At 42.8% G+C, this 236,847-nt stretch overlaps 13 protein-coding genes across 40 annotated transcripts in view; 6 read left to right on the top strand and 7 right to left on the bottom strand.

Moving 5' to 3' along the window:
• Positions 1-649: 649 nt before the first annotated feature.
• LOC120051076 (ATP-dependent zinc metalloprotease YME1L1-like) lies at positions 650-24,751 on the bottom strand. 2 transcript variants are annotated; one of them, XM_038997705.1, is made up of 18 exons: positions 24,579-24,751; positions 23,604-23,738; positions 20,084-20,249; positions 19,564-19,665; positions 10,315-10,421; positions 9,696-9,849; positions 8,915-8,998; positions 8,344-8,517; positions 7,766-7,918; positions 7,410-7,542; positions 7,223-7,285; positions 5,860-5,972; positions 5,328-5,483; positions 4,789-4,940; positions 4,020-4,146; positions 3,640-3,713; positions 2,660-2,746; positions 650-2,453 (listed from the first exon to the last, which is right to left on the bottom strand). In XM_038997705.1, the coding sequence occupies exons 1-18, from the start codon at positions 24,609-24,611 to the stop codon at positions 2,310-2,312; spliced, it is 2,157 nt and encodes a 718-aa protein (XP_038853633.1). In that variant the 5' UTR covers positions 24,612-24,751; the 3' UTR covers positions 650-2,309. The 2 variants fall into 2 exon arrangements, with proteins under 2 accessions (XP_038853633.1, XP_038853631.1); XM_038997703.1 differs by having other exon boundaries at positions 8,891-8,998.
• A 3,679-nt stretch (positions 24,752-28,430) lies between these two features.
• LOC120051077 (serine/threonine-protein kinase greatwall-like) lies at positions 28,431-34,229 on the top strand. Of its 3 annotated transcripts, none has more exons than XR_005477223.1 (14): positions 28,431-28,505; positions 28,610-28,853; positions 29,052-29,189; positions 29,284-29,423; positions 29,512-29,600; positions 29,695-29,801; positions 29,926-30,085; positions 30,251-30,423; positions 30,546-31,700; positions 31,847-31,988; positions 32,270-32,290; positions 33,015-33,128; positions 33,257-33,374; positions 33,503-33,615. XR_005477223.1 is itself a non-coding variant. In XM_038997706.1 (14 exons), the coding sequence occupies exons 2-14, from the start codon at positions 28,674-28,676 to the stop codon at positions 33,658-33,660; spliced, it is 2,679 nt and encodes an 892-aa protein (XP_038853634.1). In that variant the 5' UTR covers positions 28,431-28,505; positions 28,610-28,673; the 3' UTR covers positions 33,661-34,229. The 3 variants fall into 3 exon arrangements, 2 of the variants coding, with proteins under 2 accessions (XP_038853634.1, XP_038853635.1); XM_038997706.1 differs by having other exon boundaries at positions 33,273-33,374; positions 33,503-34,229; XM_038997707.1 differs by lacking the exon at positions 32,270-32,290 and having other exon boundaries at positions 33,273-33,374; positions 33,503-34,229.
• On the bottom strand, positions 34,127-54,453 carry LOC120051078 (acyl-CoA-binding domain-containing protein 5A-like). 3 transcript variants are annotated; one of them, XM_038997709.1, is made up of 13 exons: positions 54,357-54,453; positions 53,846-53,968; positions 43,528-43,648; positions 40,020-40,092; positions 39,696-39,873; positions 39,075-39,311; positions 38,752-38,958; positions 37,198-37,292; positions 36,832-37,018; positions 36,532-36,731; positions 36,351-36,407; positions 36,099-36,208; positions 34,127-35,883 (listed from the first exon to the last, which is right to left on the bottom strand). In XM_038997709.1, the coding sequence occupies exons 2-13, from the start codon at positions 53,928-53,930 to the stop codon at positions 35,871-35,873; spliced, it is 1,563 nt and encodes a 520-aa protein (XP_038853637.1). In that variant the 5' UTR covers positions 53,931-53,968; positions 54,357-54,453; the 3' UTR covers positions 34,127-35,870. The 3 variants fall into 3 exon arrangements, with proteins under 3 accessions (XP_038853637.1, XP_038853638.1, XP_038853636.1); XM_038997710.1 differs by having other exon boundaries at positions 39,696-39,813; positions 54,342-54,453; XM_038997708.1 differs by having other exon boundaries at positions 54,342-54,453.
• Positions 54,454-55,126: 673 nt separating this feature from the next.
• LOC120051079 (abl interactor 1-like) lies at positions 55,127-117,577 on the top strand. 16 transcript variants are annotated; one of them, XM_038997711.1, is made up of 12 exons: positions 55,127-55,309; positions 68,301-68,468; positions 82,547-82,723; positions 96,826-96,840; positions 99,236-99,360; positions 100,674-100,814; positions 106,185-106,285; positions 107,864-107,974; positions 110,520-110,771; positions 112,799-112,885; positions 115,141-115,329; positions 115,688-117,577. In XM_038997711.1, the coding sequence occupies exons 1-12, from the start codon at positions 55,193-55,195 to the stop codon at positions 115,861-115,863; spliced, it is 1,659 nt and encodes a 552-aa protein (XP_038853639.1). In that variant the 5' UTR covers positions 55,127-55,192; the 3' UTR covers positions 115,864-117,577. The 16 variants fall into 16 exon arrangements, with proteins under 16 accessions (XP_038853639.1, XP_038853640.1, XP_038853643.1 ...); XM_038997712.1 differs by having other exon boundaries at positions 99,239-99,360; XM_038997715.1 differs by lacking the exon at positions 112,799-112,885.
• A 2,022-nt stretch (positions 117,578-119,599) lies between these two features.
• On the bottom strand, positions 119,600-126,592 carry LOC120050379 (all trans-polyprenyl-diphosphate synthase PDSS1-like). Of its 3 annotated transcripts, XM_038996964.1 has the most exons (11): positions 126,416-126,592; positions 125,202-125,257; positions 123,108-123,243; positions 122,822-122,952; positions 122,273-122,414; positions 121,895-122,006; positions 121,530-121,639; positions 121,349-121,429; positions 121,104-121,217; positions 120,844-120,924; positions 119,600-120,621 (listed from the first exon to the last, which is right to left on the bottom strand). In XM_038996964.1, exons 1-11 carry the CDS (start codon positions 126,566-126,568, stop codon positions 120,481-120,483), a joined length of 1,257 nt encoding a protein of 418 aa, XP_038852892.1. In that variant the 5' UTR covers positions 126,569-126,592; the 3' UTR covers positions 119,600-120,480. The 3 variants fall into 3 exon arrangements, with proteins under 3 accessions (XP_038852892.1, XP_038852893.1, XP_038852894.1); XM_038996965.1 differs by lacking the exons at positions 123,108-123,243; positions 125,202-125,257; positions 126,416-126,592 and adding an exon at positions 122,619-122,676 and having other exon boundaries at positions 120,481-120,621; positions 122,822-122,911; XM_038996966.1 differs by lacking the exons at positions 122,822-122,952; positions 123,108-123,243; positions 125,202-125,257; positions 126,416-126,592 and adding an exon at positions 122,619-122,787 and having other exon boundaries at positions 120,481-120,621.
• Positions 126,593-126,669: 77 nt separating this feature from the next.
• Positions 126,670-137,519, top strand: LOC120051081 (protein adenylyltransferase SelO, mitochondrial-like). Its single transcript, XM_038997728.1, has 19 exons — positions 126,670-127,129; positions 127,241-127,359; positions 127,512-127,640; positions 127,786-127,850; positions 127,970-128,026; positions 128,347-128,445; positions 130,030-130,097; positions 130,682-130,769; positions 131,010-131,079; positions 133,515-133,587; positions 133,856-133,939; positions 134,593-134,722; positions 134,920-134,964; positions 135,074-135,158; positions 135,313-135,405; positions 135,620-135,699; positions 136,515-136,558; positions 136,763-136,842; positions 137,041-137,519. The coding sequence occupies exons 1-19, from the start codon at positions 126,907-126,909 to the stop codon at positions 137,161-137,163; spliced, it is 1,755 nt and encodes a 584-aa protein (XP_038853656.1). The 5' UTR covers positions 126,670-126,906; the 3' UTR covers positions 137,164-137,519.
• A 2,516-nt stretch (positions 137,520-140,035) lies between these two features.
• buc2l (bucky ball 2-like) lies at positions 140,036-147,451 on the bottom strand. 3 transcript variants are annotated; one of them, XR_005477225.1, is made up of 8 exons: positions 146,091-147,451; positions 145,708-145,873; positions 145,434-145,488; positions 143,569-143,844; positions 141,922-143,423; positions 140,577-141,617; positions 140,308-140,415; positions 140,036-140,195 (listed from the first exon to the last, which is right to left on the bottom strand). XR_005477225.1 is itself a non-coding variant. In XM_038997729.1 (6 exons), exons 1-6 carry the CDS (start codon positions 146,125-146,127, stop codon positions 141,497-141,499), a joined length of 2,157 nt encoding a protein of 718 aa, XP_038853657.1. In that variant the 5' UTR covers positions 146,128-147,451; the 3' UTR covers positions 140,515-141,496. The 3 variants fall into 3 exon arrangements, 1 of the variants encoding a protein (XP_038853657.1); XR_005477224.1 differs by having other exon boundaries at positions 140,036-140,415; XM_038997729.1 differs by lacking the exons at positions 140,036-140,195; positions 140,308-140,415 and having other exon boundaries at positions 140,515-141,617.
• A 1,897-nt stretch (positions 147,452-149,348) lies between these two features.
• Positions 149,349-152,296, bottom strand: LOC120050662 (bucky ball-like). Its single transcript, XM_038997240.1, has 5 exons — positions 152,261-152,296; positions 151,395-152,171; positions 150,514-151,261; positions 149,551-149,667; positions 149,349-149,392 (listed from the first exon to the last, which is right to left on the bottom strand). The coding sequence occupies exons 1-5, from the start codon at positions 152,294-152,296 to the stop codon at positions 149,349-149,351; spliced, it is 1,722 nt and encodes a 573-aa protein (XP_038853168.1).
• A 5,004-nt stretch (positions 152,297-157,300) lies between these two features.
• kbtbd2 (kelch repeat and BTB (POZ) domain containing 2) lies at positions 157,301-168,668 on the top strand. 2 transcript variants are annotated; one of them, XM_038997731.1, is made up of 6 exons: positions 157,301-157,926; positions 160,883-161,124; positions 161,214-161,762; positions 164,849-165,014; positions 165,286-165,519; positions 165,797-168,668. In XM_038997731.1, the coding sequence occupies exons 3-6, from the start codon at positions 161,590-161,592 to the stop codon at positions 167,123-167,125; spliced, it is 1,902 nt and encodes a 633-aa protein (XP_038853659.1). In that variant the 5' UTR covers positions 157,301-157,926; positions 160,883-161,124; positions 161,214-161,589; the 3' UTR covers positions 167,126-168,668. The 2 variants fall into 2 exon arrangements, with proteins under 2 accessions (XP_038853659.1, XP_038853658.1); XM_038997730.1 differs by having other exon boundaries at positions 160,883-161,762.
• A 666-nt stretch (positions 168,669-169,334) lies between these two features.
• avl9 (AVL9 homolog (S. cerevisiase)) lies at positions 169,335-195,732 on the bottom strand. 2 transcript variants are annotated; one of them, XM_038997733.1, is made up of 16 exons: positions 195,500-195,732; positions 191,912-192,032; positions 184,851-184,939; positions 184,496-184,567; positions 183,265-183,354; positions 182,989-183,094; positions 182,485-182,525; positions 182,211-182,249; positions 181,842-181,911; positions 181,161-181,699; positions 178,731-178,865; positions 178,037-178,256; positions 177,730-177,847; positions 177,480-177,533; positions 171,508-171,596; positions 169,335-171,274 (listed from the first exon to the last, which is right to left on the bottom strand). In XM_038997733.1, the coding sequence occupies exons 1-16, from the start codon at positions 195,581-195,583 to the stop codon at positions 171,138-171,140; spliced, it is 2,004 nt and encodes a 667-aa protein (XP_038853661.1). In that variant the 5' UTR covers positions 195,584-195,732; the 3' UTR covers positions 169,335-171,137. The 2 variants fall into 2 exon arrangements, with proteins under 2 accessions (XP_038853661.1, XP_038853662.1); XM_038997734.1 differs by having other exon boundaries at positions 183,028-183,094; positions 195,500-195,731.
• Positions 195,733-196,797: 1,065 nt separating this feature from the next.
• On the top strand, positions 196,798-201,484 carry LOC120051087 (U6 snRNA-associated Sm-like protein LSm5). The gene is made up of 5 exons (XM_038997737.1): positions 196,798-196,894; positions 198,977-199,072; positions 199,969-199,996; positions 200,082-200,154; positions 201,188-201,484. Exons 1-5 carry the CDS (start codon positions 196,849-196,851, stop codon positions 201,218-201,220), a joined length of 276 nt encoding a protein of 91 aa, XP_038853665.1. The 5' UTR covers positions 196,798-196,848; the 3' UTR covers positions 201,221-201,484.
• A 251-nt stretch (positions 201,485-201,735) lies between these two features.
• Positions 201,736-211,251, bottom strand: LOC120051086 (proteasome activator complex subunit 2-like). Of its 2 annotated transcripts, XM_038997736.1 has the most exons (11): positions 211,105-211,251; positions 209,670-209,702; positions 209,479-209,541; positions 208,448-208,534; positions 203,755-203,800; positions 203,461-203,558; positions 203,145-203,213; positions 202,951-203,018; positions 202,771-202,825; positions 202,570-202,656; positions 201,736-202,183 (listed from the first exon to the last, which is right to left on the bottom strand). In XM_038997736.1, the coding sequence occupies exons 1-11, from the start codon at positions 211,240-211,242 to the stop codon at positions 202,103-202,105; spliced, it is 825 nt and encodes a 274-aa protein (XP_038853664.1). In that variant the 5' UTR covers positions 211,243-211,251; the 3' UTR covers positions 201,736-202,102. The 2 variants fall into 2 exon arrangements, with proteins under 2 accessions (XP_038853664.1, XP_038853663.1); XM_038997735.1 differs by lacking the exon at positions 209,670-209,702 and having other exon boundaries at positions 211,105-211,245.
• A 9,138-nt stretch (positions 211,252-220,389) lies between these two features.
• Positions 220,390-236,847, top strand: part of prex2 (phosphatidylinositol-3,4,5-trisphosphate-dependent Rac exchange factor 2) — a 206,341-nt gene continuing 189,883 nt past the window's right edge. Inside the window, exon 1 of the mRNA XM_038997738.1 lies at positions 220,390-220,884. Within this exon, the coding sequence (XP_038853666.1) occupies positions 220,726-220,884 (159 nt within the window). The 5' untranslated portion in view covers positions 220,390-220,725. The remainder of the gene's footprint in view (positions 220,885-236,847) is intronic.

The raw sequence follows: 236,847 nt of genomic DNA on the forward strand, positions 1-236,847 counted from the left end.
TAGTTGTTCAGGTGCATACAATGGATGCTTATGTTCTCTTTTGTTCCCCAGACTTTTTATTGAAATCTTTGTTCAGTTCTCATTATTACAAAACCTAGACAGACTGCACAGATAAAATGGATGTAGTGACTAAAACGGTTTCATCGTCTATAGAATATCAGACCAATTGCATCTAACGAGGGGAAGGAGAGCTAGGCTTCTCCCTCAAGGGGAACCAATACTAAGATGACTACATTGACAGGAAATGATGGTTGACATCCAAGACTGTTTTCTGTGATTGAGGGTAATTTGGCTAACAGAAAGAGTGCAGTCTCAGGTCAGTATATCCAACATCAGGTTGTTAAAGGTCAAAGAATAGAAAGACAATACACTCACAGTATATGTGCACTCCACTGCAACATGATAACTGCGGGACAAAACACCCAAAATTCTGCTTTGTGCTTCGCACCGAGTTGTTTACGGAAGTCCAATATTGCAGTTTACTTCGTGCATCGCAAACTCTACCTTTAAAGTTAATTTGCACTTGAGCTGAAATCCAGTGTTGACCATGAATGCAAACCTTAAGGAAATTGTGAGGCACATTGAGCAGCGCAGTGCTGCAACAATGCTTTGAATTAATCCCGACCAAAAGTCAATGTCAAGAACAGCATGATTTTAGAATAACTTTTATTCAACATCCACAAGATTCATTTCCAATGACGAGAAAGAGATTAAGTATATCTACCTTACACACACACACATATATGTACACAGCCCCCTTCATATTTCCTTTACATATTGGGCTCAGAAGAGGGCACGTGGGCCTAAAACAGCTGACGAGGGCAAATCTGGCACACTTTGGTTACATAAATAAATGAAAACTACATAAAGTGAATGCAGATGAATTACTTCACATTCAGAGAGTCAACCATAGCAGTTCCACAATTCACTGAGGCGTCATAAAGTGGTCAGAACACTGTTACAGCCATTCTGTATTTACATTCTTTTAAAGGGACAATCTGCAGTTGCAGATTTTTGGACTTTAAATTCATTTTACGTACCCATTAATTCTTGAAGAATTTAGCTTCTAAATGCCTCGTGAGCTTAGTTCAATGGTCATACCCCATCAGAACCCAAAACATAAGCGGGTTTAACTCCAATGTTTGTAACCAAAGTAAATGTAAACAAACACTATAGGCTCATAACATTGTTTAAACTAGAATGTTGATACAATGGGATGGTCAGTCCTGGCATCTATAGCTCTATGAATTGGAGCAGTTACACTTCAGCCCCATCCCTCAGCTTTTTACTAAAACAGGGGCAGGGAGGATTCTTTGTTATCGTTTCAACTGCCGATTGTCGCTTTAATGATACCACCTACCACAAAACATATGGGTTTTTAATACCACTAATATTCTGCTCAGAGAAAAGACTATAGGTCTAGTAGGAGAAGATCTGCAACTAGTGGTGTAGTGGAGGGTGAACGCAGTTTAGGCACCTTTTTATTTTGGCCAAGCATGTACCCACCTTTTGCGGAAGAATGCATTGAAAGTATAGGGAGCTTTACTTTACTCACTGCGATCAGTTTGCCCACCACTACATCATTGTCTGCGACCAATAGCAACCATTTATTTTCCCTCATAACTTTGATAACATATCAAATTGCATGAGGCTTCCATGCCCAAAACTGCTACAGAAAAACCATTGTGCGATGAAGCTGGGAGAAAACTACATCCGTTTGGCCTCTCTTGCTGAGGACTAATTCAGCACTTTCTTGATTGAAACAACTTACACTTTTAAAGGGGGCCAACTCACAATCTCAGACTGCAAGTTGGGGGGGGGGGGGGGGGGGGGAGCATGAGGACAATATCTCTCAAATAAATGGCAACAAAAGGGGGGCATTTTGAGTTTGGGGTGTTAAAAATAATCTATCGACAGGCTTTTGTCTCTGTTGACCAAGCTGCCATATGGGAATGCCTGCCCAACATTAATGTCTTTGAGGTGTCAAAATCAAGAGGGATAAAATAAAAATGTGATTGTTGGCTAAAACACAAATTCAGTGTGTCATTTACATTGAGAAAGAGAAAATACTACAAAGGCCTCCATTCCATTACACATCTTCATATAATACATATAATTTGTCCAACAAGGTTTGGGTCAATTCCATTTTAATTCCAGTTAATTCAAGAAGTATAGAGAAATCCTAATTCTCGTCAATGCATTTCATTGAGGACAAAATGTGGAATTAGGTTTACTTTCTGAATTAACTAGAATTTAAATGGAATTAAACCCAACCCTGATGTCTAACTGTCTCTGACTCGGCCACAGAGTCATCTAGGGTCCAGGGACTTGCCCTCTAGGACCAGCTTGATCTCTTTGGCGTCCAGCGTTTCGTACGTTAGCAGAGCCTCAGCCAGCGTCTTGTGCTCGTCTCTGTATGTCTTCAAGAGGTTTTTGGCTCGCTCATACGAGTCCTGAATAAGATAGAGAATGATCATTCAATGTGACAGAAAATCTGAGCAGCCTATAAAATGTCAATTTTCAAAAGAAAGAGTGAATATTGAAAACTACTCTTCAGAATATGGAATGATTATTATTAGTCGGTAAATACGATCCTTAACTAAATAGGATTTAAAATGTGGTCTTACATGAGCAGTGGGGGGAGGTTGGGGAAGCTTACCTTGAGCAGGACCCTCACTTCCTTTTCAATGGCAGCCTGAGTCTCAGGGCTCTGTTTAGTCAGGTCAGCATAGGTCATGACACCAAGCTGAAACAATGGAGTTTAGTCTCAGGTTAGGGGCAAAAATAATAATAATCATAAACGAACATCCTTGACTTTCTTGCACTTGTCTTTTCTGATAGCATCTTTATTGGGGGAAAATGGACTTACTTTGACATGTGGTTGTCTCACTTAGCGGCCTTTAGATGAATGCACTAACTGTAAGTAGCTCTGGATAAGAGCGTCCACTAAATTACTAAAAAGTAAATGTAAAAACGAACACTTATGCAACAGCTACTCCGTTATGAACCGTCGATAAACAGTGGAGGGCGGCGTGGGTTGCCAGGTCTGTGGCACAGTAAATAAATCCCTAATTTAATGGTTGGCGGAGAAGGTTAAGTATATGATTGGAACAAAAGAGTTAGACGGCTGGAGGAGAGTGATATCAATGACCCGCGAAGATTTAGGCTATCGACAAAAAACAAGTCTGTCCCGCTTACGAAATTGATCCCCCTTATGTGCTTCAAAATTAAATTTGAACCAAGAATTGGGCTGTTTGAGCTGCACATAACCTCAGTAGACCTATGGACTGTTGATACAAGGTGGGTAGTAGATTAAATCTCTCCGTTTTGAGTCGGAACACAGGGCTGAGGAAAGGATTAGGACGAAAGTCTGGAATGTGTGGGCACATACACACCAGCCACATCGCTGAGATCCCTCCAATCATGTGCAAAGCCTGAGAATGGCATTTCTGCACAAAGGCAAATGCTACCTTCTTGTTGTACAGATATGGGCCTTAGCTGAATTGGTGAAAAAGCCTTGTGACGCGATATTAAATGCATTATCTAATATGCAGACTACTAGAATAGTTATGAACGATTTGTGTCTTCAATAACTGTCGTCAATCCACCATTTTATGCACATGAGGTATAATCCCTTACCTTGTCACTCATTCCGAACCTGGTCACCATCATCTTGGCTATTTTAGTTGCCCCATCGAAGTCACTTGATGCTCCTGGAAAACAAAGCCACCACAATACAAGAGTAATGATGAGATAGCACATTTTTTAAAAAGGTTGAATCATAGAAATATCGATCATGCAAAAGGTATTTTCATAGCAGAATTAGCAATACATTTAAGAACTGCACTATCTCTAGTTCAGTTGGTAGAGCATAGCGGTTGCAACGCCAGGATAGTGGGTTCGATTCCCGGGACCACCCGTACGTAAAATGTATGCTCGCATGAATGTAAGTCACTTTGGAACAAAGCACCTACTAAATGGCATATATTAAAGCCTAACCAAACTAGGCTTTTCCTCACCGGTTGTGATGTAATCGTCGCCGAAGATGAGTTCCTCGGCCACGCGGCCGCCCATGCTGACGTCCATCTGGGCCAGGAGCTGAGCACGTGTCTCACTCCATTGGTCATTCTCTGGGAGCATGGACACCTGAACAGACGAGGACAAATTAGTTTGAGAGACAGACCATCCATCTTAGGTAAACCATTGCTTAATAGTACTTCTCTGTTCCTCCTGAATTGTTTTAAGGCAGGCCCAGAAGCCCCCTGGAGCTACAAACTGTGCTGCCAACATCGAAATATTTAACAGAAGCAAACTTCTTTGAGTAAGTCCAGGGCAACAGCGGTAAGAGGGGGGGCTAAGTCAGTGGTTCCCAAACTGTGGAGGGGTGTGAAAAGCATGTGTCATGAACAGCGATTGTGCCCATAGAAACATTCATGGCGCCGGATGTTAATCAATGCTGGAAGGGGGGACCCAAGTGAAAAAGTTTGGGGTGCCCCGGGCTAAGTAACAGTAGAGGGACAATGCACCTATTCTGCAAGGTATTTTCCTGTATAACTAAGCACCTCTGAGATCCTTGTATATAAAAATATGGCTTAGCAATTCGAAACACGTATGAAATTTAACAAATTATCAACATTTTCCTAATGATCTTACATGCTGGTTGTTATTTTGTCAATGGCATTGCTGATCAGAGAATTCATGTCAATGCAGGTGCAAACATTTCATGAAGACATACCAGGGCTTCAAACACTTTTGGCCAATCAAAATGCAATACCCAGTCCTACTCACATGGCCGAGAGTGGGTCCACGGGGCATGATGGTGGCCTTGTTAATGGGCATGGCATCTTTTGTGTAATACGCCACAATGGCATGGCCTGACTCATGGTAGGCTGTGATTTGCTTGTTCTTCTTATCGATTTCCACACTCTTGCGCTCAGGGCCTTCAGTATACAGAGAAAGAAATGTAGTCCATCATTAATAGTTCAAGAGTCCACCTTTGATTAAGTCAAACACTCATCACTCACAGGTTTACTCCAGCATGTTTAACTGAATTCCAACCAGAGAAATAGGACTGCTCCTAAACATCAAGCATTACAGTTATCAAACTGTAGGTCCTATAAAAGTATGGAACAAACTGAAGCAAAGCCCATCTATCCCTCAGAAAATATCTGTCCTAGAGAACGAGGGGGATCCTGACCTGACGTTCATTGACCTGACATTCTTACTGTCTAGATTAGAATGTTAAGCGCTCTCACATGGCAGGGTGTGTGTGTTTCTGAATCTGTATTTCTGTGAGTGTGTGTCTACGTGCATGTGTGACTACCCACCCATGAGGATCTTGTCCTTGGAGAACTCCAGTTCCTTCATGGTGACCAGGTCCAGGCCATCCACCGCTGCTTTCAGGGCCGCCTGGTTCACCAGGTTCTCCAGCTCCGCCCCAGTGAACCCCACCGTCCCCCTGGCAATGATTTCTGCGTTCACGTCTGAATGAACAGAGACAAAAGGAGGCTAATGTCAGTCCAAAACAGTGGGCTCTTTCATGCAGGAATTCAGGGGGGCAGCCGTGACACCAAGTGATTGGAACCTCTCAATGAGGTTGCTAGGTTTACCATGGCTAAAATACATGAGTCAGTTGATATACTCTCTAAGCCAGGGGTTTTAAAACCTCTCCTCCGGGACCCCCAGCCACTCCATGTATTTTAACTATTCCACAGCTAGCACACCTGATTGAACTTGTCAACTAATCATCAAACCCTTCACTAGGTGAGCTAGTTCAGGGATACAACTAAATTGTCAAACATCTGGGGATCCCCGAGAAGTTTGAAAACCGCTGGTCTAAGCAACCGATTTGAAACCTACTAGGATCCACTTTGATCTTCTGAAGGTACCAGTTGAGGATCTCCGTGCGTCCTTTCACGTCGGGCCGAGGGACAGTCACCTGCATGTCAAACCTCCCCGGTCTTATCAGCGCACTAACAACAGGAGTAATGGGTTAATGATTCCATTGCTGACAGGTTGTATACATTTAGAACAAAGCAACTGCTCCAATCTCAAGTGTGTCAATGACAAATGCATTCTACAATCAAATGAAAAGCTTCTCTGTCAATGGGGCAAGCTTAAGAAATCTATTCAATCTGTAAAGCTGAAGGGTTACAGATTCCGCTATATACATTTTAAGTACATTTTCGATTGAGCCGACATATGCAACCTTATCCGTGAATGCAGTCTCTGCTAAAGCGGGAATATTGTCTTTAAAATGTAAATCACGCTCTAGAACTGAACTTCAGCGATGCAGATTGAATAGAACCCTAGGAGCGGCTCTATTTTCGACTCCATTCAAAATGGGTTTGTTCCATTTACACCGCTTTTTTCCGGCCCCGTGACCAGCTCTCAAGGAGAGAACGTTGAGGGCAACTTTTCCAGTAATCTCACCAAGAACATCTTTCACATCGAGGAGGATCATGGCCAAAGGCAGCATCTGATCTCTGGGCACATGGGAAGTGTAGTTCCCACTGTGCAATTTGCTTCAGTTAAAGGGGCAAACAGCAGTTGCTACATCCATTTTCGGACTCATTAATTTAATGTATCCATTGATTTTTGAAGAATATAACTTATGCCGCTTAGTTCAACTGTTGTACCCCATCAGAAACCAAAATATAAGTTTGCTGGGGAGAACGCTTTGTTATCGTTTCAACTGCTGATTGCAGCTTTAAAGAGATAATTCAGGACTTTGCTAATGAAGCCTTTTATCTACTTCCCCAGAGTCTGATGAAATCGTGGATACCATTTTGATGTCTCACCGTGCACTTTGAAGGAAGTTGCTAGCTAGTTGTAGCGCAATTGCTAACTAGCATTAGCACAATGACCGGAAGTCTACAGTAACTGTTAGCATTGGCTCGTAAAACTACCTCCAACTTCCCTCAGAATGGATGCAGACATAAAAATGGTATCCATGAGTTCATCTGACTGGGGAAGTAGATAAAGGGCTTGATTGCCAAAATCCCGAAGTATCCCTTTAAGCACCAGCCTTATTCCCATGTGACCCACATTTCATGTGTGATTTTGCATCTCTGAGCTGCTGAAATCCAGCAGTGTAAAAGCGACCCGTTGAACCTTTAAGACTTGGCGGCCAGCCAGTCAGCCAGATCCTGACAAAGGGACCAAGCCGACTGGCTGGTGAAAAGCCCATAGAAACACCAGTTACTACACACTGTAAACATACTTATCCAAAGCCTCTGCAAAGTTTGTAGCGCCAATAACGATGACCCCTTCATTTGGTTTGAACCTGTAAAATATCAACACATTGAATAACGACAATGCAAGCCTTGTGATTAGCAACAGGGAAACTTAAGTCCAGCTTAATTTATCAAATTCTCTGATGCAACATATATATTCAGAATTTTTCTTACCCATCCATCTCTGCCAGTAGCTGGTTGATGGTCTGTCTGGAGTAGGGGTGCATTGGAGACTCAATCCGCTTTCCCCCCACACTGTCAAGCTCATCAATGAAGATAACACAAGGTGCATTGGCTTTTGCCTCTTCTGCAGACCAAACAGAGGGAAAGAGATTTAGGAGGTGTCTTGATAGCTTCCTTTGCTCAATTCTTCTCATTTGTGGACACTGATCAGAAAGGACTTGATAGGTGAAAGTCATGTGGTGGAAACCTATCAAGTCCTTTCACCAATCAGCTATCATCAAGATTGACAGGGTGAAGGATGGTCAGTCAGTGTATTGACACAGCTTTACATCTTTTCTGGGACTTACTGAAGAGGTTCCTGATGCGGCTAGCTCCAACACCAACAAACATTTCGTCAAATTCAGATCCCGAGGCATAGAAGAAGGGGACGTCGGCCTCCCCGGCTACAGCCCGAGCCAGGAGTGTCTTCCCTGTGCCTGGGGGGCCGATCAGGAGGATGCCTGACAGAACGAGAGAGGCCACAAATGAGCGCAACATGGATACATTGAAGGAATGAAGCAATGGGTAAAGGGTAGGACCCTACAGATCGGGGTGCAAGAAATAAGTAGAAGGAAAGAAGCTTGTGTGAGCTGGCGCTGGAGCCTGTTTCTGTAGCGTGAGGCAGCTTGATGTACAAGCACACCCACTGGACAGGACGCTAGTCTATCGCAAGGCCTTACCCTAAAACAGATCTCCTTAATGCTGAGTGTCAAGCAGAGACGCACCAGGTCCCATTTGTATTGTCTTTGGTAAGAGCTGCCGTCTTTGTTTTGTTCTTGGCCTCAGCCGGGGATAGAACTCCCAACATTACAATCTTACGGCAGACACTAACCTCAAGGCCATAGTGTATTCTAAACATTTACAGAAAGACAGACCAACAGACTACCTTTAGGCAGCTTCCCTCCCAGCACAGTGAACTTCTGGGGGTTCCTGAGGAACTCGACCACGTCCTGCAGTTCGTTCTTGGCCTCCTCCGCCCCCTTGACGTGCTCAAACGTCACACTCTTCACCTGGACTGGGTCCACTTGCGAGTCCAGGCCTGATGTGGTGCGGAACCTCACTGTACAGCACAGACCCACAGCAACTCAGTCAGACCAATGACACCACCTGTGACTCTCTATTCATCAAGGAAACTATGCTAGACTATAATTTGCCATGAACTATTGTTTTTGTTCATACCACTTTCATCTTCCACACAAATGTATTGAAATAACTATTTACTTTTCAATCACTCATTGTTTAATGACCAAAGGTTACATTTCTGCTAAATAGTCCAGCTAATTCCAGACATCTGACTGATAATTTAAAATATATTTTTCAGCATGATGAGGTATACAGCAGCACTTACAACTATTGCTCTTGATGAAGAAGCACAACACAAAAATCACAATAGGGTGATTCATGTAAGCGTAGGAATTGAATTAAAAACAAACCAGCATCTGAAAAGGAGCCTTTACCCGAGAGAAACGGGGTTCTTGACAGGCCGTAGATTCCCACGAGGAGGAGGACCAATAGAATCAGCCTGGTCCTCCTTAGTGAGTCTGTCAATGGAAGATGGAAGTATCACATTTATATATTTCTAAGTGATTTAGTTCAACTCCGCAGTGCCACCTTGTGAACACTTGGTGGAAATGCTAGTAGTGACCATGGGGTTAGTGCTTCACTGTAACTGGCAGTCATGATTGACATAAAGCATGGACAAATCTGCTAGGAGCTAAGGTATGGTTAAAATTAGCTGTCTTCACTTTAAAATATTTCTCAATGATGACTAACATTTCCTTTAAAAAGTGTCAATCTACATCACATGTTTTACTTTTAAAATAATCATATTTACCTATTAATTCTTGAAGAATATAACTTATAAATGCCTCATGAGCTTAGTTCAACTGTCGTACGCCATCAAAACCCAAAATATAAGATTGTTTTATTCCATTGTTTACAAACAATAATTGTAAAAAATCCTGTATAGCCTCAAAACATTGTCAAAACTATAATGTTGATGTCATGGATGGTCAGTCCTTGCATCTATAGTCTATGAATTTGAGTGGTTACATTTCTCCAGCCCCATCTCTCAGCTGTTTACCAAAAACAGTGGCGGGGTGTCTGCTTTGTTATTGTTTAAACTTTGCCCCTTTAAAAAAGAAAACTTCCTGTTAGTCACTCTAGGAAGGGCATAATGCTGAGCGACTAAGAAGTAAATGTATTTATGTGATGTATGAAGAGACTTGTGCGACGTGCCTTGTGTCCTCTGAGTGAAGGCCTGGGACTTCATGAAGCCCTCTGTGAAGCCAGACTTGAAAGCATCTTGTTGGTCACCTGGCAGGTTCTTCAGCTTTACCACTTGGTCAAGACTCTCTGCCTCCGGAGCCTTGTCTGGTCTCAGGAGGAGACCCTGTGACAGTGTGTGTGTGTGTGTGTGTGTTGTGAGAGAGTGGGAAAGAGATGCGTGTCAGCAGGTTAGTATGAGAGAGAAAAAAAGGGGGGGGGGGGAAAGTGGTTGAATATGAAACAATGGGATTAATGGTCACAAGACATAAAAACGGGTCTTTCCACATGAGGGAGCACAGTTAAAAAATAAAATAAAAATAGAGTGAAGAAATGTCCACTACACCATAAAGAACAAGGACAACTGCCACAGAGATAGTGGGTTTTGCCTATGAAACTAACTATAAAACGGTGTTACAATGTTATAACATATCCCAGTAAAGTCCATCTTCACTTTGCAGGGAAACAAACATTTAGTGTGTTCGGTAAAATTGAAGACAACCGAACAGATACAGTGGGTTCATGCCAAACTCTGTCCAAGAGGGCATGTGGAGAGTGGATGTGTGACTTATGTGGTGTAACACTGGCTGACCTTCATGAAGGTTGTCGTGTATCCCTCTGGTTCCGCCGGCCCCGCGTAACCAGACTGCACACGTCTGCTCTTCCTCAGAGTCTTGAAGCCTCGGTTCTGGACCCTTACTGAGAGCGAGAGACCAAATACAAAATTAATTTCACTATGTTGTGTCACAGGGGGGAAAATATTTGTTTTGAGCTTTTTGGCTATCAAGGAAAACGCTATGTCTGGCGCAAATTTGTTTGCGCATCACCCAGTGCCCCAGGTGGGTGGAGATTTCACTTCAGGACCAATGGAATGCTATAAAATGTGGAAACTACTCCCACCCAAGACACCCAGCATTGCAAAACAAACACAATGCGAGATATGTCAGGATCTTGGAATGTGGTTTGTCCCAGAACATCTCATAGTGAAGAGCCCTGTGTTTTGCGCAATCATGTAACAAAGTAAGAGTAAACCTTATCCAAAAATGAAAGTGATTGTCTGAGGATGGTGCTGAAAAAAAAAAAAAAGGCAGCTTGGCATGACATGATTATGCAAAGCACTACTCATTAGGGTTGTCAAGATACCAGAATTTTGACTTTGATTTGGACAACATCACAACACCGCAAAAAATAATATCACACACAAACATGTATGTGTATGTATGTATATATATGTGTGTGTAACATGTATGTGTATGTATGCCAAAGTCACAGAATGGCACTTAAACCAATACAGGTGAATGCATGCGTGTGCATGCATTGAGTTACTGAGCTTGTTTTGGATGATTTCATGGGGCTACAGATGACAAACATTCGGTTTCACTTCCATTGGGGACTTATTGTACTGATCAACAACATTTACATTGAAGTAGGTTACTTTAGAAAAGTGTGTGCCCTCTTTAACCAGTAATGACATGCACGAGGCAAAGAGCGGGGCAGCCTGTCTGAGCCCTGTTTGCTGAGGCAATAGATCATCTTTGGGAATGACGTGATTGAGACGGCAAATTAATAACATTTTGGTAGCAATGAAATCAGCTTGCAAATCAGCATATTTTGCATTATGGTTTGCAGATTATCACAGACAAAGTACTAGGATAGTCAGTTGATGTTTGGAAAAGTTAAACTACAAACTGGAAGCTACCTGTATCTTCTTGCATGCGTTACAAGTGTTTTAGCCTGTATGGACATTGTTTTGTGAACAATAATGAACAGTTTTAACACTAATATCAACAAGATAACCAATGTAAAACATACGGGGTCTGTAAAACGTATATAGGTTCTGTGAAATAGCAGTTACAAACAGAAATCAAACTGGATGGACATCAGAAATAAAGGACTAAAAACAAACAAAATAATTATTGTAAAAAAAAATTGTCTGTCAAATGTGTATAATATGTATAAACTGAAGGTAGAAGCCTAAGTGCTATTGTTTATTAGTTTACTCCAATTGGGGGATGGGTTGGTAGGTTTTGCAGGGAATAATAAAGGTATATTAAAAAAAAAAAAAGTATGTATATGTGTATATAAACTCAGCAAAAAAAGAAACATCCCTTTTTCAGGACCCTGTCTTTCAAAGATAATTCGTAAAAATTCAAATAACTTAACAGATCTTCATTGTAAAGGGTTTAAACACTATTTACCCTTATTGTTTAATGAACCATAAACAATTAAATTAACATGCAGCTGTGGAACAGCCGTTAAGACACTAAAAGCTTACAGACGGTAGGCAATTAAGGTCACAGTTATGAAAACTTAGGACACTAAAGAGGCCTTTCTACTGACAATGAAAAACACCAAAAGAAAGATGCCCAGGGTCCCTGTCCATCTGTGTGAACGTGCCTTAGGCATGCTGCAAGGAGGCATGAGGACTGCAGATGTGAACAGGGCAATAAATTGCAATGTCCGTACTGTGAGACGCCTAAGACAGCGCTACAGGGAGACAGGACGGACAGCTGATCGTCCTCGCAGTGGCAGACCACGTGTAACACCTGGACAGGATCGTTACATCCGAATATCACACCTGCGGGACAGATACAGGATGGCAACAACAACTGCCCGAGTTATACCAGGAACGAACAATCCTTCCATCAGTGCTCAGACTGTCCGCAATAGGGTGAGAGAGGCTGGACTTAGGGCTTGTAGGCCTGTTGTAAGGCAGGTCCTCACCGGCAACAACGTCGCCTATGGGCACAAACCCCACCGTCGCTGGACCAGACAGGACTGGCAAAAAGTGCTCTTCACTGACGAGTCGCAGTTTTGTCTACCCAGGGGTGATGGTCGGATTCGTGTTTACCGTCGAATGAATGAGCTTTACACCGAGGTCTGTACTCTGTAGCGGGATCGATTTGGAGGTGGAGGGTCCGTCATGGTCTGGGGTGGTGTGTCACAGCATCATCGGACTGAGCTTGTTGTCATTGCAGGCAATCTCAACGCTGTGCGTTACAGGGAAGACATCCTCCTCCCTCGTGGTACCCTTCCTGCAGGCTCATCCCAACATGACCCTCCAGCATGACAATGCCACCAGCCATACTGCTCATTCTGTGTGTGATTTCCTGCAAGACAGGAATGTCAGTGTTCTGCCATGGCCAGCGAAGAGCCCGGATCTCAATCCCATTGAGCACGTCTGGGACCTGTTGGATCGGAGGGTGAGGGCTCGGGCCATTCCCCCCAGAAACGTCCGTGAACTTGCAGGTGCCTTGGTGTAAGACTGGGGTAACAGCTCACAGCAAGACCTGGCAAATCTGGTGCAGTCCATGAAGAGGAGATGCACTGCAGTACTTAATGCAGCTGGTGGCCACACCAGATACTGTTACTTTTGACCCCCCCCTTTGTTCAGAGACGCATTATTCCATTTGTTAGTCCCATGTCTGTGGAACTTGTTCAGTTTGTCATAGTTATTGAATCTTGTTATGTTCATACAAATATTTACACATGTTAAGTTTGCTGAAAATAAACGCAGTTGACAGTGAGGACGCTTCTTTTTTTGCAGAGAGATAAATACACACACACAGTGCCTTGTAAAAGTATTCACCCCCATTGGCGTTTGTACTATTTTCTTGCATTACAACCTGTAATTTAAATGGATTTTTATTTGGATTTCATGTAATGGACATACACATTATACATACACATTTTTTTGATGAAGTGAAAAAAATTACTTGATTAAAATAAAATATAAAAAATTATAAAATTTAAAGTGGTAGGTGCATATGTATTCACCCCCTTTGCTATGAAGACCCTAAATAAGATCTGGTGCAACCTATTACCTTCAGAAGTCACATTATTTAACTAATTAAGTCCACCTGCGTGCAATCTAAGTATCACAATATCTCAGTATATATATATACACACACATACACCTGTTCTGAAAGGCCCCAGAGTCTGCAATACTCCTAAGGAAGGAGCACCACCAAGCAACTGGCACCATGAAGAACAAGGAGCTCTCTAAACAGGTCAGGGACAAAGTTGTGGAGAAGTACAGATCAGGTTGGGTTATAAAAAAAATATCCGAAACTTTACACATCCCACGGAGCACCATTAAATCCATTATTTAAAAAATGGAAAGAATATGGCACCACAACAAACCTGCCAAGAGAGGGCCGCCCACCAAAACTCACGGACCAGGTAAGGAGGGCATTAATTAGAGAGGAGACAAAAGATAACTCTGAACGAGCTGCAAAGCGCCACAGCGGAGATTGGAGTATCTGTCCATAGGACCACTTTAAGTCGTACACTCCACAGAGCTGGGCTTTAACGGAAAAGTGGCCAGAAAAAAGTAATTGCTTAAAGAAAGAAATAAGCAAACACGTTTAGTGTTCACCAATAGGCATGTGGGAGACTCCCCACACATATGGAAGAAGGTAGACTAAAGTTGAGATTAGACTAAAGTTGAGCTTTTTGGCTATCAAGGAAAACGCTATGTCTGGCGCAAACCCAATACGTCTCATCACCCCGAAAACAACATCCCCACAGTGAAGCATGGTGGTGGCAGCATCATGCTGTGGGGATGTTTTTCATCTGCAGGGACTGGGAAACTGGTCAGAATTGAAGGAATGATGGATGGCGCTAAATATGGGGAATTTCTTGAGAGAAACCTGTTTCAGTTTTCCAGAGATTTGAGACTGGGACGGAGGTTCTCCTTCCAGCAGGACAATGACCCTAGGCATACTGCTAAAGCAACACTCGAGTGGTTTAAGGGGAAACATTTAAAGGTATTGGAAATGCCTAGTCAAAGCCCAGACCTCAATCCAATTGAGAATCTGTGGTATGACAAAGATTTCTGTACACCAGCGGAACCCATCAAACTTGGAGGTGGAGCAGTTTGCCTTGAAGAATGGGCAAAAATCATAGTGGCTAGATGTGCCAAGCTTCTAGAGACATACCCCAAGAAACTTGCAGCTGTAATTGCTGCAAACGGTGGCTCTACAAAGTATTGACTTTGGGGTGGTGAATAGTTATGCACGCTCATGTTCAGTTTTTTTGTTTGTTTCACAATAAAAAGTATTTTGCATCTTCAAAGTGGTAGGCATATTGTGTAAATAAAATGATACAAACCCCCCCAAAAATATATTTTAATTCCAGGTTTAAATACCAAGGGGGTGAATACTTTTGTAAGTCACTGTGTATGTATGTATCTACAGTTGCAGTTGGAAGTTTACATACACTTAGGTTGGAGTCATTAAAACTAGTTTTTTAACCACTCCACAAATTTCTTGTTAACAAACTATAGTTTGGCAAGTCTGTTAGGACATCTACGTTGTGCATGACACAAGTCATTTTTCCAACAATTCTTTACAGACAGATTATTTAACTTCCCTGTATCACAATTCCAGTGGGTCAGAAGTTTACATGGACAAAGTTGACTGTGCCTTTAAACAGCTTGGAAAATTTCAGAAAATGATGTCATGGCTTTAGAAGCGTCTGATTTGACATAATTTGAGTCATATGGACGTGTACCTGTGGATGTATTTCAAGGCCTACCTTCAAACTCAGTGCCTCTTTGCTTGACATCGGAAAATCAAAAGAAATCAGCCAAGACCTCAGGAAAAAAATTGTATACCACAGGTCTGGTTCATCATTGGGAGCAATTTCCAAACCCCTGAAGGTACCACGTTCATCTGTACAAACAATAGTACGCAAGTATAAACACCATGGGACCACGCAGCCGTCATACCGCTCAGGAAGGAGATGCGTTCTGTCTCCTAGAGATGAGCGTACTTTGGTGCAAAAAGTGCAAGTCAATCCCAGAACAACAGCAAAGGACCTTGTGAAGATGCTGGAGGATACGGGTATAAAAGTAACTATATCCACAGTAAAACAAGTCCTATATCGACATAACCTGAAAGGCAGCTCAGCAAGGAAGAAGCCACTGCTCAAAAACCACCATAAAAAATCCAGACTACGGTTTGCAACTGCACATGGGGACAAGATTGGGTCTTCCAAATGGACAATGACCCCAATCATACTTCCAAAGTTGTGGCAAAATGCCTTAAGGACAACAAAGTCAAGGTATTGGAGTGGCCATCACAAAGCCCTGACCTCAATCCTATAGAACATTTGTGGGCAGAACTGAAAAAGTGTGTGCGAGCAAGGAGGCCTACAAACCTGAGTCAGTTACACCAGCTCGGTCAGGAGGAATGGGCCGAAATTCACCCAACTTATTGTGGGAAGCTTGTGGAAGGCTACCCGAAACATTTGACCCAAGTTAAACAATTTAAAGGCAATGCTACCAAATACTAATAAAGCTGATCCACCCCTTAAAATAAAAATGTAAAAAAACAGTTAACACTACTACATGCCATATGTCACATTAATTAAGTGTTAAAGTGATGCAGCCTAGACTCCCATTGCATACTAGTGGAGCAGGCACTAGACAACGACCTCCACATAGGAAAACTGCTGCTATGCCAGCCGCCACTGTACAATGTGGAGGAATGTCTAGCTGGGAAAATCAGCAGCAAGCTAGCTCATTCTACAACAGAAAGGTACAGTATTGAGAAAGATATGAATTGATACCGTGACCAAATTTTAACTCTTGTGGCAAATACTAGTTTAGTTTCATTCACTAATAATGCTTGCAATAAGCTAGCTAAGCAGATAGCTTTGTGACCTGTTAGCAAAAATTACAATAAATAACCCTTTCACCTATGGTTTTAGCTACCTAGCTATATTAGCAACTATGCGAGCTAGCTAGCTGGCTAGATGAACATGGTGCTAAGATATCAGATGGCAAAAAGCCATCTGACTTCCGGTGTAACATTAGCTATTTGCTGGTGTGCTGATCTGAACTAGAGGTTGACCGATTATGATTTTTCAACGCCGATACCGATTATTGGAGGACCAGAAACAGCCAATACAGATTTTAAAAAAAATAGGCCAATTATTTATTTATTTGTAATAATGACAATTACAAAAATACTGAATTAACACTTATTTTAACTTATATAATACATCAATAAAATCAATTTAGCGTCAAATAAATAAACATGTTCAATTTGGTTTAAATAATGCAAAAACAAAGTGTTGGAGAAGAAAGTAAAAGTGCAATATGTGCCATGTAAGAAAGCTAACGCTTAAGTTCCTTGCTCAGAACATGAGAACATATGAAAGCTGGTGGTTCCTTTTAACATGAGTCTTCAATATTCCCAGGTAAGAAGTTTAAGGTTGGAGTTATTATAGGAATTATAGGACTATTTCTCTCTATACGATTTGTATTTCATATACCTTTGACAATTGGATGTTCTTATAGGCACTTTAGTATTGACAGTGTAACAGTATAGCTTCCGTCCCTCTCCTCGCTCCTACCTGGGCTCGAACCAGGAACACATCGACAACAGCCACCCTCGAAGCAGCATTACCCATGCAGAGCAAGGGGAACAACTACTCCAAGTCTCAGAGCGAGTGACGTTTGAAACGCTATTAGAGCGCACCCCGCTAACTAGCTAGCCATTTCACATCGGTTACACCAGCCTAATCTCAGGAGTTGATAGGCTTGAAGTCAAACAGCAGCTGCTGGCAAACGCACGAAAGTGCTGTTTGAATGAATGCTTACGAGCCTGCTGGTGCCTACCAATCGCTCAGTCAGACTGCTCTATCAAATCATAGACTTAATTATAACATAATAACACACAGAAATACGAGCCTTTGGTCATTAATATGGTCAAATCCGGAAACTATCATTTCGAAAACAAAACGCTTATTCTTTCAGTGAAATACAGAACCGCTCCGTATTTTATCTAATGGATGGCATGCCTAAGTCTAAATATTGCTGTTACATTGTACAACCTTCAATGTTATGTCATAATTATGTACAATTCTGGCAAATTAATTACGGCCTTTGTTAGGAATAAATGGACTTCACACCGTTTGCAACGAGCCAGGCGGCCCAAACTGCTGCATATACCCTGACTGCTTGCACGGAACGCAAGAGAAGTGACACAATTTTCCTTGTTATAAGAAATTCATGTTAGCAGGCAATATTAACTAAATATGCAGGTATAAAAATATATACTTGTGTATTGATTTTAAAGAAAGGCATTGATGTTTATGGTTAGGTACATTGGTGCAACGACAGTGCTTTTTTTTTGCAAATGCGCTTGTTAAATCATCACCCGTTTGTCTAAGTAGGCTGTGATTCAATGAGAAATTAACAGGCACCGCATCGATTATATGCAACGCAGGACACGCTAGATAAACTAGTAATATCATCAACCATGTGTAGTTAACTAGTGATTATGTTAAGATTGATTGTTTTTTTTAAGATAAGTTTAATGCTAGCTAGCAACTTACCTTGGCTTCTTGCTGCCCTCGCGTAACAGGTAGTCAGCCTGCCACGCAGGCTCCTTGTGGAGTGCAATGTAAGGCAGGTGGTTAGAGAGTTGGACTAGTAACCGGAAGGTTGCAAAAACGAATCCCCGAGCTGACAAGGTCGTTCTGTCCCTGAACAAGGCAGTTAACCCACCGTTCCTAGGCCGTCATTGAAAATAAGAATGTGTTCTTAACTGACTTGCCTAGTTAAATAAAGGTGTTAAAATATTTGATTTGATTTAAAACAAATAAAAATAAAAAAGTCTGCAAATCGGTGTCCAAAAATACAGATTTTCAATTGTTATGAAAACTTGAAATCGGCCCTAATTAAAATCGTCCATTCCGATTAATCGGTCGACCTCGAATCTGAACAGCCGCAATCGTATCCGTAAATTGACAGTTTATAGTCGGATTACAGGCGTGACATGCTGGAGCGATGCTTCTACAGAAATGTTGATCAGTAGGCTAATAGAAGTCCCAAATGGAAGGGAAACAGATTGTCGTCTGTTGCACCATAGACTCCACTGATCAGCCAAAACAAGCTCAAATACTCAATGCATGCAGACACACTATTGAATATGCATTCACCTGTAAGAAGGCCTATGCCGTCTTAATTTACACAGTTTATCAAGAGATTTACCATTCAAATAAAAATGATGTATACCGAACAGAAATATAAACGCAACTTGTAAAGTGTTGTAAACTTATAAAGTGTTGGACATGAGCTGAAATAAAATATCCCCGAAATGTTCCATATGCACAAAAAGCTTATTTCTCTCAAATGTTGTGCACAAATTTATTTACATCCCTGTTAGTTAGCCTTTCTCCTTTGCCAAGAATCCAGCCACCTGTCAAGTGTGGCATATCAAGAAGCTGATTAAACAGCATGAAATAAAAGGCCACTAAAATGTGTAGTTTTGTCACAACACAAGGCCAGATGTCTCAAGTTTGCGGGAACGTACAATTGGCATGCTGACTGCAGGAATGTCCAACAACTATTGCCAGATAATTTAATGTTCATTTCTCTACCATAAGCTGCCTCCAATGTCATTTTAAAGAATTTGGCAGTACGTTCAACCAGCATCAGACCATGTGTAACGACACCAGCCCAGGACCTCAACAGCTTCTTCCCCTGCGGTGATACTGAGGAGTATTTCTATCTGTAATAAAAGCCTTTTTGTGGGGGAAAACTAATTCTCAGGCCTACGCCCTACCAGGCCCACCCATGGCTGCACCCCTTGCCCAGTCATGTAAAATCCATAGATTAGGGCCCAATTTATTTATTTAAATTGCCCGATTTCCTCCTATGAACTGTAACTCAGTAAAATCTTTGAAATGTGTGCATGTTGCATATATATTTTTATTCAGCATTGTTAGATTGGTAAAAACTAAGTCAACTGTATTGTTTGATTTGAAAATTCCCATGAGGGTTGCTATGTACATTCCACAGATGAGGACCACAGTTATGGTTCCTTACCAGGCCAGTATTGGAGCGCTGAACAGACGACTTGTAGAGGACTCTGGTTTGGTCTGTGGAACATTGGCGATCCAAAAACACCCAACTTTGTGTTTGACAACCCTATGGAAATGAATACAAAAGGTCAACATAAGACTACCACAAATACACAAGTGCTAATGACTGCTTGTTATAATTTTACTGCAAATATACCAACATTCTTAATACACACAGGGAACGGTTGAGAGTGAAAACACAGCAGTGTTGCAGTCATTGACACAAACCGCTGTGCCTGGCACCTACTACCACACCACGTTCAAAGGCACTTACATTTTTGTCTTGCCCATTCACCCTCTGAATGGCGCACACACACAATCCGTGTCTCAATTGTATCAGGGCTTAACAATCCTTCACTGATTGGATTTAACAAGTGACATCAATAAGGGATCATAGCTTTCACCTGGTCAGTTGTCATGGAAAGAGCAGGTGTTCTTAATCTTTTGTATACTCAGTGTAAACCCAACCACATAAACCTCCTCACCATGTTTGTTGTGCAAGAAAGATTCTGCGGAGACATGGGACGTCCTCCATCTTGAGGTGGCTGGGCCGTCCTCCGAGCCCAGTGAGGGCAGTAACCTGTTCAGCAGCTCATCCAACTGACCCACCCTCAGGTCTGACAGACCCAGGTCCCTTAGGTTCACAGCGGGCTGTGGGGACAGGAAGTCAGTGTGAAGGACACAACTGTAATAATGACGTAGCGTTAGCTAGCCTGGTCTCTGATCTGTTAGTGGTGTGTGCATAGCCAACTCACGACCACAGGGGTTGCCTTTTGCAACCCGTACCCTAGCTTACTGTTCCCTCATTTAATAGTAATTGGAATTTAAAGGGAGTGGTCAAAGGTAGCACCATTTGGTAGATAATTTGATCTGATGGCAATCCAGTACAGTATGACAGAATATAGTAAAAAGATGGCAATAGAATAAAGGCATGAGATCAAGGCTAAGTTGAACCCTTTGAACTGAAATGGGGCTACTTGACCAATGTCCTAAGAGGCTGAAATAGCACATATGTTGGCACTCATCCAAGTGAAACACAAGATAGGTCCCCAGCATTGAGTACTATGTTATGTATAAGCCCTTGATCATGACTCAGTTTCATTACACATAAGAGTCATTGGACAAAGGCATCTTCTGTACAGGGGAGTTTTGTTAAGAGCCCCAATGCTCAATTTGAACATTAACACGTGTTGCTTACGGAACGGTTTTGGAAGCATATATCAGCGAGAAATCATTTTCAAAAATCAAACATTTAAATTGATACACAACTTGATAGGGTTAGTGTTCCGACACTGCCATAATCTCCATGTTACAGCGCTTGTTTATTGAAAACAGACAAGAAGACCTGTGTTAATTAGTCATCTAGCATGCTCCAAACACCTGTGTGTAAGCATAACACGGGCAGTGTAGCAGAAATGTAGTTGTCAGATGGAGGCACCCATAGCTGTATGGATCTGTGCAAAACTGCTACAGTAAGGGTATATTTTTTATTTGAAGGATTCTTTTCTCCCTGATGAAAGATTAGGGCCATATGCTTTAAAAAGCCACATCGCAAGTGATGACTGACGTTTCTAAACGTTTTAACAAAGAGACGGGATTGTAGATCACGTGAGCTAGTTGTGGGCAAAGCTAAAAACTGGCTGAAGACTGTAGGGAGAGGGCAGAACGCCACCTCGAGTTTGAGAGTTAGTTACGTATATGTTGTTCCATGCTATTAATATACAAGGTCGTTGTCTAGCAGTGATGTAGGAGTGTCGCCACCTATGCAAGCCAGGCTTTGAAATGATGTGCTGATGCAATTGTAAGGGACTTTCCTCAGGCCGAGTTACAACAGATAATGAAAGTTCTCTTGTACGAGCCCAAACATCTGCAAATATGTTTGACTCCAGTGGCCATGATGATCTCTAGCCAATTGATGAGGAAAAATAACACCAGCACATTGGAGTGCTGTGAGTGACATATCTGCAATGAAGCTGTAACTTATCCTCAGTGGCCATGTATCATGATATTGATACGTTTAGTGAAAGTCACACATTATATCTTTAACCTCAACATAAACACGTGTTCGCTTGCGGAGCTACGCCGAGCCTGTAAGATCTGGTGGCACTGTACACACAACATGGGCGTATTCAATACCCATTCTGTTGCAAAACGTTTTTTTATTTTTAAAGGAAGCAAAAGGAACAAAATGGGGAGGGACCTACATGAATTTGTCCCATAGAAACTGGAATTGGGGATCCCTTTCGCCACTGCACGCTCATGCGCGCACTGTTTGTGAGTCATTGCAATTATAGAAATGCACCAAATCTAGTCTATAAAAAGGTTGGAATACTTTGACGGCATTCCATTTACACATATGGTAAAAGTCACTAACAAGATCTAATTAGAAGCACAGAAAGGGCCTTTATTCTTGGAGTTTTCAAAATGTTATTAAATAAATAATAATGGGGCAGCAGGTAGCCTAGTGGTTAGAGCGTTAAGCCAGTAACCGAAAGGTTTCTAGATCGAATCCCCGAGCTGAAAAGGTACAAATCTGTCCTTCCGCCCCTAAACAAGGCAGTTAACCCACTGTTAACTGCCTTGTTCTTAACTGACGTGTCTAGTTAAATAACAATGAAAAAAATGTTTTAAAGTTATTTGGTTAGGTACAAAATGTACAAACGTCTTATCCACGATAAAAAAAAAATGTCACTGATATAACAAATGTTTGAAGCAGAGCATCAGTATCAAATAAACATGTTATCCATAATACAAACGAAAAAGCTATGATAGGAAACAGTGGGTGAGAACAAATCATCTGGAGACCTTCAAAATGTTCAGGAAATCATTTCCTCAACAGATTTGCCTGGTAGCTAGCAGATTTAACCTTACACAGCAGGTCATCTGTGTAGACTTCTCTGTGGCAAACAGTTCCTCTGATAGCTTTACTGACTGGCTGCAATAACAAGGACTTGCTAAATTAGCTGCTCATTTTGTTATTGCATGGGACCTATGCTTACTTGTTTTTCATGAGCACATGTGCTTAGACAAACCTCTCAAACAGGGCCAATCACTAGGGCCAGCTCACAAGTATTGGCTTTTTAGACACAGAGCCGAATCAACACAAAGCAAAACCATTTTGAAAAAAAATTAAAATATCGCATCGACACAGCCTGCAAACTGGCTACACAAAGTGTAAGTAGGCTACCGCAAAGGGAATCTGAATGCTGTTCGCTAGAAGAGTTTGCTGTTGCCGCCTATGTAAAAGGTGCCTATTGTATTTCTTTGCAGTGCATAGATCATTTCAGATTTTCAAAATGGATAAAATCTGAAATCTAGTGCAAAGGCATTTTAATGACAAGATGTTTATATTTATTTTTTATTATACTTTTGTCATGTTTTCTTGTGACGTGGATCATAATTACATTTACAGTCTATCAGGTTACGTGATCCTCGTAATGTTATGTGGAAAATACAACTAATGGAACGCAGAATTAAATGTAGATCACACTCGCACAAATGTATTTGCATTTAATTTCTTTCACTAGCAAATGAGAGTGAACTGCTGGCACTTTAGAGCCCACTGAATGTCCATCTTATGTTCGCTAACGTTAGCTTGAAACAATTAGTGTTTACCTTTCCACAACACATGGAGTCGAAATGGGATTTGTCCATGTGTTAACGTACAGCTGACGGTCGGCAAACTCAGCATCACAACAAACAGGAGGGGGGACAGACACGGCGTAGCTACGTCGAATAATGATGTATTAAATCTCCATGTCCATTGACACAAACTCCGTACATGTCTGTGTGTTGCAGCTCGAGAAACGGGATGCTAGATTTAATCAGGGGAAACATTTTTTATTAAAATTTTAAAATATATATGTATATTTAAAAAAACAGGCCCGTTTCATTTCTGCGTACTTTTAACTCGGATCTCGTACATGGACAGAGAATTGCGTAGTTGGTACGCAAAATGCGTGCATGTTGGCAGGTCTGGAAGTCAGCCAAGTCCCCTTAGTTTACCTCTGTGAGCAGAGGGTCCTGCTCTGGTGTGACATCTTTTTGCAGACCCTGGACAGAAGCTGTTGCCGTGGAGCTGGCTGAATTCTTCAGGGAATGAAGGGCATTGATGAGTTGCCCAATGAGTTGACTTGTTACCTAGGAGACAGACCAGAGAGATGGAGACATTGGAAATTCATGAGACATACATGACTTGTGAAGGCATATTGTTCTGATAAACAACAGTACTGGTGTGGATAACTGTCAAGTTGTAGGCTATGCATCTACATACTACTAGTCAGTAGCTTCCCTATAACGTTAACCAACTGACCTGTTTTGACATCTGGGGATATTCATTTATACTATGTTAAACATTTCCTACATTCTCATGCCATTGACAGAGTGGTCGGTTATGACATCAGTATTGTCATTCACAGGCAGGTGCAAATCAAGCTATGCTGTTACCGCAATAGCTGGATTATGCAATTGATTGATATTATACTATGGCATAACCAATTAAGGTTTTTAAATACTGTAGCTTAAAATAAACTAGTTGACGTTAGCTAGCTGGCCAATTTAACTTCGTCGTTACTAGACTCACTACGGTAGTTGGTAACTACGTTAACTGGCTAGTTGGCTAGCTAGCACTACGAAGTGCTGAAGTTGGTGGCTAACTAGATAACCGTCTGGTGCGGTGGACCAGCTGGTGACAGCTAGCTAATGCTAAATTGTACCTCATTGTTAGCATTATAGCCTGGTCCACCAGGCTACCTAGCTAAATAAGCTTGATAAGATAGCCGTACGTCTAAATGTCTAGTTATCTAACTTAAATAGATAACTTTAACAGCTAAATGCATGTGTTGTCGCTTATATCTAGCTAATTTAGTTAGCTGCTAGCACTTTCAAGCAGCTAACTAACGTAGCTAGGTTATATCAGTCAGCTAACGTTAACAGTAGCTAACTATGATAGCTAATCACTGTGAGTGTCAACTGCTTTACCTGTGGCTGGAACGTCGTCGAGAAGGAAAACATTATCACAGCAACTCGAGGGTTGGTATGTGACGACAGACCCTCAATGTTACTGAATATACCAACTCCTCCTGGGCACTCTGCTTTTTTTCTCTCCTGTGACTCAACTAGGTACTTTCTGATGAAAATGGCTTCTCAAAGGTCAACAACGTTACATGACGCACGTCTGGAAGAAATTACTACCGGTTGGAACCAACGATGTATATAAACCTTGGATAGCTATTGCCACCGGACGACCATATTGGTACACCCCAGTAGGAGCAGTCCTCCATAGGAATGAATAGAATTCTTCAGTATTTTTATTTATGTTATTTCACCTTTATTTAACCAGGTAGGCTAGTTGAGAACAAGTTCTCATTTGCAACTGCGACCTGGCCAAGATAAAGCAAAGCAGTTCGACACATACAACAACAGAGAGTTACACATGGAATAAACAAACATACAATCAATTATACAGTAGAAAATTATATATACAGCATGTGCAAATGAGGTAGGATAAGAGAGGTAAGGCAATAAATAGGCCATGGTGGCGAAGTAATTACAATATAGCAATTAAACACTGGAATGGTAGGATGTGCAGAAGATGAATGTGCAAGTAGAGGTACTGGGTTGCAAAGGAGCAAGATAAATAAATAAATACAGTATGGGGATGAGGTAGATTGGATGGGCTATTTACAGATGAGCTATGTACAGGTGCAGTGATCTGTGAGCTGCTCTGACAGCTGGTGCTAAAAGCTAGTGAGGGAGGTAAGAGTCTCCAGCTTCAGAGATTTTTTTATTTAATTTAATTTAGCTTGCATAACATAATTAAAAGGTGTGTATTAAGGTGTTTGTAATAGAATAACCTGGCAGACAATAATACATGCATTTCTATACCTTCCCCCCAAAGAATTACAACAGTGGGGGAGTGCCAATATGGAGGCATGGAGGCTTCAACACAACGCCCCATATTAGTCATCTAATGTATATCTAAATCATTGTTGGAACATGATTATGTCATGCTTATGCAGCATTCAAAACAACTGGGAACTTGAAAAAATACGAGATCAAATCATGACGTCAGTGATCTTCAGGTCTGAGTTCAAATCGAGTTCCCAGTTGTTTTGAACGTACTGAAGTCGGTTGTCGGAGATTTCCGAGTTCCCAGTTGTATTGAACTCGATGGAAACATTAAATGCCGGTACAATTTTATAAATGCCGACAGACAACTTGTTTGTTCGACATGGTGGGATATTTCTGTGGTCAGAAAATGAATTATGCGAGACATGGCAGTGGAAAAGCCTTTATGCCCAAATATTGCTATAACAACCATCATATCGAAACAAACTTATGTTGTGTGGTCGTCACACTACAACTCGGGAAATCATGCAGTTTATTAGGCTACATATAAAATAAGTTATGATGAACCGGGTGGTGAATGTGCCAGGTGATGAGCTTGATGCTTCTTTCCAATAAATATTGAGGATATTATTCCGGTGACATGATGATCGATGCTTGGCTGCTGTTTGACAACAACAAATAATTATCCATAATAATCTCATAATGTAGATAGCCTACACACACTGTATCTGCAAGATGTTGGCTAGAGCACATGCACCCACACCCCCAAACTAATTCCCCCGGCTATGGTGCCAAGATCAGTGGGCACATTTGAAAAAATAACGCAACAGTATTTGTGACAAAACCATAGGTAGATTTGAAAATGTGATAGAGACTCATTTAACTTGTATTTTTCATTCGGTACATGGGAATATAGCAAAAGTTATTTTTTATGTGCATTGCGTCATCACAAACAGCCTTTTATCCGCAAAAAGTCAGTTTGATGGAAACACATCTCTGGTGGGAAAATACACATTGTTTTATGTAGATTTAAGAATATTCGCATGAAAATCTGTCGCATAATGGATAGAAATTTAGCTACTGACACTCACTCAATGAGCCCATGTCAGCAAAAATGTTTTAGATTGGTAAATTAGTCTAGCCAGTTATCTAAACTTGTAGTAATCATGATCGAATTACCGACCGGGTAGCCCCCATTTATTTTGTTAGTCACTCTCAAAACTACAAATATTTCTCTCCAGTCTCCACACTATGGCAAAATGTGTAGAATTGTGAATGTTAGCGTTTATTCGACGTGAATCAGTGATGGTCACTGGCTGGAACAGCCAAAAAGTCATCCATTTAAAATCTAACCCTAACCTTTACCTTAACCACACTGCTAACACTAATGTCTAATTCTAAACTTAAATGAAGACTAAAAAGCAACAACAACAGAAAACATGATTTTTTTACAGTATTGCCGATTTTGATTTTGTAGCTGGCTTGTGGAAATTGCTCAGTTCTGCCTCCAGGACAAGACTTATCCCAATAAACATCAACCGGCTATACTTGCAGGAAATTAGCTGTACGGCTACGGCCAGCTGCGACTGCATGTGCGGGTATGGATATGGGTATTGCAGACCCCTATAAAGTTACCCATTCCTTGTCTAGAGGGTGTTTTTCATGTGTTAACTTCATGCAGGAGAGAGGCAGCCATGAGGATACCCAGAACAGACAGGCAGAGAGAGAGGCCACAAACAAACAGGTAAGATAGTGAGAAGTGTCTCTCCAAGCTCATAGAGTTGATGGTCTGAGTTGATGGTCTGTCATAGTGTGACTCAATTGCAATTATCAAATCAAATCGCATTTTATTCGTCACATGGGGGTGGGGGGGGGGCTTTTGGACCTAGACTCGTCGCTCAGGTACCACTTGCCGTGGAGTAGCAGAGAAAGCAGTCTACAAAAAAATCATATATGATCTCTGATGAAATGATAGCAGCTTAAGTCTAGAGGATGTATTATATGTGTTAACTTCATGCAGGAGAGAGGCAGCCATGAGGATATTTTATTTTGGATAATTTTATAGAGTGGAGATTGATGTTTTTGTTTTTATTACAATAGTTTTTAACTGTGTATGTTGCTGGTTATTATTACACTATAATAACTGTAGTATACGTTGAACAAACCATGTTGTTTCAAACCATACAGTATGTAGAGCAGTAGTAGTAACAACCTGACATAGGGGAAGTGAGAAAAATAGTACAAAATGGTTGTTTAATTGAATATATCCACATTACCAGTCACATTACCAGTACCAGTATGAATGGCCATGGCCCTACGACTGATTGGCCCATTTGTCTTTTCTCAAAAGTCACTAGAAATTAGCATTCAAAAAATGGAAGCAAAATGCCCCTGGCTACTTCTCCAATGTTTCTCTTTTTTATTTTTTGCTAATAATGGCGAAGGTGCATAAAAATTGAGGAATTCAGATATGACATCATTGTTTGAGCACTATCCACAGACTTTTAAAACTATGGTTCAATGTGGCTATAAATCAGAACAATCTACTTTTTAATGTTTTCTAATTGCCGATGTCATGGAGCAAAAATTGGGATAATGTATAGCGTGCTAATGTCAATACAAAAAACAGTGTGGTGGAAAGCACTATACAATACAACTTATTAAATAAGGCGTTTGTGGTAAGTACAGGCCACCATCTTTATGCACCTTCGGCAATGTTTGCAACGTTGTTGGCAACATTTGTAACAACTAGCATACAAAATATGTATGACGTAACATATTATTTTGATGCTAGGTGTCCTACCCGTTGCCTGATGCCAATTCTTCTAGAAGAGTAGCTCTAGAAATATAATGATGGCCCAAAAACTCAATTGTATTCATTGATTAATTCATACATTTATTATTTGGTCAAATCTGCCTTTGAAGTGATCTGCATTTCAAGTGTTTATATTCGTATAGGCACTATCTTTGGCCACGAATAGTACGTCACGCAGGACCCCTATTTCTGTGAGCGGATTTCAAATTTCAAAACAAACCGCGCCTTGTCTTGTCTGTCAGGTTAGTGAAACGATTTGTTTCATAAAACGTCATATAGGTATTTTGAACTGTAACAGCTTACTAATTTAATTGCATGCACGCTTTTTGTTTTTACTTACTTTCAGGATGTATTCCCCTTGAAAAGTTGCAAAAGTCTACGCTAAAGTTAGCTGCTAGTAGGTGCCAACTATGGATGCGGGTGAAAAGCAGGGTGCGTGCCCCCTTTCTTGTGCAGATGGGAAGGTATCCGATATTCCAAAACCTGCCTCAATCGAAGACTTCGTTGTTTTGAAGCCCATCAGCCGTGGTGCCTTTGGAAAGGTTTACCTTGCACGGAAGAAAAGCAATGCACGCTTATATGCAATCAAGGCAAGTAATCAACATTTTACCACTGCTATGCATCTGCTCGACAGCATTTAGAATTTTAAGTGGGGTGAACCATCAGTAACAGCTGTTAATGTAAAGAAAGGAGTTGGAAAGCATTTAACTTTAAAAAAATTGTATTTACCTAACTTACATGGACCTTTGAGGATAATAACACTTTACTGGCTATTCACTTTCCTCCAGGTGGTGAAGAAAGCAGACATGCGTGACAAAAATATGGCAGATCAGATGAAGGCAGAGAGGGACGCATTGGCCCTCAGCAAAAGTCCCTTTGTTGTGCACCTCTTCTACTGTCTCCAAACAGCAACAAAAGTGTATTTGGTATGTGGTCCCAAAAAATACAAATGACAACAGTGAGTGACGCATGTCCCTGACCTGGCTTTGGTATATTGCCTCTGTACATGTTTATCCACAGGTGATGGAATACCTTATTGGAGGGGATGTGAAATCACTTCTTCACATCTATGGGTATTTTGATGAGGACATGTCAGTGAAATACATTTCAGAGGTGGCACGTGCTTTAGACTACCTCCATCGCCATGGAATCACCCACAGGTACTTTTATAACTACTCATCTTCAAAATATTTGTGTTTATTTCACATTTTAGTATAATTGAGTTTTGTATTCTGTTCAATCTTTTAGGGACCTAAAGCCGGACAATATGCTTGTGTCTAATGAAGGCCACATCAAGCTTACAGACTTTGGCCTCTCCAAAGTCAAGCTTGACAGAGGTATGGGCACTATAGCGTACACTTAATTAACCCATCCATCTCCATCTGCTTGCAGGCTTTTGTTGTTTTACATTTTAATTCCTTTTCCTCCCAGAATTGAGTCTTGCAGATATCTTGACAACCCCATCTTTGGTCATGCCTAAACAAGATTATTTCCGCACCCCTGGTCAAGTCCTGTCTTTGATCAGCTCTCTTGGACTTGTGAGTAAAGTTAATTGTATTTAAGTATGTATTCCATTTAGAATACATCAGTAATGATAATACGTGTGATATGATTGGTTTGTTGCCAGATTAAATATTTATTCTGTGCTCTCATCAAACACAGAACACACCAGCAGTGGAGGGCAAGCGGCACAGCAGCAGCTCGGCTGTGTTTAGCCCTATGTCATGTGGGAAAATTGAACAGCGGAAAAACACGCTCAGTTCACCCTTGAGGAGACAGAAGGAATACCTGCGTTCCCCTGTCTGCCTTAGCCGGACTTTGGGTATGTCTCTTCAATTCTACCTCCGTAAACCACCCTGTGTTTCAGGTTTTCATCTTTATCTATAGAGCGCAGACTGGTCAGACATGTAGTCAAACCTGTCCTGAGGAGAAAGTGGATTCTGTTCCCTCAAACTGGTTCTAATCAGTCCTTGTTTTGTTTTTTCAGGACCCAACAGCTGTGTGTTCAGCCCATATGCTTTGGCCAAGAGCCTGACTCCCAGGCTGCTCAAGTCCAGGAGGAGGTTTGACACCATGAGCGCAGGCGGCAGCCAATCATGCATCTTCCCCTCCACCACTGACTCTGAGGGAGGTGTCAGCCCACTATGGGAGCTGGAGCAGGTCAGAAGCCAGTAGCAAATAAGCATTTTGTTTTCAAATATCTGTATTTGTGGGTCATTGGTTATTAGAAGATATGTATGTTGTATTCCGTTTTTGTTATTGTATTCCATTTCCTTTTCTAGAATGAGGTTGAGAACGTGCCGTACCTATATGGTAGGAATGCAAGTGGACAAACGGGCGGAAAGGTGACCTCTGATATGAGGATGTTGGGCCAGGGCTCTGCCCTGGCATCGTTGGACAACTTGGACCTACGTGAACAGCTCTACCAAGAACCCAGTACCGGAGAACTGTCCAGGAAGGCCCAACAGGAACCCCATGCTGGAAAGAAGCTTCAGTTTAACGAGGTGGAGCAATCTGCCCCACCCAAGAAGCCTGAACTCTCTCAATCAATCAGAGGCAATGTTTCTGGAGCTGAAAGTATCTGTGCCACCAAAGGGAAACCAATGGAAGTCCAGTCTGGGGTAACCTCAGCAGTAAAGAGAGGGTTTGAGGAGGTGGAGAAAAGTCCTGAGCAGTTGGAATCTCTTTCCAAGAAGAGAGACTCGGAGTACCAGAGGTGTTCTGGGGTCCCAGAAGTGGCTTTGAAGTATCGTACTGGTCTGACCGGGGTGTTTGCCAATGTTCATTTGGAGGAGTTTGGATCTGAGGGTCAAGGGACTGCTAAAGGACAGGTGCCCAAACGCTCCAGTCCCATTGCTGTGTCTAAAAACCTCCTGTGTGAGTTGGATGACCTAGCAGAGGGGGTCTTTGTTGAGGGAAGGTATTTTGGTGAAGACCATGAGCTGAGCAGCAGCCTGAGCATTGACTCTGAGGGGTCGGTTCATGAAATGTCCATCAATGTCAACAGCCCAACCCCAAAGTGGTCGACTCATAGTGCCAAAGAAGGGCATTTGCCATTGTTAGAGCTAGACAACAGCGAAATATCACCCAGTACCGCACTGCCACCTCAGCCACCCACCTTCGCTAGTATAGGAACAGCAAAGCCGGGCAACATGCTCACCCTGCGAGGAGGCGTATCCAAACGCTCCTTCCTTGACAGAGTCCCCGAGCTGGACCCCAGCATGACCAAGTCACCCTCGTTCCTCAAGCCCAGGAACGTGGTGGCCTTCCGGAGCTATTGCAGCTCCATCAACCGCTCCAACATGTCGTGGAACTCACGCCTCAGCCTGGGCTCAGTAGAGGCCATGGATATGGCTACCTCAGCCTCCTACCACAGTATGCCTGCTGCTGTCACACCAGTCCAGAAGAGACCCAACTCCAACAGCTCCCTCTATCAGGTAGATCTGAGTCGAGGCTCAGGGGTGATGGCTACTGGGCTACGTTCAAATGTATGACCTGAATATAGCTTATTTTTTTCTTCTACAGGGAACCTACATTACACAACTGTTTTATCGCTGTTATTTATTCATTTTTCTAATTTCAGACCCCACAGACGATGACAACATCCCACACTCCATTCAGGACCCCCAAGAGTGTCCGACGTGCTCCGGTACCTGTGGAGGGAGTGCCGATTTTAGGCACCCCAGACTACCTAGCCCCAGAGCTGCTATTGGGGATACCACATGGTAAGGGATGACACTGGGGAGGGTGCCAGTGGGGCGATTCAAAATATTTCTGTATGCATGTTGGTATAATTGCTGTCATCTTCACAACTTTACATGTAGGTATAAATGAATGAGCCCATTTACAATTGGCTCATTCATCCCCCTCTCCCCTGTAACTATTCCCCAGGTCGTTGCTGTAAATGAGAATGTGTTCTCAGTCAACTTACCTGGTAAAATACCGGATAAATAAATGCCCGTTGAGAAAGCAAGTTCAGCTATTTTAACAGGCATTCTTTTTTTAGTTTCAGGATATCTTAATTGTGGTAAGTTGATCGTAACCTTGCTAACTGCCAGGGAAATGCATGTGCTCTCAGCTTCCCTGCATTCACTGTCTAGTACCAGAGGAAATGGCTGCCTGATTCAATATTACGTGGATAGGTTGCAAAAGGCTGGTTCTGATTCCCCATTGTAATTGCTGCTTCTGGCCCTTTGTATTGGGTTGGTGTGGACCCATGTTGGGATTAAATTGAGGGAAATTCTAATGGGAAGCCAATTTTAAGGCATGGTGTTGAAGAGTAAGGAAAGTCATTCATATGTCAGAGTGGAGGACTAACATTGGTGACTTTCAGATGGGCCCTATTATAAAGGCATATTTTCAAGCTGATGAAATCTGTCATGTTTCTAACATTGGTATGGGTTTTGTCCTGGAATATGATGTTTGGTGCCAAGGTGTGGGTCTGTTGGAAAGAATGTAAGAAAAAATATTGGTTTAGATAATGTCATTTATTGCAAACAATTATTTAGGACTTAGTAATGTTAGCAAGCAATACACAATTTCAACATCGTCCACAATCATTAAATTGAGAAGTGTGTAGATCTGACAATTATCTGAAATTTTACATCGAAACATTAAGCCTAATATTGTCCGATTTGTCTAACTCAGGTCCTGCTTCCACCGCTGTAGAATAGAGGCACAGCCTAACAGAAAAATGCAGTGACACTACAGTACTGGTACCTAAGAAAAGTGACTATCTGTTCCCCCCTCAGACTACATGGTGGACTGGTGGGCCTTGGGCGTGTGTCTGTTTGAGTTCCTCACCGGTGTGCCCCCCTTCAATGACGAAACCCCTCAGCTTGTCTTCCAGAATATTCTCAACAGAGGTAGATATCAGCAGCTGCCATGGCTGTTTATTGCTTCTGTTATGTTATCAATGTGACATGAAGGCCTTTACAGCAAAGTAAAATCATGCATTTCAAAGTGTTTTATATCACCAATATTGTTTATTTAGTTATTTTCTATCTCAGATATCCCATGGCCTGATGGTGATGAGGAGCTATCCCACAATTCCCGGAATGCCATAGAGATCTTACTCACCATGGATATGAACAAACGGGCTGGCCTCAAAGGTAAGGTTTTCTTTGCCCAATTTAAATGCAGTTCAGTGTAACCAAACTGTAATAATACCATTTCATGGATGTCATTCTGATTGATAGTTAAATGTTTTTGCTACAACCATATATTTTTTCTGCATCAGAACTGAGGGGCCACGCTCTCTTTGAGGGGTTGGACTGGGATAACCTTCAGAACCAGACCATGCCCTTCATCCCCCAGCCGGAGAACGAAACAGACACATCATACTTTGATGCTAGAAACACTGCCCAGCATCTAGTCATGTCTGGATTCAGTCTGTAGGTTTGTACACCAGCGTTGGGGTGAATTCCAGTCTATTCAGGAAGTACACTGAAATTCCAATTCCTTTTAATGCTTTTCATTTGGTAAAATTGAGTTTACTTTCTGAATTGAAATGGAATTGACCCCACGCTGTTGTACACCAACTGTTCCTCACTATGCTATCCTCTATCCCTCATCATCTACCATGTATCACTGCAGTGTTTTCCCTACTGTTATATAGGCTGGGCAGGTACCCTATTGAGTTTTGTTTTAGGGTTCTAGTTGGTTAAGAAAAAAAATAGGATTAATATATAACCTAATCTTGTGTGTGAGTTGAATATTTGTACTGTCTGTCAACTTAATGGCATAACTGTCTTTTTATATCACGTAGCACCATGTTTCACTGCTCTTTTATGCGCCTGCCATTTGTAAAGTGACCACTATGATTGATTTCATCTTCATGCAGGTCACACACTACATCTGTATGGATACTCTCCACAAAATATTTTTATTTCTTGTAGGATCTTTTTTTAAAAAAAATTACATTCTTATGAGGAAAAATGTACAAATTAAAATGGATGTTGTGTGAAGTGATTGCTCATTTTTTTTCTCTTCCCATGATACACGAAGAACCAAAACATTTGCGTGGTCGGATCTTGTGTGTGTTGTGAACCTTCATAAGAGGAATTTGTTTTCAGTCAAACAGATCAAAATGCTTTATTACCTTTGTGCCTTGGACGACAGATCACATGCAAACAACCATCTACGCCTAAGGCAGAAAATGTGAACGCTTTAGATTCATATTTAGTAGAAAATGTATTTAACAAATCAATGGCACTGAAAAGGGCACCGGCTCTACTGCCAATGTAAATCTTATGTATATTAATTTGATATAGATTCATATAGTACATTAGAATGCAATTAAAATATTGCATTAATCTGGACTGTACAGCTATTTTTAAACAATGTATACTACATGAACCAATTCAATGTTTTTTTTAATCTAACAGATTTAAAAACAGACACCATACATGACCAAATTTACACATCACAATAAACTTTGCTACATAAGAATATTGCTATTAAAAGCCCAGTAAAAAAAGATTTTCCTGTGTTTTATATTTCCACACTGAGGTTGGAATAATACTGTGAAAATTATGATAATGCCCTTTCACTGTAAGCGCTGTTTGAAATTACAGCCTGTTTTGGCCTGCCTGATGTCACCTGGTGTTAAATTAGTTACTAGACCAATAAGAAAGTTCCAAACCTCTGCCAATAACAGCAAATGTTCAGTTTCCCCACACCACTCCCCCAGACAGCCCTAGGAAAATTCTTGCTTGAGAAATTGCTCTTTGCTAAGAAGCAATTTTTGGTAACTTTTTTCACCATTTTAATTGAAAACAATCACAGTAAGGTACTTAAGTACCCCGTATAACTTAAATTGGCGAGGCACTTTATCATGGGTTGAGGAAATTCAGAGAATACACAAGCTATGTGTATAAAAACATGATCAGATATGAAGTATGTTACAAAATATGAACCATTCACATCCTAGAGAAAACATTTAGCAGTCATGTACAACAACCTGGTTAACCAAAGACTAGACAAAGCCTTAATTTTCATTTCATGTTATTAGAAAAAAATATGTTTTCAGAATTAAATGTACCTTTCAAAGAATACATCATTATTTCTACACTTTATCTACCTACAGTTATCACAATATATTAGCAGCATTGCCTAAGAAACTATTATGATATATGGCCTATGGTTTATATTGCAGTGTGTCCATGGCAGGCATTTGCAGGACAAGTTAGATAGTTCTTATAATGCCCATAAGATGTATGGCATACTTGCAATAAAATAAACTATTGTGATCTATCTACGAACAATGCAATAATCAACATACATAAACAATAACTTTCCCCTCCCAAGTTAAATCCTAATAATTTCTTAAGAGTAAAATAATTACTAATGTAGTAAAGTAATTGTAGCCTATCATCTCAAAAAAGCTTGCACGATTACAAGCTGTGGATCAATACATTCACATTTCTCTTTGATTTCAATTCTAGTGGGTTGCGAGGCTTCCACCACTCACAGTGCAATCTTCATAGCGCAAAAGCTAGAGTTACGGAGGTGTGGGGGAAAGCATAAGGGAGGCGACGGTCGTTAACAAACCAAAGACTGTTGATAGTCTACTCTTCTCGCTTTGTGTATTTGGGCTGGGAGATTTTTCAATTGATTCGTCTGATAGTGGGGACAAGAAAACATTCTTACTAAGTACAAGCCTCTATCAAACAATAGATTATTTTGATAAAGCTACAGTATCCACATATAGAGAGTATCAGAGGCAGAATCATGAATGGATGAACAACTAACAAATGTAACAAAATGTCTCAATTTACACAAAAACACAATCGACTCAGTTATTTTAGAATATCCCCATCTTGCTATACAATTACCTTCTCCTACGTTGAAGATATCGGCGGATAAGCCACTGCACCACAAATGGCCACACAACAGCAAAGGCTACAGTGCTGGGAGACACGTTGAAAGGCCACCAGGATGGTTTCTAGAGGACAGAGCATGAATAAAAAGTGATCAAACTGAAGGTCACAATATCCCTAAAACCAAAGGTACAAAGGGCATCTTTAGTCTATGACGATGCGAGTCCAAATGAAATGTTGACAGAGAGTAAAGGCAGCGCACTGTACCTTACTATTCTTCTTTGCCAGGGGTGATGGTGGGTATGGTTGAGCCGGTGACCTTGCCTAGAGAACATGTACAAAGAGAGAAGGTACAAAACAAATGAGTACTTATAACATACCCTTTCCACAGTAGTCACTATCAACAGGCTATGTAATATACTTCAATTGCTAAATGTGGGTCTCTGACCTGGGATGCAGTGAGGGCCTCCAGTGTGTGCAGTCTGTCCAGGACATGTTGCATGTCTTCCTGCAGTCTGGCCAGCGCCACTACGATCTGTTCATTCAGACTGCCTCCTCGTGTCCCTGCTCCCCCCCACCGCTCCCCGTCCCCCCCGCTACCCTGCAAGGGCTTCTGGGCACCTGGACTGTGCCCTGAAGACCTAGAACCTATAACACACGCAAACACGGAAGAGAGGTGTAAACACAGACATACACTTGTAGGTAAATAGAGAAGTAAGACAGGCCTAAACACACACACACACCGCACCTCGTTCTCTCCCGACCAGGGAGCTATTGGGCCTGCCTGCATTCAGTCTCTGAGAGGCCCCTCCACAAGTCTCCCCATCCTCCGCGCCACACTGGATGCCCGTCACACTGTCCCCTCCAATAGTCTCCCCCTTTTCCCCATGTTCCTCATCCAGCTCCAGACAGCGGTCAGTTTGTGCCTCAGAGCCCTGGACCAAAACACACATACATGAGGATTTGGAAATGCTCCATGTACATGGAGTGTGTACTTGCATTGTCTGTACACTGTGCCCTCTGATTCAGAGGAGTTGGGTTAAATGCGGGAAGACACATTTCGGTTGAATACATTCAGTTGTGTAATTGACTAGGTGTCCCCTTTGCTTCTTACCTCTTCCAGGCCAAACTGGTCCATGGAGTCGCAGTAGACCTCGCTGTCTGAGTCACTGGCGGTGCGATAGGGCCTGAATACATCCGCGTTGAGATCTATGAGAACAAATAGTACCCCGTCCCATACAGGTCAGGTCAGATTCTTAGCCATATGGGAAACTTCCCTCAGAGAAAAGTTTGTGCTAGCGGGACTGATTAAGAAGCAACACAAATGCAACCATTGCAGAGGCCTGTGCTCCATTCACATCATATTGTGTGTTCCACATTCCAAATGCATCCTTTCTCCTTTCTCAAGGTGATCACTAATTTGATGTAATGAGTTGGTGAGAGGTGAAAGTAATAGAAACACAACTGACCCTAGACCATCTTTTAGGAGCATAATGTAATGGCAATCCATCAGAGCAGGGAGTCTGTGGCTGTTCCTAGGAAAATGCTGAGTTGCAACAGCTCTGGGAGTAAAGCTGTGCAGCTTATCAGATCACATGGCCAAGGATCCATGAGAACAACCGCCCACTGTGGGCAGGCAGGGTGCTAATCTACAGAGGACTGACTATCCATCTTTAAACCTTTTATGGACATCTGGTTAATGGTGGATCTGGGTTAGGCCTATAAGGCCTGATTCTTGTTGAAATGAGCAATATTGATATTCTGCATAGTGGACATCAATGACAATTGTGAATTGTATCCAATTTCAATACTCAGTTCTGTTATAAAAGAAAACTCTAGGCCTAATATAATAGCTAAGTCTGTATATCTATGGTATACGTTACAACAATACACAAATGTAATATCCATCATGCAACCGGATTTGTTAGTTTCTAACTTTTTCTATGGTGCCCGAAATACCTATTGGTTACCACAGGGATAGAGCTTCTACCTTTTTGTGTTTACAACAAATAAAAAGTAATGTTAGTGTAACGCGCAATTTACTATTCACAATCTGGCGGCCATGGATAAGAGACTTACGGCCCAAGGAACTCAAACCGTCGACGATGGCAATGTAGGAACAACATTCTAAACAAGGCAGTTAACCCCCGAAAACAACTGCTGCCCTGGCACTGATGACATTGACATCGAATAAGGCAATCCCCTCGCACCTCTCTGATTCAGAGGTTAAACGTGGAAGACACATTTCGGTTGAATCCATCCAGTTGTGCAACTGACTAGGTATTCCCCTTCCCTCCACCAGGGTGCACGTTTTGGTTTTTGCCCTAGCATTACACAGCTGATTCAAATAATCAACTCATCATCAATCTTTGGTTATTTAAATGCTGTGTAGTACTAGGGAAAAAACTAAACATGCACCCAGAGGGGGCCCCAGGACCAAGTTGGGGAAACCCTGCCCTTCACTACAGTATGTCACTGTTGTCCAAGGCTCTCCAACCCTGTCAATTTTCACTTCAACCCCAGTTATAACTAACCTGATTTAGCTTATCAACCAGCTAATTATTAGAATCAGGTGCGCTAGATTAGGGTTAGAGCCGTGGGTAGCTCTTCAAGAACAGGGTTGGAGGGCCCTGCTGTTGTCGATGCAACTTTAACCAGTGGAACCCACCTGCGTGGTGGCCGTTGACCTGGACATGGGGCTCCAAGGGCAGGGTGCTGTTGGTGAGGCCCTCCTCTGAGTCCTCACTGTTCAGGGCAGCCTTGGAGGTGTGGGTCCCATTGGGGAGGTGGCCCACTCCGTTCCACACATTACCATTGAACAGGGGTACTTTAGTTCTCCTGGATGAGCCATTTTTCTCCGGCTGTGGGGCTGAGGCTTTTTTCAATGAAAGATAAAAATAAATAAAAAATATTATTACAAGATAAACATTTCTGCTTAACGTTTTCCTTTTTTAAATTTATTTACATTTTTTAATGTTCGACAACATATACCTTTTTTCACCTCTTTTATCTCAACAATTTCTAATTTTCCATCCTCCATCTCATCTTCCTCATCAAACTCAAACTCCTCTTCCTCCCCCTGTTCCTTCAGTGCCATGACTTTGGGCTCCGGAGGTTCAACAGCCTGTCTGGGTTTCCGTGTCTCCAAAGTGCCATTCATTTCCATTGTCCTAATGAGGCTCTTTGTGACACTTTTTGAAGGTGCTGATGTTAGCATGGTTCCAAAACCTGCGGCATAGCAACAACAGTGTTACAACGTTATTAGAACTATATGTTACTATTAGTTTCATTTAGCCAAACTATAAGATATACTAGGAGACATACTAGGAGATCAATTCCAATTTAGCCAAACTAGGAGATATAAAGCAAAAATATATCTAAAACAAATATGAAAGAAAATGTATGTATACAGAACTACAACACCAGACATAACTAAGGGGCAGGTCATTGAGGGTAAATGATACATGTCCATACACTTGCCTTCAAGTTGCCTAGCAAACCTTGTCAAACGGGCTGAGCACATGATAGAAATTGCTATGTTAAAATGGAAAACATTCCAAATAAAATAAATCAAATTCATATGAAATCAAATTAGAAAGGTAGTGACAGTACCTGCGGACAGGTCTGACACCTGATGTATCTGCTTTTTCTCTTCCACCTGTTCGTAGAATGGGCCCAGCACCTTTAGAAGCTGCTCTACCTCATCTGTACAGGGCATGCCCTCAAGGATCTGTCGTTTAAATAAGACAGCAAACACATTTAGTGTCCACTGACGTCCAAGCGATCCTGTCTGAATGCCATTAAGACATATTTTCATCAACAAAGTGATCTACTTCATTGAACTCAGGAAATGTCAATCCAAGAATAGAATTCTATTCGCTTCCTGGATTCATCAACAATGTATTAGAATAGACGCCAACGCTGGTATGCACTTACCAGCTTCATTTCATCAACGTAAGCTGTCATAGCCTCTTCCTTGGTCATATCTCCCAGATCACTCCATGCATCCCTATGTAGACAGAACAAGATGTTTAACATAACACCTACATTAAGTGTCTCCTGGAATACAGTGCAAAGTAAAAAATAAAAAAATAAAAAAGTATTCAGACCCCTTCACTTTTTCCACAGCCTTATTCTAAAATTGATAAAATATTTTTTTTTGTTCCTCATCAATCTACACACAATACCCCATAATGACAAAGTGAAAACAGGTTTAGACATGTTTGCAAATGTATTACAGATAAAACCAGAAATACCTTATTTGCATTATTCAGACCCTTTGCTATGAGACTCGAAATTGAGCTCAGGTGCATCCTGTTTCCATTGATCATCCTTGAGATGTTTCTACAACTTGGAGTCCACCTGTGGTAAATTCAATTGATTGGACATGATTTGGAAAGGCACACACCTGTCTATATAAGGTCCCACAGTTGACAGTGCATGTCAGAGGAAAAACCAAGCCATGAGGTCGAAGGAATTGTCCGTAGAGCTCAGAGACAGGATTGTGTCGAGGCACAGATCTGGGGAAGGGTACCAAAACATTTCTGCAGCATTGAAGGTCCCCAAGAACACAGTGGCCTCTATTCTTAAATAGAAAAAGTTTGGAACCACCAAGACTCTTCCTAGAGCTGGCCACCCAGCCAAACTGAGCAATCGGGGGAGAAGGGCCTTGGTCAGGGAGGTGACCAAGAACCCGATGGTCATTCTGACAGAGCTCCAGAGTTCCTCTGTGGAGATAGGAGAACCTTCCAGAAGGACAACCATCTCTGCAGCACTCCATCGATCAGGTCTTTATGGTAGTGTGGCCTGATGGAAGCCACTCCTCAGTAAAAGGCACATGACAGCCAGTTTGGAGTTTGCCAAAAGGCACCTAAAGGACTCTCAGACCATGAGAAACAAGATTCTCTGGTATGACGAAACCAAGATTTAACTATTTGGCCTGAATGCCAAGCGTCACGTCTGGAAGAAACCTGGCACCATCCCTACAGTGAACCATGGTGGTTACAGCATAATGCTGTGGGGATGTTTTTCAGCAGCAAGGACTGGGAAACTAGTCAGAATCAAGGGATAGATGAACAGAGCAAAGTACTGAAAGATCCTTGATGAACACCTGCTTCAGAGTGCTCAGGACCTCAGACTGGGGCAAAGGCTCACCTTCCAACAGGGCAACAACCCTAAGCACAAAGCCAAGACAACGCTGGAGTGGCTTCTGGGACAAGTCTCTGAATGTCCTTGAGTGGCCCAGCCAGAGTCCGGACTTGAACCCGATCGAATATCTCTGGAGACCTGAAAATAGCTGTGCAGAAACGCTCCCCATCCAACCTGACAGAGCTTGAGAAGATCTGCAGAGAAGAATGGGAGAACTCCCCAAATACAGTTGTGCCAAGCTTGTAGCGTCATACCCAAGACTGTAATCACCGGCAAAGGTGCTTCAACAAAGTACTGAGTAAGGGTCTGAATGCTTATGTAAATGTAATATCTGTTTTTTTATTTGAATACATTAGCAAAAATTTCTAAAAACCTGTTTTCGCTTTGTCATTATGGGGTATTTTGTGTAGATTGAGGATAATTTTTATTTATTTAATCAATTTTAGAATAAGTCTATAACGTAACAAAATGTTGGGAAGGGGTCTGAATACTTTCGGAATGCATATTGCCTTGGAAGAAAATGTAATACAGGTTAACATTTTAAGTTATCAGTAACAGAAAAACTGGAATACCCAAGGATCTTGTGTATTATAATACACTTTCTTTCCATTCTTGAACTCTCATATACATAACGGGCATAATGGACACTGAAATAGGAGCCATGAGCAGCATGTCAAGCCATTATAGTTCTGAGAGGTATACTATGAAAGGAAGCTAGATCTACTCAGGTTTTTCTAAAGCTAGCCAGCTTCACATTCCAGCTTTATTCGTACAACGACCGTGGATAATGCTCGCCCGCCTGCCCGCTAACTCCAGCATGCTTGTAACTGCGCGTGCATGTTGCACGTGGCTAGTCGAACTCTTCATTGAGACACTGCTGAAGCATCAATCCATGGGCGAGTCAGTGCCACATTTTAATTTGTGTTGAATCAAAATGAAAGAAAAGTTATCTTGCCAATCCAGCAGACTATGGTGTGAAACAGGCTTTTTGAAGTGACGTCCTTATTTTATTACTTATCGTCATGCCGTCTTTGGTGTGCACGAGCACCTTTTTTCCCCACTCCTATCGAAAAAATAATTGTATTAAGTCAAAAGTTTTACTGTGCATTAAATTTCAAATGCATTCTATCATTACTAAATGTGATAGGTATTCTAACTTATTATACACAAAAAACCATTTGATAAATAACATTTAAAATCGGTCGACTTACTCAAAAGAAGGGGATGATGACGCAATTTTTGCAAGAGGGATGTAATCTGATTTCATTGGTCCTCACCTTGCGGCTCAGACACTTCATTCCGAATTAATGGAGTTAGCCCTGATTTAGCCTGCCCGAGAGCAGGTTACTACTGAAGGATTCATTGCCATTGAAATGTATCTGGCTAAAAGGGGAGCCACTTTTGTGGTACCAGTTATCCTGAGTTATACTCAAAGTTTACAAAAGTTACCTCGATAACTCCTCAAACCTGATTCCTAATGTCATAATCATGACATTTGTTATCAGCAGAGTATCCACCTGGTCAATGACCCAGATGCACATTGAGCTAAGCAGTATCTGGCCTGCCAACTCTTCAAGTTAGGGCCGGTAAAGCAGTAATAGTCTAATAGTTAACTGATTATAAATAGCTTCAGTGTCATTCCTAAAAGAGAATTTGCTTAGTGTAGCCATCTTCTTTAACAATCTACACAAGTAAACACTGTCAACTCCCGCCAAGTGGGTAGAAGGTGACCTGACATATGATGCCTCTCCAGCACAACAGGTCCTGAGTTAAATCAGACAAAATGTGGCAATAGGAAAGTTAACTGCAAGGACTACAATACAGAGAATAAAAATAGGACTCCAGTGAAGAATCTCTGTTAGAAGACCTTATTTGACTCCTACACATAGCTGTGGGAAGTATGGGTGCGGAGGGTGCTGCAGCAACACATGAAAAATCTGAATTATTTTTTAATTCATGGGGGAAAAGTATGAAAATGTATGCACTCACTACTGTAAGTTGTTCTGGATAAGAGCGCCTTGCATTTCACTACACCCGCAATAAAATCTGCTGAACACGTGTATGTGACAAATAGCATTTGATTTGAAAAGGAATGAATAGACATTTTCAGTTTTCACATAGTAATAAGTTGCATTTGCAAAGCATTTCAAGAAACTGGAAAACATATCAAGCAACCTTTTTTATATTCCACAAGTATTATCAGATTATTATAATTATTACATTCCCCCACCATCGCAGCACCCCCACAGTCAAACTACTTCCTGACTCTATGCTCCTACGGTTTACTTTGCATTACCATTTAACTTTTCCCACCGGATCCCAAAAGCCAGGTCTGGGTATGCTGCATGGTCCAAGTGTGGCTTGTTTGTAGTAACTGTAAAACCTGAGCATCATGTCATTAGAGGGCTGAAAGGAACCTGGAATGGATACACAAAATACATCTTACATTTGACAGGCTTTTCGAAAACTCTGTGGGGTTCACACACATTGCATTTAAATTGTAATTTCATTGTATTTTATTAGGATCCCCATTAGCTTTTGCGAAAGCAGCAGCTAATATTCCTGGGGACCACACAAAACATGAAACATTACATAATACAGACAATTAATAGACAAGAACAGCTCAAGTACAGAACTACATACATTTTTAAAAAGGCACACGTAGCCTACATGTCAATACATACACACAAACTATCTAGGTCAAATAGGGGAGGGGCGTTGTGCCGTGAGGTGTTGCTTTATCTGTTTTTTTAAACCAGGTATGCTGTTAATTTGAGCAATAAGAGATGGAACGGAGTTCCATGCAATAATGTCTCTAAAATACTGTACGCTTTCTTAAATTTGTTCTGGATTTGGGGAATGTGAAAAGACTCCTGGTGGCATGTCTTGTGGGGTAAGTGTGTGTGCAAACAATTTGGGATTTTCAACACATTAATGTTTCTTATAAAAAGAAGAAGTGATGCAGTCAGTCTCTCCTCAACTCTTAGCCACGAGAGACTGGCATGCATAATATATATATATATATATATATATATATATATATATATATATATATATATATATATATATATATATATATATATATACATATATACATACAGTGGGGAGAACAAGTATTTGATACACTGCCGATTTTGCAGGTTTTCCTACTTACAAAGCATGTAGAGGTCTGTCATTTTTATCATAGGTACACTTCAACTGTGAGAGATGGAATCTAAAACAAAAATCCAGAAAATCACATTGTATGATTTTTAAGTAATTCATTTGCATGACATAAGTATTTGATACATCAGAAAAGCAGAACTTAATATTTGGTACAGAAACCTTTGTTTGCAATTACAGAGATCATACGTTTCCTGTAGTTCTTGACCAGCTTTGCACACACTGCAGCAGGGATTTTGGCCCACTCCTCCATACAGACCTTCTCCAGATCCTTCAGGTTTCGGGGCTGTCGCTGGGCAATACGGACTTTCAGCTCCCTCCAAAGATTTTCTATTGGGTTCAGGTCTGGAGACTGGCTAGGCCACTCCAGGACCTTGAGATGCTTCTTACGGAGCCACTCCTTAGTTGCCCTGGCTGTGTGTTTCGGGTCGTTGTCATGCTGGAAGACCCAGCCACAACCCATCTTCAATGCTCTTACTGAGGGAAGGAGGTTGTTGGCCAAGATCTCGCGATACATGGCCCCATCCATCCTCCCCTCAATACGGTGCAGTCGTCCTGTCCCCTTTGCAGAAAAGCATCCCCAAAAAAATGATGTTTCCACCTCCATGCTTCACGGTTGGGATGGTATTCTTGGGGTTGTACTCATCCTTCTTCTTCCTCCAAACACGGCGAGTGGAGTTTAGACCAAAAAGCTCTATTTTTGTCTCATCAGACCACATGACCTTCTCCCATTCCTCCTCTGGATCATCCAGATGGTCATTGGCAAACTTCAGACGGGCCTGGACATGCGCTGGCTTGAGCAGTGGGACCTTGCGTGCACTGCAGGATTTTAATCCATGACGGCGTAGTGTGTTACTAATGGTTTTCTTTGAGACTGTGGTCCCAGCTCTCTTCAGGTCATTGACCAGGTCCTGCCGTGTAGTTCTGGGCTGATCCCTCACCTTCCTCATGATCATTGATGCCCCACGAGGTGAGATCTTGCATGGAGCCCCAGACCGAGGGTGATTGACCGTCATCTTGAACTTCTTCCATTTTCTAATAATTGCGCCAACAGTTGTTGCCTTCTCACCAAGCTGCTTGCCTATTGTCCTGTAGCCCATCCCAGCCTTGTGCAGGTCTACAATTTTATCCCTGATGTCCTTACACAGCTCTCTGGTCTTGGCCATTGTGGAGACGTTGGAGTCTGTTTGATTGAGTGTGTGGACAGGTGTCTTTTATACAGGTAACGAGTTCAAACAGGTGCAGTTAATACAGGTAATGATTGGAGAACAGGAGGGCTTCTTAAAGAAAAACTAACAGGTCTGTGAGAGCCGGAATTCTTACTGGTTGGTAGGTGATCAAATACTTATGTCATGCAATAAATTGCAAATGAATTACTTAAAAATCATACAATGTGATTTTCTGGATTTTTGTTTTAGATTCCGTCTCTCACAGTTGAAGTGTACCTATAATAAAAATTACAGACCTCTACATGCTTTGTAAGTAGGAAAACCTGCAAAATCGGCAGTGTATCAAATACTTGTTCTCCCCACTGTGTGTATGTATATATATATATATATTAGCCCTCTGATTACAATGAAGAGCAAGACGTGCCGCTCTGTTCTGGGCCAGCTGTAGCTTAACTAGCTCTTCCTTGCAGCACTCAACCACACAACTGGACAATAATCAAGATAAGACAAAACTATAGCTTGAAGAACTTGCTTCGTGGAGTGTGGCGTCGAAAAAGCAGAGCATCTCTTTATTACGGACAGACCTCTCCCCATCTTTACAACCATTGAATCTATATGTTTGACCGTGACAGTTTACAATCTAAGGTAACACCAAGCAATTTAGTCTCCTCAACTTTTTCAACATCCACAGCATTTATTACCAGATTCAGCTGAGGTCTAGAACTTAGGGAATTATTTGTAACAAATACAACACTGAGTTTTAGAGATGTTCAGGACCAGTTTATTACTGGCCACCCATTCCAAAACAGACTGCAACTCTTTGTTAAAGGATTCAATTACTTCAATAGCTGTGCTTGCTGATGTGTATATGGTTGAACCATCAGCATACATGGACACACATGGTTTGTTTAATGCCTTTGGCAGGTCATTGGTAAAAATAGAAAAGAGTAGAGGGTCTAGAGAGCTGCCCTACGGTACACCACACTTTACATGTTTGATATTATAGAAGCTTCCATTAAAGAAAACCCTTTGAGTTCTATTAGATATATTGCCATATCGTGGATTCAGAGCAGAGGTTGAAAAGCCATAACACACCTGTTAAAGGTTGGGCACACCTACTCATTCAAAAGTTTTCTTTATATTGTAGAATAATAGTGAAGACATCAAAACTATGAAATAACACATATGGAATCATGTAGTAACCAAAAAATTGTTAAACAAATCAAAATATGTTTTATATTTTACGTTCTTCAACGTAGCCACCCTTTGCCTTGATAACAGCTTTGCACACTCTTGGCATTCTCTCAACCAGCTTCACCTGGAATGCTTTTCAACAGTCTTGAAGGAGTTCCCACATATGCTGAGTACTTGTTGGCTGCTTTTCATTCACTCTGCGGTCCAACTCATCCCAAACCATCTCAATTGGGTTGAGGTCGGGTGATTGTGACGGCCAGGTCATCTGATGCAGCACTCCATCACTATCCTTATTGATCAAATAGCCCTTACACGGCCTGGAGGTGTGTTGGGTGATTGTCCTGTTGAAAAACAAATGATAGTCCCACTAAGCGCAAACCAGATGGGATGGCGTATCGCTGCAGAATGCTGTGGTAGCCATGCTGGTTAAGTGTGATTTGAATTCTAAATAAATCACTGACAGTGTCAACAGCAAAGCACCACCACATCTCCTCCGCCATGCTTCACAGTGGGAACTACACACGTGGAGATCATCCGTTCACTTACTCTGCGTCTAACAAAGACACAGCGGTTGGAAGCAATTTGGACTCATCAGACCAAAGGACAGATTTCCACCTGTCTAATGTCCCATTGCTCGTGTTTCTTGTCACAATCAAGTCTCTTCTTATTATTGGTGTCCTTCAGATGTGGTTTCTTTGCAGCAATTCGACCATGAAGGCTTGATTCATGCAGTCTCCTCTGAATAGTTGATGTTGAGATGTGTCTGTTACTTGAACTATGTGAAGCATTTATTTGGGCAGCAATTTCTGAGGCTCGTGACTTTAATGAACTTATCCTCTGCAGCAGAGGTAACTCTGGGTCTTCCTTTCCTGTGGCGGTCCTCATGAGAGCCAGTTTCATCATAGCGCTTTATGGTTTTTGCGACTGCACTTGAAGAAACTTTCAAAGGTCTAGAAATGTTTTGGATTGACTGACCTTCATATCTTAAAGTAATGATGGACTGTCGTTTCTCTTTGCTTATTTGAGCTGTTCTTGCAATTATATAGACTTGGTCTTTTACCAAATAGGGCTATCTTCTGTATACCTTGTCACAGCACAATCGATTGGTTCAAACGCATTAAGAAGGAAAGAAATTCCACAAATTAACTTTTAACAAGGCACAGCTGTTAATTTAAATGCATTCCAGGGGACTACCGCATGAAGCTGGTTGAGAGAATGCCAAGAGTGTGCAAAACTATCATCAATGGCTACATTTAAAAATATAAAATCTAAAATATATTTGTATTTTTTAACACTTTTTTGTTACTACATGATTCCATATGTGTTGTTTCATAGTTTTGATGTTTTCACTCTTATTCTACAATGTAAAAAATAGAGAGAAAAAACATGCAATGAGTAGGTGTCCAAACTTTTTTTTTTATGATCAATAATATAAAAGTCTGCACTGAAATCTAACAGTACAACTCCCACAATCTTCTTATTATCAATTTATTTCAACCAATCATCAGTCACGTGTCAGTGCAGTAGATAATAAGTACCCTTCTCTATAAGCATGCTGAAAGTCTGTTTTCTGAGAAGTAGCATTGTATTTGGTCAAACACAATTTTTCACAACAGTTTGCTAAGAGCTGGCAGCAAGCTGATAGGTCTGCTGTTAGAAACAGTAAAGGCCGCTTTACCACTCCTGGGTAGCGGAATGACTTCCCTTCAGGCCTGAGTACAAAGACTTTCCTCCAGGCTCAGATTAAAGATAGGATAGGAGGGTCTAGAGTCAGCTACAATCCTCAGCAGCTTTCCATCGAAGTTGTCAATGCCAGGAGGTTTGTCATTATTGATCAACTTAAAAACAATCCACTTCTCCCACGCTAACTTTACAAAATTCAAACTTGCAATGCTTTTCTTTCAATATTTGTTTTTTTATGAATGTTTTTTTTTAATGCATTGTAATGTAACTCAGGCTATAGAAAAGGCAAATAGACCTATTCCCAGACAGCTTTGTTGTACAGTGCATTCGGAAAGTATTCAGACCCCTTGACTTTTTTCACATTTTGTTACGTTACAGCCCCCCCCCCCCCCATTTTGTTTTATCCTCAGTCTACACACAATACCTCATAATGACAAAGCGAAAAAAATACTTAAGTTTTCCAGAAATGTTTGCTAATTTATAAAACAACTAAAACAGAAATACCTTATTTACGTAAGTATTCAGATCCTTTGCTATGAGACTCGAAATTGAGCTCAGGTACATCCTGTTTCCATTGATCATCCTTGAGATGTTTCTATAACTTGAGTGAAGTCCACCTGTGTTAGTTCAATTGATTGGACATGATTTGGAAAGGCACACACCTGTCTATATAAGGTCCCACAGTTGACAGTGCATGTCAGAGCAAAAACCAAGCCATGAGGTCGAAGGAATTGTCCATAGAGCTCCATAGAGATCTGGGGAAGGGTACCAAAAAATGAAGTTCCCCAAGAACACAGTGGCTTCCATCATTCTTAAATGGAAGATGTTTGAAACACCCAAGACACTTCCTAGAGCTGGCCGCCCGGCCAAACTGAGCAATCGGAGGAGAAGGGTCTTGGTCAGGGAGGTGCCCAAAATCCCGATGATCACTCTGACAGAGCTCCTGAGTTCCTCTGTGATGGGAGAACCTTCCAGAAGGACAACCATCTCTGCACCACTCCACCAATCAGTCCTTTATGGTAGAGTGGCCAGATGGAAGCCACTCCTCAGTAAAAGGCACATGACAGCCCGCTCGGAGTTTGCCAAAAGGCACCTAAAGGACTCAGACCATGAGAAACAAGATTCTTTGGTCTGATGAAACCAAGATTCAATTTTTTGTCCTGAATGCCTAGCGTCACGTCTGGAAGAAACCAGGCACCGCTCATCATCCGGCCAATACCATCCCTAAAGTGAAGCATGGTGGTGGAAGCATCAAGTTGTGGGGATATTTTTCAGCGGCAGGGACTGGGATACTAGTCAGGATTAGGGCTGGGCGGTATACCGTATTTTATGATATACCGGTATTGATGCAGGGACGTTTTTTTTTTTTTTTTTTTTTTTACTTAACCTTCTCTGCCGGTATTTCAATGTTTGGTTTGTTAAATATGATACGCCATGTGTAATGTCAATTTTTATAGTGTACTTAGCTACTTGAGTCATCTCTCTCCGCTCTTTCTCTCCGTGCACACAGACATAGCCACGCCCCCTGTCACTCAAGGAGCGCAATTGATGTTCCTCAACCACAAGACACTTGCCTTCAGTCTGCATTGTCAATGCAGCAATGTTGATGACAACAATGCTGTTTTCACTTTGCTTCTTAATATAAATCCACTAGTGTTATATAATGACACTATTAGTTTGTTTCTTACTTCAGCAAACAGCTAGTTTGTCTAATTGTTAGCCGCTAAAGCTAATAGCTAGCAAGCTAATAAATGTACTGATTAAGAGCAAACGTAGCTAGCTAATACAGCCTGATATTACCAGTGATGGTGTAGACCTAAATCAGCATGTTGTTTGTGCAACAATATCTTCTAAATCAAAGAGGAATATGCAAAGCAAGAATATGTTAGCTACATAAAGTAGCTAAGAGAAAACATGCAATGTAGCCAAAGCTTATAGGGTCCCCTAGGAAAGACTTATCAACACTTTAGTTCCTACCCTGTCACAATAACGCCTCCCTGGCATTTTAATTTGTTGTCATCTCAAACAACACTGTATTCAAAGTAGAGGTCGACCGATTAATCGGAATGGCCGATTAATTAGGGCCGATTTCAAGTTTTCATAACAATCGGTAATCGGCATTTTTGGAGACTGATCATGGCCGATTACATTGCACTCCACGAGGAGACTGCATGGCAGGCTGACTACCTGTTATGCGAGTGCAGCAAGGAGCCAAGGTAAGGTGCTAGCTAGCATTAAACATATTTTATAAAAAACAATCAATCTTAACATAATCACTAGTTAACTACACATGGTTGATGATATTACTAGTTTATCTAGCTTGTCCTGCGTTGCATATAATCGATGCGGTGCCTGTTAATTTATCATTGCCTACTTTGCCAAACAGGTGATTTAACAAGCACATTTGCGAAAAAAGCACTGTCGTTGCACCAATGTGTACCTAACCATAAACATCAACGCCTTTCTTAAAATCAATACACAAGTATATTTTTAAACCTGCATATTTAGTTAATATTGCCTACTAACATAAATGTATTTTAACTAGGGAAATTGTGTCACTTCTCTTGCGTTCTGTGCAACAGAGTCAGGGTATATGCAGCAGTTTGGGCTGCCTGGCTCGTTGCGAACTGTATGAAGATTATTTCTTCCTAACAAAGACAGCCAACTTCGCCAGACGGGGGATGATTTAACAAAAGCGCATTTGCGAAAAAAGCACAAACGTTGCACCAATGTACCTAACCATAAACATCAATGCTTTTTAAAAAATCAATACACAGAAGTATATATTTTTTAAACCTGCATATTTAGTTAAAAGAAATCCAGGTTAGCAGGCAATATTAAACTAGGGAAATTGTGTCACTTCTCCTGCGTTCATTGCACGCAGAGTCAGGATATATGCAACAGGCTCGTTGCGAACTAATTTGCCAGAATTTTACGTAACTATGACATAACATTGAAGGTTGTGCAATGTAACAGGAATCTTTAGACTTATTGATGCCACCCGTTAGATAAAGTACGGAACGGTTCCGTATTTCACTGAAAGAATAAACGTTTTGTTTTCGAAATGATCGTTTCCGGATTCGACCATATTAATGACCTAAGGCTCGTATTTCTGTGTGTTATTATAATTAAGTCTATGATTTGATAGAGCAGTCTGACTGAGCGGTGGTAGGCAGCAGCAGGCTCGTAAGCATTCATTCAAACAGCACTTTACTGCGTTTATCAGCAGCTCTTCGCAATGCTTTGCGCTGTTTATGACTTCAAGCCTATCAACTCCCGAGATTAGGCTGGCAATACTAACATACCTATTAGAACATCCAATAGTCAAATGGTAGAGAGAAATAGTCCTATAATAACTACAACCTAAAACTTCTTACCTGGGAATATGTTAAAAGGAACCACCAGATTTCATATGTTCTCATGTTCTGAGCAAGGAACTTAAACTTTGGCTTTTTTACATGGCACATATTGCACTTTTACTTTCTTCTCCAACACTTTGTTTTTGCATTATTTAAACCAAATTGAACATGTTTCATTATTTATTTGACACTAAATTGATTTTATTGATGTATTATATTAAGTTAAAATAAAAGTGTTCATTGTTCATTCAGTATTGTTGTAATTGTCATTATTACAAATATATATATAAAAATCGTCCGATTAATCGGTATTGGCTTTTTTTGGTCCTCCAATAATCGGTATCGGCGTTGAAAAATCATAATCGGTCGACCTCTAATTCAAAGCGCCCACTACTATATTCTAACTATAGAATTAGAATAGTCGTTATACTTCCATGATTCCAACAGTTTTTCTCTAATTCGTAAGTCAAATCGCAATTGCAACATTTGGTTAAAAATAAGTCCTAGATTATTTACCCATATCGTGCAGCCCTACGTGGCAGTGTGGAAATGATCTCAATTGAGCAGTGGTGTAAAGTACTTAAGTAGTACTTGAAAGTATTTTTTACTTAAGTTAAAATACTTTAAAGTACTACTTAAGTATTTTTGGGGGGTATTTGTACTTTACTATTAATATTTTTTGACAACTTTTACTTTTACTTCACTACATTCCTAAAGAAAATACTGTACTATTACTCCATAAATTTTCCCTGACACCTAAAAGTACTCGTTACATTTTGAATGCTTAGCAGGACAGGAAAATGGTCCAATTCACACACTATCAAGATAACATCCCTGGTCATCTACTGCCTCTGATCTGGAGGACTCACTAAACACAAATGCTTTATTTGTAAATTATGTCTGAATGTTGGTGTGCATCTGGCTATCTGTAAATAAAAAGGTGCCATCTGGTTTGCTTAACATAAGGAATTTGAAATGATTTAAACTTTTACTTTTGATACTTAAGTACATTTTATCAATTACATTTACTTTTGATACTTAAGTATGTTTAAAACCAAATACTTTTAGACTTTTACTCAAGTAGTATTTTACTTGGTGACTTTCACTTTTACTTGAGTAATTTTCTATTAACGTATCTTTACTTTTACTCAAGTATGACATTTGGGAACTTTTTCCACCACTGCAATTGAGTGCAGGAAATGCAGAAATGATAAAAGAATGTATGTGCTGCCACCCTAGGATCACTCACTACTCATAAAGCAAATGTAACACTTTTATTATTCAAAAACTAAAAATACCGTCAAATACCATCCTATTAAAAAAAATACTGTGATATAATATTTAAATATTTTGGCCATATCGTCCAGCCCTAGTCAGGATCGAGGGAAAGATGGAGCAAAGTACGGAGAGATCCTTGATCAAAACCTGCCCAGGACCTCAGACTGGGGTGAAGGTTCACCTTCCAACAGGACAACGAACCTAAGCACACAGCCAAGACAATGCAAGAGTGGCTTCGGGACAAGTCTCTGAATGTCCTTGTGTGGCCCAGCCAAAGCCCGGACTTGAACCCGATCGGAACATCTCTTGAGAGACCTGAAAATAGCTGTGCAGTGACGCTCCCCATCCAACCTGACACAGCTTGAGAGGATCTGCAGAGAATAATGGGAGAAACTCCCCAAATACAGGTGTGCAAAGCTTGTTGCGTCATACCCAAGAAGACTCGAGGCTGTAATTGCTGCCAAAGATGCTTCAACAAAGTACTGAGTAAAGGGTCTGAATACTTATGTAAAATGTGATATTTACGCTGTTTATTTCTTATAAATTTGGAAAAATGTCTAAACCTGTTTTTTCTTTGTTATTATGGGGTATTCTGTGTAAATTGATGAGGGGACGACTATTTAATCAATTTTTAAATAATGCTGTAATGTTACAAATACGGTCATAAGTCAAGAGATCTGAATACTTTCCGAATGCACTGTCTGTAGGCTAACTTAATTGCCTTTGCTACAATGTGGCATATAGCCTTGCCCGTAGTTAAAGCTCTTACCGTCTGGAGGCAAGCTTTGTATCACTTTGACAGCGGCGTCAAACCTCAGCTCGTGCAAAGGTCTGCCATCCTCCATCTCCATCATGAACCGAAATGTGAATTACGATAGCGAACTCTTCAAACCTAGAAATAATCATAATTGAAATTCTACTAACAAAAGAGTTGAGTTGGTTGCAGCAATATTTGTGGCGTCAGCTAGGTCATACGCCCATAATAACATTGTTCAAATAGCGTGGGCAAACCGTTCACAATAACATGTAAGTTTTTCAAATACAGAATTATATATACAGCTGACTATTTGAATACAACCCTATAACAGTAGCCTAAGCTAAACCAAATCAACCAGGAGGTTATGTCGTCTCTGAAATTTAGAGCGCTCAATGCAAGAAACAACACAAACGGTTTAAAAACATCCTTGTAAGTTTTATCTTTCTAATTAACACAAAAAAACTTTGCATTGTACTTGGTAAATAAGACAAGTACGTTAATTACTCACCATTTAATTATCTACCTGTTTGAGACTTGCTTGGCGACCTCTCTTTATTCTTACCAACAGAAGCCATGCACAATACAGTAATGACAGGCACTGTATCCTAAGGGAGTTGTAGTTTTCTACTGCTAAAATGGAGAGAAATATCGAAGATGGTGGATAAATAAAGATAGTTCACTCAGGCCGTTGACCATTGAAAATGGTCAGTTCCTGTTTACTTAAGGGGGTGGCTCTCCCATAGACACGAATGTAATATCAGCTGGGTCTGGTCTACTTAACCCAACGTAGCACGCGTAAAGGAAACATACTTTTTTTTGTAAGTGGAATATCTCGCTTACTCTTCCGTCTCTGATAAATATGTTATTTAGTATACACCAAAATCCCTACAAACTCCACAATGCACCACAGACAGTGGGTGCTTACTGGATATGTAGTTCTAAATGCAGTCAATGGCTAAGTGTGTAATTGACCTCAAAACATGTTCCATCAAATAACTGTATGGTAAAGGTATGAAGCCACCACAATACTATGTGTTGTTGGCCACAATAAGAAATGTTACGCGAGCATGCAGCCTGGCCATAAAAGCATTACGCGTTGATATGTTGTATCAAATTTGACGACTGTTGCAACTCGGAAACCCAGAAAATTATACATTGTAACACTACGTATCCCAGCATTCTACACCGTGATCCATGTTGGTTGTTTTTTGCGGGTGGCTGATAGGTTGCGCCGATGTGAAAGCGAGGCCAAGAATCCCACTATACCAGGCGAAGCAGTTTTTTTTTTTTTTTTCCCAGAAGCAGAGCTGGTGGTTTCAATCAAAGGGAAGGCGAAGAAGCTATGCGGGGCGATGTAAGATGGCAGAGCTGCAAATGTTGTTAGAGGAAGAAATTCCAGCCGGCAAAAGAGCTCTTATAGAGAGTTACCAGAATCTCACGCGGGTAGCAGACTACTGTGAAAACAATTATGTTCAGGTAAGCAAAATTAGTAAATTTACTCAACATTGTTATCTCGGAATTCTTTGTTGTTGAACGGGAAATGTGGATAAAGAAATGGAAAGAATCACAATTAACACATAAATGAGTAACGTTAGATATTCATAGAGAATACACATCTTTTGAGAGTCTTTGGCCATTTCAGTGTGTAGTTTCACCGCACTGGACACGTTGGATACAGTGTTGGCCATTCAATGCGTTGTTGGTCCTTTGATCAGATTTAGTTCGTTTACACAGAGGGTGTGTCTAGTATTAACTTCGGCTGTTATCTTCGTTTAATGAAATAAATAATGGTGCAAACTAAACTGCTGTAAAACGATCCGAAACGTGTTGTGCACTCCACACGTAACTGTTAAAACGTAACAATTTCATCTGATTGTTACATTGTTTCAAAGTTACAGTAGCAGTTGCGCTTGCGCTGGCCTTGCTTATTTACTGTCCCTCACAGACACCGTCAGATAGTTTGACATTTTGATTTCTATCCACAAATTGTATTAGTATTTTCTGTGATTTATACATTTGCAATACGTGGACTATGATATTGTAAGCAATTGCAAACGTATAAATGTCAAGGCATTTCTAAGAATCTTCTTACAGTTTTTGCAATTAGCCTGCCTATACTATAGATAATGTACAAAAATAACATGAGGCATTATTGATTAAGAGCAACAGAGCCAATCACTGCATAGTATTTTTAACAATACTACTTCTCTCTGGGGAATATCAGACTTTCAACGCCTGTTTGTCAGTGAATGCTTCTGCAATTTGCCACATGATTGTGTTACCCTTTTAACTAAGTTTCACATGTTGACTGTGGAATTTGGTCATGTTTTAACACATTTCTGAACTGAGTTCTGAAACGGTTCAATTATTTTACTGGGTTATTTCATGTGTTACCTCATGCTGCCAAGGGGCTATTGCCCTGCTGCATTATAATTACTTAAATTGTGGGCTAGCAGCTGAAGTTACTGATGGATATGGCGTTGGACATGGCTATTTAAACTGTGTTTTACATCCCTCAAAAGAATGTCAAAACTGATTTAAAAAATAATAATATTGATATTAAGATTGAGGGCTTTCCTACAGAAATCCAAACTATAGGCAAGAGTTCATTAAATCTCAGGGAATTCGAAATATGAACGTTTGACAAATCATACGTTTCATCCTATGCTGTGAATATACGGTACAAGTGCTCTCTAGACGTACATGTTGATATGGTGATTCCACACTGTGGCTATGTTATAGCATTGAGTTAACCTGAATAAGTTGTTGCATAAGAAGGCTTTTGATGAGCTATCTTGGTCCCCCTCAGGGTAAAGAGGCTATAGCTTACGGCTGAGATCTGCTTCTCAAGTTTAGCTACTCTTCCTGGGGTCCACATAAAACGTGCAAATGCATGACAAAGTACTGAACAGTAATAGACAAAAACATAAGATATATAATTCAATTCAAAATAAACTAAAATAAGAGTTGTATATTGGAAAGACACCAAGAGACAACAAAAATACCATTTACCAACTTCATATAGTATTATATACAGAACAGTTCAATTAGATCTTAATATGTTTTTTAAAGCTAAACATGCTTTTTGACCAAGTAACTTCTGGTGGCAGAGCAATCCACGATGACATGGCTCTATACATAACTGAGCGATGCATTAAATCTGTTTTTGGTTTGGGTACCGTGAAGAAACCCGTAGTGGCGTGTCTGGTGGCGTATGTCTGTTTTAAGTGTATGCAAATAGATTATACTGGTGGTTAGGCATTTTCAACATCAAAATGTTTCTTAAAAAGACTAGAAGTAGTCCATTTCTCCTCAACCATGAATGACTATCATCCGTGTTGTTGAGGTTAGTTCTGTGTGTACAGTTGAGGGCAATGTGTGCTGCTTTGTTTTGAGCCAGCTGAAGCTTTGCCGGGTCTTTCGGTGCTGCACCTGACCATTTTGCCGGACAGTAGTCAAGATAAGAAAAGATCAGAGCCTGAACAACTAGTACAGTTGGTATTTGTGTCAAAAACGCAGAGTATCTTTTTATAACAGACATAACTCTCCCTATCTTCACAACTTTGTCAATATGACTTGACCATGATCACTGGCCATCCAGTGTTACTCCTAGGAGTTCAGCTTCTTTTACTTGTTCAACGGTCACACCCTTTATGCACAACTCTAAGAGAATGCTTTGCACCAAATACAATGCTTTTGGTTTTGGATCTATTTAAGACCCGTTTATCGTTTAATGACCTATTCTGACACTGACTGTAACTCCTTGCTAAGAGTCTGTGAGCTCACTTTCAGTAGGGTTCTAATCCTCTGCATACATAGTCGTTTTAGCTTCTCGTAAGAGAAGTGGCAAATAATTTGTAAATAAAGAAAGAAGAGTAACAGCTGGAGGCAACTGCCCTGAAGGATACCGCACTGTATCAAGTGCTGAAAGGAATCCAGATGTGTATTGACACCTGCAGAGGAATGTTTAAGTGACCCGACCATTTGAGTCATTCAAAAACAGGACATTAAATCAGTTATAACGTGTGCTGTCAACTTCCTCCAACTCCATGAGGATTGGCGATCATTTTGTTTTCATCCTTGTCTCCCTGCTTATACTTTAATTTCACTGTTGACTGGTTATCTGTAAACGCACTGAACAGCATTCATCCTTAGTTATATTTAGTAATTGCAGAATACTCTAGATCCCTCGACAGAAGTTTACCGTTTCACAAAATGCTGCATATTTCTGAGCTTAATTGGTTTAGTGGATTAAGCAATTCCCTGGAGATTCTTGGAGCGAACCATGCATAGTGTTGAGGAGTTGAAATGATTGATGTTGTGAACTAAAGCCGTCAGGCAGTTTTGTCACAAGTTCAACTTGAGTCTTAAACCCAACAGGAAGACACTGCCCATATGGTCTCTTAAAAAAAATCGAATAAGTCTGTACATCCTTTCAGCTGTTTTCCTTCCCTTATTCTCAGTCTCTCTGTCTGTGCCTCTCTCTCTGTCTCTGTCTGTCTGTGAGTTGAAAACAGATGAGTGAGAGACAACCATGTGTATAGCAACATGCCTCAGCATGACTCTGCTCGTCTTCAGGAACTGTTTTCTTAATTTTTTCCCTCTTTCTGTTCTCGTAGAGGCTTTGGTTTTTTAACATGTTGACTGTAGCACAGCTATGTAGCCCACTGTTCAGTAGGAGATGGTTGAAGCCAGTCTGTAAATGAGGACAAGCAATTTCCCGCTTTGACTGAGAGCAAGAGGTATGGTTATGTGGTCATGGTCATGACAGGGAAGGTTCCTGTAGCTCTGAAGTTGTTGTTGTACTTCTCTCCACATCAGGCAAGATTTATTCATATTGGCATCCTAATTTGGATAAAGGTCAATTATGCATCAGTGTTTATTTAGTAACATTCTTTTTTAGAAATACCTTGGAAGTTTTCTGTAATGGGTTTCTCCTTCACTGTGGGAATGTAGCATCTCCACTCACCCAAAATTATGGTGGCACACTTGCAAGAAACAGATTTCCATTTTGGCCATGGACCATATCTTTTCAGGGATGTGACTGAGTCAGCACCATGTTTTCCTAACCTCTGTGACAGCCAGGGCTGTCGTTTTTGGACAAGGACGCCGGGACATGTACAAACTGGGCCACCTGGCTTGTTGGCAGGGTACACGACGCAGGTTTGGAGGTTGAGGAGAGGGCAGCAGCAGCCCACCGCGTCATGTCAAGTTAAACTCCTCTTTTTTCACCATGTGTCTTACTGTCTCCCTTACAATTATTCTTGGGTGTGGCACAAAGATCCCTATAACACTTTCCAGAACTGAATGGAGACCGAATGTAGGCCAGTGTTTTGGAGGGAGGAAAACATTGTACAGCTATGCAGGCCAATGCACTAAATTACAATATGAGTCAAGCACTCAAGATCACGTTTACTTGTCGTCCTTTTGTCCTGGTCACGTGACCTCTGTGTACCCATGCTGAAAGTGAAACCTAGCAGACATTACTTTTCCATGGTAAAGAGCCAGGCTGGCCTGAAGGTGATACATGTGTCGTTTTCACACAGCTCTGTCTCTAAGGATTACAGAGTCCTCTTTCTCTTCCTATCTTTCTTTCTCTCACTCTCGGAGTGGCCTGGTTTTTCTCTCAGCATTGAAAGCCTAGCGGCTCTTAGCCCAGCCAGATTACCAAACGGGCACGCAGGGCACGTGCCCTGGGGCCCCAGACCTCCAGGGGGCCCACACAACTCCCCCCTCTTTCAGCCAGGCAAAATGTGAACAAAAATCTCTGCCCCATGGCAAAAAGTATAGAATTTCAGGAAATTAGCTTTAAAACTGCTAAATGTTCTCTTAGCCTCATGACAAAATGTGTAGAATAGCATTATAAAACTGCAAATTTTTCTTTCAGCACTATGAAAAAAACATTTTGTTGGGGGGGGTGGCAGAGGTCGGTGCCCCGGGGCCCCAAATGCTGTAATCCGGCTCTGAGACTTTGTCTCCCTATTGCTCTGTCTGTGATCTGGATATTGTCATTGTTTCAGTTGACAATTACATTTAATCCTATTTACATAGCATTGTATCCCCAGCCTATTAATGTCACATTAAGATTAGTACGATGGCATAACTCACTGAACTAACGCAGATGAATCCTTGTAGGGTCTGCCGCCCCTGCTTTCAACACTTTATGCCACAATTATTGATAGACTTACCTGAATATGAAAGCAGAATATGAAGGCCCCGGATGTGTGCAGATAGTAGATACAGTGCCTTCAAAAAGTATTCACACCCCTTGAATTTTTCTACATTTTGTTGTTACAGCCTGAATTTTAAAATGGATTAAATTAGATTTTTTTTGTCACTGGCCCACACATAATACACCATTAATGTCAAAGTGGAATGTTTTTAGACATTTTTACAAATTTAATAAAACATGTAAAGATGAAATGTCCCCTTTTTGTTATGGCATGCGTAAATAAGTTCAGGAGTAAATATGTGCATAACAAGACACTAAGTTTCATTGACTTACTTTCTGATCAATTATAGTGTTTAACATGATTTTTGAATGACTGCCTCATCTCTGTACTCCACACATACAATTATCTGTATGGTCCCTCAGTCGAGCAGTGCATTTCAAACACAGATTCAACCACAAAGACCAGAGTGGTTTTCCAATTCCTCGCAGAGAAGGGAACCTACTGGTAGGTGGGGGGGGAGCAGACATTGAATCTTCCTTTGAGCATGGTGAAGTTATTCATTACAAGTTGGATGGTGTATCAATACACACAGTCACTACAAAGATACAGGCATCCTTCCTAACTCAGTTGCCGGAGAGGAAGGAAACCGCTCAGGGATTTCATAATGAGGCCAATGGTGATTTTAAACAGTTAGAGTTGAATGGCTGTGATAGGAGAAAAACATTGTAGTTACTCGACAATACTAACCTGATTTAACAGAGTGAAAAGAAGAAAGCTTGTACAGAATAAAAATATTCCAAAACATGCATCCTGAAAATACTGCTAAAAATGTGGCAAAGCAAATAACTTTTTTTGGTCCGGAATACAAAGTGTTACATTTGGGGCAAATCCTATATAACACATTACTGAGTATCACTCTGCATATTTTTTCAGCATAGTGGTGGTTGCATCATGCTACGGGTATGCTTGTAATTGTTAGACTGGGGAGTTTATCAGGATAAGAAATAAACTGAATGGAGGAAAACCTGATTCAGTCCACTTTCTACCAGACACTGGGAGAACAATTGACCTTTCAGCAGGAAAGTAACCTAAAACACACGGCCAAATGTACACTAGAGTTGCTTACCAAGAAGACTGTGAATGTGGCCGAGTTATAGTTTTGACTTAAATCTACTTGAAAATATATGGCCAGACCCGAAAATGATTGTCTAGCAATGATCAACAACCAACTTGACAGAGCTTGAATAATTTTTTAAAGAATAATGAGCAAATATTGTACAATCCAGGTGAGCAAAGCTCTTAAAGGTTTACCCAGAAAGACTCACAGCCATAATCCTATTGACTTAGGGGTGTGAATACCTATGTAAATGAGATTTCTGTATTTCGTTCTCAATAAATGTGTAAACATATTTTCACTTTGTCATTATGGGGTATGTGTGTAGATGGGTGAGAATTAAAAAATGGTCTTTAAATTGTTTAACTTGGGTCAAACGTTTCAGGTAGCCTTCCACAAGCTTCCCACAATAAGTTTGGTGAATTTTGGCCCATCCCTCCTGACAGAGCTGGTGTAACTGAGTCAGGTTTGTAGGCCTCCTTGCTCGCACACGCTTTTTCAGTTCTGCCCACAAATTTTCTATAGGATTGAGGTCAGGACTTTGTGATGGCCACTCCCAATACCTTGACTTTGTTGTCCTGTAGCCATTTTGCCACAACTTTGGAAGTATGCTTGGGTTCATTGTCCATTTGGAAGACCCATTTGCGACCAAGCTTTAACTTCCTGACTGATGTCTTGAGATGTTGCTTCAATATATCCACATAATTTCCCTGCCTCATGATGCCATCTATTTTGTGAAGTGCACCAGTCCCTCCTGCAGCAAAGCACCCCCACAACATGATGCTGCCACCCCTGTGCTTCACGGTTGGGATGGTGTTCTTCGGCTTGCAAGCCTCCCCCTTTTCCTCCAAACATAACAATGGTAATTATGGCCAAACAGTTCTAATTTTGTTTCATCAGAACAGAGGACATTTTTCCAAAAAGTACGATCTTTGTCCCCATGTGCAGTTGCAAACCGTAGCCTGCCTTTTTTATGGCAGTTTTGGAGCAGTGGCTTCTTCCTTGCTGAGCGGCCTTTCAGGTTATGTCTATATAGGACTCGTTTTACTGTGTACCTGTTTCCTCCAGCATCTTCACAAGGTCCTTTGCTGTTGTTCTGGGATTGATTTTCACTTTTCGCACCAAGTACGTTCATCTCTAGGAGACAGAACACATCTCCTTCCTGAGCGGTATGACGGCTGCGTTGTCCCATGGTGTTTATACTTTCTAGATGTTGGGACTTGCTTCTATTCAGACACAAGCATTAGTGAGGTCAGGCACTGATGTTGGACGATTAGATCTGGCCTGCTGTTGGCTTTCCAATTCATTCCAAAGGTGTTCAAGGTTGAGGTCAGGCCTCTGTGCAGGCCAGTCAAGTTCTTCTACACTGATCTCGACAAACCATTTCTGTATGGACTTCGCTTCAGGCACAGGGGCATTGCCATGCTGAAACAGGAAAGGGCCTTCCCCAAACTGTTGCCACAAAGTTGGAAGCACAGTATCGTCTAGAATGACATTGTATGCTGTAGCATATAGATTTCCCTTCACTGGAACTAAGGAGCCTAGTGTGTATGTGTGTTGTTGGACATAAGACTGTAATCACCAGGAAATCAACTCAAAGGTGACTGAATAGTACAAGATGAGGAGCGGTTTACAACAGGACGGTGACTCTGAATAGTATCACTTGTGTTGGACTGGTCTTCGCTCACACTTGGTTTAGAATTCTTTTCAAAACCAATAAAAAGCCATTTAAGTAACCATTGTTTGAATTGGCAGTTTTCTGTATTACTGTTGAATTATTTCCAAAAGGACACTTTTTAAAAATTAGATTCCCTCTACAAGGTTCCCCTTTGTATCCCTTTCCTGACATACTGATGGAATTTTTAATTGCACAACGACAGTTTCTCAAGGTCAGGAAGACTTTCTTAGCTTTTCAGTCTGCCCCCCATCTGCCCCAGTGGAGAACAAGAAAATGAATAATGGACTTATTCTGCTCCTGATTTCAGAAAGTGGCAACGACTTAAAACACAGATTTAAAGTTGCAACTCTACGGAAGTTTATTTAATTGTAGTTATTGTAACTTCTCTTGCACTTATCTGTTGAACTTTCTCAGACTCCCAGATGTGTTGTGTTGAGGTTCTGTTTTTCACAACTTACCTTGTGCATATTTTTGCCCCTCTGGGTGTGGTTGCATTTTCCCTCACCCTCTGATGATGCAATACACATAGATACGAATGTTGTAGGCTATTACGGTCTGTGAAAACACAGCTCTTTGAAGAGCCCGTATATTTTATGGGTGCTGGTATATTTTGATATGGATTGAATGTACTATTTATATCTCACCTTTTTAGTTCCCTTCCTCATTGGGTATCTTATCTAATCTCAGGCAAGCCAGGCCGAGACATTTACCAGGGTCAGTCATTGTTTCTGGATTATAGATTAATGCCCTGACAGTTTGCCTGTGTCGTTGGTGTAGCCTCACCCTGAGTGGGGTTACCAAAAAACCCGGATGCATCTGTTTTTCAGGGGAAATGGGAAGAAACCTGTTGCGGGACTTCCGCTTTTGGATGTTAACAAGGCGACACTCCATCTTAAACCAATCCAGTAAATGTGGAGGAGTTAACAGTGCAGAAGAGAACCTCCCTTGACAGTTTTCTTATCACGACCAGAAAGAAAGAAAGAAACGCCTGCTCCGTTAGGTTTAATTTAATCGTTTTTAATTTTTTTTATTTTTACCTGTATTTAACTAGGCAAGTCAGTTAAGAACAAATTCTTATTTACAATGATGGCCTAGGAACAGTGGGTTAACTGCCTTGTTCAGGGGCAGAACGACAGATTTTTACCTTGTCAGCTTGGAGATTCGATCTAGCAACCTTTTGCTTACTGGCCCAACGCTCTAACTACTAGGCTTGCTGCCTTTAAGGTTAGTGTAGTCTTGGATGTTGCTTCGTGGTCTTTGCCTAAAGAAAAAAAACAATGGAAATTGGTCACTGGGTCAGGAGATGGCTGAGCCTAGGCTAAAACGCATGATCCTGGATGTTAGGTTTGGGCCCTTACGTAGCCTTGTGGCCAGATTACCGGCATCACTGTAGTAATCTCTTTTCCACTGGCTTTACGTCTCTTCTATCACATCCTGGACCTCTGGGCAAGTCCATCCACATCAATACAGCATACAAAGCACTTCTCCTCTGCTGCCCAAGTTCTCTCTTATCTCAGCCAAAGCTTTCAATCTCATTCAGCTGTCAATACATCCCACAAAGCAGTCCTTGTAGTGAGGCCTATGACCTTGCCTCTGGATGACCTTGCCTCTGACTTTGCCAGAGCAGTCCTTTGCAGTGAGTCCATCTGAGGAGGCGTATAACTGCACTGTGTAATGTTTTCAACCTTGTTTAAAAAAAATCAGAATGGATAAAACGCTCATGCCTGGTGACATCTACTTTCTTGGCATGGCTGATTTTTCTTTAGGTTTTTATGAATTGTTGCTTACCACCATGTCTCAAACGGGTGTCCCTACTCAACATGCAACAGATTCCCGCAATGATTAGGCTGCAGTGCATGCAATGTTACCGATTTCATACATCGTCAGCATTGTGTGTAACTTGGTCTTGTGCAGAGAGAAGTAGCAGGGGGAAATTGAGGACAATAAAGTCAATTCTATATTATTTTCATACATGTGGCATGTCATACCAGAACATTTCAACACTTCCATGGCAGTATTTATTTTCGTATATTTTTTTTTTTACAAGGCTAAGCCATTTTCCAGGCACATCTCCCTCCAGGATATGAGGATGTGCTAAAGCAGATCTGACTGTCGGCTGTAGAGGGGAGCAGTACATTTCCCGGGAGCTACACTGCCTGTCGCTGTCTTGTCTTGTTTCAAAGGCGAATGTTCTGACTTGTTCCCGCATAGCAACGCTAGAAGTGCTATCCCTGTTATTTGACCTCTGAGAAGCTTGTGCTACAAGACGTCAGACTTTGTCGCTCAAAAGGAAAATGGCTTGGGTTTGCTAAGAGAAATATAAGTTGATGGGATGCACCGTCACCTCATGTTAAAAAACCCAGGTCTAAGATACTCCATGCCCTCTGTCTTTACCCCTCTGTTGTCCAGTTGAAGCTTTGAGGAAAAATGTGCTAACTCTGACTGATATGTGGTTGTCTCAACTAGCTATCTTAAGATGAATGCACAAACTGTAAGTCGATCTGGATAAGAGCGTCTGCTAAATTACTCAAATGTAAATGTAGCTTCCACCCATGACAGAGCTCTTGGGTGTAGGGGGCCACACAGTTTGTCCTGATCCTGGAAGACTCTTCCCCCAGGGAGGGGGTCTGGGCCTTTCCATCCTGTTCATGGTGCCTCCAAGCAGCAGTTGGCCCCCGTCAGCTAAGCAGCCCGCCCGACGCCCTGTTTGAATGTAAATACTTTGGAGAAGGCATCATTCCTTTTCTCTTCCTTGATGTGAGTCATTTATCTGGCTTGACTGGATTGTGGTGAAAGGATGCATTTTTAGATGTTATTGAACCAGGCCCAAGTCCCACCCTCGTCTCGTAACCTTCTATTGCTGATCCCTCACTTACCGGAGGAAACCAGCCAAACACGCTGGTGGACTTCCACTCCCTACTGCACTGTTCCAGAGCTGTAGGCTTTCACTTTATGATCACTGTAGTTTGCTTTCCTTATCTTAGTATGTTGTCTTTTAAAAGGAGGTGTGGTGCATTTTTTGGTTTCTTTTTTTTATGCCGTCCATGAAATGTTGTCTACTACATTCCAGTTTAGGTAACAGGGCCGTAACTACACATGGGGACAGAGGTCCGGACCTCTGTCATTTTTTAATAATTAGAAAAAAAGTATAATTCCAATATATTTTGTACACAAATAAAATCAATTGTGTCTAAAACATCTAAATATTGCTCCCAGCGTTGATCGAAGCTCAGAGCGCTTATATTCTTGGTCTGACTGAGTTGTAATCTCGCCGGCCTCGTTGCAAACGAGTGGAATCATGAACAGTGATTTGTTTGCCTGCGTCCCCCGGTGCATGTACATTTGGTCGTTCTCTCCAAGTTAGCGCCTGAGTTGAATGCCCATGAACAAGGATGACTGAAGTGTTTTTTTTAATTATTTATGGTTATACAGAGATGGATATCTGAAGATGCAGTTGTAAGAAATGTGCACTTGCTGTTCAATTATTTGCCTAATCAACACCCACAATGCCTTAGCGGCCCACTGGCTAACCAGACCCCACACTACAGTCTCCTCTACAGGTAGAGATTGGGTCATTTTAGCCCAATCCCTGTGGAGCATCCCTTTTCACACAGCGAATCGTAAAACAATCCACTTGGTCAACCACCCCACGACATGTCTACAGAACCGTCTTGTGGAAAGCAGGTCTCAATACTTTCATGTTACGGTCTACCCTACACCTTTTTTATGGGATACAGAGGATATAGTTTGTAACCTCTTTGGCATGTAACACACAACGCTAGCTCTCTACATTAAATTTCATTTCCCTGAAATGCTATCGGATTTCAGTTTTTCTTTTTTTTACAGCATATTTGCTGATTTCATAAGAGGCCCAGCGCAGCTATCTGCATACCCAATTTCTCACAGGAATGGTGGAGCAGTAAAAAAAATTGACAGAAGGTAATGGTTTATGGATTTTGCATGTGTAATGCCATCACCTCTGCATTGAGATGTTGTATCTGAGTGACACTGAGACTTCTCTTCAATTGTGCTCCATAAACCCTCGAGTGCAGTGGATTGAGCTAAGTTTAGCAGTACTGTCAGTATAGAGATGTAGAAGCAGCCATTTGTTGGGGGATTTGAATCTGCTTCAGGGCATTTCACCTATGACATGGGAAAGAATGAATGGGTTTCACTGAGTTCAAAACTTTGGGAGTACTGCTGTATAAATGAGCAATTAATTATACATTGAAATAGTAGCAAAGTGCAGTCAAAAATGGCCTATGGCCACTCCCTGGAGCATCAGTTCAGGAATGCTGTCATATGCATTCCCGCTAGCGTTTATGTAGGAAACGATGTGTGTGCATGTTTCTGGGGTTGGGTTAAATGTGGAAGACACATTTCAGTTGAAGGCATTTAGTTGTGCAACTGACTAGGTATCCCACTTTCTTCAGGTTGAAGCTCTTTGTGTTTAGCTGTGTATGCTGATGGAAGTGTTGAATTATAGTATTGAAAGTGTTCCTGGGATTGTGTGCGCGTGTTTTGTGCGTGTGTGTACTCTCCAGATGGCCTCTGGCTCTGTCACTGCTCTGTGGAAGAATCTCCCTTCATTCCTAGAGGCTGTTATCATGCAGCACATCTGTTACTTTGATTCCCTTCAAAACAAGCAGTTTGAGTCAACTCACTGTCACTTCTTCTCTGGTTGTAAACCAGCGGGTGCAACCAGGCTTTAGTCCCACTGGCTGTGATACAAAGCTGATCTTATGCCCAGACAAATATTAGACACACAACTTGAAACTTTAAAATGTTTCCCCTTCGTTGTGTTTTCTGTCTAGATGCTATTTATACCGTGTGACTCAGTTGGTAGAGTATGACGCTTGTAACGCCATGACAGGTCGTCATTGTAAATAATCGTTTATTCTTAATTGACTTACCTGTACAAGGAGAATTATTATTTAACTTTTTTATTTATTTATTTAACAAATTATGGGTTCGCTTCCCGGGGCCACCCATACGTAAAATGTATGCATGCATGACTAAGTCACTTTGGATAAAAGCTTCTGCTAAATGGCATAAATGGCGTACTTCTACCCTTTTTCTCTCCTAGTTTTCACTCTGTCAGGGTTTGAACTCCTATTTCTTTCTCCCCGCTCTCCGCCTCATATTGCAGCCTGTGTATCAAAGCCCAGTGTTTACCCCCAGGCAGTGCTCTTTGGACTTTGATTTATGATTGAACAGTGTAGGGCATGCAACAAAGATCAAACGTGTTTTGCCCCAAGATTTCACTCAAGTGAGCTTGAAAGAGTCACACGCATGATAATGAAGCTAAGGTGGCCAACGTGCCAAATGTTCACACCCCAATCAGCTTAAAAATGGATGTCAATTCAATTAATCCTTTGATGTTTTTCTGAATCTTCTAATGCGCCTAAGACAGTCGGACTGCACCGGGGTTCTGGGGAATAAGCCTTTTGTCAAATGTCGACCTGACTCTAACGTTGTGCGTCTCCTTCTCGCTCTCTCCAGGCCACAGACAAGAGAAAAGCTCTGGAGGAGACCAAAGCCTACACCACCCAGTCTCTGGCCAGCGTGGCCTACCAGATCAATGCCTTAGCCAACAACGTGCTGCAACTGCTGGACATCCAGGCCTCGCAGCTGCGCCGAATGGAGTCCTCCATTAACCACATCTCTCAGGTCAGATCCGGAGTCTCTCATACACACACGCACGTACATATACTGTATGTATGTGTATGGCCTCTTTCTGTAGCGACTAAGGTGCCTTTTATTGATTTAACTGTGTGACTGACTGTGTGTTTGTATACATTATTGATGCTCCATCCCTCTCTGTGTGTGTTGCTCTTTCTCTCTCACTCACACCTTCTCACGCTCTCTACTTTATGGCTGCGAGTGCAGTCTCACCCTGATTGATCATCTCACTGTTGCCCCTTTGCCTCACCCTGTTATTCCAAACTGTGCCTGAGGCCACGGCCATTTGGACGAGGTAAATCCGCCCGCTCATCCAATTAAGTCATTAAGGACTCGGCTCTAACAAAGGGACCAAGGACAAATGGCAGCTCACCATGGGCTAGAACTGGGAAATGTAGACCAATGTGCCAAACCCTATATCATACTGTAGACTCGTGGTTGGGAGTGTGGAAATGATGCAACCATTTAGTCATAGCCTTCAGGTCAAGTCTTGTTGGAATTGTGGTTGACTGATTGCTTTTCCTTCATGGTAATGGAGAAAGAGAATAGAGAAGACACCTTTCCTCTGTCTGAAATGTCCCAATGATTAAGGTCAGGTTACGACTCCTACAGTACATCTGAAGTCTCTGATTGAACAATTCTCAGAAATGTAGATCTCAGTAGACTGAAAGGTAAATAAAGAAAAATAGATGGAGAGAAGTGTAGGAGGTGAGGGAAAGCGCGATGGAGCATGAGCGAGTCGGTGGAAGACTGAGGGTGACCGAGAAATGGAGACAAAGAAAGAACACATGAACAGTCGTGGACATGAGTCAATACTCACAGATGGCACACAGCTGACATCTATGTCACCAAAACGCCACTCCGTTCATGTCTCCATGACAGCGATCCCAGCCATCCCTGACGGTCATGAACCGGCAGAGGCAAAGAGAGCGTGATATTTGTTGAACATGTTCACCAGAGAGAAAATACTCATTCACTGCACTGGTTTGACTGAGTTGCTAAGCACAGCCTGCCACTCTGAAATGGAGAAAAAGCAAACAAGACTTAACAGACAACAAACCACCCGTTGCACTTTTGACCCGCCTTCATTGTGTAAATACTATTATTTCCCCATCAGTTTCACTGTATTGCCAAAAACAGGGGTTTCTCATGTCTTTAGTTGCCATAGCATTGTGTGGTGTTGGTAACCATGGCAATATCTGGGTTGTTAGATGAGGGCATGTGGGGTCATGGTGGTTGAGTTGTTAGAGTTTGTAAACAAGCATATTCCTCTCTCAACTAGTGGATGTATAGCTATGAATGGTTAGTATAGCCTGCCCTTCTCTGAACGATACCAGTATGGTGATACTCGTTCGTATCGTGGCAAGGAAAGTGCTTTAGGAAAACAGCCCTAATGTTGGAAACTAATGTTGTCATCCAGAGTCACATTTATTTTCCCAGCTATAGCACACACTATTTTACATACACCAGGTTTTTATAGGACCAAAGAGTTGAGTCTGCTTTGTGTTTTCATTTTTGCCATGGACAACATACTATCTTATTTCTCTTGCTAATTAACTAGATTAATAGCTAGTCATGATTAGCCTAGTCTCTGTCTGTGGTGGTCGGTAACATTTTAAGATGAGGGGGGACTTATTTTGGGGGGACATACTAATGATACTCAAATTTTCCCTATACCTATCATAAGGTAGCTACAACCTAGTCTATGTAGAAAAGTTTACAATGTAGTTGCGCAAGTTGAGAGAAATTTTAGTAATCAAGGTGACACATTTAAAACCGCCTTGCACACTCTTGCCTGCATCTAGCTGATCTAGGGTGTAATCCTTAGTGCAAACAAGAATTTCTATTGGACATATTCAGGTATGTTAATACCCGTTTCGTTTGCTCCAGTTTAAACGGTTTTCAACAGAATTGGCAGAATGAATACTCCCCTGATCGAACACAGTTCACTTTCATAGCAGCCACATACAAACAGCATGATAATTTTGCTCGATGTAGAATTCCTTCTCTCATCTATGAGCTCTCCTCCTCTCACCTTTTCCCTTTGCTTGTGGACTTCAGTGCACAACACATCAGCTGTCTGTGACCAGGCGAAAAAACTCTTTCCAATGCAGACCTTCATATCATAACTGCTACACACAGCCTACATCGTTGTCACCATATTAGTTAACATCATAACATAGCTACTAGAACGCGTAAGTAAACCCGCAACAATCATGCAGTACAGTCAGAAAGCAGTTTAGCAGTTACACCGGCGGGCCCCAGTGGCAATACATTTTATAAAACCAAAGGCTTACCTTGACTTGGAAGAGTTCCAGTGTTGGATAGCCATAGCCAGCTAGTTAACATAGCATCCCTCTCTGTTTGAGTAGGCTAAACTAGCTAGCTGCATTTGCTAGCTAAGTGAAAGTGGGGGATTTTTTTATATTTATAAAAATCTCTTGCTCTCTCTTGCTTCTCAATTTTTAAAGAAATTAATTTGTTCAAAATTGTTCTATTGTCTTTCTCTCTCTTTGAGTCAACCACATTTGATGCACTGCAGTGCTAGCTAGCTGTAGCTTATGCTTTCAGTACTAGATTAATTCTCTAATCCTTCGATTAGGTGGACAGCGTCAGTTCATGCTGCAAAAGCTCTGATAGGTTGGAGGACGTCTTCCGGAAGTTGTCATAATTACTGTGTAAGTCTATGGAAGGGGGTGAGACCCATGAGCCTCCTAGGTCTTGTTTTGAAGTCAATGTATCAAGGGGAGGACGGAAACCAGCTGTCCTCTGGCTGCACCATGGTGCTACCCAACAGAGTGCTGTTGAGGCTACTGTAGACCTTAATTGCAAAACAGTGAGTTTCAATCAATTATTTGGTGACGTGAATATATTTAGTATAGTTTTATCTAAAAAGGTTAACTTTTTAAACGTTACACAATTTTATTAAATTCACTGAGTGTGGTTATCTCCCTGCTACTCTGAGGAGCCTCCACTGCTCTCTTTGGGATATTGATAGCTAGGAATGATGTGTAGACTGAACTAGAATGATATCCCTGTCCAGTCGCTGTGGATTGATGTCCAATCTCTGTGGTAATAATCAAGTTAGTGCTAGGATCCACGAGCTGTGGCTGTTTTTATCGCTCTCTTGTCCTGTTCAGAGATGGAACATTATAAAAACTAGCGCCGAGTTCACTCCCAGCTCACGGGCAGACTGGAGAATTGCCCAGCCTACGTTCTGGTGGTGAATGGGAAATGAGGAGGAAAGACTGCGACACATTGCAAGCTCTTTTTAAAAGCTGAAGTGTGTGTGTGTGAGTGAGTGAATTCTCAGAACCTATGTAAGTTATCAGGAAATGGACAATAGTGTAGGGATGTTGGTGCTCTTAGTGGGTTGTTCTCAAAACGTTACAAATCGCTTATTTCACTTGGGAGGTCATATCTAATTCTTGTCATAATACCCTCAGTCATTCCTTTTAGATGCCAAGCTATGGGTGGTGGTGATCCAGAATGTGGTGGATGGGGCTGATGACAGTGATCCTCCTGGGCGTGGTGTGGCCAGGCCTGGCGTCTGGAAGGTTAGCCCATGGTTAAGGAATAGGGAGTGTCCGCTGACTGGTGTCTGTGTGGGCACCTTCTCCCCCCCCCTCCCCGTGGTGGCTTTCTAGCATCTACATCTAGCAATCAGTAGGCCTAATGCAGCGCATCCTGAGTTAAAGATGCAATTTGTATGATCGCATAGCCTTTAATGTAGCAGTCAAAGAATATGATTCTGTGGGGGGGGGGGGGTGGATGTGATGTTCAGAACATAATTTGAGGCTATACATTTGCGTGTGTGTTGCTAAGTCTTTAGCTATTGACATTCATTGACTGTCTTGATCTTCCTGCTGTATACATGGCTACGCATGTTTCCTTACGCTGTCTGTAGTGATGGTTGTGACTTTCTGTATGTGTGGAGATTGTGTTATAACACCCTGCCAATGCTCTCACTGTTGCCGTTGATAAACAGGGTTTCCCTGCAGTATCTAGTAGTGAGGGGGGGAATTGATACAGTTACATACCGGGATTATATATTTTTTATATCGTTTCGTTTTGACTACCGCAATATGATTTTTGCGCTAGTTGGCTGTACCTGCACCAAAACTCCAGTATTTTGGCTCTCTCTTGGCCCTCTGCAGCAGGCGTATGTTGAGCAATATGTTTGGAACATTGAATCGCAATAAAATCACAGTATCGAATAGCAATACTTATACGTGAGAATCGCAATACATATCGTATCGGCACCTGAGTATCGCGATAATAACGTGTCGTGAGGTCCTTTTTTAAATTCCCGGCCCTAGTATCTGAGGCTGAGGAGAGAATAGACTGGTGTCACCTTGTGCTGTGTGAGAAGCAGTGAACAGGGAGCGTTTTGTCTGTCCCAGCGTCAGAGCGGGCTTCACACAGAGAGAACATCTCTCCGTCATACCCTGTGTTAAGAGGAAAGTGTGTGTGCACACATGTTTATTCATGCACAGTAAAGATGAGCATGTTTGAATATTTTCGTAAAGGGAGAAGCCCAGCTAGCGATGGTATCAGACTTCGCAGAGCTCTGTCTACACTGTGTACAAAACATTAGGAACACCGATTTCCATGACAGAATGACCAAGTGAATCCAGGTGAAAGCTATGATCCCTTATTGTCACCTGTTAAATCCACTTCAAAACAGTGTAGATGAAGGGGAGGAGACCGGTTAAAGAAGGATTTTTAAGCCTTGACAATTGAGACATGGATTGTGCATGTGTGCCATTCAGGGGCTCAATGGGCAAGTGCAATATTTAAGTGCCTTTGAATGGGGTATGGTCGTAGGTTCCAGGTGTGTCTAGAACTGCAACGCTGCTGGGTTTTTCATGCTCAACAGTTTCCCGTGTGTATCAAGAATGGTCCACCACCCACTGGACTTCCAGCCAACTTGACACAACTGTGGGAAGCATTGGAGTCAACATGGGCCAGCATCCCTGTGTACCTCTTTCGACACCTTGTAGAGTCCATGCCCTGACAAATTGAGGCTGTTCTGAGGGCAAAAGGGAAGGTGCAACTCAATATTAGGAAGGTGTTCCTAATGTTTTGTACACTCTGTGTATGTCAAACAGTGCATGTGAAAGCATCAAACAGAACACCACTCACTTGGCTGCCACGGTCGTTCACACTACTTACTGTAAATCACCTCGTTTCATGAGGTTCCTCTGTGGCACGGATGCACTTGGGCCTGCCAGACAGCTAATTGAAGTCAGTGCTGCTCACAACGCTGAGTTATTCCATGCACCAAGAATCTGCCACACCACAACTCTATAATACACGGCTCTCGATAGTCGATCGTTTTGGGATTATAGGACTGCATGCATGTGACGCGTCCGTGCTACTTAGTATGAGCACAGCGTGTGTTGTGTGTGTGTGTTTAAAAAAAATATATATCTGTATTAAAAAGGGTTGTAGGTGGTGGGGGTCAATGGCACTGTCACTGACCGAACATTTTTGCGGCCCTCCTGTTGACCGGTGTAGCTGTCTTAAAGCAAATTTCTTGCAATTTTACTTTTTAGTAATTTAGCAGACGCTCTTATCCAGAGCGACTTACAGGAGGAATTAGGGTTAAGTGTCTCGCTCAAGGGCACATCGAGATTTTTATTTTTTCACCTGGTCGGCTTGGAAATTCGAACCAGCGACCATTCGGTTACTGGCCTAACGCTCCCAACCGCTAGGCTACCTGCCGCCTCTACACACAATTCTACATACCCTGTCATGTGTCTGAGAATACATTTTTCAGTTTTAAAGCTAATTTCCTTCAATTCTACTCATTTTGCCAGTGTCTATGCTATCTGCGTGACTCAAACATAACAAAATCAATATTCCTGAATGCTTAACTTCTGGAATTTTTTTATTTATTTGAACCTTATTTTACCAGGTAAGTTGATTGAGAACACATTCTCATTTACAGCAACGACCTGGCTGACTAGATTTTATTTTGGAGATTGTTAGTTCTCAAAGATTATCTTATTTTTTTAAAGATATAGGTCCATTATATTTTCTACATACTTGATATCTGGTTGTAGACGTTTATATTGAATGTTTTTCCATCCCAAAATTATACAGATAATAAATAAACATATGCGGCGCTGAAAGTGGCCCGCCCAAGACTTCTATGCAGAAAACCCCCTGCTGCCTGTGTGTGTGCTGCAGTGCTGACTCTGACCTCCCTCATGCTGCTGTGTGCTGGGCGGAGATGGATTTCATCCAAACAGGATATGAACTTCCACAGATGAGCGTATGTACGTGGCTGGGGGGCCGGTGTTTCCTGCTAATCCCAATGCTTGTCAGTGTGTCCTTTCTCTATGTTCGTAACTGCACATAGGGTGGGGTTGGAATGGATGATGGATGTATTTGTATGCATGTTTGTGGGTGTGTGTGTGTGTGTGTGTGTGTGTGTGTGTGTGTGTGTGTGTGTGTGTGTGTGTGTGTGTGTGTGTGTGTGTGTGTGCCTACATTATCAGGTCAAGAATGTCCTTACAAGGTAGGAAAACAAGAACATTCTTGAAAAGTCCGGACTTTTTACATTTCCTGAATAAAAAAAAAAAAGCTGTTTTAGGGACTTTGAAATACAGCACTGCCAACCAGAGTGTAATCTCAGGCTGGTTATAAACATCTGCCGCTCTCACAGCTAATCAGTAATTACGCAGATGGTCATTTCTGAGTGGCACATACTGTATTTGGAGCATAGCCTCAGCTAATAGTCTTTAGCGGTCTACCTTTTTGGTGACGCTTCTGAGATATTTGGGCCCCGCCTGATACAAAGACCTAGGGAAAACACTGGCTATGGTTTAGCTTTGAGGAACGGCATTTTGATTTCTGTCTCCTCTAGATGGGAATGTCCCGCTGGTGTTCATAGAGCCGTGGGGAACAGTAGAGCGCAGGAAAATATGATTGGATCTAATTGAAGATGGTTTGTTACGCGGAGAGGAATGTTTTGGCAAGGATGAAGCTTTGAAAGGGGGAAGGGGAAAAGGGGTTAGAAGTTAACACCGAACAAGGAAGCTGGTCTGATGATGCATAGGAAAACACCCTTCCCCTACTCCAAATCATGCTATACTGACACTCGGGATGAATGGTGGACCATACAAATAAACACACAGACAGCCTTTTTCCCTGTGAATTTTCAGGATTAATTGGGGAGTAAAAATGTGTTCCTTTTTAAAAAAAAAAGTTTTATATTTTCAAGGGCCTCCCGAGTGGCGCAGTGGTCTAACGTACTGCATCGCAGTACTAGCTGTGCCACTAGAGATTCTGGGTTGGAGTCCAGGCTCTGTTGCAGCCGGCTGCGACCGGGAGACCCATGGGGCGGCGCACAATTGACCAAGACAGTAACTATCAATTGGATACCACGAAATTTGGGAGAATCTAAAAATATATATATTTTCCCTAACCCTTAGCCATGGGATTACGTGGGTTAAATCTTCCAAGACGTCACAGAGGGTGCAATGACGGACATGTCAGAATGCTGCATTTTGGCAATTTAGCAAGTCTATTCATTTAAAAAATCTGATTTGTTGAATTATCCATGTGGTCTATATTAAAAGGCACATAATTTAATATAACATGCTTTTAAGATTCAATACTGGTGCACAAATTCTACTTAAAATATCAAAGGGTTGCAAAAGGCACTCGTTTTAAGGAACAACCCACTTTATTTTCTTTATTTTCAATGTCAATGTGGTGCAATTGTGTAAAGTGGGACGTTTTAACCCAACCCAATATGCCAATGCTAATATGGTCCATTCTGTACTTGAATTTGAGAGTCCAGTCTTTGACTTGATATTGGCGACATGCCTAGGCTACTTGGGAAAAATCACAGTAGGTGTTTTTGTACAGAAACCCCAAATGTGCTGTGTCCACAAACAAATGGTCGACCTTGGCATGTTGTCCCGACTCTGATATACTGTTTTTCACTGATGGGAAAGACAATCTGCCTTAGTTTTCTCACACCGGACAAATAGTTAGCTGGTCTCTTCCGTCCCCCCTCTGCCCCCCTATGCAATATTGAAAGTGTTCTAGAGAGCGGGTGTTAGATTCACCGGAGGAATTCTGTTTTTCCGAAGAGACTCTACATATGCTGCCAGAACCTGGTCCCCTAGAGGACTCCTTGAGTGGACATTTTGTCTCACTCGTTAGATGGAAGCTCTCACATGATGTGCTGGGTTACACTAAATGCCCTGACAAACTGGGCTCTCTCAGGGCTCCTAGACAGCTGTGATGGCTCGCACCACAGATGGCGTTCAGTGCGCTGAGAAACAGACAGAAGCCAGGCTATAGGTTTGTCTTTGAGTGATCTGTCCTCACCTTTCCGGAACCGCTATTGTTGGTCTCACTCCACAGATGGATGTGCTTGGTCAAGTTGGCAGAAGCCAGACACAGTGAGAGTTGTGATAGAGCTTCATTGTTGTAACTCGTTGTCTTCTGCCATCTGTGAAGATTACCGTGGCCTTAGATCGCATTAAGTTAACATATGGAATTGTTTTAAGATGGTCATGAAAGGCATCATTTAGCCATTTGATTTTGAATTTTAGGACTCCTGTATGTATAAAAAAAAGTTATTTGAGGAAACATTGAATTTGGCCTTTACTGCTATAGCTCATAGATACACATCTGTACATGGAAAAACAGACAGCCTCCCCCCAAAATCACAAGGCATATGTTTTTGAAGTGTCTGTACTGTATCTGAGAGATATAAATAAGAAAACTCCGATTTTTCTTTGGACATGTTTGGTCACGTTATTCGTGACCCTTTTTTACCCCCTATGCACGTTATCCCCGTAAGCTTGTGTGCATTGTAGAGCAAAACAACCGACACCTTTGTGCTCGCAAGTTTCCCCTTTCAATATTGGTGGCATTAGTTTGTTGCTCCAACCATTCGGTCTGGACAGTTGATTTTTGTGAGAAGACCTCTTCAAAATTAGGACATCTGCGACAGAATTCAGACGACTGCCGTAAAAGCTTGTGGATGTCGAAGAGGAAAACAACCGACACTGCCCTGTTCGTGAGAGTCGTCTTTCGATGGTAGTGACTTATTAGTTTGTAGCTCAAACGGTTCGCGTTTTAGATGGGTGGTATCTCTCCAGGAAGCGGCTGACTCTGCCAGTTTGCTGAAACATCTGGGCATTGCAGTTTTCTCTTTCTGTCCAAATATAATCATGTATGGTTAAACTCTATTATTAACCATTGGCACATTTGTCCAGTCGAGCTAACCACACACACACACACACACACACACACACACACACACACACACACACACACACACACACACACACACACACACACACACACACACACAGTGGCATGAAGGGCATATTTGTCCGGTAATGTTCACCCAGCCCAACCGTATGGCTACAGATCTGTTGGATTTCTGTCCGTCCATGGATTTGTGCAAAGCTGCCGTTTTTATTGCGGCTCTCATCCTCCGACCCCGCTGCCAAGGCGCTGAAACTGCCGTTTTTCCTTCTGTCAGTTACAGCAGTGAAACCAACTCTCTGCAGCTTATCAAAGTATGAAGATTTTCCTTTCTCTATCTCTCTCTCTCTCCCTGATTTCTACAGAACAGCGTGTGTGTACGGTATGTCTGGAGACAGATGTCAAGCCAGGTTTACGAAAGGCTCCGAAATTCCATTCCAGGTTCTTTGATTCTCTGCCCTGCCTGTGTGAGATTTATAATCCCCCTGCTGATGATGTGGAGGGCCCTTGTGTAAATGTGTCAATCATCTCCCCTGCTCCTCCACTCCCCCCCCCCCCCCCCCCCCCCACCACTGTCTGAGGAATCAGTTGAGGTGTAAATCAATATAGAGAGGGAGGGAGACCGGGGTCAACAACCCCATCCCATTAGTCTGAGACATCCTCCAGCCGGGATCCATTTTGAACCATGTTCTGAGCTTGTTTCTCACAATATTGAGAGAAAGTACTCTGACAATTCTTTACTGAAGTAGTTTCTTGTTGCTGCTACGAAGAACACGACAATCCCACATAGCAACCACAGTGTTGGTGTACAGCGAAAAGGTTGGCCAGCCACCCACAGCCCAAATGGAAGGGCTTACTTCCTCATCTTCCAAAAATTACATTTGCTTTAATGTCCTGAAATAGCCATGGACTCCAGCTGGTAGATGTATGATGGGGAAGGAATGAACTGGCAGCACGACAAATGGTGACCAAGGTCCTCCAATCATGGAAGAGGGTGACTATTCACTGGGTGTGAGGTGGGTGAGTGGAAAGAGAGGAGCGGCAGAAGGAGAGGAAAAAGGCTGAGTGGGATGAGTTGGGGGGGGGGGGGGGGACGGAACATGATGGAAATCAAAAAGCGATAAGAAAAGAGAGCGAGAGGAGAGGTTGACGAAGAGGAGGAGAGGATTTGCTGGGCAAGGCAGAGAGAGGGAGAAGAATAAAGGTCCAGAGATAAGAAGTAGAGAAAAGAGGAGGAGCACCTTCATTTCCACACGGACACACTTGCACTCACACATTCCTAAAGGCTTGCTGACAGAGAACGGCCAAACCAAGGCTGCCCAGTGTGTTCTGGGATAAAAGCGAGCCGACTCGGGGCATGTGGATGACAGTGATTGAGAACACATGTGAATCGTCCTTCCAGCTGGGCAAGGTCTATTCAGCAGAACTCCAGACAGCCTCCTGAAGTACAAACGCAAATCGGCTGGTATTGTGCTCAGCTGTAGACCTGAAAAGGTTCTTTTTATTAAGCCAGTTCAGCACTGGTCAGCAAAAGTCATTCTGAAAAACATCCTTGATTCAACTCTTTGTCTGGTTTGAGACTGGAAGGGAAAAGCCATTCACCATGCATTCTCATTTAAGCTTTCCACAATACTAGTTTAACATTCACGAGGAAAGGACTTTTGGTATGGATGTGTGACAGAGCAGCCGGTTTGATACTGAACAGGAAAAGCATATCTCAATCGGCAAACATTTTGATTGAGCACACATCAATTTTGGTCGAAATCCTTTTTTTTCCCTTTAAGAAATCCCTAATACTTTGTCTCTCAAAGTCTTAACACTTGTGTAACATTTGTGAGCCATACTTCAGCAAAGCTATTTTCTTCTCTCACAGGAAGGATATGAACTTCCTCCCGATGCCAGCTGCACTGCTGTTTGTGCTACACTGTGTACTCTGATAAGGAGCGTTAGTGCATTCAAACATCATGGGTCAGTTTCCAAGTCTAGCTGCGGTATTTCACTGACAGGTTCTTTTGCTATGGTCCTAGTTTTTCTGCTGCGCGTCGTTCACTTCCTACAGCTGAACTTTACCAGAAGCCTCTAAAGAGGTTGTTAAATGAATAATCATTGCGGGAACAACTTACTGTAACCGTATCCACAAGTAGCTTACCACTTGGTGACAAGTGACAACTGCCGTTGAGTCATCCTACTAATAAAACAGTGATTTCACAAACCACCCAGCCTGTTTCTTTACAATGGAATCTAACCCAACAGACATTTACCCCCCCCATACGTTGCTCTGTTGTGGGTGCCGAATAGGGCGAGGTAAGGTCATAGACTGGACTGTTGGAATACGGCCAGGAACACTTAACTCCCCTCCTCCGACCATCAGTCCTCACTGCTCTCTGCAAGCCACTCACTGAACCTCTTGATCTAACTGAGAATTGATTTCCTGGGACCAATGTTGAGTTTATTGTATTTTCCCAGTACCCCGGCGTTCATAATTCAGTGTTGGCGAAAGCCTGCTGTAAAACCTTCCCAGTCTCTTTGCTCAATTATTGGATGTTGGGTTTGAGAACAGCCTTATCACTCTGATGGTAGACCAGCATGTTTGGAGGACGTTTGGTCCACGGCTCAGTGCCATACACTTTGAAGGGTTTGTTGGACTAGTCCTTTTGAATAAAGTGCACTTATGTCCAATCACAAGTCATAATGGACTACTGTACTCGACTTCACCCCCTTTCTCCTTTTAACTCATAAAAATACACAAGGCATTTTGAAGAGAATATTGTTTCTTTATGGATCATGGGGAGGATTTGTATGGGAGAAAATTTACGCATGCGCTGGTAATGAAGTAACTACCGATATACAGACGTAGATGACGCCAACTTATTGTTACGACGCTAACAGTGCAAACGCTACCTAACAAACTCTAGTTAATTCTCTCTTCTCCGAGATAAGGGAGACTCAAAGTCCAGAGTCCTGTCTGTCTGTGGCATGAATGGAATCCTCTGTCTGTTGGCTCCGGCCAGCATTCCCTCCCCTGAGAAAACGGTTGGTTTGACTACCCGGACGGCCCTCGGCTGACATTGGTCCCCTTTCATCTCCTCTGAGGAAGATCATTTGCTCTATGGCTCTTCTATGCCCGATTGGAGCCCGGGAAAGGAGAGAATGGGAAAACGATGACATTGACGGTGATCATTTTGATAGACTTCATGGTGGTTGTGATGGTAGTACTTGTTGTGATGGGTAGAACTGTGACTGATTACCGTCACTTGCCGAACTGAACAGTTCCCTCTCCTAGACGCTGTGAGAAAATCCCTGTTGCTTGAACATGAAAACAATCCCATCAAAAAGGGAATCTTGAAAAGAATGACTGTTCCTCTCCAGCTGATAAGACAGAGCCTTTCATAGCTCTTCTGCACCCTGTCACAATACTCTGCTCTCATTACTGTCAGTCTGCATGGAATCTTTGATATCGCCAGCGTCTTTCTCAGTCTTTGGAAGCAGGATACTTCAGTAAACAGTCTAGACACAGTACAGTGATGACAAACAACCTCAGGCAAATCTCAAAGAACCGTCACACCGGGTTCTTACGGCTGAGGAAGGCCCAGTGCTTCCCTGACTCGTAAGTGTAGTTGGCAGAGAGTTTGAGTGTAGCCCTGAAATTCAACGGGGCATAACTGTGTGGCGTGGTCCTCGGGGAAGGGTCAACTTTAGAGATCCTTTGTGTGTGTGTGTGGGCCTTGGTTAGACCTGGTTCATACCGCAGTGTGTGCACGTGCACACCTCCAAACTATTCACACACACACACACACCAACACATTCAGTCTGTTCCTCTCACTCACAACAAACTTTCTCACACTCTCACTCTTCTTCTCCTCTCTCCCACTCTCTCTCTCTCTCTCGCGCTCTCTCAAACACACACACTTTGTTGCTATGCAAATGCCCGTGGGTCTTAACAGAAGTGGTGGACTGGAGCCTATAAATGAAAGGGTGAGACAATTAGTCCGTTTTAAAGAGCAGTAGGCAATTTATCAAACAGCCGTAATTTACAGAAGCAAAACACTGTTCTCTCCGTGAAACTTCAATAATATATCTCATTTTGGTTTTGGGCTTCATTATTTTATCGGCCTTCTAACATTGAAGATTTAGTTATAATGGATAGAAATGAGATCCCTGGAAATATGCTTTGTAGGACACTGTGTATTTAGATGTGATTATACTGACGTATGATTCAAGTATAGGTTTCTGTGTCTTTAATGAATGCACATGCTTATGCCTGTCGTTTAAAAAAATATATATAATAATTTTGGATTCTCAAATGATTGCATTGCTAGTAGACCTTATTCCTGGTGCTTTGCTGAGTTTAAATGGTACAAGTCATCAATTGAAATAGCCGGGGGCTTACTGTTTCAAGAAGGCACATATGCTACCTACCTCTGTAAATGATAATATCCTGGAATCACCATAACTCAAGAATGAAATATTGGTGGTAGAAGTGAGTTGTCTTCACCGTAGTCTTTGTTAATTTATGACGGCATTGAACAACATGTCACTACCGATTTTGGAGGGAAGCCAAAGGCATCATGGTCTGTACACGGCGGGTCATTACGGCTTCCGTTCGGCTTCTATTATGCACCGTAATTGATTTTGCTGGTGTGTACCAGCTACGTAAAGGGATCGCGAGCTTGGTGATGAAAAACGCCGCGACATGATTCAATTAAACCCTCTTTAGTTACTATATGACAAGGTTGTAATTCAATCAAAGGTCCCTGCTCTATGTCCCACAGCTCTTGTATAAGGCACTTATCATGTCTCCCCCCCACCCCCTCCCGTGTCTCTAGACGGTGGACATCCACAAGGAGAAGGTGGCCAGGCGAGAGATCGGGATCCTCACCACCAACAAGAACACGTCGAGGACCCACAAGATCATCGCCCCTGCCAACATGGAGCGGCCGGTCCGTTACATCAGGAAGCCCATCGACTACAACATGCTGGACGATGTGGGCCACGGGGTCAAGGTGAGCGTCGCGTCTCCTGTCTTTCTCTCTTTATCCCTCGTCTACATTTTGGGGTCCTTTCCTCATTTCTTATTTGTGTCAAGTATTCCAGTGGTTCTCCATCTCTGTTCTTCTCTCTTTTCTTTAACACGCTGTGGATTCGTCCCCTTATTTCTATACACCTCCTTTACATTTCTCTGTCACTCTCCCTCTGTGCGTGTGTTTATTTTCTTCTCTCCACTTTCTCTCTCTCTCTCTGTTTGTATGTCTAGTTCCCTTTTATCCCCTCCCCCTTTACTCCATATCCCTGTCTTTCTCCCTCTTCCTCCTTCTCGCTCTCTTTGTCTTTCTCACTGTCTCATTTTCGTCCATAGAATACACATAGCTGACCATGCAGGAATATTCCAGGGCGGGGGGTTGGAATCAACTAAGGATTGATATAATTGATAGCTTTCTAAAAACTGAGCTACTCTTAGAGAGCTCTGTGAAAAGGGTGAGTAAAGGGGTCGTTCCACCAATTAGGTACCTTTTTGAGTAGTGTAACTTGGTGTAGGGTGTGAAAATGCACTTTCACGCTGGTGAAAATGCACTTTGATGATGAAATTTGAACTTCCTTATGTTATGATACATTTTACCAAGACAAATATGATTCTTCATGTTCTGAGTCATTCGGTGGGTTCTTTCTCTAGCATATCATTAACATTATATCTGAAAAGTCTGACTTTCGTAACCTAATACATCCGATAATTAATCCGATAATTAGCACTGAGCTCTGCTGACTGAGCGGTGCAGGTTCCTCGCAACAGCTTATGAGGATTTTATATTTTGTGGTCGTTCAAAGTTGTTTCCGCAGGTCAATAAAAGTTAAATTAGGATGACACAAGCTGAATTAAATGTAAAAGGCTTTGAAAATAAAAAGATTATGCAGTATACGCTCAGTGTTCTGTTGAGAGAGAGACGCTTGTTTTTGTTAGAAGTCTTCGGAAAAATAAAAGGAATTTCGAATGAATATGTTCTAAAATATGAAAATACTACATGTTATGTCTCAAAATTGATATCCATTTTACCTCTATTGTTTTATCTCCTGCGGATTGGAGAAGAAATATGATGAGTTCAACAGAAAGTGAGCCTGTCAGGTAGCCAGTAGTATTCTTGCACAGAAACATGCCTAGCTGACGCAGTGCAATTTTTCTGATCTTTTTTACCACTTAATTTTTTTTTAAAATCAGGCCTCCATTGATTTACTCACTCTGACTCTGGCCATCATACAAGGCTAAAAACTCCAATAACTTTTGAACAGATTATGATTGAGACATTAGGTTTCTAATAGGATTATCTACACAATTAACATTTTATTTTACCCATCAAAAGATGCATTTTTGATAGGAGATACTACTTTATTTCACCTAATTTTAACAAGGGTACATGTATAAAAAAAAAATATATATATATATATATATATATATACTATACTGTAATCTTCGGGAAATGACTTTGTCAAAGCAACAAAATAACTAGTGTTTTACAATGATGGTGAAAACGTGGTTGTGGTCAGAAATGAAGTAGGTTAAAATCTTTTTAGAAGTCAGAGGATGCACAGAGGGACATGTCAAAATGCTGAATTTTGTCAAGTCTTTATTCATATCAAATGTTATTTGTCACATACACATGGTTAGCAGATGTTAATGCGAGTGTAGCGAAATGCTTGTGCTTCTAGTTCTGACCATGCAGTAATATCTAACAAGTAATCTAACAATTTGTTTGTTAGATATTAAACATCTGATTTATTGAATTTTCCATGTAGTCTATATTAAAAGGCACTACGTTTAATTTACCAGGCTTTTAAAATTCAATATTTGTGCACAATTTCTAGTTCGCAAAAGGCACCCATTTTGTGGACCAACCCAGAGATTTAATTTGAGACTTTTTAAAAGCACTTACTTCTGAACCGCCCTCGTGATTGGTTTCTCCTATGTCTCTCTGATATTGAGCTGGGCTCTCAGAAATCCTTTAGAGAGTAACAATTTAATGAAGCCATGGTAACACTGAAATATTGTTTTCTTTTTAAGTTTCTTTCAAAGCATTCTCTCAAGACTTCCGCTCTTTAAATGCAGCCCCATACTATGTTGCTGGCAAACAAATTATCGAGCAGTAGAGGCCCTAGGGTTAATGTTAAAGGTCATCAGCGGCTTCAGAGCACCGATGACCGGGGCCATTTTGTGACCTCCATCTCCCCTCCGATTCTAACTCCCCCCCCCATAAATCAATCAATCAATCGCTGCTGTCGGGCAGATTGGATTAAGTGGCCACCGTTGTCGACCAGTAGAAGGATGGGCAATGATTAGGCAGGATAAAAGCCATCATGTCACTCTCAATTTACAAGCCCACAAATCACATAGGACTTGTATGTCACAACAGAGTGGTGTGTGTGGGCTGATGTAAACTGAAAAGGCTTCATATTACCATGTTATCAACCATGGTGCTCTGTCATGTCATAATGTCCACACACAGGTGACAAATCATGGTTGGTCTAAATTACTGTAAACTGTTATAACATTATCAAGATACATGTCATATTACATTATGACAACAGAGATGATTGAAAACTGAATAAAGAGTAATGTACATATACTGTAAGCTTTGATTTAACGATGGAACATCATGTTTCGACTTTAGTCCATCAGTTTGAAGTCTGCTGATATTTCAAATGCCCTTTTGTCAATAAGTGCAGAGTGAAGGTCTATGGCACCTTAGAATGATCTACTGTAGGTTTATTCTACCATTAAAGGTTCTCACTCCCTCTCTTTCACATTATGGAGCCCATTACCATTATATGCATCCTTCCAAGAATCATTTGATGTTTCCATTTGGAGGACCTAACACCCACTTGTCCCACTGGGTGTAATCCACAGTGATTCATTGTGCAGTACACGTCTGGTGGGTGTGAATGGGGGATTAGGCTAGAGGCTGTTAAGAGTGGGAGGGACTACGCGCGCACAGAACCACACACACACACACAGACACACACTGTACATAAGGCCTGGGAAGGCATTTATTACCCATCTCCTCTCAACTGTGTATGTCACAGCCCAGAGAGGAAGTCAATATTTAACATCAATACTCTGCATTAATTGATATTCTGCCTACAATAACGGAAGGGGGGGGGGGTAGCAGAAAGCTGTTAGGGCCCTATAGAATCACTATGCCTTGCTTTACTTACTGACCATAATCAATGCTGCCAAGATGGCAGTTTGAATCATGTCTAATCTCCAGCCAACTGTAAAACTGGCCACATGAGACTGTGTTTAGATACCACCCGTTCATTTAAATAATATGTGTATTTGTATGACTAAATGTGTTAATAAAAGCTTTTAGTAAGGAAACATTGACAAAACGCATAAGCTTGTATTCTTATTAAACGTCCAATGCAGCTGTTTATATTTCAATATCAAATCATTTCTGAGAATGAAGTACCTTACTGTTACTGTTTTACATTAAAATGGTCAAAGAGAAACAAAAGTAGCTTCTTAGCAAATTTCTCAAGCAAGAATTTCGCTAGGACCGTCTAGGAGTAGTTTATAAATGACCTGTTATTGGCAGAGCGGTTTGGAACTCTCTTTTCAAACAACACATGCATCCCAAAGTTGTCACGTTGGCTGGATGTCCTATGGGTGGTGTACAATTCTTGATACACACGAGAAACGGTTGAGCGTGAAAAACCCAGCAGTGTTGCAGTTCTTGACACAAACCGTTGCCCCTGGCACCTACTACCATACCCTGTTCAAAGGCACTTACATTTTTTGTCTTGCCCATTCACCCTCTGAATGACACACACAGTGCATTTGGGAAGTATTCAGACCCCCTGACTTTTTTCACATTTTATTACGTTACAGCCTTATTCTCAAATTGATTGAATAAAACATTGTCCTCGTCAATCTACACACAATACCCCATAATGACAAAGTGAAAACAGGTTTTCATACATTTTGCACATTTTATTAAAAACAAACACCTTAAATATTCAGACCCTTTGCTAAGAGACTCGAAATTGAGGTCAGGTGCGTCCTGTTTCCATTGATCATCCTTGAGATGTTTCTACAACTTGGAGTCCACCTGTGGTAAATTCAATTGATTGGACATGATTTGGAAAGGCACACACCTGTCTATATAAGGTCCCACAGTTGACAGTGCATGTCAGAGGAAAAACCAAGCCATGAGGTCGAAGGAATTGTCCGTAGAGCTCAGAGACAGGATTGTGTCGAGTCACAGATCTGGGGAAAGGTACCAAAAATGTCTGCAGCATTGAAGGTCCCCAAGAACACAATGGCCTCCATCATTCTTAAATGAAAGAAGTTTGGAACACCCAGACTCTTCCTAGAGCTGGCCACCCAGCCAAACTGAGCAATCGAGGGAGAAGGGCCTTGGTCAGGGAGGTGACCAAGAACCCGATGGTCACTCTGACAGAGCTCGAGAGTTCATCTGTGGAGATGGGAGAACCTTCTAGAAGGACAACCATCTCTGCAGCACTCCATCAATCAGACCTTTATGGTAGTGTGGCCAGATGGAAGCCACTCAGTAAAAGGCACATGACAGCCCGCTTGGAGTTTGCCAAAAGACACCTAAAGGACTCTCAGACCATGAGAAACAATATTCTCTGGTCTGATGAAACCAAGATTGAACTCTTTGACCTGAATACCAAGTGTTATGTTTGGAGGAAACCTCGCACCATCACTACGGTGAAGCATGGTGGTGGCAGCATCATGCTGTGGGGATGTATTTCAGCAGCAGAGACTGGGAGACAGGTTGGGATCAAGGGAAAGATTAACAGAGCAAAGTACAGAGATGAATGAAAACCTACTCAAGAGCGCTCAGGACCTCAGACTGGGGCAAAGGTTCACCTTCCAACAGGACAATGACCCTAAGCACACAGCCAAGACAACGCAGGAGTGGCTTCGGGACAAGTCTCTGAATGTCGTTGAGTGGCCCAGCCAGAGCCCAGACTTGAACACAATCTAACATCTCTGGAGAGACCTGAAAATAGCTGTGTAGCGACGCTAACCCTCCCAAACTGACAGAGCTTGAGAATGTCATACCCAAGAAGATTCGAGGCGGTAATTGCGACCAAATGTTCTTCAACAAAGTACTGAGTAAAGAGTCTGAATACTTATGTAAATGTGATATTTCATTTATATATATATATATACACTGCTCACAAAAATAAAGGGAACACTTAAACAACACAATGTAACTCCAAGTCAATCACACTTCTGTGAAATCAAACTGTCCACTTAGGAAGCAACACTGATTGACAATAAATTTCACATGCTGTTGTGCAAATGGAATAGACAAAAGGTGGAAATTATAGGCAATTAGCAAGACACCCCCAATAAAGGAGTGATTCTGCAGGTGGTGACCACAGACCACTTCTCAGTTCCTATGCTTCCTGGCTGATGTTTTGGTCACTTTTGAATGCTGGCGGTGCTTTCACTCTAGTGGTAGCATGAGACGGAGTCTACAACCCACACAAGTGGCTCAGGTAGTGCAGCTCATCCAGGATGGCACATCAATGCGAGCTGTGGCAAGAAGGTTTGCTGTGTCTGTCAGCGTAGTGTCCAGAGCATGGAGGCGCTACCAGGAGACAGGCCAGTACACCAGGAGACGTGGAGGAGGCCGTAGGAGGGCAACAACCCAGCAGCAGGACCGCTACCTCCGCCTTTGTGCAAGGAGGAGCAGGAGGAGCACTGCCAGAGCCCTGCAAAATGACCTCCAGCAGGCCACAAATGTGCATGTGTCTGCTCAAACGGTCAGAAACAGACTCCATGAGGGTGGTATGAGGGCCCGAGGTCCACAGGTGGGGGTTGTGCTTACAGCCCAATAAATGCCTATAATTTCCACCTTTTGTCTATTCCATTTGAACAACAGAATGTGAAATTTATTGTCAATCAGGGTTGCTTCCTAAGTGGACAGTTTGATTTCATAGAAGTGTGACTGCCTTGGAGTTACATTTTGTTGTTTAAGTGTTCCCTTTATTTTTTTGAGCAGTGTATATATATAATTTGCTACAATTTCAAACAGCTTTGTCATTATGGGATATTGTTTGTAGATTGAGGGAAAAAACAATCCATTTTAGAATAAGGCGGTAACGTAACAAAATGTGGAAAAGGTCGAGGTCTGAATACTTTCCGAATGCACTGTACACACAATCCATGTCGCAATTGTCTCGACTTAAAAATCCTTCTTTAACCTGTCTCCTCCCATTCATCTAAACTGATTTGAAGTGGAATTAACAAGTGATATCAATAAGGGATCATAGCTTTCACCTGGATTCACCTTGTCAGTCTGTCATGGAACGAGTTTTTAATGTTTTGTATACTTAGTATATGTGACAATATGTACTGTATATACAGTACCGGTCAAAAGTTTGGACACTTACTCATTCATGGGTTTTTCTTTATTTTCTACATTGTAGAATAATAGTAAAGACATCAAAACAATGAAATAACACACATATGGAATCATGTAGTAACCAAAAGTGTTTAACAAATCAAAATATATTTTCTATTTGAGATTCTTCAAAGTAGCCACCCTTTGCCTTGATGACACCTTTGCACACTCTTGACATTCTCTCAACCAGCTTCATGAGGAATGCTTTGCAAATAATCTTGAAGGAGTTCCCACATATGCTGAGCACTTGTTGGCTGCTTATCTTCACTCTGCGGACCAACTCATCCCAAACCATCTTAGTTGGGTTGAGGTCGGGTGATTGTCATCTGATTGTCATTGAGGCCAGGTCATCTGATGCATCACTCTCCTTGGTCAAATAGCCCATACACAGCCTGGAGGTGTGTTTTGGGTCATTGTCCTGTTGAAAAACAAATGATAGTCCCACTAAGCGCAAACCAGATGGGATGGCGTATCACTGCAGAATGCTGTGGTAGCCATGCTGGTTACTTGAATTCTAAATAAATCACAGACCGTGTCACCAGCAAAGCACCATCACACCTCCTCCATGCTCCAAAGTTAATCCGTTCACCTACTCTGCGTCTCACAAAGACACAGAGTTTGGAACCAAAAATCTCAAATTTGGACTCATCAGACCAGAGGACAGATTTCCACCGGTCTAATGTCCATTGCTCGTGTTTCTTGGAAAAAGCAAGTCTTCTTCTTATTGGTGGTTTCTTTGCAGCAATTCGACTATGAAGGTTCTGACTTTAGAATATGTGGACAACTATAAATACCTAGGTTTCTGGCTAGACTGTAAACTCTCCTTCCAGACTCATATTAAGCATCTCTAATCTAAAATTAGAGCTTCCTATTTCGCAACAAAGCCTCCTTCACTCATGCTGCCAAACATACCCCCGTAAAACTGACTATCCTACTGATCCTTGACTTCGGCGATGTCATTTACAAAATAGCCTCCAACACTCTACTCAACAAATTGGATGCAGTCTTTAGCAGTGCCATCCGTTTTGTCACAAGCCCCATATACTACCCACCATTGCGATCTGTATGCTCTCGTTGGCTGGTCCTCGCTACATATTCGTTGCCAAACCCACTGGCTCCAGGTCATCTATAAGTCTTTGCTAGGTAAAGCTCCGCCTTATCTCAGCTTACTGGTCACCATAGCAACACCCACCCGTAGCACGCGCTCCAGCAGGTATATTTCACCGGTCATCCCCAAAGCCAACACTTCCTTTGGCCGCCTTTCCTTCCAGTTCTCTGCTCCCAATGACTGGAACGAATTGCAAAAATCACTGAAGTTGGAGACTTATCTCCCTCACTAACTTCAAGCAGTGGCTGTCAGAGCATCTTACCGATCGCTGCCTCTGTACACAGCCCATCTGTAAATAGCCCATCCAACCAACTACCTACCTTTTCCCCATATTTGTTTTTTTGTTTTTTTCTGCTCTTTTGCACACCAGTATTTCTACTTGCACATCCTCATCTGCACATCTATCACTCCAGTGTCAATTGCTGAATTGTAATTACTTTGCCACTATGGCCTATTTGCCTTACCTCCTTACTTCATTTGCACACACTGTATACAGATTTCTATTGTGTTATTGACTATGTTTGTTTATCCCATGTGTAACTCTGTTGTTTTTGTCGCACTGCTTTGCTTGATCTTGGCCAGGTCGCAGTTGTAAATGACAACTTGTTCTCAACTGGCCTGCTTAAATGAAGGTGTAATAAAAAAAAAAAAAATTCACGCAGTCTCCTCTTAACAGTTGATGTTGATGTGTCTGTTAGTTGAACTCTGAAGCAGAGGTAACGCTGGGTCTTCCTTTCTTGTGGGGGTCCTCATGAGAGCCAATTTCATCAAAGAGCTTGATGGTTTTTGTGACTGCACTTGAAGAAACTTTCAAAGTTTTCCCGAATTGACTGACCTTCATATCGTAAAGTAATGGACTGTCGTTTGTCTTTGCTTATTTGAGCTGATCTTGTCGTAATAGGGACTTAGCCCTATTTGGTAAAAGACCATCTTCTGTATACCACCCCTACCTTGTCACAACACAACTGATTGGCTCAATCGCATTAACAACGGATGAAAATCCACAAATTAACTTTTAACAAGGCAGACCTGTTAATTGAAATGCATTTCAGGTGACTATGAGTTGGATTGCAAAGTAAAGGAAAAGCAGCCAACAAGTGCTCAGCATATGTGGGAACTCCTTCAAGACTGTTGGAAAAGCATTCTTCATGAAGCTGGTTGAGAGAATGCCAAGAGTGCAAAGCTGTCTTCAAGGCAAAGGGTGGCTACTTTGAAGAACGTAAAATATAACATCTATTTTGATTTGTTTAACTTTTTTTTTTTGGTTACTACATGATTCCATACGTGTTATTTCATAGTTTTGATGTCGTCACTATTGTTCTACAATGTAGAAAATAGTACAAATATAGAATAACCTTTGGGAAAAAATATATATAATAAAAAATATATATCTTATTGGTCTATTAACTACACTGAACAAAAATAAACGTGACATGTAAAGTGTTGGTCCCATGTTTCTTGAGCAGAAATGAAAGATCCCCAACATTTTTCATACGAACAAAAAGCGTATCGCTCTAAAATGTTGTGCGCAAATTGGTTTGCCAAGATAATCCATTAACCTGACAGGTGTGTCATATCAAGAAGCTGATTAAACAGCATGATCATTATACAGGTACACCTTGTGCCACACTAAAATGTGCAGTTTTGTCACACAACACAATTCCACAGATGTCTCAAATTTTTAGGGAGCATGCAATTGGCATGCTGACTGCAGGAATGTCCACCAGAGCTGTTTCCAGAGTATTGAATGTTTTCTTTACCACTTCAGTGGGCAAATGCTCACCTTTGATGGCCACTGGTACGCTGGAGAAGTGTGCTCTTCATGGATGAATCGCGGTTTCAACTTTCCCGGGCAGATGGCAGACAGTGTGTATGGTGTCGTGTTGGTGAGCGGTTTGCTGATGTCAACATTGTAAACAGAGTGCCCCATGGTGGCGGTGGGGTTATGGTATGTGCAGGCATAAACTACTAACAACGAACACAATTGCATTTTATCGATGGCAATTTGAATGCGCAGAGATACCTTGACGAGATCCTGGGGCCCATTGTCGTGCCATTCATCAACGACCATCACCTCATGTTTCAGCATGATACTGCACGGCCCCATGATGCAAGGATCTGTACATAATTCCTGGAAGCTGAAAATGTCCCAGTTTCTCCATGTCCTGCATACTCACCAGATAGGTCACCCATTGAACCTGTTTGGATTGTTCCGGAACGATGTATACGACAGCGTGCTCAACAGCCTGATCAACTCTATGCGAAGGAGATGTGTCGCGCTGCATGAGGCAAATAGTGGTCAAACCAGATACGGACTGGTTTTCTGATCCACGCCCCCACCTTTGTTTAAATTTTTTTTTTTTTAAGGTATCTGTCACCAACGGATGCTTATCTATATTTCCAGTCATGTGAAATCCATAGATTAGGGCCTAATGAATTAATTTCAATTGACTGATTTCCTTATATGAACTGTAACTCAGTAAAATCTTTGAAATTGTTGCATGTTGCGTTTTTATTTATTTATTTTATTATTTATTTTCAGTGTAATTTACTGCATGGTGATGTCACCATTGAAGGCCAAAACTCCCTCCCACCAAACAGGCAGAAATTTCAGGTGGTCTTTTGCAACAGCTCTTACACTAAAACGGCATGATCATAACTTTCACAGTATTATTCCAAGCTCGTACTGTGGAAATATATATAAAACACAGATAAATCACGGTTTTGAGTGCACTGGGCCTTTAAAAAGAAAGACACGCCAATAGAAACATCTGATTTATTTAGAACAGAATTTATAAGAAAATCCCCCCCCCCCCCCACACACACACACACACACGATTGGTACCGAAGTCATGTACAGTATGTTGCAGTATCCCTGTTGGAGAGAGGGGAGACTAGTAAAAGAGAGGAGGAATGGAAGGTTCAAGATCTTAATGATATTCACTGAACTCTATGACATTCTATTGACCGTCTAAGCTGCTGACTCATACAGAGGATCACCATGTTCTCTCCTAAAGCGTATGGCCGCTGTCGTCTTTTTCCCAACACTATGACAGAAGAGGAGATTTATTTTCCCAGTCAGCTGCCGCTTAATCTAGTCAGCGCATTCAGGAATGCAGGGGAGATGTCAGATGTTGCTTTAGACTTTGTTTCCTCAACGAATGTGTTGTTTTTCGTCCTTGGTAAGTTGTATTAGATACACGGGGAACAAAATATAGCCTTAACTCGGCTGCCAGGGATGATGTGTACTTCCTAAAAAACGTTTACGACTGTTACGAAACAGTTTCGAGTCACTGTTTGGGGGGGGAACGTATTTTGAGTGCTTGTAGATGGCATGTTTATAACATAGTAAGTGTCATCAACATGTCTTGAAGGTGACTTCCGTAGTGCTATTTGATGACTCAGACTTTTTCCTCATAGTGCCCTTAGCCCAGCACATCTTCTCATCCCTGTGTAAGCAGTATTGGCATATAGCCTGCCCTTTACACGTTCACGTCATAGCCCAGGTCTAGCACTGTGTTAGTGCATTTATGAATATGGATCTATCAATCACATGTATTTTATGAAGCAGTTGTCACAACGTGCTTTACAGAAACCCAGCCTAAAACCCCAAAGAGCAAGCAATGCAGATGCAGAAGCACAGTGGCTAGGAAAACTCCCTAGATGGAACCAGACAAATCACTCCAATCTGTCAGTATGATCATTATTCAGGCAATCCATGTTATAATGACTGGATCTGTGCAGTGATTTGGCTGACATCTATGTATAGTACCAGTCAAAAGCTTGGACACACCTACTCATTCAAGGGTTTTTCTTTATTTTTTTACTATTTTCTACCTTGTAGAATAATAGTGAAGACATCAAAACTATGAAATGACACACATGGAATCATGTAGTAACCAAAAAAGTCTTAAACAAATCTAAATATTTTATGTTTCAGATTCTTCAAAGTAGCCTCCCTTTGCCTTGATGACAGCTTTGCACACTCTTGGCATTCTCTCAACCAGCTTCTTGAGGTAGTCACCTGGAATGCATTTAATTTAACAGGTGTGTCTTGTTTAAAGTTAATATGTGGAATTGCTTTCCTTGAGCCAATCAGTTGTGTTGTGACAAGGTAGGGGTGGTATACAGAAGATAGCCCTATTTGGTAAATGTTCATATTATGGCAAGAACAGCTCAAATAAGCAAAGAGAAACGACAGTCCATTACTTTAAGACATGAAGTTCAGTCATTACTGAACATTTCAAGTACTTTGAACGTTTTTTCAAGTGCAGTCGCAAAAACCATCAAGCGCTATTTGAAACTGGCTCTCATGAGGACCGCCACAGAAAAGGAAGACCCAGAGTTACCTCTGCTGCTGAGGATAAATTGGCTCAGATCCATTAAGAAGAAAATAAATTCCAGAAATTAACTTTTAACAAGGCACACCTGTTAATTGAAATGCATTCCAGATGGCATTCTCTCAACCAGCTTCATGAGGTAGTCAAGAGTGTGCAAAGCTGTCAAGGCAAAAGGTGGCTACTTTGAAGAATCTCAAATATAACATATTTTGATTTGTTTAACACTTTTTTGGTTACTACATGATTCCATATGTTATTTCATCGTTTTGATGTCTTCACTATTCTTCTACAATGTGGAAAATAGTACAAATAAAGAGAAACCCTTGAATGAGTAGGTGTGTACAAACTTTTGACTGGTACTGTATGAGCAGTCTGGTTCAGTCATCCAGGAGGATGCATCTACTCTTTTTGAAACTCTTCTGTTGCATATAGCATTGGCATATCCTGCTTAGACTCACCCAGGCCTGAACATTGACCCAACCCCACTCTGCCTTAGCCGTTAACCCATTGATCAATCCCTACAATAGAGATCGCAGCACGGTGGGATTTTGAGCTACAGTTTGATATGCTAATCCCATTGGTTTTGGACTGGGATAACAACACCCTCCATCAGTCAACACGGTCCTGTCTGAAAGAACTGGTGCCTGTAGCCTAATAATAATCAGTCAACAAGGGCCTGTCTGAAAGAACTGGTGCCTGTAGCCTAATAATAATCAGTCAACACGGTCCTGTCTGAAAGAACTGGTGCCTGTAGCCTAATAATAATCAGTCAACACGGTCCTGTCTGAAAGAACTGGTGCCTGTAGCCTAATAATAATCAGTCAACAAGGGTCTGTCTGAAAGAACTGGTGCCTGTAGCCTAATAATAATCAGTCAACACGGTCCTGTCTGAAAGAACTGGTGCCTGTAGCCTAATAATAATCAGTCAACAAGGGCCTGTCTGAAAGAACTGGTGCCTGTAGCCTAATAATAATCAGTCAACACGGTCCTGTCTGAAAGAACTGGTGCCTGTAGCCTAATAATAATCAGTCAACACGGTCCTGTCTGAAAGAACTGGTGCCTGTAGCCTAATAATAATCAGTCAACAAGGGTCTGTCTGAAAGAACTGGTGCCTGTAGCCTAATAATAATCAGTCAACAAGGGCCTGTCTGAAAGAACTGGTGCCTGTAGCCTAATAATAATCAGTCAACACGGTCCTATCTGAAAGAACTGGTGCCTGTAGCCTAATAATAATCAGTCAACATGGTCCTGTCTGAAAGAACTGGTGCCTGTAGCCTAATAATAATCAGTCAACACGGTCCTGTCTGAAAGAACTGGTGCCTGTAGCCTAATAATAATCAGTCAACATGGTCCTGTCTGAAAGAACTGGTGCCTGTAGCCTAATAATAAGCCATATTTCAACAACAAAAAAGGCCCCAGAATTTAGCTTTGGTGCACCCTCGTTTCCACAGTGTCACTTTCTTCCACTTTCTTGATTTGAATATACCATACATAGCTTCAACATACTACATTTGATGAATCTACCTAACATTGGCCTTCCCAAGAAGCTCCTGTTTTATCTTGTTTCTTGTGATGTGCTCGGAATGGCCCAATAGGGAGCCTGCATAATTGATGACCCACTTGACTTGGTGCTTGTCGTAGTGCGGAGCAGTCCCATGGTGTGAACACTAGCTGTTCCTCTATTTGACTCTCTCAAACATATAAATTACAGAGCACTTGTTGCTTTTCTTCCTAGAGCATAAGTGCATAGGTTCAGCGTTGATGATCATTTTGTAAAATCACACCAAGATGCAGTACAGTTTGACAGTCAGTTTGTTCATATGCGCTGAACTGACATTGTTTCTATAGGGAAGATACAAAAGGACTTTGTGTGTATATATTTATTCTTGACATTATTCAGTGGTATGACGCATTGAAATAACCATTTCAATGCGCAATGGCAACATCCAATGGATTTGTGAGAATTCCTACTTGTAGGTGTGGTAGATATGAATCAACACAGAGGACAAAAACAACCATTGGACCCACACTGTTATGGTGCAGTGCAATGACATCAAACAACTGTTGCCCAGGTCTTGAGAAATGTTTACTCAGTGTAAATAATGTGGTGAAAAGTCTCCTGTAATTTGGGTTCTTTTACCGTTCAGACATGGCGATTTTGACATATACCTTCTTTCTCTCTCTCTCTCTCTCTCTCTCTCTCTCTCTCTCTTTCTTCCACCCACGTTAAGTGGCTCAAAGCCAAGGTAAGTCCTGTTTGTCACATGACCCATCTTGCTGTAGTAGTCTGCTATTGATAGCTGCTTCAAAAAAAAAAAACTCTAATGTATTTGATTCCTTATTTCCCCCTAAACCAATCCATAGTACAAGTAGGCCTAGTCCAACTGCTGCTGTAGCCTTCATTATTAGAGGCTTAGTAGCACAACTCATCATGTCAATATACTGCGCCTTCAGAAAGTATTCACACCCCTTGACTTTTTCCACATTTTGTTCTGTTACAGCCTGAATTGAGGTTTTGTGTCACTGGCCTACACACAATACCCCATAATGTCAGTGGAATATATATATATATATATATATATATATATATATTTTAAATGTATACAAATTAATTAAATTAAAAGCTGACATGTCTTGAGTCAAGTATTCAACCTCTTTGTTTTGGCAAGCTAACATCAGTTCAAGAGTAAAAATGTGCTTAACAACTCAATAAGTTGCATGGACATTCTTTTTTTTATGACTACCTCATCTCTGTTCCCCAATCATATAATTTACTGTGAGGTTCCTCAGTCGAGCAGAGAATTTCAACCACAGATTCAACCACAAAGACCAGGGAGATTTTGCAATGCCTCGCAAAGAAGAACACATATTGGTAAAAAAAAGTAGACCTTGAATATCTCTTTAAGCATGGTGATGTTAATAATTACACTTTGTATGGTGTATCAATATACCCAGTCACTAAAATTATATAGTCGTCCTTCCTAACTCAATTGCCGGAGAGGAAGGAAACTGCTCAGGGATTTCACCATGAGGCCAATGGTGACTTTCAAACAGTTAGAGTTTAATGGCTGTGATAGGAGAAAACTGAGGATGGATTAACATTGTAGTTACTCCACAATACTAACATAAATGACAGAGTGAAAAGAAGGAAGCCTGTATAGAATAAAATATTCCAAAACGTGCAACAAGACACTAAAGTAAAACTGCTCAAAATGTGGCAAAGAAATTAACATTATGTCTAAAATACAAAGCGTTATGTTTGGGGCAAATCCAACACATCACTGAGGGCCACTCTTGAAAAAAGGAAGTGTGGTGGTGGCTGCATAATGTTATAGATATGCTTCAGTGGAGGCTGGTGGGAGAAGCTAGTGGAGGACGGGCTCATTGTAATGGCTGGAATGGAAATAATGGCTGGAATGGAAATCACACGTTTGACTCTGTTCCAATAATTCTATTCCAGCCATTACAATGAGCCTGTCCTCCTATAGCACCTCCCACCAGCCTCCACTGGTATGCTTGTCATCGGCAAGGACTAGGGAGTTTTTTTTAGGATAACAAGAAACCGAATAGAGCTAAGCCCAGGCAAAATCCTAGAGGAAAACCTGGTTCGGTCTGCTTTTCAACAGACACTGGGAGACAAATTCACATTTTCAGCAGGACAGTAACTTTAAACACAAGGCCAAATATTGCTTACCAAGACGACATTGGACGTTCCTTTGTGACCTAGTTACAGCTGACTTAAATCGGCTTGAAAATCCACGGCAAGACTTGAAAATGGTTGTCTAGCAATGATCAACAACCAACTTGACAGAGCTTGAAGAATTGTTTAAAAGACTAATGTGCCGCTATTGTACAATCCAGGTGTGGAAAGCTCTTAGAGGTTTACCCAGAAAGACTCACAGCTGTAATCGCTGCCAAAGGTGATTCTAACATGTATTGACTCAGGGGTGTGAATACTTACGTTAATGAGATTTCTGTGTTTCATTTTAAATAATTTCAAAAAATAAAAATTCACATTGTCATTACGGGGTATTGTGTGTGTAGATGGATGATTAAAATATATATATATTTAATACATTTTGAGTTCAGGCTGTAACACAACAAAATGTGGAATAAGTCAAGGGGTATGAATACTTTCCGAAGGCACAGTATCATGATAGATATGTTGACATGTATGTGTTGAATAGCTGTTCATATGTGTAGCTGTGTATGATGATCTTATCTGCTGTGTGGCTTTTCCAGGTAAAATGAGTATGGAACCTTTTTGAATATTTATAACTCTTATTAAAACAATAACCCCAGGAGTCATGAATAATTCAGATGTTAGCTGTGGCGTGGCCTCAGTTATTGGCTTTGATTATATGTTTGTTTCTATGTGCTTGATAGAACACCATGTCCATAACAAACATGTCACAATGTTTAGCAGGAAGCACCTGTGGGTTTTACCTGGCCAACCGCCCTGGGACTTGGTCAAAGACCTGTCTGCTAATTTGCTAGAATGTCTCAGTAATGATGTAGCATACTGAATCTGGGAAGCCTATCAGCTTTAGTACTTGTCTGTTGTCATACTAGTTAGTCTTTTATGCTACCACTATGTTAAATGTCTTTAAAAAACTTTCTTGATTTATTGTCTTTCAACAGCAGCATGGAAATAATCAGCCAATCAGAGGAGGAGGAGGAACACTATCGAGGACCAATCCGCCGACACAGAAGCCGCCTAGCCCGCCACCCGTGACAGGGCCGATGTCAGGGCGTGGCACTCTAGGGTAAGAAGTCTTTTTATATATATTTTTTATGAATGAATCACTTTTTATCTCAACTATTAACTGAACCAACATGTTAGAAGGCAGGGCGTTTGGTATCCTAGCCGGTGCACAAAGTTAGTCACGTCCTGATCTTTTATATGAAATAGCAGTGTACCACTAAGTAGGCACTAATTCTGGGCTTTAGTGACTGCTGTGGAACATCCAGCTGAATAGATAAGTTGGATTTGTAATGGTCCAGTGCAGATTTCCACTGACTGTTACTGTTAAGAGCATTTCAGTTTGTTGAGGCCATGGGCTTTTAATAAAGGTTGTGGAAAAGGTTACTATGTTGTTGGTATGCTGTGCATGTATGTAACAAGTACATTTACACATGTGGGGTTGGGTGCACATGTACATCGTGGCCAAGGGCGGACTGGGACTAGAAATCGACCCTGGCATTTCTAACACACCGGCCCATTTTATTCCTTGAGGCCCCCACGCTGGCCCATTTTCTGTTTTTCCCTTGAGGACCCTATAACCCAGATAATTATCATTTTGTGCAAAAACCCCAAGTTAGACAGGCCCACTGGGGCTAGAAATAGACCAGCCCGTCTGGCATTTGCCTGGAATGCCAGATGTCAGTCTGCCACTGATCGTGGTGTTGCATTCTATTGCATTCCAACTAAACTTTCACATTTTAAGAGGTAACTTCCATTTGTGAATAGGGACATTTACTCCTTTATTTTCAATTAGGATTTTTTGATACAGCCTGCATTTAAAATTGATTAAATTGAGTGTTTGTCACTGGCCTAGACACAATACCCCATAATGCCAATTTGTAAGTCGCTCTGGATAAGAGCGTCTGCTAAATGACTTAAATGTAAATGTCAGTGGAATTGTTTTTTTAATAGTTTTTTTAATATTAAAAATGAAAAGCTGAAGTCCATAAGTATAAGTATTCAACCCAGTTGTTAGGGCAAGCTTAAATAAGTTCAGGAGTAAAAATGTGCTTAACAAGTCATATAATAAGTTACATGGACTCACTTTGTGTGCAATAATAGTGTTTAACATTATTTGTGAATGACTACCTCATCTCTGTACCCCACACATACAATTATCTGTAAGATCCCTCAGTCAAGCAGTGAATTTCAACCACAAAGACCAGGGATGTTTTCCAATGCCTTGCAAAGGGCAGCTATTGGTCAATAAAACCATTTATGAAAAAGCAGACTAAATCTAAGTTGAACGGACCCCCGATTCTCATGCATTATGATTAATTCTGTTCTTATTTTCTTTTTATATCCCCCTTTCTATCTTTTGGTTGACTTTGACAGACGCAACACGCCCTATAAAACTCTAGAGCCGGTGAAACCGCCCACAGTACCCAACGACTACATGACCAGCCCTGCTCGTCTAGGCAGCCAGCACAGCCCTGGGCGCACTGCATCTCTCAACCAGAGACAAAGAACCCACAGGTAACTGACACGCTAGGGAGGCCGGTAGCCTTGTGGTTAAGAGCGTTGGGCCAGTAACCGAAAGGTCGCTGGTTCGAAACCCGATCAGACGAGGTGAAAAATCTCTCGATGTGCCCTTGAGCAAGGCCCTTAACCCTAATTCCTCCTGTAAGTCGCTCTGGATAAGAGCGTCTGCTAAATTACTCAAATGTAAAAAATGTGACGATACCAGTATCGCAATATTATTTATATGAAGCAGACATCTCTTTGGTCCTTTTTTATAAACCTGTTTTATGTTTCCAACATAAGGGCTGTTTTCCTGAAGAAGTTAAATCCGCTTCGTGTTTTGTTTCATTGCCATGATACTAACCAGTAAAACACACGCACGCACACACACACACACACACACGCGCACGCTCGCCTAGCGGTTAGAGCGTTGGTCCTGTAACCGAAACGTTGCTGGATCGAATCCCCGAGCTGACATGGTTCGTTCTGCCCCTGAACAAGGCATTTAACCTACTGTTCCCCAATAGGCCGCCATTGTAAATAAGAATTTGTTATTAACTGACTTGCCTAGTTAAATAAATGTAATCTGCGCGCAGACTGATGGATAGACACACATATACTATTGTCCTTCCCTATTGTCCTACTCAACAGCTCTGAATGTCTCTCCCACAGCCTCTGTGTTCTAACATGGATATGACAAAAGGAACACTCCCCAAATACTTTGTATCCCCCATGTCTTACAAACATTTCTAATCTCTTCACTTAAATTCATCAGCTTAATGTGCTTTCACACCTCCCCCACCCAAATACTGTAAATCCAACATTCAACTGACAAGACCTGGAAGGCTTCAGCCGGTTGGGAATGAATGTTCCTCAAGGCCTGCGGCGTAAAGTGTCCTTCGAAAATCCTAAGTCCTCTGTACATTTAGACCCCTGCCACGATCACTGAAATGTGTCCGTCAGAAAGCAACGCTGCGAGAGCTGAGATATGAGTCAGGAGTGATTTTTGAAGTTGCTTCATTAGCTAAGAAGGCTGTGCTGCTGACTGAGATGGTCATAAATATTACATCACTTTTCTTTCTTTTTTCTCCTGTCCCTCTATCATTTTGGCACACATGCTACTCCCATTCCCTTACTTTGCTACTTTCTCTCCCCTTTGTTCTTTTGCTCGCTCTCTCTCTCGCTATCTCGTGCGCTCTCTCTCTCTCTCGCTATCTCGTGCGCTCTCTCTCTCTCTCGCTATCTCGTGCGCTCTCTCTCTCTCTCGCTATCTCGTGCGCTCTCTCTCTCTCTCGCTATCTCGTGCGCTCTCTCTCTCTCTCGCTATCTCGTGCGCTCTCTCTCTCTCTCGCTATCTCGTGCGCTCTCTTTCTCTCTCGCTATCTCGTGCGCTCTCTTTCTCTCTCGCTATCTCGTGCGCTCTCTCTCGCTATCTCGTGCGCTCTCTCTCGCTATCTCGTGCGCTCTCTCTCGCTATCTCGTGCGCTCTCTCTCGCTATCTCGTGCGCTCTCTCTCGCTATCTCGTGCGCTCTCTCTCGCTATCTCGTGCGCTCTCTCTCGCTATCTCGTTCGCTCTCTCTCGCTATCTCGTTCGCTCTCTCTCGCTATCTCGTTCGCTCTCTCTCGCTATCTCGTTCGCTCTCTCTCGCTATCTCGTTCGCTCTCTCTCGCCATCTCGTGCGCTCTCTCTCGCCATCTCGTGCGCTCTCTCTCGCCATCTCGTGCGCTCTCTCTCGCCATCTCGTGCGCTCTCTCTCCACCATTGAGTCATGGGAGAGTGCATCTTCAGCAGGGAGCCAGGTTTGCCCTGTTTTAGATGAGTAGATGTGGTACCATAATTTGATATGGTTATAATATGCTTTAAACTAATTTGATATGTTACCACACAATAATACTGCAGGACAAATGGTTCACCAAATATCGTACATATGTACAATAAATTGTGTGCAATACCAAGACTGCCAGCAAGACTGCCACTTTTTGTCCTTGCCTGTCTATCAGCAACCAATTAAGGTCTTTCAAACCAGGTGTTATTTCATCATAACTTGAATTGCTCAAACAATATCAGTGACTGTTACAGTTATGGAGGAGCAAAAACTCAAGTGCAAAAATGACATACTGCAGCCTTCTAGGTTGGGAGCTGTGCACCACTGCAGTACATTCAAAAACCTGGATCCTTGTGTAATCTCAACCACTGGTGTACTCTCATTCTCTCTCTGACCTGGAAACTTTCAGACACAGAGACCGTGTGCTGCTGTGGTGTCCCGTCTGCTCTCTTATTGCTCTCCACACACACACACTCTGTTTATCAGTCTCTGCCATCTCTACCTGCCTGAGCCCTGATTCAGCATGCGTATGTGTGTGCTGGTGCATGGTGGGAGTCAAGCTTTCACCAACTCCGTGTTGTGGTGGTCTGATTTATATGAAATTTGATCTTTAGCGACGTGGTTGGGCTAGAGACAGAGAGGAGAGGCTGAGACACAGACGAGCGTAGGAGGAGTGATGGACCTGGAGATGGAGCGCTATAGACGAGGGAGGGGGAGAGAGACGGAGGTGAATTGATTTCAGCTACTGAAAGGGATGGCAAGTGAGAACAGACAGTGAAAGGCAGACAGGATGGGAAATGTGCATTCTCACGCAGAGGGGGGGTGCTCGTCTTATCTCACGCAGAGGGGGGGGGTGCTCGTCTTATCTCACGCAGAGGGGGGGGGGGGGTGCTCGTCTTATCTCACGCAGAGGGGGGGGGGGTGCTCGTCTTATCTCACGCAGAGGGGGGGGGGTGCTCGTCTTATCTCACGCAGAGGGGGGGGGGTGCTCGTCTTATCTCACGCAGAGGGGGGGGGGGTGCTCGTCTTATCTCACGCAGAGGGGGGGGGGTGCTCGTCTTATCTCACGCAGAGGGGGGGGGGGTGCTCGTCTTATCTCACGCAGAGGGGGGGGGGGGTGCTCGTCTTATCTCACGCGGAGGGGGGGGGGGTGCTCGTCTTATCTCACGCGGAGGGGGGGGGGGTGCTCGTCTTATCTCACGCGGAGGGGGGGGGTGCTCGTCTTATCTCACGCGGAGGGGGGGGGTGCTCGTCTTATGTCACGCGGAGGGGGGGGTGCTCGTCTTATGTCACGCGGAGGGGGGGGTGCTCGTCTTATGTCACGCGGAGGGGGGGGTGCTCGTCTTATGTCACGCGGAGGGGGGGGTGCTCGTCTTATGTCACGCGGAGGGGGGGGTGCTCGTCTTATGTCACGCGGAGGGGGGGGTGCTCGTCTTATGTCACGCGGAGGGGGGGTGCTCGTCTTATGTCACGCGGAGGGGGGGGTGCTCGTCTTATGTCACGCGGAGGGGGGGGTGCTCGTCTTATGTCACGCGGAGGGGGGGGTGCTCGTCTTATGTCACGCGGAGGGGGGGGTGCTCGTCTTATCTCACGCGGAGGGGGGGGGTGCTCGTCTTATCTCACGCGGAGGGGGGGGGTGCTCGTCTTATCTCACGCGGAGGGGGGGGGGTGCTCGTCTTATCTCACGCGGAGGGGGGGGGGTGCTCGTCTTATCTCACGCGGAGGGGGGGGGTGCTCGTCTTATCTCACGCGGAGGGGGGGGGGTGCTCGTCTTATCTCACGCGGAGGGGGGGGGTGCTCGTCTTATCTCACGCGGAGGGGGGGGGTGCTCGTCTTATCTCACGCGGAGGGGGGGGGGTGCTCGTCTTATCTCACGCGGAGGGGGGGGGTGCTCGTCTTATCTCACGCGGAGGGGGGGGGTGCTCGTCTTATCTCACGCGGAGGGGGGGGGTGCTCGTCTTATCTCACGCGGAGGGGGGGGGTGCTCGTCTTATCTCACGCGGAGGGGGGGGGTGCTCGTCTTATCTCACGCGGAGGGGGGGGGTGCTCGTTTTATCTCACGCGGAGGGGGGGGGGTGCTCGTTTTATCTCACGCAGAGGGGGGGGGGGGGTGCTCGTCTTATCTCACGCAGAGGGGGGGGGGGGTGCTCGTCTTATCTCACGCAGAGGGGGGGGGGGGGTGCTCGTCTTATCTCACGCAGAGGGGGGGGGTGCTCGTCTTATCTCACGCAGAGGGGGGGGGTGCTCGTCTTATCTCACGCAGAGGGGGGGGGTGCTCGTCTTATCTCACGCAGAGGGGGGGGTGCTCGTCTTATCTCACGCAGAGGGGGGGGGTGCTCGTCTTATCTCACGCAGAGGGGGGGGGGTGCTCGTCTTATCTCACGCAGAGGGGGGGGGTGCTCGTCTTATCTCACGCAGAGGGGGGGTGCGTGCTCGTCTTATCTCACGCAGAGGGGGGGGGGGTGCTCGTCTTATCTCACGCAGAGGGGGGGGGGTGCTCGTCTTATCTCACGCAGAGGGGGGGGGGGTGCTCGTCTTATCTCACGCAGAGGGGGGGGGGGTGCTCGTCTTATCTCACGCAGAGGGGGGGTGCTCGTCTTATCTCACACAGAGGGGGGGGGGGGTGCTCGTCTTCCCCCTTTTCTCATCCTCACAGGATCACATAGTCGTAGTAAACCCCTGACTCTTCCCCTCCCATCCTTCTGGGTGGAACTGAGCCCCTGGCCCAGGCTAGACTGGCAGGGAAGGGTATGGGAGTAGGGGGTAGGATCTGGGCCTGGGAGGGAGGGAGGGAGGGAGGGAGGGAGGGAGGGAGGGGGGGTTCCTAGCCAGACCATTGATCTGACAGCCTCCAGGTCAGCTGCAGGGCAAGGCGGGGCTTATAGGCGTTGACATAATGCCTCGCCTATGTCCTAGGGTATTGACTGAGTGTACAAAACATTAATGACACGTTTCCATGACACAAACTGACCAGGTGAAAGGTGTTAAATCCGCTTCAATCAGTGTAGGTGAAAGGGAGGAGACCGGTTAAAGACCGTTTCCTGTGTGTATCGAAGGACATCCAGCCAACCCAAAGGACATCCAGCCAACTTGACACATCTGTGGGAAGCATTGGAGTCAACATGGGCCAGCATCCCTGTGGAACGCATTGGACACCTTGTAGAGACCATGCCCCGATGAATTGAGGCTGTTCTGAGGGCAAAAGGGGGTGCAACTCAATATTAGGAAGGTGTCCTTAGTACTGTAGATGTACTGTATCGACCACAGTGTGTTCTGTTGGTACCAGGCTCAGTGGAATCATGTCTGCTGCATGTAATGTCAATCTTGACATTCTTGATTAATGTAAAGTCCTCCAAACGGATTTTGAGATGCACAATATAAATGGTGTAGTGGTTCTGAAGGGCTTTTTACCTCTCTCCCTGTGACTGACAGGTTGCGGTGTAGAATTCTAAATGGGACATGGGCACACCAGCTGTGTGCACAAGTGATACCTACTGTCTCCTCTGCGGGTTGCCCTGAATACATTTGTTCTCTCTCTTTCTTTCCCTTTCTCTCTAGTGGTAGCAGTGGGGGTAGTGGCAGCAGGGAGAACAGCGGGAGCAGCAGTATTGGCATTCCCATCGCCGTGCCTACGCCCTCCATTCCCAACTCTGGACCAGGTGAGCGGGAGTTAACTGTACTGTATAGGAACATGGGGTCAATCACACTGGGTATGTTGGAATCTTGTTATGTGTTATCACTCCTAAGCCACCAATCTCCTCTCTCTCTGTGTCGCTCTCTCGCTCTGTGTCGCTCTCTCTCGCTCTGTGTCGCTCTCTCTCGCTCTGTGTCGCTCTGTGTCGCTCTCTCGCGCTCTGTGTCGCTCGCGCTCTGTGTCGCTCTCGCTCGCGCTCTGTGTCGCTCGCGCTCTGTGTCGCTCTCGCTCGCGCTCTGTGTCGCTCGAGCTCTGTGTCGCTCTCGCTCGCGCTCTGTGTCGCTCGAGCTCTGTGTCGCTCTCGCTCGCGCTCTGTGTCGCTCGCGCTCTGTGTCGCTCGCGCTCTGTGTCGCTCGCGCTCTGTGTCGCTCGCGCTCTGTGTCGCTCGCGCTCTGTGTCGCTCGCGCTCTGTGTCGCTCGCGCTCTGTGTCGCTCGCGCTCTGCGTCGCTCGCGCTCTGCGTCGCTCGCGCTCTGCGTCGCTCGCGCTCTGCGTCGCTCGCGCTCTGCGTCGCTCGCGCTCTGCGTCGCTCGCGCTCTGCGTCGCTCTCGCTCGCCATCTGTGTCGCTCGCGCTCTGCGTCGCTCGCGCTCTGTGTCGCTCTCGCTCGCTCTGTGTCGCTCGCGCTCTGTGTCGCTCTCGCTCGCTCTGTGTCGCTCGCGCTCTGTGTCGCTCGCGCTCGCTCTGTGTCGCTCTCGCTCGCTCTGTGTCGCTCTCGCTCGCTCTGTGTCGCTCTCGCTCGCTCTGTGTCGCTCTCGCTCGCTCTGTGTCGCTCTCTCTCTCTCTCTGTGTGTGTGTGCATTGTGACTACAGAAACATTCATTCATAAACACATACTACTCTCTCATTGAAAATCCAGATCAGGAAGTCAAGTGAGTACTAGCACAGACAGAAAATGCACAGAACACATACACTCACATCACAGAGAGAGAGAGAGGAAAATGGGGGGAAAATGTAAACAAAGTGTAAATGAGTTGTGCTGCTGGAGGACTGAGTGAGAGAGAGAGAGGGGTTATTTAGAACAAAGCTAATCTTACCGGACAGAGGGCTCATAACGACCTATTGTGTTCTGAGATTCTCACTGTCTCTCTCGCTGTCTCTGTATGTAAATAGGCCATCCTGTATTAGGGGGCGGCTCAATGGTAAAGAGAATAGAAGACTACAGGTGGTTTTGTAGTTGGAAATGGAACAGGGAGTTTGGAAGTGTGAGACGAGGTGTACTTTTGGCCTGTTGAGGTCGAGAGAGAAAGGAGACGGAGCTGGATATTAGTGACAGGATATCAGGCCAGCAAGACTAGAGCTGTCTGTAAGCCTGTCACCATGGTAACGCACACTCCATACTCTATAGCCACAGCGGCGTGTGTGTGTGTGTGTGTGTGTGTGTGCGCCTGTTGCCTTCTTCTTGCAAAGGGGTTGGTGTATGAAATGTTCATGTGTTAATCGTATATAAAAGTGTTGTGAGATGGTACCCAACACCAACATTGCCAACCAGCTTGAAACCCCCAATCAGTCACTAACGGAGCGGTTCTGACGCACTCTTTTCAGTCCCGCCAATGTCCGCTCTCCCACCCCCCCCTCCTCCACTTCCTGGTCATCAGGCTCCTCCGCCGCCTCCTCTCCCGGGGCAGGGTACCCCAGGGGCTCCAGCAGTGATAGGTGAGCCCAAAGAACCACCAACCACTAGGCTGTACCGCCGCTCCTCTCTGCCGCCAATGGACAATCATCGAAACCCCCTCTTCTCTGGCTGTCGCTATTAGAGGGTTTACACGTGTGTGTGTGCCTCTTCCAGCCTGGTGTTTTAACCATGGGTCCATCCGGTGGTGGGGATCACTTGGTGGTGCTTGGGTTCTGGTTCTCTATCTACATCCAGGTTATGTCAAATGGGACACCGCCCCAGACGGGGCACGCCGCCCCAGACGGGGCACGCCGCCCCAGACAGGGCACTGAAGAAGTCTCTAATGGAACAATGTTCTCTTCTGGCCCTAGGCTCCAGAAGTCAGTATGCATGACAGGTTAATTCAATTTGGACATTTTCCATTCAGCCCCCGGGCTATATTTGATTAAATTACCAACCCCTATTTACTTTGTTCAATTGATTTTACGAAGTTCAAAATTACCACACTTTGATAAGGGAAGAGACTTCTTCTGAACAGGTACTTATCAACCAATGACCTGCTTGCATAGTGTGTCATGTGCTTTTGGAAATGACGTATGTGTGGTAGATTTGACTCTGTCTGGGGGGATCATATGAAGTCGGTTAAACTGGCTTGTGTCTGTTTCATCTCAGAAGCAAATTGAGGTTGTGTGTGTCTTATGGGACTGTTGTGTTTTTCCGAAGCAGGGCTCCAAATGTGTGTGACGGGTTTGATTTGATTGACTGTCATAGCTTTGAAGTATGTGTCAAGCATCTCAGAGTAGGAGTGCTGATATCGGATCAGTTTAGCTTTTTTTTTTTTTGAAGGATAAGATTATATGGACAAAAGGGACCCTGATCCCAGATCAGCACTCCTACTGATGCTTTGTAAATATGGACCTTGGTCTTCATATATGGTTGTATGGGTTTTTGGATGTATTGTCAATGTGAAATGTTGCAGATTTTGTCTGTGTGGTTGAGTGAAGTGGCTGTCCATAATAGGCATGCAGCAGTTGCTCCATGTTATGACAAGTCGTGGCATCCTAACATATCAATTATGACAACTGGCATAACCCTGCTATGACCCTGTGCTGTCATTCAAGATGGCCGCTACCACAGACAAAAAAAAAACTGCTACAAATCGAGAAAGAAACATATTTTTTCCTCAGGTCATCAAAGAAAAACATCAGAATTGTGGGATCTTATGAACTCTTTCCTCAGGACTAACCCTTTTGGAATATGGTAACGGTTAGCTTTTAACATTGGAAAACATGTCACAATTACCACCACATCTCACCCATGGTTTATTGTTCCGTAACTGCGCGTAGAGACCGAGGGTCAGTCAAAGGGACATTCTGGACATGTTTTCATCTATATATTTACGACATGGTCTGTTCCCCTGAGTCCCAACTTGTTCCGGCTCCACTCATCACTATCTGAGAGGAGAGCTTCTCCAGAGAGCTACTGTTATCATTCTACACACACATTCACTCACACTCACATATATACACACACACACTCACTCACCAGTATCTGAGAGGAGAGCTTCTCCAGAGAGCTACCGTTATCTGACCCAGTAAACAGGAAATACCCAACTGGAGGAAAACACATTCTACACACACACACACACACTTTCATATTTACTGCACACTCACTCATAAACACACACACACTCTCTCATTCAAATATTTTGACGACACAGTCATGAAATATGCTTTAAAACTGCTGCAGTAATATTTATTGTTGTGAAAATGTTGACGCGTTACAAATGGTAGTCTTCTAGAAAACTTAAAGATAGGTTGTAGTCAGGGTAAATTTAAATCTGTTCTGTACTGCGCCGCAAACGTGTGTGTGTGCTTAAAATGTAGTGTATTTCTGAAAAATTCCTCATACCGTAGAACTACATCTACCTGTGACGTGTGTATCTAGTGCACGTTTTTACATCGCCCGAAAAGTCCTGCAATTTGAATACAGCATATAACGTGTGTCACTGTGTAACTACTGCAATGCAGGTTCAATTTCATTGAGCCCAAAACCCGTGTTCAGTGGAGTGCCAGAACGCCACAGGAGAAGCCTAAGCAGCTATCCCCTTTCAACTGTCTCCTAGCCTCAAATTATGTGTGTCTTCTATTCTCACCTGCCTCTTTTACAAAACAAATGTACACTGGGGCACAAGTAACTGATATTATATCAAGCATGCTTTTTGGGTGAAGATTTTGTGGTTGTAGCCAATGATGGATGGAAGTAAACGTTTCTGCACTAAAGGAATGCATCTGGGTGTAAATAAACATGACTCCTTCTCCATCAGGATTGGCTGTGGTGTCGCCTGTCCCTTCCCCTTCCCTCTTCTGGGTCTCTGTGATTGGTGGTTCAGTTGCTTCGGGGATCCAATGATTGCTCTGACGATTTTGGGTCTACTCTGTTGTTGGGTGTCACTGATTCATTTGCTGGGCTCTCTCTCTCTTTCTCTCCCCCTTTCTGTCCTCCCCTTTGTCATTTCCTCTCTCTCTGACTCTCCCTCCCCTCCTCTATCCCGTTCTCTCTTTCTGTGGGTGTTTTCTACTTTAGCGGTGGCTCCCGGGCCTGGTCTAGGCCCCATCCCCATGTCCCAGTTCGGCACCATCTCACGGCAGATCTCACGGCACAACTCCACCACCTCCTCGGTCTCCATGGTTTCGGCCACGGGCACCTACCGCCGGGCGCCGTCCGTCAGCTCCCAGTTCTCCCTGCAGCAGCAGCAGCAGGCCCTACAGCTACAACAGCAGCAGATACAGCAGCCATACATTAATGGGGGCACCCCCGCCTACCCCCACAACTCAAGTAAGACACTCATGCCCCCCCCCCCCAACAGCCCTCTATTAGACGGGAGATGGATAGTTTCCCCCTAAAGGGAACTTCCCTCTCATAAACTCCTAGCAAAGGGGAGTTATACTATATCACTCTCTTAGAAAAGGGTTCACTGTCCCACGCTGAGTTCTGCGACTCTTACTGGGTGCCACCGAAGCTAATGACATCACTGTGACTACATCTGTATGTCACCTAGCATGTCCCTCTGGTACACAAATACTAAATGTACACTCGCGGGAAATACCACTGGAAACCAACAGACGTCTGTGTCGTCCACGTTCTAAACTATGATAGGCTTTGCAGGCCAGCGCCGTTGGGTTTGTTGTTAAATGCCGGCAACGGTGACTGTTACATCGCCCTGAAGGGTAGTTTCTTCAAAGCAGTAGTATTGACTTGCCTCCTGTCTCAAAGTGCAGGTTAAGGTATTTCTCTCTGGTTGAACGTCTTGTGCATTTATGTAGAATGCTTTCTTGTCCTCGGATTTTCCAGCTGATACAATCCAGGCGATCGAAACGGAGACCAAAAAGCAGTGACTCTGCAATCCCTGCGTATGTCGATCGCCTGGATTGTATCAGCTGGAAAATCCGAGATGACGTTTTCTTAAATCACAATTTCTTATGATTGATTTTTTTGATTTTTTTTTTTCTCCCCATTTCCTAAAATGTACTAGCCAGCCTCCACAAGGTGACTCCAGCTCAATGTGTCCATTAACTTAAGCACAGTGTTTATTTTTAGTCATGTACTGTACCCTTCAACACAAACTCCCGTGGGACAACCCACACACACAGTCTCGGTGATGTGGAGGCATACTGAACTCCGTAAGGTCATTAAGTCCTGGAAAAGCCAAAAGAACTTAGGATAAAATGTGAGAAACTCAAGCCGACGGCAGCCACCTGTGCGTTTTTGAATTGTGATCGGTCTCGCCTCTCTCATTCACTTGCCCTGTAAAAGACCGTCTGGTGTTTAAAAGGGGGGAGTGTATGGAGGCGCGGTCACATGCTTGGTTCAGTAAAGATCGTGACTTGGGCCTGGGGTTGATCTCAAACACCTATAGAGCAAGCTTAAACCACCATTATCAGTAACCTATTTGGGATGGACGATTAAATATTGCCCCAATCATTTCAAAAATATGTCATAACATCCTTATTTGATTTCAGACCGAAACATCAAACTGTCACAAGATAAATGTAGGCAGTGTGGACATTGGCAACATGCTATACAGACACAGACAGGCAGGCAGGCACAGACACACGCACACAGACAGGCAGACAGACGCACGCACACACAGACAGGCAGGCAGACAGACAGACGCATGCACACAGACAGACAGACGCACACAGACAGACAGACGTACGCACGCACCACCTGAACTCTTCCACCTGAACTGCGTTCAAAATGGCACCCAATTCCTTATAAACCCGATGCTGACCTCTAAGGTTTACAGGTTATTTTTAAGATTGGTGGCACTCTTCACGCCACTAGTTGTGAAAGTAACTTGGTTCATTGAGAGCCAGGGTTAGCAGCACCTCTCTCTGGTCGTGTCCCGACACTACAATCATCTGGTTCAGATTGTGATTAGGAGCAGGAAATAGCAACGACAATCAAACCTAATCCCTTTTTAATCCCTCAATCTGTACCACTAAATACCTGGGGGAATCTAGACTCTGTCTCTCAACTAAAAACCACAAGCATAGACTGTTTTTATGCTTTGTCACACATGCTTTGTCTCTTAATTCTGTTAGAGTATTGCATTGACTTGGGTTGGGGTGGTATTCTGTCTGTTTCTCTTAATATTTTCCTATATTGTTCTGGGTGACTGATATCTGTCCTCTGTCTACTTTATATCCTTGCTTTCTCTATTTCGTTTTGTTTATGTCTGTTTCTGTGTCTGTCGGTGTGTCTGTCGGCGTGTCTGACGGTGTCGGTGTCTGTCTGTCTGTGTGCCGGTGTGTGTGTGTGTCTGTCTGTCTCTGTCGATGTGCGCCTGTGGCGGCTTCCAGTGTCTATCGCTCCCCCTCCTCCTCCCATGCCCCAGCTGACTCCACAGATACCTCTGACAGGCTTTGTGGCCAGGGTGCAGGAGAACAGTAAGTCCTGAGGCCCACTACACACTCTTCTTTTCCCTCTAGATCTAGATGTAGAACACCTCCGTAGATGTAGAACACCTCCGTAGATGTAGAACACCTCCGTAGATGTAGAACACCTCCGTAGATGTAGAACACCTCCGTAGATGTAGAACTAGATGTAGAACTAGATGTAGAACTAGATGTAGAACTAGATGTAGAACTAGATGTAGAACACCTCTGTAGAACTAGATGTAGAACTAGATGTAGAACTAGATGTAGAACTAGATGTAGAACACCTCTGTAGAACTAGATGTAGAACACCTCTGTAGAACACCTCTGTAGAACACCTCTGTAGAACACCTCTGTAGAACTAGATGTAGAACACCTCTGTAGAACTAGATGTAGAACACCTCTGTAGAACTAGATGTAGAACACCTCTGTAGAACTAGATGTAGAACACCTCTGTAGAACACCTCCGTAGATGTAGAACTAGATGTAGAACACCTCCGTAGATGTAGAACACCTCCGTAGATGTAGAACTAGATGTAGAACACCTCTGTAGAACACCTCCGTAGATGTAGAACACCTCCGTAGATGTAGAACACCTCCGTAGATGTAGAACTAGATGTAGAACTAGATGTAGAACACCTCTGTAGAACTAGATGTAGAACACCTCTGTAGAACTAGATGTAGAACACCTCCGTAGATGTAGAACTAGATGTAGAACACCTCCGTAGATGTAGAACTAGATGTAGAACACCTCCGTAGATGTAGAACTAGATGTAGAACACCTCCGTAGATGTAGAACTAGATGTAGAACACCTCCGTAGATGTAGAACTAGATGTAGAACACCTCTGTAGAACACCTCCGTAGATGTAGAACTAGATGTAGAACACCTCCGTAGATGTAGAACTAGATGTAGAACACCTCCGTAGATGTAGAACTAGATGTAGAACACCTCTGTAGAACACCTCCGTAGATGTAGAACTAGATGTAGAACACCTCCGTAGATGTAGAACTAGATGTAGAACACCTCTGTAGAACTAGATGTAGAACACCTCTGTAGAACTAGATGTAGAACACCTCTGTAGAACTAGATGTAGAACACCTCTGTAGAACTAGATGTAGAACACCTCCGTAGATGTAGAACACCTCCATCTGTCAATCACACACAGCATGCCTTGTGCCTGTTCACTTATTTGTCAGTCTTATGCTTGACACTAACCATCCTCAATATCATCATCCTCATCTACTGTCTGTGTTAATAAGTAGTTCTGATAGACACATTCTTATTACCATTGGCACCCATTGCTTTCTTCAGTGCTCCATTCCAGGATTATTTAGGAGAATGTACAATGAAATTGGCAGCTGAAATGGTATTTCCACAAAGTCCCACGTGTACGATAAGGCAAATGTTAAGTATAAAGTATAATTTCACTCAAAAAATGCACTGTATGAGCGGAAGGACTTAACATATGCGAATTTGTTGTGTGTGTGATCAACAGAGAAATAGTGTGCATGCTTTTATGTAACGCTAAAGAAGCTTAGCCTGCTATTGTTAGACAGATTTGTGTTACGGGCAGAATTGAAATAGCACCATTTTATTGGTGTTTCTTAAGAGTATGACGGCTTTAATTTCCAGTAGATGGAGTAAAACAAAAACCACTTGGAATAGTGTCCATATCATCCCCTTTGATATACACAACCCTGAGAATATTTTAGCTCCTGTTCCCTTTGGTACAACATATGAATGGTATCATGTTAGATTTATGCAGGTAAACTTCCACGATCCACGCATACTAATTAAGCATCTCATTTAGAGAGCTCATAACTTACTTTTCAGGCTGCAGTCTATTGTATTGTTTTTGACATTACTCATTAATTTTAACCAAAAAGAGAACTCAAATGTTGTGGGAAGATGATGGAAAGTGTCCAAACAAGTTCACATTAAAGTGCAGCATTGCCTTAGTGGCAAAGAACACTTGCAACTAAATTACATTTCTTAAAAAGTGACTTGAACAAGTGACCTGGAGGAACAACGGTCAAAATCGGCATGCCAACAACTCGCTGTCGTGCATTTGGTCCCTGACCGACTAACCATCGGTGCCTAGCATATACACACCCCTGCATGTTGCTCTGCTACGATTGCATGGTTTTGCATGGTTTTCTCGGTTGCATGTGCAGCCCATATGTAATGTGCTGTTTCCTTCGTCCCAGTTTCAGGCAGCGTTCCTAATCTCATTTCTGCCCCCTCCCTTCTACTGCCGTTTGGCAGTTGCGGACACACCTACTCCGCCTCCGCCTCCTCCGCCGGATGACCTGCCCATGTTTGATGAGGCTCCTCCCCCTCCTCCACCCCCGCCAGTTGACTACGAGGAGGAAGAGGAAGCAGCTGTGGTGCACTACAACGACCCTTATGCTGACGTAGACCCCGAGTGGGCGCCCAAGAGCTACATAGAGAAAGGTGTGCCTCAGGGATCAATACTGACACCACTCTTCTTTACTGAGCGCGGCTCTTCTCCCTCCCTCCCTACCATACCATTCACATTTATTTAAACTACACTGCACTATTCAAATACTGAAGCACTTTAATGCTTAATAGGTTAAAGTCTTCAGGCAAACTCTTTCTCTAATAGGGAGAATCTCAATTGCATTTCCTTGATTCCTTGCGGCCTCTTTCCTCACCTTGTTCTGAAGACCCACCGGATGAGAAAATCAGGGTGGGAGGGACCTCTGACCACCTCATCCAATGGGTTTTGAGGTGAGGGATCAAAAGGGAATGCATTTGAGATGTTCCCTCACTGATGTTTTTCCCTCCTCAGTGGTGGCCATCTACGACTACGCAGCAGATAAAGAAGATGAGCTGAGCTTCGTGGAGGGAGCCATCATCTACATCATCAAGAAGAACGATGACGGCTGGTTCGAGGGCCTAAGCAGCGGGGTCACGGGCCTGTTCCCCGGCAACTACGTCGAGTCCATCATGCACTATGCCGAGTGAAGGCACCCCTACTCCAGTATATTGATTCAGTCATATCTAGGTTACTACAGATACCAATAAAAACAGGAGTCTGACCATACCAATCTTAAGAGAAGTGATTTTGGATATGACGGAACGCTTGTTCCCTTATACTGATTGCAAATAAATAAAACAATTTACTTTATTTAGGTGTTATGGGTGGGTTGGGGGACATTTTTATAAAGTATACAAAGAATGAATAGGATAAGGCTGATGACTTGCTCACAAGGGCTGTGGTGTAAAGATGTTTTCAAAGACCACGGTAAAACTAGCTGAAGGACATTTAAGTTTTATTGTTCTTCCTGTCTACATATGCGCAACATAACATCTGACCCCGACTATTCATTAGCGTTTGTCGACATCTATTGACCTATACATTATTCATGAGCTTATCTTGATTTCTTTGTGTATCGAGTATTATGCTATATGGAGCATATGTAGGCATTCTGGTGATCTTGTGTGCACACCTTCAGTGGAAGTGTTACTACTGCTAATTGTATATAATGTGAGTGAGCTGCAGCCTGTTGGGTGTCTGTAGTGTAAATGCTAATCACAGTATCTCAAGCAGGCTACATGCCACACATGCAAATGTCCAACAGAAGATTCTGTTTTGTATAATCAAGGTTCTCACAATCACAAGGCGGATCCATTTTGGATGTTGAATTCAAACTTCAGTGGCTTTTTATGAATAACAAAACCTTTTACTTTTTATTTCAGTCATTCCTGAAATTAAGTCTGGATGTAAAGCATGCTAAATTAAAAATGTATAACCTCTACGTTTTAATGCCATTATGCTTCCATTTTGTTGTAATATTTCCATTTTATTATTTTTTTATTGATTGAATTATCTAGATATAAAAGCCATTTTCGGACTTGTTGACGTGATGGTCTTATTTTCTAAATGCTCTAATTTGTATTTAAACATTTATTCAATTTACATGATAATGTTCCATATGGTAATGTATCTAAAGCAACTCGACTATTTTAGTTCCATATCCAGCTTAAGGAATACGTCACAGTAATGTTTTACTAATCTGAATGAAAATGAACTCTGTAGGCCTAAGTATAATGTAAGCTACTATAAATGGATTAAGATAGATTGTATTTCATACAGTGTTCGTGGGCTCAGTTTTCAAACTCTTTTGTCGTGATGTTTTACTATTCCGTAAAAATGGAGGCCAATATGACAACTCGGATACCTCCTCAGTTCACAAAGTAAAAATAGTTTTAGATCTGTCATTTTTAACCTGTAACGGTTTGGTTTCGTAACTCAGGTCTGGATATCTTGATGCCAAATTGTTTTTATTTTCTTGTTACAAATTGACCCCACCCACTTTGTCCATATTCATTTATAGTTGTAATTATCCCTTAGGAATGACAGACTATCGATTGCTTCATGACAATTCAGGTAGGTGTTTATCAGTTGAAGGTTAAGCTGCAAAATTGCAGACTTCACCAGTTTCTTCCTACATGATGTCTTTCCTGTCCGTACTCAAAACATGAAAGTAACTGCGCTTGTCACTGTTTACCATTTCAGGTTGTAGCAGCTAATGCCTTGATACTTTGTTTGCTATGTTATGTTCCAGCTCAATGGGTAGAAATATCAAAGCTCTCCTCTCTGCCGTTAGTTTGTATATATATATGTTCATTGAAAAATGAATGTACAGTCTTTTCTAATAAACCGTTGTCCTATGTACTACGTAGTGGCGTGGTAATTGGGAATGAAAACAAAGGTAAAGCTTGACTTTAAAAAATAACTTTTAATGTGAGTACACAGTCATTGTGGATGTTAAGGCCTGGGTTTATTAAAAGTCCCGAACAGTGAAAAATCAGTTTTTCATGAATCCAGATCAAAGTAGGACAAATGGATGTTGCTTCTACATTGATCAGAAAGTTACTGGTGCTCTCCCCCATGTCAAACACTAAGAGGCAGGATTATTAAGGGATTTGTGACATCACAAAAAGCCTAATTTTAATACACCAACATCTTATACCTAATTTAAGTAAGTACCTACCGGTAGCTAGCCCACTGGCGCAAGAATGTGACTGCAGCGTGTCACCAAATAGAATTAGAGGTTTCCTCAATTTAAGTGTCTGGGTGATAGCTAGTTATGTCTTTAGCCAGGATGGAACAAAAGCAGGGGATGGGTTGCCCACAACTCAGACGCAGTGTTCATGTCATTACATTAAGACACATGTCAAACAAAAATTAATAACTTCTTGACATTATGATCACCTCTTTCCTTGACAAACTGACCAGGCGAAAACTATGATCCCTTATTGATGTCACCTGTTAAATCCACTTCAAATCAGTGTAGGTGAAGGGGAGGAGACCGGTTAAAGAAATATTTTTAAGCCTCAAGACAATTGAGACATGGATTGTGTGTGTGTGTGCCATTCAGAGGGTGAATGGGCAAGACAAAAATGTATGTGCCTTTGAACGGGGTGTGGTAGTAGGTGCCAGGCACAGCGGTTTGAGTGTGTCAAGAACTGCAACTCTGCTGGGTTTTTCACACTCAAACAGTTACCCGTGTGTATCAAGAATGGTTCCACCACCCAAAGGACATCCAGTCAACTTGACAAAACTGTGGGAATCATTAGAGTCAACATCCCCGTGTAACTCTTTCGACAAATTGAGGCTGTTCTGCGGGCAAAAAGGGGTTGCAACTCAATATTAGGAAGGTAGTTCCTAATGTTTTGTAAACACAAATAAATAAAAAGCCCAACTGAAATTGTCCAAGGTGAACCAGCTAGCTAGCGTGATAAACAGTGCTGACAATTCCATTTGGGCTAGCTCACTAAATTATATAGCCAACATTTTGTCTACATTGATAGTTACAATAACCAAACAATTAGTGAAACCATGATTTGATATATGACAGGATTGGATGTTTGTGTTTCAGCAAATTTGCTTGAGATAATCTCACTAACACTGCATCAATGTTGCTTGACATAGGCGGTTCTTGGGAACGCCTGTCAAGGTGAGCTCCCCGCCCACTCAGCCTACTAGCTCCCCGCCCACTGACTCAATATTTTCAGACTTCCTGGTAGTTTGACATGAGAGAAAAAAATACACTGCTCAAAAAAATAAAGGGAACACTTAAACAACACAATGTCAATCACACTGTCCACTTAGGAAGCAACACTGATTGACAATGCACACTTGTGGCCTGCTGGAGGTCATTTTGCAGGGCTCTGGCAGTGCTCCTCCTTGCACAAAGGCGGAGGTAGCGGTCCTGCTGCTGGGTTGTTGGCCTCCTCCACGTCCCCTGATGTACTGGCCTGTCTCCTGGTAGCGCCTCCATGCTCTGGACACTACGCTGACAGACACAGCAAACCTTCTTGCCACAGCTCGCATTGATGTGCCATCCTGGATGAGCTGCACTACCTGAGCCACTTGTGTGGGTTGTAGACTCCGTCTCATGCTACCACTAGAGTGAAAGCACCGCCAGCATTCAAAAGTGACCAAAACATCAGCCAGGAAGCATAGGAACTGAGAAGTGGTCTGTGGTCACCACCTGCAAAACCACTCCTTTATTGGGGGTGTCTTGCTAATTGCCTATAATTTCCACCTGTTGTCTATTCCATTTGCACAACAGCATGTGAAATGTATTGTCAATCAGTGTTGCTTCCTAAGTGGACAGTTTGATTTCACAGAAGTGTGATTGACTTGGAGTTACATTGTGTTGTTTAAGTGTTCCCTTTATTTTTTTGAGCAGTGTATATATTTCTCAAACTTAAAAATATTGTGGGTGATGTTTTAGTCACTCAAAAGGCTACGTTACATGGGAATCAGAATGACTGTTTGGGACCTTTAATCACTTGTGACAGGAAATACCTACAATATAACATTCTCCAATTGACAAGAGTCACCCTGACAAACGTTTGACATTTGGCCGTTACGGTGCGGACTGCGGGCGGATCTTCGAGCAACGTCTTAATACAGATCCACACACACAATAATGATACTCCATCTTGGAGTGATTCTGCAGGGTCCATCCCGCCCCAAGCCTCACGTGTAATAACAACCGCCTTTGATGACCAAATACAGTCTTGCCGGTTGGAGGTAGGGCGGTGGCTGCATTTACAGTACTGTATACACTGAAAATCATGTTTCAACAATGATCCTGGAGGGTCCCTGTGCATATAGGTCTGTGTTCATGCCTCATGACGTGCTATTTGAACGCTTTGTTGAAGTTCAATTGAAGAATAGGTGGGGGGGGGGGGGTTGGTTCAGAAACCTGTAGACGCAGGGGTCCTACAGGACTAGCATTAAAAACCACTGGTGTCAATAACATATCACTCTTTTCTGTGAGGACCTAAGGGTTTTCCAGAGGGGAGAAAGAAGCCATGGGTAATGTGAAGCAGTGCATCTCACTCAAAAGTCAGTCCTGAAGAACCTGTGTATGCACCGTTTAGTTCCATCTTTAACTTAGTTATGTACAAAAAGCTGCATAAACAGTGCTCCATCAGGACCCACTGGGAATATCACTGATGAAACATTAACCACCTTCCCTCCTCATCATCCTGTCATCTAACCCTCCATGGGGGGGGGGGGGGGGGGCTTCCACAGGACAGGTAGCTGCCTGTAGTGAAGCCTCACTTGTCGCGGGTGAGGACCATCTCAGTGAGCCTGATGAGGGCGTCCCGTTCCGGGGAGGGCCTGAGCAGGCTGATCTGCCGGATGGCCTCCCGGCAGTAGCTCTGGGCCAGGTAGTTGGTCTGATCCACACCATCACTCTGAGGGAAAGAGAAACCAGGCGGGTGTATTTTATGAAGCCATTTTTACATCAGCAGTTGTCACAAAGTGCTTTACAGACACCCAGCCTAAAACCCCAAATAGTAAGCAATGCAGAGGCAGACAACATAACCATAGGACCAATAGAATTTCCAGATTGTTTTTATACACGCAATTCTCACAAAGGTAGAAATGTGTCCGTCCATCGTCATCAACAGCCTTACCTCCAGAACATACTGCCAGGCCCGATCCACGTCTCCAGTGGTGCTGAACCGCCTCATAATCATAGCATGCAGCTCAGGAAACTAAAGTGTAAACGGTAAAATACACTGTCACAGACTACACAGTTAGGCACATACATACATACCAGTCAGTCACTGTGTTTCAATCTAGAAATAGCAATGTTGGACAGTAACTAGAAGAGTTATTCATTTCCCATATGGGGAGCTAAAGGTTGACTGTTCAACTCTCACAATAAACACACCTGTTGACAGGCAAATAAGACTGGTCCGGTGGCCAGGCCCAGCTTAAGGTCTGTAGCCGAAGGCTTTCCTAGCTGGCTGGCGCATGCTGTGAAGTCCAGCACATCATCCACCAGCTAGGACACACAGAATTAACATGAAGTCAACTTTAATAACTTCATTCATTTATAAAAAAATATATATATTAAAAAGTAAGAAGATTATACAACACCCATTCAAGAGGCAAAAGCAAATATCAGAAATGTACCTGAAAGGCGATGCCTACGTTCCTCCCGTACTGAAAGGCTATTTCCTGTACCTCTGGATCCGAGTTCACCAGAATAGATACCTTGAATGGAAAAATGACAGCCAGTCAACACACACCTTTTCAGTTCTGCCCTAGGACTTCCTGCAAGTCTGTTATTGTTGTGGAGATAGAACGTACATACTGCTTTACAACTGTTTGCTATAAGACTGGCAGTCTTCTTGAAGGTCTTCTCGAGGTAGTGCTTGAATCTCTCGCTCTCGTTCTCCTTGGAGCCCAGCTGCATGAATTCCCCTGGAACATCAACAAATATGTTAGTGTGAACAGAGATGGCGTTTCCTATACGCTTTGAATGTTGATTACTCATTTCCCCTTACAGAATCAGAAGCGTTGCATTACAACAGTCTTGACTGTGTAGTTCTGGTAAAGTGTACAGTAACTGAAACAGCCAAGGAAACGGATAAAAATAAACAGTTTGAACTGAAACGGACTGCATATCTTGTGCAACGCAACAACGATATTGCGCAACATACTTGTTTGGGTCCTTACCTCGCACCAGATCCTCTATGACCTGAGACAACACTGACACCACTGTGTTGTTGCCGATACGGGCCAGAGCCATGGAGGCTGCCGAGAGGATGAAATCTCCAGCTAAAATGGCCTGGGAGAGTATAGAGAACACATGATTAATAAAACCATACAGTCATACGATCTCACAACTAGGGTGTATTAGTTTATCATAAGACGCAGTACAAAAGTTGTTTGTCTTGCATATTTTCAAGACAACTTGGGCCATTTCATATGACCATTTCCCTCAATAACATGAACTGCATATGTTGTAGTTGAATAGCTTAGTGTAGTGTGTAATATGACACCATGACTGGCTACTGCTAACAGACAAAACCCAGGTCGGGGGACTCCGCTCACCTTTCTCTCCCCCCACACTTCGTTGATGGTAGTCATCCCCCTCCGCTTGTTCGAGCCGTCGATGACATCATCGTGGACCAGGCTGGCGGTGTGGATCATTTCAGAGATCATAGCTATGGACCGCTGACCTGGGAGCAGATCTCTACACAGACAGACAGAGAACTACATAGTCACACCTATTGGTTCAATAGACAATCACTGATAAGGGCAGCCTGAATAAATACTTTTATGACATGGTTATTGCAATGAAATAGCATGGGCATGATTCATTTCAACTGTAATAGCCTACATCCATCTCCGGCAATGAAGTCTTAAACAGCAAATCAAAGGGTACAGCCTATCTTACCTTTCTAAAATGTTTATTCTCCCCAGTCACTTGTGCCAAATGGTTCCTGGTGTGTGTGCTAGATAGATACATTTCATTAGCATAGTTTCTCACCCAAGTCTGCCTCTTGTAGACCATTAGGCTACTTACTACCAGGCATGTATGTACCTAGTATCCATACTACCTACCTAGTTCACTGCACAATACCCAGGATAATATCTTACCCGTCTCTGTTGCTGTGAATATTGCAGGCCCGGGCCATCAGCACCACTATCATTGGTCGGAAGGCCTTGCCCTTCCCGTCAAAGTAGTAGTCACATAAGGACTTCAGCTCTGATTTGGACACAAAAAGCTCCTGTGAAGAACAGAAATGACACCTTTATTGGGGTTACATAACTTTAAAAATCAGTCACAGTAGTCTGAACTGGGCATAGAAGCTAAATGAGACGGAGTAAGTAGCCCACGCCACTGTGACCATGCTACATGACAACTCCAAGTCAGGCGACTTACCTTTTTAATATCATCATACAAATGATTCAAGTCTTTTTGGGCTAGTGAGAACGGGTCCTTCAGCTTGGCATCACTGTGTATCCCTTTGCTGCAGCAAGGCTTTGGTGTGGGGTAAAGCAACCTTGATTTGTGCCTACTGTAAAATAAATATGCACATGTACATATAACAATTATCACATCTATTTAGAGTGCCAGTCAAAAGTTTGGACGCATCTACTCATTCAAGGATTTCTTTACTGTAGAATAATAGTGAAGACATCAAAACTATAAAATAACACATATAGAATCATGGTAAAAGACCAAGTCCATATTACGGCAAGAACAGCTCAAATAAGCAAAGAGAAACGACAGTCCATCATTACTTTAAGACATGAAGGTCAGTCGCTCCGTGAAATGTCAAGAATGTTGAAAGTTTCTTCAAGTGCAGTCGCAAAAACCATCAAGCGCTATGATGAAACTGGCTCTCATGAGGACCGCCACAGGAAAGGAAGACCCAGAGCTACCTCTGCTGCAGAGGATAAATTCATAAGAATAACTGCACCTCAGATTACAGCCCAAATAAATGCTTCAGAGTTCAAGTGACAGGTTCTGACTTCTAAACATTGTTAATCATCAGGTATCCTATGGAAATGAGGAATGCCACAGTCTGGTTTCTACACCAGAAGTTACTGGTTATCTGTAGGAGGAATGTATGTGGTGGAGACAATTAAGCTTGGAATGTATTGAGTAAAGGAAAGGCAATCACATGGTTGCAGTCACTGATAAGGATGGAGAGCTGTGGATTAGTGAGGAACGGGGTCAGGTCACGTTGAGGGAAGAGGAACAGTTAATTACCCAAATCACAAAATTCCTGCCTAGCAATAAATATGTAATGTTTAGAGCGAAGGAGGAGACTTCACCCAAATTGGTGTGTGTAATTAATATATATATATATATATATATATATATATATATATATATATATATATATATATATATATATATATACACACATACACACATATATACATACACACATACATACATATATACACACACGTGCTGGTGGGAACATGTCTTTGTCTGTTCAGCTGTCTGAGCCTTTGGGTGAATAAACTTGGTTTGAGCTTTACTAATCGTCCGTGAGTTTTTACTCAGTTCATTTAGAACCTAACAAGTAACAGACACATTTCAACATCAACTGTTCAGAGACTACGTGAATCAGGCCTTCATGGTCAAATTACTGCAAAGAATCCACTACTAAAGGACACCAATAAGAAGAAGAGCCTTGCTTGGGCCAAGAAACACGAGCAATAGACATTAGACAGATCGAAATCTGTCCTTTAGTCTGATGATTCCAAATTTTGAGATTTTTGGTTTCAACCGCCGTGTCTTTGAGACGCAGAGTAGGTGAACGGATGATCTCTGCATGTGTGGTTCCCACTGTGAAGCATGGAGGAGAAGATGTGATGGTGCTTAGCTTCTGACACTGTCTGTGATTTATTTAAAATTCAAGGCACACTGAACCAGCATGGCCACCCCAGCATTCTGCAGCGATACACCATCCCATCTGGTTTGCGCTTAGTGGGACTATCATTTGTTTTTCAACAGGACAATGACTCAAAACACAAATCCAGGCTGTGTATGGGCTATATGACCAAGAAGGAGAGTGATGGAGTGCTGCATCAGATGACCTGGTCTCTACAATCACCCAACCTCAACCCAAATGAGATGGTTTGGACTGCAGAGTGAAGGAAAAGCAGCCAATAAGTGCTCAGCATATGTGGGAACTCCTTCAAGACCGTTGAAAAACATTCCTCATGAAGCTGGTTGAGAGAATGCCAAGAGTGGGAAAAGGTGTCATCAAGGCAAAGGGTGGCTACTTTGAAGAATACATTTATTTTATTTGTTTAACACTTTTTTGGTTACTACATGATTCCATATGTTCCATTTCATAGGTTTTGATGTCTTCACTATTACTCTACAATGTAGAAAATAGTATGAATAAATAAAAACCCTTGAATAAGTAGGTGTCCAAACTTTTGAGTGGTACTGTATATCATATTTCTCTATCTATATAAATTACTGCATATCATATTTCAATCTCAGACTCACCTTGTCAATATATAGTTGCCTATTGAGGTTGTGTCTACAGGCCTGGAGGACAGTCCCTGAAAGAAATCAATGTCACAAATGAATAACCTGAGTACAACAACTTAAGCACATGTAGCCAAACTTTTAGTCAGGCGGGTATTTGACAACTTTTACTCAAGTTACTGAAGGACATGACGCCACTGTGAGGTAGCCTAGTTTAGGTTATTCTAGGCTATGAACCACATACTCTTGACCAAGCAATGTAGGCTACCCACTGACAGTTCTGTCTAGTAACAACATGGTAGGGTTGGGTGACATTTGAGGACACCTCTTCTATGATAAGCTACTCCAAATTTTGCGATATCCGATATAATCATTTTGTTCCGTTAATGACTAGATAAATCCAGACTTTATAATATCGTAAATAAGCAAACAAATTGCAGTCGCGTTCTCATTAAATAATCTTAGTATGACCCCAAAAAATAAGGCTTAGGTCATTCACTTCATTTTCAACATATTTGATACAGCCTAACTTATAAAACTGCACATTGTTTATTTGTTTAGTTCGAATTGAGCAGGGGGTATTCAACTCTTACCCTACGAGGTCCAGAGCCTACTGGTTCTGTGTTCTACCTGATAATTCATTCCACCCAACTGGTGTCCCAGGTCTAAATCAGTCCCTGGTTAGATGGGAACGATGAAAAAACAAAGTGGAGCTGGCTGAGTTTGAGGGGAATAAAGTATAGTCTTGGACATGACGATATATCATTGTCAAATATCATTATATTATTAGATTTAATCATACAATCGGCCCAACCCTACAACCTAGTGCCCCTTCTGAACTAAAAGGGTTAAGCCAGTGAGAAAAATCAAGTGCAAGGCTTGGTACAGTGTAGCCTGCAATGACATGAATTGTCTTGACCTTTAGTTAAACTGAGAATGCATAACAAACCAGCAAGATATGGCTAGCTAGAAATCCAAACCATCTTGTCATATAGCAACAATCTTTACTGTAACTATATCTACAAAACCAATGTCCTTCATAAAATATAGATGTTTTTAGTTCGCTACAACAACTGGAATAAACTGGACTAAATCCCAATATAGCTACACAAGGCAAGCTACAACCCATTAAGAAGATCAACTTGCAGGTTATATACTGGTTGACCTTGATTGAGTTGACAGCACTCCCGCCCGGCGAAATCTTGGCACTGACACGGGCGCACGTTACCTACCTCCTTTCCCGAGCCAGTGCCGGCCCCTGTTCCTCGGAAAGACGAAGCAGCAAACGTAGCAGACCTTCCATTAAAACCGCATATGGTTTCTAGTACACTTGTACTCGTAGCGCCTATAGTCCACCTCCAACAGTGCCTCCACGGTATCGCCATGTTCCTCCACACATAGCTGGAAAATATTACACAATGTGACGCCGGAAGCAGAAGAACTGAAATTACGTTGGTTGACGTCATGACGTTTTAGAAATCAGGAAGTATTCTACAGCAACAAACAATCCCTATTTTGTTGTCTTGTAACCTGCTTTAGTAGAGAGTATGCCACAGTCTCACTGTAAAGTTAATGTCTTATGTGATAGTGATGGTTAGGTGCCGCAAAAAGAGGAATGCACGAGATAGTTGAGAAACATCTCATCAGAGAGTTAACTAATGGTCGTCTTGTAGCCAGCAATCAGCTGTCAGTTTTGCTAGCTAGGGTATTTTGAGTTGCAATAATGGTTATTTACAGTGCCTCAAGCTATGTTCTCTTAGGTGTGGCAAACCTAATCATCATGTCTGCATGTATGGACTATTGTGATACTATTGAAAGCTGTCACGGTCATGATGACACTATGTCAGACCGACAACACTACATTCATGCTTTCAACTTCAACAAGAGTGTGGAGAAACACTTGCACGATTTGGACCACTTAAAACTGTCGTGTAAAAAGCTATTAGGTAAATCCCTCAGAATTGCATTCTTTGTCAACCAAATGCCCAGTAAAGTTTTGACAGTTATTTGCATGATCAAACAGATTTGTAAATAACTTTGTTTGACTTTTCTTGCAGAAGCCTTCCCCCTTGACCAAGTGGATGGCATCTTTGTTCGCACTGTGAAGAACTGCATTTTTTCAGAGTCTGACCCAACCCCACTCAAAGGCCCTCTGAGACTTGTGGCTGTTTCAAAGGTCATTTTGCAAATTACTTCCAGGGACTAGATATCGTCAAGAAATGTGGTTTACAATGGATGTGAATTAACCTATCATAAGTGTTATAACACTGTCATAACAGCTTAATAGAAGGAGCTACTACATATTCTAATGTAGCTTTGTTTTTCCAGGAGGTCATTGAGGGAATGTTGGATCTAGATGTTGCAGTGTCCCAGTCAGAGGATTTCCTACAGTACTTCAGTGGTGGTAGACTTTTTCCTGGATCCAGCCCTCTGACACACAGATATGGGGGTCACCAGGTACTGTACCATCTCTATACCATTATTCATTTTTCATCACTTTTTTTCTGTATCAATTGCTTAGTCCCTCCTAATACAATATTGAACTTTGAAGAGCCTACTTGTTTATGACTAAATACTAGTGATGTTTTCTTTACTCTTTTAGTTTGGCTACTGGGCAGGTCAGTTAGGAGATGGCCGGGCACATCTCCTTGGTGAATATACTAGCAGGTCAGTAGAACTGGGAATGGATACATGACTACACAGAAGGTTGAGGTTGCAATGACAGCATTTCAACCTGCTTTGCCAACAGGGTACAAATGAGTTATCTTGTGTGTGTTCTTCCACAGAAAGGGTGAAAGATGGGAACTCCAGCTCAAAGGCTCAGGAAAGACTCCATATTCAAGGTCAAATCTACACTTTTATATTTTATAGACCATGACCAACAGGTGTAACATTTCTAGCCTGACCTAACAATGAGGCCCAATCCCAAATCGACCCATAGACCCTACGTCCTATGCACTTGTGAAGATATGAGAGGATTTTGCAAATGTAAGTAATTTGGTAATAGTTCCAGCTTTCTCTCTGATAGGCTAGGAGGACGTTTTACCATATTGCTTAGGCCCAACACATCCTCTCGGATCTCCACAAGTGCGTAGGGTCTCGGGGTCGATTTGGGATTGGGCCCAAGAAAACCTTCTGAGAAAGGTTGTCTGTTGTACTACAGGTCAGGAGATGGCCGAGCTGTGGTCCGCTCCTCAGTCAGAGAGTTCCTGTGCAGTGAGGCCATGCACTTTCTGGGTGTTCCTACCAGCAGAGCTGCCAGGTAACCCAGCCAATGAGCTGCTTTGACTGCTGTCTGTCAAACGCTACCCTACCATACAATTGTTTGATACAATACAGCACTCTGATATACAACTCAAACAGAGTTTTAGCCATAGAGATAGATAAAGGACTCATCTTTATATCTGTGCCATTATACCATCTGTGACAGCATGGGCAGCGCCATTGAGGCTACAACCCATAGGAATCCCCACCCAGTTGTCTACTTGACAACTTTAAAATGGTGGATGATGGCAATGTCCAATATCAATGGCAATGTCCATGCTAAAACGGATTATATCCATGATGAGTACCTATCTCTATGGTTTTAGCTCCCTTTCTCTCTCAAAAGAAATCTCACTCCATCCAAAAATCTCAGAAGATAAAAACACAAGACAAAAAAATAGGCCTTCATTGTACACAATAAAATGCAGAATACATTGTTTTAGATTGCTGCCTATTCTCAACAATGTAGTCTATGATCTTCTCAGCAACAAAAAAAAGAGTTTTAATATTAACTTGAATCAGAGTCTAGGGCCAATCCATTGGATAAACAGTGAGAGGCGAGTGCAGATGGCCTAGATTGCTAACATCAACACACAGAACAGACAGGTAGATACAACAGTAGGGTTGAGTTCAGAGGAAGCTGGTGGGAGGAGCTATAGGAGGATGGGCTCATTGTAATGGCTGGAATGGAATCAATGGAATGGAGTGAAACATGTTGTTTCCATGTGTTTGGTACCATTCCAGCTGTTCCATTCCAACTGTTCCAATGAAGCTGTCCTTCTATAGCTCCTCCCACCAGCTTCCTCTGGCCGAGTTCCTGTCCGACTATATGCGCAGGCGTTGCATTGCATCAACCAATGGTTAACTGCCACGTCATTGACTGTGCAATCGGGCAGCAGGTGGCTATATCATATGATGTGGTTAGCTGATATGTTAAATACCTATCCAAGCGTTATAAGGTCTGGCATGCGTCAGCAATGTAGTTGGGCAGGAACTCAACCTAGGTCTACCCAAGGACCTTTAATGTTATCATTCAGATCACTTCTTCTGTTCCAGCCATCAGCTGTTTCAACATGGTTGAGATCAAATCAAATGTTATTGGTTACATACACGTGTTTAGCAGATGTTATTGCGGGTGTAGCGAAATGCTTGTGTATCTAGCTCCAACAGTGAGGTTATATCTAACAAGTAATATCTAACAATTTCACAACAATACACACTCATCTGAAGTAAAGGAATGGAATTAAGAATATATAAATATTTGGACGAGCAATGTCGGAGCGGCATAGACTAAGATACAGTAAAATAGAATACAGTATATACATATAAGATGAGTAATGCAAAATATGTAAACATTATTAAAATGACTAGTGTTCTATTATTACCGTGAGACTGGACATGTTGACAGTTGCTCAATTGGGTATCATCCGTTTGGTGACAGCTATCGGTCAAGCATGTTTTGGGTTAAGCTTTGAGTGTGGGATCAATGTAAACTTGGAAGAGGAGGGATGTAGTGTTGGTTGCTATGCAGATGTTTTTCAGTTTATTCTTTGTTGTAAAATGTGTTGCTTTTATCTCCAAGCCTTATTGTAAGTGAAGAGGCCGTGTGGAGGGACCAGTTCTACAATGGGAAAGTGAAGAAGGAGAGAGGTAAGGGCGTGACAAGATCAGCTGTGTCCTTATTCTCTATCTTAGGGGCAACCTCCCCTTTTGCTACTCAATGTGCAGACTCATACACACATTGGCGTAATTGTACTGTCCTCATAGATTTTTATAGGTTAAATATGTTATTTGGAAGTTAATATTTTAATCATCTGAAGCATGTAAGTAATGTGTGACCTAAAAGTATTAAATATTTGTATTTAAAAATATATATATATATGTTAGTATGTTATTTGCCACTGTTGACTGGTTTCTTGTTATCTTGGCTGGACCCAGGGATTTTGACATTTTTAGTTATGATACTTCATATGGCTAAAGCGTGTGCCAAGCCATGTTATCTTGCAGTAAACACTCCCACTTTTTCTTTTCTTACTAGCAAGGACTTTGCTGATAGCATCTTTATTGCGGAAAAATGTGCTTACTATGACTGAGATATGTGGTTGATTAACCTAGCTATCTTAAGAGGAATGCACCAACTGTTAGTCGCACTGGATAAGAGCGTCTGCTAAATGACTCAAATGTAAATGTATATTTTCCCTTCCTGCCATAATCTTTGGATGTTCTCTCCCCAGGAGCGGTTGTTCTGCGGCTGGCCACGTCATGGTTCCGGATCGGATCGTTGGAGGTTCTGGCTAAAGCTGAAGAACTTGATCTTTTAAGGTTAGCATACACAGATCTTCTTTTTTTGTGACCAACTATTTATGTGACTTATTTCTTTCCTCATAAAGGGCTCAGATCATAGACAGGTGTGTATACATAATAACATTCAAAATAATACAGAAACAAAGAACCGACATACTGTATCAGAATACACCTTTATAAATGGATCATCATGAAATTGACAGCTGGCGTGAATAGGGAATCTTTCTAACTCTGGACATGAAATGTTTTCATTTTCAGGAAACTGTTGGACTTTGTGATACAGGAACATTTTCCTTCCATTGATTCAAATGATCCAGGCAAGTATTTGGTGAGTGATGAGAAGTCTATTTTCAATGTTTGTGTTTTTTCTACATTTTCAATAGGCCTATTTTATAATCATGAGGGAAAAACTAAACGTCATTATTAGTTACACTAATGCTCTGTTGAAAAGACCTGTAAAGACAACAGCATACAGTGCCTTCGGAAAGTATTCAGACCCCTTGACCTTTTCCACATTTTGTTACGTTACAGCCTTATTCTAAAATGTATGAAATTGTTTTTTTCCCTCATCAATCTACACACTACCCCATAATGTCAAAGCAAAAACGTATTATTTATTTTTTTGCGAAAAAATGTAAATAAAAAACAGATATTACATTTACATAAGTATTCAGACCCTTTACTTAGTACTTTGTTGAAGCACCTTTGGCAGTGATTACAGCATCGAGTCTTCTTGGATATGACGTTACAAGCTTGGCACACCTGTATTTGGGGAGTTTCTTCCATTCTTCTCTGCAGATCCTCTCAAGCTCTGTCAGGTTGGATGGGGAGCGTCTCTGCACAGCTATTTTCAGGTCTCTACAGAGATGTTCAATCGGGTTCAAGTCCGGGCTCTGGCAAGACCACTCAAGGACACTCAGACACTTGTCCCGAAGCCACTCCTGCGTTGTCTTGGTTGTGTGCTTAGGGTTGTTGTCCTGTTGGCAGATGAACCTTCGTCCCAGTCTGAGGTCCTGAGCACTCTGGAGCAGATTTTCATTAAGGATCTCTCTGTACTTTGCTCCGTTCATCTTTCCCTCGAACCTGACTAGTCTCCCAGTCCCTGCCACTGAAAAACATCCCCACAGCATGATGCTGCCACCACCATGCTTCCCCGTAGGGATGGAGCCAGGTTTCCTCCAGATGTGACGCTTGGCATTCAGGCCGAAGTTTTCAATCTTGGTTTCATCAGACCAGAGAATCTTGTTTCTCATGGTCTGAGAGTCTGTAGGTACCCTTTGGCAAACTCCAAGGAGTGGCTTCTGTCTGGCCTCTCTACCACTCTGATTGCTCAGTTTGGCTGGGCAGCCAGCTCTAGGAAGTCTTGATGGTTCCAAACTTCTTCCATTTCAGAAGGATGGAGGCCACTATGTTCTTGAGGATTTTCAATCCTGCAGAAGTGTTTTGGTACCCTTCCCTAGATATCTGCCTCCACACCAGTGGTGTAAAGTACTTAAGTAAAAATACTTTAAAGTACTACTTAAGAATTTTTTGGGGGTATCTGTACTTTACTTTGCTATTTATCTTTTTGACAACTTTTACTTTACTACACTCTTAAAGAAAATAATGTACTTTTTACTCCATCCATTTTCCTTGACACCCAAAAGTACTCGTTACATTTTGAATGCTTAGCAGGAAAAGAAAATGGTCAAATTCACAAACTTATCAAGCAAACATCCCTGGTCATCCCTACTCACTAAACACAAATGCTTTGTTTGTCTGAGTGATGGAGTGTGCCCCTGGCTATCCATAAATAAATAGAAAACAAGAATGGTGCCATATGGTTTTCTTAAAATAAGGAATTTGAAATGAAATGATACTTGATACTTAAGTATATTTTAGCAATTACATTTACTTTTGATACTTAAGTATATTTTAAACCAAATGCTTTTAGACTTTTACTCAAGTAGTATTTTACTGGGTGACTATCACTTTTACTTGAGTAATTTTCTATTAAGGTATCTTTACTTTTACTCAAGTATGACAATTGGGTACTTTTTCCACCACTGCTTGACACAATCCTGTCTCAGAGCTCTACGGACAATTCCTTCGACCTCATGGCTTGGTTTTTGCTCTTACATGCACTGTCAACTGTGGAACCTTATATAGACAGGTGTGTGCCTTTCCAAATCATGTCTAATCAATTGAATTTACCACAGGTGGACTCCAATCAAGTTGTAGAAACATCAAGGATGATCAATGGAAACAGGATGCCCCTGAGCTAAATTTAGAGTCTCATAGCAAAGGGTCTGAATACTTATGTAAATAAGGTATTTCTGTTTTCGCTTTGTCCTTATGGGGTGTTGTGTGTAGATTGCTGAGGAAAATGTTTTATTTAATACATTTTAGAATAAGGCTGTAACGTAACAAAATGTGGAAAAAGTCAAGGGGTCTGAATACTTTTCCGACAGCATTGTAGCTCACTGTAGGACTGATGTGACTCTATCACGCTGGGCATTGGAAATGAATGACCTGAATACTCAAATAATAAAGTGCCTCTAATTATTTCTGAACCTCTCTTCATCATCTTGGCCTACAATGGTCTAATTTGCCTTTGGGCGTTGTTGATAATTGACATTTAGGCTTAAATACACAACTAAACTACTACTTATCGGTTCAGTGATCTCAGTATATAATACTCAAACATTAAATATTTTATACTGAACAAGTGTTTTCAATCTGTATATTTTTGTACATGCTAATTTTTGTTGTGTGTGGCCTCAGATATTTTACTCCAGGGTTGTGAATGAGACTGCTCACCTCATTGCCCAGTGGATGTCTATTGGCTTTGCACATGGTGAGTAGTACTTCGTATGACAAATTACTGCACTTCAGCAAAATAATGCACTTGAATCCAATCAAATTTGATATTGGCGTTATCAGTCACAATTACGATTATAGGAGCAGTTTATAAGTCAAAATACACTCTTTATGAGTGTATTTTATGAGAAATACGAATTTGTGAAATGGCACTATTCTAACATGCAGTATGCACATAATTCCATTCTGCTCATACTGTATGGTGGTTAACTTTGTGTTTATATAGTATTTCATTACCCTAACAGGAGTATGCAACACTGATAACTTCAGCCTACTGTCTATCACCATTGACTACGGACCGTTTGGCTTTATGGAAGCCTACAACCCAAGTATGTACAGTATCTCATTCATGCATATACTGCCCTTTCAGGACGTATTGATATCTAATGTTATTCATATTGGCCCACTGTTTCTGTCATTTTGTACCTACAGGTTTCTATTTCTTTTTCATATGTTGTTGAACAGAATGCCTGTTGGTAGCCGATTTGTTTTACAGTGGCGAAGAAGTGAAGAGAAACCTTCGTATCACTTATTTGATTAGAGCTTAGTGGTACGCATGATACGTAAACTTTAAAGTGATACTTCAAGATTTGGGCACTGCTAACTAGCGTTAGCGCAACAACTGGACGTCTATGGTAACTGCTAGCATGTTAGTAGATATCATAGACTTCCAGTCATTGCGCTAACACTAGTTAGCATTGGTTCGCGAAACTACCTCTAATTTCATTCATACTGAATGTGGAGACATAAAAATGGTATCCATGAGTTCATCTGGCTCTGGGGAAGTGGATATGAATCCCGAAGTATCCCTTTAAAGTTTAGGTATCACATATCATGTAAGCTTTAATCAAATAAGTGATAAGAGCAGTGTGCAGGTTTCTCTTTTCTTTGAAGTGATCCTATTTTTACCACACAACTGGAATGAGAACTCAGATCTGAAATTTGAATCAATAGTGTTGAAGTAGGAAACTGATATTTTCAGATTTTGTCCCCAACACATCTGATGAGGAGGAGAGGTACAGTATCGGGGCTCAGGCCAATGTTGGTCTGTTCAACCTGGAGAAACTCCTAGAAGCCCTAACTCCAGTGCTGACCATAGAACAGAGGCAAGGGTAAGTATGGGAAGGGTTATACCGACTGTTCTGACGAGTATAACCCCAACTTATTTTTAACCAATTCTGAAATGTGATATCGGTTTGCACGTCAGACATGTCAGAAAAGTACATCATTACTTTCCCATGACGTTTGTTTGGCAGAGGATGTTGGGGAATGTACACTGTGACAGTACATTGTTTTCTGTTTTTTTAAGGGCTGGGCTAATACTGAAAGGGTACCCACATATATACCAGATGAGGTAATTTATCTCCCTGTCTCTCTCAATTTCTCTGGGTTGTGTGCGCATTTGAATGTGTCTGTAAGTTCCCTTATTCCTCCAAATATTATGTTCAACTTTATCATTCCAGGTTTCACAAGCTGTTCAAGGCAAAGTTAGATTTACTTGGCGAGGAGGAGGAGGAGGATGAATATCTCATTGCATTTCTGCTTAAGGCAAGTGGTCCATTGCTCTAAGATTCCGTGTGTGTCCATCTCTGACCCTGTGAGTGACCTTTGACCTGATGTTGGTATATTGTCCCTGTCCAGTGCATTTTATTGGCTGTCTTTCTCTCTCTCCTGTGTCTCTGATTGGCTTTTTCCTCCTCAGCTGATGGAGGACACAGGTGCAGACTTCACCATGACCTTCAGACAGCTGAGTGAAGCCTCAATGCAGCAGCTTCACAACATGTCCAACTTACAGGTCATACATATTGCTTATTAACCCTCTACAAACAATCACAAGAGAATATACTGCTGACTAACTACATTATAGGGCCAATCTGCAATTGCTACATCCATTTTTGGACTTTTTAAATGAGTTATATATAGCCATTGATTCTTGAAGATGCGTTGTTTTTCAAATTGCAGATTGCCCCTTAAAGAACTAAAGTCCTCTCCTCTTTCATCCCTGTTAGGTGATGTGGGCCCTGCAGAACCTGGCTTCGCATAAGATGTACCCGGAGTGGGTCAGCATGTACCTGCATAGACTAAAAAGGTATGTACAATAGGAATGCACTGTTATCATACATTTGGTTAATATGCTTTTTATGACCTCAGTTTCTCTCAAATATTCTGATGACTCATTACTCAACTGTGTCCCATATTTGGGGGACTTTGAGCAGTTCTGCACCGGTTTACAAAACGCTCTGTGAACGTCGTTGGGTCCCATGTTTTAAAATAGTGCCGATATTGTACCGTCACTAAGTATGATCATATTTATTTTAGTTAAAAAATGTGAAATCTTCTAGTAAGTAGTTTGATTGTTACTATATTTTGAAAGCATTTGTCATTTCTAGCCCCATTGCCCAACTTTTGTTGAATTATAAGAATTTTAAAGATTGTTCATATTTTCATAATATTGATACTGTCATTGAGCTTGTGTCCTCTAAAGTGGGTACACCTCAGCAATGTATAACTTTTTACCAGAAAGGAGAGTTCCAGACTCTTCTAAAACTATGCAATATTATCAGTTATTGTTTATGGCCATTCATGAAAAGTAATTATGTTTGGGTATGTCTCTTTAGGCAGAAATAAAATGTTTGCCCTATCATTTATCATGGGGCGGCAGCATAGCCTAGTGGTTAGAGCGTCGGACTAGTAACCGAAAGGTTGCAAGATCGAATCCCCGAGCTGACAAGGTACAAAATCTGTCGTTCTGCCCCTGAACAAGGCATTTAACCCATTCTTCCTAGGCCGTCATTGAAAATATGAATTTGTTCTGAACTGACTTGTAACTGGCTCGATTAACATTAGTCTCACAGATTCATGGCATAATGTCAGATGATTGATTCTTTGTTTTTAATGGCTCAGGCAGGGAGGTGATTCTGATGAGGATCGTCAACACAGGATGAAAAGTAAGCAGTCGCCATGGGAATGCCGACAGATTGACCTGATAGCAAGCTCCAGTCCTCTGACTGATTGTGCAGTCCTCTCCTACTGAATAAGGGCAAGGAAGAAAGGGGACCTTTGCAAATAATCTTGTTTGTTATTGATTTATTTTTGTTGCTTGGTAGAACGAAATAAACCATTTACATCTGAGATGATCAAACTTTCCACAGGGATCAATCCCAGATATGTGCTGCGGAACTGGATGGCAGAATCTGCAATACGGAAGGCTGAGGGGAATGATTTCTCAGAGGTAAATCGTTTGAACTACATTTAAATACAGGTTGTATTGTACGTAAATTAAGCTCATGAAAGCTATTTCAGAAGGTTGCGAACAGTCAAAACATTAGTACTTGATTCTGCCACTATTTTGCACTGGACTAAAACAGTACCTGCCACGTTTAAAACAACCATAAGATTATCTTTACTTACTATGTACTCTGATCAATAGGTGGAGCTGCTGCAGCGGACACTGGCACAACCCTACCTCACACAGGACGCAGCAGAGGAGGCAGGTTATGCAGCACAACCCCCATGGTGGGCCCAGGGGTTAAATGTCAGCTGTTCCTCATGAGGGATGCCTCTGCCCCAATGACAGGACGTATATTTGTAGTGTATTCAGAATGTGTTCAGTGCAAAACATTTCTCTTGAACACGTCATTCAGGATAACCAGTATCTGCATTGTTTAGTAACGGATGTTTGACTTTTCACAATTATCTTCCTAGCTATCGTGGTGGAATTATTCTGGAACAAAACATTTAGTTCAGTACTTTGCACACAAAAAAACATTCACGCAACTGTTGGATGACCAGAACCCTGATTGCTGACCTCCTGTGATTGAATATAAAGGAAAGGGCACAGATGCAATTTTGCAAACACTCATAACATGTAATGACATTTCATTTATAATACAGTCATGCTGAGCAACATTACCCTTTCATTTTTTAGAAAACAGTCTCCCTTCGCCTCCAAGACGCATTTAAACAGTAATAATCTAACCTTGAGGAAATGCTTCCACTTTTCAACCTCATTCATCCATCACCATACCACTCTATATGTATGAAAACTGCACGTTTCTACATTCTTTGGTCAAACAGATATGGGTCAATGTTTTTAAATAATACCCTATGACAGATTAGGGTGAATCTTAAGCATTTGATAGTGTAAAACATTTCCCCCTTTGATATTTTCAAAATATACCCCACCCCCTAGGGAATAGGGTGCCATGTGGGACTCAGCCCTTTACCAGCAAATGTTATTGAACACAAGGTGTATAGGTACTTTGTAGAAAGTACAAATAAAAAGAGGGCAGAAGTTCCCGCTCACAGTCCTCCCAAGTATACACAACCAAATGTGAGTAATTTATTGCTCAGAATATATTAAATTCTTTGTGTAAAGTGTTTACCAAATCGCTGAGCCATAATTTGGTAGAGGGAACTTCCTTTTTCCAAAATGAGACACAGTTGTTGGGGCTTGGTTAATCTGTTTAGGGTTTGAGACTCCCAGGATGATCAGAGGCAGGTCTGGGTCAATTGAAGTCTCCAGAAATTCAGAGAGGATCCTAAAAATTCCAGACCAATAACCATGCAGGTTAGAGTATAGGACAAAGCAGTGGACTAATGTACCCTCCATTGCATGACATATATCACATAGGGGAGGTATCAGGAAATATCCTAAACAGCTTAGTTTTGAAATAGTGTAATCTGTAAGATCTTGAAATGTATTAGACAAGATCTCAAGTTAATTGAGCAGGTGTGGCCATCCTCCCAGTGCAACAGAAATGAGTGGCTAGTTCTTCCTCCCATTTTGCCTTAATGGCATCTGTTTAGGGTGTGAAAAGTCAGACGAGATATCAGTTTGGCTGTGGTTGGACATATTTTGTTTCAAACATGGACGGTTTAGCATTTTCAAATGTAGGAAGATGTTTTAATTGGATTCTGTAGGTATCAGATAAAGTTATTTCTGGGATGATTATAGGTTCCCTCAGCAAATCAGAGGCCAAGGTCATGTGTGTATATTACACACACCTAAAGTTTGGCCACCTACTCATTCCAGGGTTTATTTATTTTTACAATTTTCTACATTGTGGAATAGTGAAGACATCAAAAATATGAAACATGTAAGCAAAAAAATTGTGTTAAAAACAAAATATATTTCATGAGATTCTTCAAAGTAGCCTCCCTTTGCCTTGACAGCTTTGCACACTATTGGCATTCTCTCAACCAGGTTCTTGAGGTAGTCACCTGGAATGCATTTCAATTATTAACAGGTGTGCCTTGTTAAAAGTTAATTTGTGGAATTGCTTTCCTTGAGCCAATCAGTTGTGTGACAAGGTAGGGGTGGTATACAGAAGAAAACCCTATTTGGTTAAAGTCCATATTATGGCAAGAACAGCACAAGTAAGCATAGAAACAGCCCATCATTACATTAAGTTTCTTCAAGTGGTCACAAAAACCAAGCGCTATGAAACTGGCTCCCATGAGGACCTTCACAGAACAGACCGAGTTTCCTCTTCTGCAGAGGATAAGTTCATTAGCGTTAACTGCACCTCAGATTGCAGCCCAAATAAATGTTTCACAGAATTCAAGTAACAGACAACTGTTCAGAGACTCCATGAAATCAGGCCTTCATGGTTGAATTGCTGCAAAGAAACCACACCAAGAAGACTTGCTTGGGCCAAGCAGCATGGGCAACGGACTTTAGACCAGATGAAATCTGTCCTTTGGTCTGATGAGTTTGGATCCAACCGCCGTGTCTTTGAGACGCAGAGTAGGTGAACGGATGATCTCTTCATGTGTGGTTCCCAATGCAAAGTATGGAAGTCTGATGGTGCTTTGCTGGTAACAGTCTGATTTTTTAGAATTCAAGTCTGGCTACAACATTCTACAGCGATAAGCCATCCCATCTGGTTTGCGCTTAGTGGGACTATCATTTGTTTTTCAACAGGACAATGACCCAATACACCTCCAGGCTGTGTAAGGGCTATTTGACCAAGAAGGAGAGTGATGGAGTGCTGCATAAGATGACCTGGCCTCTACAATCACCCAACCTCAACCCAATTGAGATGGTTTGGGATGAGTTGGACCGCAAAGTGAAGGAAAAGCAGCCAAGTGCTCAGCTTGTGGGAACTCCTTCAAGACTGTTGGAAAAGCATTCATCATGAAGCTGGTCGAGAGAATGCCAAGTGTGCAAAGCTGTCAAGGCAAAGGGTGGCTACTTTGAAGAATCTCAAATATTGAGTCATTTAACATTTTTTGGGTTACTACATGATTCCATGTATTATTTCATAGTTTTGATGTCATCACTATCTACAATGTAGAAAATAGTACAAGTAAACAAAAACTCTTGCATGAGTAGGTGTCCAAACTTAACTGGTAGTGTATATACATGGACACAGCCCTTTACTGTCCCCATTGAGAAGCAAACCAAGACAAGCACTGTAGTCAAGTGTTTATTTATTGTACATTTCATAAATAGTGAGTACATACATGGTGAGCTTTAAGAGTTAATTCGTAAGTGTAGAGGATAACAATAAAAGCGCATTTACTTCACTTGTTACAATGTGCTCGTGAAAAATTAGCATCTTGTGTCTTTTCTGTGAAGTCCTGAGGGGGGAAACAAATGTTGGAATTTACCAAAAAGGTGACATAACATTTCAAAAGCTGCTAAAAGTGTTACACAGTACTGTACAGTAGGGTTTTTACAGTAGAGCACTACCTTGTGATTGAGAAATGTGTTTCTTCTGTTTAATCAAGTGTCTGGGTCCGAGCTTAATATTACTTTCATTGTTGTCAGGGTTGGACAAAGCCGCTTTCCACAACTTCTCTGTAGGAACAGAAAGTAAAGGGCCATTAGTCAAACATTTCAACATAAATGTTGAAATAAACTTAAATATAGCAACTGCCAAATGTTTAAAATGCTCTATGGAACCAATACAGGCTAAAACTGGTTTACACATTACATCAATAACAATGCTTTGGGCTTACCTTCTTGAGATTTCTGTGCCGTGAGGTAGCATTGGTCCTGGTGTTGGTCTTGGTTTCTCCATGTGTCCTGAAGTGGGACAGACACCCCAAGGTTCTCCTCATTTCGCTCCCTGATGACATTGCCATGGGGATGGCGTCGCGGCCCCCCCAACACAGCAGTAGGGGGCCGATGGGGCTCTTCACAGGAACAGTTCTTCTCCCTCAGTTTTGAGTGCGGACCCATGGGACACTGCTGGATGGATCAAGAATGCATTTGACCACTTAAAGGTGCACTGCAGAAAACACGCCGCATTTCCAGTGGTGTAAAGTACTTAAGTATCTGTACTTTATATTTGACCACTTACTTCATTACATTCCTGAAGAAAGTCATGTACATTTTACTCCATCCATTTTCCCTGACACCCAAAAGTAATCATTACATTGACAGGAAATTGGTCCAATCATGCACTTCCAGAGAACATCCCTGGTCATCCCTACTGCCTCAGATCTGCCAGAATCACTAAACACAAACGCTTAGTTTGTAAATTATGTCTTAGTGTTGGTGTGCCCCTGGCTATCTGTAAATAAATAATTGTTTGCTTAATAAGGAATGTGAAATGATATACTTTGATACTCAAGTATATTTTACAGCCAATACTTCTGGACTTTAAATCCATTTTACCAGGTGACTTTCACTTATACTCAAGTCATGACAATTGGGTACCTCTTCCAACCACTGACCATTTCCTGGTTGCAAAAATTCTAATAGTTTGCCTAAATTCAGTTTGACAAAAACAAGTATAGTGAGGAGAATCATAGCACCATTAAAACCAAAATTGTGGTATTTTCAGCTGGTGTATAAAACGGGAAGTAAAAACCAAACTTAATGGAAGCATAGAATGTGTATAGGTTGGCCTTAGTCAAAAGTAGCGCACTATATATCAAATAGTGTCATTCGCCAGTGTACAACAGTGTGCAGTACTTGCCTCAGAGTGTCGCTTCATGGAGGACTGAGGCCTCCTGGGGTCCCTCAGTTTGGGCCTCGGTCCTGCCCGACACGAACTGTTAGGTAGATTGATATTTCATGTCATTACGGCGGGAACATTTCATGTCAAACCAGCAGCAGACAAAAATACTAATTGCGAGCTTGGGACAATAAGGTTCTGTCTGCAAAGCGATGATTGAAATCATTCTTTTCAGCTTGACTTGTGGTATTTAGAGTACTGTGTATGTAGAGAACATTGAACATAACAAGGCTATGTACATTGACAAATGCAGATTGAACCTTTAGTCCCAAGCGCAACATACTGTACAAGGCATAATCCAGAGTCCGAAGGCATAAAATGTGCCATGCCACAACCAATACCTGTTCTCAGAGGTCTCACCCTCCGTCTCTTCGTTTTGTGGTCCGCTGGGAACATCTGACCCGGAACCTTTCCTCGTTACCCGCCTCCGGGCGAGGCATTTGCAGGCTGCACACGTCTGGGCTAGGATATATTCCTCCCATGGTGGAACGGGGACCCCTTGTCGTTTTACAATCAGAGCATCCAGGCCTGGTCCTGGACTGCCAGGTATCTTGTTCACTCTGCATTTTGTCGTCAAACATCTGGCACAGATGCGCTCCCTTTTGTGGCCACCAGAGGTCCCCGTGTTCACATTGAAGGTCCGGTTAGCACAGAACTCTTGATCAGAGTAGCTCCTCCTGTCAACCTTGTCTCCGAGTCTCCATCCCTCTCCCTTAAGCCTGAGTGGAGCGGTTGTAGTGACTGAAACACGAGGATCTTTAGGCTCTTGGTCTGGTTTCCCTTTGGGGCTAGACACCTTAAGTGGGCTGCCTCTGAGGATCTTGCGCTGCTCCTCAACATCAGAAGGCATCTTGCTGTGATAGTAGACGTTGCCAAAGTCACCCAGCCAGCTAGTTGAGGGACGGTATGTGGGTAACCCCCCAAAGGAGGTATCCTGATGATCAAGGTCACTCACCACACCCCTCTTTTGACTGGTCTCTGGAGATGTGGGAGCATTGTCCGTTTTGTTAAGACTGGATATTGCAGGTACCTCCATCACATTGGGGATCATCTCTGCCATTGATACATTTTCATTCAAAGGGCTCTCCGCCATGGGGACTTCCTCCAGAGAGACCACCTCAGCTGTGGGGACCTTCTCCGCCCCAGAGACCTCAACCTCAACTATGGGGACCACCTCCGCCGTGGGAACTTCCTCCACCATGGGGACTTCCTCCACGTCCACGGGGCTCAGTGCCTCCCTGTGGGGCTCCATCAGGCCCTGCTGGATCATAAACTCTGCTGAGGGGACGTACGGTGCCAGAGACGCCGACCACACAGACGCCTCAATCTTCCTCAGCTCTTCTAAGTACTGCATGTCAAAGGGCAGGTGGAGGATCTTAAAATAGACACTCTTGGAGCCGTTCCCACTCAGTTCTCCGTCATTCCTTGTAAGTTGAGGAACATCGGCGTTGTGGCTTTGGACCACCACTCTGTAGTCCATATCGGATTCAGAAATCCCTGGTCGTTCGACCAGTGTTTTCGCGATGAAAGAGTCACAATCGTCAAGAGCAAGGAAGTTACCTGGTCCGCCACTCGAGGGCGACCCATCCATTAGAAGTATATCCGTGCAGGCTTGCTGGAGACACTGATCCCCCTCCCCAACCAAACCCATCCCATCCCGGCCATGGAGCATCCTGCCCTGTGAGGCCTTGTGGTGGTGGAGGGAGGAGGAAGAGCAGAGCTGCACCAAGTCTTCATCGGTCCCAGACACGCTGTGGGCGGTGCACAGTTCAGATGTCTCATGGGAGTGGAGGATATTTAACCCTGTGGGCGTGCTGTGGCACTCCAGCCTCAACTCCTCCACCTAAGATAAAAGATAGGATGGTATTTTGTCAGTTTATACACAAATTTGCCTTGTGTCATAACTCATTACAAGACACCAAAAATATACAGAAACAGAACACCAGGAACTGTACAGGGGATAAAAATAAATTACAAATTCACATCACCTCTGTCTGGAATACAAAACTGCCCTTCTGGGGGGCAGCAGATCTGGTGGAGATAGGAGTGTTGTTGGGGGTGGGTGCCAATACAATGTCCTGGTAGGCTGGTGATTTAGACATCACCTCCTGCACAACAGAGGCTGGGGATAGTGACTGGGCAGCTGTGCAACTGGTGTCGCTGCCAGATTCAGAGTTGGTTTGGACATTACTTTTCATAGACGAGTCAGCGTTCGAGAGTTTGGGGTCAGAGCGTGCTGCTCCTAATGTGGGCTCAGTCTGTACCTAGGATAAAAAGGGGAATATTGTCTTAGTACTGCTGTATACAAAATAAACACTAAATTAGAATTTGCAACATAATACATAGGTACATTGCACATACATATGTACAACCACAGTGCCTTTGGAAAGTATTCAGATCGGTTGACATTTCCCACATTCTTACTTTACAACCCTTTTCTAAAATGGATTAAATAAAAATCCTCGGCAATCTACACACCCCATAATGATAAAGCAAAACTGGTTTAGAAATGTTTGATTTTTTTTTTTTAATGAACTTACATAATTATTCAGACCCTTTGCTTTGACTCAATTGAGCTCAGGTGATTCCCGTTTCCATTGATCATCCTTGAGATGTTTCTACAACTTGATTGGAGTCCACCTGTGGTAATTTCAATTGATTGGACATGATTTGGAAAGGCACATACCTGGTCTATTTAAGGTCCCACAGTTGACAGTGCATGTCAAAGGGACAACCAAGCCATGAGGCAAAAGGAATTGTCGGTAGAGCTCCGAGACAGGATTGTGTCGAGGCACAGATCTGGGGAAGCGTACCATATGTCTGCGGCATTAAAGGTCCCAAGAACATTGGCCTCCATCATTCTTAAATGGAAGAAGTTTGGAACCACCAAGACTCTTCCTAGAGCTGTCCACCCGGCCAAACTGAGAAATCAGGGGAGAAGGGCCATGGTCAGGGAGGTGACCAAGAAGCCGATGGTCACTAAAAGAGCTCCAGAGTTCCTCTGTGGAGATCGGAGAACCTTCCAGAAGGACAACCATTTCTGCAGACAGCGCGCTTAGAGTTTTCCAAAAGGCACCTAAAGGACTCAGACCATGAGAAACAAGATCCTCTGGTCTGATGAAACCAAGATTGAACTCTTTGGCCTGAAAGCCAAGTGTCACATCTGGAGGAAACCTGACCCAATCCCTACAGTGAAGCATGGTGGTGGAAGCAGCATGCTGTGGGCATTTTTTTCAGCAGCAGGGACTGGGAGACTAGTCAGGATCGAGGGAAAGATGAATGGAGCAAAGTACAGAGAGACTTGAAGTCCTGAGCTCTCTGGAGCCAATTCTCAGACTGGGGTGAAGGTTCACCTTCCAACAGGACAACGACTCTTAGCACACAGCCAAGACAACGCAGGAGTGGCTTCTGTACAAGTCTCTGAATGTCCTTGAGCTGCCCAGCCAGTGCCCGGACTTGAAGCCGATCGAACATCTGGAGAGACCTGAAAACAGCTGTGCAGCAACGCTCCCCATCCAACCTGACAGAGCTTGAGGGGATCTGCAGCGAAGGCAGAAACTCCCGAAAAACAGGTGTGCAAAGCTTGTAGTGTCATACCCAAGGAAACGCGAGGCTGTAATCACTGCCAAAGGTGCTACAACAAAGTATTGAGTAAAGGGTCTGAATATTTATGCAAACGTAATCTCTTTTTATAAATTAGCAAACTTTTCTAAAAACCAGTTTTTCTTTGTTATGTGGTATTGTGTGTAGATTTAAGGTAAAAAATATATTTTGTCAAATTTAGAATAAGGCTGTAATGTAACAAAATGTGGGAAAAGTCAAGGGGTCTGAATACTTTCTGAAAGGACAATACCTCAGAGTTGATCATCTCCCTGCTGGTGGCTGGAGCATTGTGCTGGTAGCGGAACCTGTGGGCATCAGTCATAGTATCCATTATTATTAGTATTATGTGATTTGAGGTAACATCTAAAAAGCGTTAATGTATGAAGGTGTTAACACATTGTATGGTATACTGATGTATATTGATGTCAGAATTCTTTGTTTGGTGTATTTCACACAATCATTGGCTTGGCATACGACATTGGTAATGAAAGCAATATCAACTTAAATAAAATAGTCCAAACAACCTGCGTGCATGGTAAGCCATGGTCTGTGGGTAGTGGGTGGTGTGGTAGTGGGGGTTGATCATACGCCTGTAGTCCGCCAGGTGGAGCTGAGAGTGGGGTAGGATGTAACCCGGAGGCTCTATGTAGGGACTGGGCTGGAAGGGACTCGGTATCATACCATAACCTCCTGACAAACAAATTTAAGTGTCCATCTTTACTTTGTGACAAAATTCACACACATGACCTACATGGCACTTAACAGATTTAAGTGTAGAAACGTGGCCCTTCTAGACCCTGGTCAAAAGTAGTGTACTATGTATAGGTATGTGTGCCATTAGTATAATAGGGTGCATTTAGGATAAGACCAAGGCTTTACTGGAGGTCAATACCTCCATGGTACTTACCCATCCCAGGGAAGCCGCAGTAAGGGTTGTATGGCATGGGCCACTGATAGGGTAGAGCAGAGGGGTATAGCTGGGAAGGGTATGGCTGGGAAGGGTATGGCTGGGAAGGGTATGGCTGGGAAGGGTATGGCTGGGAAGGGTGTATGTAGAAGAATGGTCTGCTGTGCTGGATGTGGTGATGGGGCTGCTGGTGCTCAAATGACAAAGTAGATTTTTTATATTCACAGGATACAGATTAGAGTAAACAGTTCAATGACATGCTCTTGCCTCAGGTGTATTTAGTCAGATTCCGTTGCGCAACATTGTTGTGCATGCGGCAGGTAGCCTAGTGGTTAGAGCGTTGGACTTGTAACCGAAAGGTTGCAAGATCGAATCCCCGAGCTGATAAGGTAATAATCTGTCGTTCTGCCCCTTTGAGAATAAGAATGTTCCTAACTGACTTGCCTAGTTAAATAAAAGGTCAAATAAATCGTCTGTTGCAAATGTTTAAACAAAACGCCGTTTTGTAAAATAGAATCATGCATTTGTTACAGAACATTATCCGTTTAGAGTACTGTTCCCACACAGAATTCGATTAACAAATACATCCCAGTTAATTTGTGACAGGTAATCCAGGGTTGTACGCATTAGTTTAATTACACACATTTAGTTGCAAATGTTTTTCAACAGAAAACATTCGTTTACTCTAAACTAACGGAACAAAGCGGGGAGACCTACCAGGGATGTATTCATTAGATTGATGCAAAACGAAAACGAGTTTGTTGGACAAAATTAAGTATGACCCCTCCCTTGTTTGCGCAGTTTGTTTCCATTGCATTAACTAACGAATACGCAGCTGAGTTTGTCCAATAAACTGTTGTAAAACATTTTACATTGAGTTTAGCAACGGACTAAGACTAATGAATATACCCCAAGTATCACACGGGAGGATCTTCGTAACTATTTAGACAGAAGGAAAGTCCAACAAGTCCAACGAACAGCCGCTACATTCACTTGCCATAAATGCTTACTTGTTGGTGTGGGGGCTGATCCTCAGGACGTGGAACTCCGTAAGGTCCAGGATGGCCTGGGTGTCGGGGGCCCTGGCCCGGCTGAGGTCCATGGGCTGGGTTGGGCCCACGAGGGCCCGCTCCAAATGCATGCTGTGCTGTAGACGCGGTTGTTTCCATATCTGTAGGAGAATTTAAAAAACGCAGGTTGAAGAATCTCATCAATCAGTGTTGGTATTTTCTACAGTTTACTATGTATATTTGTTTGACTGAATTGTCAAAAGTTTTTGAAGTATGTCTAAGCACACAAACGCTTTAAGAACACTAAGCTCTTTAAATGATTATGCTAAAATAGGGGGGAGAGGCAGGCAATGAACAAATATGACGTACTCGCAAAACAAATAGAACTATCTAGGAATCAGTATGGCAGGCGTGATGGGCATTAAATAGGGAATTGAAGAGGGTTGGGCCATTGACCACGTTTTGGGGTTTTAAAAATTATAACCGATTAGATGTACTAATTATACAAGGTGCACCTGATTCCGTTCACCCAATCAACTCGTAAAAGAGGTTGTCGTAATGGCGGTAGAGATACTCTGAATGATCGGCTATGAAAAGCCAAACGACATTTACTCCTGAGGTGCTGACCTGTTGCACCCTTGACAACCACTGTGATTATTATTATTTGACCCTGCTGGTCATCTATGAACATTTGAACATCTTGACCATGTTCAGTTATAATCTCCACCTGGCACAGCCAGAAGACGACTGGCCACCCCTCATAGCCTGGTTCCTCTCTAGGTTTCTTCTGTTAGGATTTATGTTTATGTACTATAGCCCGCTACCATATTGTTTGAAGATTAATATTGTTTTGTTACACACACACATAAACAATGCAGATGTGTGTGTGTGTGTAAAGATTGAGCAACATAGAGTGCCTTGATGCAAAAGCTGTGGTCAATCTGGAGAGGGGAGGGGTGCATATCTCTAGGCCAACCAGGGAGTGTAGGACACTGGACAATACCAAATAAGGAACTGTTTGAGTGTAGGATCTGGGGGGAGACACAAGACGGATCTAATCTACGCAACGACCAGATGCGGACAGATGAGAGCACCAAGGGACTGGGACCAGTCTGAGTGCCAGCGATAGGCTGAGCAAAGTTTAAACCGCGCTCAGCCTCTACTGTGATAGGCCAACGGAGGGGTTGGAACTAAAGCTGTCATAGTATAAAAACTGTTGTTTGAGCACATTCCAGTTCTCTGTTTTACCCTGCGCGGTGATACAGCGTACCCGTATATACGAAAATTGCATTTACCATTTATCGCTTGAGTTTAATTAAAATACTTAAAGTATATTCGGTGACTCTGAATCACATTTTGTCCTGATACCAGATTTGAACTGACGCAAATCTCTTTCACTTCCTAGGTTCTGGCCTTTCTTGGGAGTTTTTCCTAGCCACCGTGCTTCTACAACTGCATTGCTTGCTGTTTGGGGGTTTAGGCTGGGTTTCTGTACAGCACTTTGAGATATCAGCTGATGTAAGAACGGCTTTATAAATACATTTGATGGCGCTCATTGGGCAAGTTCCTTTTGCATGACCCGGTGCCACGGATGAGCGGAGTTTGGTATTTTAGAACATTCCATTGGTCCTTAAATTAAATCTCCAGGCACCGGGCCATGCAAAACTATCTCGCCCGTTGTTTTCACTTGCATCATTACCAGTAAATGTATACAGCTAACGAGAACTAGCTTGCACGTCAGTAATTGAAAGCAATAACTGTCATTTGCAATCATAGCCTAAATAAGACTCAGCAACTTCACTTCACAAATGCTATGGCCAACTGACAAAATCCTACATGGCAATAGCATTGCCTCATGTCAAGTATTCTAATATTTGCCATTTATCAAGTTCTTTTGTTTTCTAGTGTAACATTTTTATAATTCCAAACCATATGAACACTTACTAACAGGTGTAATAAACCACAGCCAGGTTAGGGTACAATGAAATTCATTTTAATAATGCACACACTGGTCAAGCAAATCAACATTTCAAAGCCACCAACCCTGTGCTGGTGAATAAGTAGGTATTTTACCCACAAAAATACAGTACAGTGCTAGCTAACAGGCTGTGTCTATAGACCTCCTGAAAGTGTACTTTATTAGCCAAGGAGACTAACCAAGTCTCCTTGGTTTATCACCCAAAAAAATAAGCGTCCATCTATATTGTGCAATCTACTAAGTGCTCTTTTTCTGTGCCATTTTATTTGATCAATGGTGTGACATTAACATCTTGTGTCTCCTCTTGGTGGACCCTGGAAGAAGCAGAAGAAGAAAATTAGAAAAGGATTCATACACCAACATAACACAGCAAGGTCTTATTCCCTTTTACAGTGCACTGTGTTCCATTTAGGATGTAGCCCAAGTATTGCCAATAGTGAAACAGCAGAAGATTAAAGAAAAAAAACATTACCTTTTCCCCTGTGACATCGTGGTGGCTCCTCTTCCTCGTCATCATTGTCCTTTTCCTCATCTCGCACTCTCTGGTACACCAATGGCTTCCACAGAGCTTTCCTCAATGCCAGTCTTTCTGAAAACAACCAGACCTGAACATTACGCTCTCACATTCATAGAAAACACATCTGAAGTCATACGTGTCAGGCGTTTGGGTGCTGATTTAGTGTCTGTTTTGCATTTTGGACCACAACGAAGAAGGTTACATGGACGGGGGGGACCTGATCATAGATCAGCACTCCTACTCAGATTATTGACACATGGCCCCAGGTCAATGCTGCAGGTACTTAGGACAGCTAAAGAATATCCATTAAAATCTATTGATCGGGATTGGTTTATATTACCTTGCAGTGAGGCGTGTGGTTTTCGTCTGGGCTTGGCCGTACCTCTCTCCCGCCTACCCGGTTCTGAAGTCTCAATGCCCTCTCTGCATACTCCATCTAGAGAGAGCATACCTATGGTTTAGTGTATATCTAACAGTATAGCTTCCGTCCCTCTCCTCGCCCCTACCTGGGCTCGAACCAGGGACCCTCTGCACACATCGACAACAGCCACCCTCGAAGCATCGTAACCCATCGCTCCACAAAAGCCATGGCCCTTGCAGAGCAAGGGGAAAAACTACTTCAATGTCTCAGAGCGAGTGACGTCACCGATTGAAACGCTATTAGCGCGCACCCCGCAAACTAGCTAGCCATTGCACATCGGTTACATATAGGGAAATCAAAATCAGCCAACTCTGGCCCCAATAATGCATGAGTAGTGCGATGTTCCTATTTCAATGGGAGTCCATATTTAAGTCAATGATGCCCTAATGGGCATACTTGGGGCCATTAGCGTGAACCCATTAGTTTACTAATCAAATTGCAACGGTCGGAGGTTCTATGCCCGTTCTAGTGAATATATTTCTACGAAGAATACTTACCTTTGCATGTCCTGTGTTCCTTATCCCCTGCATCCTGCCCACCTTCCACCACATGGCCTTCATAATACTCCAGCTCTGCTCCCACCAGCACCATCTCTGGTTCCTCCTGCTGCTCCTCTGGTCCGACAGCCTCTCTACACTGGCCTCTCTTACAGCTGGGTTTGGGATGCTGTTGGATGTGTAGAGGCTGGTGTTTCTTGGGGATAGAGTGCTTCTGCACGACCACCCTAGTGGGGTGCGTACTCTCATCACACGTCCTTGCAGACTGTTGTTCCTGCTCGACAACTTCATCGGAATCCCCCGCCTCATCATCGGCGTACACCCTCGGGCTGTGATGGATTTTAACCCTGCTCGCCCCTCCTTTCAACAGGCTCAAGCCACAGCAGGCGCACAAGAGCTTCTTGGACTTAGGACAGACTTTCTTGACCCCTGGCTCTCTGAGGTGCTCGACCTCCGCAGGGAACCTCCTCCCTGCGTAGACGGAGCTTCTGGGAAATCGATCCATGTCCTCCAGGTCGGTGGAGAACATCTCCTCTCGGGACGAGAGCTCATCCAGGGAGGGACTGAGGACGCTGAGCCTTCCGTGGGCTGTCTGTGGGGGGCAGTAGTAGGAGTAGTAGTGGTGACGGGCTGGGGAGGAGGTGTTAGTGATCTGGCTGGAGGACAGGGAAGCCTGGAGGCCTCCACACAGCAGAGCAGAGCTGGAGCTGGCAAAGCAGTCCTTCTGCAGAGCTCCAGCTGTCAGGACCTTGTCCAAATTAAATCCAATTAAAGTTTGTCATAATATAGAGAATACAATGAAATGCTTACAAGGTCAACAAAACCCTGCAGAATCAAAAAGAAAAAGAAAAGACTCAATTCAAATTATAGTAAAAAGTTACCTTGTCAAAGGGCAGATGGAGGATCTGGTAGGAAAGGTCAACATCCAGTTTAGACAGACCTTTCCTATCTGGAACATCAAATGTTTCTTCCCCACATTTAGTGTCCCCTAAGGCTTGCCAGTCAGAGGCTAGGGGGGATGGTAGTGACTGTGTGGAGAGCAGGTTGGAGCAGTGGCCCTGCCACCTAGATCCCTCAGTGGAACTGGTACCATCTGGATTGGTGCCGTCCTCCTCTGCCTCGTTGTCTATGTTTTCAGGTCTGGGGCTGTCTTCTGACTGCGAGACAGCAGACTGGAGGCAAAGATTTTCCAAAGAACAGCAATGAAGAGACTCCGCCGCATGTTGCTGCGGGTCCAGGTTCTCCTCATGAATAGATGAGCTGTCCAATGGAGGGTCTTCGTCAGAGTCTACAGCCCAGCCCTCCTGACCCAGCCCGCCCAGGCTTCGGCTTGACTCACCGTCATAGACTGCCGCCGTGGAGTTACCGACGCTGAACAACCTGCCCATCGGAAACGACGACTGCAATTGGCTGCCTTCCAACTTACCACATGAGGCTCCATGACCACTGTGTATGTCTCCCACCACCTTACAAGATTTCCTTTCCCCATCTGGCGAAAATATTCCGGAAGACTGGGAAACGACACCGGAATCCAGCTCTTTCTCAGAACCCTGCATCTCGTTGACCCGGAGTTTGTCCAGACATTCTATGAGCTTGTTGAGCGCGTCACTCGGGTCCGTCTGAGCCTCAGAACAGACCACCTCTCTCTGGGTGTGATCCTGGTGGTGGTGATTTAAAGAATTAATGAATGAGAGAATATATAAAATAGCCTTATTCATTTGTGCACAAGTTGCACAAGAATACATACATGATGGTGTTGTTGCTGCTGTTGTTGGCGGAACATGGGGTCATGCACAGGAGGTAGATGAAAATGAGGTGGTTCATACATGCGTCTGTAATCAACTGGATGCATGTGTGGCGCGTGTGGGACAACATATCCACCAGGATACTGCATGTATGGGTATGCGGACATGTATGGACTAGGACGTCCAAAGGGATAAACTCCTGCGGAAAACATAAGCTTTTTAAAAAAGACAATATGACCATGCAGCAATATTTGCATCCAAGAAAATCATTAACTAAGTCACTAATAATCCATAACCCACTCAAATTATGGTTTGAGAAAAACTGTATGTCCCAAATGGAAGTTTAGGGTGCCATTTGATTTGGGACCCAAACAAAAAAACATGAAAGGTAGGCCTACCGGAACCAGGAAAGCCATAGTGGTTGTATGGGTTATTCATATTATGCCACTGATTGTGATGATTATACATGTTGTCGTAAGGTTGAGAAGCCGGCTGAACATAGAAGAAAGGCCTTGGGTGATTGACCTGCCGCTGGTTATGCTGACCGCTTTCCATCGACTGTGGGTGTTTGCTCCCTTCTGTATATAATCATTGTCATTCCATTATGTTATGAATAATCAGTGTGAATAACATAAAATCAAGTTTTAGATCATATCAGTTCATTCAGAGCTTCAGAATCACAAATAATTGGTGCACACTCATAGTAGCCTAGTGCCAGACACATTGTGTCTAGAGATGCGGACTTGCCTGGAAACCCGACGACAACTTTCCTGATTCAAACGCTAATTTCTGCACGACGTAGAATTCTACGCAATTCAACGTTGGGTTTCCAGGCAAAACAATGACAGCAATGGAGTTGGCAAGAATAGAAACAGATATAGGACCAGGCTACAGTGACAGACTTATATCCATATTTAAACTTTGAGAACACTTGACAGGTAAATAGACTAGGCCAAGGGAAATGTGATTGGCCTACCGTCCATTTTCTGATGTATCCAACGATTATCAAAATGAGAGCGCTGGAAACTAGATGAGGCCTACTTCACAATGTTACCACTACAAATTGGAAACACTTTTTTCCCTTCACTGTATCACACAATCAAAAGAGCATCCTACTGAGTAATTTTACTTGGTAGACTCTTGCAGAACTATACTAAAATCTAATCTTCAATAGTTTGAGCTACGGATATCTACCGTCCTAACCGTTCAATCAGTTTTATAGACCACACCTGTGCTCCTAATTTAATTTAATTTTTTTTTTTTTTTTTTTACATTTCACCGAGATTTTCTTCCAGAAGATGGCGCCATTTGCCTTGGAGAGACATTTGAAGATGGACTGAGGGGATTCGATTAAGTAGCCCCGAGTTGAACCCGGTTATGGTCCGTCACGTGACCTGGCGAAGGCGGTGAGGGAGGCGTGCCGTGCTCAAATCGAACGGTAATTGCGCTGCTTGGTCATATTGTCAACAATGCAGCACGGTGCATCGTTCATAAACATTCATCTCTTTTACATAGAATATATGTTCGAATCTTCAAACTAGTTTTAATTGAGGAGGCAGATAAAGCGGTTTTATCAAAAGCAATTAATTGTGCATGTGAAAAGCACAAATCTTAGTCATTAATCCACGTGCTTAAAGCCCCCATGCAGTCTTTGTGATTGTATTTTTAAATCATCACTTTATGTCAAATAAATCACTGTGTGTGTTTATTTAACGAAAATAACTCAAAAATATATATTTTTATAATTTATTTCCCTGAGCCTCATTTGGCCCTTGAAATACTCAGTCTGATCGCATGGGTGTTAGGAAACAAATGTGAAGATATTTACATACAGAGCCCCGATTGGCTGATAGGTTGGTCTAGAGCCCATCCCCTTATTTACCAAGAGGGTTTTCATCTATATTTTTCGTAGATGTCTATTTACCACCACAAACTGATGCAAGTACTAAGACCACACTAAACTAGTTGTATAAGGCCATACGCAAACAAGATAATGCTCACCCAGAAGTGGCGCTCCTCGTGGCCGGGGACTTTAATACAGGAAAACTTGAATCCGTTTTACCTCATTTCTACCAGAATGTCATACAAAAAACTCTAGACCACCTTTACTCCAAACACACAGAGACACGTACAAAGCTCTCCCTCGCCCTCCATGTGACAAATCTGATCATAATTCTATCCTCCTGGTTCCTGCTTACAAGCAAAAACTCAAGCAGAAAGTACCAGTGACTGGCTCATTACGGAAGTGGTCTGATGACGTGGATGCTAAGCTACAGGACTGTTTTGCTAGCACAGACTGGAATATGTTCCGGGATTCATCCGATGGCATTCCGATGGCATTGAAGAGTATACCACATCAGTCACCGGCTTCATCAATAAGTGCATCGACGATTTCGTCCCCACAGGGTTGTTACGTACATATCCCAACCAGAAGTCATGGATTACAGGCATCATCCGCACTGAGCTAAAGGCTAGAGCAACTACTTTCAAGGAGCGGGACACTAATCCGGAAGCTTATAAGAAATTCCGCTACGCCCTCCGACGAACCATCAAACAGGCAAAACATCAATATAGGACTACGGTTGAATCCTACTACACCGGCTCTGATGCTCGTTCTACATTGTAGAATAATAGTGAAGACAGCAAAAATATGAAATAACACATATGGAATCATGTAGTAACCAAAAAAGTGTTTAACAAATCAAAATATGTTTAAGAAGGAAGAAGAAAAGAAATTCCAGAAATGTACTTTTAACAAGGTACACCTGTTAATTGAAATGCATTCTAGGTGACAATCTCATGAAGCTGGTTGAGAGAATGCCAAGAATGTGCAAAGCTGTCATCAAGGCAAAGGGTGGCAACTTTTGAAGAATCTCAAATAAAAAATATATTTTGATTTGTTTAACACTTTTTTGGTTACTACGGCCTACCCCGGCCAAACCCGGACGACGATAGGCCAATTGTGCGCTGCCCTATGGGACTCCCAATCACTGCCGGTTGTGATACAGCCTGGAATCAAACCAGGGTCTGTAGTGACGCCTCTAGCACTGAGATGCAGTGCCTTATACCGCTGCGCCATTTGGGAGCCCCTTTTTCTAAAATGGATTAACTAAAACATTTTCACATATCAATCTTATACAATACTATATAATGCCCAAGACATTTTTGCTAATTTATTACAAATTAAAAACAGAAATACCTTATTTACATAAGTCTTCCGACTCTTTTTGCTATGAGACTTGAAATTGAGCTCAGGTACATCCTGTTTTCAGTTATCATCCTTGAGCTGTTTCTACAACTTGATTGGAGTCCACCTGTGGTAAATTCAATTAATTTGACATGATTTGGAAAGGCACACACCTGTCTAATATAAGGTCCCACCATATGACAGTACATGTCAGAGCATAAACCAAGCCAGGAGGTCGAAGGAATTGTCTGTAGAGCGTCCGAGACAGGATTGTATCGAGGCACAGATCTGGGGAAGGGTATAACAAAATTCTGCTCCATTGAAGATCCCCAAGAACACAGTGACCTCAATCATTCTTAAATGGAAGAAGTTTGGAACCACCAAGACTCTTCCTAGAGCTGGCCACCTGACCAAACTGAGGAATCAGGGGATAAGGGCCTTGGTGAGGGAGGTGAGTTCATCTGTGGAGATGGGAGAACCTTCCAGAAGGACAACCATCTCTGCAGCACTACACCAATCAGGCCTTTGTGGTAGAGTGGCCAGACTGAAGCCACTCTTCAGTAAAAGGCACATGACAGCTCGCTTGAAGTTGGCAAAAAGACACCTAAAGGACTCTCAGACCATGAGAAACAAGATTTTCTGATCTAATGAAACCAAGATTGAACTCTTTGACCTGAATGCCAAGCGTCATATCTGCAGGAAACCTAGCACCATCCCTACGGTGAAGCATGGTTGTGGCAGCATCATGATGTGGGGATGTTTTTCAGCAGCAGAGACTGGGAGACTAGTCAGGGTCGAGGGAAAGATGAATGGAAAAAAGTACAGAGAGATCCTTGATGAAAACCTGCTCAGGACCTCAGACTGGGGCGAAGGTTCACCTTCCAAAAGGACAACGACCCTATGCACACAGCCAAGGCAACGCAGAAGTGGCTTCAGGACAAGTTTCAATGTCCTTGGGTGGCCCAGCCAGAGCCCGGACTTGAACCCGATCTAACATCTCTAGAGAGACCTGAAAATAGGGGAAAACATATCTGCAGAGGAGAATGGAAGAAACTCCCCAAATACAGGTGTATCAAGCTTGTAGCGTCATACCCAGTAAGATTTAAGTCTGTAATCGCTGCCAAAGGTGCTTCAACAAAGTACTAAGTAAATGGTATGTAAATGTGTAAATATGTAAATGTGATATTTAAGTATATATTTTTTTTTTACATCTGTTTAAGCAATTTTAGAATAAGGCTGTAAAGTAACAAAATGTGGAAAAGGTCAAGGGGTCTGAGTACTTTCTGAATGCACTGTGTGTAAATATATTTTTTCTTACTTACTTTTAAATCAGCATTTTTTGGTTTTGGGGCTTGTAAAGTAAGCATTTCATGTTAAGGTATTCTGCAAACGTGACAAACATTTGATTTTACCCAGATGAACAGTCATTGGTCTATTATAATCAGATCATATTGTGACTCATGATGTGGGCCAAAAGGTCCATCCCACCTACATGAAATTCCAGGCATTTTTTTCCCTCTAACACAAACATTTCATTATCATAATTTTCACAAATTCAGTGTTATCGACCTCATAGTGTGGATATATCAGTAAAAAAAACAGGAAAACACGTTTTTAACTGCACTGCCCCTTTAACCTATGTCACTGTTGTTTAAAGCCGACTTTGCCGTCGCCCGCACAGGACACCTGGCTCACGCCCGGGATGTCCCGGTTCCAAATCGAATACAATCAACGCTAACCCGGTACACCCGGGGCATGTCCGGAGCATTAATATAATGCTCCGAGACTGTTTTTGGGCGCGTGCCCAGTATCCTCATTTGGCCCCTGTTGTCTTGCGCGGCGCCTGCGTTGTCGAGAAAGGTTTCTTGCTGGTTGACTCTCGCGGCCTTAATTGTGTAAATTCGGCTTCCGGAGCTAGATACTTTCTGTAATAGCAAGAAAAGACCGGTCGGCATCGAGTATTGCATATCGCCTTAAATTAGCTAGTGTGAGGAAATATGTTTGTTTAATATCTTAACAGCCATACATACATGCATAGCTAGCTCATTCTAGTAATGTAACGGTTGCTTGTTAGCCAGCTCAGTCTAGTTAACGCCGACGTCTAAAACCTAGCTAACGAGCTTAGCAAATGCTAACCCTTCCTAGCTAGTGCTACGTTGCTTGCTTACGTTGGATATTGTTATTTACCTGCTTGCTTAGCTAGGTCTATGAGACTGCTGGAAACTATACGGACCTACCTCATCACTATAGTTAGTTAGCTGAATAATTTGGTTGGTAGGATATATGTGTGGGTGTAACGTTAATTCCCGAGTCCGGGCAAGAAGTACCCGGAAGGGACGAGTAACTGCCGCCTTTGTTGATGTATGATCAAGCTAACATAACTGTAGACAATAGCTAATAGTTGCAGCGATTAGACTGTGTGGGATCCGGCAATCAAGCTTTCAAGTCTAATTTGGGATAAATGGTTCGAAAAGAAGAAAGGTGAGTAAGCTAACTAGTCTGTCATCAGTCACCACATCCACTGAAGGCCTGGCTTGTTTATCCATGTTTTGGATGGGGGGTCTGGGAAGTAGCTAGCTTGAAAATTGGGCAGTAACCTAGCCAACTAACGCTAGCTTGCTAACCTAGCTAGAATGTTTAGCTAGCTAACACCGACAAAGTAACGGTAACGTAGCTACTGTAACTTGATAACATTGACTGGTGAATTTGAATTATCACCATGGAATTAGTCACCAGGTTAGCCAATCAACTTCTAGCTTATTTTTTATATACTTAGTGACCGTAACGTAATGTGGCCTAGCAGTAAGGATGTCATGTAATATAGTTAGTTAACATAGCTAACGTTAGTCACATAACTACTAGCTGGCTAGGCATTTTAATTATTGGCCAGTTTTCTAGAACAACTCCCACAAATAATTTGGTAACCGTTAAGATTTTTCAGCGCTCTAAAGTCAATAGAGATTGTCATCTTGTAGTCCTAAAAACCGGAAATGAGTTACCTCTTAAACTCAGCCATTCCTATGGGGGATATTAATGGGGTTTTGGCATAAACGACGAAAATAAGGTCTGAGGTTAACACAGGCTTAGGAGTTCTTATACGTTTTGTTCTATGATATAATATCAGTCAGTTAACTTGACCTTTATGAATTAGGAAATCGTTATGTTCTTTTTTGATTACATGAATGCTTCAAAATTCACCAAGTGACGTAAGCTGATGAAGGTTCTTATATAATAAATTGTATAATATCTCCTAAGCCTGTGTTTACCACAACTTATTTTCGGTCATTATCCCAAAATCTTATTTATTTCCCCTTAAACTTTGGCCAATCAGCCATGGCAGAGTTAGTGCCTACAAAAAGACGCCATTACTATTGCTCTCTATATGTTACAGATGGCACCTGTTAGCTGGCTATGCTAACGTTAGCTAGATGAGTTTGCTAACCAACCACTAGCTAGTTGGCTAACAATAGTCAGGCAATTAGCTACCTACAATAACATTTATTTTCAGTACACAGGTGAAAGTAAGTCATATTTAGGTTAACCAGCTTTATGTCCCATGTTGTTGTGAGGAGAGCATAAAATCACAAATCATTGGGCCAGTTCGTTTTGCATGGCTGGTGCACCAGGTGGTAGATTTCACTTAAACACATGCTCCGAAACTACTGTCTGTCTTCAATTAGCCACGGAATCCCTAATTTGAAAGCAACTGTTTTTCTAGAAGCTGTGCTGCTCTATTTTTCACCTATGTGAGCCAGCCCCTAGCAATTCGACTTATCGCCAATGAGCTTCAGCCCCTCGCCATTTAAGTGACATAAAGTAAGGTGCACACACAGCAGAGCGAGAGCAATGACGTGGTGCAAATATCTACACACTTGTGGTTTAGTACGCAATTTTTCAGGGATCACTTTTGGCTCGTGAGTGCTACTTTCAGAACTCCTGGCTAAAAAGTATATGAAAGTACCATAGAAACTCTAAGGACCAATGGAATGGTCTAAAATGTGTGAACTCTGCCCACCTGGGGCACTGGGCCATTAAAAATAACTCACCCATTGGCAAGTGAAGTGAGATGGCTAATGTCATCAGCCTAGTAGTAGTAGTACAGTGTTTTGGTGTGTGATCGCCAATGTTGCCAGCTCGGGACTGTATGTACAGGTCCATGTTAATTAGTTGATCTTAGAAGAATGCTTACTTCACACTGTTGCCTTTCAAGATTGACGTAGGTAGCTAGATATGTCAATGCATGGACAAATTGGCTATCATCAACGCGTGGGTGGAAAAGGGTTATTTAACAGACTGCTGTGGCCATGTTCTTAATGACTAAACTCCAACCGTTTCCCAGAGTGGAGAAATAACCAATAACAACGGTTGTAATTCAACTACTTCACTTATCGAAGGCCTGATAATCTTTTGCCTTTTACATGTGGCCACCCATGTGGTTTACCTGACGAAATTGCTATTTCTGTCACCAATTGCCCTTAGTTTGGCGTTGGTAGGACTGCATATGGTGTAGGCTACACCACTTTAAGCCAATGGGATGGATTGCCTTGATAGCATGCCAGAGATGGAGGCTGAAGTCATCCAGGATATGACTATGGATGGGTCCCAAATGGAACCATATTCCTTATTTAGTGGATTACTTTTGACCTGGACCCATAGTGCACTACGTTTGACCAGAGTCTTATGTAGGGAATAGGGTGTCATTTGGGACACACTCAATGAGTGGTGGTAGCTTACAGCTCTGAAGCCACAGCCAAAAGCATGTTCTCTGTGTCTTGATTTTTAAGTAGACTTTTTATGTAGTGCCCTGTTACCAACAAATTAATCTGACTGTTGGTTTTATCAGGGTCTCTCCCATTTTAATTGTTTGACAGACACAGGCACATAGCAGTCCGTCTGGCTGTCAGTGAGTGCAATGATTCTCTCCAAGCGGCGCTAGTGATGGATGGAGGGGAGGGGGGGACCTGCCAGGGGAGACCAGATTGTTGACAATGCATTTTTCTCATGTGGAAGGGATTGGGGATGTGGGCTGATCTGACAGGCAGGGAGTGAGGAGAATGGTGGAGAGGGGGATGAGGAGGAGACTGTCTGCCTGAAAAGCAGATTCTCTGTTATTCAATGCAGTATTAGGCCTGCTATGCACTTAATGTTCCGTAGCGTATCCCTGGAAAATGTCTTAAGTGAGAAGATCAATATAATGTTAACCGGAAGTATTTATACACAGAAATGTTGGGAACAACAAGTATCTGTCCTGTATCCCTCCCCTGGACTGTTATAGGCTGTTTGTTTGATGCATCCACATAGTGCACTACTTTTGAACAGCTTCTCATGGGCCCCTGGTTAAGGGCTCTACACAGGGAACAGCCCTGTTTTCTGTGTCCTGGGCCTGATCTGATCTATGGAAAGTGGTTTTATTGATTTGTTCTATTCTGTGTTTCAGCCCAGCACTGATTTAGCTGCATCACTATCACCACCACAGCCAGTCTGCATCTCCTGTCCCCACTACCTCCATCCAGTCCCCTGTGCCTGCCTGTCTTGTCTGCTCTGAGAGAGACGGGTCTATCTGGGCTATACAGAGCAACGAAGAGCAAACACAGCCGACATTGAAGCACCAGCACTGACTGGTTTTTGGCTCTAGAGACCACACCAAGGACTTAGACAGACAGAGAGCCCAGTTGGAGGGTAACTTCCTGCGCCACTCTTAATTAACACTAGGAGGGGAACCAACCTGATTTTGATCACCCTGCATCCTGTCTTCTCTTCCATAACAGGGGAACAGAAGGAGGAGTTGCTGCTTTAGTTTTTTTGCTGCAGAGGTCCTCTTTATCCTGGTCCTGGGACACAGCGTATTGTTTTGGTCAACACCCCTGTTCTGCCCTGCCGACATCAGCCAACGGTGGTGTCACAAAGCAGAGGGGTCTCTGTACCCTGTCGTCACTTTGATTTTATCTCTCACCCCCCCCCCCCCCCGGGTTGGTTTTGAGTCAACACCGCTGCCTGCCTGCCAACATCAGTCATCACAAAGCAGCGGAGTCTGCAGTAGTTTTTTGGCTATTTATCCCCCCCCCCCCATTTGGTTTTGGAGCCCGGTTCTTTTACCGGCTGCTTGAACTGCTGAAACTGGGGCGCGATTCATGGGATGCAACCATGTCAGATCTCAGTGAGCGCAGGCCAGTTAACATGGACTACGCGGTCTCCCTGCTGGAGCAGCTCAACTTCTTCTATGAGCAGAAGTTACTGACTGACGTGGTGCTGCTGGTGGAGGACAACGAGTTCCCATGTCACAAGATGGTCCTGGCCACATGCAGCTCCTATTTCAGGTGAGTTAACGCCGTTCGCTGGCCGCTGTTACCTGCGGAGTGCACTACTTTTGGAGTGCACCATAGGCCCTAGTAGTGCACTGTACTGTCACAAGATGGTCTTGGTCACATGTAGCTGCTATTTCAGGTGAGTCACTGTGGCGTGTTCTGGACTGTTCTGTTCAGCAGAATGTTACGTACAAGTACTACAGTTCAGCAGCTTGTGACTATGATGTAGACCTAGCCCTCAACCTGCCTGAGCAAGCCTGTTTGGGAACCCATTAAGTCACTCCTGGGCTGTGTCTGAAATGGAACCCTATTCCCTATATAGTGCACTTCTTACTACATAAGGAACAAGGTGCCATTTGTGACACACTCCTGGGCTTACTGTAGCATGTGTGTGTTGGGGAGATGGAACTGTGAAATGGTTGATTTAGGTCTACATTTTGCTTTCCAGTATTGTTGGAAATATGTTGGAAACATGACAAGCATTAGTCTGACACTCTTAGGATTAGGCTACCCGTACCATGTTCTCCCTGAAGTTATAGGATGCATTTCAAATGGTACCCTATTCCCTCTTATATTGCCGTACTTTTGACCAGGCACCATAGGGTGCCATTTGGGACACAGCCGTGGTCAAATAGTGTTTGTTTTATTATGAAATATAGAGATGTGTTACCGTTTGTCCCTTAAATGTCATCCTACTTCTCTGTTTGTCAGTTATTAATCACTATTTAGTGGTAGTAGAAGAATGACTCAATTTGAGTCTGTGGCCCAAGAGAAGATAGGCCCAGGGGGCTCATTTAGAAGCACAACATTACATAGCTGAAGTGCAGCACTGCAGTAGAGATGATGACTGGGCAACCCCAGACACCACATTGATTTATATGCAACGCAGGACAAGCTAGTTAACCTAGTAATATCATAAACTATGTGTAGATTGTTTTTTATAAGATAAGTTTAATGCTAGCTAGTACATTACCATGGCTCATTGCAGCCACAAGGTCCTTTTGACGCTGCACTCGTGCAACAGGTGGTCAGCCTGCCACCAAGTTTCCTCATGGATTGCAATGTAATCGGCGTCCAAAAAGGCCAATTACCAATTGTTATGACAACTTGAAATCGGCCCTAATTAATCGGCCAAGCCGATTAATCGGTCGACCTCTAGGTAAGAGACTGCGTGAATCAGGCCTTCATGGTCAAATTGCTTTTAAGAAACCACTACTAAAGGACAGCAATAAGAAGACTTGCTTGGGCCAAGAAACACGAGCAGTGGACAATAGGCTGGTGGAAATCTGTCATTTTGGTCTGAATCAAAATTTGAGATTTTTGGTTACAACCGCTGTGTCTTTGAGACGCAGAGTAGGTGAACGGATGATCTCCACGTGTAGTTCCCACCATGAAGCATGGAGGAGGTGGTGTGGGGGTGCTTAGCTTCTGACACTGTCTGTGATTTATTTCAAATTCAAGGCACACTTAACCAGCAGCATTCTGCAGTGATACGCCATCCCATCTGGTTTGCGCTTAGTGGGACTATAATTAAATTTTAACAGGACAATGACCCAACACAACTCCAGGCTGTGTATGGGCTATTTGATCAAGAAGGAGAGTGATGGAGTGCTGCATCAGATGACCTGGCCTCCACCCAATTGAGATGGTTTGGGATGAGTTGGACTGCAGAGTGAAGGAAAAGCAGCCAACAAGTGCTCAGCATATGTGGGTTCTCTTTCAAGACTGCTGGAAAAGCATTCCAGATTAAGCTGGTTGAGAGAATGACAAGTGTGCAAAGCTGTCATCAAGGCAAAGGGTGGCTACTTTGAATAATCTAAAATTACACTTTTGGTTACTACATGATCCCATATGTTATTTCATAGTTTTGATGTCTTCACTATTATTATACAGTGTAGAAAATAGTACAAATAAAGAAATGCCAAACTTTTGACTGGTACTATATATACATGACAAGAGCTTATGTAGCCTAGTCTTTTGAACACAGACGTTCCTAGTAAAGATCCAGCAGACACATTTACTGGCTGCTCTCCTCACACCCACCTATTCGTCCTCACTGATTCCCACGCACACCACTCGTTATCCGGTGACAACATGCAAAGCAGTTTCCCACTTGGGTTCACAGAGGTATCCATTCTCTTGCTCTTGCCGCATTCTGGTTCCCCCCCAGGAGGTGTCCCTTCTCTCTTTCTTGGCACTCTCTGTCTCTCTTCCCTTTACCCTCCTTGCTGCAGTTAAAGGGGCCCGGGGGGGGCTCTGGCGTACTTATATTAGTAAGGGAACCCTTGTCACGCAGGAAAACAGAGCTGGGTTGGTGAGGGGGGTGCATGCGGGAGGGGTAAGCTAGTGACACAGAGGATGCTTGCAAGGTTGTGTAACATCCAGCCCAGGGCCCTGGCAGGTCCAGATCCTGCTGTAAGCAGCACAAACTCACAGGTTTTGGTGACATATAGTTTTTTTTAAGGCGAAAGGCAGCTCACAGACAGCTGTCACAGACAGCTGTGTGGGTGTCAGGATGGCCTGGGGGGGAGAGGGAGAGCCTAAGAGAGGGCTGAGAAGGGCGGGGTATGACAAGCTGGCTGGGGGTGGTGTGGTTGAGCCACAGCGCAGAGGAAGCATCCTGTGGTCTGGTCACTGGGTCTAGTGCCTGAGAAGTCCAACTGGGGTTGTTGGGAGTCTGTTTGTTACCTACGTCTGACTGTTTTATGCTGGATCCCCAGTCAGATAAACGTATGTTGTAGATCAATCCTAAACTCGTCCTAGGCCTCCCACGTTTTTTCCCCCCTAGCACTACACAGCTGATTCAAATAACCAAAGCTTGATGATACGTTGGTTATTTGAATATAGCTGTGTAGTGCTAGGGCAAACACCAACGCATGGACCCAGAGGGGGCCCCAGGACCAAGTTTGAGAAACCCTGAGTAGACTGTCTAATGTCACGCTCAGTGTCTGTCACAATACAAATGCTTTACTTTGCCCATAGCAGCAAACTACTGCTTTTAATGAAGATGTGAAATAGCTGACGTCAATTATTTTGAAATGAACAACATTTTAATGATGAGCTGACTGAGTGCTGATCCCTGTGTTCTCTCTCTCCAGGGCAATGTTTATGAGTGGGTTGTCTGAGAGTAAACAGACTAATGTTCACCTGAAGAACGTGGACCCTGCCACTCTCCAGATCATCATCACCTACGCCTATACAGGCAACCTGGCTATCAATGACAGCACTGTGGAGCCACTCTATGAGACCGCCTGCTTCCTACAGGTGTGGTACCAGTCTCCTATTCTCCCCCCCCACTCGTCTGGGTCTCAACATTACTCTACTGATCTGATTTACAGAGGTAGACGTGTCCTGTCTTCACGGGACTCGTCACATCACTGACCCTCCTATTTCTGATCAGTGGACATTACTGAATGAATGAGTGTGTATATGCCTAATTGAGTGATTGTGAGTCTTAGTAATATAATCGCAATGTTGATCTTGATGATTTTCAAGCAGTAGCTATTTCTCTATAATACACCCCCTACCTGTCTAGGTAGAGGATGTGCTACTGCAGTGCAGGGACTACCTGGTGAAGAAGATCCATGCAGACAACTGTGTCCGGATGCTGAGCATCGGGGATCTGTTCTCTTGTGTGGAGCTGAAGCAGAGCGCCAAGCGCATGGTGGAACACAAGTTCCCCGTGGTCTACCGTCAGGAGGCCTTCCTACAGCTGTCCCACGAGCTGCTGGTCGACGTGCTGTGCTCAGACAACCTCAACGTGGAGAAGGTGGGTACACACTTCTCTGGTTATACGTACCTAATGTACTTTCTACGTACTTAGAAATATTCCTACCAGTATGTATACTTTTTCATATAAAAAAAAAAGAACTCTGTCTTAATGTTGGTTCTATGTGTATTTCTTATCCCTGAGCTGTAAAGTAAGTTACCCCTAGGGGATAAGAATACGGCTTCTGGCTACACAAAATGACTGCTTATAAAACTGATACTACATTGTGACAACACCATAGGTATGTTTGATGTTTAAATATTCTCTTTTCTCTTAGGAGGAGACGGTGAGGGAGGCTGCCATGCTGTGGCTGGAGTATAACATGGAGGCTAGGTCCCAGTACCTGTCCTCAGTTCTCAGCCAGATCCGCATCGACGCTCTCTCCGAGGTGACTCAGCGCGCCTGGTTCCAGGGCCTACCGCCTAACGACAAGTCTGTCGTAGTGCAGGGCCTCTACAAGTCCATGCCCAAGTTCTTCAAACCCCGCCTTGGTATGACCAAGGAGGAGATGCTCATCTTCATGGAGGCCACGTCAGAGTGGCCGTCTGACATGGGTCAGGTGATGGCAGGCCCCAACCACACGGTGGTGTGTTACAGCCCGCAAGCCGAGAAGGTCTACAAGCTCAGCAACCCGCCCGGCGACCTCCAGAAGGTTGGGACGCTCGTCACACCCGACAACGACGTGTTCATCGCCGGCGGGCAAATCCCGCTGAAGAACTCGATCGCCAACCACGGGAAGAGCGGCGGCAAGCAACAGGCAGTGTTCCGATCGGTGGATAGCTTCTTCTGGTTTGACGCCCAGCAGAATGCCTGGGTGCCTAAGACGCCCATGCTGTGTGCCCGCATCAAGCCCTCTCTGGTCTACTGCGAGGGTTACATCTACGCCATCGGGGGGGACAACGTAGGCGGGGAGCTGAATAAACGTACCGTAGAACGCTATGACTGTGAGAAAGACGAGTGGGCTATGATGAGCCCCCTCCCTTGCGCCTGGAACTGGACCACGTCCGTAGCAGCCCACGACTGTATCTACGTGATGACCCATGACCTCATGTACTGCTACTTCCCTCGCGCTGACACCTGGGTAGAGATGGCCATGAGGAAGACAAGTCGCTGCTTCGCCTCCGCTGCCACCTTCGGTGACCTCATCTTCTACATCGGGGGGCTCCACGTCGTCTCCAACTCGGGCGTCCGCATGCCCACCAGCACCATCGACGGCTCCTCTGTCACCGTGGAGATCTACGACGTCAGCAAGAACGAGTGGCGCCTGGCCGCCAACATCCCTGCCAAGCGCTACTCGGACCCGTGCGTGCGGGCCGTGGTGCTCCTTGGCTCTCTGTGCATCTTCATGCGGGAGACTCACATGAACGAGCGCGCCAAGTACGCCATCTACCAGTACGACCTGGAGCTGGACCGCTGGTACCTCAAGCAGCCCGTGTCTGAGCGCGTGCTCTGGGACCTGGGGAAGGACTTCCGCTGCGCTGTGGGGAAGCTATACCCATCCTGTCTGGAAGAATCCCCGTGGAAACCACCCACCTACCTGTTTTCCCCCGACGGGGCCGAGGAGTTTGAGGTGGACGGGGAGATGGTCTCCCTCCCTCACATATAGCTCTTAACCTTCCACCTCTGCCCCCAAACCGAGTCCCTGAATTGCCCTCTGAACTCTGGGTGTGACGTGTCGAGGGATGGACCTGAAAGCCAGAGGGGTAGGTTTGATGTCTGTCTGTTCCAAAGGGATCTGAGCGCTACAAGGCTATTCTGCCGGCTGGCTGTTGCTGACAAACAAGCTTATACAAAGCCTCAGACATTGAAAATATAGGAGAGAAACGAAAAGTAATATGGAAAAAAAGTAGATTTGTTTTTTCTTTTGTCCGTTGCAACTTCAAGTCTGTTATACTGTTTCTACAATGTGATAATTGAAAGTCGACTGATTTGTGATGATGCACTTACTGGCGAAAAGCTCCTTGGAATAACTGTACCAAAATCCTCCTGGTCTCCACCTCTTTCTCTCACCACTGTTGTAAACCCACATCCATCTCTCCTAGGGACACATGGCCTGTGTCCCAGCCATATGGTACCCTATTCCCTAAGTAGTGCACTAAATAGGTAATACGGTGCCATTTGGGATGCTCATAGTATAGGAACATACAGGGCCAAGTGTTGGGGGGGGGGGGGGTTATGGGAGAGAAGGGGTTCTAGGTGGTGACTGCAGGTCCAGTCACTCTACCCGTTTTTTTCTTTCACCTCTGTTCCAGACACGCAACCCCCTGCCTCTCCCCTCACTCCTCTAGTCCCCTGCTCACACTAACACCACTCTAGCCTGCCTGTCTCTTAGGCTGTGTCCCAAATGGCACCCGACTCCCTACATTTGACCAGGGCGCAAAGGGCCACCATAGGCTTGTTGAGCTGGCACTGGAGCTCTTGCCAAAAGTAGCGTCCTATATAGGGTTCCAATTGGGAGGCATCCTTAGTCAATCTCTCTGGACACAGGTCTTCCACAGAGCCAGCCAGCGGTTTACAGAACGGAGCTCACCCTAACCAACCGTCGTGATGGGAGGATTTATGCCGGCTCTTATTTTTGACAAGCGCGGGTCTCTGCAACAACACACGCCTCCTTCACTCTATCTCAATACTCTCATCAACTATAGATTTTTGGGCTCATGCATTTTTTTCTTTCCCTAAGCTGCTGAAATATATATAATTATAAAAATATATATTTTTCATGTTTAAAAAATAAACTGTTTTAGTGTGGGTGAAAACAACCAGGTTCTATTTTGTATTAGTATTTTTTTTAAGTTAATATCAGACATTACTGTAGTGTGATTGTGTTTAGGTATCCACCCCCCCACCAGATTATTTTCTTGAGTGAAATACTGAGGAATCTTGCTGCTGATTGGGTCTGAGAAGGAAGGAGGGCTGGCCCAGTGCTGTTGCTATGGAAATTGTCCAGGCAACCACTAGCGGTAGTGGAGACCGACTGGAGGGTGGTATGGGAGGGAAGGAGCGGACGGAGCTGCTTCATGATTCCTACCTTAAACATGAGCACAGGTGCTTCATGACAAACCTTACTAGCATGTTTGGCTGCATCATGTTCCTTTGGCACTGTATTTTGAATGAACGTTAATTTATTAAAAAACATACCAAAACGTTCTCGAAAAAAATGACTTGTTATTTTCACATGGGTTGATGAAGCAGGCTTGGTTTTGTTTTAAACATGTCACAATGTGTTTACCTTTCAATCCAGTCTGCTCACAATTACAGATTTAGCCTATCTATTTACATGTTCAGTTAGTCATACAACCTAGGGACTTATTATGCCTGCTTAAAATAGTTTTTCCCCATTCGTTGCCTGACAAAGGCATCCACAGAAGCCCTGTCCGTACCACCTCTGAATAGCTATAACTGGAGCTGGTTGCTTCCCAAATGGCAACCTATTCCATAGGGTGCCATTTGGGACAGCTGCTGAAGCCAAACAAACATCGCTCTGCCTCCTCCCCCTCCATAGCTTTTGAGCTGATAATCTGAAAGTCATCCGTGAGGTCCCTGGGTTCGCGTGTGATGTTATTGAACTGAGGCACGTGGCTGCAGCCTGTTTTTGTCCGGTAGACCCTGCGCCTGCTACACCCCCTCCCTCTACGGTCTTTTGTTTGGCTGACCTACATACAGTATGAACAGACCAGACCATGAATATCTCGCTCTAACAGAAGCTTAGAGATACTTTCATATCTTGTTACGTTTTGTAGTAGGTAGTATTTTTCCTGTAAGCTTATGGGAAGCACTTTTAGGTACGGAAGCAGTAAAGATGAGGCTGATTTCCATCTTTTTTTTCATATTTAATGCAGCATAAATTAACTTCACATTTTCAAAACCCTAAATATGTCAGATTAAATGTTTTTCTTTGCATACTTAAAGTAAATTTCAGAGTTCAACAGCAACAAATGAAGCATACAGGCAATACGAATGACTCAGATTTTAGTTTAAAAGTCAAGACGGGAAATCAAAGAGATGATGGTCCAAAGCTGTCATTATTACAGTTTAAAAACTGGACCTGGGCCCATGTCTAAACGTCTGCGTACGAGTGCTGATTTAGGACCAGTTTGGCCTTTTAGATCGTAATTGATAAGGTTATATGGGATCCTAGATCGGCACTCTTACTCCGACTTTTAGTGGATACAGTCCCAGATCTCAAAGATAAATATATACACACTTATTTCCTAAATGTTCAACTTCAATACAAACAGTTGGGGAGAAAGTACTGTAATCATCTCAAAGTAACAAGTATAGACTAGGGAGTACATAGAAATATAATCTTTCCTATGTATAGGTGCAACCAATTGCCTACGTACAGCACTAGTTTTAGTAGTGCACTTTCTACGGAATAGAAGGGCCTTAGTCAAAAGTAGTGACCTGAATAGGGTGCCATTTCAGATGCACAATAGTGAGCCATAGATCAGGTAGAGATTGGTTCCAGTCGTGTCATCACTATTATTTGTACAAGTCCAACAAACTATATACAACTAAAATTCATTTTATCCCATACTCCAACTATCTTTATAAAAGTTCACTATTACATGTATAGTGCGGACATAATGAGGAAAAAGATAAAAAGCAGTTTTCTTAACCTGAAGGAATGACAAACAGTATCTGTTCCAAATGGCACCCTCTTCTCTTTATAGTGCAGTAAGGGTTCCATTTGGGACACGGCCATAGGTTGTCTGTCCTGTCCAGTAAACTGAGAATAACTTGCTCTGACCCAGCATCTTATTTACAGTAACAGCTTCCAGCCAGCGATGCACTGGTTTCACACTGTCAGTATATACAGTATACACCTTGTTGGAATACAGTTAGAGCAAAACACTGGCATTGGATAAAACACAAAAAGGTCTTCCACCACACAGAGAAAAACACACTGAAATCTGAAGTGTCTGAGGCTCTGAGGATATTTCTGCCGGTCTGTTTAGCACAAGTGGCTATTCTTCTCATCTGCCCTTGTCGATCTGTCCTCCATGCTGGAGCAGTTGTAACCTGGGGATGGAGGGGAGAGGGTACTGCAGACCAGGTTTGTGTCCTAAATGGCATCTATTCCTAGTGCACTACTTATCACCAGTACTCTATGGGCCCTGGGCAAAAGTTGTGAACTAAATAGGGAATAGGGTATCATTTATGACAAAGACCTGGATCCCTCTGCTGTGTTGTGATATCCCATCAGAGGCCTGAATCAAATCCTTCATAAAATAAAACCTTTCCCCAAACACGCAAAATTCAACCTATCCTTCCCACCTGACCCCGGTTCCTTCTCTGTAACTAGCTGGTTCTGAAAGAAAGGGGGAGAGGAGGAATAGGAGGAGTGTGTCACATCCCGTCTCCTCGCCTCCTCAACCGTATTGGAGGACACTGTCCAAGATGCCTCCCCTCTGACCTTCTCCAATAGGGTTTGTGAAGGAGCTCAGGAGAAAGGATGCAGGGAATCAAGGAAAGATGAATTGAGAGACACTCGGGGAAGGACCGTTGGAGGGGGTTAGGTTAGGGTATCCTCGGCTCCTAGGCTTAATTAACTCATGTTGGCTAAAGCCTGTGACAGAGGCTAAGGTTAGGTTAGGAGGCAGGCAGCAGGTAGGTGGTCAAGGCTTGGCCTCGGTAGGTGACTGAGGCTCAGGGGAGGCTGCGGGAGTGGCTAAAAGAGCAGGCTGGGCCAACGTAGAGAACCAGGACGACATGGCTGACTTAGCACTGGTTAACACTCCACCCACCGACTGACCTGGAGGATGGAGACAGGAGGGATTGTGGATAAGATATAAAGTTCTGTACTGAACAATACATTTCTTAGAAATTAATTGATGAAAACAAAGCCACCCGGGAGTGAATGTTAGTTAGCAGTAGTCTGTGTTGACTATTTTTGAAGGCCAGTTTCCTGGACTACAAATCCTTCACAAGTGGCTTAATTTGAGTCTGGGGAAAAGGTTGGTTAGAGAGACTGTCTGTCGGTCTCACCTACTGCCTTCCCGGTCTGCACGACACTCCGACTGGTGGTGATCACAGCTGCTCCAATTTTCTTCCCCCGTTCGCTGTTCTGCACCGAGCTGAAATTCAGAGAGAGAAAGGAAAAAGGGCTATTCAGTCACGACCAACCATGTTGCACCCAGAAAGAAACCCTGGGTAGCAGTGACACATTTCTCAACTAAAATGTTTCTACAACCTGTTATAGTACTGCATAACTCTGCGGAAGTAGAGAGAGAGTTACTGTCACCGGTGGTCGAATCTAATTATCCAAACCAAGCCAACCTGAGACTAGAGCAGCAGAGTGTCCGCCTGTTGTCCCGGGTACATTTCACAACATACACACAAAGAAATCCAGCCCGGTGGCCTCTTTTTAAAATCACCCAACACACACATTACAGTCCCAAGAGGGTCAGTAGTCCTGGTCAAATGATTGGATAGATATAAGCGTTCTCTTCTTACTAACCTCGGTGACAAGAGGATAGAGAGCATTACTGCAATACCTAGCTTCACCTTGCCTTCTGATTGGCTAGGTAGAAGGTTTTCGCTATATTGCTTAGACCTATCCAATCCTCTCAGATCTAGGGACTAGGGGTCTATTTGGAATTCAGCTGTGGTGTCCCGTGACTCCGGCATCAACATCAGTGCCCTTTGTGACCCACCCAGAGCCCCTCCCTACCTGGCACCTCTTATGGTTGGCACTAGCACCAAGGGACTCCTACACTATATACTGTACAGGATACCGTCACAGTACACTACGTACAGGATACAGTCACAGTACACTACATACAGGATACAGTCACAGTACACTACATACAGGATACAGTCACAGTACACTACATACAGGATACAGTCACAGTACACTACGTACAGGATACAGTCACAGTACACTACATACAGGATACAGTCACAGTACGTACAGGATACAGTCACAGTACGTACAGGATACAGTCACAGTACGTACAGGATACAGTCACAGTACGTACAGGATACAGTCACAGTACACTACGTACAGGATACAGTCACAGTACACTACGTACAGGATACAGTCACAGTACACTACGTACAGGATACAGTCACAGTACACTACGTACAGGATACAGTCACAGTACGTACAGGATACAGTCACAGTACGTACAGGATACAGTCACAGTACGTACAGGATACAGTCACAGTACACTACGTACAGGATACAGTCACAGTACACTACATACAGGATACAGTCACAGTACACTACATACAGGATACAGTCACAGTACACTACATACAGGATACAGTCACAGTACACTACGTACAGGATACAGTCACAGTACACTACGTACAGGATACAGTCACAGTACACTACGTACAGGATACAGTCACAGTACAGCTGAAGAGAATGGACTTCTGTACTGAAGCCTTGTTCACACTGCAGACCTTAAATGCTGAAATCAGTTTGGTTTTTCAAATCCGTGTTGGAATACAAGTGACCAATGTTCCCTCTAAGCTGCACGCGGCCGCGCAGAACAAATGCTCCTGACGAACAGCTGTTGTGCTGACGTTGCTTCCAGAGGCAATTTGGCACTCGGTAGTGAGTGTTGCAACCGAGGACCACTTAACAATAACAGCACTTACAGTTGACCGGGGCAGCTCTAGCAGGGCATACATTTGACTTACTGACTTGTTGGAAAGGTGGCATCCTATGTCGGTGTCACGTTGAAAGTCACTGAGCTCTTCAGTAAGGCCATTCTACTGCCAATGTTTGTCTATGGAGATTGCATGGCTGTGTGCACGATTTTATACACCTGTCAGCAACGGGTGTGGCTGAAATAGCCGAATCCACTAACTTGAAGGGGTGTCCACATACTTTTGTATATATAGTGTATCTGTGTGTGTACGGTGTGGGTATGTGAGTGCATGTGCTTGCGTAGTCCACCATGTAGGGAACAGGGTGGCATTTGGGAGACACCCTCCATCTCTGTCCCAGTCTCTGCAGCACCACAGACTGTGAACGTCAGTGACAAACCACAGCCTTGTGGCTGTTGCACACGGGACAGGACACCAGACCCCATTCACCTCTCTCATAGCCTCCAGTGGTGGTTGCTAGGAGCCTGGGCGACAGAGTGACACCAATCCAGTGTCAGAGCTCGGACACCGGCCCGACCACACACAGGCCCAACCCTCACTGCCTGACCCAAATAAACAGCCATGTAGGTCCAGCCCAGCCCGCTCACAATAAAACAGATCCCCCTTTATGTCCCAAATGGCACCCTATTCCCTACATAGCCCTATGGCCCCTGGTCAAAAGTACTGCACTGTATAGGGAATAGGGTGCCATTTGAGACGCAACCGTCTGTTGGCACGGCGACGGTCGGCAGCCAGCCATGGACTCCGCTCTGCTTGCTGCAGGGCCGGCACAAAGTCATGCAGTCACGTGGCTTTGTTTTCAAAAACACATCTGTCTCTCTATGAGTGGAGCGCTCGTTGTTGGCAACAAGAGATAACGACAGATGAATAGGAGAGCTGTGATGAACCTAACAGTATAATACAGACGCAATATTCACCACTCTCTCTCACCAGGACGTCAAGCAGATTTGTTTTCTCGTTTTCAGAGAGAGAGTATAAAATAGAGAGGGGGATGAGGAAAGAAGCCAGCTAGGACCTGGTTAGGACAAAGACTGGTCATTGTGTGAGGTGAAACTGAGTGACAGGACCAAGAGGGAAAAAAATAACTCAGTTTCTCCTGCTCTTTGTTGACCATCCTTCTAGCCTGCCCAAAGACCTGAATACAAAGCCCTTACACCCCAACCACCCCCCTACCCACACTAGACTCCATGTTTATTGATGCAGGGAGAGAGGAAAGAGGGAAAAAGAGAGAGAAAGAGAGTTCCACTGTCATTGAGTGATGAGGGAAACAAGGAAGCTGGCTGATTGGTGGATGGGGTCTGACTGGGGGGCCCTGATGACTGACGGCTCCACTGACCAATTAGGGCATACGAAAATTCAGTATGGGACGAGACGTTTCAAAACAGAATGAAATGGGATGGTACTACCTGGATTTGGTCCAATAAGAACTGTAAAAAATGTTTTGCTACGTTTTGCCCTACTGAACAGTACCCTCTGTTTTATTTTGTCCATCTGTCAGTGACGAGAGGGAAGCCTCACACAAATGTCATTAAACACCTGACTCTTTCACATAAGACAGTCACAGTGGGGAGGGGGGGGGGGTAGAGAGTCACACACACACACACACAGAGATAGATCGTGAGACATGCTGAATACCACAGTGTTCCTGTGTAGAAAGGAACCCAGGCTGCTCTTATACAAAGTGAATGAAGCAGGAAATGAGTTTCATTTATTCTAAGAGCTTACATGGCCAACTGCCAAATTCCCTGTCCGACGGGTGAGTCCCATATTCCCTACATAGCGCACGCCTAGGGGCCTGGTTAAAAGTAGTGCACTTTATAGGGAATATGGAGCCATTTGGGACGCAGACTCTGACTCTACATCCAGCCTGCTATATCCAGAGATTACCATGCAGGGGGTGTAACACCCATACTCCCCTTCAGCACCTTGACTGCATGCCAAATGGCACGCTATTCCCTATATAGTGCCCTACTTTTGACCAGAGTCCTATGGAAAATTCACCGTACAAAAGGCATGCTTTTCCATTCCTTTGGAAAGTTGGCCTATATAAGCAACCGCTTCATTGTGTGTTACACTATCAAATCAAACTTTATTTGTCACATGCGTCGAATACAACAGGTGTAGACCTTACCGTGAAATGCATATACAGCCGGGACCACAGAGAACCTAATAGATAAACGTGTTGCATTTTATTCCGTGGCAGGCATTTTAAATGAGCTGATACTCATCGTTACGAAGCTTCTGTAACATACACCAAATACAAATCTATGCAGTTCACTTAGGTCTGACCAGGAGAGTTTCTGAAGTAATTTTCTGCTCTGAGAGTTTGCCACTCTCGCTCCACCGCTCAGAAGAGTTAAGGAGGATTTTCAACAGCGCCCCAGTCTGTTTGTTTGTTTGCCATTACGTCAGAGTTCACAGGGGTCGTGCATGTCGCTGAATAGCGGAGGGGAAAGAGAGAGAACCCATATAGTACCACCAAGCAGATCTCCCCATGTTCTCACCATAAAGCTATCAATAGAGAAGCTACGGATGAAGACACGTAGCCTGTGTCCCAAATGGCATCCTATTCCTTATGTGCACTAGTTAGGGAGTAGGGTGCCATTCGGGACACAGGTGGAATGTAACCTTAGAGGCAGGGTTGGAGATAAGGACCTGGGACAGTCAGCGTACGGGAGGATCACATTTCCTCTGCACTTTCTGTAACGTAACCCCCCCACCCCGAAGACAGCCAGCAAGGGTTTTTGAGAATGAACCTCTCTCATCATTAATGTAGAGAGTTAAATAAGAGACCTGGTGTCTTTCTTTATTACCATCACAAGCAGGAGAGAGTTAAATAAGAGACCTGGTGTCTTTCTTTATTACCATCACAAGCAGGGAACAGCAATTACTAGCTTAGTACTCGATGAAATAGTGTGACTGCAGTGAAACATAGCAACTAGTGCCTTCAGAAAGTTTTCATACCCCTTGACTTACACATTTTGTTGTGCTATAGCCTGAATTCAAAATGGATTACATACATTTTTTTCTTATCAATCTACACACAATACCCCATAATGACAAATTGAAAACATGTTTTTAGAAAATTTTGATAAATGTATTTCAAATGAAATACAGAAATACCACATTTACATAAATATTCACACCGGAGTCAATACTTTGTAAAATTAAACATTTAAAAATAAGAAATGTTGTATGTTTGGGTGCAGGAATAAATCACTGGGAAGCAGCAATATTCAATGTTTGGGCCTCTCGTTCCTTTATCCCAGTTTAGGCTATGGCCAATACATAAGGAATGACCCCATAGTGTCATCTTGGAGCCTTCCAACTTGGTTTGGGATTAATTTCCCCACTTTGCTCAGAATAGAAGTTGTACCAAGATGGTATTTTGAGTCTATTAACCTCAAAACGGGAAAAAATATACAATTTTACTGCAGGTGTTCTGCTGTAAACTGAGGGTAAACATATCCAAAGTTACCTATAACATTGGTTTTCATCCATTTACCCTGATTTCTACCTGTTGGTCCTCAATAATACAACTTGACTCGAACTCTCCCCTCAAAGACTTGGCAAAAAATAGATTCACTATCACATAACTGACTTGCCTAGTTAAATAAAGGTTTAATAAAAAAATAACAATTGGAGATTCTCATTTAGGCAAAAGTCTGTCCTCTCCTCGACTCCTTCCGTCCTCCTCTCCTCCGTGACCCGGAAACAGATTAGTGGTTGAGGAGTGTCAATTCATTAGTCGGTGAACCGAAGAGTATGCTTCCCTCATCGATGACCTACTTCGGCCAAGGATGCACAAGAGCCTCCTCCTGGCGGCAAGAGCAGGAGTGTTTTGTTAATCAGCCACGCCCTCTTTGAATCAACGGTTGGTGCGCACGTTTAAAAACGATAGGATGCATTTTATAGATAAAAGGAAAAGTATTGCACAACCAACTTCATTTTTTAATTTTTTATCACTTGACACATTTATTTTGGGATTCCACCCCTCTAAACATTTGCCTAATGGGGGAAGGAGAGTAATTTCATACAAGCGCATCTTCGTTCATGATTACCTTCGACCTTTCCCAAAAGGAGGCGAGGCAGGACGGAGGAGAGAGGACGCAGGAGTTGAGCAAAACCAATTGTAAGTCTCCCTATATGCTGACCCACAGACTAAATTCTACCTGGCACAGAAACCCTTCTGAATTCACCACTGGGGGGCAGTCATCTATGTTTTCTCGGTACTGTCATTTAACTGATTTAAAGTAAATACACATTGGATATAGCCTATATTACTGATACTGTATGCATACGGGTAATCAATAGATTTCAATGAAGAATTAAGTACTCACTGTGAGAATCTTAATTTCAGATCAGCAGCACTGTACTGCCCTTGGAACGGATGGCTGAGAAAGAAGAAATAACACAAGTCATTTTACATCAGAAGTACATTTTTTGTAAATAATTAATTGAGAAAGTGTAGCAACATCATTTGGCCGATCCAACCACCCTCCCATCCCGCCACCCCCCTATATAGTGCACTACCTTTGATCCTTACGGGCCCTGGTCAAAAGTAGTGCAGGGAATAGGGTGCCATCTTACCCTGGGGTGATCTTGGCCATGGCTGGGTGTTTGTTGCTGAACCACACTCTGTAGTTGTGTGTGATCCTCCAGGCTGAGATGAAGGGCGTGCCCCAGTCCGCTAGCAACTTCTCATTGTCTGGACACAGACACACACACAAAGGAGCATTTAGCTGTTGAAATCATCTGAGACAAATGACTAGGAGTAGTATAGTCAAGTTCAGCGATGTGAGCAGGAAGTGATACCACATGGAAATAGTAGTAGGACTAGAGGAAGGTGTTGTCATTCATGAGAAAAAAAACACATCCCGGGCAATAAGTGTCCTACCTTCTTGTAAGGTAGAGGACAGGAGAGAATGGACGTAAAGTCCAAACTGGGCCCTAATCCATTCGTCCCCTCCCTCCCAGCCTGTCCCGTCCAGAAAGATGTCCTCGCGGTTCTCCGTGACGTGTTTGACCAGGTAGTCGGCGAAACGCAGGTCAGCCGTGGTCAGGCTCAGCAGCTTCCTCAACTCTGGGTCCCCGATCTGGATCTTAGCCTCCTCCACCTAGTAGGATGGATGGACACACACACACACACACACACACACACACACACACACACACACACACACACACACACACACACACACACACACACACACACACACACACACACACACAAACACAGCAGACAAAGCACCCAGTAACTCAAGACATCTGGGAAAAAGAGGCCAAATCTGATAGGCAGCATACACGTGGGAGACTTAAACACTCATTATGAAAACAGCATAGAACTACAAAAAATAGAGAAGGACAAGAGCACTATCTGTAACCTAGAATCAGAGAGAACCGGTTAAAAACAGACCAATGTTCTCCTAAACTCTCCACTAATTCTCCACTAAGAGTAGCAGACTGTCAGTACACACTTGAGATCACAAGATCTATGGGAGAGAGGAGAGAGGATAGATTGAGAGATGGAGAGAGAAGAGATGAAGAGAAAGAGATGGAGGGAGGGAGGAGAGATGGAGAGCAGGACTCACGTCAACGATAGCGTCACTCAGGTGCCTCTGCTGACGGAAGAGAATGTTGGTTGCCCCAGCGACAAAGCCGCGCACCGTCACGTCTGACAGCAGGTGGTGCTGCTGCAAGGCCATGTAGGGCAGGCACAGGTAACCCTGGCAACCACAGGCATAGAGGTTAGAGTGTGTGGTTATCCTTAGTCTTGATCTGGGGCTGTATGTATCAAGCGTCTCAGAGTAGGAGTGCTGATCTAGGATCAGGTCCTCTCGGTCTATGTAATCTTATTCATTGTGATTGAAAAGGAAAATTATCTATGTCTCTGGTGAGTGGTACTTTTTTTTGTTTTTAATCTTATGTTAAGTTGACGCTGGACAATAAAGCTTTTTGAATTTAAACTGAAGTACCTTGGTGAAGATAGTGATTTGGATCTCTTTTAGTCCTCATTTGGACTAATCTTCCAAGAGTCCTTAAACATTAAAATACAATTTATAATACAAACACATTTTCACATATAACAAACAGACAATACAATAACATATTGACCCGATAGATACTCAGTCTAAAAATATATATTGATTCTTCATCTACCATAGTCCAGCACAACTTTCTTATGTATTAAGTTTAAATGGTTTTAAAGTATTGTTTAAATCTATATATTGAAAGGTTTCTGGTTTGCTCAGTTAAATTATTCCATTTCTTTATTGCTCTAAATTGAAATGTTATTTTGCCTATTTCTCTTTTCTGTCTGGATAACACATAGATGGTGGACAATCTATTGCTAGTATTTACTGAATGTCTGTCTCTTACCAACTGAATACCGTTGTGAATAGAGTTTGACTGTTTTAAATGTATATTATGAAATAAAATAAGCATGTTTGTTTCAATTATCTTGTTGATTGATGACCAACCAAAAGCATTGCACATGACTGCAACAGAAGAACCATATCTCCACCTTAAAACAATCCTTGCTGCTTTGTTCTGTGCAATCTGCAGCCTCCTAATTTCACTTGCTGATGCATTTCCCCAGACCACAGAACAGTAGTTCACCTGACTCCCAATTAATGCTTGTGTTATTTGCTTAAGAATCTTTCCTGGTAAATATTTAGCTATCCTTCTGATCATGCATGCAGTTTTAATATATATATATATTTTTTTTTACATAGATTAGATATTTGAGATGACCATGATAAGCAGTTGTCTAGCTGCACCCCTAGTAGTTTGGTTTCTGCCACTTCCTCAATTTGTACCCCCCCCATTCTTAATTGTATCCCATGCAGTGTTGGCCTTTTCCTAGTGGAACAGTCCAACATAACTTGGTGAGAGGCTGGTCTAATCATAGTGATGCCGCTCCACACATGACCCTGGAGGCAGTGGTTCGATCCCCTCGTTCCACCACTCCCTTTCTGTGTTTTATTCCTCTCATCCATCTCCCCATCTCATATTCTCATCCATCTCATACTCTCATCCATCTCCCCATCTCATCCATCTCCCCATCTCATATTCTCATCCATCTCCCCATCTCATACTCTCATCCATCTCCCCATCTCATACTCTCATCCATCTCCCCATCTCATACATCTCCCCATCTCATACTCTCATCCATCTCCCCATCTCATCCTCTCATCCATCTCCCCATCTCATATTATCATCCATCTCCCCATCTCATACATCTCCCCATCTCATCCATCTCCCCATCTCATATTCTCATCCATCTCCCCATCTCATCCATCTCCCCATCTCATATTCTCATCCATCTCCCCATCTCATATTCTCATCCATCTCCCCATCTCATACTCTCATCATCTCATACTCTCATCCATCTCCCCATCTCATACATCTCCCCATCTCATCATCTCATACTCTCATATTCTCATCCATCTCCCCATCTCATATTCTCATCCATCTCCCCATCTCATCCATCTCCCCATCTCATATTCTCATCCATCTCCCCATCTCATACTCTCATCATCTCATACTCTCATCCATCTCCCCATCTCATACATCTCCCCATCTCATCCATCTCATCATCTCATACTCTCATCCATCTCCCCATCTCATATTCTCATCCATCTCATACTCTCATCCATCTCCCCATCTCATACTCTCATCCATCTCCCCATCTCATCATCTCATCCATCTCCCCATCTCATATTCTCATCCATCTCCCCATCTCATATTCTCATCCATCTCCCCATCTCATCCTCTCATCCATCTCCCCATCTCATCCATCTCCCCATCTCATCATCTCATATTCTCATCCATCTCCCCATCTCATCATCTCATACTCTCATATTCTCATCCATCTCATATTCTCATCCATCTCCCCATCTCATACTCTCATCCATCTCCCCATCTCATCATCTCATACTCTCATATTCTCATCCATCTCCCCATCTCATATTCTCATCCATCGATCAATAAAAAGTCAAAATACCCCCCAAAAAACATACCTTGGTGAAGATGGCAAGTGGCAGTCCGTACTGGTCCTCCTCCAGGCCTGACACTAGGCCCTGAGTGACAGCCACCTGCCCCCCTTGCCCTGCTGACTGGCCCTGGGGCTGAACTGTGATGGGGACACCTGGTTCTGGGTCAAACGTCTCTGGGTGCTCCACCCCCAAACCTAAACCCCCTGTCTCAGAGTCTTTTGGAACGTCCTCCAGCACGCTAGGGTCCAGTGTCTCCCAGTCGCTCTCTGACGAGTCTGGGGAGGTACGGGAGGGGGGCTTGAGGTTTGTGCTAGCCCCAGCTGGGGTGGAGGTGTCTGGGGGTGAGGCTGTCCGCTGTGAGGCCTCCGTGGAGGTGGTGGTAGTCTGGTCCTCACCGAAACCCTCCTCCCCTACCAGCTCCAGCGTAGCGTTGGTGATGTCAGTGACAGAGACAGAGACAAACTCCTCAGCCCCCGACACACACTCCAGCAGGCTGATGTCCTCTGAGACACTGCTCTTGGGCTGGTAGTGGGACGAGTCGGCCAGGCCGTGCTCTATCATGCCTAGAGGAATGAACACACAACATGAGGTTTGACCTTTGAACCCCCATGATGAAGAAGAAACAAACACTCCAGAGGAAAAACTAAGGGGGCATGAGTAGAGTATGTAGAATCATAATGATAGGACCTCTATGCTGGTGCTCACCTGGGAACAGTGACAGTACAGTCATCAGAGCTTCTACCAGTCTGTTGACTGGAGATACGTAGAACAGCACCTGCAAGAGGAAACACACACACACACACACAGAGAGAGACAGACACACACACACACACAGAGACAGACAGAGACAGACACACAAACAGTAAGGCCATGTATTCTGACTACAAACCCCTAGAGGGAGTTATGCCGGTAATGTCTTGTGGTATGATGATGATTACTGACGCGGTGCTTTCTTGCTATGAAGTCACTGTGTGTGGTGTCATTTATGATATGCTGTCATGTTGTTGTTGATAACTCACATGCCCAAAGTAATTCCCCATTGTGGTGATAGATAGATATAATTGAAATCCTCACCTTCTTCTCCAGCAGAATCAGTTTGAAGAGAATAAGAACCTAAGTGGGTGAATGAGAGAAGAAGCATGTCAACAGTACCACAACAACTACCTACCAATCTGGGCAGGGTACACTCTATTCCTTTTATAGGGTACTTCTTTTGACCAGGGTACATAGGGCTCAGTTCAAGGCACTCTGGTCAAAAGTAGTGCACTACATAGGGAACAGAATGCCATTTGGTACGCAATCTAGATGTTTACAAGCCATTTGATTGCCTCAAAACACATGAATTTACCTTGTGTCGAAAGTGCAGTATTAAATCTCTTGGTGACATACCTGTCGGGAGAAAATGTGTGCATCAAGTACGTGACATTTGCATGAAGGAGGACATTTATCATACGTGTGAATTGACGTCCCAAATGGCACCCTATATAGTGTTTTATTTTACCAGAGCTCTATGGGCCCTGGTCAAAAGTAGTGCACTATATAGGGAATAGGGCACCATTTGGAATGCACTCACATGTTTTGGGGCGTTACTCAATGTCACACAAAAAAGAAGACCGAAGACATCCTCAAATAGGACAGTCCTCTTTCTGTAAGCTGATCTGAACACCATAACAAGTGACACAATGACACACTTCTATGGCTAATCTAGGACAGACACCACAGACAGGATCATTCAACAGCAGTCATTTTAGTGAGAGCAGATTGCGAGTGAGAGACTGACATGCTCCACAGCCCTGGTCTGTGTCCCAAAATGGCAGCCTAAATAGGGAATAAGGTGTAATTTGCAATGCACCTAGTGTTGGAGCCAGATAGAATAGCAGGACAATTTTACCCAGGAACACTTGTGATCCCTCCAGAGCCGTTCCTCTCAGAGAACCGTTCATGTGTTCATACAACTCCTACGGGTGGAGGGAGAGAGAGAAGGAGACAGAAAGAGAGACAGTCAGAGAGGGAGCGAGAGAGAGAGAAAAGTTAAGGTTCTAAGTTCAATGTTTCATAAACACAAAAGGTCACAAATCAAAGAAGAAAGTGATTCAAGCCTTTGTGATTCAAACCTCAAAAAACTCACTTTCAATATGGATATCTGTGAGAAGTCTTTCTCCTCAAAGTAGGCGTGTGTGATGAGCTGTAGTTTAGCTTGAAGAAGACCGTACAGAGGCTGGGGAGGAAGAGGAGAGAAACACTCATCAGTGAGTGAGTGAGGGCAGTCAGCCCAGCCTAGTGTGTGGTGATTAGCACCTGTCAATTTGCTTATGTGAGGAAGCGAAACAACTTCTCTTAGTCCTGACCAGAAATAGCCAGCAAGCCTCCCGGCCCGCCACAAGGAGTCGCTAGAGCGCAATGAGCCAAGTAAAGCCCCCCCGGCCAAACCTTCCCCTAACCCGGACGACACTGGGCCAATTGTGCGCCTCCCTATGGGACTCCCAATCATGGCCGGTTGTGATACAGCCCGGGATTGAACCCGGGTCTGTAGTGACGCCTCTAGCACTGCGATGCAGTACCTTAGACTGCTGCGCCACTCGGGAGAGCCAGACATCAACATTGTTAACAACAACATTAACCTCCAAGTTATATAAGCTACTTCACTCACTGACTGTTGTCCTGTGGGGATTTACAGTATACACACTATAAACACAGTTTTGGTGACACGATTAATAAAAAAACTAAATTCTAATGACTTATCCTGGAAAAGAATTTAAAACAGCCTACACAGTCAATGATTCTGGTGTTTCCTCCACCATACCAGCTCTCATTACCCAAGGAAGTGTGCCCCTTCCTGCCTTGTCAGCTGTTCCGTAACTGAATTATGCGAGCTGTCCACTGACCCCCAGGGGTCACAGTCTGCGTCCCAAATGGCACCCTATTCCCTATGTAGTGTATTATTACTTATATTTATATTTAAAAAAATCGGGAATAGGATGCCATTTGGGACAGAGTGCTCCAGGAGACCTTTTCCCAGAGAGATCCCCCAGCCCCTACTCCAGCCCCTACTCCAGCCCCCAGTCTCAAACCGCCAACACACGTCATCAGACAAACAGGAGTATCCTGGGGATACTGACAAGGTCAAAATCTGTCCTTCTGCCCCTGAACAAGGCAGTTAACCCCCTGTTCCCCAGTAGTCCATCATTGTAAATAAGAATTTGTTCTTGACTGACTTGCCTAGTTAAATATATATATATATATATATATATATATATATAAAATTTAAACAGGACCACGAGGCAGACATTCCCATCTCCCCCTGCTTCTAGACCTCTTCCTTCCTTTCTCACAACCTTGTCACATGTTAGCCGACTCACCACTCGACTGAGGACACACACGCTCTTCTGGACCGTCTCCCTGGTGACGTCAGCCAGTCGGACCTTCAGGGACTGAAAAGGAAAAACAACCAACGTTTTGAGGCCTACACCTAATGGCACGTCAGCAAACAGTCAGCAAACAGTCAGCAAACAGTCAGCAAACAGTCAGCAAACAGTCAGCAAACAGTCAGCAAACAGTCAGCAAACAGTCAGCAAACAGTCAGCAAACAGTCAGCAAACATAACCACAGAGAGAGCAAAGAAGAGACACTACTCTGCTTTATTTTCTGTAAAGCAGCAGAAGACACGAATAGCTGTGTCTCTTGAATATTAAAGTGCCACGACGGGGAACCAACCTTAGCCTCTATTTGGCGATAGCAGGAGACTCCATACACACACTTCATATCTGCTCCACTGAAAGGAGGGAGGTGAAAGTACACGGTGTCTGCAAAACAAAACAGCAACGGCTATTTCGAAGAAGGATCTTCTTGCAATAAATGTGATGTGTGGTTGTTGTTCCTACAAACCTTAGGCTAGTTAACTACACTGACTGTAGGTCACTCTGGATCTGCCAAAGTTGATTAAATGTAAACATTTAATTACATAACATCTCTGGACCGTTACTGTTCTCTCTATTTAATTAGGCTGATGGTTAATTAGCCAATGAAGCATGTAACAATCATTTCTGCATTGGCAAATTCAAATTACACAGTAGACTGAACATCTGTTGTTGTGGCATTAAAACATAACTGAACTATCTGTGACTTAACCTGACAAGAGATTCCAAGCATTTGACAGTTATTACAGTTACATAAAGCTAATAGGAGCTAATAGGACAACATAAAAAGGACGAAACGGTTGTCCCTTGTCTACTGTGGATTGTATGTGGATACAAGGAGCAATGGAAATTCATTCGATTTGATGAGAAAAGGTCGGGTCGCCTCTGGACCAACGGCCATGATGATGAGGGAGTGGTTTTCTAATGTTGTAAGGCTGACTCCGATAGCTACAGGAACACAGCAGCAACCAAGAACCCATCACATCTCTACGAGGCCAGTGAGTGATTAAGCAGGTAGGGCCAGGCAGGCAGGATGGGCCAAGCAGTCAGGATGGGCCACAGCTGTATTGCCTTGTGCATTTCCCTCCCCAGTAGCACTAAGCTCAGCTCTGCTCTACTCCCATGAACTCTGCCATCCCATGCACGAGTCTGTCTCGTGTTGTTGATGCTGTTGCTTTTATAGCCTGACTGCACTGCAGCAGAATCGCTCAGTAATAAAATCTACTGCGTCACAGAGGGTTTATTTGCATCCTTCAAGCAAGCAGCCGCTGAACAAACACACACACTGGGCTTACAGTGTGAAATATGGAATAGCTGAGGACTGAAAAATATTGGGAGTGTAATTAGGCTAATACTCAGTCTCCTAAAGCTGTATGTAGAATGAGATTCTAATTCTATGGCTATAACAAACTTCTTAAAGGGGGGGCTGAACCTGATTTAGCCTAGGTTTCAATTCTCCTCATTAGGAAATGCGACAGAATGAGATTTGCGTTTTGGAAGGGTGCTTTGATGTGGATGTCTTTTGTGTATGTGTTCGAACGTGGGAATCGTTCTGCCAAAACAATACACAGTTACAGTCACTCACCCTTTCAGATAACTTTCCTCGGCGTACACATCACTGACAAACTGAAATGGTCCACCCACACAGACAGTGTGGTGAAGAAGGCGCAGCAGCGCCTCTTCAACCTCAGGAGGATGAAGAAATTTGGCTTGTCACCTAAAACCCTCAAACCTTTACAGATGCACAATTGAGAGCATCCTGTCAGGCTGTATCACCGCCTGGTACACGGCAACTGTATCACCGCCTACAACCGCAGGCTACATTATACAGGCTACATTTGCTAAGGAATTATGCCATTGGTGCTGTGCAAATCAAAAGTCCAGGATGATTTGTTGCAATTGTATAGGGCTATATTTTTGCAGTTCAGTAAAGGCAATAAAATAACTGGGAGTACGTCCCAAACGGCACTCTATTCTCTATGTAGTGCACTACTTTTGACCATGGAGCAATTGGTGCTGTGCAAATCAAAAGTCCAGGATGATTTGTTGCAATTGTGTAGGGCTATATTTTTGCAGTTCAGTAAAGGCAATAAAATAACTGGGAGTACGTCCCAAACGGCACCCTATTCTCTATGTAGTGCACTACTTTTGACCATGGAGCAATAGAAACCAGAGAGCTCTCACTCTCCTTAGCACCATATCCATGTCCCCTCCCCAGTCCCTACACCAATCATTGATCCCTCTATTGACAGAGCCACTCACGTGACAGACAGGTGTCATCTAGGCTCTCTAGTGCCACGAAAGAACAGGTGAGGTATAGGACCCACACAACTACCCCCACAGAGAGGTCTCTCTCTCCCTAACTGCAGTTCTGAGGGGAGGGGGAGTGAGGCTCTAAGATACCCCACACCAAGGATGCATCCCAAATGGCACCTATACCCTATATAGTGCACTACTTTTACCCAGGTCCCAGAGAGAGAGGGTGGTGCGGTTTACACAACGCATCACTGGGGGAAAACTACCTGCCCTCCAGGACACCTACAGCACCCAATGTCACAGGAAGACCAAAAAGATCAGGACAACAACTACCCGAACCACTGCCTGTTCACCCTGCTACCATCCAGAAGGCGAGGTCAGTAAAGGTGCATCCAAGCTGGGACAGAGAGACTGAAAAACAGCTTCTATCTCAAGGCCATCAGACTGTTAAACAGCCATCACTAGCACGGAGGCTGCTGCTTACATACAGACTTGAAATCATTGGCCACTTTAATAAATGGAACACTAGCCACTTTTATAATGCCACTTTAAAATGTTTACATATCTTGCATTACTCATCTCATATTTATATACTGTATTCTATACTATCTATTGCATCTTAGCCTATGCGCTCGGACATTGTCCATCCATATATTTATATATTCTTATTCCATTCCTTTACATAGATTTGTGTGTATTAGGTATTGTGGAATTGTTAGATAATACTTGTTAGATACTGCTGCACTGTCGGAACTAGAAGCACAAGCATTTCGCTACACTCGCAATAACATCTGCTAACCATGTGTATGTGACCAATAAATTTGATTTGAACTTTAAACACTAACTAGGTCTTGTGTCTGGAAGTAGCTTAGACTAGCTAGCAAGCTAGAGAACTTTTTTCTCCAATTAGCTTCAAATCATCAGGTGTGCACCTTGTGGCAAAATGGGTTTGACTTTGGATAGCTGATCTGTTGGGCTAGTTAGGGACTGTCAATAAATTACACAATGTAAATGGGACAATATTTTAATGTTGCACACCTTTTAGTTGTCTCATTATATGCTTTCAATATTTGTAGATTAAAACCTCAATGCAACTTTCAATTGTAGAAATTAAAGTCATTGAAATGTGAGCTATTGACATTTAAAAATATATTGTCCCATGTACATTGTGTAATTTACTGATGGTTCCCAACTAGCCTCATAGGGATATTGAATGTCAAACCAAATTTGCTGTTTATATTAAGAACCACATTCCTGTAAAGATTAGAGAGGATCTCATGTCAAATACTGTTGAAGCAATATGGCTACAGGTTCATCTGCCTCACCTAAAGCCCATTCTGGTGGGAAGCTGCTACAGACCACCAAGTGCTAACAGTCAGTATCTGGATAACATAAGTGAAATTCTTGATAATGTATGTGATATCAACAGAGAGGTATATTTTCTAGGTGATTTAAATATTGACTGGCTTTCATCAAGCTGCCCACTCAAGAAAAAGCTTCAAACTGTAACCAGTGCCTGCAACCTGGTTCAGGTTATCAGTCAACCTACCAGGGTAGTTACAAACAGCACAGGAATGAAATCGTCAACATGTATTGATCGCATCTTTACTAATGCTGTAGAAATGTTCTTGAAAGCAGTATCCAAATCCATTGGATGTAGTGATCACAATATAGTAGCCATATCTAGGAAAACCAAAGTTCCAAAGGCTGGGCCTAATATAGTGTGCAATAACTTTTGTGGTGATTCCTATGTTATTGATGTAAAGAATATCTGTTGGTCCGTGGTGTGTAATGAGGAGCAAACAGACACTGCACTTGACACATTTATGAAATTGCTTAAACCAGTTGCTAATAAGCATGCACCCATTAAGAAAATGACTAAAAACTGTTAAATCCCCGTGGATTGATGAGGAATTGGAAAAAAATATGGTTGAGAGAGATGAGGCAAAAAGAATGGCAAATAAGTCTGGCTGCACAACCGATTGGCAAACTTATTGCAAATTGAGACATCATGTGACTAAACTGAATAAAAAGAAGATGAAGAAGAAACAACACTATGAAACCAAGATAAATTAAATAAAGAATGATAGAAAAAGCTTTGGAGCACCTTAAATGAAATTCTGGGAAAAAAGGCAAACTCAGCTCCACCATTCATTGAAACAGATGGCTCATTAAATCACAAAACCAACTGATATTGCCAACCACTAATTATTTTTTAATTGGCAAGATTAGCAAATTTAGGCATAACATGCCAGCAACAAATGATGACACTACACATCCAAGCATAACTGACCAAATTATGAAAGACAAGCATTGTAATTTTATATTCCGTGAAGTTAGTGTGGAAGAGGTGATTTTTTTTTTTTTGTCTTGTCAACAATGACAAGCTACCGGGGTCTGACAACTTGGATGAAAAATTAATGAGGATAACAGCGAACGATATTGCCACTCCTATTTGCCACATCTTCAATTTAAGCCTATTAGAAAAGTGTGTGCCCTCAGGCTTGGAGGGAAGCAAAAGTCATTCCGCTACCTAAGAATGTTAAAGCCCCCTTTATTGCCTCAAATAGCCGACCAATCAGACTTTTGCCAACCCATAGTAAACTTTTGGAAAAAATTGTGTTTGACAAGATACAAATGCTATTTTACAGTAAACAAATTGAGAAACTTTCAGCATGCTTATAGAAAATTACATTCAACAAGCACAGCACTTACACAAACAACAGATGATTGGATGAGAGAAATTGATGATAAAAAGATTTTGGGGGCTGTTTTGTTAGACTTCAGTGCGGCCTTTGACATTATCGATCATAGTCTGCTGCTGGCAAAACTTGCGTTATGGCTTTACACCCCCTGCTATATTGTGGATAAAGAGTTACCTGTCTAACAGAACACATAGGGTGTTCTATAATGGAAGCCTCTCCAACATAATCCAGATAGAATCAGGAATTCCCCAAGGCAGCTGTCTAGGCCCTTTACATTTTTCAATCTTTACTAATGAATTGCCACTGGCTTTGAGGAAAGCCAGAATGCCTATGTATTCAAATGACTCAACACTATACATGTCAGCTACTACAGCGACTGAAATGACTGCAACACTTAACAAAGAGTTGCAGTTAGTTTCAGAGTGGGTGGCAAGGAATAAGTTAGTACTAAATATTTCTAAAACTAAAAGCATTGTATTTGGGACAAATCATTCACTAAACCCTAAACCTTAACTAAATCTTGTAATAAATAATGTGGAAATTGAGCAAAGTTGAGGTGACTAAACTGCTTGGAGTTACCCTGGATTGTAAACTGTCATGGTCAAAACATATTGATACAACAGTAGCTAAGATGGGGAGTAGTATGTCCATAAGAACCTGATCTACCTTCTTGACAGCCCTGTCAACAAGGTAGGTCCTACAGGCCCTAGATTTGTTACACCTGGACTACTGTCCAGTCATGTGGTCAGGTGCCATAAAAAAGGACTTATGGAAATTGCAATTGCTTCAGAACAGGGCAGCACGGCTGGCCCTTGGATGTACACATAGAGCTAATATTAATAATATGCATGTCAATCTCTCCTGGCTCAAAGTGGAGGAGAAATTGACTTCATCACTGCTTGTATTTATGAGAGGTATTGACATGTTGTATGCACCGAGCTGTCTGTTTGAACTACTGGGGCACAGCTCGGACACCCATGCATAACCCACAAGACATGCCACAAGAGGTCTCTTCACAGTCCCCAAGTCCAGAACAGACAATGGAAGGCACACAGTACTAAATAGAGCCATGACTACAGGGAACTCTATTCCACATCAAGTAACTCATGCAAGCAGTAAAATTAGATTAAAAAAAACACCTTATGGAACAGCGGGGACTGTGAAGCAACACAAACATAGACACAGACACATGCACACACACACGATAGCATACGCACTACACACACACGGACACATGGATTTTGTACTGTATATATGTGGTAGTGGTGGAGTAGGGGCCTGAGGGCACATGGTCTGTGAATGTATTGTAATGTTTTTAAAATTGTATAAACTGCCTTCATTTTGCTGGACCCCAGGAAGAGGAGGATCCATAATAAATACGAATACAATTAAAATTGACCATGGGCATTAAGATCGGGTACTGGGCAGCTGTGCTCCGAATTGATGATTACTTGGGTGCTGCCAGCTGTGAGCATGTGGCCAGGATTGAAATAAACGGAAAAGTGTTACGGTACCCTTCATTCTGTGACATACAATTACTTTATAATTATCTCACAAATCTCCATTTTGGACAAGTGACTTTATGACCAAAATTATCCTATTTACACGTTGTTATCAATTTTGGCACTAGAATAACGGTTTCTGACTCGTATCGATGCCACATAGGACGTTTTCGAAAGGAGAAGTTTCTTTTATGGTTCAGTCGTACTTCAATATTGTTCACTCCCTCTCTTTCAGAGGGGTTGGGCTCAATGCGGAAGACACATTTCAGTTGTACAACTGACTACAACACAACAAGCTAGGCAGGCCAGCAGACCAAAGGTAAATCATATCACATGATGAGTGCTAACTAACGAGCCGGCCTGTTGGCCTCAGTGATATTATGAACAGAAGGAGGCTTTGACAAGATATAGGGCCTCAGGGCAACACTACCCAACAGAGCAACACCATCAAAGTCATCCACTGCACCACAGCTAGGCTAGAAAACTAGCTTAAACTATAATTTCCAGCCTTCCTGCTGATTCTGCATTCTAACATGAGCAGTAGCCTTTTAAGACCGAAGCCAAACATGATGACAAAGATATGTAGTCTATTTTTCCACTGAGGTAATGGTGACTCAGCAGAGATTATTTTTACTTCATTTATTTAACTATCAATTTACCAGGTAAGTTGGCTGAGAACAGTCTTGCAGGGGCAAAGAGAGGGGTTGAATGTTCCACTCCACATTTTGTTGAAACTATCAGTAGCAGTGTAATAACAAATGTGGGAGAGATGGACAGATAAGAAAGAAAAGAAGCAAAAGTGACTGGGTGCATCCCAAATTGCACCCTATGGGCCCTGGTCAAAAGTAGTGCACTATAAAGAGAATAGAGTGCCATTTGGGACACAACCTATGTACCTTCTTGGTAGTTGTGTGCCCCGTCAGGCAGGGCTAGGAAAGGCAGGTACTTCCACTCCTCAGGCAGGTTGTTGCTGTCATGGCCCTCCTCAGGGATGAGTGGAGGGTAGGAGTATTCCACCTGAGGAGAGAGAGAGAGAGAGAGAGAGAAAACAATGCAAAAATAATGATACAATACCCAGTATCCGTCCTACTACCCCACAAAACTCAAACACTAGCTATCTTAGGCAAGGACCAGATTGACTTAGCATAGCCCAGGGAGTAAAATGACTCAACTAAAAGCAAGTAGGGCAAATGCACACAATTCGAAAATATGGCTCTTAATTTGTTAGGGAAAATAATAGCTCATACACTGTGTACAGTAAGGACAACATGCATAACAACAGTAGCACAGATGAAGAGAGCTATTCACACTCATCATCATGTGACTATGAGTCACAGCAGCCTCAAGATATTGTGCGGAACATGTTCAAGGTCCTGTTTGTTATCAGCTGTTCATCAACTTGTTCAACAAGACGCCTGTAGCTTTGTGGTGGAAATAGAATACAACTTTGTCCATCCAGAATGGAAATGTTTCTTTGGCATCACCTTCCATTAAAAATGATCACATACACATACATTCTCACATCAGACACATTTAAACCAGTCAGTCCATCATGTTACATACACGACCAACATAGAGGACATTGATACATTCACTCACAACTGACCGCTGTCCCAACTGCACTGGATAGATCAGTACATGTACTGATACAATTGACTTTGCATTTAGTAGTCCAACAGCACAATGAACGAAGGAATGTAAGAACACGTTTTTCTTGGCCATGGGCATTCTGAACCGCCAGCCAGAGGGAAGCCTCTCCAACTGAGAATGAAGAGGGGGAGAGGGGTCGCCAACAACAGCCAATGCCTTCTTTTTGGTTGCCTTGTTGAACAGACTGCTCAAATGTGCCGGTGGTCGACCAATTACTTTGCTGGCTGTGTTTACTATTTTGGTCAGGCCAAAGGCCAAATAACCACAACCTTGGCAAATAGTACATAATATGTAATGTGCAATTATTATGCAATTGCTCATTTATACTGGCTACATTTGCTAAGGAATTATGCCATTGGTGCTGTGCAAATCAAAAGTCCAGGATGATTTGTTGCAATTGTGAAACTGTAGGGCCATATTTTTGCAGTTAAGAAAAAGGCAATAAAATAACTGGGAGTAAGCCCCAAACGGCACCCTATTCTCTATGTAGTGCACTACTTTTGACCATGGAGCAATAGAAACCAGAGAGCTCTCACTCTCCTTAGCACCATGTCCCCTCCCCAGTCCCTACACCAATCATTGATCCCTCTATTGACAGAGCCACTCACGTGACAGACAGGTGTCATCTAGGCTCTCTAGTGCCACGAAAGAACAGGCGAGGTGTAGGACCCACACAACTACCCCCACAGAGAGGTCTCTCTCTCCCTAACTGCAGTTCTGAGGGGAGGGGGAGTGAGGCTCTAAGATACCCCACACCAAGGATGCATCCCAAATGGCACCTATACCCTATATAGTGCACTACTTTTACCCAGGTCCCAGAGAGAGAGAGAGATTTTTGTTTCTTCTCACTTTTGTTTATTTCACTTTCTTTGGCAATGTAAACTGATGTTCTCATGCCAATAAAGCCTCTTTGAAATGAATTGATAGACAGAGAGAAAGAGCAAGAGAGAGACACAGTCAGCGAGGCCCCCCTGCCAGAAAGACAAGAACCTAATCTAGTGATACCCAGTCTAACCCAGTAGGTCTCCTATCAGGTAACAGACAATACCACTCCACCTCCCTGTCCGTGTCCCAAATTCCACCATATTCCCTATATAGTGCACTACATTTGACAAGACACCGTTAGGACTCTGGTCAAAAGTAATGCACTATAAAATGGAATAGTGTCATTTGAGATGCAGCCTACCCCTCGAGCGAACACCTAGGTTATTACCTGACAAAGAAAATCCTCTGTCTGGTCTGGTCTGTTTTTAACCGGTTTGGTGGTAGTGATCACAAGGGGAAGGGGGTGGGTTTGGGCCCGTTTGTCACGCACACACACACAACCCCCTTTTATCCGTCTGTCAGAATGAGCAGCAGCTGGGTCTCCGAGAGCTCTGCAACAGGCAGACTTTCTTCAGGACAAAGGGGCAGGCAGGCAGTAAGGTGGAGAGCAGCCAGTAACAAAGAAACAGAACACAAAGTGGTCGTTGTTGTCTTGTTGAACTTCTTGCAGCAGGCTGTTGGCTCTGTGGTGCATTAAAGGTAGGGTACTAAGACATGGCTAAGATGGCGTTAACGGAACAGAAACTGACAGAGCCTAATATAAATTGAATTGAAGAAGAATATTTTTTCCAGTCTGTGGCTGCAATGCAAAACAAGTCGGAGCCTAGGATTTTCTGTTATTTTTTGAAAAAATTATAAAGACTTATGTGCGTGCAGTAGGCTGGGCTACTTTATTGAGCAGGAGCTAATGAGCATAACTCACACACATACAGCAAGGCCTGTGGGCAAATTGTGTTTGTTGAAAACATGTGCAGTAAATCTCCCCATCCGTTCTTTATGGGAGACTGCTGGCCTATTTGTGTACCTCTGGAGGGATAGCCCCTCCTCTTCAGAAGCTCTGTAGATAATAACTCAAGTTTATTGCAATAATCTTCTTGTCCCTGTTAATTTCCCACACACACCCTTTCACTAGGTTACTAACCAGGTGTAAACACTGTCCTTAGGCCTTGTTATGAACATTATATGCAGCGTGTCTGTCAAGCTCTCCTTCACTTGACAGTGACTCTCTAAACTTGATCCTAATCCCTAAAAACTAAAACCACAGTTACAACATTGCAGGCTGTGACTGTGGATATCTCTTTGGATCTGCCAATAATAGGTTATTTAACAGTCACAGCACTGAGGCAGTATAGGCAATTAGTGCAAACATTGGCAGGATGAAATACAAAACTCTGGCCAAGAGTGAGTTAATGAGCCATGGAGAGACAAGATCTCAGATGAAATCTCATGTCAGTTAAAAGTGCAAATGAATGCACAGTTTCAGTACTTGGCATTGATTGCAGTTGATAAATGGTGCACAGGCATCATACCATCTCTTACATATAAGCCTGTTATCAGTGTGCCTCTGGGCCCATATAAATCTAGATAGTTAGGCTTCATCACAACATAGCACAACTTTGCCATGCACTACCATGAATTGTAGGTAAACCAACAATGTGGTCTCTGATTGTTTACAACTGTGTTAGCTATGTAAAGAAGATGCTGTGTTAGTAATACCCTCCTGGTCTACCCCATAAGTGCTCTTCCATAAGCAACAAGTGACCAATGACTTCCTTCCAAGCAGCAGTGTGTCTGTCAACCACTGGTCGGTAGAACAGAACAGGAACGGTCCCTGGGTGGGTTGTTGTTGCTGATCAGTCAGATACCCATTTGACTCGCACCCTCACTCAGGCATTACCCAATGCTCGACGTGTTGTGTAGCCTAGTAGGAGCAGCTCTCCAGTGCATTTTCTGCTACGAAAAAAACTGGCACAAGGAGCTAGTTAGCATGCCACCCAAGCTTGACGTACCTGACAGCCTTTCTTGTGGTGAAATCCGACCACCACGATATGTAACACTGGTCCCTTGAGTTCCTCTTTGCCATGCGACTCCATGGCCGCAGATATTTGGGCAGTTATGTGTTGTTTTTCACTTGAGATATCAATGTAAACAGGGTTGGAACGGGCGGTGCTGCTTCTGCTCCTCGAATCAACGTCCGCAGTCACACAATCAACGCAATGGATTTTCTCTTCCTCTTCGTCTGTTCCAGTCAGGTTGCAGTAGTAGGATGACGTCACTCAAATGTACCGCCATCGCTTGGGTATTGATTTCACCAGTGTTTTACATGATTTGGCCCACTGAATGCATCACGTAAACTTTTTTTCTGTTCTGTTTCGGCTATTAAATGATTATTTCCTTTAAAAATGTATTTATCATAATACAAAACAGCGCAGCGCTGGAGTAAAAATAGAAATGAGTGCAATTCTTCTTTAAATCTGTATTGGCGGATCGCAACCAACTGAAATATGCATACACCGCCACCTACTGTAGTGGAGTTTAAGGCCGGTCGGCCTCCTTACTAATCTATTTCTCTTATCTAGCCCTATGTTTCCGCCTACTGTTCTGGAGTGTACATGCATTACACTGTGACACAAAAAGGTTAGGAAAAGGGAAGAAACCTACACCCATTACAACCTTCCACTACTTGGCCCTATCTGATCCTACACCAGGGGGGCAGCCTGTGAGGACAGGACACTAATTAAACACACCTAACTCTTCTGCAGTAAAATCTCGTACACCCAAGTACTTCTCTGCAGCTGCCACCACAACATTTATGTTCTGTGATTTACGTTCCATTTCTGCAGTACAGTTGATAACCATGGCTATGAACGCTAAAGAACCCAACCTTACTGAAGTACATATTATTCCTATCACTCTCTTTTGGCCTTGGCCTACTCACAGGGATCGTTAGGATCCCTCGCCCTGGACCAATCTTCCTCTACTACACTCTTCACTGCCTCAGCATATGACACCTTCTGTACCACTTTGATCCTGGCAACCTCAACCTGCCTTTCTCTCACCGGACACCTCTGATCTCCAGCACCATGGGCACCCCTACAGTTAACACACACTTTTTCCACCGATAAAAGACATTCCCTTGTCTCATGCCCTTCTGCACACTTCTCACATCTAGAAATCTCCCTCCTACACACTGCTGCAACATGATCACTGGACTTTTGTCGGGTGAAGACTCAGCAGGACAGACCGAATGTGCGTCGCACCCAACGACGGGTACCACGGTCTCTGTTCGACTGTTGTAGTCTGATGATTCCTATCGTCCATTTTTCAGTCGATTACTTCCGTCTTTTTCAAACTAAACATGGCGGCCACCCCAGCTACAAATCCATCACAGTTGCTCCCACTTGGTTTGTTTGATTTTGTTAATAATTTTTATGTCCAGCTAGCTTTACAGATACCAAGTACGTTGTTAACGCTTGAAGTCGTGTTGCGACAGTTACAGGTTTGACAGATATGAAATGCAGGAGTCATGTTAGCAGTAGCATGTCCGCATTGCTAAGGTATAGCACTGGTAAAGTTGGTTTGAGATTCGACATTCGGACGTTCAAACACCAGTAGCTCGTTAACGATTTGAGCTACAGACCTTAGGCTCTTTATGAAAGAAAAATGTGTACAACATTTCACAGGTTTTAATTTTCCCTGATTCTGACCCGAGTTTAAATAATCGCACAGCAACGGTGTAGGCTGCCTAGCGCATGGTCAACGCAACAAATTAGGGACCATCAACGAAGTGCATGATCAAACTATTCAAATTTCAATAACTTTGATCATATAGAAACTTCAAACCAACGTTAAAACTGTTCAGAAGGGAGGGACACATGCTGCACATCTTTTGTTTGGCTCAATTAATGTTACAAAATGTTATAACAATTTCTACATGTTAGATGTAACGATTTTTGTTCTGTGGTAACATGGTCGTTCCATCAATTCAGTGTCTTTTGAGAAGTGTAATTTGGTTTTAAAAAAATATGAAAAAGATTTCACCTCTTTTTAACATTGTCATAAAGAGCATATGTTCAACTTCATAAACAGGTTTTCCCATCTCAAGAGATTAAATAAAAAAGGACTATATTATAGCTACAATATGTCACTTTTTGGGTGACCCTACTAAATTCCCATAGAAATGGGTTATAGATCTGTCATTCTCATTGAAAGCAATCTAAGAAGCGGTAGATCTGGTCTCTGTGTTATTTCTATGCTTCCTGTTCGTTATTGCGTCTTTTGGTTTTGTACACCAGCTTCAAACAGATGAAAAATAAAAATGTTGGTTATGGAAAAGATATTTGACGATGGTACAATAATTCTCTACACTATGCTTGCTTGTTTTGTCAGAAACTGAAATTAGGTGAACTATTTGAATTTTAGCAACCAGGAAATGGTGGAGCAATTTCTGCATAGTGCACCTTTAACTGCCAAATAAAGTAACATTTTTTTTTCTTCCTTTGTTTAACTAGGCAAGTCAGTTAAGAACACATTCTTATTTACAATGACGGCCTAGGAACAGTGGGTTAACTGCCTTGTTCAGGAGCAGAACAATAGATTTTTACCTTGTCAGCTCAGGGATTCAATCTAGCAACCTTTCGGTTACTGGCCCAATGCTCTAACCACTGGGCTACCTGGGGTTGACAAGTTCATCTTAAAAACCGCTAGATGGCGCTATTATTCAATGACGTCATACATACATCTGCACTGCCGGTAAAACACTCGTCCCCTGGCGACCGGTTCGTACATAAGTCATTTACATTTACGTCATTTAGCAGACGCTCTTATCCAGAGCGACTTACATTTTTAACCTTTTTTATTTAACTAGGCAAGTCAGTTAAGAACAAACTCTTATTTTCAATGACGGCCTAGGAACAGTGGGTTAACTGCCTTGTTCAGGGGCAGAACGACAGATTTGTACCTTGTCAGCTCGGGGATTTGAACTTGCAACCTTTCGGTTACTAGCCCAACGCTCTAACCACTAGGCTACCCTGCCGCCCAAGTCATCCTCCATTCAGGCTGCAAAGGTGTCGGTTTCCTCCTTAACTTGATTTAAAGGTCCGTTGGTGAAAAACAAAACTGAAAAATATGCTTACTGTCTTAATAAAACACTATTTTCCACCACTGTGCTAGAGTGACTAATGCTACTTCCCGATGTTGAACACCGCCAGGGGTAAACAAAAGATTGGCTGAACTTGGGTATGCAACATTCGTAAATGATATCGTTTATTATGATAACGTTTAGGACTTTGAGTGTGGCTGAGGTACACCCATGACCAGCTCTGAAACCAGATTGCATAGCGGAGAAGGTACAGTGGGATTCTAAACGGTCGGTAATCTGTTTATTAACTTGGCTTTGAAAGACCTTACAAAGGCAGAGTAGGATAGATATAGGTCATGCAAGTAATCATGTGATTTCAACATATCCTCTTTGTGTTCTCTTCCAGAGCTCGTGGACAAATGTATAGGTTCCCGAATCCATATTGTCATGAAAAACGACAAAGAAATTGTCGGCACCCTGTTGGGTTTCGATGATTTTGTCAGTATCCTTTCTGGAAATGTCCTACAAAACGTCTCATTATTTGTCGTTCATTTTAATGAAGGTTTTGCACTTTAGCAGTAGTTTTGCAATCTATTCAATTCAAACATTGTTACTGTAGTCATTTATGCTAAACAAAAATATAAACGCAACATGCAATCATTTAATTGACTTTACTGAGTTACAGTTCATATGAGGAAATCAGTCAATTGAAATAAATTCATTAGGCCCTAATCTATGGATTTAACATGACTGGGAATACAGATATGGTATATGTGACCAACAGATGCATAAAAATATGGGCCTTAGGATCTCGTCACAGTATTTTTGTGTATTCAAATTGCCATTGATAAAACGCAATTGTGTTCGTTGTCCGTAGCTTATGCCTGCCCATACCATAACCCCACCATGGGGCACTCTGTTCACAACGTTGACATCGGAAAACCGCTCACCCACACAACGCCATCTGCGGATGTGAGGTCGGTTGGACGTACTGCCAAATTCTCTAAAACGATGTTGGAGGCAGCTTATGGTAGAGAAATTAACATGAAATTATCTTGCAACAGCTCTGGTGGACATTCCTGCAGTTAGCTGTGGCATGGTGCTGTGTGACAAAACTGCACATTTTAGTGACCTTTTATTGTCCCCAGCACAAAGTGCACCTGTGTAACGACCATGCTGTTTAATCAGCTTCACATCTGTCAGGTGAATGGATTATCTTGGCAAAGGAGAAATGCTCAATAACAGGGATGTAAACAAATTTGTGCATATAGAACATTTCTGATATCACTTTTTTCAGCCCATGTACCATGGGACGAACGATTTACATGCTGCGTTTATATTTCTGTTCAGTGTATATTGTCAGTAAATATACAGTTGATCCTTCACCCACCGCTTCAGACATGGTGTTGGAGGACGTGACAGAATTGTAAGTACTTTCACCCATTAAATCCTTTCAGATCTGATGATTCTGGACATGTTTTATCCTTCTCCTTAATGACTGTGTATTTTAGTGAAATCACACCGGAGGGAAGAAGGATAACCAAACTGGACCAGATCCTACTCAACGGCAACAACATCACCATGGTAGGTGTAACGAGGTCATGCTGCTTGCGTAACTTTAAGCCTATTCTCAACCGGCTGGTAGAGCATGTTTTGACAATGGATTTATAAGTGGATATGAAAACAACCTACACTTGAACTTAATTGGTCAACTCCCCCAGCACCACTTTACATTATTTTGTATATTTTTGGGTTCCTGCGGTTCAGTGTTGTGGCACTCTAACTTTGCCCACTTAGAGCGCTATAAGAAAACTCAGTCACTAAAGATATGGGATAAAAGGCAGGAATTCAGTTGGTGAGGGATTAATATTGCACCATTCCTGTTAGTAGAGACCTTGAAGAGTAGGAATATGAAAATAAATAGTTTAACTGCTATTTTTTTTTTTACATTTTATGTCAGTAAAAGTGGTGGACTAAGAATAGGGTACATACATCTTTTTATAAAAATACCTATTTTGGTTCAAATATAAATTGTTGACAAAACTATATTAGGCAACATCAATTCGTTAAAGCAGATTTCATGGCCAATAGGGTCAATTAATCAATATTCACATTTAAGGTCGACCTATAAAATAACTACTACAGTAATAAAAAAACTGCAGATTGTTAAGTATCTCAAAATGTAGTCTGAAGATGTGGAAGAACCTGGCTAATTTGAAATAAACTATTTTGAAGGACATTCCAGAAAACACCACCTGAAAATGCATTAATTAGGCATTGCTGGTATGACTTTGTCTTCTCAACCACCTGGTAGAGCTCTGTTGATTCCAAAATAAACATCAAGTAGAAAAAAAATACTATTGGAAGTTCATTTGAGTTGTTAGTAATAGGAATTTAAGGTGAAATAATTGTTTCAACATGTTTTTCAATTAGATACAGTTAAAGGGTTAACAGTAATGCTTCCTTCCACATGAGCCCACACACCGGTATTTGATCTCGTCTTCGCAAACACACGTGACTGCCCTCTTGCAATTCGATGGCGCAGGTAGTGGCATTTCAAGCTGAACTTATCAAACACTTGCTGCATGATATATTGTCACTACTTCTTCTGTTCTAGCTCATACCTGGAGGCGAAGGGCCTGAAGTATGAAAAAAGAAACATTTTTTTATGTTCTTGTGGATGTATACTTGCCTTCTCATCAGTACTTTCTTGAACCAGTTTGTGATAATGTTATATTTTGGGTTCTTTCTTTCAGTTTTGAGAAGATTTTTGTAACAAGTGTTTTCCCTAATGAAGCCTTGATAATGTGTGTACAGAGCAACAGTTGGTTTGACCTTTGACATGTAAACCATTTTTACCATGTAGTGGAACTACACATTTTTTCTTATAAATAAATCACAGAATCAAGTGTCATTGGAAATAAACAACCCCCAGTGTGTTCATTTGTAGCTCCTAAAAGGACAAGACAGACCAACACGAATGTCAGCCATGCCCAGCGGACGGGTGTCCTCTCACCTTTGACCACAGAACGTCGGCCATCACTTTCTGTTAATTTCCCAATGATTTTACTTGTTAAAAATCGCCACAGTTCTACTGCGTGGACGACGTTCGTTATGGTGTCTTCCCTAGAAGTCCACTGGAAGTTTTCAAAATTAGTCTCTAGGTTCAGTGTTAAACATTAAAGATGCGTTTATTAGCATGAAGAAAAAAAAACAGACAAATCTGGACAAAGCCAAGCAGCTTTGTTGCAGATGTACAAACAGGACTGATTGGTATAGTAGGATACCCAAGGATGGAAATTAAACAAGTCTGCTAGACTGAGGCTAGTAGAAGATGTGCCAAACTAGCCCGCTAGCTAAATTCTCTCACTTCAAATATCGCATGGCATAGTACAATGTCACCCAGGTTATTACAAACTGTGGTCTAATAGCCTGGCTGGCCAGTCCCAACAATACTTAAATTCCATCTTAGTATACCCCTGAAAAATGTCACATCGTTGAGCCTGACTATTCCTCCCCCTTCATGTGTATCTCAGTACATTGAGGGCTTTTCTTCTCCTTTCGGATTAGTGACTTTTTCCAGGTTCTTGCTGATGATGTCATACAGTTCCGCCTGTAGCACACAAACACAAATAGAAACATTGAAGTAAGTGCTCTTGCATCTTTTACAGTACACTGGAGATTATCTTTGGGGTTGGAGGTTTATAGCTGGACCTAAAACAAACCAAGTTGTGGGACGTAGTTTCATCTTGACATTAGTTCACTTTAGAGATCTAAAAACATCAGACAAACTTTAATTCATCCCTTTGACCCATTTCCCTTATAGATTAATAATGATAGACAGACTAGTGTTAGTAGTAGCAGTATATACACTACTATAGTCGTGTATACGGTAGTAGCATCTTGGTTCTGTCCCAAATGGGACCCTATTCCCTATTTAGTGCACTACGTTTGACCAGAGCCTATAAGGGGCACTATATAGGGAACAGGGTCACTCACATAGAAGCCACGGATGTCCAGAAGGATGACTCTGATGTCAGAGTAAACAGCCTCATCCTTTTCATGGACCAGAGAGCGGTAGTCCATCTGATAACAGGAAGAAGGAGAAGAAATATGGGGATGAGTAAGAGAAGGGCATGTGTCAGACATCGGGTCAGTTGAATACAAAATTGGGTAGTGTCTACAAATGCCAATTCTCACCACATGAGTTAACTTGGAGGCTTTAGCCACTGCATCACCCCTCTCTGAAAAGTACCTGAAGGACCAAAAGTTATTGTGAAATGTATATCTATTTTGTCAAAGGTTATTGTCAAATGTAGGATCAATGTATGATAACCTCAACTGCTCTAAGTTACTTGAACGTATGAAAAGCTATCATACTTGTTAATGTTGGTGTGGAAGCCGTCCACTTTGGTCTTCACTGCAGTTATTCTTTCCAAGATTTTCTCCTGGAAGTAACACATGAACATGTCGATTTTAATGAAACTTCAGGAGAATACAATTCCATCTGTACCAGTTTAATGTTTTTCATGAACGACCACTTGACCTTAAACATATGTGTGTTGACCATTTACCTGGATTGCAACGCCAAAGTCATTCCCATCCTCTATTTTGGGAATGAGATGCTGAATCCAGCAGGACACCTAAGAAGATAAACACCAATGACTGCTACAGTAAATTTAAACCTTCACCAGCCTGTATCAGAGCGTTGCATCTCATTTGACCACAAGAGGTCCCTGTTGCTTTATTGTATTCTTACTGTAATGGTCTCAGTGCTAGGACATCTGTCTAATTCTTACTGTAATGGCGGTCTTCCGCAGTGCGAGGATCTCTGTATGATTCTCACTGTAATGGTCTCCCTCAGTGGTAGGATCTCTGTATAGTTCTTACTGTAATGATTGTCTCCCTCAGTGCTAGGATCTCTGGTTTGACTCTGTCAAGCAGCTTCACAATCTTCTCATTCCCTTTGATGAAGCCACATTTTGGAGCTGAAAGAGACCAAGGAAAAACAACACCAACTGGTAAGTTTCCACCCCCTGCATCCACATAAAATACATTTATGTAAAATAATAAAATACCCACTACTTGGAATTATTTTAGAAGCCTATTTTAAAATAATTGGTCTTGAGCTAAGGAATGGCAACTACCACTCCTAAATGAAGGCCATGACTTGAACCACTGTACCTTTCTTCTTCTTCTCATCATCATCATTCTTGTCAGTCTCCATTTCCTGGAGGGAGAATAAATTAGTCAATCTGTAGCCTTTGCCTACCATGTCAAATATACAGTGCATTCAGAAAGTATTCAGACCTTCACTTTTTCCACATTTTGTTACATTACAGCCTTATTTTAAAACGTATTAAATCAAAAAAAGTATCATTAGTCTACACACAATACCCCATAATGACAAAACAAAAACAGGTTTAGAAATTTTGGCAAATGTATATAAAAAGAAAACGATACCTTATTTACATAAGTATTCAGACCCTTTGCTAGGAGACTCGAAATTGAGCTCAGGTGCATCCTGTCTCCATTGATTATCCTTGATGTTTCTACAACTTGATTGTAGTCCAGCTGTGGTAAATTCAATTGAGTGGACATGATTTGGAAAGGCACACACCCGTTTATACAAGGTCACAGTGCATGTCATAGCAAAAACCAAGCCATGAGGTCGAAGGAATTGTCAATAGAGCTCAGAGACAGGATTGTGTCGAGGCACAGATCTGGGGAAGGGTACCAAAACATTTCTGCAGCATTGAAGGTCCCCAAGAACACAGTGGCCTCCGTCATTCTTAAATGGAAGAAGTTTGGAACCACCAAGACTTCCTAGAGCTGGGAGCCCGGCCAAACTGAGCAATCGGAGAAGGGCCTCACTCTGACAGAGCTCCAGAGAACCTTCCAGAAGGAAAAACATCTCTGCAGCACACCACCAATCAGACCTTCATGGTAGAGTGGCCAGACAAAAGCCACTCCTCAGTAAAAGGCACATGACAGCCCACTTGGAGTTTGCCAAAAGGCACCTACAGGACTCAGACCATGAGAAACAAGATTCTCTGGTCTGATGAAACCAAGACTGAACTCTTTGGCCTGAATGCCAAGCGTCACTTCTGTTGGAAATCTGGCACCATCCATACAGTGAAGCATGGTGGTCGGCAGCGTCATGCTGTGGGGATGTTTTTCAGCTGCAGGGTCTGGGAGACTAGTCAGGATTGAAGGAAAGATGAACGGAGCAAAGTACAGGGAGATCCTTGATGAAAACCTGCTCCAGAGTACTCAGGACCCCAGACTGGGGCTAAGGTTCATCTTCCAACAGGACAACAACTGTAAGCACACAGCGAAGACAACGCAGGAGTGGCTTCGGGACAAGTCTCAATGTCCTTGAGTGGCCCAGCCAGAGCCCGTACTTGAACCCGATCGAACATCTCTAGAGAGACCTGAAAATAGCTGTGCAGCGACGCTCCCCATCCAACCTGACAGAGCTTGAGAGGATCTGCAGAGAAGAATGTAAGAAACTCCCCAAATACAGGTGCGCCAAGCTTGTTGCATCATACCCAAGAAAACTCGAGGCTGTAATCGCTGCCAAAGGTGCTTCAACAAAGTACTGGGTAAAGTCCACATACTAATGTAAATGTGTTCAGTTTTTTATTTTTCATAAATTTGCAAACATTTTTTAAAAAGTTTTTTATTTGTCATTATGGGATAGTGTGTAGATTGATGACGGGGAAACAAAATGTGGAGAAAAAAAATCAAGGGGTCTGAATACACTGTATATGCTACTCTTATAATGAATGAGCTAACTGCTATTCAAACCTAAATGCTTTCGCCAGCAGAGAAGGCCAAAAACCAACTAGAAACGCTCCACTCTACAGGAACTGAGTAAAGTGGGGGATCTCCTGGCTAGAGACAAAAGCCCTCACACAGAAGACAGTGAGGTGGAGCATCATGGTGGATGCCCTATGCTCCCAATTGTGCCAAGCGGTTAAAGTCAAGTAAGTCAAACCATTCAATCCTGTTGATCTATACTGAACAAAAATATAAAAACACAACATGCAACAATTTCAAAGATTTTACTGAGTTACAGTTCATATAAGGAAATCAGTCAATTGAAATAAATGAGGCCCTAATCTATGGATTTCACATGACTGGAAATACAGATATGCATCTGTTGGTCACAGTTATATATATATTTTTTTAATTCAAAGGTAGGGGCGTCAATCAGAAAACCAGTCAGTATCTGGTGGGACCATCATTTGCCTCATGCAGCGCGACATCTCCTTCGCATAGAGTTGATCAGGCTGTTTATTGTGGCCTGTGGAATGTTGAAACTCTCCCCTTCAATGGCTGTGCGAAGTTGCTGGATAATGGAGGGAATTAGAATACGCTGTCGTACACATCAATCCAGAGTAGAGGTCGACCGATTAATCGGAATGGCCGATTAATTAGGGCCGATTTCAAGTTTTCATAACAATTGGTAATCGGCATTTTAGGACACCGATTATATTGCACTCCATGAGGAGATTGTGTGGCAGGCTGACTACCTGTTATGCGAGTGCAGCAAGGAGCCAAGGTAAGCTGCTAGCTAGCATTAAACTTCTCATAAAAAACAATCAATCTTAACATAATCACTAGTTAACTACACATGGTTGATGATATTACTAGTTTATCTAGCTTGTCCTGCGTTGCATATAATTGATGCGTGCCTGTTAATTTGTCATTGAATCACAGCCTACTTCGCCAAACGGGCGATTTAACAAGCGCATTCGCGAAAAAAGCACTGTCGTTGCACCAATGTGTACCTAACCATAAACATCAACGCCTTTTTTAAAATCAATACACAAGTATATTTTTAAACCTGCATATTTAGTTAATATTGCCTGCTTACATGAATTTATTTTAAATAGGGAAATTGTGTCACCTTTCTTGCGTTCTGTGCAAGCAGAGTCAGGGTATATGCAGCAGTTTGGGCCGCCTGGCTCGTTGCAAACTGTGTGAAGACCATTTCTTCCTAACAAAGACCGTAATTAATTTGCCAGAATTTTACGTAATTATGACATAACATTGAAGGTTGTGCAATGTAACAGCAATATTTAGACTTATGGATGCCACCCGTTAGATAAAATACGGAACGGTTCCGTATTTCACTGAAAGAATAAACGTTTTGTTCTCAATGATAGCTTCCGGATTTGACCATATTAATGCCTTAAGGCTCGTATTTCTGTGTGTTATTATATTACAATTAAGTCTGATTTGATAGAGCAGTCTGACTGAGCGATGGTAGGCACCAGCAGGCTCGTAAGCATTCATTCAAACAGCACTTTCGTGCATTTGCCAGCAGCTCTTCGCTGTGCTTCAAGCATTGTGCTGTTTATGACTTCAAGCCTATCAACTCCCGAGATTAGGCTGGCAATACTAAAGTACCTATTAGAACATCCAATAGTCAAAGGTATATGAAATACAAATGGTAGAGAGAAATAGTCCTATAATAACTACAACCTAAAACTTATTACCTGGGAATATGTTAAAAGGAACCACCAGCGTTCATATGTTCTCATGTTCTGAGCAAGGATCTTAAACGTTAGCTTTTTTACATGGCACATATTGCACTTTTACTTTCTTCTCCAACACTTTGTTTTTGCATTATTTAAACCAAATTGAACCAAATCAAATTTCATTATTTATTTGAGGCTAAATTGATTTTATTGATGTATTATATTAAGTTAAAATAAGTGTTCATTCAGCATTGTTGTAATTGTCATTATTACAAATATTTAAAAAAAATAATAATAATAAAATAAAAAAAATAATATATATTTTTTTTTTTGGGCTGATTAGTCGGTATCGGCTTTTTTGGTCCTCCAATAAATCGGTATCGGCGTTGAAAAATCATAAATCGGTCGACCTCTAATCCAGAGCATCCCAAACAGGTTCAATGGGTGACATGTCTGAGTATGCAGGGCATGGAAGAACTGGGACATTTTCAGCTTCCAGGAATTGTGGACAGATCCTTGCGACATGGGGCTGTGCATTATCATGCTGAAACATGAGGCGATGGCGGTGGATGAATTGCACGACAATGGGCCTCAGGAATCTCGTCACAGTATCTCTGTGCATTCAAATTGCCATCGATAAAATGCAATTGTGTTTGTTGTCCGTAGCTAATGCCTGCCCATACCATAACCCCACCATGGGGCACTCTGTTCACAACGTTGACGTCAGCAAACCCCTCCCCCACACAACATCATATACATGGTCTGTTGTTGTGAAGCCGGTTGAACATACTGCCAAATTCTCTAAAACAATGTTGAAGAGGCTTATGGTAGAGAAATGAACATTCTATTCCCTGGCAACAGCTCTAGTGGACATTCCTGCAGTCAACATGTCATTTGCACACTAACTTGAAACATCTGTGGCATTGTGTTGTGTGACAAAACTGCACATTTAGTGGCCTTTTATTGTCCCCAGCACAAGGTGCACCTGTGTAATGATCATGCTGTTTAACCAGCTTCTTGATATGCCACACCTGTCAGGTAGATGGATTATCTTGGCAAAGGAGAAATGCTCACTAACAGGGATGGGGGGAAAAAATATATAAAAAAAGTGCACAATTTGAGATAAGCTTTTCATGCGCATGGAACATTTCTGGGATCTTTATTTCAGCTCATGAAACATGTGACCAACACTTGTTGCGTTTATATTTTTGTTCAGTGTATATGGTATGTGTCCCAAATAGCACCCAGTTGCCTATATAGAGCGCTACTTTTGAACAAAGCCCTGTGGGTAGCCCAATGGGCCCTAGTCAAAAGAAGTTCCCTAGTGAATAGGGTGCCATTTGGGAACAGATTTTGTATTTGGTTAGAAGAGCATGATAGCCAGTCACCTCATCCTCTGGAGTAGGAGGGTCTGGTATAGGGATGTCTAGAGGAGCATGGAGAGTGGACAGGTCTGTGATGCTGAGATCCTCCTCCTGGAAGAGAGATGGAAAGGAGAGTGGGATGGAGGAAGAGCAGGAGGGATAAAGGAGAGGAAGAGAGGAAAGGGAGTGAAGTGGAGAGATAGATGAGAGGAAAGTAGGTAGACAGTTGGACAAGATATGGGATGAAAAGGTTGGTTAATTTCACAATGTGGGAACAGACAGTGATACATGGGATGTGAACTAATGTGGTGGATGAGTCAGAATTAGTTGGGTAACATAAGTAATTAAGATGTCATATCTGCATAATATTCTTATGTGATATACTTTTTATTAGAATGTATCCCTTTGGACTATAGTGTTGGCAGTTGCACTTTTCCCTTCTCAAACAAGGCTCAGTCACTTGGGGCCCAGAGAGGGGAGAGGTCAGGCTTGTCTTTCAGATGTCCCTGGTGCTATGCAGAATATCAGAAAGGGAAGAGGACAGGATGGAACATTGTCTTCATATGTGAATGTATCTGTTAAACCATGTGAAGGGATGGCGTGATTAAGGGGGACCAATTACTTGACTCCACAATGTTTGTGCGCAAGTCACTCCCCTCAGTGAGCTTGTCCAGGAGTGGGGAGAAGAGGGGGTTTACTTGAGATGGGAGTATATAGAGTTGACAATTGAGTTATGCCTTGGATGAGGTAATGTTTTGGTACTATGAAGTACCAGAAACGAGATTAGAACCTCGTTTTAGAGACCAAACTGAGCGATAATTTATAGCGAATGCAATCTGGCTAAGGGATACTCCTTTCTCAAGATCTTTGTATTCTACTGTAGGGACTCTCAGAATTCATTATAGACACTGAATTGATCTGAGAGTCAAAGGGCTATTGTAAAGCTCATATAATTAAATATGAAGTTTAAGTATAACTCTGACTGGTGTGTGGTTTGTAACTCTCCTTATTTGGTAATACAGGAAATTGCCACGACACTAACCAATGAGACCTACCTTCAGCAGGTTGTCCAGTTGGGTGATCTTCAATGGGATGTAGTTTGAAAACAGATCCTCTGCCTAAAAATAACAGAAATAGGTAAGAACTAACTACACCATTATGCCACAACGGCATGTCCCTTTCTACTTCAAATGGTCATGCAATTGCACCAGCAGACATCTGTTAACACAATAAGGCAAACACATACCTGTTGATACAGAGACTGGCGGAAGTTATCCACCTAATGCGAAGGGATGAAAAGAAGATACTTTGGCTGCGTTTCAAACTCATAAAAGACACACCCTCGTCCACTTACCCTCGCCTTATGCCCTTGGGGGAATGCCCGCAGCCATATTTGTCTTTGGTCCAAATGATTAGCCAAGCAAGGGAAGTTTGCAACCTAAGCCCCACAGCCCTCGTTTTTTTATGGAGTTTGCGAGTGTACAATTATGTTCACTTTGGGGCCTGAAACGCCCCATAATTCAATTTTCGACGATTGTACATCCGCTAAGAAGAGTCCGCCAAAACTAAAAACCTATATGGCAATATAGAGTCAACATACAAGTTTAAGTAAAAACAAATGTAAATAAGTAAAAAAAAATTGTGCTACTAATGCACAAGCACGTCTTATAAAAGTAATGATGTTTTTGTTTGGTTATCTTTTGGAAATTGTAGGAATAAAACATTTTTCTTCTTCAGAAGTTCCAGCTAGGCAGGCTAACGTCAGTTAGCTAATTAATTTGCTAGCTATCATACAGTAGGCGTATATTATTAAATGATATAGTTAATAAGTAGACATGCAATCATAATTGACTGTAGCGCATATAAAGCACACAGGCTACCGGTGGCTGAAAACACAATCATCTCGGGATGAACGAGTGACGAATTTACGGGCAAGGGCGGTCCATTTCAAAATCATTCCTTCCTACCTTGCCCTGGAAGTGTATACTCGTCAGACGTCATAACACGTCATCAGAAGTGTCCACTTAATTTGAGTGCTGAGGGTGTGTCTTAAGTGTTTGGAAAGCAGTCTTTGTCTATGTGGTGCATAATGTGGAAATAGGTGTACTTAACTAATACTATAAAATAACTTAAACTCACAAGCACATTAGGATCAGTGTGTCATAATTGTGTAATCTATTGTAAACTACCTTTACACACCTAAACTCAGGTGGTGTTAGTCGCACTGCAAAAAAAGACAGCCTAGAACGCCCCCTCAATCGAGTAAACCAGTGAAACCGTTTTTGTTTTGCTTTCGCTTTTGCATAAGTAATGGCTGTCTGGCAGAATGACTAGGGAATTTTCCAACTAACAACGGCTGCGCGTAACAGAACTAAATGTAACAACTTATTTGTTTTTCAGGCCATATCGCAAGAAAAAAGTTTATTTATAACCTATAGGTATTCTTATGCAACCATTCGCGCACAATTAAATGGTAACATAATGTAAGAAAAAACATTTAGCCCAATTAACGCTAGCGAGATTTCTCGGTCAATTGACGTGATTTAGGCTACATATAGCTTCGATGTAAAGCTAAACTAATCTAGCTAACGTTAGCTAGCTACATCGTGGAGATGCCAAAAAAACCCGGCTAAATTAACGCTTAACACTTATTAACAACATATGCATTAGTTAGTGCTTACCTTCGCTGAGTTTACACTTTTTATTTTCAGTACAGATGATCTCGACATTTTGAGCAAACGGTTTAGTGAAAATTCTATCAAGTAAAAGGCCCGTCGTTGTAAGTCTATTTCCTCAAAGTAGCCTACTTTCGTTTTCATAGGATTACATTCGAAAACCACCTGATCAAGCCACACCCACTGAATTAATTCTTCAAAAAATATATAGTCGCTTGATATTTAGCACATTTGTTTGCTATTGAATTAAATGGACATTTCAAATACAGTTGCTTGCTCACAAACTCATTATTGGAGACTACCAATACCAAAACTCCCCATACAAAACATCTTTACTGGGGACATTTTAATTGAGGGAACCCACAACAATTGTGTCTAACATTTGTTGGCATTGGCATAATTATATTATATTTCCATCGAAGTTGGCTTTGATTAAAGTTTCATCACAAACGCATTGATGATCATTGACCAATAGAGGGCGGCACACATCAAGGTTTATATTTCCCCATGACGGATGTCTTCACTTCACTATAGGACTACCCATCACTGCATACATGCATAGCAGCTTATCCGTTTGTACGTTTTATATGCATACAAATATAGCCTATGATAATGGCATAAGCATATAGCCTATGATAATGGAATACACATACCATTGCTTGTCAAACTTGTTATTTGGTATTTTATTAGGATCCAAATAGGAAAGCTAGACTAACCAGGAGGACATGTCTAAAAAGCTTTCCTCACTATATGTATAATAATGTCTTCATTTGGAGGTATTCTACCTGCATATACTCTAGTCTAAATAGTCAGATATTCTGAATCAATTTTCTACTCACCCAATGTTCAGATCAAGACCCTGGGACTTAACACCTCCCTCTGCAACTGGATCCTGGACTTCCTGACGGGCCGCCCGCCAGGTGGTAAGGGTAGGTAACAAGACATCCGCCACGCTGATCTTTAATACGGGGGACCCTCAGGGGTGCGTGTTCCTCAACGTGATCAAGACAAAGGAGATGGTTGTAGACTACAGGAAAAAGAGGACCGAGCATGCCTCCATTCTCATCGACAGGGCTGTAGTGGAGCAGGTTGAGAACTTCAAGTTCCTTGGTGTCCACATCACCAACAAACTAACATGGTCCAAGCACACCAAGACAGTCGTGAACAGGGCACGACAAAACCTCTTCCCCCTCAGGAGACTGAAAAGCATTGTTGGTTAAAGGCTTGTGAGTAAGCATTTCACTGTAAGGTCTACACCTGTTGTGACAAATAAAACTGTGACAAATAAAATTGGATTTGATAAAAATTTACTAGGACTCTGGCCAAAAGTAGTGCACTATAAAGGGAATATGGTGCTATTTGGGGAAAAAACAGTGTAAATGGATCTAATTGAATTATCACATTACATCTTTGATTACGGTTAATCCTTATTAAACCATTAGCTTGGGTTGTGAAAATCCTCTTTAAAAGGATTAGTCCTTCAACACACCCAGTGAACTAAAACAGGTAAATGTGGGCGTAATGATTCCTCTTAAACAGGTGCCCAATGGCTCTCTCCATCTGATTAGTAATGTACACATTACCAAGGTTCTCTTACAGTTGTCTTCAAGTTACTGTTCTGGCCAGACTGGTGCAACATCAAACACTCCTACTCTAAAAAACTTGACACATACGGCCCCTGGTTTCGCCACTATTGTGGCCTACTGTAATGACCAGATAATAGGTGTTATATAAGGTGAATGAATCCAATAGCTGCAGTATGCAATAAGGCATGAGGGGGGTGTGGTATATGGCCAATATACCATGGCTAAGGGCTGTTCTTACGCACAACGCAATGCGGAGTGCCTGGATACAGCCCTTAGATGTGGTATATTGGCCATATACCACAAACCCCAGAGGTGCCTTTTTTTTGCTATTATAAACTGGTTACCAACTTAATTAAATGTTTTGTCATACCCGTGGTATAGCATTCAGGGTTCGAACCACCCAGTTTATAATGGCATTAGACTCTGTCCAGTAGTCCACTGACTGACAATACCATTTCTATTTGTCAAGGCAAGGCTGGAGAAGGTTGTGGAGGCACAACTAAGAGAAGCAATAAAATCCTTGAAGCAAGTGGAGAAACCGGCACAGAACCGATCCTGAGGAAGGATATTTGTGAATGACCTATGCTCCCCAAAGACAAAAAAAGTTTAAGTCAAGTACGTCACTTTACTCTTAGAAACCGATGAGAGGACGAGGTGGTAGATTGTACTAACCAGTTGGATACGGGGTAATTGCATAGGTCATTCCTAAGACCTGTAATGGTAGGCCTACTGCAGAGTTTGGCCAAAGTATTACTAAAGGAGTAGGCTCCATGTCAGTGTTAGCATTGCAGGGAGAAAACTCACACGGTGTGTGTGGGTCCCCTGACACCCCAGCTTTGGGACCCCTTTCCTACAGGGGTCACACTCTGTTGTGTGTGTAAGTGTGAGTGTGTAAGCGTGAGTGTGAGTCAGGGGGTGTTTTAACAGAGGAAAAGCAGGCCTAACTCACTGAGGCCTGACTAGGACCTCAGCTGGACAACGTTTGTTAACTTTTGCCACGGGAGGTTATGCAGACCTAATGCCTCCACACTAATCTCTAAATCTGTGTGCGTGTGTGGGTGTGTGTGTGCGTGTGTGCGTGTGTGTGTGTGTGTGTGTGTGTGTGTGTGTGTGTGTGTGTGTGTGTGTGTGTGCGTGCGTGCGTGCGTGCGTGCGTGCGTGCGTGCGTGCGTGCGTGCGTGCGTGCGTGCATGTGAGTGAGTAAGGGGGAGAGGGAGAAAACAAACCAGGGATGTTTAAAAACCAATGTAGATGAAAACAAATGGACAATAAAACTGCAGCAATTCAAAGGATTGAGGATAAAGGTAGACTATGGCCAGCAACTTGGAATTCACAGTAGGTGTACACTAATCTGAAGAAAAGACTGATTGAAGGGGTAAATTAGCCTAATATTGTGGTTGAGATAGAAAAGGAGCTCAAGGCAAAAAATGTCCAATATAGACTCCCCTTCCTATTCAAATGGGAGGAAGCACTGAAGTGAGTGTGTACCTGAATGTATGTGTGTGTTGGTCTCTTTCTTTCTTTTGTGTGTTTGTGTGTTTCAGAACAATCTATCTCTGTATCTGTATGTAACGGATGTGAAATGGCTAGCTAGTTAGCGGGTACGCGCTAGTAGCGTTTCAATCAGTTACGTCACTTGCTCTGAAACCTAGATGTAGTGTTGCCCCTTGCTCTGCAAGGGCCGTGGCCTTTGTGGAGCGATGGGTAACGATGCTTCGTGGGTGACAGTTGTTGATGTGTGCAGAGGGTCCCTGGTTCGCGCCCGTGTCGGGGCGAGGGCACGGTTTAAAGTTATACTGTTACATTGATGCTGTTGACCCGGATCACTGGTTGCTGCGGAAAAGGAGGAGGTTGAAAGGGGGGTGAGTGTAACGGATGTGAAATGGCTAGCTAGTTAGCGGGTACGCGCTAGTAGCGTTTCAATCAGTTACGTCACTTGCTCTGAAACCTAGATGTAGTGTTGCCCCTTGCTCTGCAAGGGCCGCGGCTTTTGTGGAGCGATGGGTAACGATGCTTCGTGGGCGACCGTTGTTGATGTGTGCAGAGGGTCCCTGGTTCGCGCCCGGGTCGGGGCGAGGGGACGTACTAAAAGTTATACTGTTACATGTACCCGATCAATGTTTCACCTGACAGTCATTTTAACTCTAAATGTCAAATTCAACGCTTCATGTAACTTATCATGAAATAGTTAAGCGTTCCGCAACACAACACTATTGAAATGCTACGTAGGATTGAAATGCTGGTAGGTCTGGTTGGGTCACCACCACCACTATGGTGTGTTTAGTGATTGTTACTAGTGCTGGTCTGGGAACCTGCATACTGTGTTACAGTTCATTGATCAAGGATTAGGCTACAGCAGTGGTTCCCAAACTTTTTATAGTCCCGTACCCCTTCAAACATTCAACCTCCAGCTGCGTATCCCCTCTAGCACCAGGGTCATCGTAAGCCTGCCAAACACACACTCTACGATACATTTATTAAACATAAGAAGGAGTGTGAATTTTTGTCACAACCTGGCTCGTGGGAAGTGACAAAGAGCTCTTATAGGACCAGGGCACAAATAATAATATAATTATAATCAATAATTTTACTCTTTATTTAACCATATTACTTATAAAACCTTATTTGTTCATCGAAAATTGTGAATAACTTACCACAGGTTAATGAGAAGCGTGTGCTTCTCAGTCTTAAATCATTTTCCACACGCAGTCTGTATTTAGTTTCATGCTAGTGAGGGCCGAGAATCCACTCTCACGTAGGTATGTGGTTGCAAAGGGCATCAGTGTCTTAACAGCACGATTTGCCAAGAGTAGGATACTCTGAGTGCAGCCCAATCCAGAAATCTGGCAGTGGCTTCTGATTAAATTACATTTTCACAGAACCGCTTGTTGCAATTTCTATTAGGTTCTCTTGTTCAGATATCGATAAGTGGACTGGAGGCAAGGCATGAAAGGGATAACGAATCCAGTTGTTTCTGTCATCCGTTTTGGGAAAGTACCTGCGTAATTGCACATCCAACTCACTCAGGTGCTTCGCTGTATCGAATTTGGCATTGTCCGTAAGCTTGAGTTAATTTGCACACAAAAAATCATACCATGATGGAAAGACCTGTGTGTTGTCCTTGTTAATGCAGACAGAGAAGAGCTCCAACTTCTTAATCATAGCCTCAATTTTGTCAATAGTTTGCCCCTTGATAACCAGCGAACTTCTGTATGTTGTAAAAGCTTTACATGCGCGCTGCCCATATCATTGCATAGTGCAGAAAATACACAAGTTTAGGGGCCTTGCTTTAACAAAGTTAACCATTTTCACTGTAGTGTCCAAAACGTCTTTCAAGCTGTCAGGCATTCCCTTGGCAGCAAGAGCCTCTCGGTGGATGCTGCAGTGTACCCAAGTTGCGTCGGGAGCAACTGCTTGCACATGTTACCACTCCACTATGTCTCCCTGTCATGGCTTTGCGCCATCAGTACAGATACCAACATAAGCAGCAGCTACGTTTGGCTACATACGGACCATTAGTGAAATTCCAGTGAGAGAGTAACGTTAATGTGATTGGATGTTAATTATTTGACAAGGCTACCTGTATTTGACATTGTGTTGTTATTTCGCTGAACACTAGATAGTTTAATTTTATTTTTGGCAGAGAAACGGGGCTACTCAGTCGAGAAAAAAAACTCACCAAAATGTATAGCCCCGTTGGAAAATATAAGTGGACTGTCTGAAAATGTGAAGATTTTTTTTAAACTAATTTTTAAAACAATTCTTATAATTATCATTTTTTTTATATGAATCACATTTTTATTTGGCGTACCCCGACGGCATTGCACGTACCCCCAGTTTGGGAGTACCTGGGCTACAGCATTCTGCAGTAGTGTGATGTTGCTGTTGTTGTTGTAATGATATCTGTCCTTACCTCACATTGGCTGCGTCCCAGGTGGCGCCCCTGTTTCCTTTGTGGTGCACTGCTTTCACGAAAGTTTAGCAACCCTAACTGTAACCCCTAGCCTAGCTAGTGTTAGCAACATAGCTAACTTTAGCCACAACAAATTGGAATTCGTAACATGTCATACATATTGCAAGTTCGTAACATATTGTACGAATTGAAATTCGTAACGTATCATACCAATTGTAATTCGTAACATATGATACGTTACAAATTACAATTCGTATGATATGAAATGGATGATGGATATCCACAAATTAATACAACACCAAACGTAACATATCAAACTAATTTGAGTGTCCTGGATATTCATTTACTACGTTGCTTCTACCCCTGAGTCCAGGTTGCAGTCACCTCACACATCACCTTGATATTCAGTCAGTGTTATAAATGGATAACACTGACTTCAGAGGTGTGAATTCTTCTCTTTTCTGGTAATGATGAACTTTTCATATACTAAATATTCTCACAAGTTTTTTGTCAAGACGGTCCACTAATTTGAAGTTTAACATGATACTATACTTTAGTGAATGACAAATTAATAATAGACTGCCAAACTGGCAACAACAAAAACAAAAATATATTCCCAACCAATATTGATTTAGCGATTTCCTTAATGTAGGACTATGTTTGTTTCTAGTCAGTTGTGGTGTAGATTGTATTCCTTCCCACAACTTAATAGCCCAGTATGTAAATATCTGATAAGTACCACCGTTTCATTATTGAGGAAAAAATGTACTTACTATGACTGTGTGATATGTGGTTGTCTAAACTCATATCTTAAAATGAACGCACTCTGTGGCAATTGTAGCATGTAAATCTTGGTAGGGCAAACAAAAACAAAAAAATAGGGGGGGTGCATGCCAGCAAAGCCACTATTCTACACAACACTAAACAATACATTAATTCCACTATAACGGTGACAAACGGTGCCCACAAACTGTTAGGGCCTACATAAAGCTGTCCCAACAGCAATCCCAACAGCAGTCCCAACACTTTACCACTGCTACACCTGGCTATCAGCGGAGCCTTGTCTGGCAGTTCATTCATCCTCATTTACTGCCTAATAAAAAAAAACATAGGTGATATGGCTGACTTGCTTAAACAAATGTGGTTTCTAATGACAATTGAGATGTACACACTATGGCATAAGGGTGACAAGCGGATAAGAGGTAATCCGTAATTTCAATTAAGTAATTAATGAGCAAGCTAGGACGGACGTAGTAAATGTAATTATTTGTTCAGCACTTTTGAAATGTACAGTGACAGAATTCAGAACATGGGCCGTTCTTACAGTGTTCTCCCTGTACGCCATGTCAGAACCGTAGGATGAATAAACGGGGCATATAAGCTAACAATTAAAGCTCTTACAATATTCAATAATTACAGTTCTCTAAAACAGGTTATTGGCTACATGTGCACCACCAAGTCAGAACAGTAGGCAAAATTAAAAGGGGAAAATATACCAAATTATTAGGGTGAGGCCCATGGGCTACTAACAGCTTACTACACAACATACACTTAGTATTACTTTCTTAGCTACAGTATACATATTTCCCTGGCACATTACATTATTTAGGCAGCAGCATACAATAGATTTTTGGACTCATCTTGTTGTGCTCACTTGAACAGGAAGGTGGCACGGCGGTCCTTCGTGGGCAAATTTTGTCATCAAACTTTGTCATCAAAGTCTGGCATTCTCTGGATTTATGGTGCTTTCAAGACAACTGGGAACTTGGGGAAAAAAACAAGGTCGAATCATGATGACGTCAGTGATCTTCAGGTCGTAGCTCTAGAAAGAGGCCCGAGTTCCCGACTTACAATTCCGAGTTGGATGACCGTTCAAAATGTATTTTCCCAGTCGGAGCTAGTTTTTTCCCGAGTTCCCAGTTGTCTTGAACTCACTGACGTCAGATATCCCAGTTCCCGAGTTAACAGTTGTTTTGGGTGCAGCTGAAATCATGCTGGATTGACAGTATGGCCAATATGGAATGTTTATCATTTTAGTTTGGAAAAGAGACCCTTAAACTCAGAATTGGAACCACACACCCACTCCACTGGATAGCAGGCTAGTGATTGCTTTGCAATGCTTGAAGTTAGCCACTGATTCCTTCCAAACCATTCATTGTTGAATTTACGATTTCCAACTTGTTGTGTTTTGTTTTTGTCCAAGGGCCAATGAGCACCAATACGTTTAATCTATAATTTCTCTTCATTATTTCTCTTCTTATGACAAGGAAAAAAAAATATTTGCCAGTAGATTGTCGACTTGATTCATGATGATGACTGCTAGCTAAGATTTTGAAAGTATGATGCTGACAGTCCAATCAAAGCTTCTGTAGATATAACGTGATTTGACGTAATTGTATCTGTGGCCAATGACCTTGAGCCTTCTTGGATGGGTACTTCTAATGTAACTCTATGGCAGCACCCACTCTATGGCAGCACCCAAGCCCAAGGGGCTTGAATTTTCGAGCTGTACCCTTAGATTTGGCAGTGATGTAGTGTCCCCATGAGTGACAGAACACCGAGACAATCACGGCGGAACTAGAGAACATTACTAACCCCTATGCTCCGTATCTTCTGCTGGCTGCCCCACCACCACAGAAAGCACTGAGCTAGGCTGAAACACCTGCATTTTGGAGCTGCCTTACTCAAGAAAGCAAAAGAGACCATGTTTGTATGGAGGCTGATGATTTTTTATTTAAATGTTTTATTGTTTGCAAACTGATATGTGACACGTATTAATACCAAAAGAACATGCAAAACAGGCAACCCCCCCAATTTTTATATATATTTTTTTATTTTGCTAACAATGTGGGGTTCAAAACAGGTGGGATGGCAAGTAAGCCACTCTGGATAAGAGCATTTGCTACATTTATTAAAAAAGTACATTTATTTAAAAAAAATTCAAATAACTATCTCACATTAAATGTAACTTTTGCATTAGGCTAATACATAACTTCTAAACCCCAGATAGCAGGCCTATAAATAGTGAGAAACTCAAACAGTCTGTCTGGGTTAGTGTTATACTTCTACCATGCATTCCATGAACATTTCCCCTCCATACTGTTGGTCTGAAGGTAGCAGGATGCGATGTTTCCCAAAGGACACCCTAATCCCTATTTAGTGCACTATGCATCCTGGTCAAAAGTAGTGCACAGTGTAGGGAATAGAGTGCCATTAGGGACATGACATTGGGGACATAACCTGGGTCTGCTGGCGGCCATTCCCAGGGTTGGTTTCCTGTCCTCTCCTTGGTGGTGGTGGTGGTTGTTGGGTGGAAGCATAGAGATAGATAGAGGACTCTAGTGCACAAAAGCTTGTTTTATCAGCACAATTGAGGACTTTCACCATTTTGAAGTAGTCAACTGGTTGGGACTTTCTATGGGTTAAGGAAGGATGACATAATTCCATCCAGATCATCAGGGGGGGGGGGGGGGGGGGGGGGGTCAGCCAATTAGTTATACTTGTGAGAAAACATTCCACGTTTGCAGTAAATCACCAACCTTGGCTTCATACCGTTTCAAACAACACACTCCAGGTGGTAGTATGCACCCTTTCAGTTTGTTTACAATCTCATAGAAGTTGTAGAAGAAGAAAATGTACTACTTTAAAATGGAGTTGGCCCTGCCACTGGTCATAGACTCCATACTACGACATATACAATGTTGCGTCCTCTAACTATCTCTATGGGTGGAAGAGCGAGAATGAGTAGGGAGGCTGGAACTGGGATGAAGGTCTAAACAGGAGTCAAGTAGTTTGACTGATGTCCAGACGCGTACCGCTGTTGTGTTTCACAGCTTTCCTTTCTCTCAGTCAGGCAGGCGTGTGAAACTAAGCGAGGGTCTCCGCATTTGATTGTGAATTTTGAGCGTTTATAGCGGCGAAGTTGTCAAATAGATTTTTTTGTTTTTGTTTTTTCGTACAGTGTGCTATAAAGGGCCTTTTATTCATTGGACTGAGTGCGTTTGCACCGCAGTGAGTGAGTGAACGGAGATTCACGTCCACTTTTAAACCATGTTGCAAACTTTTTTCCGGCAACAATTGAATTAAACTTTTTAATTTCAAACGTTCTGCAGACAATATATCGCCTTCATGAATTGCGTTATCACCATGACTGATGAAAGCAAAGGAGAACACGGGAAAGGCGAAAGCGGGAAAGATTTGGAGAAACAGCTACGTCTGAGAGTGTGTGTTTTGAACGAACTTCTGAAGACTGAACGGGATTATGTCGGGACACTCGAGTTCCTTTCAGTGAGTTCATAAAGTTGTATTATTTAATGAAGTAGCCTATTTAATATCTCCCAGATATATTCGCTTGCTGCAGGAAATCTCACAGGTTCAAACAACAAACATGCCTATTTATTATGGAAGGGGCATAGGAGTCCTCCGACTCCCAAGCAGCAGAACTCATGCGGTTCACCTCAAAACCAGAGTCGTGCATTGCCTGTCAATCTCATTGATGGTGAAACTCAAACTATAATTTGTCAATCTCAGAGTAAACCACGGTTTCATTATCTAGCTCAGTTGAGGGTTTACCAGCAGAAAATCCGCATATGTCTCTTTCCTGCAGAGTTTGTAGCCTAGGCCTCTTCTCAAAGGAGATTACCTTTTCAGATTAAGTGTGAGAAATGAGGAAAGCAGCAACTGCATAAAGGAAGGCATTCTTCTCTGTGACTTTCTGAGACCAGTGTGACTGTTTAATCCTATTCTCAGATTCTTTCAATAATACAACTTTATAATCGTTTTTTGCTACTTAAAAGACAAGGCTTCCTTTATTGTAACAAGACTCCACTGAGAGATTTAGATGCAGGCCTATTATTCTGTGATTAAATCTATTCTGTGACGTATTTTTCTGATATCTAAGTGTTTACAAATAATACACAGTTAAATATGAACCTACTAGAACTATACGTTTCCCTGGGACTTTGCAAGTTTCATGCAATGTGAATGTGGCTTGAACACAGTGTCTGGGTGATCAATCGAACTTGAAAGATGATTCTATTGTGATTCCCATACCATCCACAAAAGGGGTCTGAAAACCTCCACAGCAAATACCTGGGAGTTGAGCTCTTTGCCAAAAGCTGAACCAATACACACACACACACACACACACACACACACACACACACACACACACACACACACACACACACACACACACACACACACACACACACACACACACACACACACACACAGAAACAGGTGCCAACAGAGACACAGGTGGACCTAAAATCAAAACCACCCGTACTGACACACAGCTGTTCTCCTGCACACCACTGTGTGTGTGTGTGTGTGTGTGTGTGTGTGTGTGTTTCTGGAGTGGACTCCCCTATGCTGCCTGGCCTGAACGGTAATGCAGGACTTGGCTGGGCCATAAGAATGACATTCTGTCAGCTTAATGGCATTACTAGGAAAACAGCCAGGCTCAAAGGCAGGAAGGACAGACGGCCGCTGCTGTTTAAAAATGCACACTGGGTCCTGGATGCCTGTCTATGCGTGCGAGGCAACTTGAGAAAGCTGTTAGGATATTTTATAAATGTAAATGAATTGTCTGTAGAGTTATTTATGTCTCACTTTGTTAGACAATGTTTGGCTAGACTCGTTAATGACAGCGAAGGCGGCTTAATACATAAGCAAGGTCCGGGAGTTTTTCTAAGGAGATCTGAACAGGAGAACTCTGGGCCTTTTCATAACTTGTGATTATGAATGTGTTATTAAGTCTGCATACATGTGAAGGAAGCCTTTGAACCTGTCATTTACAACCCGGGAGGTAACCACTGGTCAGACTCAGGACTGGGGGCGTATGTGTCAAGCGTCTCAGAGTAGAAAACTGATTCAGAATCAGTTTTGCATTTAAGATCACAATGAATACGATTACATGGACACTAACAGTGTAGGAGTGCCAGATCAGCACTCCTACACTGAGACACTTGATACATACGGCCCCAGATCTAGACTGTGTCTATGTATCCTGACCACCATGGCTCTCCTCCATATTACTTTCCCAAGACTTTGCTTTCCTTTCCCTGTATGGTGGTGGTGGGGGGGAGTGGGGCTGGAGGCACTGTGTTGTGTGTCATTAAGAAGGTTATTTCCCAGACCACATGTTCTGTATGTAGACATTCCTCTTCCTCTATGCCTTCTTCTCTCCCTCCTTCAATCCCTTCCTTCTTTCTCTCCCTCCCTCCATCCCTCTGCTCCACAGATGGCTCCAATGGACTGGAGAGAGGGAAGGAGAGAGGGATGGATGGAGGGAGGGAGAGAAAGAGAGGGGGATGTAGGGAGGGAAGGAGAGCGAGGGATCGAGGGAGAAATGTGGGGTGAAGGAGAGCGGGAGGGAGGGGAGAAGAGGGAGACGAGGAACTAGGAATGACTCTTAGCTTGATACAGAGCAATCCTTCTGGAATAGTCTCTTCCTAGAAAACATCCCACCATCATTCCATAATTGGGTTGAGATAGAATGGAATGGATAGAGGCAATGGTTATGTCCCAAATAGCATCCCATTCCCTACATAATGCACACGTTTTGGTCAAAAGTAGCACACTAAGTAGGGAATAGGGTGCCATCTGGGAATCACAAATAGCATGGGAGTGTCCTCTCTCTGTCCTGTGTTTTTGGGAATGCAACCCCTGCCTCCGCCCCCCTATGGTGCTGTGACTGGGATTCATTCAAGGAGCTGGCTCTAAAGCAGTGGCAGGAAGTCAAACATTTGTTTATTTATGTATCAGTATTATCGATAGTGATACTTCTATCTACGCTATTTTGCCAAGTAGTTATGAAATGTTTCATATATATTTCCTTTAAGCAGCCTCGCATTTGCTCAGCCAAACTACTGTAGCTCTACAGTTCAGTGGTAAACAAGTAACATTTTGCCATCTCCAAGGCCTGAATATGTTCAAGCTGAGAGGTTCATATGATGTTGATGAAAGGTAAGGTACTCTCTCTGAGACATGGGGAGGATGGGAAAGAGGGAGGGAGGGAGAAAGAGATGGGCCTACTTCTCCTCGTCTCTCTTATCGTGTGTGTGTGGGGAGGGGGGGGGGGGTGTCATCATCTGGGGATGAAATAACAACCCTGGGGCTGGGGAGAGAGAGAGCCCTGACTGATCATTTTCATCTGATGCTCTTCATTAGAAACACACACACGTCATCCAAGCATCTGATCCTTGAGGTCCTCAACTCTGCAGTAACAGTGAACAATCCATGTTCTCGTCACGTGGCTTTGAGAAAGAACTCAAGTTCACCAGCCGCACACCTTTTGCACTGCAGGAAATCTGAGAGAAACTTTCTCACGAAGGGTCTGATATTATCTGGATTATCTATGTCTAACATCCAAATATCCATCTCTTACTCAACACAGGCCAGGGGTTATGCGCCCTGGTCAAAAGTAGCTGACTATAGGGAATAGGCTTCCATTTGGGAAACACAGGCAGACAGTTTCAGACTCTGGTGCAAGAGGGCATGTGTGACTGTTTTGGGGGTTGCTGTCCGACTCCGGAGGGATGAGCCAGGAGAATCTGCCAGGGGGGAAAGGGGTATAAGGGGGCAAAGGGGAAGACATTACCAGGAGGGTGCAGGGGGGAAAAGGGGGTTAGGTTAGTGACGTGGATGCCTAGGCTTGGTGCCTGTTCTTGTAAACCATATTTCCTGGTAGAGGCAGGAATTCCTGAGAGGTTAGGAATTGCAGGGGAACAATGAAAACACCGTCCGGCCAGTAGCTAGCTGCCTGCTGGAGTTCAGCTCAGAGGAAACTAAAGGCTTCTCGCTTCTGCATCCCAAATGGCACCCTATCCCCTACATAGTGCACTACTTTTAACCAGAGCCCTATATAGGGGGATAGGGTGCCATTTGGGACTCACACTACTTTTAACCAGAGCCCTATATAGGGGGATAGGGTGCCATTTGGACTCGCACACTGCCTAACTACTGAACCCTAACACAACCTGCCTGGCTTCACAATACAATAAACCACAGTACACTACCTACACCTGGGGCCTGGGGCAGTGGAAAACAACTTTTTAATGTTGTCCCCCGGTCCTCTTTAGAGAGGTTTCTCAAATGACCAAGGCCCACAGGGAATAGGGCATCATTAGTGGCACAGCCCATGTTTATTCTGGACAACTGAATGACAAGAAAATGACATGGTCTTTCAAAAAATGTCTGGTTGAAGGAAACAAGGGATGGATGAAAAGGTAAACTGAGTGTAAACTAAACTCTCCTGGTAATTGCGTCCCGTGCTTCTCCTCTTGTGGCAGGTGTTTTTGTGTTACTGGGTACTCTGGAGGCCTGGCTGTGACCGTGGCATTGTTGACAGTTTTGGTTTTGAGCGAAGGGGACAATGAAACCCACTCCGTTGCATGATAAGCACTTCAGTGAGAGGGTGTCGTGAGGGAGAGAAGGGAAGCTTTTTATGTGAGACTTGTAGGACTGCGTCTCAAATGGCACCCTATGCCCTTTATAATGCACTTCTGACCATGGCCCATAGGGCTCTGCAGAGAATAGGGTGCCATTTAGGACGCAGACAAAGAAGCAACTCTCTGTGTAATATATTCCCTTAGGCTCTGCTGTGTTAGTGGTCCCACTGCAACCCTCCTCCCTCCTTTCCTCTCCCCTTGTCGCTGCGACAGCTTGTGGAACCGTAAAGAACCATAAATTGACCACCTAAATGTAATGTTTTTAAAACCTTGATAATCCCACTCGTAAAACGAGATTTAACGTGAAACTAAATGTGACTCTATAAACTCTGACTGGATCACTTTTCCATGCAGGCTTTTCAATAATTAATCTCTCTATCAACGTCTTTATTTTAGCTCTGTGTATATTTGGTCATCCGCGGAGTACATTTCCCTGCAGTGAAAAACCATAAAGCTGGCAAACCTGTGGTAGTTTGATATTAATTAAAGCTTGTAAATCTGAATGTTTTTGAGCTGAGACGGGAAATCAGGGCTGGTGAGGAAAACACAGACTCGGATCTCTCTCTCTCTCTCTCACTCACAATCTGTGTTGGGTTTGTTTACCGGGCTGTCAGGCTGGTGATCTTGTTTTTGTGTGTCACACATGACCAGTGGTGAGCACGTTGTGTGTGTGTGTGTGTGTGTGTGTTTGGATGGGGGCTCCATATCCTCTGGACGGACATCCAGTGACCCCAGGGTCGCGACCTCTTGTTCTCCTCTCCTTCCTGTCGGTTAATCTGAAGACTTCACTAAGTTCCTCCCCTGTTCCCCCTCCTGACCCACCAGCCCCCTGGTGTTCTGGAAACGGCAACAGACGATGTTGATATACAGTGTGTCCCTACTCAATCAAAACACATGCATGCACTCGGATAAAAACATACGCACACGCTAACGTGTGCTACTGCTCAGATAGGAAAACACTCACGCGTCGTGCAGAGTGCAGAGGAACGGATCAGTCCTGTTTATTACCCATAGGCACACTGACTACACACGTCACGTAGCTCCTCATCACCCAGTGCCCTAAGACTGACCCCCTACCCCTCTCACCTCCTCACCCCCTGCCCCTCTCACTTCCTCACCCCCTGCCCTTCTCACCTCCTCACCCCCTGCCCCTCTTGATGAAACCTCTAACTCCCCTGCTGCTCACCCATACCCCCCCCCCACTCTACCTAATACTATCACCTCTCCCTCCGTTCTCTCCCCCTGCTCGTCTCTTCCCCTCTCCCGCTTTCACCTATGACCCCTCTCATCTGTAACCCTCTCACCCCTTTACTCTCACTGGACCAAACCATAGCTAATGGATCTCTCTCTCTCTCTTCTCTCCACCCCGCCGTCCCACAGGCAACACCGGCTGCATATGTTCCATCCATTATTTTTTGCAAACCAAATGGCACCCTATTCCCTATATAGTGCACTACTTTTGACTAGGGCCCATAGGTCAAGTGCACTACATAGTGAAAAGGGTGCCATTTGGGACAAAGCCTTTGTTGACAAGGAGAGTTGTATTTTTCCAGTGCTACTTGCAGCATCATTAAGATCTCTATCTCTCTAATCAGGCAGGCCTGACACACACACACACACACACACACACACACACACACACACACACACACACACACACACACACACACACACACACACACACACACACACACACACACACACACACACACACACACACACACACACACACACACATACACACACACACACACACAGGGCTGGTTCTTTTCCAGAAGATTTGTTCTCATGAGGGGGATTTTTTTTATCCTCTCTCTCCCTCCCTCCCTCCCTCCCTCCCTCCCTCCCTCTATCCCTTTATCTTATTCTATCTTATCCTCAGCTCTGCCCAGAGCCTCTTCTCCCAAGGTTTAGAGCAGGCTTGTTACACAAACTGTGTGTCTTTATCTGAGTGTGTGTGTACACAGAGATTGTGAGAGAAAGAATAGATGTTTTTTCTCCTGTCCTCTCTTTTTTATTCTATTGGGTCAGTGTCTCCAGTGTGTGAAAACATTGTGTGGTTCTTTTCTTTCTGTCCGTCCTCCTTCTGAGGCCCCTGAAGAGTTGCAGCAGGTATCTCTGTCTGCATTCTAATCTCACACCAACCGATGAACCGACCAACCAACCAAGGCATAAATAGACTGGTTTCATCATACCTCTACTGGTTCAGGAGCATGTAATCACCACCCAAGTTTATTTTCCATAGTTGTTGTGTGTGTAGTTGGAGTGTTTCCAAGTCTGTTGTGTGTATTCCTGTTTGATTGTTTGTTTGTGTGTGCGCGTGTGTGTGTGTGTGTGTGTGTGTGTGTGTGTGTGTGTGTGTGTGTGTGTGCGCATGCAAACTAGGGATGGGCACGGTTAATCGAATATCCGAACAAACGTTAATATTCAAATTACCTGAGTGAATGTTCATTTTTGAAAAAATGTTGTAGGCCTATTTTAACAATGAAAAAGCTTTATTAAATTACATTATCCGTGAAACATTTTGACCTGCAAGGATATACCATTTGAAATTCAAATTTTAATAAACCAACTTTTGAATGTAGTTTTTATAACGGTGCATTGAGCTAACATACTGCTGGGTATTTAGCCCTCCAGGAAGTCCTATTTTCCCCACTTCAAATAGCAATCACAGGCACTCACCTAATGGAGTTTCCATAACACCTGACACAGAACAATGTAAAACACTCACCAGAAAATCTTTTTTGTAACAGAATCAGTTCTATCATTGCGAAAATCAGACTTCTCTTTCGTTGTTGCTGTTAGCCAAACTACCGAAGAAAAGCAGCATGTCTGCTGTTTACCTCTGCAATGTGCATTTGAGTCATTCTGATTGGTCGTGAGTTAATAGCTAAATGTTAGTTTGTTTTTCTTTTTTTCCGAGTATCTGGATATCCCCAAAAAATGCATATTAAAATAATTTCAAACGCCCATCCCTAGTGCACGTGTGTGTGTGTGTGTGTGTGTTTGGAAGCTGAGCGCTAGACTAAATTTGTCTCTGTTGGCAGAGCTGAATGATTGCAGGGATTAACTATCTGGTAGAGCAGAGCACTGGAGTGGAGACTTCACTAGGTGCACCTCTACATCCCTTATCAATTAAAATGTTGCAAAGGGCTAATTAAGTAAATACCTATCTCTTTTTCCCATGTGGTTTGGGGATTTACCTTCTGACTTTTCAGTGAGGTTTTATTCATTAGCTCTTAGAGAATGAGAGACTTACATTTTTTTCACAAATTAAGATTTTATTTAATTGAACTATTGTGATATAGTGATATTGGATCATTCTCCTGTATCATGCTTAATTACACCAAAATAAAATACACTTAGCGACAGAATATGGAGAATGAACAGAGTGCATCTTCAAGACCCAAAATGTATTAAATGCGTAAACGGAAAAATGAAGACCTTTGAAAAAAAATGTCGACATATACAACAGAGAAAAGCTAACCCTCAAAATAATTTGGGATGCTTTTAAGGTGTACATCAGGGGAATGATAATCTCATACTCTGCAAGAGTTAAATCTGAGTTAATCTGAGTTTACAAGGTAAAGAAGAAAATACATTTTTGGAACTTAAGCAGGAATATGATCTTTTACTTTTGAAGAGAGCCAACAACTACAGGTTAAACTCAAATAAAGCATGCTATTTATTTTATGGTAAATAAACCTGGTAAACACCTATGAGGCCTCACAAAAAGAATACAGTTGAAGTCGGAAGTTTACATACCACGTAGACAAATACATTTAAACTCAGTTTTTCACAATTCCTGACATTTAATCCTTGTAAAAATTCCCTGTCTTAGGTCAGTTAGGATCACCACTTTATTTTAAGAATGTAAAATGTCAGAATAATAGTGGAGAGAATGATTTATTTCAGCTGTTATTTCTTTCATCACATTCCCAGTGGGTCAGAAGTTTACATACACTCAATTAGTATTTGAGAGCATTGCCTTTAAATTGTTTAACTTGGGTCAAACGTTTCAGGGAAGCTTTCATAAGCTTCCCACAATAAGTTGGGTGAATTTTGGCCCATTCCTCCAGACAGAGCTGGTGTAACTGAGCCAGGTTTGTAGGCCTCCTTGCTCACACACGCTTTTTAAATTCTTCCCACAAATTCTCTACAGGATTGAGGTCAGGGCTTTGTGATGGCCACTCCAATACCTTGACTTTGTAGTCCTTAAGCCATTTTGCCACATCTTTGGAAGTATGCTTGGGGTCATTGTCCATTTGGAAGAACCATTTGCGACCAAGCTTTAACTTCCTGACTGATGTCTTGAGATGTTGCTTCAATATATCCACATAATTTTCCTGCCTCATGATGCCATCTATTTTGTGAAGTGCACCAGTCCCTCCTGCAGCAAAGCACCCCCACAACATGATGCTTCCACCCCCATGCTTCGCGGTTGGGATGGTGTTCTTCGGTTTGCAAGCCTCCCCCTTGTTCCTCCAAACATAATGATGGTCATTATGGCCAAACAGTTGTATTTTTGTTTCATCAGACCAGAGGACATTTCTCCAAAAAGTACGATCTTTGTCCCCATGTGCAGTTGCAAACCGTAGTCTGGCTTTTTTATGGCGGTTTTGGACTAGTGGCCTCTTCCTTGCTGAGCGGCCTTTCAGGTTATGTCGATATAGGACTCGTTTTACTGTGGATATAGATACTTTTGTACCTGTTTCCTCCAGCATCTTCACAGGGTCCTTTGCTGTTGTTCTGGGATTGATTTGCACTTTTCGCACCAAAGTACGTTCATCTCTAGGAGACAGAACGTGTCTCCTTCCTGAGCGGTGTAACGGCTGCGTGGTCCCATGGTGTTTATACTTTCGTACTATTGTTTGTACAGATGAACGTGGTACCTTCAGGCATTTGGAAATTGCTCCCAAGGATGAACCAGACTTTTTTTCTGAGGTCTTGGCTGATTTCTTTTGATTTTCCCATGATGTCAAGCAAAGAGGCACTGAGTTTGAAGGTAGGCCTTGAAATACATCCACAGGCACACCTCCAATTGACTCAAATGATGTCAATTAGCCTATCAGAAGCTTCTAAAGCCATAACATCATTTTCTGGAATTTGCCACGCTGTTTAAAGGCACAGTCAACTTAGTGTATGTAAACTTCTGACCCACTTGAATTGTGATACAGTGAATTGTAAGTGAAATAATCTGTCTGTAAACAATTGTTGGGAAAATGACTTGTGTCATGCACAAAGTAGATGTTCTAACCGACGTGCCACAACTATACTTTGTTAACAACAAATTTGTGGAGTGGTTGAAAAACGTGTTTTAATGACTCTAACCTAAGTGTATGTAAACTTCCGACTTCAACTGTACATGCCAAACCAGTTATAATTATTTTCGATAAATAGCCATTTTAATAGCTTCTATGGAAATGTATATAAATCAGAATTAAATAACAGTTTGACTGATCCTACATCTTTCTTTCTTCATGGTTATTAAATCTAGAAAAAGATTTAGACGAGAAAGAGCAGGCAGGCCAGCGTGAGGGAGAGAGGAGGGGCAGGCAGAACCGTGCCCATATGTCATAGTAATCTGCATCTCACAATGCCTTAATTGTCTTGCATGCCTCACATATTCTTCCTCTCTGGTTTTATTTAAATTACACAACTTTCCCCAGGCCTTCATAGCCATATAGTCTAGTTAGGCAATAACACAGAAAATAATGTTTTATCATAACTGCACTGTGAATTTAAAAAAAATGTGACTCCTTTTTGTGATATCCAATTGCGATCCAATTACGATCTTGTCTCATCGCTGCAACTCCCTAACGGGCTCAGGAGACGCGAAGGTCGACTCATGCGTCCTCCGTAACATGACCTGCCTAACTGCTCTTCTTAACACCCGTTCACTTAACCCATAAGCCAGCTGCACCAATGTGTCGGAGGAAACACTGTTTAACTGACGACTGAAGTCAGCCTGCAGGCGCCCGGCCCACCATAAGGAGTCACTAGAGTGCAATGAGCCAAGTAAAGCCCCCCTGGCCAAACTCTCTCCTAACCCAGACGACGCAGGGACAATTGTGCGCCGCCCTATGGGACTCCCGGTCACGGCCGGTTGTGACACATTCTTGGATCGAACCCGGGTCTGTAGTGACGCCTCAAGCACTGCGATTTAGTGCCTTAGACTGCTGCACCACTCGGGAGGCCCTGCACTGTGGTTTTAATTATGTGGGGGAAAAAACATTGTTTTTAGGATTTTTCTTAACGTTAAGGATCCCAACTTGGTTTAAACGTTCACACCCTTATTACAAACAAATACAAGAACATGTTTTAGTATAATACAATATGCTACAAAACAAGATGTAGATTTATCAATAATGGCTGTTAATGCCGAAAAGGCTTTCAACTGTCGTGAATGGCCTTTTCTATTCAAAACATTGGAAGCCTTCAACTTTCCAGCTCAAATAATACATTTAATAAAAATAGTATTTACATATTCTAAAGTAAAAATGTACAACATATATACAAAAATAATGCATTATCTGATGAAATTGCTTTAGAAAGGGGTACAAGACATGGATGTCCTGTCTCCCTCCTCCTGTTTGCACTGGTAATTGAACCGCTTGCAGAAAGAATTAGACAGGACCCAAACGTAACAGTTATCAGTATGGGTAAACATAAATATAAACTAAACTTATTTGCAGATGATCTCCTGATTATACCTCACTAATATTGAGAAAACAATGCCTACCTTGTAAAATTAATGTAGATGGCAATGGCAATAAGAAAAAGAATAACTCATGATCTACAGCAATCCTTTAAGTGGACCAATGTTAAATACTTAGGATGCTTATACAGTGTTTTCGGAAAGTTTTCAGACACCTAGACTTTTTTCCACATTTTGTTACGTTACAACCTTATTCTAAAATGGATCCCAAAAAATGTCCCTCATCAATCTACACACAGGTGTACCCCACCGAAGACATTCTTTAATAAAGTATACTCAGCCATAAGACAACTCATAGAATATAAAGGAACGTTTTTCATGTCCCAAAGTCTGAGGGTGGTTTTAACCTTTTATTTTTTTTATTTAACCAGGTAGACCAGTTAATAACGAGTTCTCATTTACAACTGTGACGTGGCCAAGATAAAGCAAAGCAGTGCGACAAAAACAACACAGTTACACATAAACAAACGTACGGTCAAAAACACAATAGAAACATCAATGTACAGTGTGTGCAAATGTAGAAGATTAGGGAGGTAAGGCAATAAATAGGCCATAAAGGCAAAATAATAACAATTTAGCATTAACACTGGAGTGATAGATGTGCAGATGATGATGTGCAAGTAGAGATACTGGGGTGCAAAAGAGCAAGAAGATAAATAACAATATGGGGAGGAACCTTCCAACCTTGGAATTGTATCAACACGCCACCCAAGGCTTTTACTGTTGTTACCAGTGGGTACAGTACATATTGAAGATGAACATGCTCATCCCCAGAATCTTTTCATGTGTCTGTTTTCAAAGAATAAAGCTAAGAACATGAACAACTTCATAGTTAAGAACACTATAACAATATGGAAGAAAATTAAATGTATTCTACATGAACCAATATCAGTCCCTAAAAACACAACTCTATGAAACAATCCTTGGATAGCTTTTCAGAATGCACCGATAAAATGGTCCACATTGGAAACCTAAAGGCATAGAAACCATAAATGAATTGGTATCAGGAAATACAATTATATCCATGACAGAATTAAAAAGCCATTTTGGACTTACCAATATAGACATTTTCAAAGACATTTTGCAACTTAAAAGTTTTATAACACAAAATGTTGATCTGAAATCTTTTGGGCATCAGGGCAATGTTGAGGGATTTCTATTTGACACAGAAAAGGATACTCGTATGATTGGTAAGTTTTCTATAAATCCTTGCAGAAAGCATATCCAACTGACAATCTCTTAGAAAAAAAGGAACTATTGGAACCAAGACCAAAAAATAACTGATATTGGCAAGAGGTGTAGGGAATGTTGAAACTTTAACAAAAAGACAATTAACAAAAATGTATGCTTAAATCCAGTTGAAACTAATGTACGTAATTTATTATAGAAGAGACACAATTCACATATTCTACAGCCCAATGGCAGAGTCATGTCTTAAGTGTAATACTAACAGTGACTCAGTGATTCATGCCTTCTGGGAGTGATATAAAGTCCGAAAGTTATGGGCAGAGTTAGAAAGTTGGCCTTCAGAAGTTTTACAATATCAATTGACTTTTAATCCGTCTGTCTACATATTTCAAGACATGTTATATGAGGGTGCGGTGAGATACCCAGTGGGTTCGACCGTACTTTTCTTGTCAATCATTTTGAAAACTTTTGCTTAAAAACTGGAAATCAAGTGAATGTCCATCATTGGGACGGTGGAAGAGTCAAATTCATTATTATTTGAATATTGAAAGAGTGTGGGCGACAGAGAAGGGCAGAGTGGTGCAGTTTGAGGTCATGTGGAATAGAGTCTTGCAAGCCGTGGAGATTGAGGCGGTGGGAGCATGTGGGTCTGGGCAGGGGTGATTTCGTTGATGTTGGGGAAAAAAACATAAAAAAAATTGTCATTGATTCAAAGCTGCAGACATTGATAATGAAGACATGGCTTATATTTATGGCTTAGATTAACTACAGTCATCCAAGCAAAAAGAAGACCCTATATCTTCAGTCATATACAGTCTTTAGAAGACCCTATATATACAGTCATATACAGTCTAAAGAAGACTATATATTCAGTCATATACAGTCCTTAGAAGACCCTATATATACAGTCATATACAGTCTAAAGAAGACTATATATATTCAGTCATATACAGTCTTTAGAAGACCCTATATATACAGTCATATACAGTCTAAGGAAGACTATATATTCAGTCATATACAGTCTAAAGAAGACCCTATATATTCAGTCATATACAGTCTAAAGAAGACTATATATTCAGTCATATACAGTCTAAAGAAGACTATATATTCAGTCATATACAGTCTAAATAAGACTATATATTCAGTCATATACAGTCTAAAGAAGACTATATATACAGTCATATACAGTCTAAAGAAGACTATATATTCAGTCATATACAGTCTAAAGAAGACCCTATATATTCAGTCATATACAGTCTAAAGAAGACTATATATTCAGTCATATACAGTCTAAAGAAGACCCTATATATTTTGCCTCGGTCTGGGAATCTTCCCCCTCCCCTCTTGTGAATGTCAGCGGTGGTAGATTGGTGATTTAACTTGTGATTTTGAGTCATGTAGGCGAAAATGATAACCAATGCATGATGCTGTGGTGTGTGGTGTTTGCATGGAATATTTTGCCTCCCCTTGTGTGAATGTAAGCAGCCTCAGTGGTAAGTCTTTCTGGAGTGTCAGAGTGAGTTCCTCTGCTTTTGTCTCTGTGTGGTCATGCAGCCAGACCAGCCTCTCCCCAAGCAGGATCTCCTTCCTTCCTTCCTGGCCCTCCCCTTCTTTACATTGTGCTACGGGTTTCCTGTCACGCACGCACGCACGCACGCACGCACGCACACACACACACACACACACACACACACACACACACACACACACACACACACACACACACACACACACACACACACACACACACACACACACACACACTGTGCCACACACACAGGCACGTGCAAGGGCTCCAGCAATCTCACACACACACACATACGCATGCACACACACACCACATCCTATGGAAACACACAGCCTCTTTTGAGATGCTCTTGCATCTCTAAATATATATATGTGTGTGTGTGTGTGTGTGTGTGTGTGTGTGTGTGTGTGTGTGTGTGTGTGTGTGTGTGTGTGTGTGTGTGTGTGTGTGTGTGTCTAGGGGCTCATCTTGTACTTGACGGTGGGTCTTTGTAGAGAAGCATTTTTTGGTTCTGCTCTGCCAGCTGCCCACCCAGTCCATGGGCCCTCTACGGTTGACTTGGTGTCAGAGTCAACCTCTCCCCAGAGGAAACTTGTGAGTCTGGCATCATCCACCCTTACAAAGGGCTCCAATGTCTAGGCTGGCATGCTGTCACGCTTCTCTGTGGGCATGGGGTACTACCCCCTAGACCCATCTGTTGAAATACATGGCAGAGTCGCCTGCAATGCCAGCCTAGCAACATCATAGTGCCCTTGAAGATCATCACTAAGCTAAGGACCCTGGGACTGAACACCTGGATGCTGGACTTCCTGACGGGCCACCCCCAGTTGGTGAGGGTAGGCAACAACACATCCGCCACGCTGACCCTCAACACAGTGGCCCATCAGCAGTGTGTGCTTAGTCTCCTCCTGTACTCCCTGTTCACCCAGGACTGCATGGCCGTGCACGACTCCAACACCATCAAGTTTGCCAAGGACACGACAGTGGTAGGCCTGATCATGACGACGATGAGACAGCCTATAGGGAGGAGTTCAGAGACCTGACAGTGTGGTGCCAGGACAACAACCTCTCCCTCAACGTCAGTAAGACAGAGGATCTGATCGTGGACTACAGGAAATGGAGGGCCGAGTACGCCCCCATTCACATCGACTGGGCTGCAGTGGAGCGGGTCGAGAGCTTCAAGTTCCTCGGTGTCTACGTCACGAAGGATCTATCATGGTCCAAACACACCAACGCATTCGTGAAGAGGGCACGACAACGCCTCTTCCCTCTCAGAAGGCTGAAAAGATTTGGCACGGGCCCTCATATCCTCAAAGTTCTACAGCTGCACCAACGAGAGCATCTTGACTGGCTGCATCACCACTTGGTATGGCAACTGCTTGGCATCTGACCGCAAGGCGCTACAGAGGGTTGCGTGTACTACCCAGTACATCACTGGGGCCGAGCTCCCTGCCATCCAGTACCTCTATAGCAGGCGGTGTCAGAGGAAAGCCCCAAAAATTGTCAACGACTAGCCACCCGAGCCACAGACTGTTCTCTCTGCTATCGCACAGCAAGCGGTACCAACGCATCAAGTCTGGAACCAACAGGACCATGAACATCTTCTACCTCCAAGCCATAAGACTTCTAAACAATACCGCTAAATAGCTAATCAAATGGCTACCCAGACTACCTGCATGGACTCTTTTTTTAACTAACTCTCTTGCACTGACTCTATGCACACACACTGGTCTATAACCACACACTCACACATACTTACACTGACACCCCAACACACACATAAACACACACACAAACACATAACATGCACACACATGCATACTGACACCACACACACACACACACACACACACACACACACACACACACACACACACACACACACACACACACACACACACACACACACACACACACACACACACACACTTTCACACTAACCACATGCACTGCTGCTACTGTCTTATCTATCCTGTTGCCTAGTCACTTTACCCCTATCTATATGTACATAGCTACCTTAATTACCTCGTACCCCTGCACATCAACTCTGTATTGGTACTCCCTGTATATAGCCATGTTATTTTTACTCTTTATTTTTATTTGTTATTCACAGTGTATTTATTTCTCGTGTCACTATTCATAGTTTTTATTTTATATCTTATACCTAACTCTGCATTGTTGGAAATAGACCCGTAAGTAAGCATTTCACTGTTAGTCTACACCTGTTGTCTACAAAGCATGTGACAAATCACATTTGATTTGATCTTCAAATGACTTATGTTGTTATCAGTTGTCTCAGTGAGACTTTCAGCTGTGTAAGCAGTCTGGCTTTTGTCCATTGACACTGATAAGTGGGGACTTTT

Source organism: Salvelinus namaycush, chromosome 7 (assembly GCF_016432855.1).
Source record: "Salvelinus namaycush isolate Seneca chromosome 7, SaNama_1.0, whole genome shotgun sequence".
NCBI lineage: Eukaryota > Metazoa > Chordata > Actinopteri > Salmoniformes > Salmonidae > Salvelinus > Salvelinus namaycush.

Excerpts from the sequence above, each read along its gene's own strand:
- LOC120051076 (XM_038997703.1), bottom strand. The coding sequence starts at position 24,611 with ATGTTTTCCTTCTCGACGACGTTCCAGCCACAG. Across the intron at positions 7,919-8,343 it reads GGGAGGGAAGCTGCCTAAAG|GCATCCTCCTGATCGGCCCC; the intron begins GTAGTCTGTTGG and ends TCGTTCTGTCAG. Across the intron at positions 5,484-5,859 it reads GAAGATCAAAGTGGATCCTA|ACGTGAACGCAGAAATCATT; the intron begins GTAGGTTTCAAA and ends CTGTTCATTCAG.
- LOC120051077 (XM_038997706.1), top strand. The coding sequence starts at position 28,674 with ATGGATGCGGGTGAAAAGCAGGGTGCGTGCCCCCTTTCTTGTGCAGAT. Across the intron at positions 28,854-29,051 it reads CACGCTTATATGCAATCAAG|GTGGTGAAGAAAGCAGACAT; the intron begins GCAAGTAATCAA and ends ACTTTCCTCCAG. Across the intron at positions 31,989-32,269 it reads GCTATTGGGGATACCACATG|TTTCAGGATATCTTAATTGT; the intron begins GTAAGGGATGAC and ends TTCTTTTTTTAG.
- LOC120051078 (XM_038997709.1), bottom strand. The coding sequence starts at position 53,930 with ATGATGGAGATGGAGGATGGCAGACCTTTGCACGAGCTGAGGTTTGAC. Across the intron at positions 43,649-53,845 it reads ACAAAGCTTGCCTCCAGACG|GTTCCTTTCAGCCCTCTAAT; the intron begins GTAAGAGCTTTA and ends TATCCATTCCAG. Across the intron at positions 38,959-39,074 it reads GATAAAAGAGGTGAAAAAAG|CCTCAGCCCCACAGCCGGAG; the intron begins GTATATGTTGTC and ends CATTGAAAAAAG.
- LOC120051079 (XM_038997711.1), top strand. The coding sequence starts at position 55,193 with ATGGCAGAGCTGCAAATGTTGTTAGAGGAAGAAATTCCAGCCGGCAAA. Across the intron at positions 110,772-112,798 it reads CGCCTACCCCCACAACTCAA|TGTCTATCGCTCCCCCTCCT; the intron begins GTAAGACACTCA and ends GGCGGCTTCCAG. Across the intron at positions 115,330-115,687 it reads CAAGAGCTACATAGAGAAAG|TGGTGGCCATCTACGACTAC; the intron begins GTGTGCCTCAGG and ends TTCCCTCCTCAG.
- LOC120050379 (XM_038996964.1), bottom strand. The coding sequence starts at position 126,568 with ATGGCGATACCGTGGAGGCACTGTTGGAGGTGGACTATAGGCGCTACG. Across the intron at positions 122,007-122,272 it reads AAGTGTGGGGGGAGAGAAAG|GCCATTTTAGCTGGAGATTT; the intron begins GTGAGCGGAGTC and ends ATACTCTCCCAG. Across the intron at positions 121,640-121,894 it reads CATAGAGGATCTGGTGCGAG|GGGAATTCATGCAGCTGGGC; the intron begins GTAAGGACCCAA and ends TTGATGTTCCAG.
- LOC120051081 (XM_038997728.1), top strand. The coding sequence starts at position 126,907 with ATGGTTATTTACAGTGCCTCAAGCTATGTTCTCTTAGGTGTGGCAAAC. Across the intron at positions 127,641-127,785 it reads ACAGATATGGGGGTCACCAG|TTTGGCTACTGGGCAGGTCA; the intron begins GTACTGTACCAT and ends TTACTCTTTTAG. Across the intron at positions 128,027-128,346 it reads GGAAAGACTCCATATTCAAG|GTCAGGAGATGGCCGAGCTG; the intron begins GTCAAATCTACA and ends GTTGTACTACAG.
- buc2l (XM_038997729.1), bottom strand. The coding sequence starts at position 146,127 with ATGCCATACAACCCTTACTGCGGCTTCCCTGGGATGG. Across the intron at positions 145,489-145,707 it reads ATGGCTTACCATGCACGCAG|GTTCCGCTACCAGCACAATG; the intron begins GTTGTTTGGACT and ends TGATGCCCACAG. Across the intron at positions 143,424-143,568 it reads GTTTTGTATTCCAGACAGAG|GTGGAGGAGTTGAGGCTGGA; the intron begins GTGATGTGAATT and ends CTTTTATCTTAG.
- LOC120050662 (XM_038997240.1), bottom strand. The coding sequence starts at position 152,296 with ATGTTCCGCCAACAACAGCAGCAACAACACCATCAT. Across the intron at positions 149,668-150,513 it reads GGAACACAGGACATGCAAAG|AAAGACTGGCATTGAGGAAA; the intron begins GTAAGTATTCTT and ends GGTTGTTTTCAG. Across the intron at positions 149,393-149,550 it reads ACGATGTCACAGGGGAAAAG|GGTCCACCAAGAGGAGACAC; the intron begins GTAATGTTTTTT and ends TGCTTCTTCCAG.
- kbtbd2 (XM_038997730.1), top strand. The coding sequence starts at position 161,590 with ATGTCAGATCTCAGTGAGCGCAGGCCAGTTAACATGGACTACGCGGTC. Across the intron at positions 165,015-165,285 it reads AGACCGCCTGCTTCCTACAG|GTAGAGGATGTGCTACTGCA; the intron begins GTGTGGTACCAG and ends CTACCTGTCTAG. Across the intron at positions 165,520-165,796 it reads ACAACCTCAACGTGGAGAAG|GAGGAGACGGTGAGGGAGGC; the intron begins GTGGGTACACAC and ends CTTTTCTCTTAG.
- avl9 (XM_038997733.1), bottom strand. The coding sequence starts at position 195,583 with ATGGAGTCGCATGGCAAAGAGGAACTCAAGGGACCAGTGTTACATATC. Across the intron at positions 184,568-184,850 it reads ATCGCCAAATAGAGGCTAAG|TCCCTGAAGGTCCGACTGGC; the intron begins GTTGGTTCCCCG and ends TTTCCTTTTCAG. Across the intron at positions 178,866-181,160 it reads CACTTGCCATCTTCACCAAG|GGTTACCTGTGCCTGCCCTA; the intron begins GTATGTTTTTTG and ends TGTGGTTGCCAG.
- LOC120051087 (XM_038997737.1), top strand. The coding sequence starts at position 196,849 with ATGGCGGCCACCCCAGCTACAAATCCATCACAGTTGCTCCCACTTG. Across the intron at positions 196,895-198,976 it reads ATCACAGTTGCTCCCACTTG|AGCTCGTGGACAAATGTATA; the intron begins GTTTGTTTGATT and ends GTTCTCTTCCAG. Across the intron at positions 200,155-201,187 it reads ACGGCAACAACATCACCATG|CTCATACCTGGAGGCGAAGG; the intron begins GTAGGTGTAACG and ends CTTCTGTTCTAG.
- LOC120051086 (XM_038997736.1), bottom strand. The coding sequence starts at position 211,242 with ATGAAAACGAAAGTAGGCTACTTTGAGGAAATAGACTTACAACGACGG. Across the intron at positions 209,703-211,104 it reads AAAGTGTAAACTCAGCGAAG|GTGGATAACTTCCGCCAGTC; the intron begins GTAAGCACTAAC and ends CCTTCGCATTAG. Across the intron at positions 202,184-202,569 it reads TGGACATCCGTGGCTTCTAT|GCGGAACTGTATGACATCAT; the intron begins GTGAGTGACCCT and ends TGTGTGCTACAG.